This window comes from Miniopterus natalensis, chromosome 16, assembly GCF_054644295.1.
Source record: "Miniopterus natalensis isolate mMinNat1 chromosome 16, mMinNat1.hap1, whole genome shotgun sequence".
Lineage (NCBI taxonomy): Eukaryota > Metazoa > Chordata > Mammalia > Chiroptera > Miniopteridae > Miniopterus > Miniopterus natalensis.
In genome coordinates this window covers 6081639-6364328 of record NC_142096.1, presented here as the reverse complement: position 1 = coordinate 6364328, position 282690 = coordinate 6081639, and the positions used below count along the sequence as shown (strand labels likewise).

At 42.3% G+C, this 282690-nt stretch overlaps 6 protein-coding genes and 1 non-coding gene across 11 annotated transcripts; 4 read left to right on the top strand and 3 right to left on the bottom strand.

Annotated features, from left to right (window-relative positions):
* The first annotated feature begins 1581 nt into the window (after positions 1-1581).
* ANKRD46 (ankyrin repeat domain 46) lies at positions 1582-20291 on the top strand. Of its 2 annotated transcripts, XM_016198496.2 has the most exons (6): positions 3666-3704; positions 4679-4827; positions 12409-12507; positions 14519-14849; positions 15980-16138; positions 18320-20291. In XM_016198496.2, the coding sequence occupies exons 4-6, from the start codon at positions 14539-14541 to the stop codon at positions 18534-18536; spliced, it is 687 nt and encodes a 228-aa protein (XP_016053982.1). In that variant the 5' UTR covers positions 3666-3704; positions 4679-4827; positions 12409-12507; positions 14519-14538; the 3' UTR covers positions 18537-20291. The 2 variants fall into 2 exon arrangements, with proteins under 2 accessions (XP_087681435.1, XP_016053982.1); XM_087825309.1 differs by lacking the exons at positions 3666-3704; positions 4679-4827 and adding an exon at positions 1582-1667.
* Positions 20292-111474: 91183 nt separating this feature from the next.
* On the top strand, positions 111475-140246 carry RNF19A (ring finger protein 19A, RBR E3 ubiquitin protein ligase). Its single transcript, XM_087825308.1, has 10 exons — positions 111475-111629; positions 119433-120200; positions 124002-124210; positions 128589-128733; positions 129412-129574; positions 132782-132896; positions 133387-133548; positions 135915-136128; positions 137418-137561; positions 138093-140246. The coding sequence occupies exons 2-10, from the start codon at positions 119527-119529 to the stop codon at positions 138781-138783; spliced, it is 2517 nt and encodes an 838-aa protein (XP_087681434.1). The 5' UTR covers positions 111475-111629; positions 119433-119526; the 3' UTR covers positions 138784-140246.
* Positions 140247-142921: 2675 nt separating this feature from the next.
* SPAG1 (sperm associated antigen 1) lies at positions 142922-171575 on the bottom strand. Its single transcript, XM_087825155.1, has 20 exons — positions 171542-171575; positions 168387-168528; positions 167246-167405; positions 166807-166932; positions 166243-166307; positions 165190-165299; positions 164482-164587; positions 162139-162269; positions 161128-161234; positions 159620-159776; positions 159050-159081; positions 158044-158407; positions 157696-157795; positions 154036-154188; positions 149821-149987; positions 149316-149448; positions 147671-147797; positions 145508-145672; positions 144056-144424; positions 142922-143953 (listed from the first exon to the last, which is right to left on the bottom strand). Exons 2-20 carry the CDS (start codon positions 168524-168526, stop codon positions 143822-143824), a joined length of 2844 nt encoding a protein of 947 aa, XP_087681281.1. The 5' UTR covers positions 168527-168528; positions 171542-171575; the 3' UTR covers positions 142922-143821.
* A 1170-nt stretch (positions 171576-172745) lies between these two features.
* POLR2K (RNA polymerase II, I and III subunit K) lies at positions 172746-176007 on the bottom strand. Of its 2 annotated transcripts, XM_016198492.2 has the most exons (4): positions 175904-176007; positions 175221-175290; positions 174624-174716; positions 172746-173969 (listed from the first exon to the last, which is right to left on the bottom strand). In XM_016198492.2, exons 2-4 carry the CDS (start codon positions 175279-175281, stop codon positions 173947-173949), a joined length of 177 nt encoding a protein of 58 aa, XP_016053978.1. In that variant the 5' UTR covers positions 175282-175290; positions 175904-176007; the 3' UTR covers positions 172746-173946. The 2 variants fall into 2 exon arrangements, with proteins under 2 accessions (XP_016053978.1, XP_016053977.1); XM_016198491.2 differs by lacking the exon at positions 175904-176007 and having other exon boundaries at positions 175221-175884.
* Positions 176008-178453: 2446 nt separating this feature from the next.
* Positions 178454-190715, top strand: FBXO43 (F-box protein 43). 3 transcript variants are annotated; one of them, XM_016198489.2, is made up of 7 exons: positions 178891-179058; positions 179144-179242; positions 179404-179474; positions 181009-182495; positions 185393-185495; positions 189740-189943; positions 190041-190715. In XM_016198489.2, the coding sequence occupies exons 4-7, from the start codon at positions 181024-181026 to the stop codon at positions 190287-190289; spliced, it is 2028 nt and encodes a 675-aa protein (XP_016053975.2). In that variant the 5' UTR covers positions 178891-179058; positions 179144-179242; positions 179404-179474; positions 181009-181023; the 3' UTR covers positions 190290-190715. The 3 variants fall into 3 exon arrangements, with proteins under 3 accessions (XP_087681433.1, XP_016053975.2, XP_016053974.2); XM_087825307.1 differs by lacking the exons at positions 178891-179058; positions 179404-179474 and adding an exon at positions 178454-178564; XM_016198488.2 differs by lacking the exon at positions 179404-179474.
* Positions 179940-180045, bottom strand: LOC148091331 (U6 spliceosomal RNA). The gene has a single exon (XR_015715812.1). It is a non-coding gene; the product is annotated as a U6 spliceosomal RNA (small nuclear RNA).
* An 11023-nt stretch (positions 190716-201738) lies between the features above and the next one.
* On the top strand, positions 201739-282480 carry RGS22 (regulator of G protein signaling 22). Its single transcript, XM_087825306.1, has 28 exons — positions 201739-201784; positions 202238-202266; positions 212422-212484; positions 220393-220614; positions 224752-224837; positions 225479-225647; positions 229147-229264; positions 231763-232369; positions 233925-234086; positions 235603-235777; positions 236692-236816; positions 237956-238070; positions 239512-239634; positions 240431-240532; positions 256551-256745; positions 259288-259380; positions 261175-261347; positions 262401-262563; positions 265627-265785; positions 266469-266537; positions 269090-269251; positions 272644-272823; positions 276306-276464; positions 278399-278488; positions 280115-280208; positions 280318-280398; positions 280654-280698; positions 281349-282480. The coding sequence occupies exons 1-27, from the start codon at positions 201760-201762 to the stop codon at positions 280656-280658; spliced, it is 3744 nt and encodes a 1247-aa protein (XP_087681432.1). The 5' UTR covers positions 201739-201759; the 3' UTR covers positions 280659-280698; positions 281349-282480.
* The last annotated feature ends 210 nt before the right edge of the window (positions 282481-282690 follow it).

The window sequence follows — 282690 nt, the reverse complement described above, 5'->3', positions numbered from 1 at the left end:
GCACTTGCTGTTATGTAGGTCAAAAATAGTTGAATGTGGTCCCATGCAGTGCTAAGTTATTGCTGGAGTGTAGGAGTGGCTTCCATGAATGCTCCTGACACCCACTGTGCTAAAGTCCCCAGGTGTGGTGACATGAAGGAGTCACAGAATATGTATGTGTAGCATACAGTTCACTCCCTTAATGTCATCAGAAAAAAAAGCTGTCTGCCTAGTCCCCACATTTTTCAGGTCAAACAAAAGCAGTAAGCCCTAGGTGGTTTTGCTCAGTGGTTAGAGTGCTGGCCGGTGGACTGAAGGGTGTAGGGTTCGATTCCGGCCAAGGGCACATACCTCAGTTGCAGGCTTGATCCCCCGCCCCAGGAGGGGCACATGCTGGAGGCAACCAATTGATGTGTCTCTCACATCCATGTGTGCGTCTCTCTCAAAAAAAGCAGTAATTCATGAAGAAAGAGAGGAGAGATACATTTAAATAGACGTAATGAATAGGCTCTCAGGTTGTTTGATACACCAATGGATGAAGAACAGTAAATTGTTTGAACACCTTGGGAAAAGGTTGAATTTCTTGGCTGTTTTGACATAATTAACCAGCATCAATGAAAATATTATAAACTTAACACACAACCACAAGGAGGACATCCATGACAAATTGGTTAGTAAATGTCATCAATTTGAAGAGTATTTAATATATGCGATTAGTCACTGCACAGGAAAATTGTGAAATGCCCTGAAATCTTATAATTCTTACCTGAAAGAAATTTGATAGAGGTTTCTTAAATTTGACAATAATCCTAAAGAGTTACATGACATTTTCAAGAACAAACTGTTAGGCTGAGTCACAGCCCCTGAATGGGTGGGCAGGAGGGTGGCTTGGTTGGGCAAATGCACAGAATTCAAGGGAGGGGTGGGCACTGTGCGGAGGGAAGTCTTCTCGGCTGTACATTTGCGACATGGATGTTGAATATGCAAACTCTAAAAATCATAATAAGGCTAAGAGATTTGGGACACTGTAATATACAACTGATTTCCACGAAATTGGCATGAAAACAAATGTTTTCGGTAAATGAACTCCCACCGCCCACATTTTTAGTTTTGGTTGGACACATGGATGTTGCATTTCGTCTGGGAATCCTAAAAAGTGGGATGTAACTACTCAAACCGTTTTTGAAAAACTAAAAACTCAGGGTCGTATTTTAGAGCTGGAGCACCCGGCCACTAATGTAGCTAATTACTAATGTATCTATTTGGGTTGTGGAGGAGACCTGCCCAGCGGCCACTGGTGGCTGCCTAGCTCTGCATCAAACGGCCCTCGCGTCCGAAGCCTTCGCTTAGCCGAGGGGTGGGGTGGATATTCAGGAAAGCTCGGGAGAACTGCCAACTACTCCCGGGCTCAGATGGGGCAACGCTCCAGGCCGTCTTCCCCTCCTCCGTGCCCGCAGTTTGGTACTTCGCCGGACTCGGGGAGGCGGACCCTGGGTTTGTGACCCAGGGGGGCCGAGCCGCCGTGCGGGCCTCCCGCCTCCAGGGGTCGCGCGGCCGCCGCAGCGGGAGGCCGCTCTGCCCGGACGGGGCTCCGCTGGTCTCTGTGGCCGCCTCTCCGCTCCGCCCGTCGCCGCCTTCGCCGCCGGGAGGCCTGCGGCAGCTGTCACCTCCGCTCGGCCGATTCGAAGGTACGTGGGAGGGGGCCCCGCGGACAGCCGCAGGGTGGAAACCGCTGCCACCTCCCGCCCCGGCCCCGAAGCCCCGGAGCGACGCGGCCCGGGGCCTGGCCGAGGGGCCCGAGGGGCGAGGCCGCCCGGGCGCCCCGCCCCTGCGCGGCGGCCGAGGGAGCGGGACGCGGCCCCGCGGGCCCCGGGGCGCGGGCGGCCGTGCTGCTCGCTAGGCCCCACGGGCTGCGGGGCCGTGGGGGCTTGTGCGCGTCTGCGGGCGAGGGCCGAGGTTGTCCGCGGCGGGGGCCGGCCTGCGTCTGCCGGCCGGCGGGGCGCGCGCGCGGCACCGGGGGCCCGAGGCCCGAGCCGCAGCCCCGGGCGGCCTCTGGGCGTCAGGCCCGGGCCACACGTGGGCTTCGGCCGCGTTAGGCGGGCGGTGCGTGGTCGGCTCTGAGGAGCCCGCGGCGTCGGCCTGAGCGGGAGCTGCGGAGGTGGAAGGGAATTGCGCAGAACGGCCCCGGCCCGCTTGTCCTTCCGCCGCCCGCAGCGCCGAGAGGCGCGCCGTTCGCTCCCCAGATGGCGCCGCGCAGCGCTCAGCCTCGGGACACGGCGACGTGTGTTCTGTACAGCGGCCCACGTGTTCAGAATGGGAACGGGTCGAGGTAGGAAATAGACCATTGAACGGTAACACTCCTCGTTCCTTAAAAACTGACGGTGGTGCCGAGGAGCTGCCACATCAGCGGGGCAGGAATTGGAGTGCAGGCGCAGCACCCCCCGTGCTTGCTCTGTGCCGGCTCTGTGCCCAGTGCCTTCCAGTACCTGGTAACTTCAGTTCTTGGAGCGATCCTGGGAAGTACCATTTCCATTTTACAGGTAAGGAAACCGAGGCACAGAGAGTCTACATGAATTTGTTCAAGGTTAGGTAGCTAGCAAAGCGGGGGGGGGGGGGGGGGGGGGCTGGACTTCGACCCTCCTCTCCCTCACTCCAGTGCCCCCTGCTTTTGTGACCTATCCAAACATGTTCTATAAGACTTTTGTTGTTAATTTGATTTGTAGCTTGAACTGACTTCTCTCAGGCTTAATTTTCTCGGCCACATGGAAGAGCCCTGTACAAACTCCTTTTTAGTTTAAAAGGAGTGCAATGAGAAAAATGTTTACTCATTAAGGATTAGAGTGACGATGGGTTTAACTTGGGCCGGAGCACTCACCCTCCGATATAAAACACCACTTTTAGTGAGTTCACTTTGCCTTTGCAGTATTTTGACAGTAATGCTGAAATGAGGTTTTTGGGATACCAGTAAGTGAATATTTTAGAGGACGTGGGAAAAGGCATTGGGGAGAGGCTGAGGAAAAGAGGAATGAAGCGATTTTTGGCATGTTATTTGAAGCAAACTGAGGTTGTTACTGTGGAAGATAAAATTTTCAGTTCCTATCAGTGTCAGAGGAGAAGTCCTATTTCCCATTGTGGAAAGAGGTTGTATATTATGGTGTCTCAAATCTCTTAGCCTTATTACGATTTAAGGGTTTGCATATTCAACATCCATATAGCAAATGTCTGTTGAGTGCTTTTCTCTGCCAGGTGTTGTTCTGTGTTCTGGGGGTGCAAAAGTAAACAACACAAAACAAAATCTTGTCCCCGTGCAGCTAACATTCCACTGGAGGGAGGTGGGGGTGAAGACAGAAAACAATTATTTTTATTTATTTATCTATCTATCTATTTATTTATTTATTTATTAAATATATCTTTATTGATTTCAGAGAGAGGAAAGGAGGGGGAGAGAGAGAGATAGAAACATCAGTGATGAGAGAGTCATTGATCTAGCCCGCAACCTGGGCATGTGTCCCAACCAGGAATCGAACCCCAATCGCCTGGATCCTAGGTCGATGCTCAACAGCTGAGCCACACCTGGCCGGGCAACTCCTCACCTGAGGATATGTGTTCATTGATATATATTTTTTTTTTTTAGAGAGCAGGGAGAGAGAGAAACATCCATATGAGAAACATTGATCAGTTGTGTCCCATATGCACCCAGACCTGGGATGGAACCCGAAACCTAGGTATGTGCCCTGACTGGGGACTGAACCCGCAACCTTTTGATTTCCGGACAGTGCTCCAACTAACTGAGCCACCCGGTCAGGTCACAAAAAACAATTTTTAAAAATTAATATATCCAGTCAGATGGTAAGAGTTGCTAAGAAGACAAATAAAGCAGTGAATGGGGTTAGGGAGCACCAGGGAAGGAGCAAATGCAGTTTTGAAATAAGGAACATTGTCATGGAGAAGACTCTTGAGCAAAACCTGGAGTGCAGGACAGCCGTGCAGCTCTCTTGGGGAAGAGCACACTGGGCAAGTGCAAAAGTCCAGAAACCGCTGATCTTAGTGGAGGACGAGCAATGAGGCCAGCGAGTTTGAGCAGAGTAAGGGATGGAGGGTGGCTTCAGAGACCTAACTGGTCCTGGTGAAGACTGTCTTTTTCTCTCACTGGGGAAGAAGGTGGGTGAAAGGTTTTGAGCAGAGGAATTAGGGGATTCGACTTAAAGTTTTTAAATGTTCACTCATGCTTTAGAATCAACTGCAAGGATAGAAGCAGGAAGACCGGTTAGGAGGTTTCAGTAATCCAAGTGGGGGCTTAGACCTGGTGGTAGCAATAGAGTAGGAAGAAGCCGTCATCAGCCTTCAAGATTTGCTGATGGATTGGATGTGGAGTGTGCCAGTAGAGTGAAGCACAGCTCCAAGGCCTTTGGCCTGAGCTGCTGGGAGAATGGAGCTGCTGTTTATTGGGGAAGGCTTGAGGGTGGAGGCAGATGGGGATGTGGGTGGAGCGAGAAATAAGAATTTAGTTTTAGACGTGTCAGGTTTGAGATCCCTGTTCACATGGGGTCATTGTGAGGCTGGTGTTCAAGGGACAGGTCCCAACTCTCAATAGAAATTTGGGATTCATTAGCAAATAGATAGTATTTAAACCATGAGATTGTATGAAATCTTGTCTAAAGAAATGAAGAGTCACCTTTGGTGCTTCCCATTTTTATAGGTTGGAGAGATTAAGAAGCACATAGGAGACGGAGGAGGAGAAGCCTTTAAGGTGGGAGCGTGGAGTGCTGGAATCAAGTGAACAGAGAGCGACAAGTAGAGAAGGAAATCAGTTGTGTCTCCTCCTACTGATCTGACAAATCTAGTAAGGTGCGGACTGAATACAAAATAATCTACAAGGTGTATAGTATATTTACACCATCCTGATTGTGGATACAGACTCTTTTCTTGGTCTTTGTCATATATTTTTTCTATAACAGATACAGCCATTGATTGCATTGTAAGGATTTAAAGTGATTAAATAAAATATTTTGAAGTTTAGGGTTTTATCTATTGATTTTTTAATATCCCTTTTTTATCTGGAAGATGAAAAGTCCTTCAGTCTGTAGATGGAAATCTTTTTATCAGCTGAGGAAATTGTTTAGTTGGTACCTTTTGTTTTCTTCTTTTTTCCCTCTAGGAATTTTTCATGGTTTGTCTCTGCTCTCTGCTTCTCATAATCATCTCCCACATTCTTTTTAACTTGTATCTTTGGATAGCTTCTGAAGTTAGGCCTCTCTATCACCGATCTGATTTTCAGAGATGTTTGTTCTGTTCCTTACTGCTTACAATTTGGATGATTTAAAATTCTTTTTATGTTTTTATTTAACATAGTCTATTTTTAGTAATACGATTTTTCCCCTCAGTCTGAGTTCTTAATTTTTTGTATATTCCCAAGAGTAGTTTTTTTTCTGGATTTAAAACAATTTTTATTGTAAATAATTTTTCATGGTGTGTTTTTTTCTCTGTGTAGAGCTAATGAACCTCTTCTCTTGTCTGGTGCAGAATTTTTTCATTGACTTCATGTTGACTTTCTTTTGTTATTCATCTCTCTTTTTTTTTTACTATATCTTTATTGATGTCAGAGAGAGGAAGGGAGAGAGAGAAAGAAACATCAATGATGAGAGAGTCATTGATCAGCTGCCTCCTGCACGCCCCCTCCTGGGGATCAAGCCCAAAACCCAGGCATGTGCCCAGACTGGGAATCAAACCTCCATCTCCTGGATCATAGGTCAATGCTCAACCGCTGAGCCACGCCGCCTGGGCTGTTATTCATCTTTTAAAAATGAAAGAACTTTTGAGATTGTCACTAAACAATTGACCCTTGAAAAACGGGTTTGAACTGTGTAGGTCTACTTATATGCAGATTTCGCATTTGGAAAACAGTATTTTCATATTCCCAACTAGGGTTTCCCAACAGCAATACTGTTTTCCATCTGTGTTTGGTTGAAACAGCCGATGTGAAAGGCTGACTATAGTTAAGTGTTTGGGGAGTCAAAAGTTATACATGAGTTTTTGACTTCGTGGCACCCCTAACCTGCGTTGTTCAGGGGTCAACTGTATACTATTGAATTTGTTATACTAAATTTGCTCAGTACCTTTCTACTAAAGACTTTTTCTAGATTTCATACAAGGAAAATAATTAAAGAGTTGTATTTTGTGTAGGCATTCAGTAAAGGACTCTGTTGTGGTGGTTTTAAAAGATTTACCTATTTAAAATAATTTTCATTATTAGAACTTAAGTTTTCGGTTATACCTTTGTAATAAAGTTCTTGTTTTCCAAACCAGTAAACAAACATAAGAATGATCAACTTAACTTAAATTTTATATAAAAATAAAGTCAGTGACAAAGGAATAGCTAATTTCCAAATTCAATAGATGCTTGTTCCTTTTTCTTTTTTCCAGCTTTATTGAGGTATTATTAACAGATAAAAATTGTATATATAGGGTGTCCTCAAAAAAATGTATACACACACTTTGAATAATTATAAAGGCAGTGTTTATTAAAATACATTTCATTTTCAAAATTGAGCTATCAGCTGTTAAAGTGTGTATACATTTAGATTCTATAACACGAGTTTTTAAAAACATGTATAACATGATAGATTGTGAAATGATTACCACAATCAAGTTAATTAACACACCTTTTACCTTTGTGTGGGGGTGGGGTGGGTGAGAATCTTTATCTACTCAGAAAATTTTAAATATGCAATAGAGTATTATTAATTACAATATTGTGCTGTACATTAGATCCTCAGAGTTTATTCATTTTATAATTGAAAGTTTATATACTTTGACCAACATCTGCCCATTTCTCTTACCCCTCAGTCCCTGGCAACCACCATTCTACTTTCTGGTTCTGTGAGTTAGGCTTTTTAGACTCCACATATAAGCGGGGTCATGCAGTATTTGCCTTTCTGTGTTTGGCTTATTTCACTTAGCATAATATCCTCCAGGTTCATCCATGTTGCAAATGACAGGATTTTCTTTTTTTTATGGTTGAATATTATTTCATTGTGTGTGTGTGTATATATATTCTTTATTATTTATAATATTATTTATTAAACAACACTTAGGTTGTTTCCATATCTTGACTAGTATTGTGAATAATACTGCAACGAACATGCAGAAATCTCTGAGGAAGTAATATATACTTTAGTTGCACTTGAAGCCCAGGTAGACCACAAGGTGGCACCATTAGGCCATACAAATAAATGTGTTGCTGTATTGAGTAAAAACTTATTTTCTTAAAAAAAAATCAAATAACTTTTTACAAAAGTACTATATGTGCATGAAAGACTTTAGATTGACCTCCCAGTGCTGAATTTAATGTCTTTATTGTATAATTGCAAGTTATAAACTGGAAATTTCCAGTGGGAGGAAGTCCCTTGCTAAGAATTTTAAACATGGTAAAATTACACAGTAAAGATTTTGGAAAATACTGAAAGATATTAGAGTAAAATAAAATATCCAAGATGACCAGTATTCCCTTTGTGAACAATTTTGATTTGTTTTAAGCCAGTGTCTTTCTAAAACTTGAATTGTAACTAAATTTTAATAATGCAAACAAATAATAAAGTAATATAAGTATTGCAGAAAATACATATCAGAAATCCTTTTTTGGTGCTTTCTGATTTCCTGATGGAGAAAGACAATTTTAGGCAAGTGTTTTCTTGCTAATTCAATGAGTAAGAAATACTTGAGAATAATGAGTCCAGGAATTTAGTAACTTCCTGTAAAGTAGAAAACGTTTCCAAATATTTTATTACTGTTTTCTCATACTTTCAAAAATTTACTTCCGCCCGGCCGGGTGTGGCTCAGCGGTTAAGCGTCGACCTAGGATCCAGGCGATCGGGGTTCGATTCCCGGTCAGGGCACATGCCCGGGTTGTTGGCTGCAGCCGATCAATGACTCTCTCATCATTGATGTTTCTCTCTCTCTCTCCCTCTCCTTTCCTCTCTCTGAAATCAATAAAGATATATTTAAAAAAAAAAAAAATTTACTTCCTGTGAGATGATTACAGAGAGTTAATTCAGAATATATGAGCTGAACTGATGTTTTCTGTAAAGTAAGAAACAATTCCAGATATTTATTGTTTTTCCACAATTTAAAAAGAAGTTTATTTTCAATAAAATAATTATAAGGAGTTAATTCAGAGTTTGTGGACCAGAACTAATGTTTCCCTTTATGTAATCTTTGATGGGAAGGTTTGCTAAGCTGATTTATTATATAAAAAAGAATCTTATAAAAACAAACTTAGTGACTTAATTTTTTTACACATAAAATGAGGATAATAATAGTTTTTACCTTACAGAGTTTTTATGAAGATTAAACCAGTGATTACAGGAAAAACACTTAAATAGTGCCTGAAGTATTATAAGAAGACTAAAGAAATACATTATTAATGTTTTCGAAAGGATTAAAATTGTTAAAATTCTTACTTGATCAGAGCTAGATTTCTCATAGATAGGGTTTGTCCTTGCCAGTATCTGTGGATCTGCACAGTGCTCAGGTTTTAAGAGCAGTAATTTTAAAGTGCGAGCAGTTAGGATTTAATGACTTCATTGGAAGTTCTTGTTTTATGGTTCTTTGAGGTTATTTTATATTTTAAAGTAACCGTATCCTTTTAAAAGAATAAGAATTAACCAAGTGAGGTATAGAGAATCCAGATTTTGGGGTACCATTTACTGTAGTATATCATTTTCAGTTTTAGTACTTTTCTTTGACATTAGAAAATGTAGGTAATAGGTGTGATAACGTCTCTCTCCAGATATGCCATATTTCCTTGCCTTTTGCTGAAATGTCTGGTGTTCTGATCTCTGATTAAAGTTGCTATGTTGGCATAACGTAGTCAGTCCATTTGAACCAGGAATGTAGTACTTAGTCTTGCCTTTCCCAGTGACCTTTCAAAATGAAAAATAAATCAATACATTATATATAGTTGGTGATATTGGATATAGAAGACCAATTTAAAGTTATAGTATAATAAATATATGTTAAAATAGAACATGTGTTCTCCATTAGTTCTTAACCATCAAGATTACTATCTTTAAGTTGTGCAGATTGACCTAAGATTAGCATAAAAGAAAAATATAAAGAAAAAGAATATTAACAAGAACTTGCCATTAAATCAGTGACTCACAAGCTTCCACCAAAATCTCCTAATTGTTTTGTTATTTGGATTGAGACAAGCATTATTTAGTGTTAGGAGTTCTTGTAACAGTTCTGGGTGACTGCCTTGTCCCAAAGGATGAGTGACTCCATTCTCATGAAGATTCTTAGGCAGTGCCACAGAGCATGGGGTTAGGAGTTTTAAATGCTGGGCTGAGCCAGCCTCCTAAGACCTGACCACCACAGTGCCTGCTTTTAACAATCCCAGCGAGTCAGCCTTTGAAACAGTCAGTGGAAACTGTCCCTTAGGAACCAGGCCATAGTGAACAAGCAGAAGGCTTTCTGGGGCGTGCTGATTCCTACTATTCCTACTATTGACTGTTCTTGTGGTTTTTCTTCTGCTAGGAACCAGTTTTCTTCCCTGGACATCTTTACTGACCAGTAGAGGTCACCCATTGTTAAAAGCTGCTGTGTTACCAGTGGATCAATGTTCTATGCAAGCTGTGTTCAGTACAGTAGATCACTGGTCTCCATGAGCTGTGTCCAGTCTTGGGAGGGTAGTAATTGTTATTTTGGGGGTGCTTAAATCGTACAATTAGTAAGTAGCTGAAGTGGGTTTCAAACCCAGGTCCTTCAGCTCTAGATACATTCTGAGTGGAGTAGCCATACTCTCTTAACAGTCTCTGACTGTAGAACAACTACCTCTATAGAGTACTGTACACTTAAAAGTAGCCCTTCTCAGAAGAGTCAGACTATCACATCTCTTACCCTTCTGCATTCCCCACCTCTAAAAGCAGCCTTCGGTATACTTAGCTTTCACATCCATTTCCAGGGGAATAGAATCCCCTCTGTGAATCTTCAAAGATACTAGTTCGCTGTTCACACTCTCACATTAGTGACTCTAACTCTACTTGTGGATTGGTTCTTATTACTCACTTCCTTTGGTAAATACCAGGGCATCCACCTGAGCCCTTCCAAATGCTTGGTCCTGTGAGCTCTTCCATAAATAACCTCTCTAACTCCGGGTTCCCCGAGGCATCCAGACAGATAATTTCAAAGAAGACCTTACAATCTTCTTCTTTTTTTTTTTATTGGGGAAGGTGGGCACCTTCATACTCAACAATCTTTGTCAAAATCTTTAGGCCTCTGTAAACCCAGCAATTGCACTTATGGTTATTTGACCCAGAGAAATGGAAGACTTATTTTCACATAAAAATATGTACCTGGATGCTTGAAAGCTTTAGCCTAACAACCAAAAACTGGAGACAACCACCTGCCCTTCAGTAGGTGAACAGTTAAACAAACTGTAGTACATCTTCACTGTGGAATACTACTCAGCAATAAAAAAGAAACAAACTATTGATGCAAACAAACTGCATAAATCTCAAGAGAATTATGTTGAGTGAAAAAATAAAAAGCATCACCCAAAGTTACATACTGAATGGTTCCATTGATGTAATATTTTTGAAATGACAGTATTATAAAAGTGGAACACGGCGTAGTGGTTTCCAGGGGATAAAGTGCGGTGGAGGTAGGAGGGAAATATGAGAGACCTTTGTGGTGATAGAAATGTTCCATATCTTGACTATATCAGTGTGAATAGATCAGTGGTTGTGACATTGTTGTGACATAGTTTTGCAAGATGTCACTGTTGGGGGAAACTGGGTAAAAAGTACACAGGACCTCTATTACAACTGCATGCGAATCTATAATTATCTCAGAATAAAAGGCTTAATTTGAAAAATCTGTAGACCTCTTCATCTCTTAGACAAAAGTTAGTATGTATCCTGATTTTTACTCACTTCCATAACTTCTTGAAGAAGCTATGAATAGATTTCTAGTGATTAAGATCTAATTGGGGTCTTAGACATTTTCTTGGCAGGTGTCTAGGAATTAGATCTAATGCATTTGTATAATATTGTTTGAAATCACATAAATCTGCAATTTGATCAAGTTTATTTTCTTATGGGGCCTTGTATACTAAAAGAAAATGGCAGAAGTAATGTCTTTCTGTGGATTTAAGGCAACATTAAGATTATTGGAGGCGCGGGAAGTAAACTTGATAATCTATAATTCTGTCTCCAAATGAGAAGCAAAACTTGTCCTTTTCATAATGTGAACCCTACTATCTTCAGAGTAACTGCCCTGCACCATTTTAGCATTGAAAATTAAAGCCAGATTATATATTAGAGAGAGGTGTTAGTCATGGAGACTTAGCTCCAGGGGTCAGGACAAGAAAGGAGACTACTTAGGTTTCAGGTGAATCAGAAAATCAATTAAGTGGCTCTGTGATATGAAGCTTGACTAAGTTGGTATTATGCAGTTAACTAGGAAACAGTTGAGGAGGGCAGATGTTTGGTGTGTTTTCAGTCGTCATGTTATTTGCTGACACTATTGTGGGACTTGTCTTCACATACAGTTTGTCAGTCCTAGTCTTCACTTCCAACCCCGCACTGATTGCCCTTATGATACAGCTGACTTACATACTGTAAGTGGAGCTTCATAAAGTACCATTAATTATTTCTCTGCATATGTTTATTTAAAGGGATTTGCTAACAGTGAACATGAATGACCAGTGAAAGGTTGACCTGAATTTCAGCCAGAGCTATAAATTTGGGGTTTAGAGTTTATACCCCACCACTTAGCATGGTACCAGCACTTTTCAGGCACACAGTACATGTTTGTTTAACAAATTAATATTGATTTTTTTATGGTCCATACTGCCTGTCCATGACTCCCTCTGCCACGGTCCGTCAAGAGAAGAATGCGGTGGGACAGGCGGTACTCTGGAAATACCTCTCAGTGCACAGAGGGGGACGCCTCCCTGGGTCCTAGTGAAAGTGTGCAGGTGGATCAGCACCACAGTGCAGGAGGCGCAGGGTCAGCCATGTGGAAAAGACTGCAGATAGATTTGAGCCAGTTTTTCTTTCACACTGAAAAGAAAAGAGGGGGGATAATCTTAGGGGGAGACCTAGCCACCATGCACATGAAAAATACGCATTCTGAATTCCAGTGACTTAAGCGAATTTTCAGAGCCCAGTTTTTTCTCTGCTGCTGACACATAATTTGATTGTTTTTCTATCTTTCTGATTGTTCTTTGTGGGCAACAGAGGCACTCTTTATTATGCCCTTTTTTCTCCCTTTTCAATACTTTATTACTCGTCAGTTACTTTACTAGCCTTACCCATAGATTTTCTGGGGAATATCCACAGGTCGCAGTAGCTTGTCTGTGTTAAATAGAACAGCAAGTCCTTTTTCACACCATACCTTTGTTATAACTGAATTTTCTATTTACTGTAGAACCTTGCCGGTACATTTCTGGATATCCTGTTGAACCATCTTAAGAACTCAGAGAACTGCCAGGTGACCACTGAAAAAAGATCTAATCTTAAGGCTTACGTGAGTATTTTCTATTGTGGCCTGCTTTGAGACAGATTCAGTTCTGTGATCAAAATGAAAAGCTTATCTAACATTGAGCTTGTTAAATTTGGGGGTGAGGTTAGCAGTTTCTCAAAGGCACAAGGGAACTCACAAAATACACCACTCTTACTCTTTCTTAAAAAATAGACAAGAAAGGCTTTTTTTTTTTTTTTTTTTACCTCAGCCAACACTCAAAAGAATCCCAGTCTGTAAACCACAAGAATTCTTACTGTGTTTGAATCAAAAACACCAAGTAAATTGTTTTTCAGAATCTATTCATACACAATTTAACCAAAGCACATTACATCTTGAAAAGCACTTATGTTGTATTTTATTTTTTTTAGAAGTTTGTGATAGCTATGTCTTTTTTAATGATCCAATTCAATGAATGCTGTAGAGGAAAATAAGGAGTTTACCCTCAAAAGAAAATTCTTGACAATTTTACTGAGTAATTTCTTCTCAGTGGGTTAATTTCTTTAAAAAGCATCATATAATGTCATAATCTGAAGTTTATTTTATCTTGATCTCTATAATTCTTAATCATAAGCAGGTTTTCCCTTTATTTAGAATTCTCCTTAACAGCTCCTTCTCACTCTTTATATCTAACAGGTCATTAAGTTGTACTAATTTTATCTTATATATTCCTCTCCAGTATGCCCCCTTCTGTCTGCCACTGCCTTAGACCAAGCTCTCATCATTTGGATTTCTACAATGATTTACTGGGAGAGTGACACAGAGAGATACACATACACACTGTCTCTCCCTCTTCCTCCCTCTTTCTCTCTCTCTCTCTCTCTCTCTCTCACTCACTCACTCACTCACTCACTCACTCACTCTCTCACTGAGAGACCACTGGGGCAGGGAAGTGTCAGTGAAAGATGTGGACAAACTGGCGAAGCTCCCCTACTTGGGTGGATGAAATATTAGCGAGGACACAGTTGGGATTGCTGCCTTTGTCCCACCTCTCTATTCCTGGACAGGCCTGGTTTTCCTCATCTCTCAATCTTCAGATAATGGGAGTTGGGTAAAGTCAGATATTTATTTATTTATTAAAGATTTTTTACTGATTTTAGAGAGGAAGGAGAGAGAGAGAAATATTAATGTGAGAGCATAACATTGATTGGCTGCCTGCTGTATGCCCCCTATGGGGAATCGAGCCCAAAATCTGGGCATGTGCCCTGACCAGGAGTCAAACCAGCAGCCTTTTGGCACACAGGGTAACGCCTAGCCAACTGAGCCCCGGGCCAGGGCTGAAGCCAGATGTTTAGATAACCATAGAACAGAGGAGAAAATGATCAGTACTGGAAAAAAGATGGACAATCTGAATTGATTCGTGATATTTCCAATTTTTAAATTGAGTTTATTGCTTTTCTTAGCTTTTCTCTTTCTATTAAAATTTGAAGTTTGTACTATGAACACAATAGTTAGCAGGACCTTACTGAGTGTTGATTTTGCTGTTTTTTTAATGCTGGTTTAGTTAACTTTTGAGCACGAGTTCTGTTTACCATGTAGAATATCTCAAACACAATGAGAAGCAAGTATGTGAAGGAATTACTTTGCTTTAAGTGAGGGTGTCAGCAGTAGTGTGTGTGTGTGTGTGTGTGTGTGTGTGTGTGTGTGTGTGTAGGTGTGTAGGTAGGTAGTTCTTTGAAGTCTAAGCATCGTGTAGTTACATTTTCTGTCAGTGCAATGAAGTTAAGCAGTTACATCTTGCTTAACTTTAAAAATATCTTACTCTTTTTACATGATGAAAATCAAAATAGAGCAGTATAGTAATTTAATTGCAATTTTGACCCAGCAGATATGAAGGAAATAAGACATTTTAATGGAAAATAAAATATAATTGATAACTTTCTTGCTGTTTCTGCTTGGTGAGGTAATTTCCTAGAGGCAGGAGGCCAAGAAGGGTAACAAAAAGGGCTTTTCTAAATGACTTCCTTGTCTTGATTTAGTTTGGCTTCACCGAGTCTCACCTCATATTTCATTACAGGCACCCACCACATCAGAACAATGTCCTACGTTTTTGTAAATGATTCTTCTCAGACTAATGTGCCCTTGCTGCAAGCCTGTATTGATGGAGACTTTAACTATTCCAAGCGGCTTTTGGAAAGTGGCTTTGACCCAAATATTCGTGACAGCAGGGGCAGAACAGGCCTTCACCTTGCAGCAGCTCGCGGGAATGTAGACATCTGCCAGTTGCTGCACAAATTTGGTGCTGATCTTCTGGCCACAGATTATCAAGGGAACACAGCTCTTCATCTCTGTGGTCATGTGGATACTATTCAATTCTTAGTTTCCAATGGACTCAAAATTGATATTTGGTAAGTTCTCTGTGGTTTTTGAAGTCTGGTCATTTCTTCCCATTAGTCTCCAACCAGAGGGCTAGTCTTGGAGTCTGTTGACTCTGTTTCCTCATTGATCAACTGTAGTGACATGTTCAGAAGGGCATTGAGAACAATGGAACCTTGTTAGGAGAGTGAAGGAACAAGGGGCTGACTTCTGGATTTATGCTGAAGCAGTATAAGTTCTTCTGTGAAAATAGTGGCTGGTTCTGCTATTAATTGTGTGTTGTAATACAAGGGGAAAAGAAGAACTAAAATTTGTTAAATCTGTTACAGGCTGGGCACTGTGTTTACTTACGTTAGCTCAAAATGAATAACTTGCAGTAGGTGTTACCTTCGTTTTACAGATAAAATAGTTGTGACAAGAAAGGTTAAATGACTTAACAAAGGTCACATAGCTAGAATTTGAACCTAGTTCCCCCGGATTCCAAAGCTTGTTTGCTTTCCATCACACAATATTCTATGCTCACTTCATAATCTCTGTGGGGCTCAGGGTCCTTTTTATACTGAACATTTTGAAGAAGTGGTTCCCTTTATTTGTTTTAGAGATACTTGCTCGCTTAAGTGGGAAAGATGTCAGGCCACCTTTAAAGCTGAGCTTGACCTTTAAACTGCAGTTACATGTTGCTCTAATGTATTGGTGCTTTAATGTCCCTAAATCTGAGTAAGACAATAAGTGGTTCTACTATAAAGGTGGCATGTAGTGGGAATTCACTGTAGGATTCAGTGTAAATTGGGCTCTGTCCTGTTTGGTTGCATTTGTGATTTTTTTTAAGTTATTAGACTTCTAAAAATAAACATTCCATAAGATGTAAATGTCAAATGAAAATGAATCCAGAATTAGACTTTGCATTTAAGTTCTGGGAAGATGCCCTCATTTTCTGTTTCATTCTTACTCACTCACTCTTGGGCCTGTACATTCCTTTTCCTTTTTCCCTAGAAGGGAAAGAAGATGGTTAACTCAGAATTCAGGTTTCAGCTTGGCCAGTGGTTCTGCTCTGGGTTTCATTTTGACTGAATTGGGCCTATATGTTCTTCACTGTCTACACAAGTAGGTACTAACAGTGGAGCGCAGCTACTATGATGACCTCTTTATGACCTTTTTTTAGCAATCATCAAGGTGCTACACCCTTAGTTCTGGCAAAGCGCAGGGGAGTGAATAAAGATGTCATCCGATTGCTGGAATCTTTGGAAGAACAGGAGGTGAAAGGATTTAACAGAGGAACCCACTCAAAACTGGAGACCATGCAGACAGCTGAGAGTGAAAGGTACTTAAGATATAATTTTTTAATGGGCAAGTCACTTTAAGTCCTTGGATCTTTTATGAAAACTTTTTGAGTTTTATATTTATTTGCTTTCAAGTGCAGAGCTTGGATACTTTCTTTGAACTTTATATAGGTCCCTATGGCTCCAGATTACAATTGAGAAGCTGTTCACAGAAAGTACTGTGTGCCCACATGCACATAATGTTCTGTGCAAGGAAACCCGTGCATCGGCAGCACAGGGGAGAAGAGGTGCTTGAGAACTGATTATGAGGGAAGGAAGCAGAAGTTTGAGAATTTTATTTTATTTTTATTATTTTTTTAAATATATCTTTATTGAGTTCAGAGAGAGGAAAGGAGAGGGAGAGAGAGGGATAGAAACATCAACAACAAGAGAGTCAGTGATCAGCTGCAGCCCGCAACCCGGGCATATGCCCTGACCGGGAATTAAACCCTGATCACCTGGATCCTAGGCAGACGCTCAACCGCTGAGCCACACTTGGCTGGGCAGGAGTTTGAGAATTTTAGTATAGGTCACAAAAGGAATGGAATGTCAGAAACGCAGAGAGAAAGATAAGTAAGGGTAGGAACTTGGACAGTATTAGAAAACACTAAGAAGGTAGTTTCAAGGATAGGGAAGTGGACTGCTGAGGAAAAATAAAACAGTAGGAGAGAAAGTAAGACAAAACTTAACACGTACACAATTCAGTAATGTGAAAGTGACTTTTACTTGAGTTGGAACAAATGAAATTTGGGCTCCTGTGAATAATTGAAGCTAAGATACAGTGACTGACTGGGTCTTAAATCGCTCATCATTTCTCATCTAGAAGCAGTTCAGAACTCAGTTCAGGGAGCTCTGAAAAGGCAACAAATCATTTTTCTCCTAGTCTTACTGGCTCAGCAGATAAAGTCAGTAGGCCAGACTTGGTTGTGCTAGCATGTAGTTTCATTGACTGCATGGAGTTTAAGCCTTCCAGATTATACTAGGTAAAAGGGACCACGAATTTATAGTCTCCTCCCAAAATTTTCAGTGGAATATATTTCAGGGGCCCTCATCAGCTGTTGACCCAGTAGCTGATTGGTCAGGTTTGGATTTAGGATCATATAGATCACCTAGACCATCAGGCTCATTATTTGAGTCTAAATGAAATCCTCTCTATTTTTCATAGTTCACCCTGCAATTCCTTTGTACCCATGATTGCTTTCCTCCCTCTTCATGTGCTGGCTGGTATATTCATTGGGGACCATTAATTCCAGTCTGAAGCTTAGGACTGTTTTGTTTAGATACTTCAAATATTCATTACTTTCCAAATAAATTAAAGAGTTTTACTTCTAGAACAGGGCATGCTTCTCATGAGTTATCACTGAAAGCTGGTAAGTAGGTAAAATAAGCAGGAAGTCAAGATGCATTTGCAGCCCTTTCCTCTCACCTGTGTACTTTGGATGACTCAGAATGCCATAAGCAATTTAATAACGTTATCTATTATTTGTTACAGACTATGTTCTTCCAAAATAACTTGACATTTATTTTTATCTTTCTAAAAAATAGTAGTAAATTACTTTAAGCTTTTTTACCATGAGAAATTTCTAAGGATATGTTTTTGGTTTTGCTAGGTAAATTTTTGAGGCCTTGCTTGGTATATTTTGTTAATAGCTAGTTTTCTTGGTACCTTTTTATTACAATTGAGAAGCTATTTTTAACTCAGTGTGAAATAGTCCCCTTTTAACTTTAAGGTTCACATACTGGATTAAATGATTTTTTAGATTTGCCCATTTTTGCTTATTTTCATTAGCACAAATTCTCAAATTAAGAATCTTCATTTTAAATTCTTCTAAATTTAAAATTACCAAATGTGTTTTGGTTTAGTATCTGATGGAGACAACTCATTTGACCTACTTTAAGACTGCTGCTTGGGACTTTTTTGTTAGAAAAGGACTTTTAACTTTGACTTTGCTAGATACAAAACCAAGAAGCATAATCATGGTTTAGCAATTTACAGTTTAAGGTAGTTGTCCAGATACATACATCGGTACATAAGTGTGTGAGATATATATGTGCATATATCAGTTTTCTTTCTTTATGTGTTATAAAGTTGCTCTTTTCCAAATAACATAGTTTATGTTGTTTTTGAAATGGGTGAAATGTGTTGTCGCATGCCCATTTATTTTTTTGGGGGTCTTCCACAGCGCCATGGAAAGCCATTCTCTCCTCAATCCCAACCTACAGCAAGGCGAAGGAGTTCTCTCCAGCTTCCGAACCACATGGCAGGAGTTTGTAGAGGATCTGGGCTTCTGGAGAGTTTTGCTCTTAATCTTTGTCATTGCTTTGCTGTCTCTTGGCATTGCCTACTATGTGAGTGGGGTGCTACCCTTTGTGGAAAACCAGCCTGAACTGGTGCATTAAAGGAGCTCATGGAAGATGGGGCACGTGCCCGTTTCCTGGCTTCCAGTGTTTCGCAGTTTCTCAAAATTGTTCTCTTAGTGTAAGGCAGTGAGAGCTGTACATGTTTTTCTTTTTGCATTTTTGCATATTGTAATCCTTTTAGAATGACGTGTTCATTTGAACTAACTACATACTGTAGTCAAGTATACTGCATCCTAAAGCTACCTCTGACTCAACCTGACTTCTTAGGAACGCACAGCCTTGTTTAATAAAATGTGGAAATGACGAAAGAAAGAAAGATAAGGGAAGTTCTTGCCGTAGAAACCTAATCCTAATGCAGGACCATCTGAAGTGAAGTGTTCAGAAAGAAGAGGGTTTCCTTGTATGAGTAGTTTTGGTTGGTGGTTTTTGTTTATTTTTGCAAGAGCCCTTTTTCTCTATTTACAGTCTGGAAACAGAGGAAACAATGAAATATTCAGCTTAAAACTTGAAGGGCTTTTTTCAAACCCTTCCTGGTAAGTCAGTATTATTGGAATCTGATTTTTTTTAATACTTTCAAATCTAGTCCCAAACAAAATAGAACTTTTGAAAGTGAGCTATATTTTCTTCAAAAGTGATTGATTTGATCTTATATTTATTTGTTTTTAGGATAATTTTGTTCTTTTGTAAACTGCTTTGCTTGTTGTTAATAGCTGTGAAATGTGAACTTGAGGAGTTCATTTTGTTCACTTTTCAATTTTCCCTAGTGTTTATTTCAAAGGTGGTCTAGTCATCAGTAATATAGTCAGAAAACTTTTTCTATTCAATAGTTAGGGGAAAATAATGCTGATGTTTAATGGTCACTAATTTTGTAGTGCTATTACTATAGTGAAAATTTCAGTGCTGTAAGCTTGCCATGTTGTTACAGTTGTGTCATAGTGTGTAATTATTTCATTGTATGCACACTCCTGTTTAGAAGCCCTATAGAATTGTCATGACAATTTCATCCATGTCAATAATTCTCTGATGGCAAGAATGGATGAAGTATTTCTGAGTTAACAGCGCTGAACACGATTGTGCTGGGTGTTATAAATGCTTTATGAATTGTAATATTATGTAAATTGGAATCTGGCTCCCAGACTGTATTGCAGCATTCAGCAGTATGTTTGAGGGCCTCTTTTGTTAATGATTCTATTATGTATAAATCACATTCTTGGGTTATTAAAAAAGAATATGAAGACTTGATAATTATTCATTGAGTATAGTCAGAAAACTAATGAAAGAACTAATGGTTTTACTTTTTACAACAAAGACATCTAAGCTACTGCTAATTGAATTGTTGCTAGAATTAGAACTTACCGTTTAGAATAGAAGTGGTATCCCTGTGGTTGTTTGCTGCTGGTTCTCCCTCTCGTATTTGCATGTCCAGGATTGAGGAGGCTTTATCCCCTCTAAAGAGCTGCTTTAAAGTTCCTGGTTCACCTGGCTGCTGCAGTACCGGCTCGAAGTCTTGCTTTTTGATTAGATACAAGCAAAACATCTTACTCAGTGTAAATACCGTAAAAACAGTGTATTTTAGAATGGAGAACACTAGAAGTCAATGTATATTCATAATGAATGCTGTGGAATTAGCTTTACATTTGTATGTAAATCTAAACAGATATGCAGAATTGGTTAAATATATATGTATATATGTTGCCTTTTTTATGTTTCCTTTAAGTTCTGATTTCTTTGTATGCTATTCTCTGCATTCAGAATTCAGTAACACTACCAATAAATGTATTTATAATCTCGTAATCACAGTCCATTTGCGTAGTGTATCATAGTTTTTCTTTTAATTTAAGGTTTTTTCCAAAAAATGGGTTGCAATTGGCTGTTTAAAAAACAAAGAGTTTTTTTTCAAACCTGGTTAAATAGGTATGTCCAGTTTATATAGGTTTGCTTTAGAATTGCTCTGAAACGAATTTGGGTGAATTGCTTGTAGATTTATTTATTTATTTATTTATTTATTTATTTATTTATTTATTAAATATATCTTTATTGATTTCAGAGAGAGGAAAGGAGAGGGGGAGAGAGAAATAGAAACATCAATGATGAGAGAGTCATTGATCGAGCCCGCAACCCGGGCCTGTGCCCTGACCGGGAATCAAACCCTGATCGCCTGGATCCTAGGTCGACGCTCAACCGCTGAGCCACGCCCGGCTGGGCAAATTGCTTGTAGATTTAAAAGTGATAATAACTGCGATGATTAATCACCTCCCAATGATATAAGTCACTTTACATGCCTCATTTTGTTTCATCCTTATGCTCCGCCCTATCCCCACTGTGTTTCCCGTTTTTATAAGATGAGGGAACTGACACAGGAGGGGTAAGTAGCTTGTCCAAGGTCAAAGCTAGGACACATAGTGGAACAGGTTTTCCAGATTTTTTTTTAGTACATTTTACTGATTTCAGAGAGAGGAAGGGAGAGGGAGAGAAACATCAATGTGCAATTGGTTGCCTCCTACACGCCCCCCGACTGGGGCCGGGGACAAGCCTACAACTGAGGTCCATGCCCTTTGGCCGGAATCGAACATGGGACCCTTCAGTCCGAAGGCCGACGCTCTAACCACTGAGCCAAACTGGCTAGGGCTCTGTGTGCTTTAATAGTTAACCAAGGCACTGACCTGTTCCTTAAGCTGACACTGTGGTAAACCCTGATCTCTTCTTGTTGATGACCAGGAGAATCACTACAACCTATCTTCTTCCCTTGATAAGCATTTTAAGTGAGAAATCTTTTCACTCCTCAAGGAAAAGTCTGCATGGAATAACGCACTGTCCCTAGGAAGCACCTTACACCACGGGACGCTGCGAGGGAGCCAAGCAGAAGGTTCCCCGGTCTCCCTAGCAGGCGCTGTGCTACCGCGTTTCCTCTGGCCGGTCGCTACTTTTTCCTATTAGAACAACTATTTCTTCAACCCCAGTGTCTGCTGCGTACTTTCGGTTCAAGTGAGGCGGTTAGTGGCTACAGGATCCTTTGTAAACTGAAGCCCGGGGTTAACAACTGCCCTGCTTGATGGTGTTTACAAGGCCCTTCTCCGCCTGCTGCTCTGGGGTGCCAGAGGCGTCTGCGCTGTCCACTGAGCTCTTCAGTGTTTCCTGCGTGTCCCTTCCCACATCACTGGGAGCATTTCTAGAAAGGAAATGAGAAATGTGTGAAAACAGGATAACCCACAGCCGGGGTGACTACGCTCACTATTTCTGCTCAGGAATCACTCCTTTAGGAGCGTGACGTGGGCTCTCCTCCCCTTTCCCCCCAAAAGTTTTGTTTTCATTTATTATTTTTCCATGTCCAGATGAGTCTAAGGATCAGTTTAAGAATAAACTCTGACCCACAGTGTCCCAGTTTCTCTGGAGACGTAAACGCAGGTGGTCTAACTCCCAATATGTGGCTATACCACCGTGAGGGTCGAGAGACACTTTAATAAGACCGAGCCAATAATTCAAGTTTCAAGAAGGGAGACAGAGACAAACATAAAGCAAATCACACAGGGTTTATATACCAGTTCCCAATGGTTCTTGGCACCAGCAGGCCACCCAGAGGATCCACTGAAAGACACACACGAGGTCTGGGGGTGCGGCCGCGACGGTGTCGGTCACTGCAGCCCCCTGGAAGTTCTCCTAGAGAGGTGCAGGGCAGAGCAAGGCAGGGTCAGCTTTCCCGGAGCTGGGGATGAAGTCTGTGGAGGGCAGACAAGCATCCAAAGATGTGGCCGAAAAGCCCCTGCTTTTAACAGCTGAGTTGAAGGCGTGGTGCATCTTCAGTGTGTCTTATCAGGGTCCTACAGAGCGCGGGCCTGCTTGGAAGCCGGGGCTACAAAGTGTTAATCTTATCGTGGCACGCAGGCCTCACAGTTACACTCGGTCACACAAGATGAAGTTACTTATTTCAAATCTAATACACACATCAAACTTATATTCCTGACTCTAATACACACACAAATCTATTTCTATAACACACAGTAATTCCAACTAGAAATATGCAGTAGTAAATCTACTCCTGAGATTTTTTTTAAGTGGATAAATTTTTTATTTGCTGAAACCATTACAAATAAATGTGTGCACATTTTATTTTATGAGTAAATATATTTCAGCAAATTTAAATAGTTTTGTCTTTTTTTTTTTTTTTTACAGTGCCCATGTATGTGCTTTTAAAATTGTATGGTATGCAATGTTAGCTCTGCAGAATGCTTCTGTGTCTTTGCATGTTGTCCACAAACCAAATTCCTTTTGGAAGTTCAAGAATAATCGCGAACCTAATTCTCTTGAATTTCATGATGTACGTTGCAAGTACTGAGGTGTGGCACTGCAGAGTCAGTTATTTCTTCCTATAATTGGGCTATGAGAAGGTTATTCTCTGTCACAATCAAAATTAATATTCCCTTTCTTTGGGGATTAATTTCTAAATTCGAAGACTCTGGGTCAGAGTTGGCTGGACTGTTTCACTGAAATTTCAGCCCCTAAGAAACAAAAATAGGTTTTGAAATAGTTTCTAGGTCACTGGCACAGAAAGCTGGCAAAAAGCTGTAACTGACTTTGGATAGTTCTAGTTAGGACAGTCCATCAGCACAGGCTGTTCTTTTGGCCTTTGATTCAGGTTTAGGAAAAAATAAAATGTGGGGATCCCCAAATTTACTCTATAGTTTTAGGTTTGGGTGACTCTCCTTTATTTTAGTAGATCGTCTGACCTGGGGGAGGGAAAACACATTGAATCAGATAGAAGTTCTGTATTTCACCTCACTGAGCTGTCCACATTTATTATATTTATTTAAATTCCATTTTTGGATCAGCCAGTTTAGGCTGTGGTTATACTGAAAAACATGCAGACTTGGAGCTCATAGCTTCATGCTCTACTTAATATGGACTGACCGTGGTAAATAATTAAAGCTTTCTGAACCTCTGTCTTTGTCTGTAAAACAGAAATAATACCCACCTCATAGACTTAAGGAATGAAAATTACTATTCTGAGCGCTGTGCGTGTGTGTGTGTGTGTGTGTGTATGCATATGCGTGCCGGGCCCTACAGGGCTTATCCTATTGTTACCCCCATTAAGAAAACAAGGCTTAAAAAGTTCAGTCTGTCTCCTGAGGTCATGGAGTAGACAGAACAAGAGTCTGCCTAACGAGGTGTTGTGGAGAGGTGTTGTGGGGAGCCGTTAGGAGATGGCGCTTTCTCCTGTTGAGTCAGCATATCTGACTGCCTGGCGCTTTTAGGTGCTCAGGATAAGTACTCCCTCCTTTGTCTTGGCAGAGTAAATTGCGTGATTTATTGACTTAAGTCTAGCATTTAATGTGTGAATGATTTACACATCACACAATTTCTGATTTGCTAAGGAAGCTGTAATAACTGCTTTCTTTTTAAAAAATATATTAAAATTTTTTTTTCCAGCACCCCAAGGGAAGCACACAAGCACACAACTTGGTCTTCCTACCTCGCCATTTACCGGGTTCATATGAAAACAAAATAAGCCAGGCAGGCCTTCTCACAGACACCCTCCGTGACTGGGAGGCAGAACGGCCAGGTGGCTAAACACGGGCCTTGGAGGCAGGCAGACCCGGCTTGGATCCGAAGCCTACAGTCATGGTGAGGTGGCCTTGGGAGGCTCCACCACCTCGCCCCTATTCTCAGGTTTCTCGTCTGTTAAATGAGAACAGTAACACTCAGTAGAGGCTCTAATGAAATAATGTGTGTAAAATGCTTAATGCAGGGCCTGGTAACTCTCAGTTACTAGTATAATGGTAGGGTCACTTCCCCTTTAGGCCAACCACTGTCTTGAAGTGTGACAGCCCCCCAAAGACAGGGCAGCTCCCCTTCTCTTGTAATCGGTCAGGCCGCAGGCACTGGCTGGTTGGCTTCCAGCCAGGAAGACTGGATGGCTTCCGCTCTTTGAGTTTTCATTAAGTAACACCTTAATTATTAGCTTAAAGGACATTGACCACAGTCCCTGCCAGTCTCCCGGAAGCCTCCCCGCGGGAGACGGAAATCATTGGAGGGGCTCGCGAACACTGAGGACAGAAGCGGGCCCCGCTGCCTTGGTGCACGCACTCTTACTGGCCCAGTGCATCTCTAGGTAACAGCGGCGTTTCTACCCTCACGTTTGCAGAGGAGGCAGTGAGGCTCGGCAGCCTTGCAGGCCTGGCAGAAGCTGAGTCCATGCCACCTGACCTCCAGTCGGTGCTCTCGGCACTGCTGCCATCTCTCGCCTGAGCATCGGAGGCCAAGAGAGGAGGGACACAGACACCAGTGTCCCTGACAGGTGGGGCTGTCCTGGTCACAACTGTGTCGAGGACCCGCATCTCTGGAGCTCTGAGGGAGAGGAAGCGCAGAGACCTCCCCACCAGCACCCTCGGGTCCAGTCCCGCCCTCAGGCCACCCAGCACGCCTGCGCCCCGCCCCCCCAGCTCCTGCATGGAGCTCAGAGGACCACCCCTCCTCTGCCAGGGCAGGGTGACCTCCACAAGGCAAATCACACCCCTCCGCTCTTGAGCAAAAGGCTGTGAAGGCGTCTGAAATGACAACTCCCTGGCGGTGGCGTCACGCTGCTTTGTCTCCATGGACTGTGGGGATCCAATTTCAGTCGTGAAGAAAATGGGCTGGGGAAAAAGTTACTTCATTCGGAAAATTCCGAGAAGCCATAAACAGCCTGCAGCTGGTGAAGGCAGACAATGGCTTCGGTGGAAGAAGCCCTCCGGGGAGAGGGCAGAGGGGGGAGGGCAGAGGAGAGGCCGGCCCCAGGCCCCTCGGCCCGCCCCTCCGGCGCTGCTCCCGGCCCCCCACAGCCCGTACCCAGTGGCCAGCTGGCTGGGGACCTGTTTTCCCTGGTTTTCATCCTACACGGCCTCCGGCAGCCCATCCCTGGAGCATCCGGCACCTCCCTCTCGTAGATGGTTGGTTGACCTGTGATTCTGAGTTGCTGTTAAAGAAAAAGAGAAATAACATCTTGTTTTTTCATTCCTTTCTCACTTTCTAGCTTGCAATCTCTCCTAAACCCTTTTAGTTTTGTGCTCTTTTCTTTTTTCCCTCCAGTCGGCACAGTGAGAAAGGGAGAAAACAGGATGAAATTCTATTTTATTTTTCATGAGAAACTCGAGTATAATTCCCAGTCCAGATCTTCAGCGAGTCGGGAAGGAGTGACCACTGCCAGGAAAGACCAGGGCACGGAGCAGGTCCGGGGGCAGGTTTCCAGATGTCGCATCCCTCTGCCCGCCTCGCTCTCTCCCTCTCTCTCATAATAAGAAAGCAATATGGCAAGATTACAGACCTTTGGAAGACAGGAGAAAGTCTCCTTACCCCAGCCCCTCCTCCCACCCTGTGTCTTCCTAGCACCAGGTTCCTCGGACACAGCTCCTCACTCTGTCTTCCCTGTCCCCCCAATCTCCAGCTTTGCTGGGGAGCCCCCCCCCCATGTTCCTCTACAAGTCTGGCCTCCACGGAGTCCCAGCTTCATGGTGTTCCCAGGCTCTGGGAGCTGGTCTTTCCTGAAACTCACCCACAGCCTTGTATTTCCATCCCCAATCAGTCCCCAGGCCAGTGGGCCCCTAGGAAGTGAACTGTCTCCCGCTGGCTGCCAACCTGCAGGCCTGAGCTGGACCATCGGTGCGAGGACACTGCCTGCCCCAGTCACAGGGTCAGGGTGTGTGCCCTGGGATGGGGATCAGAGCCGGCCCTCCTTTACCTTCCAAGCTCCCACTCCACCTCTAGATGGTGGGACTTCAATGAATGTCTGAGGAACCTACAGAGGAGACCTTGTGTTCAGATGACAGAAGAACATCAGCTCCTCAGCGCAGAGGAGCCCAGTGCAGGACAGGGAATTCCAGTGCAGGGGAAGAGCTGTGTTTCCCTCGGGTCAGGAAAGAGCAGGACATCGGCCATGGGAAGCGGGGGCAGCTGGGCCTCTAGAGGGGACTGTGGGGGTGGGTTCTGGGGAAGGAAGCAGCAGATGGAGCTCCTTGGCACCAACTCAAAATCCAGAACAGTGGGCTCTGTGTTTTTTGTGCTCCCCCATTGGGAGGATGGGGCTCTGAGGACAGCGGCCGAGAGGCAAGTCTGAGTCCCCAGGCAGGGAGATGAGATGCAAAAGACCTCAGAGGTCCAGGTTAGAAACTCAGTGGTGGGACAGACAGCCCGAGAGAGAGGCCCAGGACAGGCTCTGGGAGGGACTTGGGCCACTGCCAGCCAGTTTACCACCCTTACTCCCACCCCCCTCTGTACCCCAATCCCTACACACAGAAACCTGTCATCTGGCCTCCAGCTGGGGAACTCCAGGCTGGCACTCCTGGGCCCGCAGGGTGTGGGGGTGGTGGAGAGAGTGGATGTGATAAAGGTGACGACATATCCTGGGCGGCAGAAATGATCTCCAGGCAAGTATTTTGCAGAGGCAGGCAGTGTGCCGTCTACAGAGATGTACGTATCTGTAGATGAATCAGTCCACACCCTGCCGTGCCACCAGAAGAGCTGTCACCATTGAAAGGAAAGTGGTAAATTCCCTCTCATTCAGAGAATGCGTCTCTTCTCAACAAGCTGCCCACGGGTTTCTCATCAATGTAGCAATGCATTGTCAGGGAAGGGAACTTACCGTGTGGAAATTCCCACTCCCTCCCGAGAACAGTGCGCGCTGTTACCCTTGGTGGTAAGAATCCCCCTGTTCTCCCCGCCTCCAGCGCCAGCTTTCCTCTTCGGAAGCCTGCTAAGGTCTTATCCAAACTCTCCGGGCCAGCGTGAAAAAGGCCCAGGGCAGACCTAGGGGTGAGTGTCGCAAGCACCAGCGACTTGATTGATTGGAGCAGATGTCCCAGCACTTTCCCAGCCCGGCATCTCCTTCTGATGGCAGCATTTTGGTTTGCCTTTGGGCAGCAGCTCTCCTCCACCCTCTGTTCCTGTGCTTCCACTGGGGCAGGGGCACCTGGCCCAGTCCTGGCCGAGCACAGCACTCCTCTCCGGCTGCAGGGATGGACACACACCCCAAGCTGGGCTAGTTGGAGTCAACTGTGGCGGGCACTGCTGGACTCGAGTCTAGGGCACAGCCTACCTGGGAACGAAGCTCCTGGGAAGAGGGCAGCTAAGAGCTGGGCAGAGTCGGGAAGGCATCCCTGTGGCTTCTGGCTCCAGCTGGTCTTTTCAGTTACAGAACCAAGCAAATTCCCTTCCTGCCTTCTGCCCTTTCTCCCCTCTAGGTGATTTATTTTGCTCTCTATTGGATCATTTCCATTAACATACAAATATGCTACTATTTTCCTGTCTTTCAAAAAGAAAGTTTTCTCTGATAGTAAATGACCCCCCTTCCTCCCTGCCTCCCTCCGACTTCTCCTTCCTTCTCTCATCTTTTCTACTGATTTTGGCTCAGTCCAGTTTGAGTTTGGTTTTTGTCTCTTGGACTAAAATTGTCCCAGCAAATGCCCCAATGATATTGCCCCCTCATATGCCTGCCCAACCCCCTACCCTTCAACGCTGCTTGAGAAAGGCTTAAGCTCTGTTTGGGGTTTATTTTAGGTGTCATGAGGCTACTGAACCATCCAAACCCACACTCCTTTTCCCCTCTACAGTGTAAAATAAAAACATGTTAAAAACTGAATACCTGTATCTTTCTATTATATAATTAATACTAAATTTATATTTTAATTACAGAAGAGGGAAAATTACTCATAATCCAGCTATGAGCATTTTGGCCTATTTCCTTACAGATGTTTCCCCACACACATTTACACGGTGATAGTCCAGTGCACACAAAATGCATGTTGCTACCTACCATCAGCAGCACACAGCTGCTGTTAGCCTTTCTCTCCTTCTGTGGCTTTTCAAAGTCCCTATTTTCAATGGCTCCCCTTCGGTGGCGGCAGAGCTGTAGCTGTTGCTGTAACTAACCATTCTTTTATTGTTTCCAGGAACCTAGCTTTCATCACCTGGAGTTTGATGCTGATGCCCGAGCCCCACCCCTAGAGATTCGGATTTGATAGATCTGGGGCGGGTTCCAAGAATTCCAGTTTCTAAGCAGTGGCCAGGTGATCCCAATGCTGCGGCCTCAGCATGTAGAACTCACCTGGGGGCTAAAACGTGTTTGCTGTTCAGGTGATTCCTAAGCATCTTCAGGCGTGAGAAGCCCAGATATAGATGAGTTGTTTACTTGCCACTTACCAAACACTAATTGGGCACCTGTGGCTTTTTAGAAGCCTGTATTTGTCCTGAGGGCCAAGTTTCCAAGGGTACAGCTTCATGCCTGAAGCCCCCAGGAACCCCCAATTCCACATAATCTAAAAAGGGAAAACATTGCTGGAGGGTTTCTTTCACTATTCTCTTATAACTTCCATTCATTTGGTCAGAGACTAAGGGGCAGATTTCGGGGGGATCTGAGCCCTCAGTGATGCTGATTCACTATGTCGGGACGCTGTGATGAGTAAAACCTGGTCCTCTCCTCTAGAGCTGGCAGCCAATAGAAAGATGAACGCAAGATAAATAAATGAGACACAGCCTGGGGAAGAATGAGGGTAGAGGAAGCATGGGGAAGGGCCGCTTGGCTGGCCTTAGAGATCGGGGAGACGGAGCTGAGTCAGAGCCAGCAGCTGGCTGGGTGCAGGACCGTGGGAAGGGCAGCCGTGGCCCATGGAACAACACGGGCAGAGGCAAGGAGCTGTGAGCTGTCCTGGGCTGCTAGGGGTGGGGTGGTGAGACATGGAGCTGGAGGGCGGGGTGGGCAGGTGCAGGGACAGCTTGGAAATTCTCATCTCTGGTCCCTGAGCCCAACGGGGACCCAGGGTAGGACCGTTTGGGGATTTTCAAGCAGCTCCTAAGTGAACTGACGTGCTTTCTCCAGCTGCTCACGATTTCACCTCCAAGGAACACATTTGGTCAGTCATTCCCTGCTCCTGGCCCAGGCCTGCACATACCTGGCGGCCACACAACCCAGCAATAGTCCTGCAGCTGGAACCACACACCACAGCCGGCCCGAGGCAGACATGCTCAGGGCCAGGTCCCCTGTCCAGGTAACACTATGACTGGATGTCTTAGCAAATGTTACCTGTAAGGGAGGGCAGACCAGATGGAGGCGAACGCCGTCTTTGGTAAAGAAGCAGCTGTCACTCATCCTAGCCAGTAGGGGGCTATGTTTAGTATTTGGGTTGTTTTGTCTTTACTTGGATAACGTCATGAAGTGGTCTGTTCAGACTCACTTCACGTTGCAGAGTGACCTTGTCGGATGTTAGTGTCCTTTGAGATTGTTTATGTTCAACAGGAGACCAGCTAGGCCAGTGTCTAGGAAGACTAAAGCCTCGCTCAGCATAAAGGCAGTTTCCAGAGGTCAGGGCTGCTTTTTCCTTCTTACCATTAAAGATTGAGAATCAGTGTTTTAGTTTGTGGGTCACTTTTTTTTTTTTTTAAATACGTCTTTATTGATTTCAGAGAGAGGAAGAGGGAGAGAGAGATAGAAACATCAGTGATGAGAGTCATTGATCGGCTGCCTCCTACAGACCCCCGACTGGGGATCGAGCCCGCAACACGGGCCTGTGCCCTGACCCGAAATTGAACCCTGACCTCCTGGATCCTAGGTCAGTGCTCAACCGCTGAGCCACACCGGCAGGGCTGAGGGTCACTTTTTAAAGTTGCCTCATAGTCCAATATGTGCTCGAGGGGCAGAACAGGGGAGAGCAGGGCAGAGCTCCCTTTCAAGTTCTTAGGAAACCCCACCTAAGCCAACTCTTCGAATTCATACCTCATTGGCTGTCCCTAGTTTTAAGAGAACTGGGAAATCTTTCTGCTGGGGCATGTCGCTGGGTAAGGCAGAAAGGAACGGTCTCTCTCTGGGGAAGCCTGGGCTCAGGAACCGGGAAATTCTAGGCCCTGAAGGGTGTCAAGATCTTATCTTCTCCTTATCAGTATTGAACATTCCTGCAACCAGAGTTGGCCAGAACCTTTACCGTAAAGAATGAGCCTGTCTCCTGGGTTATTCCTGTAAGGAAGAATTTGCTTCCCCTGTTTTCCTACCACCTGCTCAGAGAGCTGAGTGGCAGGAATACCGTCAGAACTGCCCACGGCCACAGGGAGAGGTGCCGGGACCGGGACCGGGACCGGGCCGGTCTGCGCTGCTAGAAGGTCTGTCCCACCCTTAGGGAAGATAAACAGTGGGAGGACCTCGTGAAACAAGGCATCAGAGCTCATGAGAAGGAAGCCTCCTCGCCTTCCCTTTTATTCTGTAAACCAGCAGCATAGGTGGGAAGCCCAGAGGCCTCCAGCTGGGACAGACAGTAGGTCCCACTAATGCCCAATTGACACTAATGCCCATCCCCACCCCCACCTCACACGTGACTGCCACCTGGAGTAGAACTCCACTCCCTTCAGAGTGCCGCCCAGTCATTTTCCCGAGGCCCCCAAAGGGACCCCTCACAGGTACCCCGTTACAGGATGCCAGTTGCCAGGTTCATTTCCTCATTAACACAAATGTACTGAGCACCTTTGAGACGCCAGGTTTTGTGCTAAATGACAAGTGATTCAGGTGTCAATGAGAAACACATCACTGGATGTATAGAGCAGACAGTTTATTGGGGGAAGGCACACGGTTATTGAATAAATATACATTGCCCGGCAAGGGGTTCTGGGTGGGGACAGGAAGAGACTAAAGAATGAAAAAAAATTTTTTTTAAATTTATAGATAACCAGAATCTCTCTTGCTGTAATTTATATTTCCACTTCCCCTAATTCAGGCAACTCTGAGCATGAGAAAAGCACTTGGTTGTTGGAGTACTATTTAATGTGTTACAGAGAACAAGTTTTTTGAATCTATGAGAATTTTCTGGAAGTCACATGTCATTTTCACTTTCACCTATTAAAATCGAAGCTTACACTCAGCAGTGCGGAGGTGGCAGCCAGCCGTGCACAGGCTGGGTCTCAGGCCTGAGCCGAAGGCCGTCGCTCTCAGGAAGCAGAGACCAGCTCAGCAAGCTGCAGTCCTGGGTTCAAACGAACTGATTTTGAAAGAAAGACTTGTGAAAACTGGTTGCTGTGAACTAACAGAAAATACTCAATGTCTGTCATTAATCTCAACTCACTGTGGTCTTGGGGGTGGGACGCAGCACATTTTGAGAGGCAGTGAGGAGAGAGAGAGCCGGAGGAAATGGGGTTCCTGGGCTGGGGTGGAGCCTGAGGCTGGACGAGACCCCTTCACACATCTGCTTCCTCATAAGGGACCGCTCGCTGCCAGCTCTGCAGGGTGGGAGCTAAACGGGCCCTGGCCAGGAGCCCGAGCCAGGACTCACCTGGGAGGGACATCAGCTAAGCTCTTCCAAGCAAATGCCGAAGCTGCTATTGCAATGATCATAAATTCGTACAGATTCCCCCAGTACCCTGGCCACCGTGTCTGTGGAGTCACTTTTCCGTTTACTGGATGCAGAGGAGACCCAGCGCGCGGGCCAAGCGGACGGGCTGCGGGGGGGGTGTACCTGCGAGTGTGCATGTGTGCGTGTGGGGACGCCTACGTTTTTCAGGAGTCAGGATATTTGCATAACATATCTTTGCAGATACCAGGCAAACAGGAAGTTTCAGAACCTATGCCATTTCCTTTCACTGTGAATCAGCAGCCTCTGTTTCTCACGTAGAAATGATGAAGATCGCATGGTGAGGCGCTGGGAGGCGAAGCACAGCAGGAGCACAAAGGCCCACAGTCACCTTCTCGGTGGGGACTTCCTGGACACCCACCTCCACCTGCACTCCTAGGTCATCTCTCTACCCAGCCGTCCTCCTAGAGCGCTTCAGGAGAAGTTTGGAGGCCAGCCCTAAACGGATTGAAAAACCAGCCTCCAGCCAGTTACACCGAGGCTGAGAATGAGGCCCATCGGGAGGTGGGGGGGGGGAGCCCGCCGCCTAGCTCCCGCCCCAGGGTTGCATCGCAGGGGCACCTCCAACAAACAAGCTCGCCCCGCACTGGGCACCGGGATACCTGGGATCAGACTCCCTGCTCTGCCAGAGAGACCTGGGGAAGCTGCCTTCCCCCTGAGCCTCGGTTTCCCCATCAGCTAATTCGGGCTGATAATGGTTCCCTGAAGGTTTGGGGATAAAAACGCACAGGAAAGGTGAGGCACTGAGGCAGCAAATAAAAAGCACAGGCTTTGGAGTCAAATATCTGAGTTCAAAACCCAGCTCCATTGTATCCTGGCCATGAGACTTTGGGCAATTTACCGGACTTTCCTCAGTCTTAATTTGCCCATCTGTAAAACGGAAATAATAAGAACATCTACCTGCCGGTCTATCTAGAGGGCTAAATAATAGAATCACTTAGCACCAAGCAGTGTCCGGCTCACACAAAGCTCTCAACAAAATGAAGCAGTTTTCCCACTGCCCCCCCCCCCCCCCCAGTACTTCGAGATCTGTGAGGTGGGGACAGATGCTGATCTTCGTCAATGAGTGCCCAGCACCTGGCTTGGCTGTAATAAGACTTAATAAATCTGCTGAACAAATGAATGTATGTTCCTGGTTCATAGCAGGTGCTGAGGAAATGTATCCACATAAAATAAATTTATATAAAAGCCACAGCCCAAATCATGCTTTCTCTGTTTTTGAAATTCCTAAAAGGCGCGCAGTGTAGAATTATGATTACAAACGTCAGATCCATGTGTCCTTTAACTGCTCCCTGCCTCACTGTCCTGATCTATACAATGGGCACAATAGTAGTTGCCCATCCACACTGGGTTAAATGAGATATGCATGCAAAACACTTAACAAAGCACCATGCACATACTAAATATGTGGAGGACCATGTCAGAGAAGTCCCAGCTCCATGCCCCTGGGAGAAGATGGCTTGAAGACAACTTTTTTCTGAGACGACAAGCCTGGGGACTGGCATGCCTCTCGCCTCATTTCTCTTGGTTCCCTCCTTCCCACCAGTATCCTTCTCCCTCGTCAGGCCCAGTGGTCTTTTCTTGTTGAGGAGTTGGTGCTTTGGAAGCGGGGCTCTCCCCACCCCTGTGGGATCCTGCAGAGGACAGTGAGCCACACCCAGTGACGTCAACCATCACCCAGGAGTGTGGGGTACAGGAGGCTCGTCTACAAGGAAGACAGCACAGTCCCCCAGGTATTCACTCTGGGACATGCTGCTTGGCTCTCTCCTCAAGTCATCTGTGCCACAGTTGTGCTCACTGGTCACTCGTCGGAGAGTAAGTCCAGGACCCAGTGGCCACACAGGCTAAGAGCCAAGGTTCATCCAGGCTCTGCACAAGCAGGACGTCTGATCTCAGGCGACTCTGCTCCTGTCTGTTGACCTCAGTTTCCTAACCTGTAAATGAGCACCCAGGAATATATTGAAAACTTTGAACACCCAGCTTTGGCACTAACCTGTGAAACGAAGGCCAGCCAGTACCTGCCACAGGCAAACTTGCTAAATAGTAGTTCTGCTAATTTCTACTACAGAGGTTGTTATGGCTCCCGGCACATTGTAAACACCCCAAGCATTAGCCACCACGGTCACTATGCCTCTGTTTAGCTCATGTCACACAGTTCCTGGCACTGCCTCCAGTGGAGGGACATTCAGAGAAGTGGTGGCTCTGGACAGACCTTGTCTTGGTCTCTCCCAGGTTAACTCGGGCCCTCTTCCCTTTCTGCTCACCAGAAATTCACTGAGGTGCTGGGGATGGGATAGGACCTTTTATCTGCCCAACGTGACTCAGAGTGCCCCCCCCCCCCCTGCTACTCATGGGGTGGGAGCTGCAAACACTCCCTGCAAATCTTTACACAAAAGCCAGATTCCTGGTGGCCTAGTCACTGAGTGTATATTTACAGTACAAGCTGAGCTCGTGTGTGGATATCATGTCACACACTGGGGCCCCTGTGCTGCTGGAAGGAACAACCCAGAGATGTTTATTGGGCACTTACCACTGAACGGGCTCTGTGTCAGGGGCCAGAGGCACTTCCCCTCGTGGTGCTCTTTGGACCAGTTTCTTAAAAGGGTTCCCAGGGTATCTGGAGCAGAGAGGCAGCTGTCCATAGCAGCAGGAGCACCAAGGACACCAGGCCCGGCCGCCCAGAGACCGAGGTCGCCTCTGCCCCAGGGAGGCCTGCTGGAGTCCTCATCTGCTAAGAGCCAGGACAGCCGGTCACCCTGCTGGGCTTGGACTGCCTGCTGGGCCCCCTGTCGTGAGGATTCAACGCAGCCACGTCTCCTGCAGACTGGGCAGCCCATCTGTGTGCTGGCTGCATATTTATGAAGTCCTCTCTGTCACCTCATAAAAGATGCTCCAGTCGGAGCAAGCCTGGAAGTCGTCCAGGGAGGGTGGTGACTGGACCTCGGGGCACTGGCTCTGCGAGTGTAACCTAGGTGACGGCTGCCCACCAAAGCCAGGTGACCAGTGCAAACCCAAATGGGATTTTCTGGGAACTATTTTATCAGAGGACTTTTTTTCAGTACTGCAATCTTCGTGAATGGAACCCAGCAGGAATTCAACCACGGTTTTTCTGAGCATCTGTATCTGTCCCTTTCTATATCGTAACTATTCACAATATAGCACAACATTGTAGCCATAAAGCTACCATTTCTTGTCTGTGAACTATCTCTAGCAGGTATTTATCTATTCTCTCGTTTGATGTATGATTTGTCAAAAACCCCTGAGGAAGGAATTATAATAGCAATAACTTCTATAATAAATATACTTTTAATTATAAATAAAATAAATTTTATTTTAATAAATAAAACATTTATTAAATGTTTTCAACATGCTAGGCATGGTGCTCATTGTCTTATAATTAACATCTCATTTGCTCCCTCCAAGAGTCTTGTAAAATAAGTACTATTATTACCCCATTTTACAGATGAGTAAGGGGAGACCTGAAACTCCAGCCCAGATCTGCTGCTCCAGAGCCTGTGAGCTTCCCCACTGCACCATCCAGCCTCCCTTCTCAGCCCTGTTTCTTTTCACTGGTCTCCTGCCAGGAGAGACAAGGGCTGGAGGGGCTGAGGAACCCATGGTCGGTAGGAGTGTGCGCAGCTGAATGGCCAAGGTCCAGAATGTGACAGCCCCCCTGGCTCGCGCAGCAGGCCCGAATTCTGGGGCTGGCTGGCTTCCCACTGCCTCCCTGCCCGTCAGTGCAGACCCGTGGTAATTCCCTTGTTAGCACATGAAGTCCTCTGGGTGACTTCTGAGGCGGCACCGACACTCAAACAATTAGATTTGTTCTGGGGGCTGATACTAGAGGAAATGGGACCAACGAAGATCAGCAGAAAGTCCTGAGCTCCCAGGTACTTCCTACCGCCCCTCCCCAGTCCCCCTTTCATTAACACCTGAATTTGACGTCAGATGTTTTGTGTTTCAATGTGAGTGCTTAGGTTTTTCTGGGGATTTGCAACCCCCAAGGACCCAGCTCTAGCAGTCCCCCCCTCCCCCTCCCTGACCCCCCACCTTCCCCAGGTGCACCAGCTCAACCCGCAGGGGGCCTGGCTCACACCTCCAGGGAGAAGTAATTCTCTGGCTTTTAGAACCAGTGAAAACACAGGTCCTGCTGTGTGTAAACAAAGGTCTTACTTATGTCAAGTTAGGCAGTTTAGAATGTCAATAAAATTTGGAAGTAAAATTTTGGAATGATTCTGGAATATAATTGAAAGCATTGTCACACATGAGATTCTTGAATTTTAAAATATTTCCCTTCTTTCTCTTCCCAAATGCCGTTTTTCTTATGAAATTGCTCCTCCCTCTTCTTGGCATAGGTACCTCTACTTTGGAAAATCACACTGTTTTATTCACTCAACAGGGCAGGATGCAGCCTTATTTGTCTTTGTAACACCCAAGTAAATATTTATTAAATGAATATTCTGGAGAAAAATGTCTTTTTTTCTTCCAGTTTGAACACGTCTTTCCATTGTGTCAATCTTCACTGATATGCTCCCAGGAGCGTCACTGGAATGTCGTTAGCAAATGATTTAACACATATTTAAATATGCTATTTACTTCTCTGGGTCAGAGTCTTGGAAGAGGTCAAGGGCAGGAGTTCAACCTCAAGGGCATAATCCTGGGATTCCAAGCCCCCGCGCCTCAGGCCTTTCTCATGAAGTCTGCAGCCGGTTGCTGCTGCTGTTAGAGTCCTTGTCACACTGTCCCTTGGGGCCTCACATAGGCCAGCTGCTTCTGAGCTCACTGAAGGGGCTCTGCCTTCACCTGTGGTGCCTTTTGGGAACCAATTTCTAGGGGAGCCCCTGGTGCACTGCACCCCTCTGTAAGCTGACAGTTGCTCCGTGGGTTTTCATTTTTAATTTATTTTTTTATTGAGGCAACATTGGTTAATAATATAAATTTCAGGCGTGCACCCTTATAATTTGGTATCTGTAGACTCTATTGTGTGTTTACCACCAAAGGCCTAGCTTCCACCGTTTACGATATATTTGACCCCTTCGCCGATTTGGGCCTCCCTATACCTCCCTGCTCATCTGTGACCGCCATTCTGTTGTCTGTATCTACAAGTTTGTTTTTATTTTGTTATGTTTGTTCGTTTGTTAGTTTTTCATTTTATATACCACATAGGAGTGAAATCATACCGGTTTCATCTTTTTCTGTGTGACTTATTTCACTTAACATAATAGTCCCAAGATTCATTTATATTCATATTGTCACGAATGGCAGTATTTCATCTTTTTTATGGCTGAGTAGTATTCCATTTCAGGTATGTACCACATCTGGGTTTTCATTCTTACCAAGCTCCTCAAAGGAAGCCTGTTGTGTTTGGTTTGTTTAGCTGGTTGGTTTGATTAACCTCTTGTTCCTTCCACTGAAGAAATAGACCCTAATCTCCAGAGAGCATTTTGAATGACTGTCACACTCCGAGTCTCTCCTTCTACTGTCCCAGGTGCAGCCCAAGAAGAACCTTGCTCACTGAGACCCTCCTCCCACCTCATGAGAGGGACAACTGACCCCTCCCTGATTATTCAGGGGTCCTACTTCTGGTGTCACAGGTCTTAACCATCAGCTCCAGTGCCCTCTTCACCTTTCTCCAGAAGCCCTAGGAGTGAGCTCTCATGAAATAGGCAAAGTTTCTGTGGCCCTCCCTCCCATTCCAGAATTCCTGCGGTGGGCATGCTGAGTCAGTCCTGCTTTATTAGGGTAGGCTGACCACTGTTAACAACTAGACCCCCAAATGCCTTACTCCAGCACAACAGAAGGGTATTTCTAGATTATATAACATTCTAGGGTGGAAGTCCCAGGTCAGCAGGTGTCTCTGTGCTTCATGGCGATCCAGTGACCCAGGCTCCTTCCAGCTTTGGCTCCATCCTCCCCAAGTGCCTTGAGACAGTGAAAGGGGAAGCATGCTGCTATCTCAGAAGCTCCCCACACTCCATTGGCTGGAAGTCAGCCTCAGGGCCCCTCCTGCCTGCAAGAGGGGCTGGGAAAGACTGCCCACCCTCACCCAGCAAGAAGATGGGTTTTGGTGGAAAATCCACAGCCCCTACGACAGACCCAAGTTCACCCTCCCTTACCTTCCTGCTCTCACCCCATTTGTCACCCTTGCAATGTGACATATTGAAAATTTTATAACTCAGGAACTAATACAATCGGGAGACAGCCACCTACTGCTTCCGAGGAGCAGATGATAGAATCAGGCTCAGCAAGACCGATCCTGGCTGTCGTGGTGATACACGCCATGTCTCAGCGCTGGTCTGCATTAGTGTTCTTTGTGTTTTCATTTTGTTTGTTTTAAAATTTATTGCTGTGCCATTATTCATTATCCCCAGGGCTCACTGATGCAGACCAGTTCCAGGGGAAATAAGAACCAAACATTAGCAGACATCTTCCCTGAGACAAGTACATATCAGAGCTTGGGGCTCAGTATCAGTCTTGTGATATTAATCTTTGGATAAGTTCCATTCAGACACATTTGCCTTAATGACATTGCTAATGGAAAACAGGACCAGACTTGGGATCATAGCCCTTGACACCAGGGTCCTGTGTCCCCACCCCAGCTGAGGCTGGCTCAGCCCATCTAGGAAGGAACAGCAGAAGCCAGGTTGATTTAGGAAAGCATTGGACATTTATTGGGTACCTTGTGGAATAATGTGAACTTTGGTCTTGGAGGTGGGGGAGGGGTACACAAGAAGGGGGGATCCAGTGTGGCACCTCCAAAACCTGTGCAGTGGTCCATGGGAAATTGTCCAGCTGAAGGCAGTCTCTGTCTTATGGTGAGAGAGACTCCCCAGTGTTTGGTTACCTCATGGTTCCTTTTTTTCTTCCTAATTGTTCTCACTGAGTGCAACTCGGCCAGGGCCTGCCCTGTGCTGTGTATCCACCAGCTCACCCTAGCCCGTCCTGACACCCTCCCCTCACTGTCTCAGGGCTTATGATCCTGCTGGCACTCTTGGTCTGTGACTTTGGTGAGCCCCCCATTTCCAGGTTCAGCCTTCTCCACCTTGAACGGCCCCTGCCTGTATCTCTGCTTCAAAGCCCCTGTGAGAACCTCCTGCTGTGGGCCCTCCCCTGTGAGAACCTCCTGCTTGCTCAGGCCGAGGGTCTGGGCACCTCTAGGTACTGTCCTCCTCCTTGGCACCTCCCTCCATCTGCAGCCTGCAGTGGGGTTAATTGCTCCATCCCAAGAGCCCATATACTCTCTTCTCCTTGCCCCACAGCTAGGGACCTCCTGTGTGCTACCTGACCATGGAGCCTGCACCAGTCATGAGGGTCAGTCCCACCTCCAAACCTTCCTTCTGCTTTTTCCCATCCAGGAATGCCCCATCTGTCCCTTTCCACCCAGGCATATCTGTCCTTGCTCAAGGCCCAGCTCCTTCATGGAGCCTCCTATGACAAGCCCGCAGCGGCTTTCTTGAGCTCTACCTAGTTCAGGACACTTGGGTTAGAATAACTATTACCACGCCAGGTGAGTGGGCCTTAAGCAGAGTCCTGGACCACACACCCATGTCCTAGCTGCAAGTTACCCTGGAAAATAGTGTTTGGAAGGTTCTGCTTTTTAGCAGGAGGTGGACACTCATTCATGAGGTGGGGAATTCCCCAACAACAGGAAGGAGGTTCAGCTGCAGGGCAACCAAAACAAATGACAAATGTTCACCACTCCTTCTACATCTAGTATGGGAACAGAAAGTATGAATGTGGAAGAATAGTCACTTCTGTTTTTAAAAAGGAACACAGCAGAACGGAAATTGGGGAGGTTATCAATGTAATAAGATTCTGCTCAGTGGGAATTGGGGAAGTTTAGTGGAAAGGCGGACCTCAAAGGGTTTGGACGATTGAGATAGATGGAGAAGAGATAGGGAGGGTCCCCAGGCTGGAAAACCACCCAGAGGTCAAAGTTAGCTTGACATGGATGTGGCATCAGGGAGGAGACAGCCCATCACCTCTACTGAGTCAGCTCTGTCCAGATTTGAGGTCCAACATGGGAAGGCCCATCTCATCCAACATCTGTTTTCCGCCAGCTCACCCTAGCTCGCCCTGACACCCTCCCCTCACTGTCTCAGGGCTTACGGTCCTGCTGGCACTGTTGATCTGTGGCTTTGGTGAGCATTAGTCAGAAGAAGTCCTATTTATCAGGAACTGAGAGAGGCATCACCACTATCCTTTTAAGCAGGTGAATGAGGAGGGCCCACTTTTGACATCCAACTACATGACGCGGCATTATACCTGGAATAACAATGAACTGAAATCAGTTGCTACTAATTGCTCAGTGTAAAGCTGTTTTCAAAGGGCAAGGTAACAGGCAAAGAGAGATTACCAAAAATGAAAATATTGTTTTTTCTTGTCCCTAGTATCTGTCACAGTTTTCGTTATAGATAAAGCAACAATGGCCTCTTAGACCGATGGTTCCTAACATGGATGGTTAGCAGGGATCACCTGGTGAGCTCTTAAAAAGTATTCCCAGGTCCATCCCAGATCAGTCCTAAATCAAGACTTCTAAGAAGGGAGCTGGGATATCCATACTGTCCGACAGGTCTCTGATCACCTGATCATTTTTTTAGCCTCATTTCTCTCTGTTCATCAGATTGGATAATTCTTATTGACATATCATTGTTTTCTATCTTTTCATTCATTGTGAACTTATTTTTCTTTTCACCCTTTAGCATAATTATAACCGATGCTTTCAAGGCCTAGTCTCCTTATTCCAGTATCTGGGTCATCTCCTTGTGTCTCCAGTGATTGCCTTTTCTCTTCAATATGGGTTACATTTTCTGTACTTGAAATGACTTTGAATTTGATCATTGTAAACAATACATTGTACAGACTCTAAGTTCCATTACGTCCTTTGGTAAAGTGTTGGTTTCTATTATCATTGTTGGTTTAGCAGGCAGCCAACTTGGTTGAACTCAAACATCAAACTCTATCTCTGCTCCAGTGGGCAGCAGCTGCATTCGCTGTTTCTTTTGGCCTTAGCTTAAATGCTTGGATTTTGACCCATACCTGTGCAACTCAGAAGTCAGTCAAAGATTTGGGCAGGGTTTACATGCAGAACTTGGGACCCCCTCTTTTTGTCTCTATGCTTTCTAGGGTTTTTCCCTCACTTTATCGCTGCTGTGGCAGCCCCAAATTCAGTTTTCTGATTCTTCAAGCCAGTAGGGTTTTCAGTTTGTTTCCAAATTATAGTTATTCTGCAGACTTGACTGGGGTCTCCCATTAGGTAAAAACCGATAAAAATAAAGATTTTTTTAAAGCGAAGCTTAACCAGGGTCATTTGTGTCAACTCCCCTCGTTCGCGCTTGATTACGCTCATGATCTACTGGCTTCACATGGTGTTTTTTATTCTTTGTCCAGAGTTTATCATTGTTATCTGCATGATATCTGTGCGAGGGTTAGTCCAACATGAACTATTACAACATTTTTGGAAAACAGAACACTATCTCTAATACTTTTACTACTTTTAGACAGTCACTGGGAAATTTGGATTTTTTTCCTAGCAAGGCTGTAAAATGCAGTCATAGTTAAAATCCTGGACTCTGCAGCTAAACTTCTTGGGTTCAAATCCCTTCTCTGACATCGTGTGACTTTGTGCAAAATTCTTGTCTTCACTGTGCCTCATTGCCTTCACCTTTAAAAACGGGGATAAGTCCAAAGTATCTCCTGGATTTGCTGTGCTGTTTAAATAAATTAACATGTAAAGAGTGTGGAGGAGTGCCGGGTTCATGGCAAATAGAGAAGCAGGTTTTGCTGAGGTTTATTGACATTATCTCCCCTCTCATCTCGGTAGATTTTTTTGGTGCCTAGGGTTTGGGGCAAAATTACCACCACCATTCAGATATGCAGACTGAAGATGCCCAACTGTAAACAAAAGTCAAAGATTCTGGCTCCAGGCCTCTTGTTAAATAGGAACATCCTGTTAGGAAGCTGTTCTGTCCTAACAGCTGTTTGAAGGGCTACAGCATTTGCATTGTCTAAAAGAAAAAGCCTGATCTCACAAAAGCTTTCCTCCTGGGTCACATCACCCAGCCCTGAGTACATATTCGGAACCAATGACTTCTTCTACCGGGCTTAGTTTATTATTAACAGTTTCCTTTAAAGTCTAGCTAAACCCGAGCTGGTGCAGCTGGACGTGGTAAGGAGTGAGAGCCGGGCTGTTGATTGCTCAGCCCTGAACACCAGGAAGATTCCGGCACTTGCTCCACTCAGATTTCCTCTCTCCAGCTCCCCCATACCACAAATCAACTTTCCAAAAAGCCAGTGATGGGTTTCCCTTTTAAAAAGACCATCTCCTGATGAAGCTGTGAGAGAAGGCTGGTTTTGAAAAGGGCCTCGTTTCAGCAGGGTTACAAAGATGACCTGAAGGCCTCAGGGGGTATATTTTTTTAAACATTTGAATTCAAATACTTTTAGGCAGGACAGGCACCACCAATCTCTATGATGCATTGACTGGCTCCTGTAGCATTTAAGTTTGTAACCCTTGTAGCAAGTTCTATTCAGGGGCATCTAGGAAAGTACAAGAAGCCCTGGGTTTGGCCTCGGTCATTGGCATCTGAGTAAAGGGACATGCCCTTGGGAACAAGCACTCGGAGTCCAATTTCAGCACACCTCCACAGTGATCTGTGCCTGGCTCGTTTAGACACTGATTAACTTTTCAGAGAAACACAAGCATTAGGCAAATTCCATTCACCTGTCGGGAGATATAAACATAAGCAAACATTAACCTAGGCACACGGTTTTACAACCCACAGCAGCCCTTGGACACAGGCAGTGCCAGCTTGCCCCTGGGTCCAGGTAACTGCTTGGTTGAAGGAGTGAAGCTGTTAGCAACGTGCTTTCAATTTATGCGAACAGATATGGGCACGTGTCCCCTGGAATGTGGATTTGTCCATCCCACAGTTTCTGTATGGGCAAGAAACACAAACACGTACCCTCCGAAGCTATGCTGTATTATGTCACAGTACTGGCTAACCTGGTTTTAAAGATCTATGCCAAAACATATAAGCCGCTGAAAATGTCTTGCAGAATGGGGGTGCAAAGGGACAGAAGCCTTGGTAACCTGAGACCTGGCCCCTGACTCCTGCGCAGCAAGCTGGGGCTGGTCACTGCTGCATTCCTTTGCTGTGTGGTTGAGGTAGAGCCAGTGAGAGAGACTTTTTTTGGATGACTAAGGGTGGAAACAAGGCTGGGGCATCTGGTCAACCCTCAAAAAGCATACACCTCTCTGAGACTGAAAATGCCAGGATAGTGTAGGACTGACCTCCCCCCTCCATGGCATCCACCAGGCCACTTCTGCCATCCCCACCCCCTTAGGTGTCTGGTGCTGGTGGCCGGATGTTCTGGAACCCACAGTCAGAACACTGGTCCTATTGGAAGCATAACATCCCTCAGCTGACGGGCCCTACCTGCAGAGTCCTGGACACTTTGCTGACAGTTCAGAGGACACGCTCTCTCCTTATTTCCCCAAGAAGCAAATCTCCACCCTCAACTCCCCTCCCTCTCTTCCCCTGCTCTGCATCGGTGAACGACTCCTTCACTCTGTTATCCGCTCCATTCGGAGTCCTGGGCTTGCCAGCATCCTGGGCAGGGGAGAAAGGTGACCACAGAGAGGGACCTTGGAATAAATAAGAAATGTGAGTTTGATTCTGACATGTCACACAACTAGTGTTAATTATAAAACTGGGATTTTTTTTCTCTATCATCAACCCTGACTTGACAGGCAGTTTGGGGTCATGGTTCAGAGCATGAATTATGGAGTCAGACAGACCCGGTGTAGTGGTGGTTCTGCCATTCATCAGCTGTAGGCCCTTGAGCAAAGTAGTCCACCTACTACTCCTTAGTTTCCCCATCTGTAAAATACAGTAACAGTGATACGTACCTCACAGGGTTGTTATGAAAACTAAATAAAATTGTGCGTGTAAAAACCTTGACAACTCCTGTATACACAGCAAATGATCAATAAACATTAGCTATTGATGGTGATAGGATTGCAGGTAATATAAGAGCAACGAATAGAAAGTAGTTAGAGAATGTTGGCGAATCAACCCCTATGTCATCTCTGCCTCAGTGTCAGGGTAGATGAAGGGACGTGTGGCAGGTGGAAACCTTTCCAAGAGCACATGGCAGGTGAGGTGGTGTAGGACGGAATTCTGAAAGCCCGCCCCGAATAGCCCCTGGGTTTCTAAGCGATGCAGAGTCCTGTCTTCATTCTGCATTGTTTTGGTTGAGAACTGGCCCAAAGAGAAGTGTTTCAACAGTAACTGTCACAAGTAGGTTAAGTGCCAAGGGAAGAATGCTGAGCCACCGCTCATGACGGCTGGGCCTTCAGCGTCGTGAGGAAATGATTCAGGGCCAGCTGCAGCTCGCTGAGCCCGCAGCCCGCTGGGGTCAAGGCGATTCCCCACAGGTGTCAGGGCAGAACCTTTCCAGAAGGAGCTCCTCGGGGCAGAAGTGACCGCAAACAGATCCAACTGGTTTTTGTGGTGGATAATGTTTTTTTAACATTACATCCAGATCTCTAGATTGTGAGACTCATATGCTGGCATCAGAAAGTGTTTATAAAATTCTTAGTTGAACTCCATACTGGGATAAATCAAACTGAAACTAAATTGTAGGCCCCACCCTTGTAAGGAAGGGCTGAAATTGGTCCCAGGTTTCCCAAAAGTGGACAAAACAACAAAAGAAGGGACTCATATGAGCAGGAAGGCCTTGCCCCACATTCTCAGCTGCTTTCCAATTCCAGGAAAAATGCTGCTGTGGACGCGGCAAAGCGATCAGGGGCTTTGTGAGGATCTGGTTTCCTAGGTGGGCCCAGGCCGGGGCGGGGGGGGGGGGAGCCCCCTCCCACGGGCCACCTGACTCCTCTCCTGTGCTTGTCTGGATGTTTCTTTCCCTCCACCCTCCTCGCTTTCTGCCTCGCAGGAGCTCCTGAGACCCGCTCTGGCAACGCGGAGCCCCGGGGGAGGCGAGGGAGGGCGGCACACGCCCGTGAGGACAGTGGCTGTCGAGCGGGATGAGACGTCTGCCAAAGCAGGTAACCGTTCATGCAGCACACGCCTGAGCTTGTCAGTGTCTAAATTTGTTGCAGCAGCTCAGGTCAAGAATGGAAAGCAGGGTGACATCTGTGGGACAGAGGTAGAAGAAATACAACTAGCTGAGAAAGGGGCTGGAGTTAGCGATGAAGCTCCTGGGGTGAGGAGGAAAGGGGGGGAGGAGTCCCTCGGCGCCGAGGGTTGCAGTCCGCCCGGCCTGTCCCCTGGAGCGGGCTCAGTCAACAGTAATGACAAAGGGCAGTGTGTGTGGAGTTGATTGTGCGCCAGGTACTTTACACAGAACGTTCCATTTATTCCGCGTACTGACTCTGCAAGGTAACATCCCTCTGCTGCCGAGAGGGAATTTAAGACCCAGAAAGGTTAAACCGTTTGCTGAAGGCTTCACCTGTTAGCGAGTGCTGGCGTTGGGATTTGAACCTGAGCAGTCTGACTGGGACCACAGGCCATTCACTTCTACACATGCTTCACTGTTTCCTCACAAGAAGAGGCTCCGTTTGGAGGGTGGAGAGACAGACACACACAGAGACTCGCTTAAGGTCGCAGGCACCTGGGCAGGACAGGTGTTTTCTGCATAGAGATAGATAGGAGCTGGGGGGAAATCCCACTTATCATAAGACAGGCTGCTGCTCGGGCACTGTCTTAGCGTTGGCCAAGATAAACACCCCCGATATGTGAACAGCTGAACACACAAAGTTTATTTCCTGCTCACATAACCTCCCATCAGACAGTCCTAGTCAGGCAGCGCTCCTGGGCTTCTCCTCCACACAGTGACTTGGGGACCCAGGCCCCTGCTCCTTGGTGATACAAGGTGGGAAGGGAATGAGGGAAGGCACGCTGGCTGCTTAGCCCCCTCAGCCAGAAAGTGCCCCATCACTCGGGCTCATATTTCACTGGACAGAATTGCTCACCCAGGGTGGGCTAGGGGCCCAGAAATGTAGTCCCTGGCCGGTCAGCTGCTTCTCAACAGTGACTCTACACTCTGGAGGAAGACCATGACTCTTCAGGGACCCACTAGCTATTTCTATCACAAGCATATTTGAGAGAAAGAGCGGGGAGTGGACCACAGCCTGGCAAAAGCTGGTGAATGGCACCGAAACTTCGGCATTGTGTGGGCTGCGTTGGAAGGGGACGCTCCAGGGACTTAGAAAGCGTGTTTCTCTTAAGGAGAGGATCCAGGCGGTCAAGCCCCTTCCCCAGGCTTCGTGAACCATGTCACCTAGACTGGGGTCTGCCCTAGCCTGTGGTCCAGTGCCACTGCCTCTGACCCCAAAGGTAGCCTTGCCAGAGAACCAGTTTTGAGAGCAAGACGATCCTTCCTTTGGGTTTAGGTCGAATCAGTTACATCTGGTCACATGACTTACTGAGGTTTTTAATAATGTCCTATCGACGGGCCGCTCTGGGAGTCCAGGCAAGACACTGAATCCCAGGATCAAAACCTGTGGGCTAAAGACAGTTACAGAAAGAATTTGAATAAATGCTGCTGTCAGAAAGGAGAGGGGCCAGAAAAAAAGGGCGGGTAGGTTCCTAGCAAAACAAGACAAGACAAAACAAAACCAACAAACGACAAAAACCAAACCACTAAGCTGTTCTCAGAGTCATATTTCAAATTCCAAATTTTATGTCTTTTCTCCCCAAATTTTCATTAATTATGGCCCATGTGTCCCTTGGAAGTTTGCTAATAGTCTTAGTTTTGGAAGGACATTTCTTGTTCCTTTCCATGTGCAACTATTTATTTAGTCAGCTGGTTCTCATTTCTAAGCGTAGGTTCAACAGTCCAGCTAAAAGATAATGGGCCGAAAATCTCCCATAAAACTTAAATAAATAAGTAACTTTGATCTTTGTTTTTCAGCAGTGGATAAATGCAGTCCTGGATCAGTCAGAACTAGCCTGGCCTCTCTTTAGGAAAATGCCCCTAGATGGAAATAATAGTGGGTTTGAAAGCTTTTGAGTGCTGATTTTCTGAAACAGCAGTATTCTCTATGCACATCTGACGCTTTGAACTTGGAAAATGGTCTATGACAGCTCTTCAAGACACGCTTCACAGGAAACCTGCAGAATTTCCCTTAGTTTCCAGATGAGGAAACAGGCTCTGGAAGCGCAGTCATCTCTCCCAAGGTCACAGGCAGAGCAAAGAACTTGGAGATCCCAAGTCCCAATCACTCACCCAGTTGCTCCCTCCTCCAATCAAGTCCACCTTCATGAGGCCGCTTTTCTTACCAAAACGGGGCAGACTCACACACCGACCCAGTGAGTCACTATGAGAACTTACAGAACGACTGTAGAAATTGCCCAGGCAGTCACATGCCCAGGTTTCAGGCTCAATCCCAGTAGGGGTGTGTGCAGGAGGCAGCCGACCAATGATGATGCATCGGTGTTTCTATCTTTCTCTCCCTCTCCCTTCCTCTCTCTCTAAAACATCAATTAAAAAAGTATTAATAAAATAAAATAAAAAAATAAAATAAAATGAAATAAAATAAAATAAAGACCTCCACAAAGCAAAGTTTTCCTTTACTGGAAACCCTTCCTTACCTACCAGCCTCTCTCCTCTGGCTCCATCTCCTCCCTCCACTATGACACCTCCCTCCATCTCTCTCCCTCTCTCATGTCGGCACTTCGGCATCCTCAGTTGTCTTCCTGATGTCTACCTGTGAGCCTCCAGCTCCTGGCATCCAACCCGACACATAGTGGGTCTCAAGAGCTCTACCTGGATAAATGAATGACAAACACATTGGCACCAAGGGTCCCCTGGCAAGCAGACTGCCGACATTCCTGCCTCTCACCTGAGCACTTAGATTCTCACGGAGTGAGCCCCACTTGAGAAGCAGCCCAGCCTTCTTTCCGCTCCAGGGTGGGCGGGTCTGGGTGGTCTGTGGGGTCTGCTGGGTGTGTGGTTGGGTCTAACAGCTAAGCTTCGTCAGGGCCTAAAGGAGGACCTATGAGCACCTCACCTCCACTTTTAGCTTCTCTGCCCCCTCCTGCACAGACCACAGCTGTCCCGGGAGAGTGGCCAGAGCAGCTAGGAAGGACACGCTGGGACTTGACCCTTCTTGAGGAGTACTCTCTCCATTTTTGGGTCCCCCAAGGCCTTCTCAAGGGAGTCCACATAATGTCTGGAGGGAATACTCCTCTTGGCGATTTAAGTAGTAGCTTTTCTTATCAAGGTCCATCCCCAGCAAGACAGGCACTGGGGTCACCATCCCAACTCCAATCAGCCCACCTGGATTCTCTTTCCTCATTGACACAGGCTTGTCCTGCTCCTTCCAAGACTGGGGTGAGGGGAGCAGCTCTCTCAGGTTCCCCATGAGAACCTCTAGGGGAATTCCAAGCCCCACGGATTGCCTGTGTCTGAACTTGGTCTCTCTCACAGTTGCTCAAGAACTGGCACATGGATTGGAAGGTCAGCATAAAACGCCTTGGTTTTCTTTCCCTAGTGCAGCCGCCCCAGCCAAGCCCCAGGACTCAGAAATGCCGTATTGTGTAAGCAGGAAAGAGGCAGCCAAGATTTAATAGGTTTTGGCACAAAGTGTAAAATCAATGTATAATCATCTAACAAGCCCAAGGTCAGTTTTCAAGGTTTTACTTTGCAGTTTCCATCAGGCCAAGCTATTTCTACAAAACAAGGCAGGCAAAGTCAGAGTCACCCAGGGCACCTGGCACAGCTTCCAAACTTGACCCTTCCCAGTTGGGAAAAATCTGGGCTTGAGAATTATACCTCCAGCTTTACTCTCTGCACCTCCTGTTCTGGATGTGAGTTACAGGAGAAAACCCAGGTCAAAGCAGTCATTGTGCTGGAGAGATCCAGGTGACTTGTTGGCAGCGATAAAGGGCTTCCTGATAATCTGTTCTCTGGAAATTGCAGTACAGGGAACATTCTGGGCAGCCCCCAGATATCCCGCAGTAATGAAATTTCTCCATAAATGAAATCGCTGTTGTGACATACAAGCCAGAGGCTGACGAGGCCCATGGCGCAGGCTGGCTCCGTGAAAGTGGGGGGTCTCCATAACTCTCAACCGAGAGTGGATCGTGGATCGGGCCAGGCTGCGGATCAGTGGGGTGGGCAGCTGCCTCCTCGGTGTGATCTGAGTGGAGGTGGAGCATTAGCATCCTGACACTGTGAAGACTTAGGGCCCCTCCAGTTCCACTCCCAAGACCTCTGCAAGTCGCTGACCTTAGTAAAAGGAGATGCTCATATCTACTCTACTGCTCAGGGTTGTCACAAGGTTTAAACCAAGTGAGGAGCGTAGGTGACTGTGCTAAGCTATTGTTTCTCGGCTCTAACCCTGCCTCTGTGCTGTGATGCTGGGGCTGGGACTCCGCAAACCACGATTGTCCTTTGCCAGTGGGGAGGGGTAGTTGCAGGTCTACAACTAGGGTGCAAAATGTAAGGAGGCGCTTGCTCTCAGCTCTGAACCTGCCCCTCACCACCCTTCTGAAAGGTCCGCAGAGAGTCAGACTAAATGCCATTACTTACCACTTGCAACTTACAAACATGTACCTCGGTCTCCCTATGGAGAGCCAACCCCCTGAACATTCTGGGGCAGTTGTTTGAACGATTTAGGATTCTTCTTTTCCCTCCAATGACAACAGACAAGGTGCTTTTAATCAGTGAGGGAGCATTCAGACCCTCAGCATGGCTGCAGAAATTCCCAAGGGTGGTGGGCCTGGGGAAGCCCTTGCCTCCTGTTTCTGGGGAAGGGAGCCTTCGCTTAATGAGATAACTCCAGTGGCCTGGAATTCGTTGCTGTCGGTGCGGCCCACAGCTCACAGCTGGCCTACACTGGCCCTGCCGGGAAAGGAAGTAGAGTGAAGGACAGACAAGCAGTTAACAAGGGTGGGCTTGGAAGAAGGGATAAAAAGAAGTCCAAATTGCTAAGAAAGAAAAGAGGCGCCGGAGTTCAGAGTTGTCTGCCAAGAGCCATCAGCCATTCATGAAGCCATTACTACCCCAGTTCCAGTGAAAGCCTGATTCCATCTGGTTTACAGAAAACAAAATCTATAGTGTTTAATGATTTTGTTCCCATAATAACATTAAATGAACAAACAACATCTTTAGCTCCGCTTGAAGAAGAAACAGGCCATTCCAGTGAGTGTGCTGAAGTACAAAACTCACCCGCGTTCACCTGCGCCTCCCTCCCCGCACCTGCTGCTCTAACCAGTATTGACATTACAGGTGCCAAAGCATAAAGCTGTTGCTATTATGCTCTGGGGCAAATCGGTTGTAACTGCCACATAATCTCTGGGTCTCTATTTCACCTGAGGCCTAACTCAGTTTAGCCAAATCCCACAAAGGGCGGCTGAGGGTCAGAGAACAGAACGTTTTTTTTTCTCCTGCAAGAAAATGATAGAAGCAGACCAAACACGGTAGCTTTCAGAAAGGTTCTTTATCTTACACTGTTTAACATGTAAGTTAGAAATACACTCTGTCAGCAGTACTGTATTAGTTTGCTAGGGCTGCTGTAACAAGGTACCACAGGCTGGGTGGTTTAAACAACAGAAGTTCAATTTTCGCAATTCTGGAGGTTAAAAGTCCAAGGTGTCATCAGGATTGATTTCTTCTGCAGCCTTTCTCCTTGGCTAGCCGATGGCCTTTCCTGTGGGTATCTTTATCCTAATCTCCTCTTCTTGTAAGGACACCAGTGATATCGGACTAAGGTCCATCCACATGACCTCATTTTACCTTAATTACCACTTTTAAACCCTGTGTTCAAATATACTCACATTCTCCGGTATTGGGGGTTAGGACTTCAACACATGAACTTGGTGTGCATTGGTGGGGGGTGGGGGAAACACAATTCAACCCGTAAAATACTAGTGATGGTAATCACAATGCTAGCTAACATTTCCTGAGGGGTCACCAAGGAAGTCTTTGGAATCGTACCAAACACTGAACTTGAATTAATTCTTAAATCAGCTTTATATGGTAGGTACCATCATTCTTCTCGTTTTACTTATTAGTGACGAAGGCTTTGGGAGGTTGAGTGACTTGTCCAAGGTTACATCGCTGAGAAGTACTGAGTCAAACGCACGAGGTATAACATAGTGTGACCCTAGATCTGTCCAGTTTCAAAGACGGACAAGTGTCAGAGGATCCTGCAACAGTGTCCCTTCCCAGCAAATTAATAAAAGCAATTTGCTAACCCTCGGCACGTATGCATGGAAGAGAACAAGGTGGAATATCTTTGGAAGAGAAATGATGCCTTGGCTATTTCACATGCTGAAGGGAAAATGCCTTATACACCACTTCTGGATGAGGACCAGTTTCACCATCGAAGCTAAGCTAAAGAAAAAGAAAAGCAATGAATAATTAAACTTTATTTGTTGATGTCCTTGGCATCGCGTTAGAAAACAAATGACGATTATCCATTTTGGAGGAAACCCCGGATCTCCAGAATACACGCTGTGCTGTGAAATCCGAACCTCACTCAAAGACAAGCAGGAGAGCTAAGCCGAGTCAGTAAGAAACGCTCTGGGTATCGCGCTCTACTTTAAACATAAAATGATGTAACTTTACTGATGGGCTAGACCCACCTCAAGGGTTTCTGGTCTACCTTCTGCATTCTCCTTGCCTGTGCCAAGAGTCCTATTTATTGTAATTTATTCAAAACAGGTTATCAATAATCCAACCATATCATTTTTAACTTAATATCTATTTTATCTATTCCTTCCCCTCCGTCCCTGCTGCCTGATCTAGCCTGGCTAGATATTAGCCAGCTATTCTTACCAGGAACGAAAATGAGTAACTGTGGCCCGAAATGATTCTTGAGCTGAGTATTTCAAACTTTCCAGATGAACCTAAGTTGGGCTTCCTCGAAAATGTTAGAAATACTTAGCAAATGTGGCCAGTATTGGAATTAACTGGTTAATGTTGGCCATAGCTTGGCAATTAGCAGCACTGAATATGCCATTATCGTTACAAAAAATGTACATCTGCCATCTCTTGTACATTGTTTTTGTCTAAGTTACCATACAAAGCAAGATGGAAAGATTTTGTTTATGCTCTTAAAGAGGCAATAGAGGCAATATATTAAGATCAATAACCTACTTTGTATATATTCTGGTTGAAGGCCCAAACAGGCAAAAAATTGACATTAACCTGCTGACCTTGAATTTATCCACAAAGAGAGTCTAAAGACGGAAACAGAGAAAACTGCAACATTCCTAACCCAACCCTTCCATCTGGCCTGAACATAAATCCACTTAACGTTGAGTTCCTGAATACATAATGCACAGTAGCTAATAAAAGCATTTGATAGAAGGAGTAAGTGACCAAAGTCAGTAGTGGCTACAGTGAGACTTTAACTGCAACAAACATTAATCAACAAGCCATCTGAGGAAAAATAGTCCCTTTATAATAAGATCAAGGCTGCTTTTTAAAATCATAAATAATGCAAAACAGGGCCAATGTCAACAACAATATTACCACAAAGATACACAATTTTACTCGACAAAAATACCCAGTTTCTATTGGTGGGGAAGAGGGACAGTTGCACGTGGCTATATTTTTGGGGTACCTATGAGGTGTACTGTGTAGCCCAGATCACCCTCCAGCATGAGAACCCTGCTCCCCAAGCACACTCTAATCTCCAGGCCCTTCCTCCCTCCCTTTAATTTCTCCCTCTACACACTACAATTCCCAAACACTCATTATATATCACTCATTATTTTTCTCTACACACATTTGAAATTACTTTCTTGTCTCCCTTGCTACGCTACGAGCTCTAGGAAGGCAGGTGGCAAATGTTTTGTTAATTTTTCTAGCCACAGTCTAGTATGGTGGTCACTCCATAATGTTTGCTTAATAAATGAATAAATTATAAATTAGCCTTTTTAAAAATCATGCCAATGTCCTCAGATCTGTTGTTGGTAGAATATACCTTTATGCCACTATATGATTTCTTTCCCTGGTAATAACATTTCTAATGACAAAGCATATTTTAAAAATGCATTATTTTTGTTGATAGAATGATCACTGTAGACATTGCTGAGTATTAAACTGGCCTGTCAGAGTAATACTCAAACTAAAGTTAGATAGTTTAATAATCAAATAATCAACTCTCTGTAGTATCCAAAGAAACATACTTAATGAACAAATGTTCTTTCTAACTTTTTCAAGGAGGTAATTTTAGGGGGGCACTGAACAATTACTCTCGCGTCTTGGTATGTGACTCAATTCAGGAGCAAGATGACAGAGTGAGAGCAAGACTGTCATCTGGAAATTCCCCAAAATGAGTACTTACGCTCCAACCCATTTTGAAACTTTGCTGATGGCGTAGACCTGTTGCTAGGCAACGCTGATGGTGGGACCATGCCTCTCTGCCTCAACAAAGCCCAAGTAAACATCTCTGATGCTCTAAGCAGTCAAAGGGCTGTCAACACAGTATTTTCGCTCAGCATTGAAAACCTACCATTTCCAACCTTGGCTGGTACACAGTGCTCTCTTGCTAAGAGGGATCTGCTACTTAAAATAAGAGGAGACACACTTAAAAGCAAGGAGGTCACAGACCATATGAATATCAGGGCCAAATGCTCAGGACACAGAATCACCGTTTTGTGCTTGAGTAGTTGTTTTTCTGTCGAGGCCAAGGGAGGAGTATTGAATGCAGGTGTCCACATTTGCATGTGTACCTCCCACATTGCAATTCTGTTTGTCAGTAGTTTTTGCCTGTCAGCTTGTTTCTCTTAAGCAAGGGAACTGCTTTCATGAACTAGGCCTAACTGGGATGCTTTGCTCAGATTGCCTGCTTTGAACTTAGTCTTCCCCAGCACTTGAAATCCTGACCTTATGGTAGAACCTTCTGAGGGAGAGACAGTGAAGGGGGCAAAACCATATCCCTTTCATGCCGTCTTCTCTCTCTGCCGATATGCTGAGGGAGAGGTTTTAGACGTAGCACTTACTGGGATGTGAGTTGTATTTTGGTGGAGTTCCCTCAAGCTGTTTTTGAGTAATTCTCCAAGAAACTAGGCAGCTCCTATCTCCCTCTCTCCCTGTCTCCCTCTCTCTCTCTCTCCCTCTCTCTCTCAATACATATGTATTCTTTACCATTGATTCTGCATTTTTAATTAATTTTTTTTCCCTTAAAATAAGTAGAAACTTTCTCCCCCTTTTTAGGAACCCTCCGTAGAAATCAACATTGCTCTTTGATGTTTGCAGAATCAGACGTGTGCCGTTTTCGGTGCATTTTTTTTCAATAAGGCAGCTGCTCGCACGGTGGATGTGGGTGAACACAGCCTCCGAGGAAGCCCAGCGTGGGGACAAGTCGGCCATGGGTCATTTATTTATTTATTTATTTTGAAGGGTGTCAGAGTCATTCTTTATTGGTGTAAAGATTAAAGTACAAGTTGGGAAAACGAAAAACAAAAAGTTGCCCTGAGGCCCACTAGGTTAATATTACTTTTCCTTGTTTTTCTCAAATCCTGAATGAACCTCTGAGAAACGTGTTCTGAGCCCAGGACACAGACAGATTTCCGAGACGGAAGATGATCCAGGTCTCTGAAGACCTATGTTGTGCCCATGGACAGCTGATTGCTGCTTACTTGTGGCTCAGGTAACAGGAAAAACAGAAAAACCCACCAATCTTGAAGACCTCCACCCTGCCCCTTCTCGAGGAGGCCCAGGGCAAGCAGGAGCTGCGCTGCGTGGGACAGCCTGGGCCCCGCAGCCGTGCCCTGCGGGCTGCGTGCAGGCTCACGCTGACTTAATTTGAGAAACTGGAGCAAGCCAAGAGCAATAGCTTATGATTTGTGGGTGTCAAACACACCAGAATGCGGTCGACCTGTAGGTGACAGATGGGGGGGGGCGGTATTCCTTAGCTACGGTGGACAGAAAGCCGGGGGCCTCTTCCATTTTACAACCTGTGGCTTTTCTCCGCTGAGGACAGCTGGCCACGTCGGGATGGCCCCAAGGACAGTCTGAGTCTGCAGGCCTCTGAGCCTGAAGGTCAGGTGTGGTTACTTTTAAAATAAACTCTTATGACCAAAGATGCCCACATTCTAATCCCCCGAGCCGACCACACATGTCACACTGCTGCACGGCCAGGACCTGGACCCATGCCTCTGAGCCCAGTTCTAACCTTGTGGCCCCTCGGTACTCCTGTCCTCACCCATGACAGGCTCCCCAGCCACCTGAAAGGGACACCAGGCCCTGAAATAGCAACCACATCCCTCAGTCTGAAAATGCCTTCCTGCCAATTGGATATTCCTGTCACTGCAAATGCCTCATATTCTGCATTTAATATGAAGACACTTATTCAGGCATCATCAATGTGTTGGGTCATGTTCTCAAGGTGGGGTCCTGGCCCAGGAGCATCAGCATCACCTGGAACTTGTTAGAAATGCAAATTCTCCATCCACCCCAGACCCATTGAATCAGAAATTCTGGGGGTGGGGCCCAGCAGTCTGAGTTTTAACAAGGCCTCCAGGTGATCCTGATGTACCGTAAAGTTTATGCCACCGCACTGGACGTTGTACCAGGTGCCAAATGCAGGGCACCACCTTCGAGGTGAATTGCATGTCTCATTGGGGCATAAGTTTAGTATTCTGTCTATTCCTATCACCCTTCGGCGTCAGTCACACAGGATATAAGGCTTATTAATTAATTCAACAAATATTAATTGAGTGCCTACTGTAAGTGAGATACTGAGCCCAAAAGTGGGGTACAGTGTTAGACAGACATGAGCAGAGCAAGGATGATGGGTCAGGTACAGAAACCCACCAGGGCAGAAAGCCCCAGATGCCTACCAAGGGGCGAAACTGGGAAAACAAGAACCTTGTCCCCAGGGTTGTCTGTCCTTCCGCAACATATCACTGGTCATGTGGTCTAGACCCCCTGAGCATTTTCTCCGTAAAGGTAATATCTAGGCCTCAGTCGTATTTCAGCTCCAGGCCCAGAAAAGCAGTGGAACCAGACAAGTGGCACCACGGCTGCCTCAGGACCAGCTGTATTGACTAATGACCGTGCCCTGGCCCTGACCAATCAGTGGAGACCCTGACCCTGGAAAGAGCGCACCTGGAGAGCTGATGGATATTCTATTAGACACTCCCCTGAGCCCTCCCCTAAGAGGGCCGCGTGCAAGAAAGAGATAAATAGGCTCAGGACAAAGGCCCCAGTGTGAGCCCCAACCCAAGGTAGCACTCAGCGTCATCTCCTTCCACTTCTTCCCTCCAAGGGGACCCCAGGAGGCTTGCAACCAGGGGAGCAATGGGCAGCAGCAGCTCGTCCCAGGCTTGCCCCCCGAACCTGTCTCCAAGGTCCCCTTCTCTCTCTGACTTCTCAGTGAGCCGAAAGCAGCCCAGCCTAGGTTTTTCAGCTTTTTCTTCTATGCTCTTCCTTGTTTCACCATCCTAAGTACATTTTTGCTACCATCATGGACCCAATACTCTGACTCAGTGCTGTGTACCCCTTCCCTTTGGATAGCCCCATCCCTCACCCCCTTTAAATGAAATAGATTTAATTTTTCGTTACTCATAGTCTGACATAGCTATTTAACCTGCCCGCACCACCCACTTGAACCTTTCAAGTAGGGTACAACTTAGCCTGGGGCCTGACCTCACAGCTAACGTGAAGACATTCCCACCAAGTAATACCTTACAAGGTATGGTTTGCAGAGTTTTTAAAATCCGTGCTTCTGGAACTTGAATCTGCATCAGAGTCACCTGGGATGTTAATGCAGATTCAGCTTCCCCACGTAGACAAAGGCCCCCTGATTAGCTCCTGCATTGGGTTTTATCACAGGCCACCTTGCTCTCCCTGCACCAGTCCCGGTATGGGGGACACAGTTGCTGCTGGGGTCTCCCTCCTGTCCCGGACTTTGATAAGAAAACATGTGAACTGGCGATGCCTCTGAGGGGAAACGAGCTCTTGGGCCAGCACGGAGTGAGGATGGCGCTCCCTCCCCAGTCACCGAAGGGGAAAGAAGAGCAGGGAGCTTTGCAGCCCCTCTCGCTCCCCTCCCCCCGCTTTTAAAAAGAAAAGTCTCCTGAAGGCCTTCCTACCGGAGGGGAAAACGGGGCGCAGGCTCTCCTTGGCTTGCCTCCAGTGGGGGCAGCTGGGATCTACTTGGCACGTTCACACAGCCACTCTTTCCTGAAGCTGGCTGGCCCGGGAAAGCTGCAGTTGTTCAGGATCGCTCTCCCCTCCTGGGCCCCTCTCTCCCGGGGCCGAGGGGTGCCCCCACCAGGGCCACCCTGTACCTCTTGCAACCCTGCTCTGTTTCTTAGGTATCCCCGAGCTTTCTCAAAGTTTGGGAAGGCCGTATGACTCCAAGGGAGAAGGAATTCTTCCTTGTGGAGGCCCCACCCCGCATCGTATCAAACCTATTAGGAAACACCTGCATGCTCCTAGTCAACATTTGGCCAATTTGAACCAATCCTACTTGTTGTTTGGGATGTAAAATAATGAGTTTTATAATTCAGGTTTTGAAATGATTCACCTACAAGAAATACACCCAATTTATGATTGGCCATGGTTTCGCAACAATCATTATGCCAACTAGAAAATCTTTGCAAAATAAAAACGAGTCTTATTGTTTTTACTCACCCTGGATTCTGTATGAATTCCAAACTTATTCATAAAGTTTAATGTGATATTTTTGTAGGCGTTTAATCAAACCTTCATTCATTTCCACTTATAGTTTTCTCTTCCTACTTTGGAGTTTCCTCTGCTTTTCAATTTTTTGGGAGAAGTTTAAACGTTTATGTAGGCCCTTGAGGGTCCTTAATGGCTAACATGACCCTGAATGAGGGCGGGTAAGGCTGGTGAGAATGGGGGGCTGGTGGATGCCACCTGAGGGCACCCCTTCCCGGCAAGGTGAATCTTCACCGCAGTCCCTTAGTTCCCTCATTTCCTTATCTCTGGGGATCCAGTGTCAGTCCAAAAATTTGGTTGTCATGGTGACGGGGAATCTCAAACTATGTGGAGAAAACCAGGGACCAGGTCCAGGGGCTTTGTTCAAACTGACTAAATTTTAATTATAGAAAGTAGTGAGCAGTGAGCAAGGGCTTGCAGCCCTGTCTGAACTGAAAACCAGCCACTGGGGGCGGGGGCAGAGTGTTAGAGGGTGGCAGTGGGACAGGGGCCTGCAGACCTGGGCAGCTGTGTGTGGGCGCTGAAGGTAGGTTAGTCCTGTGGGCTCGGTGTCAGATGGCCTTTCAATCCTGGCTCATCTCCTTTATCATGTGACCCTGGGCAAAAAAAAAAATCTCACTTTTCTGTGCCTGAGTTTTATCTGTATGATAGGCAATAATGCCTGCCTCCTAGGGTTGTTTTTGGGACTAAATGATATGCTGCATGTAAAGTGCTTGGTATATACTAGATGCTCAAATGGTATTGTATTCACATATGTATATAGTCATTAAATTCGGTCAAAATAATAGCTATTTATCTATTTATATTATATTCATATTCTTTATTTTTATTATTCTGGGTGGGACCATTCCTAGTGTCTCTGTCCTCGGCTAGTACAACATGCCTCCCATCCTAAGAGAAGAAAATGCTTTTTCCTCCCTGGCAGGTGTGGCTCACTTGGTTAATCGTCATCAGATATGGGAGGCAACCCATTGATCGATGTTTCTCTCTCACATCGCTGTTTCTCTCTCTCTCCCCCCCTTTCCTCTCTCTCTAAAATCAATAAAAACATATTTTTAAAAATAGAAAGAAATGCTTTTTTTCCTGATGGCTCCAGTGCATGTTAGGACTCTCAGACACCCACAGCTCTTACCTGCTCAGAGCTAAATCCAGCAGCAAACACTGGCTGAGGGAGTGTTTTCTAAGAGAAAAATTAAAGGGTGAAAACAAAGCCCCCCAAGAAATGTCAAGCCAGGTGACCTTGCTGTAACAAGGGTAATGAGACAGCGATTCAGACACATGTACTGAGTTGGTGACTCTCAAACCCAGGTGCACAGTGAAATAGCCCAGAGTCCTCGGCTGAATCCGGGAGACGGGGAACCCTGCAGAGCCAGGACTTCCAGGGAGGTTCTGCGGGCCAGGCTTGGAGATGGCCGGCCTTGCTCCCACCCCCGCTCTGTCGGCCACAGCTGAGTATCAGGGGGCCCAAGAAACGGGTCAACTACATGGCCAAGACGAAAACCAGCCAGCCACCGGCACTACAGGTGATTTTAATGCACAGCTAAATTCAAAAACTGCTCTCCTGGGGCAAAAGGTAAAGGAAATCGAAGTTTCACAGACTGAGAAAGAGACGGAAGGAAGCAAACCAAACATCCGTCGGTGGAGCAGAGCTGTTTACGGCATTGTCACATACACCCACTCGTGTGCCACCTTCAGAGGCCTCCAGCCCCTGGTCCAGGCCTCCCCTGCCCCATCCAGCATACGAGGTTTTCCTGTGCCCATGTGTCTCCTCACCTATACTGGAGGCACGGGCTTCAAAGTCTCCATCCCTGAACCCCATGGGCCACGGTGCTTGGGCACAGAGTAGTAAGTGTTGGTTAAAGGCAGTTGCAGAGGAGTGGCAAGGAAGAAAATGAGAGGCAGAGGGGTAAAATCCCTGTGGTTAAGATTTTGCCTCTCAGTAGCTGGGTGACCTTGGGCAGGTTCCCTCACCTCTCAGTGCCTTGGTTCCCTTGTTTGTAAAATAGGGTTCATGATTGCAGCCACCTCAAACGCTCGGGTGTGTGGGTTGAGTTAATCTACCCAAATGAGCTTAGGAGAGTGTCTGACTCATAGTAAGTCCCGGGTTAGCGTTGTTGCTATTTTTGTTAGTAAGACAATAAGAAACCCCACAACTGAAAGGGTACAGGGGCAGAAATGCGCAATCACAGCAAGAAGGGCCTGTGCGCACACAGCGCAGGCCGTGAAGAGGAGTCTGATGGAGACAGAAAATTTCCCCATGTACCGCAGCCAGGAAACTTCAAAGCAGGTAAACATCAGAGGGTGACATTTAACTTCTTACAGAGCAGATGGAACATCAGTGTTCTAGCCTCGGCAGGCTGGGGCAGGAAATGGGTCAGCCAGAGCTGAATGGTTGCCTGACACAGGTGACTTAAGGAGTCCCACGGTGCCAAGTCGAGGCTGACGTTTTGAAGGGGAATGTGGGGGGTGTGTGGGAGACAAAGACAGATACACCTGGGCAATCAGATAATGCCTGACTCCTTCTGCAGGCAACAGATGATTGCTTTATTTTGCATTATGGTTTCCATAATTCAAAAGAGATATTGCAGCAGCCACGTGATAAAATTTCAAAGATATGGAGGAAATTTGAAGATATATTGGGAAAAACCCATGATAAGACTAAGAGGGAGATAATGCTGTGAATTTCAGCTCAGCCATTCAAGGTTACTTCCCATGACAATGGAACACAGGCCACTTCTGATGACACCAAAACTAGGTATCTAATTTGTGGATTACCTGGACCCTGCTGGCTCTTTCTCCGTTCATTAGCTCCTCTGAGAAGGTGATCGAGAGATGGAAAACATGATGAGATGCCAATTATTCAAATCTAATAATAATAAAGGAAGCAGTTTGAGCCTGCCCTCCAGAGGAACCTGGGTGATGTGTAGGCCATAGCTTGGGAACTCCAGGATCCCTTCTGTTGCTAAGACTCTAGGATTCAAATCCCGCCTGCGATGTGGGGATGGTGCTGTGGCCCTCCCATCAGGAAAGTGGGCACCAGGTGCTTGCTTGGATTCCTTTGAGACCAGTCTGATCCTTTGTGAGGTGTATGATCAGAGCTGGAAGAACAGACCATGATGAAAGAATGTCACATCCATTCTCTCCTATCCCTGGCCAATGCCTCCAATTCCGTAGTCAGATAATCAGCCCTTGTCTGAAGGCCTTGACTACCATTACAGTCACCCATGACATACATTTACCTCTTATAATTGCAAGTCACCATAGAAATCGAGGGATCTGGGGAGAGGCGCTGAGAATATGGTGGGGTTGAGGCAGGTACAGGAGAGTAGACACTTTGCAGAGAAGTGAAAGGAAAAGCCAGAGTGGCCAGAGTGCAACCTCATCTCTCTCCTGTGTTAAATTCCCTCTAGCTCTCTACTGCCAGAGGATGAAATCCACGTGGCCGTCGATCCTCTGCGAGTTCTCCCTCATCCTTGGCTGCTTCCTGTTCACTGCTCTGAAGCTGCGCTGGTCTTATTTCAAGTCCTTAAACATACCAAGCTCTCCCTACCTTTCCACGTGTCCTTGCCTCTGCCTGGAAAACCCTCCCTTCTGCTCGTAACACAACTGACTCCCTAGAGGTTTACCTTTTTTTTTTTTGAGATGAGGAGGCATTTCCACCACCAGAAGGGATCTATCTTGCTGCCTTGACAACCGTTGTACCCTGGGCATCTATATAGTCATCATTCAAGTGGTTGTTGAATGAATAAACTTGTTTCACAATTTGGTTGGGCAAGTCCCACAGCTGGGTTCCCGGTAGGATCAGGCTTGGTGAGTGGGCTGAGTTTCCATAAAAGTCTTCCAGCCAGGTTCTAATTTTGGTGCAACTGTCTTCGTGGGCACAAGTGAGTGCGTTTGCCACTCGATTCATGTCTCCAGTTACCCATCTGTGGACCATAGAGGCAGGGCCCCAGAACACATTCTACATCTACAGCCTCATCCTACGTTCGCTTTTCATTTCCTTCCAGCATCGGAACAATGGGGCGCCACCTAGTTAGAAACCCTAAGAAATAGGGAGAGAATGTCACTACCCCTCCCTGAAGCAGTTTGCCCACTCCCCTCCCAGCCAGGAGGGCTCTCTGACCAATGCGAGGATGCTCCTGAGCAGCCACCTGCTTGCCTCTGTCCTCTGTGGCGTTAATCACAGAACACAAAGTCCCTCCCGGAGACGAAGCTGACAGCCTTGCCTTGGTCTGACCTGACAGCTTTCATGCCTGTGTCAAGCTGTCTCTCCCTGTTTAGGAATCATCGTGGCTCCAGCCTTCCTCCTAATAACAGTAAACACGCATCCGCGACTCCAGGCAGATACTGGTTGCTCCCCAGACTGCACCTTACGCAGGTTCCCTTGTGATCCCTGAGTCACCACTGGCACCCAGCCGGCCCGCTCCACCAGCGAGGCCTCCCTTCCCCTGGCTTCTTGCCACCGCTGCTCTTGGCCTGCGCTCATCAGCACCCTCTGCCCACCCCATCCTGGGCTCTGGCGCCCACGCAGGGGGAGAGGGGGCCTTCGGGAGCTGTGAAAACTGAGCAAGGCTTGGAAAACGGGAGGACCTGCACCCTGGGAGCTCTGCAGGCCAATTTTAGGGCAGCCCCATGTGATGGGAGCAATAAAGAAACAGCAATTTATGCCATTTCGAAGCAAATGGCCCTTTCATCCGGAGAGGCTGTTTCACAGGAGCGCATCCACCAGGCAGGAGCCGCCTGCCGCTGAGGCGTCCGCCTCCAGGCAGCGAGAAAAGGCTCCTCTGAGCCGCTCCTCCCAAAGCAGCTGCGGGCGGCTGGTGGAGCCCAATAATGTGAGGTTTCTGTTTACACCGCTGTGTCCCCTGAATGTTCTCTTCCAGGGGCCTGCTCTGAACCCACTCACAGGGGGCAGGAAGAACCGGGGGCCAGAGCAGGAGCTAGCACCTGCCTGTGTGACGGATAATGGGGGACAATAAGTGACACTACAGCAGCACTCGATCCCTGGGCTCATTTCCAGGAGTGAGGCTGGAGATTTGCTGTCACCAGAAAAAGAAAAACACCCTTATCAGTATAATGGCCACACAAGGCAGCTTTCCTCCCCTCAGTGTGGCCTGGGTCTGAGCCCGCTAGGTCATTGCTATCCCAGTGGTGTTCAGAGACCATGTTAGCATTAGAAGCACCTGCCAGCTTATCAGAGACGCAGAAGGCTGGGGCCCGCCCAGGGCTACTGAATCAGAATCTGTGTTTTAACCAGACCCCCTGGTGCTTCTCCTGCACACACAGGCGGAGCATCACTGTCCAGGCCCCTCTGTAGTGAAGAGAGGCAGGCAGGAGGTGAAAGAGGGATCTAGCAAGCTAGGAAGGCTTGGGCACTTTCTTTTTTTAAAAAAATCCTCACCCGAGGATATTTTTTCCATTGCCTTTTAAAAGAGAATGGAAGGAAGAGAGAGAGACACACACACACACATCGATGTGAGAGAGACACATCAATTGGTTGCCTCCCGCACTTGCCCTGACAGGGCCGGGGATGGAGCCTGCAACCGAGGTCCATGCCCTTGGTCAAAATCGAACCCAGGACCCTTCAGTCCTCGGGCCGACACTCTCACCACTGAACCAAACCGCCAGGGCAGGCACTTTCTTTTGTGGGTCTGTGAATAGCCGCAGGAGAAAGTGGCTGGTGAGTAACACAGCAGCTCTTCCTGCCGACAGGGAACTTGCTGAAATCCAGACACTTCAGCGGTGAGTCAGCATCACTGGTCAGGCTCTTTCAGGTTCTACCAGTGCCCCTCTGCCTCGAGAGGTAAAATTCCAGAGCGAAGGGCCTGAGCCCTCATGTATGCAGAACCGTTTATTTTCCTTTGCCTGTTGGACACCACGTTCACCAAGCCCCCATGGAACCTCTGGCTGCACCAGAGTGAGGGGCCCAGGCCTCTCTGCGGGGGGGTCTGCCAGTCCAAGACCCTCACCAACACCCTCTTTGTGGGCGCACCCGATCCTGGCCACCTGAGATCAGCAGGCGGGTGACTTGACCACGGAGGCCCCTTGCACGCTTCCACAGATGGGCCCCCTTTCACCTTTCTGATGTTGCCTCACCGCTGCCACCACCACCAACCGCCAGGAGCAAAGAAAAGTTATATTTCAAAATTTATTTTAAAGAAAGACCTCAAAGCATTTTTTAATCTTGCAGCTATTTCAAGAATGTCTGTGCTGTCAAGAATGTCTGCCTCGGCGTCCATCAGCATCATTAAAACTCCGTCTCTGATGTGGTGAAGGAGAAAAGTAGAGTCTCTTAAGGAGAAACGGGCCTTTTCTTTCTGTACCAGAAACCCCTGGCGTGCACATGTGCGTATCTTCTTACATTAGAACATGCTCTGGCTCCGGGCCCGCTGCCCTGCCCTCCTGTCTCTGTTCGCTTCAAAGAGCCAGTCAAGATGGGAAGGTTTGTTTAGTTGAGCAGAGATATGTCAAAGTCAGATGTTTTTAAATACATAACCGATGAGAAAATTATATGAACATTATTTTTAAGCCAGCTGGTTGTACAAAAAGTTTGGTCTTTTTTTTCCCACCACACTGATCACTATCTAACATGCTACATAGTTCACCTGTTTTTACATTTACTAATAGTTTATCTATTGCTTCTGCTCCCCCCCCACTGGAAAGTAGGCTCCATGAGGACAGATATTTTAATCTCTTGACTGATATATCCCCAGAATAGTGTCTGACATGGAGAAATCGCTAAGTAAATATGTGTTCATGAAAAGTATTTCTAGGAACATATCCTCCCTGGTGTCACTCAGGGATTTTTGCAACGATTCTTTGGGTCTGAAGAAATCAACTTCTGACCAGGAACGAGCAGGGACCTACGACATGGTGGAGGGTTTCATAGAGCCCGGAGAGGTTCAGATTTCAGTGTGTACTGCCTGGGGATCTTGCAAACAATGTAGTTCTTGGTTCCCGTACCCAGAGAGTCTGATTCAGTAATCCTGGAAGGGGCCTACTCATTGATTTTGATGTAGGTGACCTGAGGTACACACTTCGAACACTGACGGAATCTGAAACACTGGCTCAGACAGTTATAAATAGCTTCCCAGACCACCCCAACTCAGCCACAGAGTTGGGGTTAGACCTGGCTCTTCTCACTCTCTCTGCAGCATGTTTTCCGCTCATGGTCTCTCTTAATATATGTTTATGAGCTTTGCACATACATTGGTTACCACGGGAGCATAAAAGCCTGATGAAATACTACAACTGTGGCTGGGCTTTGAGGCATAAGTTGATAGTTATCTTTAGAAAAATTTGACTTCACAGCTTACTGCGACTTGTGTTGCCCCATGTTTCTATAGATTCTTTTAAAATTGTAAATGTGCTGTCGAGATACACTGATGCCAGGGAACACAGTGAGAGCCAGGAACCGAGGCCCTTACTGGGACTGATTTGGGGAGTGTACTGAAAAGACATGGGGGGAAGTTGGATGGAAAAATGGAATGAGGCCATATGATTTAATGCATGGTGGAGGGCTTCAGGGCAGCCCGAAAGGAGTACACTAGTTGATCAGTAATTAATGTAAGCTAAAAAAGAAGTTGTTGCAAGGGAAGAACTTCTCCAAGCAGGGAGGGAGGGAGGGAGGGAGGGAGGGAGCTTGGCTTAAAGCTATTTTAATAAAGTTTCATTCACCATGAATCCTCTGGTTGAGAGCATTGACTGTCCTTAGAAGGAATGTGCTTGGCCTGGAGGTTAACAGTGGTTGATAAGCGATAAGCCATCTCCTAAGAGGAAACCCTTAGAGTAAGAACTGTATAACCCTGTATGGCGTTTACAGTGTGCCAGGTTCTGTTTTAAGTTTTATATATTATCTCGTTTGATCTTCATAACAATGCTCTCTGGTAGGTACTGTCACCAGGCTATCATCCAAAAGACCCTGACGTTTCTCAGTGCCTGCACTATGTCACGAGCTAGGCGTGCTCACTGGAACTGAAAAGGATTCCCAACCGCAAAGACCAAGGTGCCGAGGGCATCGTGGGCAAGAAGGGCCCAGTGCAGCAGCAGAGTAACGATGTGCACTTGAAAGAAAGTAATCTCTCCCCCCACAGCCCGGAAGCACAGAGGCTCCTTCCCCGACGGGGAGAAGGCCCGTTAGAGCGAGCTCGCCCTTCTCCAAACCTTGGTGGAAGAATCAAGGTTTCTGCTCCTCTCCGCATGCTCAGTTCTGTTGGCACAAAGGGCAATGGGCAGAAGGACCTTGGTTTGGGTCCCTGGCCCTGAAGGGTCAGTAACAGTAACTATTATCCCCATTTAATAGATGAGGAAAGAGAGGAGTTAAGTCAGTTGCCTAAATTCACACACTTACAAAGTACCGGAGCTGGGACTTGATCCAGGTAATCGGGGTCCAGATCTATGCCTTTAACCAACCACTTCTCCCTGATGTACCTGAACTGGAACAGGCAGGACGCCTTTCTTTCTCGACACTGCCCTGAGGGTCCATGAACCACACAGCAGTAAGACCCGGGAAGGCGGGAACTGCTCGGGTGTTTGTGCGGGGGGTGAGGAGAGGTGGGGGAAGCACTGCAGGGGGACTTGGGGGAGCAGAAACGTCCAGGGTGGACCTCAGATCCTTCGGTCTGGAGTTGCAGAGCTTAAATTCTCTCCCCTCCTCTCTGCCCTAAGCAGGTCTCCCGTACGTACTCGTTGCTGCGTTTGTGACAGTTTCTCCCGGGGAAGGGGCTGGGGGAGTAGAAAGAGGAGCCAGCCCGTCCGGTGTCACAGGGAGAGAGGCACTGGGGTCAAGAGCGCGGGGTTTCTCTTGAGCTGTCTTGTGCTGTGACCCTGACCGGGATTCACCCAGCAAGGGACCCACGCAGAGGAGAGTCTAGATCCCACACCCCCGTGGGCTGTGGCTGGAAGGCTTCGGAAGGAGCCAGGCTGCCTTCGCGATCGGGGCTGTGAACAGAAACATGAGTGGGAGAGACTGGGCTCCGGAGGAGCCCACCGCAGGCCGGAAACTAAAACGAGCGAGTGAAAAAGCTTGGGCCAAGCACAGAGAGCATTATTTTTATGTGCTTGGCTAACATGTAGAGGCTCTATGGGCAGGGCTTTTCCCAGAATTCAATTGATATTTTTCTTTCTTTCTCCCTCTTTCCCCCCTTCCTTGCCTGTAGTGTTGAATGTATTGTTGATGTGTCTCAACTGCATTTCTACCCTGATCTTTACTCCTGTGCATATAGAGGTCTGGGCTTCCCCAGTGGTTGCTAATCTTTGGTTTAGCTCAGACCCTTGTACTCTTGCCACTCACCCACCCACATCAGCACTGTTAACACCAACGTGCGATGCCCTGTTTTTGAAAACAATGCTGGTAACAACATCCTCAGGCTTTGTAACATCTAGGCCCAGCCAGGGACTCCTAGCCCCCATTCACCAAACAAGAGACGTTTCAGACCCTCTCATGAGCACTGTGTTTTGCTGTCCATCACTAATACATTTTGGTTACAAGTAGAGTTGGCATATTTAGCAAATAAAAATGCAGGACATGTAGTTAAATGTCAAGTTCAGCTAAACAAAAAATAATTTTTTAGTATAAGTATATCCTATGCAATGCTTGAACATGTCTATAATATAAAATTGCCTTTTGGTTTTTGAATTTCAAGTTTAAGTGGGTATCTATATTTTATCTGGCGGCCCTAGTTCCAGATCGCACTGACTTAGCTAACTGAGAAGCCAGGCTGCACTGGCTTCAGCACAGCCTGACGCCGGGGCCTAAATGATATCGCCAAGAACATGACTTGCTCTCTCTCCCGCTCCCTAAGTTGGCTACATTCTCAGATAAGGGCCTGTCCTTGTGGTGACAAGATAGCTGCCCCCTCCCCGCCTCATCCCCCCCCAATCACACAGCAAAAAGGCAACTGCCTACAAGCTCTGACTGGAAACGAAATTTTCTGCCACCTTGATCATGGACTTCTGGCCTCTGTAACTATGAGGAAATAAATGTCTGCTGCTTCAGCCTTCAGCCTGGGTCCTTTGTTGCGGCAGCCAGTGCAGAACAACACGAAGAACGTTGCTGAATCTCGGATGTGTAGTTCGCTGGCACATAAACTACTGATGGGAAAGGTTTTCCGGATGTCAAATGACCTAGAAAGATGTGATCTATCAGATGACTTTTCTGTGTTCTGTTTGCAAAGGGCAAATGGCTTAGAATGTTGTTAATGCTTAACCCGAGTTTCACATTTTCGTGGATTGCCTCGGATTTGTCAAGTATTTTTAAGTTGTGCAGTTTAAAGGATCGCTTCTTTAAAAAATCAAATGTGGAAGACTAGAAACTGATACAGTATAAATTCTATGTGAACAATAAATGAGGAAATAAACCACCAATAAGTGTCTTAATCGGTGTTTTTATTTAAATTAAAAACAATGTAAAGACTAAAGCCCTAAAAAATAAGATAGAAGTTTATTTCTCTTTCATAAAAGTCTGGAGTGAGGCAGTACAGAGCTAATGAAGCATCTTCACAAAGTCATCAGGGATATTACCTTCTCACCACTCTTCCAATTCTTGGCATATTCTACCTCATGATTCCAAGAGGGCTGCTTGAGCTCCAGCCGTCACATCTGTATTATAGCCAACAGGAAGGGGGAAGGGACAAGAGCATGTTCCTGCCTTTTAAGAATATTTCCTTCAATTTCTACATGACAGCTTCACTTACATCCCAATGGCCAGAACTTAATTACATGCCCACATCTAATAGTGAAGGAGTGGGGAAATTCAGTCTTTATTCCAGGTGGTGTTTTGCCCAGCTGAAAATTGGGGTCAGAAAGGAAAAGAGAAAAGATATTTATTACCAGCTAATAGATATCTTGGAGCCAGAGACCACTGGAAAACTTTTCATATTATAATGAGAGTGAAACAGTGGAATACTTTTTTTCACAAGAAAGATTCAAAAATAGGACTTCTTTGAACAATGAAGCATGAACTAAATAAACACTAAACCCCGAATAATTTAAAAGATTCCAAGTTTTCTTCCTATCTTTGTTAAATATATCATTTTATATAGTTATGATTAATGTATTCTTGTTACTTGAGTGGTTGTAATTAAATGCTGCTTCATGTGAACATTGCCATGTTTGCTCATAATTCACATGCTTGTAGTTTTTAATGGTCATTTAGTGTTCTCTCATGTTAACACAGTTTTAAAACCCAGGTGGGAGAGAGAAAACAAGAATGGTAGAATGTTGATAATTGTTAAATTTGGTTGATAGCTCAGGATGTTCATTATCCCCTTGTCTCAACTTTTATGCATGTTTGAAAATGTCCATCATAAAAAAAAGTATGGATATATCATATTTTCCTTAGAGAAGGTAAGGCTAAGGTAAGAAGAGAAAAGACAAAGTTTTCTTTTGATAGTCAGATACTTAGAGCATAGAGGGAAGCCAGTGGAGAGCCCTCTCCAGACTTCTTCAGTGTCCCCTCTAAGCGTAAGCAGATGTCATTCAGAAGGCTGATCTCAAGCTAAAAAACCAATTACAAGAGTCCTCTGTTCGGGGACAATGATGCTGTATTGTAGTTTAAGAAGACTGGTTTCAACACAGGATCACAACCTTTCATAAAGTTTTCCTTGTCAGACAAATTGTCTGTGGAGAGGCATTGCGCCTGATCCCCCCCCCCCCCCCAGCATCCTGGAGAACCTGGTCCAGGCCCTTCTGAGGGTTACGAGCCCAGGGAAACACTGTCGCTGCCCCAGGCAGCTCACATCCTGCTGGGAGAAAGACACATCAATAACAGCTATGAAATGACGTGCTTCGTGTACTGACCCAGCATGTCACGGTTATCCAGGCCGCATTCGTGAAAGTGGTTCATTTGGAAATGTCTTCAGTGACAGAAACTTAATAAGAGGGGTATTATATAGCTGAGTGTATGCCAACTATGACCCCACTAGCATAAACTACAAAGATGCTTCTAAAATGAACAGAATTTGCAAATGTTAATATATTCCACATATTTTAAATGGTAATAAGGCTTTACCACAAATCCCTCAGGGCAAAAAAAAAAGTTATATTTAATGAGGAAAGGCCTTTCATTAAGTCACTGAAAGATAAGCCCTTACGTAAGCTGATGCTCACATTTACAGAAAATAATTTTTTCAAATAGATGTGACATTTAAATTGTTAAATAAGTCTTTTGGGATATAACAATTAGCACGATGACTGGGACAGGAAACATTTATGTACAAAAAAAAGAAAGGGAGGGAAGGAAGGAAGGAAGGAAGGAAGGAAGGAAGGAAGGAAGGAAGGAAGGAAGGAAGGAAGGAAGGAAGGAAGATGGCCAGTAAGAACACTTAGGTTCTATCTAGTCTTGGCTTTGTGCCTTAGGTAAGTCAGTTAACCTTCCTGGGAATTTATTTCCTAACTGGTAAAATTAAGGGGTAGAATTGATGGGTTTCAAATTTATTTAGCTACATCACCCTTTGTTCCAATGAAGTATTACTTGGAATACGCCAAGTGGAAGTATGTGAGAGTGGTGTGTGTGGGGGGGTGTTGTGTGTATTATATGGTGGGTGTATGTGGTGGGTGTGTGGTGGGAATATGTATGGTGTATGGTGGGTGTGTTGTATGTATGTGTGGTCTGTGTGTTCTGGGCATGGTGTGGTGTGTATGGGGGGGCATGTTGTGTGTTGTGTATTAGGGGTACAATCTTGGCTCCTTCTTACGTTCCCTGCCACCGGTGATCCCAGAGTCACCTCCAAAGACTGAAGTCTGAGAGCTGCTGGTCTGGAGGATGCCTGAGGTCACTTCCAGCTCTGACACTGGATGCTCCTATCACTGCCAACCACGTGGCCACAGAGTGCTAGCTGAGGAAATGTCAAGGAAAACTTACACCCGCCTGTGGAGGCAGAAGGTAGAAAAGTGGACATTTTGAGCTGATGGAACACAGTAGCGTGTCTGAGAAGCTAGGAACAAGAGACAGAGCTGCTCTTTATTCTGATTCGCTTTTAGATTAGGTTCTTAAATGAAGACAACATAAATTATCTCAGGCCGGGCCGCAGGCCTTCCAGAAGGACCCGAGGGGCAACATTACCAGCAAGAGAGTTGGCTCTTCTCAGCCAGAACATCAGGGAGGAGAAATGCAGGCTTGGGAAAGTCATGCGGTGAATACTAACCCCCCCGCCCCGCTGATAGCAGATGTGGTTTAATGGAAGCCAAGGGAACAAAAACACATTTCCCCAACTCCAAACCTCAAGCACATTTTCCATCATCTGTAACAGACTGAAACGCTGCTCAGAGCAGATGCTTTCCTTTGCTCATTTGTGGACACTGCTTCGAGCCTCTGCTGGGAAAAGAGAGTCTGAGGTCTCCACTGGCAAGTGTCGGCGGGAGACGGCAGGACTGCAGAGAATCCTCCCCTTGCTTATAGGAGCTGCGCTGGGGCTGGTGCTACAAAGGCCTGTGTGTTTATACAAAGTGTCCCCCAGTTAACACTGAGTACACATTTCTCAGATTTCTAAGGCTGAGCTGAGCCTTAACAGTCTTATGACTTGTGCCCTGGCCAAAACCACCTCCATACGCTCAGCCGTGAACTTCATCTTGCGTTGGTATAAAACCACATGCTTTCTGGAAATAGCCTCGAGGAGCTCATGCAGTAAGCGAGTGAACTCTAAAACTTGACCCTCCCAAAGCCAAGCCACCACAAGTGATCACTTTGTCCACCCTGAAAGTTTTTCTAGAGAAGAGATTGAAAAATGACTGCATGAGGACTGCCTACTAAGTCAGCAGAAGGGGCCTGATTTGAGCTTCTGGCTTTTAATCTCGCACTTAATAAACTATTCCAGCCACTTCTTTGTACAAATTACTTCCATAGACTGTGGGGAGAAAACATTGTCAACAGCATGCATTTATAAACAAGTCCAAACCACATAGCATTTCATTTTTCTCAACAAGGCCTCTGTGCCGAAAGACTAACTGCGGCTCTCTGAAGGGTATCTATAGCCTTCCCTCAAGCATCTGGCAGGAAGGAATCTGATTTTCCGATGGATCAGTATTAGCTAAAATGTTTGTCATTATATATTCCCTGGAGTTCTCTCTGCTTTGTTGGGTCAGCTCTCATCCTTTCTGGCAGTAGCCTGAAATCATTGATAGGGAGCTTGAGTTACACCCAGGAAAGCTCTTGTTTAGACTGGAATTAAAGACCTTGACTGGATACTTAAACTGTCCCTTCTCTTTGTCTAAACTCCTACGGATGGAGCTCCCCAGCTAGTCCATACCACATCTGTAGTATGTCTACTAAAGAGCAGCACCCTTTAAATATTGTGTAGTCTGGGTACAAAGCAATGTCTACAGTGTGATCCACATGTGGTTGTAAGATATAGGCTAAGATAGGAAGGCAATTCCCAGATCGATAACAGTGTCTTTCCTTCATCTTCTGTATTTTTCAAAACTTCTGCAATGAACAGATATTACTCTTATGGTAGGAAAAAAAGAGAGAGTGTATGTGTGTGTTGAATGTGATGTGGCTGTTATGTCCTAACCAGCCCAGTACCGAGTTTGGAGTTTGCTCTCTATAGAGAGCTCAGGCTCCCAAACCTACTGTTCATTGAATTTCCTAGAAAATGTTCCTAGCCTCTATCTTCCATTTTCTCAAAACCTTGACCAACCTCTGCTTTCCCTCAGCTATGGAGATAACTTAGGAAACGTTGGCAAATGCTCCTAATCGGGATGGGACCCGCAGGAAATGATGGGAGCCTGAACAATAAACTTAGTCTCTATCAATTTTATTTTTACAGATGCTTATGCTTTGATTATAAAACATGCTTATTATCAAAGGGTTGACCATTGCTGACGCTGATCTATTTCTCTTCTTCCTCTGAGCTGATGCTGAACGTTGCCCAGGACTCTGACCGCAATGCAGGGCCTGGGAGGCGTCTTTTCCGGTTGTCCAGACAGCACCTTGAATGTCATTTTTTCTCAGTGCATCAGGGAGACGGGAATGGGCTGCATGATTTTGTCTTGCTGCCTGACTCTCTTTAACTGAAAGGAAAAACATTATTTGTATAAGGCTGTCCAGATAAATCAGACGTTGTGCCCAGATTCTGATGTACAAAGATCAGTGAGATGGGTTTGAAAGGAAAAATGAATAAGAAAAACACCACATGCCGAGCACTTGGGTAGACAGGAGCCGAGACTGCAGCCGAGAGTCCAGCAGAGGGAGAACCCGGGGACGCCGCTCAGGGGCACTCGGACCCCTGCGGTTGTTGAGTTCTTGGGCGTGCTGACTCCCGGAATTGGCCAGTGCGGATTCAAGCCCAGTTCTGCCATTTACTTGCTATGTGGCAGGAAAAACATTGCTAAAGTTTTCTGAGTCACAGGGGCCTGACCCCGCCTTCTCGTAGGGTTGTGAGAGAGTAAGTGACTGGAGATAAGGCCCCCGGAGCCCTCTTGTTCACCCGCATCACGGCGCCTGGGCTCCACACACCGGCGCCTCGTTTGCTTAGATGGAGCAGTGTGGGGAGGAGACCGATATTTTCTTGTGATTCTTCTACCCATCGGACACTGTGTGAGACACCGTCACCCAGCGTCTCATGAGCTCGACACAACCATCCCGTGAGGTTTGCAGGTACAATGCGCTCACCCCGCCCCTGCAGAGGAGGGACCCTGAGGCTGCTGACAGGATGGCACTGGCCTGGCCCACAGCGAGTGGTGTCTGAAATGGTGGTGAGCCCCTATGCAACCAGCACCAGGACTAGTTTCCCAGCACTTCCAGGGCAGCTGGAAGCAGGGTGGTGCCAAGGACCAGGAGGTCCTCTAAGCAGCAGCTCAGATGCACGGCATCGACTTTGTGTGCTGAAAAGGGGCGCTCTCGCAGGGTTTTGCTCAGGGGATTTTTCTCCCTGCATGAAGCAGGAAAGAGATCAGGTTTCCTCCAAGATGTAAGAAAATCTCATTGCCTCCCAGTGAGGCTTTCCAGTAAGAACAATTCTGTTCAGACAGGCCTGTTCACCATTTAGAGCTGATTTTGTCTTGGTCTCTCCCAAACCGCTCCCCACCATGTCATCAAGGGTTGGCGTCTCGCACAGAGAGAAGGTAGTTTTTCAGTTCTGCTCTAAGGATACAAGAGAAAAGCTTTATCTTGATCCCTAACTCTAAAAATGAAGAAATAGTTTCGGGAACTCAAGTGTTGGGATGAGCAGGCCTGGCTCGAATTTACATCTGAATGCAGGTTGCCTTTAAGTGACGTCTACTTGATAATCTACTGGGAAGAAATTCATTGAAAAATCGCAAACATAATTTAAAAGTAAAAATGTAGTCTTTTATTTTTCATGCCTAAAAGAATGTATGGCAATTCATTTGAGCTTGAGATCAGTGGCACAAGAAGGATGTTTGAAATTAAAACCTGATTTACTTTCGCAGAGCTCTGTGTTGTTGTTTACCTCTTACTGGCCGACAATGAGACGTGATGGTTAAGAGTTCTTCTGGATCCTGTTTGGGAAATACTTTTTAAGTTGTTCTAAAGCAATGCAGTCATTCCCAATATCATCCATTAGGGCATTTCCAAGAAGACAGGTTTTGGTACTTAGAAAATCCAGTCCCATCATGATGGTGGAGAGTGAAGCATCCACACAGCACAGCTTAAGGAGCCACCGGGAGCTAGGCCACGGTCCCGGCAGCCCAGCCCAGAGTACCACGGCTTGGAGAGCTAAAAAGACCTCCAAAGTCAACGCTTAAGAGTCCACATTTAAAAAATGCCCTCATATGAGTGTAAATAGGAAAAATTGTTTTCAAAGCCAAGGGCATTCATGAGTTAAGTTTTAATAATTTAGGCAGCTAGCAAATGAACTTTATTAAACTCAAAATTGGCATTAATCGAAATTTTCCATTAAAGTCACTTTTTTTTCTACGCAACACTCAAAATGCTTAAACTTTAACCAGTTGTTATGAGGATTGTGTGTTTGTTATTATTTCACATCATGAAATTTCAGGCTGTGGGGTTATTTTCACGATTAAATTTTACAATTTTATAGTTGGCTAATAAAGATTCAGCTTTGCCAATTTTTGGTATGCCTTGTTTCAGCCCCTCCCCAGCATGGCTTTTTATTAGGATAAATTGCTATAATGACATTTTATGAGAGAGAAGTTTTCACAAGATGTACTTTGGAAACAGGCAGGGTTACCCAGCTGCTGTGCTCTCTTTTGAGTTCCCAAGTCCTTTTCTGTTTTCATTCGAATAGTGATTAAGTGCACCTGGAATAAGTGCCCGAGTTTTCTCCGGCATTTTATAAACCATACACACAAATGCCAGTCCCCTAGACAAAGACGAAAAGGCAGGCACAGAAAGAACCAAGCAAACCCAGGGAGCCAGGAGACGGTGCGGGTGCCGGAGGTTTTCCCGAAACCCTTCTTCAGAGGCAGAGCTGTGGCTCAGGGGAGGGTCGCCCACTTTGTTCTGTTTTGTTTTTCTGTAATAAGGTATCATTTATCCATAAAGGTGTCTCCAGCAGTGATGAATCAGAATGCATCCATCCACACACTCCAATCCAATATCTTTTGTGACTAAAAGATAATTTTTGCCACATGGCTGCCTGAAAGATGGGTGAAGGGGGTGGGTAATGAGCAGCCCGAAGCTTCAGAATAGGAAAACAAGAGGCACACATCTTCTTGACCTTGGCCATTGGACATAACAATACACAATGGTCAGGATAATTACTAGTCCTTGGTGTCCCCACACTGGCCAAGAGACTCTGTGACATATTGTTGGGTTTATCGATAATGTGAGAGAAAGGCCATGCTTCCTGAGCAAACATCTGCTTTTTGTGTCCTGAAAAGGCCTGAAAATTTACATTTTGTAGTCATGTGGGCAGGGGTGAAGGGTCAAAAGAAGACACATATTAGAAGAATGCTAGTGTAAATGGTTAAGAGCACAAAGTTTTGTGACAAATGGCATGGGTTCAAGTTCTGACTACCACTTAGGGCTGTCTAGCCTTGGGCAATCTTCTTTAACTTCTTTGTGCCTTAGTTTTCTCATCTGTAAAATGGGGATCATAACACTACCTGCCTTACAGAGGTCTTGAAAAGATTAAATAAAGTGAAACGGGTCAAGTGCCAAGTCTGCAGGTAGCATTATGTGTGAGTTATTATTTGTTGAATACCCAATAGGTGCGAGACGCCATGTTAAGTGCTTCATATAATGTTTTATTTGACCTTTATGACAAACTTAAAAGGTAGGTAATATTATTTCCATTTTAAAGATAAAGACAGTGAGGCTCAGAAAGGTTAAGCAAATTGCTCAGGTGTACACAGGTAAGTGGTCTGACTGGAAAGCATCTCATCCAGGTGTGTCTGTCCCAGCATTATATCAAACACAGTTGGTGTCCCCAGCTAACTTCAGCTGCTATTTGATAAACACTTACGTTATAGTCTAGAATATTATATTTCTAAGCAATTCTATTGACTAGAAAATTATTCTTCTCTCCATCAGCATTTGTCTAACTCATCAAAATTAATAGCCAGGCCAGGCAGGTGTGGCTCAGCGGTTGAGCATCAACCTATGGTCCAGGAGATGAGGTTCGATTCCTGGTCAGGGCACATGCCTGGGTTTCGGGCTCGGTCCCCAGTCGGGGGGGGGTGGCGTGCAGGAGGCAGCTGATCAATGACCCTCTCATCATTGATGTTTCTGTCTCTCTCCCACGCCCTTCCTCCCTCTGAAATCAATAAAGATATATTTTTTTAAAAGTTAATAGCCAGCATTAGGTAAATATGTTTGACCCCTGAAGTTGAGTCACTGTGGACCTTGAGAGAAAGGCCTGTGTGTCATGAGTTTGGGTGCAGTTGGAAGGAAAGAGAACAGTGCTCCTTCCTTCCATCTTTCCCTCCGTCACCGGGCAGGAAGGGCCAGCAAATATGCAGCTGCCTCTTAACAAAGCGACAAAACTCAGGGCAGCCTTCTGTCCTGAGTTGGGGAGCATCTGCCAGCTCAATTACCAGGCAGTCGTTTTCAATATGGGCTGTCCTTGAGGGGCCCCACGGCACTCAGGAGTGTGGAAGCGGGGCTCCCCTCGCCGAGAGCACTCGGGCAGGAAGCAAGCCTTCCTGACAGGCTGCCCTGCTCAGCTTCCTGGTTACCGAAGAAAGAGAGGAAGAAAAGGCCACAGAAAAACACGGATTTAAAAAAATAATAGTAAAACAACAATGACAGTGTTAAAATAACACAATGGTCCCAGGTTTGAATTTGTAAGAGAGATTTATCCCTTCCATGTGCCAAACATTGGCAGAGCCCTTTGGAAGCTTCTCTAAGGTCCTTCTGCTTGGATGGGCGTCCTGGGAGGGGGAGAAGAGGGTGGCTATTGCTGGGCACAGAGAGGGAATACCTAGAAGGCCCAGTAGCCAGGTCTCTATGGTACTGCGGTCAGAGAGAAGCTTGCAAAGGCTTGGTCTCCGCAGGGCAGTTGGGCTGGGTATGGCCAGAGAAACAACATAACTCATCCAGAGATGAGCTTGTGGCCTTCACGTCATAGGCCTCCTAACTTGATCAAGGATACTAACTGAAGCAGTATTTTAACACATCCAAACTAGTGTTTAAAATGAAAATAATGGATAGACTAGAAGGGGCCAACTTACTGTATTGGAAAAATGCTCCTGGACAATTTCTTTATACATGGCCCCCTTTGAAAACAACAGTGTGTATCTGCATAGAACTGATTGGCCAATTATACATGTTACAAAGAGTTCTCGTCACAAAAATTATTTTCTTGTCTTCCCTTAAAAAGCAAGTTTTTTTAAAAATGAGCATATGTCTAGCCACACAATTGCCCACACTTCTTGCTTTGCCCCAGTGATTCCCAAATGAGACTCCTCCATGGCAGCATCAGCATCACCTGGGTGTTTATTAAAAAGAATCTGTGAGCCTTTCCCCAACCCGACTGAACCCGAGTCCCCGGAGATGAGAATCAGCTGTATTCTGAACTGCTCCAGGTGATTCCGAGTGCACGTAGAAGTGGAAATCCATCCTCACACAATGTGGATTTCTAAAATGTTGCAGGATCCGATTTAAAAAGGATGAAGAAGAAACCGGCAAATAGATGAAGTTATAAAATACCTCTCCATCAGTTTGCAGCTAGGCTGCAACCACCAAGAGGATGGGTGTCCTTTCTTTTTAAAATTTATTTTTTATTATTTTTACAGAGCATAGACTATTTTATCATGCAAGTTGGTAAAACAAAATGGTGAGTTAGGCATACAAAAATCCTTTGATATCCTCAGTCCTCATTTGTTTTTCAATTATCATCCTCTCATATGTGGGCATTTTTTAGCATTTAAAAAAAAAAAGGAGATATATGCCACAGAACATTCAATTCACTATTTTTAAAATATATGCTTTAGTGGTTTTTAGTATATTCACTTGCTGTGCAGCTACCACCACTGTCTAATTTCAGAACTTTTCTATCACCCCAAAAAGAAACCCTGTACCTTTTAGCAATTACTTCCCATTTTCCCCTCCCCCAAGCCCCTGCAACCACTAATCCACTTTCCGTCTCTGGGTTTTCTCGTGCACACGTCGTATACGTGGAATCGTATGCTACGTGGTCTTTTGTGTTGGCTTCATTTGCTTAGCATCACGTCTTCAAGGCTCGTTCCTGCTGTAGCGTGGTCAGTGCTTCATTCCTTCTTATAGCTACATACATAGGCTTTTTAAGGTGGATTCTGGACTGAGATACGTGAGAGTCTTTCCCTTTGAGGGTTTTTCTTAGAGGCAGAGCTCTTACCCGAGCTGGGGAGCGTGTGGCCCTTTCCTAGAGGCGATTTCATTGCACACAGCTCGCCACGCGGCCTACTTTCTCCCTCTCCTATGCTCTCTCTCGTCTATTCAGCTTGAGGGGCTCCCGTAACGGGGGGCATGCTTTCAGGCTCAGCAGGATATTATAAACATCTTGTCCAGGCTTCAGCAGGAATGCAACTCGGAGGGGCAAGCAGGCAAGTGGCTGTCCTGTAATTAACTCAGTTGCTCTAACATAATAAGATACCGCCGAGGAGTCACTTTGCTGGACTTCTGCTAATTGTAACCGAGCGCAGCCCAGTGTTTCCCAGCCCGCTCTTCTCGAGCACAGTTCGCTCAGCTGCTGCACACGCGGCGTGGAATCGGAGGTAAACCAGAGCCCTGCGAGCTGCAGCTAAATATAATTCACTGCTCTGACGCAGAGCTGGGCCGAGGGGGCGGAGTGAGGTGGAGCATGGGCTGCTCTTGCTCTCTTTCAGCAAGAAGTTGCTGTGTTTTCTCAGATTGTAAATTATCTACCAGTTGTGAGGACGCAATAGCTAGGAAAGCAATGGTCTCCTTGGGTCCACTCTAGGTGCACGTATTACCTATCACAGTACAAAAGGAGAGGACGAGTTTATTTTTTAAGGCTCAATCTCTTTTAACAGGTTATATTGGACATTCAACATTTTTGTAGATTGTGATTTTCTTTTTTATAATTGTTACTGTCTAGAAATCCCTTTGCTAGCTGATTTTCAAAGTGCTTCCTTGGAATAGATGTTCAGGACCCAGGAAGTTTTTTCTCACCCAAGTTCCTGGGTAATTTGGTGTGTTTTCTTAGAGAATTTAGTTAGGATTTAATTGCGTCTGAGGTAGGGACGAAGGTGACGAGCTGACACATAGTCACTACTACTTGATGGCAGGACACAATTAGAAAAGTTCAGCATTATTTTTCTCTAAAGCATGAATTCTGCTCATGGTTTATATGAACATAGACTAAGGAAAGCATGTCATGTAGCATTTATTGGCTTCAAGAATGTGTTGTGAGGAGATCAAGGCATGAGCAGGACGAGCCCTCCAGTCTTACGGCACATGTTTGGCTGACACGCCAGCCATTGCGCTCTTCCCATCCTTTCTGGCCCATCTCCAATAATCACTCACTTTTCCAGCCTCCTTTGCAGCTCGGAAATGCCACATAAGGCAGTTACACACAGAAAGCTTTTGCTTTTCTGACACAAGAGATAATATCGCTATTGTGACCTGTTCCTCTCTTCCTACTTCCCTGAAAGTGGTGTGATGCTTGAAGCTACAGCAGCCTTTGGGACAGTCATCTTGCTAGGATAAGGAAAGGCCAAGAGAACTGCAGAGATGTCAGCCCTGACCTCACACCCCTGAGCCGATAAACAAACACCATTAACTGCTTACTTCCAGCCTTCGTATTGTGCAAGAAATATAAACCCCTATTTGTTCGAGTTATTTTTATAACAGTGGATATATAATGAAGTTCTAGCCAAAAATTGTATTAGTTATCAGTGTATGCTAACTGATAAAATTCTCTAAGCAGTGTATGCTAACTAACACAATTTTTGGCTAGAACTTCATCATATACCCATCCTCTGCTTTATTAATGTTTACTCTAATACGGCTACCCAATACCCACAATTCCCCTCCTTTCTCTCTCCTGCGTATTTCAGTATTAGATAAAGTCTATTTTTATTGCTCCCACAGGTTCTTTTCATGGAAACTCAATAGAAGTTTAAGTTTTAAATTGGGATGGGGGAAGGGAGGAAAGATCTACAAAACCCATTTCGAGAGAAATATATCCATGAGTAGTTTCAATTTCACAATCTAATGTGTGTCACTTCATTTAGATAGACGTGTTTCCTGGGGCAGTCGCAAACTACACACAGCGGAGCTAGTCGGTGTGGGAGGAGAGAGGGCAATTGTGACTGTGTCTGTAAGTGCAAGGCTGATAGTAGCCCATTTGTGCATGAGGACAATACTTTAGAAGCCCACAACCTTTTAGCATCTTCAAATGCCGGATATCCAGAGTAGAGAAAGTGGGGGCCTCGTTGTTGATTTTTGTTACAGTAATACATCTTTAAATTGTAGAGAACTATATATTTTTAGAAAAGTTGGTCTCTACTCTTAATCATTTTCAAATTATTTCCTTGAATATGTGCCTGTGGTCTGTTTAAGAGAGCCTGGGAGCTGGCAGAGCGTGTTGTCTGTTAAGGATATTGTCCATTGTATCAGGTAGTTTCCTGTTTATTTGGATCCTTGGGGAAAATGTTCTGTTGATCATAAACTGAGAATATTTATAGCTGAGCAATAGCTTTATTTTTATCTCACGAATATTATAGCTGATTTAACTGTCAGTGATTTAACTGGTTTTTGTTTTATTGGGTGCTTTTTAAATATATATATATATATATATATATATATATATCTAAAAAGGTACACAAGTCCTACAGCATTAGTTCCTACTGAAAAGAATGAGTTAATGGGGGCAGATTTTCATGTAATTTTTCTAGTTGGCACATTGTTTGGTTTATTTCCACATGTTAATAATAAATATGTTTACCATTATAACAATATTTTGAATACATTTAAACACAAATATGTTACTTCTCTAAAGTTCTCAACATCCCCATTGGAAAACAGCTTCTGTTTGAACCACACAGCCCGTTGTATTACTTAAGTGAGGGAACCACTCATCACCTCAAGATAGCAACAAGAGGCAAAGCGCACAGAATCAAGGAGGAGAGCATAAAACACTTTTAATATTGCCCCCAAATAACCAGGATGCAACAGCAGTGTCTCAGAGGAAAATCTGGTTGAGCTGGCCGGGTGAGTAAGATTTTGACAGATGTGGGGAGCAAGGCCCAGGGGTGGTTTTAAGGCAGTGAGCAGTGGAGAGCCATGAGTTACGTGCTGAGCATGTTTCATGTTGTCAGAAATGCCCTCCAAAGATTCTTCAGGCATCGGAGGGCATGGCGGGCAGTAGAGGGGGGAGAGGCTTCAGATGGGCTGTGGCAAAGTGAGCCAAGGGGGTTGGCCGCTGGAGGTCAGAGCCAGAGGGATGGAGTGTGGAAAGTACTGCACAGCTTTATTTCTGTAGAGTTAGGACAGGGATTTCATAAAGCTCACATTGCTGGGGTACAATTCACTGAATTTAATAATCTAATGATGATAATGGATTTATTTTCCTTTTATGAACAACTCAGAGGGTTACTAAGGCAGGGTCATGAAGACCTGGACAAACCAACACTCAATGCTCGAGATAGCTTGAGTCAAACCCAGCGTTATCTGAGAACGACGGCATTATTGTGTCTCAGCTTTAAGATAAGATTCTAGGATGGAATCTTTATTTTAAAAATTATTTTCATTAAGATCGGGGGAATAATTCTGAGCTATTATGATGTTACAACCTCTTAGCTATAGATCCATGGGGATCTATAAGGCACAGAGATCTCAAGATATAGGGAAACTTAAAGATTATTAAGAATAGCCCTAGCTGGTTTTGCTCAGTGGTTAGAGTGTTGGCCCGGGTTCGATTCCAGCCAAGGGCACATACCTCAATTGCAGGCTCGATCCCTGGCCCTGGCCGAGTGCAGGAGGCAACCAATTGATGTGTCTCTCTCACATCCATGTTCCTCTCTCTCTCCCCCTTCCACTCTCTCTGGAAAGCAATGGAAAAAATATCCTCGGATGAGGACCCTGGGAAGGAGAGGAAGCAAGAGAAATCCTTGGCACTTGTGTTATCAGTAAGAATGGAAGGGCTGAGAAAGAACCTTGGTTGGGACCAAGAGGAGAAGGTTGTCACCTAAAGAAAGGCCCAGCTCCCTAATACTTCTGTGGCATTGTAGCTGGTCTTTAATATTTCTGAACATTTTTAAGTTAAATGAATGAGGGTCCAGGCACAGTCAACTGAGGCTTGGGGGCTTTTTCTTGGAAGCACCGTTTTGTTTCAAGCCAGAGGGCCAAGGTTGAGGTCCTGGCTCCTGAGACTCCTGCCTGTGTGAAAGTGTGAGTCTTGCATTCCAGTTTGAAATCAGATGCAAACAAATAACTACAAATGTGACAATGTGGCAATGAAAAGGAGACTGGACTTAGGGGCACATTCGCCAGAACACCTAACCTAGATAGAAGGTCAGAGGAGGCTCCCTTGAGCAAGCAATTTGAGCTGAGATGCAAAGGAAGAGTCAAGGTCAAGCAAGTGAAGGCGGGAGGGGAGAGCCGGTCATGTAAAGGAACAGCGGTGAAAAGACCGGGGTGGGGAGCATGTGGCATGATGAACCAAGAAAGGGACAGAGTGACCGGCAGTGCAAAACCACGTGGGAGGAGGACCAGGCTGTACTCAGCCTCATAAGCTGTAGTAGATGGATTCTAAGGAGATAAAATGAAAAAGTGTTAACATTTCGTGGGCCAGGTGCCATGGTCGTTACTTTACATGTATCGTTTATCAATCCCAACAGCCACAAGGTCACGTGACTATTAACTGCGCAGCCAGAACTCAAACTCAGCCAGCCTGCCCCAGCCCTTTCATGCTATAATGTGCTTGACATAAAGACTCAGCGCAGACTCGAAGGCGGATGCCCCTGTCGTCTACGGACGGTGTAGACGCAGAAGGAATGGTTTCTCCCCAAATTTCCTTTGAATATTTCTATTTTTGTAGGAGGTGCTTCCCGGAGCCACCAAACTTGTAAAAAAAATGAAATCAGCTTCTTTTTAAAGGGACTTGTGAAGAATAAATGGCTCTTGGTCAGGCTGTTTCTCTCCCTGGTCAACATCCTGGCAGGAAACTTCCAAGCACAAGAGACTTGAGAAGGAAGGAGTTTTCCCTTGCCTATAATTTGGCTTCCTGTTTTGCTTTCCATAACTTGCATAGACATTTTTTAAAACTGCTTTCAGGAAAAATGGATTTTGAACGTCTTTTCTGTGAGACGAAATTTATGTGGGTGAGTGATCGGCCACAGGAATTGCAAGAGTCGGCTTGAGTTCCCGGGATATAAACTCTGCTCCATCTTCTCTGAAGCCGACTCTGAACCCCTTGACCTGCTCACTTGGAAACATCCACTCCTTCCTCTGCGCGCTCGCTCTGGTCCCACACGTTCCTGCGCCACTTTGTCAAGCTCACTTGCATATGTGCCTGTTACTCTCCTAGACTGCTGCTCTTTGGCGATAGGAACTTCGCCTCGTGCGTTTATCGCCGAGTTTACGTGGTGCCCAGCACGTAACAGCCACTTAATAGATGCTTCTAGAATGAATGAGCAAACCAACCCGCGTGGAGGATCTCAGTGTTGACTGAGTACCTGCTTTGTGACAAGCACCGCGTCAGTGGCTTGCATGCATCATTTCCTACATTCCGATAAGCTTTGTAAGCCGTTACATCCTTACCGCTTACAGGCAGTCACTCTGATTCCCTGTTTTCAGGCGAGGAAACAGGGGCTCAGGGAGTTAAGTGAGTCACGCAGGTAGTAAACGACTGAGCCCCGAGTCAAGCTCAGCTGCACCTTCCCATTGTGCCTCCGACGCCTCCCCTAAAGTGGCAGTTGGAGGGAGTCCGCAGCTCAGAGGGTTTGGTCATCCTTACAGGCGCTGGCCAGTTTTTTAACGCTGTCTCCCATTGGTAAGCCTTGCCTTGGGGCAACTCCAGCAGGATGAGGGGGTGGGGGCAATCGTGGGGTGGGGGAAGGAAGGAGCCCGTGGGTCAGGTCAGCCGGGCCAGGGCTGTGTGACTCACCAGCTGTGAGACTCTGGCAAGGTGTTCAACACGCTGCATCTCTTATAGAGGACAATCCACCTGCCGCATAGGAGAGCGAAGCGTCCACCAGACATTTCAAGCAGAGTGGCCAGCACACAGTGAGCGCTTTGTAAAGGGTAGCTGTCTTCAATGCGAAGCTGCCTGGCAGGTGCCGATGTCATGGCATGAGGGGCCCTAGCCGGCCCTGTCCTCTAGCTCTAGCAGGCACAGCTCGGTCCCTCTGCCTGGAGCACCCTTCAGCCCCTTATCTACCTGGACGACATGATCTGCCACCTTCCCCTATCTCCCTAAACCCTGCTGCACAGTTGGTTTGCTGGTTGTTTATTTAGTGTTTGGTTGGTTGGCTGGTGTAAGAGGGATCTGCAGGCCCAATTTATCCCTTCCCCTGTTTTTGTATGGCCCATGGAATAACAATGGTTTTTACATTTTTAAATAGCTGAAATAAAAAAAAACAAACCCTAAACTATTTAATGACAGGTGGAAATCATATAAAATTAAAAACTTCAGTGTCCACAAATAAAGTTTCATTGGAACACAGCCATGCGCATTCATTGACATATTGTCTACGTGTTTTCCTGTTACAACCACAGAGCTGAGTAGTTGCAACCAAGACTGTATTGTCCATGAAACCTATTTCCTATCTGTCCCCTTACACAAAAAGTTTGCCCATCTCTGGTATAAACAAATAACAACAGCAATTTTAGCATTAAAAACTGTAATGTTGAAAGACTATCATAATCAATGAGCCCTCAAGGGGAAAAGACAAGGACATTATTTTAAAAATAAAAAAAAAGTGTACACATTCACTTGGTTAACATAAATTCTTACTTTATTGATACAAAGAGAAGCCCCAGTGATGGCAATACCAGGGGTCTGGGTTCATCTTCCATGCCCAGGGACCTCACAGTGAGATTTCTGGGCACTGGCATAGGGATTATGAAAACACCAGAATCAGCCTAGCAAAGCATGTTTCCATTTTAAGACAAAGACCACAAATGAAGACAAGAGCACACGTGCGTGCCAGAGGCAGGCCCCACTGGGCTTTGCTTTTTCCGAGCGCGTGCGCTGGATACAGAGGCGAGATCTCATCTAAGCAGGATGCACAGAGGGATGTGAAAAGCTGAACAGTCTCATTTCCTCACCTCCCAGGTGCTTGCTAGTAACAAAATAAGGTAACAAAATGAAAGCAGGAAAGCAAAAGGCAAAGGGGCACAAGCAAGAAGAGAGTGAAACGCTGGCAACGCTGCCTGGGCCCTGGTCCACGTAGCAGTCGCTTGTGTTCCTGGCTCTCCCAGCCCAGGGGCCCCACAGTTCCCATTTGGGGGAATTTGTAAACGAGTTTATTCAAAATAGCTCACTGCCACAAACTAGGTAGTAAAGAGGGTGAGGGGGAAATGGAAAGGAATCCTTCTAATCGGTACTCCTCCAAACCGTCAAGGTCGCGAGAAACAGTTGAGACACTGTCACAGCCAAGAGGGGTCTAAGGAGTCACACGACTAATGTACTGTGGTATCTTGGACGACTGGGACATGTAGAGCTCAGGCATGAGAAACTGTGCATTTTATTCCCGTAGACATGCCGCTTTTTCAAGCCTAAACTGCATTTTAATTAATTTGGACAGTTGTATCTCTTCAGCTGAGATTGAAACAATAATAGGCTCAAGCCATGCAGGGTTTTCTTGCAAATTTGTTTCAAAATATAACAGATGATAAAGAATAAAACTTGAATCTTGAAAGCATATCTTTGTCATGAAATCCATTAGTAGCGTTTTCATCAGCCTCTGATTGTTTTAGCACAAACCTCGAGGAACTGGAAAATTTTGGTTTGAGATGCACTTCAAGAAGCAGGAAAATAGTTGTCGTGGGAACAGAAGACCTGACCGGAGCAGCAGAACAGTGCAAGGAATCAGACTGGGGCAGAAAGAGCACAGGTCTTTTGGAGGGTAACAGGCATGGGATTGAGTCCTAGACCCATCCCTTCAAAGCTGAGTAACCTTGGCTACCCTTGGAACCAAGTCACTTTTGGAACCTCAGCTTCCTCTTTAGTAAATGGGAACAGGAATGTCACCCGGCCAGGTGGCTGTAAGAAACAGAGCTCGTGTTTGCAGAGCGCCTTTTACTTGTGCTCTCAGCAAACGCTTGTTCTAACGAGAACATACCATTCCCCGTCTTACAGAGCAGAGTTTAGCGAGGACACAAGGGAATATCAACACAGAACAACTGGAAACCAGGTTTATAGGAAACAGAGGAAGGGGGGAAAAACTGAGGCCAGTTGAAAGCGAATGCTTTGTGGAAAGAACGACTTCATTTGCATCAGCAGAGTTTTTTGAAGGCGGGAAAGACTAATAAACTTTTACCTTCTTGGCAGAGCTGAACTCACCATTACAGTGACTCAGCTTAAGTGGAGTTTGTAAAAACGGGCTTCCCTGCAACCCTCAGCTCAAAGTCTTCTAAAAGGAACACATTCCTAGACTCAAGCAAGAACACTATTGAATCTTCAAAAATGACACAAGGAAAGTGAACCAAGGAGCTATTTCCCAGGACGCGGTCTCACATCACGTCGCCTCACTTCACTTCTGTTTTCACATCTCTCTCTCTCCTCCTCTGCCTCCCTCTTCTGCTTTTCAGGTAGTAAAGGGGGTAAGAAAGGTGACTACATTGGGCTCACATGGGTACTCCAGGATAATTTCTCTGTGCTGAATTTGGGATATTGGCAATCTTAACTCCATGTGTAATTTTAATTCCCCTTTGCCACGTCATGTGCCGTGTTCAGTGGTTCCAGGGATTACGACGTGGATATCTTTGAGGAGGCACTAATTCCGCCTACCACTCAAATTAGGAACTTAAAGACAGCATCCCCACTTCCTCCTGAATCATAAAAAGGACAGCTGGCCTTCGGAATACTGATTGTCAATGACATCAAGCGCCCCAAATGTATAAGGTGAACGTCTAAAGTTTTTCGATGCCTCAAATGCTCAGGGGACAGGTTGCCTGGGCACGGGAAGGTAAGTCTCTCTGTAGGCTAACCTCTGCCTTAGAGGCAAGAAACTTAAGGGGAAAAGCCAGGTTACTTTACAAACTGGCTGTTCATTTTTGAATAATTCAGGAAAATTCTCACATCCTTCAACGTCCGATATATCCTCCCAGCAACAGTATCGATCATGCACAATATAACCACAGCCTCCCGTAAAACCAGTACAGAAGCTTCTGAGATGTGATGACCTGTCGCTGGAGCCGGAGGGCAGGATTCGCACGCAGCACATTAAAACTGGCAGAGCAGCATCCTCTCTCTGCCCACTGCAAGACCCAGCAATAGTGTCGTTTCCTCTCAATCCTCAGGCCGCCTTCTCCACGCTGGTGGTCTCCACCTCATGCTGTGGCGGCCTCCGACCTCTGACCTCCGGAACCCCCACTCTCACTTCGTGGACTCACCCCTCCCTCATGACTTCAGGGACCACTTTCTAAGCAAACGACCCTAATTTACAACTTTAGTCCTGATCTCTCTCAAGGTGTGGCTTACCGTCAGCTCAACCATGTCACGCCTAAAGCAAAACTTGCTGTTTCTCCCTCAAACTGCCTCTTCTTTCTGCTTTCTCTCTTCCTATCTGCCCCCCACCTGAGGTAGTTAACCACCCAATTCTGGCAGTTTTTTCTTTCAAAATACCTTGTGCAAGTCCGAGTTACTTCCTGGAGAGCTATGGGACTAGTTCTGCATCTATCAGGCATCCTACTGGGCTCTCCTTATTGACAACAGGGGGGAGTGTAAGTTTTTATTTGTGGTTTAATTATACTCTAAATTTTTAATTTATGAAAAATTTTTCTAAGTAACAAATTTCTGCTAAGCATTTTTTATACATTGTCTTGGGAAGGTTTATTATCCTCATTTGGAATAAAAAGATATTGTAAAAGATTATATAATAGGTGCTTTTCAGACCAACAGATTGGGGTGTGTGTGTCATATGGTTTCACCCAAAATACTAATGGCACAGGTTTTCCAACTTTGTAAACCACTTCCCAATCCAAACTGATCCCCGCCTCAATATGCTGCAGACATCCCGGTGTTAAAGGTCGGTCTAGTTTCCCCTAGGTGTTTAGGGACCCAGTGCCTCCTCTCTCTGCCCCACCCACCCGATATTCCTGCCTCGTGAACACGCCAACCCCCGGGAAGCTTCCCTCTCTTCTGCGTAGGCGACCTGCTCCTCTTCACTGCGTTGCCAGAACACCTGTCGGGCGTGACCACGGCCGTCAAATCCCGCTTTCTGCCCCAGCGGGCAGGACCACGCCAGTAGTTTCACTCACACTAGAAACGAGGCTGCCCCCAAAGAGTAGCTGAGGTTTCGAGCTGATTGTTTTGAGTCTGCCTTTGGATGCTATCATATTTGAACATGTGTCCCTCTTTTATAGCTCTAAAAAGAAAATCACATGACTCTTGGCCTCTCTTAATTACTAAATAATGTGTGTAATAGGTGATGCAATTTCATCTCTATGTCCCTGGTCCCTGACACCGTCCCCGACACGCCCCTCTGGACGCCATGCCATTCTTCATGGGAAATCCAGCCGCAGTACCACCCTGCCTGAGCTGGGCTGAGGCTCTCATGGCCATGTTATTTGGTCCTGTGCACCCTGCTCAACTTATCTTGAAGGGGTACGTTTGGCCCTCAAATCAACTCCAATACTCTAGCATCTACTGCTCCCTCCCTCTCTCGTTCCAGCTGCTTCCCATTCCCCCAGAGGATCTTTCCAAGCTCAGTGAACAAATTCAGCCCCGTGACATTTACCCCCTCTCTTCTAGAGTCTCTCAGCACAGTTGCACTTTGCCTAACCTTACACAATAAAATCGTGGCCAAAAAAGAAGTCACAATACTCCAATTCATCGGCGTCCAGGAGCTCTCTCCAGCAAGCTGACTGTTGAATTAACTGAAGATGCCTGTCTCTCTGTGATGTGGATTCTTACACTACTGGTCCATCAGTCAACTCCTTTGTGCTGGTTGTTTTTTATTAAAAATTGCAGGCATGGCTGCCAAAAGACCAACAGCAACATTGAGACGTCATTTATCAGCCAGCAACGGAGAGGCTCATAGGAAGAGAAGACAGACAATCTGGGAAAAGAAAGGCCTGTGGACAGGCTTGCCACCACGTCGAGAACAGCCTGAGCCAGAACAATCACAGGAGTGTTAACTGGGGCACTGACAGGACAAATCTCCTCCCATACTAATTCACAGAGATGTTTATGCTCCAGTTGCCATCTGAAACATTTACTTATTTTCTTGGGCTTTCAGATCTGTGACCTAGTTTTCAGTTTACCTTTTTCCACTGTGTGCAGCTGCCACATTCAAAAGCACAGAGCCTGTCGATCCCACTCCAGGCAGGAAGGGCCTTCAGGACCGCTCCTGAGTAGGAGTCAGAAGCAGCAGAAAGATTCCTCTCTTCCTCTCTCATCGCTTCCCCCCATTCCTCCCACACAGCCCCTGGCCCTTCCTGACTGGACTAGAATTCTCCAGCCAGCTCTTCAGCCTTGAACATGATCAAATGGGTTTGCACTGAGTCAAAACTGAAATATCGCAAGAAGAGGTATACACATTAAGTCCCACTGGTCATTTGCTTTTTGATAAAAATTAGTTGATTGAATCTTTTTTCCACTTTCCACAGAGCAAGATTTAAGAAAAGGGAAAAGAGGGAATGGGTCATGGACATTGAGGAGATTTAAAGATCATGGAAGAATCTACAGTCCAGATGCCTACATCACACAATGCCATATACAGATATGTATCTTAGAAATGTTCACTTGAAACCTATATGATCCTATTAACTAATGTCCCCCTGATAAATTTAACAAAAAAGAAACTATTATTTTTAATAATACTTAATATTAAAATAACACTTTATACTTTTTCCTATAGATTATTTCATAAGATTCACACAAGCCTGTGGGATGGGTAGAGCAGATATCATCGGTCCCATTAAAAAGTGATCACTAATCTATTGTATGTTGAGCGTCTAATACATATATTTTTGGCAATTCTTCGGAAACTTACACAGATATTGATAAACCAGTAGTATTCTCTGGGAATTCATCTTTCCTCCATAAATTTCCTGGAATCTTGGATGATTTTAGAGTCTAAGTATAATAACTTATATTAAGTGGATCTGTAGCTTAGAAATTGCTGCTGTCACAAATAATATATTACTTCACTTACTCCAAGTAAGTAAGTTTTATAATCCATAGAGCAAGGTAGAAATCGAGACATACCAAGGACACAGATTAGGTATAAAATAATGTAGCAGCATCCCCCTGAAATACAAAGCTATTATGGGAGCCATAGATTATCTCTTCTACATGGAAGTGAGCATGGTGTTTGGTCATAAATTAGAATTCCACTTGACAGAATACATGGTGCGGAATAAATAATCGTTACTCAGGCAATTCACAATTATACTCCCAATCCTCTCTTACTGTTCATTATACTAGTACAGCCCTGACTTTTAAGGGAATGCTTGACAACAGTTAAAGCTGATGCCTTAAAAATGTGAGTTTGGGTATAGATATTGACCTATGGAATAGATATATAATAGCTGGACCTTCTGTCTTGAATTCTAGAGAAGTATTTGTCCGCTGGTAATCCTATTTGATAAGTCCAGAGGAAAGGACTTCTCTCACCTCATTGCTAAATGCAATTCCCGTGAAGCTTTCTTATTCCTGAGAGGAAGTGAGATAAGCAATCTTTCCTATTGAACAGAATGATGGACCAACATTTTGGAAAAATTATAGAGAGTAAGCAGACAGGAAACAGGAGAAAAGCCACATGGGTAAGGAAAATCATGAGTTTTTCTCACATAACTATAAAATATAAAGGAAAATTCTCTTGGGAACCCCATGGGTCACTTTATTCAACAACAGGGATTTATTTCCATTCAGCAGGGGTTCTAAACTTTGGGAATATGGGGAGTTTTAGAATATATGGCTCTTAGCACCAGCTGTGACAGAGAAAAGGGGCTGTTGACAGAGTAATTCTAAGATAGTGAGATCCTTAGCTGGCGGCATCTGGTAGCCTCACAGGAAATTTTAGGAGGGAAGTCAGCCAACAAGCCCATCTTCATTTGCCCTTTCCTTTGAGTTGGCACAAATGGTAGACGCTTATTCCTCTGAAAAATTAATTTCTTTAAAAAAATTGTAATGGAGTCATTTCATACGATAAAGCCCAGCCTATATTTCAAACTAGCTAAAAGCTTTAAAATAACTGCCTCTCTTACTGGCTTATCCCATCCCACTCTTGTCCTCATTGTGTCATCCTGGGTGCTGTGTCACGACTTCTGAAGGTGGGGGGACCGATCAATAGCTGGAACCATTTGAGACGGGAGTGCCAGAAGGAAATGCCCCACAGGGAGGTCCGGGTCCGCGCAGAGTAGCGTCTCATGTGGCGGATTAGGAACAGGCAACGGAGCCACAGGCGATTTCTAAGTAGGGGTGCTCTAGATCGAATCTTCGTGTCCCCACGAATTCATACGCTGAAATCCTAATCCCCAATGGGATGGTGTTGGAGGTGGCGTCTTCAAGGGGTGATTAGGTCGTATGGTTCAAGTCTTCGTGAACGGGATTAATGCCCTTATGAAGCGGACCAAGAAAGCTCCTGGGCCCCCCCTCCATGTGAGGTTACAGAGAAAAGGCGGCCATCAGAGAGGCAGTGGGTCCCCCTCACCAGACACCAAATCGGCCAGCGCTATGATCTCGGGCCTCCCAGCCTCCAGAACTGTGAGAAATAAACGCCTGTTGTTTACAAGTTACCTAGTTCATCATATTTTTGTTAGAGCACCCCGAATGGACTAAGGCAGGGAATATGGCATAATCAGATCTTGTGCTTCAAAAAAATCACTCTGGTGACATTACGGAGGACAGATTGGAAGGGAGAGGCAATGTGATACCACTTGGAAAGTCCTAGAAATGGGCTGGGGGAGAAATGCTGAGAGCCCGAATCAAGACAGAGAGAAAACAGACTCAGCACTCAGTCACCGGGCCCCAGGCATCCTCTCTCTGAAACATCCCCCCACCTTCGCTGAATGTCCCCTAGAGAATTTCGTTTTTTTCCAGGGCGGGACGCAGTCCAGGATCAAGTACTGAATTTGGTTGTTGTGTCTGCTTAGCCTCCTTTAATCTGGAACAGTTTTTATCAGCTTTTCCTTGTCTTTCATGACGTTGACATTTTTGAAAAGTACAGGCCAGTTCTTTTATACACTGTTCCTTCATTCTGGTTTGCCTGATGTTTCCCCACGATTAGACTCAGGTTATGTATTTCCAGCTGGACTACCACATAAGCAACTTCATGTCCTTCGCAGGGTCACATCTGGAGGCCACATGACGTCTGCTGCTCCTCCTTGGTTATGTTCATCTCAGTCACTGGGTCAGGATGCTGTCTGGTTTCTCCACTGTATACCTATTAATTCCCCCCTTTGTGACCAATACGCAATCTGTGGGGATATACTTTAAGACCATAGAAATGTTCTTCTCTTCAGCAAATTCTCCTCCCCGGATTGAGCATTCTCTGGCAATTCTTATCCAGGTTAATCTTTACCATGATGGCTGCAAAATGGAGATTTTTCCAGAACTCCACTTTTAACTGGACACATTTCTGCCTGAAATAAAGGATATATCCCAGCCCAGTTGTGGGTTTATGACTAAATTCTCATAGAAGTGTTCTGTGGGACCTCCAAGAAGTCTTCTTAAAAGCACAGGAATGAGGAGTGGTACTCATCTCCCTCCCAACTCCTTCCTACGGCCTAACACACAGACATCATAGCTGCAGGTCTGGCAGCCAAATTAGACCACCTTGGACTTTGCAAATGAAACCCTCAAACAGAGGATGGAAGAGCAGAAAGGTAGAAACTTGGGTCTCTGTTGACACCATGAAGCTTCCACACCAGCCCTGGACTGCCTATGACCAGGCTGCAGAAACCTTATTTGGCTACTTTAACAATAATAATACTTTGAGTAGTTAGTAAAATCTATGCACATATAAGTAGCAAATGCACTTATCTCCTTTAAAAACATTTCTTCTTTTACTCACCACAACCAAACAATCACTTTGAGGACTAATCTGGCCTTTTTAGATAGCATTGAGAGTTACTTTCCAAGGCTAGGTTTCATTAGAGGTTTACATTTATTTTAATCTCACTAATTAAGTGTACATCCCTGACAAAATTAAAAAAGAGTTAGAAAGGGATACGCTGACTTAAAATACTGTATGTGATTTCAACTGTGAGGGACAGGTCAAGACTTGTCTTTTGCTGTGGTAACCCTCAATCTATCACTTTTAATTTATCATAAATAATTAGGTGGTAGTTTTGTTATAGTATTATCCAGTATATGGGCCTTGGAGTTAGAAAAACAAGTCAGCATTATACAGGGGACTGTATACTGAGAATTTTCGGGTTTTGAAATACCCAGCACTTAACTAATGCCTCTCCCCCTCACAAAAATCGTAGGGATAAAGTAAAGGAAGAGCAAAGAGCCATGCAAAACCCACAAGATTTAGAGTAAAATGACTTTAGTTATTATCTGGCACACAGAGCACCATGACTTTGGATAAGTCACATTAACTTCTCTGAACTCGTTTTCCAGCTACAAGAAGATACTAGTAACATCAGAACGTGTTTTTTTAAAAATATCTTTATTGATTTCAGAGAGAGGAAAGGAGAGGGAGAGAGAGAGAGAAACATCAATGATGAGAGAGTCATTGATCGAGCCCGCAACCCAGGCATGTGCCAGGACTGGGAATCGAACCCCGATTGCCTGGATCCTAGGTCGATGCTCAACCGCTGAGCCACGCCCGGCTGGGCCAGAACGTTATTTTGAACATTAAGTTCAATCATGCATGAGGACAGGTTTTGAGAACTGTCTAGTTCAAATGCTAGACTAAAAAATGAAGAAACATTTAATTTGCATTTTATTGTTTTTAAAATAGAACTGTTCTTGGCCTAGGAGGAAAATTTCCTCCAACATTTGGCATCTTTTTGAAAAATGAATAATGAATGTTTCCACCCATGGTTGACTCATGATCATTTCATACTTTTGTGAAGAGAACACAATAGAAAGGAGTGGTTTTAGACAACTTGTAAAGTCACCCCGACATTTGTGACAACTTTTTGGTCAGAAAAGCATCCCCGTGTAGATGCGTGGGGACTTTAAAGTGGATTTTCACTGAAACATTAAAAACAACTTTTAGCTCTGTTGTTAAAAGTGAATTTGCATTGTTCGGTTTAACACAAACTTTATCTAGAGTTTTACAAAGATAATTGAGTAACAGGAGCCTGAGAGATGACAGGAAAGGAATGAAGGAAAGGCCTGCCTTTAATATGTTTTTGTATTTGTATATATATGAAAACCAAAATAGTGACTATTTTTTAAGAATTTCTTTGCAGCTTTATTTTTTATTTTTTATTTTTTTTACCTTCTTTTTGTTTGTTTGTTTAAAATATTACAGATGTCCCTTTTTCTCCCCAATGGCCCATTCCACCCCATCCCACCCCCCCTCCCCAGTCCTTCTCCCGACCATTGTCCGTGTCCTTGGCTTGTGCATATATGCGTATAAATTCTTTGGTTACTCTCTCCCTCTCCACCCACCTGCCCTCCTCCCTCCCTCTGACATTCGTCAGTCTGATCCATGCTTCCATGTCATTGAATCTCTTCTGTTCATCAGTTTATTAAGTTCTTTAGATTCCACGTATAAGTGAGATCATGTGATGCTTGTCTTTCTCTGCCTGGCTTATCTCACTCAGCATAATACTCTCCAGGTCCATCCATGCTGTCCCGAAGGGTACGAGATCCTTCTTCTTTACAGCTGTGTAGTATTCCATGGTGTGAATGTCCCACACAAAATACTATTGCTAGACTAGACAGTGATAGGTAATGTCACCAACAAACAACTTGTTTATCGTCGGCGGGACAGTGAGCATGCTGAACGGGAATAACAGGAAAAGTAAACACGTAATAACACGTCACCCGTGAGAGCTCAGAAATTGGGGGGCCCCTCCGGCTGAGCTGCCAGCCACCTCCTCCGGCCGAAACCTCGGAGAGCCTGCTGCCCGCGGGCGGGAAGGGCCTTCCTCAGGAGCAGGGGCCCTGACCGCTGACGGGTCAGGGCCTGACACTTGCCTCCAAACAGGCCCATCACATTCTCAGGCGCACAGGCCGGATCGGAGGGGGTGGCATTAAAGACGCGAGGTCATGAGGAGTTGCCCACATCAGCAACACGGCAGCCCAAAGCCATGTGCAAGCCAGGGTCAGGAGGGAAAGGAAACTAAAAACCTCGCAGCGAGGCAGAAGAATCTGCAGAGAGGAACGTGGAACAGGTGAGAAACCAGGACAAAGTGAGGTGAGGAAACCAAGAGACTCGAGGAGGAGGGAAAGATGGAGGCAGGATGGGGAGAGGCAGGCTCCGGCCATGCATACTTTCTTCAGCTGGGTTCTGCAGAACGTCTTAAAATAAATCTCCTTCCTCTACTCTGCTGGCTCAAGTGTGGTTTGCTTCCTCGGAACCAAGGGATATTTTAGGAAGACATTCACTGATTGGACTAGAACCAAAAGTCAAAAAGAAGACAGACATCTGAACAGTCAAAGTGCGTTTCCAGAAACTACACTCTAAAGCTCATTTAGTGACACATAAAGTCATTGAGTGACACTGAAACTCTTTCATGGCTTATTTGTTTTTTTTATAACAGCTATATTGAGATAGAATTCACATGCTATAAAATTCACTCTTCTTTGATGGCCTGTTTACTTTCAGTTTTTTAATCCCACCAAGCTTCCAGATCTAGTGCCCTAGCCTACACGTAGCCTTAATGACAAAGAGAATGGCCGGGAAAGCAAGCCAACGGCAGCAATAAGCAGGGATGGCTGACAGCCTAGCAGCAAAGGAGGAAACAAAAACCCTAAAAATAGCACAACAATTCCAAAGGGGGGGAGCAATCTGGGGCCATGTAGAGTATTTTTATTAGGCTCTTTTTGTTCCAAGGAACCGCTCAAGTTACATCTAATATTAGGGGAAGGAGTTCTAAGGAATAAAAAACAACAACACACAGACACACACAAAAACAAGGATCCCAGCCCCACAGGGCCGCGTGGGAACCATGAAAGGCCAAATCACCGAGCCTCCCAAAGGACAGGCGCTGCAGTGGAGCCAGGCCCAGGCCCGAGCAAGCCTGGGCCCCGGACACCAGCAAGGGTCCTTTACCCCGACTTCAGCACCAGGAGTTCGCGCTCGCTGGTCACCTGGTGATCAGTTAGTTAGGTGATCCAGCTGTCCCCTGGCTGTGCTGAGCAGGTCGTTGGGCCCTTCTGCCTGCCCCTACCTGGCTTCCTCGGCCTCTCTTTGGAATTTGTAAACTGCCAGCTCTTGACCTGTCTCAGCCTGCAGACTCGCTCGGTTTTGTTGTTTCTGTTTGTTTGCACAGCGCGGTGCCTTCACTTTGTTTAGCATGTGCAAGCTGTTGTTTGGGGCCTGAACTGGCCTTCCTGGAACATTCACCTGCTCCACTGCCTTCCCGCGTCCTCCGCATGCATGTCCGCAGCCCGCCGGGTGCTGACGGTGCTGGGTTCACAGCTTCTACTCACCACCATCATCTGCTTCCTTGCCACTTTTGCTCGGTCTACCTCACGGGCTCACTCTATACACTCTTTTAGCTCCCACCGCTAACCAGTAATTCCCAGTTCAAATCCCCCAAAGGGAGAATCTGGACCATCGCTCCCATTTTTGGCTAAACGTTTCCCACTGGTTCATATAGTAGACTGCTGGCCAGCCCAGAGCCTGGCTGCTGAGGGCAGGGGTCCACTGCTCTCATCAGCTGTGGCTGAGACGCTTCAAGTTTGGCCTAGAGCAGAGCACAGCTGTTGGGCCAAGGCCTCAGCAGGGACTGTTATCAGCACAGTTACCTTTAGAAGGGGCTGGGGGTGGGGGTGGGGGGCACTGCAATTGTTCAGTGTGTGGATTAGAGTGGCCTAACTCTAAGCCCTAAAAAGCCTGAGAGAGTGAGGCTCCATCTAGCCTCCCCCAAATTAATTTCCATTAAAGATTATAAAAGTGAAAATAATGGAAAGTATTTAATGTGTGCTCAGATATTTGAGAAACCTTGACTTTTTAAAAATCTTATTTTCCTTTGAAATAAGAATTAGCCCTAGTAAGTTGTTATGAACAGAAGCCCTGAAAGTCTTCTAATTCTGGCTTTGCCACTCACCAGCCAGCAAATTCTTTAGTCGTTCAGTGCCTCAGTTTCCTCATCTGGAAAATAAAGGTAATGGTAGCAGCTATGTTGTAGGGTTGTCAGATTAAATGAAACAATCCAAATAAAACCTTTAGAACAAATACCTGGTGCGTAGTGTTAATTATTATTATCACTGCTGCTGTTTTGTTATTATATAAAAAGGGATCTATGTACTAATACATTAGTAGAACTTTCATAATGGTTGAGATTTTCTGATTTATACATATTTATTCTCTTTTCTTTGACATTTTGTTCTAGCTTTGCCACGCAAATCATGTATTGCATTTCCATATGAAACAAACTGCTTTAATCAGCTTGCTGCACTGCATAACCAACGGTGTTTTGTTTGGGAGGATCTGAGTTTATTTTAACCCTAGTGCTGGTCTGTCTGCCCATTAGCTTATCTAGTGCCTAGACTGGAAGGCAACACATGCATGACAATCTTCAGAACAAGCTCCAGTGCAGACAGTTGTCAATTTGAAAGTAAACACCTTTGAAAAACAACAAAGGCTAGAGCTGATGCCAAAGGATTTATCTAGAGACAGTCTCTCTTTGGAGTCTCTAGCAGTTCTAGAATGACTTCCTGCCTGGAAAGAAGATAGAAAAGTGACAGAATGGGTGCATGCCAAAAGGGCTGGGGCTTGAAAGGAGTAAGACTTAGTAGTGAAGCCATTAGAATCAGCTAGGGAGCTTAAGAAAACATATCAATGCTGGTCCCACCTTAGGCCAGTTAAATTCTAAACATTGGCCGTGGGGTGGGGGAGGGACAGGGCAAAGAGCCATATTTTTTAAAGCTCCCCCCAAATACTCATAAGGTGCAGCCAGGGTTGAGAAGCCCACTGTTCTAGGGCGTCCTCTAGTTTGCTCCTGTCACTGGGCAGCGGCCGCTTGGAAGACAGGTGTCCCAGCAAGAATAGAAGAAAAGGGAAAAGAAGGTATCGCCCAGGAAGCTGCTCATCATAGCAGCCTCCTCGGAGTGGGCCGGGCCCCACCTTCCACTTGGCAGCCAGCAGAGACGGAGCGGGAAGGGAAAAGAAGGTTGTGGTTCGCGTTGCCTGCCTTCGCACAGCTTTCAAAACAGTTAGGAAGTTGATATTGGCACCCGAGAAAGGAGGGCAGGGCCGTGAAGCATTATGTGGTGGCGGCGATGAAAGGGTGCGCTCTGAGAGGTCAGCCAAGGGTGGAGGTGGAGGTTGCCATGGAGGAGATGGAACCTCCCGAGGATGAGTAAGATTTGGGGATACAGGAAGGTAGTTCTGAGAACAGTAAACAGAATGAGCTGGGTCAAAGGGCGGGCATGGGGTGGGGCGAATGATAACCAGGCCACTCTAGCTTGGGCGCAGAGCATTCCTGGGTCCAGTGGGAAATACGCTTGAATGGTTTAAGTAAAGCGGGGCCAGATTATAAAGGGCTGGTGTGCTCGCCTGAGTAATTTAAACATCACGCGATAGGGAATAGGAAGCTGTGTGGGTCTTGAGTAATGACACACAGTGTTTTCAAGTAATCTAACAGAACACCGGAGGAGACCGGAGGAGGAAAGACTGCTGGGTAATACAGATTGTTACCATAATGCCAATGTGAAGAAAACATATGCAGGCCGCGTGGTCACAGCAGAAAGAGGTAAAGAAAAAGAGTAGCTTCTGGAAATAGGTTTGCATTTTGTGTGTGTGCTTATTTTGGTTTTGATTTTTACCAGGCTCCATAATACATGCACATTATAAAATTTGAGAAATCACAGGGGGGAAGAAAGAAGAAAAATATTATGCACATTCGCTCTAAACTCAAGTAACCACTGCTTTGATATATTTCTTTCTAGTTTTTCATATATTTTTATGTACTTGTGATCTCACTGCTTGAGCAATTTTGTAACAAGTCTTTACTATGATAGTGTGAGAATCTTCCCAGTCATTAATAGCTCTAAGCTTTGCTTTTGTAGTTGAGTGGCCTTAGTTGGTTTGGATGCACTGAGATTTACTTGTAGGATAACAGCTTTCAAATTGCTTTCAATCCATCTCCTATTAAAACAGTGCTGTGTAGAAGTACATCTCTGTGGTTAATCTTTGTCCATCTTGATGGTTTTATCCCTAAGATAAGTTCCTAGACATGCCATTACTGCATAAAGCTTTTTTAAAAAATTTAAAATTCTTGCTAGTGACTGAGAATTTGCTTCCCAAAAGTACTGACTAATTGGCACTCCTGCCAAAAGATTATAGCAGTACTGGTTTCACTCTAATTATCTTTGCTAATTTGCTGGAGTAAAATAAAAATCTAATTTGAACTTTTGTGAGGTTGAGCTTTCATGTGCTTATTAGTCACTTGTATTTCCTCACTATGAATGGTCTGTTCATTCTCCGTTTCCCCCATAGAAATAGTAGGAAGGAACAAATTTTAAGATTTAGTATATTAAGGGCAAAAAAAGAGAAAAGATTCAAAGTTGTCATGTTCTTGGCAAAAATAAACAAGACAAAGGAGAAAAAAAAAGACCCCATAAACAATATGAAAGGTTAAATAGCAAGCTTAAAGAAAAAAAAAGAAAGCAATACAAATGGGGGGAAAGGGCTACTTTCCATAAAATATAACAGGCTTATACCAATCAATAGGTCCATAATCTAACAGAAGAATGGATAACGGACATGAACAAATAGTTCTAGAAAAGGAAAGGAAATACAGGTGGATTTTTAACATAAACAGATACTCAGCCTCACAATTAAATATGCAAGTTAACAAATTTGCAAAAACCCAGATGTTTAATATTAGATTTTGTCAAGAGGATGTTGGGAAACAGGCATTCATCCATTGTTTACAGACTGTTAACTTATATGATCACTTTAGGGAATAAATGGACAATAGATATCAATTTGGAAAGTGGACATATCCTGGCTGGCAATTCCACTTTAAGGAATTTATCCTACAGATAATTCACAACGTGTATGCAATAATATATAACCCAGATAATAATTGCAAATTTGTCGGTAGGAACGTAATACTGGAAACAATGTAAGGTACATCAATAGGAGATTATTTAAATAATATATGGTTCCTCTGTACAGATGAATATTATTCACCCATTAAAAAGAACAGTGTTCCTTTGTAGGTATTGATGTACTATTTCTCTAAGGTATATTGTTGAGTACAAAAGCAAGGTTCAAAGACTACCACTTGTAAAAGGGGTGGGGTGGGAAGGATATATATATGCATTTGCTTATATATGTACAAACTTGTTTTGGATTGATACATTTGACACTGATAATAGTTGCCTGGGGGAAGGGTGCTGGAGGTATGGGAACCAAGTAAGGGAAGTAAAAAGAGAGTTTTCACACTATCCTTTGTTCCTTTTGAATTTCATATCATTCATCTATAATGGGAAAATATGACTGTTGAGAGTAGGATGATGGCTTTTCTACATTGTGTGAAATCAAGGTTCAGGAGGGCAGCTGATTGGATTCTCTCTGAATTACGATTCTGATAAAGCTGCATCGGTTAGCATTCCCCCCTAGGATATAAGAACACGGTAGGGGCTTTGAACGTGGACGTCCCTGTTAAATCACCAGTATCTAGCCCAGATGGGGGGTACTTAGTGAATATGTCTTAGACTGCCAGGATTCTAATCTGAAGAAGAGAAAATGAGGAGCCACAGAGAGAAACGGACAGATCAAGGTGCAAGGCAGACTCAGAGACAAAAGCATTTAGGAGTGAAAAAAAGTTCTTTGCAAAAATGTTGCAAGGGAGTCAGACTCCAGAAGGACAGGCTCCGAGCCAGCCTGCCCCTTCTGTACCATTGGTGTGTGTCTGCAGCAATGAGGAGATGGCTGCGGAGAGATGAGGCTGGGGAGGTGGGCAGGGCCACGTCGCTATGGGCCCTTGGCCATGCAAAGGAGCGAGAAGAGGGAAGTCAGAAAGAAACTGAAAGCACAAGCATATTGTTCAGACTACTTGGGCTTTAAAAGACAGAGATCCAAAGCAAAGAGGGATTGTACTGGGCTTGTGTGCCCGGAAAGTCCAGAGATTCAACAGTCTCATCAGGGTATTCTTTCTCTTTCTCCTTCTCCACCTCTCAACCCCCCCTTTTTTGGGCTGGCTTCCATCTCTTATAGATTCTTTCCGCGTGCTGCCTTCTGGCAACTCCAGCATTATGATTAACAGATAAGTGGCCCTAGCAATTCCTAATAGTTCCGTAAAAATCTTAGAACTGATTCTTATTGGACAACCTGGGTAACATGCCCATTCCTGAAATAATTGCTGTTCGAAATACTAATAGGCCAAGCAAGGGTCATATGATCACCCCTAAAGAGGTGGGAGAGGTAGTATCCCCAAAGAAATTAGAATGCTGTTTCTATACACAAATATGCATATCAGAACGATGCTCTAACCAACTCAGCTACCCAGCCAGGGCCAAGAGACTACTGGTTTCCCTCACTAGACTATCAAATCTGTTAGGGCAGGGACTGGATCTGTTTTGTCCCAGACTGTAATACCCACCACCCAGGACAGTACACATTATTGGTTCTCAATTAGTATATGTTGAATAAAATTAATGAGTGTGGGCACAGGGACTGAGAAGAGTGGAAAGTGCTGGGAATGGCTATGTTAGTAGTAAACAAGAAATGAATAGTGGTGTTACTAATCTGAGGTTAGGTGGTATGCATTTAAAGTGAACTGGCATTTTTCTGAAGTTCGTAAGCAAGAACTTCAGACAGACGGGAATTGACATGACCAAAAGAGTAGAATGGAAAAGGGGTGAGAGGCTCTAGCATGCATGTGAGGGCAGCGGAGGCCAGGCTGGAAATGGGGTCAAGAGTGAAGACAGACTGAAAGCAGCAATAGACTGTCAAGGTCAGTAGATTACAAGTACGTCTGAGGGCTTTAGACAAAGAGCCTCTTTAAAACACTAGTAGAGCATATAGCTTTATGACAGGCTAAGCATCCAACTCAAATTTTTACTCTAAATTTAGTGACTGTTCAGACATGAACTGTGATTTGTTTTCTCTTGTAGCACGATTTGTTAATTTTAAAAAGGAGGGGAGAAGGAAGGAAATTAGTTAAAAACATGATTGACATGTGTTATGGATTTAAATTATGAGCTATTCAGATTTTTATGTGTATATAAATGTGTATAAATATTTGGATATATGTGTAAAATAATACTCGCAAATACACATACACAAATACTCACATAAACATCTACAGATATTTTCTGCAACGATGGGGTTGATAACAATGACTGGAAACTCCGTCAGTTAGTTGAGCTATGTTCTATCTTCTACGAGGTAGGATGGAGCGGAGATCTGGTAAATACTGGGCTTAAGGACCCAGGGAACAAGCTGGAGATTTGGAGCTACCGAGGGCAGAACCAAATTCCTAGAACCAAATTCCTGTGTTTAGACATCTTGTCCAGAGGTCAGTTATTGAATGAAAAGGGCCTACAAGATGACACCGTTTGACTAGGATCAAGAACCAGGGGACTAGCCAGGTCAAAGGGAGGGGCAAATGAGCAGGTACCATATAGGAAGTCAAAATCCAGTATTACTGTGTGTTTGCCTCTTTGGAAGAACCAAAAGTTAAACTCTCTGCTAGGACTCTTCAGCCTTTTAAGTTCTTTGCCTTCAGTTATCAAATGTATTTTCCCTTTTAGGATTTTCTATTTAAAAGATGAATTTTTTTGAAATGAATTCTCTTATCACCTCTTATTGAAATGTGTTACTGTACGGTTCTTTTTATTTTAAATTTTTTCATGCCATTTATTTTTCAAAGACATATATTTAGGTTTCTCAGGTTGGAAAATTTGTGAAAAATAAATGCAAAGGTACATTAGAAGTCTAGTTAAGAGAAAACAGTGACTCATTGTTAGATGGGAGTGAGGAGGGGGTGGGACTGAAGGGAGAAGAGAATGAAAGGAACTTCCACCCTCCTCCAGGTTTCCTGAGTCTTCAAGATGCAATATTTCAAGGGAATCCATTGTTCATTTTAAAGGAAAGCAAAAATTCTACTCATTTTCCTGTTGTTCTTATAAACCAGTAATATTAAGATGGAAACAAAAGAAATACTGCTTGGTGTCTGATCGTCTACTTTAGCCATCCAAGTCCTCGAATCTGATTGTTTTGCAGATTTGTGCTTCTGAAAATAGAACGTCTCAAGTATTGTTTCGAAATCCCAAAATGCTCGCTACTAAATTATTCCTCCTCTGTTTAACACTGAAACACAAAGAAGAGAACATAAAAGAGCTCGATGTATGGAACCAACATGGTACAAATCTGGATTGGGCACCCTCCCTCTCTTGGTAATAAATAAATGATAACACAACTTGAGTGTGTGTGGGTGGGAATTTTTATTTGAACAAAGTCATCTCAAAATCTCAGCCCCATAGTAATTGTTCAGCTGTCCCCTCCTCGCCTTGACACATAGTGTTTAAAAGTTTTGCTTTTATCACAGGATATAGAAGCCCTAAGAAACTATTTGAAATTGAATGCAGATCTCTGGCCCTGAGACTTCAGATCTTTTCCTTCCTTGCTTAGTTACCCAACTGTTTTAAAATCTTATTCTCTCTGATCTTTGGTAGGAATGTGGGCTTGGCATAGACATTTTAGCTCCACACTTTGAAGACTCCCAAGTATGAATTTCAACAAGTTAACCAGGGGCCCTGAATTCTCCCCCCATCCCCAAATATCATTTGGCGCATTCGAGGTACTACACGTCATCTCATGCCCATCTTTTCAGATCACATAGGCTTTCGATTAGCCATCCGGGATTCTGACCACATTTGCTAGAAAATAACTGTTTAAATATGTCCTGTAACACATTTCTGATGGGATTCCCCTGGCAAAAGTAGATGGGATTTTTAAAATCGAAACCTTACTGGAAAGAGGCTTGGTTTTGGTAATTGCTGATGAGTTTCCTAGCTAGCATGCAGGGAGCCGAAGCGGCAATTCCGCTGAGCAGAATCAATGGCAGGAAAGAAGGGTGAAGGCAGCCTCCTACCAACACAGGCTTCCGCTTCAATGCACTTCTCACCAAAGACTCCTGCCCGTGGGTCACTACTATTATCTGGACGGATCATCCCAGGTCAGATTCCCCCATCCCCCTGCCTCCCCCGAAGCCCAGCACTTCACTGTGAAGGTGACTGCCCTAATTAGGCTGCGTGATTCCAATAGCGAGCGTACTTCATTACATTATTTGGTGTAAGGTTCTAGGTCGTATCTAAAAATACTTCAGCTTGAAAATGAACCTAATCGCTTGTTCACTTTTGTTTGGAATCTTTTCACTTTCTAGAAAATAATGTAGAAAGCTAAACCCAGTATTACATAAGTGCTATTTATTTGTTCCAACTATATTTTTGTGAGGAAATTATACTTTGTGTACATTTAAAAATAATCCCTTTCGATTATATAACTAGCAATCGGTACCAGTTTGTTTGTGGGCATGTGTTCATACACACTTTTTTTATACCTGTCTTGTTTCAAAAAGGGTAACAGATGGGTTACAGATACTTATAGTGCCAAAAAAATCAAATCTGAAGTTAGCGAAGGAATGGAAACAGGATTTAAGTCGGGAGTGAGTTAAGTATATAAATTGTAAGATCCTGTTCAATCTTACACACAGGCAGGAAGGTCACATATATGGCTCTGAGTTTTCTCACAGCCAAGGGAAATACTGTTAGTTCCACAGCTGGGTATCCAGAAGACAGAAACAAATGAGATAGTAAACAAGGGAAATAACTCTACCTGTTGCTAAAACCAAGGAAACATATTTTTCAGATCTTGTCAGAGAGAGTATTATAGCCACAAATTTCATGGCACTTTCTTAGAAATCCCTTAATGAAGGCCCAAAGTAATATACCAAAGTTAGTTTACTAAGGAAATCTGATGAGAGGAAAGGGGCATGGCAGGGGATTGGGAAGGGGGTGGCCTAGGCTCCATCCAGGGCTACAGCATTGCAACATTGGCCTTAACATGGGGGTGATTACCAGAATGACCATATAATTTATGGTCTAACCAGGCCCCTTTGAGAGTGAAAGGGGGTACTAATAATAATTAGTCCCCCACAATTAGTCCTGGTATAAGCCAGGACTGACCGGTGCAAATTGGGCCATGTGGTCACTCTTAAGTTCTTGTTCATGACCCACTGACATCCTGTGCCCAATGCAGCCCACCACTGTGGACCCCATCAGCCAAACTGGTCCTTCCAACATGGGGTGAGTCTATTCTGCTCTAGTATAGGGGATTCTGAGGGCTTCTGTCCCACGTCACCAGCATGGGGTAGGCTTGTTCATGAGTAAGCCAAACCGGGAAGGTAATGAAGAAAGGCTGGAGTAATCAATGGGTAATGGTAACCTGAGGATCCAGTCTCTATCAAGAAAAGGTTAAAGGAGATGCCGCTTCTGGATAATCGATGGGAAGGGGAATGAAACAAGTTGTATGTAATTGAATGGATCCTGTGAAGAGGAGACAGGCACCCTCTTTTCTGAAGAGCCTGATGAAAGATCTAGTGAGATAAATCTGCTTGAAGTTGGGATAGTATCATAATGGCTTAAAGCATTTAAGTTATAGTTCTCAAACATGTGATATGAATTACCTAGAGAGCTTGTTAAAAACAAGATTCCAGAATCCCAGCCCCACAAGTAATGATTTTGTTAGTCTGAGATGGAACCCAGAAATCTACTTTAACAAGCACTCCAGGTTGTTCTGGTAACAATGGCTCTAACCCGTACTTTGAGAAATACTACCTGATTAAGTAGCCCTTAAAGGGCATTTAACTTTCCCACAAGAAGGAGTATGTTGGGGCAGGATACAGCGCCGGTTCTCCTGTGGAAAGGGGTGTGAGAGATGAAGTAGTGGGAATAGGTGGGTGATCAGAGCAGCTCAGCTGTCAGCCACCTGAAGGATCTTTCCATTGAGGGGCCTTGGCTCTCAATTTGAAATAGAAAAGGCATCTCCTCTCTAGATTCCTTATATGGTCCTAACAATTAAGAGAACCATCCAAGAAGGGACACAAATGAGCCTATTTAAATAATCTTAGGTGGAATAACTCCTACTGTTACCTAGTAATAGTAGCTAACAATTATTGGTGACTTACTACAGCCAAGCCTAACTGCTATACCCGCACCTACTCATTTGGTCCCGAGAACCACCCAATGTGGTAGGTACTGTTTTTACCCCCATTTCACAGCAGGGCATGGTGAGCAAGGCCACTGTGAGGCACATCCGCAGGGCGCCCTGCATGGTCTGCATCTGTGGCACCTCCTGCGGCAATGCAGAGCACAACATTCAGAGGTGTTTACACTGGGCCCAACATTGTGGGTCATAGGAGTTCTGTAACTTTCCCAAGTCCCCACAGCTAGAACCTAAATGCTGAAACCTTGTAGATAAGAAAAAGGAGAGAACGGTATGAGAAGAAATTTCTATGATCCTGCCAGAAGGGAAATGAACCAACTTGGAACTCGGTAAATTTATTTACATAATGACAGGTGAGGATGAGCAGCCAGGAAGTAACACATTCCAGTGCATCAACTGTGCCAACTGAGAATCTCCAGTCTTCCCGGATGAGGTTCCCAGACTGCCTCCCCAAACCACATAAAATGACGGTGCACATAAAGCCCCCAAACTCCTACTCCTGGTCGCATTTTTTCCCCCAGCAAAACAATCCCCAAGCTAAGCTTCTTGCCTCCAATGTCCTGTCCAGTACTCCTGTAACATGTTGTATCTATCAGACTTTTGGTTCTTGTATTAAGAGTGATTTTCTATGTGTCTGCTCCTCTGCCAAGTTTACAAGGTTCTTGAGGGCAGGGACAACGCTTTACCATATTTGTGTCTCCCAGTGTCCAGGGAAGGCATGCCATGTGGGCATGGCTAGGCTTCTTTGCCTGCTTCCTTGCTCTTTCCTGTTGGCATTAAGTTCCCCACCTTCAAAGCGCAGTGGGAAAGACCTACAAATAACAATGAAGTGCTTTACATAGCAAATTACAGAGGTAAGCCCAGGACTGCTGTGGAGTCAGGAGATGGGCTTGACTTAACCTGTAAGGCCAAGCAAAGATTAACATAACTGAGCCAGGCTGAAGAGGAGGCAGAGGGGAAGAAAGGAAGGACAGGAGAAAGGAGAGGAGATGTATGGCACGCAAATAGCTTAGTGTGGCTGAAGAAATTTCCACTGTGTGACACCGATGGAGGGGTCGTGGAAGGGCTGGGAGAAGAGTATGCATTCTGGAGCCAGGCTGCCTGTATGGCCCACGTCCCAACTCCGCTGCTTACCAGCTACATAACTTGAGCAAATTACTTAACCTCTGGAGCTTCAGATCCTAATTTGTTGAAGGGACAATAATAGCACCTATCTTTTGGGACTCCTATGACAATTAAATGGCTTAATACTTACAACGCACTTAGAACAGCACCTGTCACATAGTCTGTACTCAACGAAGAGTAGCTATTATTGTAACCCTATTGTTCTGTTAGACAGACGTGAGCAGAGCAAGGACAATGGGCCAGGTACAAAAACCCACCAGGGCAGAAAGCCCCAGATGCCTAGCAAGGGGCAACACTGGGAAAACAAGAACCTTGCCCCCAGGGTAACCTATCCTCCGCCAGTGGTTTAGAACCCCCGAGAGTTCCTCCCTAAAGATAACATCTAGCCTGGCTAGTGTGGCTCAGCAGTTGAGCATCAACCTAGGACCCAGGAGACTGTGGTTCGATTCCTGGTTAGGGCATATGCCTGGGTTGTGGGCTCGATCCCCAGTAAGGGGCTTGCGGCCGATCAATGACTCTCTCATCATTGATGTTTCTCTCTCTCTCTCTCTCTCTCTCTCTCTCTCTCTCTCTCTCTCTTTCTCCCGGCCCCCTCTTCCTGAAATCAATAAAGATACATTTAAAAAAAAAATAAAGATAACATCTAGGTCTCAGTTGAATTTTAGCTGCAGGCCCAGAAAAGCAGCAAAACCAGACAAGTGGCGCCAAGGCTGCCCCAGGACCAGCTGCACTGACTAATGATTTCCCCCCTCCCCCCAAAAGAGCACACCTGGAAAGCTGATGAATATTCTATTAGACACTCCCCCCCGAGACCTCCCCTAAGAGGTCCACGTGCAAGAAAGAGATAAATAGGCTCAGGACAAAGGCCCCAGCGCGCACTCTCCTTTAGAGGAGCGAGCCAGCGTCACCTCCGTCTCTCTGAGGGGACCTCACAAGCCTTGCAACCAGGGGAGCAATGGGCAGGGCAGCGGCAGTGAGTCCTGGGCATACCCCCTGAACCTGTCTCCAAGGCCCCCTTCTCGCTCTCGCTCTGACTTAGTGAGCCCAAGCAGCCCAGCCCCCCCCCCCCGTTGCCTCTTCTATGCTCTTCCTTGCTTCACTGTCCCAAGTATACTTTTGCTGCCATCGTGGGCCCACTACCTTTTGGCTCAGTGCTGCGTAGCCCTTCCCTTTGGATAGCCCCCATCCCACGTTCCCTTTCCTTGAATAAATGTTTCCTTATTCGCTGTCTGAGACGGCTATTTAGCCTGCCCTGCACCGCTGACCTTAACCTTTCGTTCTTTCTCTCATTGCCCACTTTCACCCCACCTACGCAGTCTTACAGATTTTGCCTCTGAAACAAATACTGAAACCATCCCCTCTGTCTCCACCTGGGCCAAAGGACTACGATTTCGTCCCTAGATTCTTGCAGTAGCCTCCTAACTGGCCTCCCTGCTTCTGCTCTTGTTGTTCCACAAAGCAGAGTGATCCTTCTCAAAGGTCAAGTGATCATACTTCGTACCAACCGTTTAGAATTCTTTTTATGGCTTTAAAAGGTCTTAATGACTCTACCTCTCTAACCCCATGCCGTTTGTATTCCCTTGACTCCAGCCTCTGCCTGAACTTGGCGTTTGTCTTGCTAGGACCTGTGCACCTGCTGCTCCTTCTGCCTTCCCCACGTCTTGTTTTCCTCCTTGCCTTGGCGAACCCAGCTCAAATGTTAGAGTGGGCTTCAGTATAAGACACCAAACTAATGTAACAGCCTACCTTGTTTCTATACGTTACTCTGGGAATTTATTTTCACTTCTTTGTTTTTCCCGCTTCCTTCAACCTAAACCACCCTCCTCCAGAATGTAAACTCCCTAAGAGCAGAAAAAAGGCTTTTTCATTGCTGTATTCCCAGTGCCTATAACAGCAAATCTGTCTCCAACATACCAGGTACTAAGTATTTATTGAATTAACATTGAATTAATTAGAGTAGGGGAAAAACTGGAGAAGGCTGTGAAAAATTAAGGCAACTGGGGCCAATTACTATGCTTCTGCAGTAATCCGGTGAGGCCCTTAGCAGAGGTTTTCAACGTTGGCTATGCATTGGAATCACCTGGGGAGTGCTTCTTAACAACGTTGATGCCTGAGCACCATCCTCAGAGATTCTAATTTAACTGGTAGATGTACCTTGGGCATCAGGCTTTTTAAAAGCATCACCTGGGATTCTAAAGGGCAGCCAAAGCTGTGAAAACAAGGTTTAAGAGGGATATAGCAGAGTGTGCGCAGGGATGTTCAGGATGTATCTTAAGTAGAACTTAGTGGTTAATTATTAATTGGAAGTGGCCAAAAGGAGGGTTCCTGGGGAAAAATCCTACATTTCTGGCTTGGGCCTGGGTGAGTGAGAGGCAAATTTTGAGAAAGATTAAATTGTCTTGGACAAGCTAAGTTTGAGGTGCCTTTGGGGATTCAAGTGGAGAGATGGTTCAATACGACTTGTTCCCTAATAGATTCATGTTGCCTTAGTGAAGAGTAGGAAATCCCTCTACTTTTCAAGAAGACAGGCAGGAAAAGGCATCCTGGAAAGCGTGACAATAGCAGTGTGCCAGACCACTGCCATCCACCCAGCACAGCCTCTTTACTCCAAGCCCAAGGCCCCATCTGTTCTGAATGTCCACATGTTTCCAAGCAGGGTTATATTATAGATGGGTACTGCTCCACAAACCCATTTAAACTTGACTATTCCTGTACTACCTTTAGGCTTAAACTATCCCTTTGATTAAATTGTTGGCAGCCTTCAAAGAGCATTGAAAGGAATATACGTGTAACAGCTTAAAAACTTCCAGGATATGAAAATAAACCATGCCATCACTACTTCCTTCAAGATGCGTGGATAAAGATGCTTTAAACCTAAACGGCCTGGCTTGTTTAGTTTTCCAAGTGGTAAACATTTACTGGGTTACCAAAGATACCAAGTACCATCTGAAACACCGTGGCTCCGCGGTTCGTTTCTCATTTAAATGAGACACTGAAACAAGGACGGAAAGGGGGATATATTTAGTTAAGTAACAGATGGCCAGCGGACACTGTGTCCCGCATCTAGCACACTCCATCCCTCAGCGTTCCAGCGAAGGGAAGTACGCTCGGAAGGCCCGGGCCGGCTCTGGGCGGAAGGCTTTCGCAGCTCAGAGTTGATACAAAGTCGCGCGCAGAAGGGGCGAGAACGGGCTTAAAGAACAGGAGGGCACGGGGCAGACGGAGCTGGACGAAAGCGACTCCGAATGCATCCGTAAGGGCTGAACTATGCGTCCTCGGTACTTACACCACTCTGTGCAATCAGGAGAATAAACAAAAAAACAAAACAAAAAAATAAGCGGAAACGCCTCCGAGCCCTCACCTAGGGTGTGAAACCGCGGCCGGCGCGGCTCCCAGCAGCCCCCGCGGGGGCCGAGGTCGGTTAAAACGAGATGGGGCGGGAGCGCCGCCGCCGCCCGGGACCGGCTCGCCGCAGCGTCCCGGCCCCGCGCTCCCGGGGCGGCCCGTCTGGCAGGAAACGCAGAACCGAGGCAGGACTACGTCATGGCGCGAGAGACGCCAGGTTCCCCACGTCCGGCACGTCCCTGCACCGCGGGGGCAGCCCCACCGTCCTCGGGGGAGGCGCCTGCCCCGCTGGCGGGCTCGGGGCTGCGAGCCGGAGCAGCCGGAAGGGCCGCCGAGTGCCTCGCGGGGCCGCGCTCCGGGACTCCCGCGTCGCAAGCGGGGCGCTCCCGCGGCGTGAACGGGCGCGAGCCCAGGGCTGCGCGCCACCGCCGCCGCGGGCGAGCCCCGTGGGCGTGACGCCATGACGTAGGACGCGCGGGCGGCGCGCCGGGCGGGGCGGGGGCGGGAGGAAGGAGTGGGCGGGGCGGGGGCGCAGGGCGGGGGAGAATGGCAGTTGCGGGGCTGGTTCCAGGGCGCAGCCGTTCAGACAGAACAGCGGAGGAGGAGCTCGGGGAAGCGGCCGCCGGGACCCCTCCTCTGCGTTCCCCCCGCCCCAGCTGAGAGGCGCCTCGGCGGGTCTGAGGGACCCTCCTCCTCCTCCTCCTCCTCCTTCCTCCGGCTTCTGCCGCCGCGAGATGGGCCTGCTCGCCCGCCGCCCTGCGCCAGCCGCCTCTCGGAGCCGTTGAAGGTACGGGAGGGCGCGCGAGGAGGTTACGCCCGGGAGCGGGAGGGCAGGGGCGGCGCCCGTTTCCGACCCCCGGCGCTCGGGGCCGCGGCTGCCTTCGCGCCCCTCCTGGGGACGGAAATGGAGTCGGAAATCCCACGAGAAAGGCGCCCCCTCTCGAGCTCCGCGCGGGGCCGGGGCCGGCGCTGGCCCCGGGGCTTCAGGCCTCGGTCCAGTTCCGCGCGCCCCGCCCGGGCGGCCTGGCGGGCCGGGGCGGAGCGTGGGAGCCGCCCCGAGCCCGGTCCCGGCCGCCCGGTCCCGGCGGTGTTGTGACGGGCCCGGCGCCGGCGGCGGGGGCGGGGGCGGAGTGCATTCCTGACGGGTGAAATCGGCTCTAACGGGACCGGTTTCCGGGCCTGGCTGCAAATTCGGAGCCGGGGCCTGCGCCCCGCAACCCCTGCTGCCGGGGGCCCTCGAGAAAGGGAGGCACGCACCCGGGAAGGCTCACCCGGGCAGCCTGCCACCCCCCTTGCAAAGCAGAAATTCTCCAAACGAAAAATGGTGTCGTCCTGGGTGAAGTGTGTTAACAGGGGGTCTCCCAGGAGAGTCTCCCTCCTGCCAAACCTGCAGGGAGCGCCCAGCCTTCACCCCGCAAGTAAAGCCACTGTTTTCAGTTTGCATTTCCCCCCTATCACTGAGTTCCCCTCTGCCATTGTTCTTTCCCCGTCCATTAATGGGAAGAAAAGTTTAGGGTTCAGTAACCCCGCGACAGGGGCAGTAAATAAAGGAGGGGAGAGGGTGGTTAAGGCTCTGTATGGGAGAAAGGAAGGTCTTGCCCTGGCCGGTGCGGCTCAGTTGACTGGGCGTCGTCGGGATTCCCGGTCCGCGCACGTACCTGGTGGCGGGTTCGATCCTCTGTCGCGGAGCTTACCGGAGGCCGCTGGTCGATGTTTCTCTCTCTCCCTCTCCCTCTCTTTCCCTTTTAAAAAAAAATCAAGAAGACATTTTTAAAAAGTCTTAATTTTTTCCCCATTGTTCCTTGGAGGGTAGAAATATACGAACGATGCTTTATTCTGGTTATTTACTACTCAGAATATTGCAGAATGCTGTGTTGGTTTGACGTTGTCAAGGACAGCGTTTTAAGTGCCACTGCAATTTTCAAACCCAGGTTGGCTGGAAGTGGTAGTTTTAAATGTTAATAAACAGTGGAGAGACATAAAGCAACCCGTTTCTGTGACCAGTTGCCTTGAAATGTTTGTGATCTTTCCATTCCACTTTTTGCAGCTAAGACCATGGCTCTTTTATTTATTTTTATTATTTTAACCCGATTTCTTGTCCCTTCTGGTTTTATGAAGTCTGATGGTATCCCTACATTTCATTTTCAGTTTTGCCACTAATTATCTTAATGCAAATCTTTCTACTTCTGTTTGTAACTCAGGCTATTACCATATTTGTCTGTTTATGCTTCCTTAATACCCAGCTGTCTGAACTGAATTTAAATACTTCTCTCTATTTAGAAAATAGTGCTGATCTGTTAACTCTTATTTTCAAATATCCTTTCCTTGCTACATGGTAAAGGTTTAGAATTAAGTCTTGGGACTTAAACCAAATTGTGCAACAATAAAAACTTTAGTTTAATATTCTCCTTTTATTAAAATATACAGTATAACTGAAATTCAAATTTAATGAGTCTGTGGACACTATTTTAATGTGACCCCAAGGTGTCCTTTTAAGAGAAAAATTACATTTGCAGCTAACAGTGTATTTTTTCAGTATCTCTTACTTCCTAGAGGATTCCAATAAGATTAACTTTTAAAACTGCATCATTATTTTAGGAGTTGTAATACAACCCAATTCCTAGTCTCCAAATAGTAGCTACTTGAAACACTGTTGTTTCACTTGGGGGATGTCTCACTTGAGAGTTAGAGTATATATGTATAAAGAACAGTGTATTTTACTGTCAGCTAACCAGTGTGTGTTTTTTTTATTTTGGTGGTGATTTGTAGAATTTTGGGTGTCTTTTTACTTGACTAAGTGAAACTATATTTTTTCTACCTAACATGAAAGATAGTAAGGTTAGTATCTGTTTTTAAAGATACCTCAGGCCCGGCTGCCGTGGCTCAGTGGTTAATCATCCACCTATGATCCAGGAGATCTTGATTGGATTCCCAGTCAGGCCACATGCCCAGGTTGTGGGCTCGATCCCCATCAGGGGGTCCATGCAGGAGGCAGCCAATCAATGACTCATCACTGATATTTCTCTTTCTCCCTCTCCCTTCTCTCTCTGAAATCAATAAAAATATTTAAAAATGAATAAATAAAGATATTTAAGCATCTTAGTGGAAAATAAATGCACTTTACAAATTTGAAATAGTCACATAGTAATATTTTTGCAGTTGTGACTATAAGGCACTTGGGGTCACCTCTCTTTTTTTAAATATTTTAAAATATATTTTTTAGGGAGAGAGAGGGAGAGAAACATTGATGTGGAAAGAAACATCAATTAGTTGCCTCCTGCACATGCCCCAACCAGGGATTGAGGATCGAATCCACAGCCTGGGTATGTGCCCTGACTGGGAACCAAACCCACCACCTTTTGTTGTACGGGACAATGCTCCAGCCAGCTGAGCCACACCTGCCAGAGCAACGTTCTTTTATTCATACTGTCCTCAATCCAGTATGTGTTTACACTGGACAGCATAGCTCTATGGGCATTTTGTGTGAAATGTTTTTTCCTTTCTACTGAAATTCTTTTCTTTGTCTTTTGATAGTCTTTTTCTAACTGATTAACATGTCTTTTGAGACCAAATACAGAAGCGCCTATGTTATTTAACTGGAGTTACTTAGTTAAATTGAAAGTCGGGATACCTGACTTCTCTCTGTTTTACAACTTCCCCAAAATGACTGTGCCTCGCTCTCTCCTCACTCTTTCCCCATATAAAATGAGGAAGAATGTTCTATCATCTATTTCACTGCATTAGTATAAATTATATCTTTGAAACACTCCAATACTCAAGACTTACACGGAGATTTTTTTTGTTACTAGTAACTTATCATAACAAGTCTCAATAAAAACAAGGAATAACTCCCCTTGAGACTACTGCATATGGGGGTCCTGTTACCTCTCACATTGGAATCAGTTACAATGCATAATCAATACAAAGTGCTCTTGTAACTTATTAGAATCAGGAGAGGTAAATAGGTGTGTTTGAGGACCTTGTATTTTAATTCCTTCTGATCTTCTGATTTTAAATTTCTGATCTATTTAAATATTGCCCGAACTAATCTGTTCTTCAGTTTTTGTTTGTTTGAATAACCACCACTTCATACATAGGCATCCTTAAGTTCCTTTGGAAAGAGGGTGTAGGGACTGGTAAGTGTACATAAGTGAGCAAAGTAAAACAAGCCTATCATTTAGAAAAGCCTATCATCACAGGATATGTGATGTATATAGCACACTGACTAATTCTGTCCAAACCCCAAACCAAGGTGGCAGTGGTTGCTCAGTAAGCAGTCATATACATAGTCAAATCAAATTGATAGCTCTTTATAGCCATACCGTTTAATTAAAAAAAAACAAAAACACTTTTATTATGGATGAACATCCTTTGGGTTTTTGCATAAATACAATATACTCTAGTGATGTCCTTAGCAAAAATATCTGGAATCAGGCCAGTGTGGCTCAGTTGATTGAGTGCCATCCCAGGCACAAGGTCATCAGTTTGATTCCCAGCCTGGGCACATGCCGGGGTTGCAGGCTCAATCTCCAGTAGGGGGCATGCAGGAGGTAGACGATGTTTCTGTTTCACTCCAATGTTTCTCCCTCCCTTTCTCTCTAAAGTCAAAACATTAAAAAAAAAAACTGGGATCATGTTTTAGGTTGAATGGTGGTCCTCAGAAAGACATTCACATCCTAATCTCTGGAACCTGTGAATGATACCTTATTTGGAAAACAGTCTTTGCAGGTGTAATTAAGTTAAGGATTTGAGATGAAGGGATCATCCTGGATTATCTGAGTGGTTCCAAAATCCAGTGATAAATTTTCCTTATTAGGGAAGAGCAGAGGGAAGTTATATACAGAAGGAGAGAACAAAAAAGAGGAAGAGGCAATGTGACCATGGAAGCAGAGATTGGAGTGATGTGGCCATGAGCCAAGGAATGCTTATAGTCACCAGAAGCTGGAAGAGGCAAAGAACAGATTCTCCCTTTTAGCCCCAAAAGGACTGTGAGAAAATAAATTTATTTTGTCTTAAGCCACCAACTTCGTGGTAATTTGTTAGAGCAGCCACAGGAAACTAACATACACTCAAAAGTATATATTAGTGAATATGAACTCCTGCTGTTAGCTCCTCCCTGAGACTTGCTCTTTTCACAGCTCTCTCCATTTCATTGACTAGCAGTTTCAGCCTTCTCGTTAATCAGGACAAAAATCTTCTTGGAAGTGTTAATCAGGACAAAAATCTTCATGGAAGCAATCAGGAAATTCTTTTAGTCCTACCTTCAAAACATGCAGCACAACATTTTTATCACCTCCACTGATAAAAATAAAAAGTGGAACTACCTTATGGCCCAGTGATTCCACTTCTGGGAGTATATCCTAAGAGTCCTGAAGCAAGGCAAGAATATGAGGTAGGTCAGGATGTAAAGCGGCCAGGTTGTGTGGGGCTTTATAGGCCACTGTAAGAACTTTGACTTTTATTCTAAAAACTTTGGGGGCTCCCAAACAGACAGATTGTTCAGAATCTGAATAAATGGGTAATTCTGGTGTTAAGAACTGAATGGAAAGAAAGGGGCAAGGGGAGTAGCATGGAGAACAGTTTCAAGGCTACTGAAATAATTTAGATGATGGGCTTATCAGAAGTGATAAAAATGTTAAATATTATTAAAACCACAAAGTACCATTTTTTTTTCTTCATTTTTTTTTTTTTTTAATCTCCCAATCAAGAATAGGTAAATGTGGCAGGTTGTTTGTGAAGAACTGTCTCTTTGGGGAGGCCTCGTAGTATGTGGGAATAATTTATTCTGAACTATTAGTTTCTGTTTCTGAGAGATTAGACAGTTTTAAGGGTAGAGCTCAAGGTAGTATATTTGAGTCTTAGTAACCATTCACTTTCCAGAAAACTTGCTGGAAACTGATACTTGCCTATGCTAATAATCTGCTGAATTATTCCCTCTTCCCCCATCTGTAAGTAATCCAGTTGAAGTTATTTATCCCATTTTTCTTATTAGAAAGGCCACTCAAGGTCGTTTTGTAGCTATATAAGCATAAGGCTGAAAACACTAGTTACATTTACTTCAGAGAAATTCATGTGCTCTAATGATGTATTCCAAGCTTCCAAGTGGCTGGCTATTCTGATTACATTAGAAGAGCCATTTCAGAGCAAACTACTTGTTTTATTTCTAACCTTAAGTGTAATAATCCTTTCAACAGTTTTATCCAGTAAATGGTCTACATTTGTGCCATACCTTATGCTGGATTCTTTATGCGTATTATTTTATTTAATCCTAATCTTAATCCTATGGACTGTAGGGATTATCATTATTACTAGTATACAGTTGAAGAAACTGTCTTAGTAACTTTACCCAGTGTCACACAGCTAGCTAATAAGGCTGAACTTGAGCCCAAATTTTGTGATTCCAAAGTCCATGCTTTACTCTCTGTATCATTGTAGGGGGACTGTATCTCAGGGACCTTGTCCGATTATAGATATAGATGTAGATGGTAAAACCCTGGAGTATAGGAAACATTTTGAGATGCAAGAGAAAATAAAAACATATAAAGAAGAAAATCTGTAGAATTTTCCTCACAACTAAGGGAGAATACTGCAAATAATGGGAAAACATAAACTGATGGACATGAATAGTTTGCCTCGGTAAATTTTTTCTAGATTTTGTATTGGGAAATCAGCATGACTTTCTCAAGAATATGTGTGGACACTGAAGCTGCTTTTTTTTTTTTTTTTTTTTTTTTACATTTAACCGTGGTATAATGATCATCCAGAAAAGTGTATTAATCATGTTTGTAGGTCAGTTATTTTTCACAAACTGAACATACCGTTGTAACCACTACACATGTCAGAGTTCCCTTTTTGCCTTCCTGCAAAAGGTAACTACAATCTTGACTTCTAGCATCATAGATTAGTTCTGCTTGTTTCTGAACTTTATTTAAATGGAGTTATATAACATACTTTTGTATGAGATTCGTTCTTGTTTTGTGTGTAGCGGTATTTTGTTCATTTTCATTGCTTCTAGTATACTAGAGTGTGAATGTATTCTCCTGATAGAAATGTGGGTTGTGTTCAACATTTTGGCTTACTATAATAACTAATGCTGCTGTGAATATTGTTATGCATATCTTGGATGCATGTGTGCATTTATTTCTCTTGTGCTCTCATTTCTAGAAGTATACATGGGTAATAGACTATATGTTTGTTCAAATTTGGTAGATACTATTAAGCAGTTTCCAAAGTAGTTGTGCCATTTTATACTCCCACCAACACTTCACATCTTTACTAATACTTGGAAATGTCACTCTGAATTTTAGCCATCCTAGTGGGTGTAGTAGTCTCTCAGTATGGCTTTAGTGTATATTTCCCTGATGACAAATGATGTTGAGCACTTGTGAAGTGTCTGTGAAGTCCCTTGCCCATTTTTCTGTTGGGTTGTCTCCTTTGTCTTATTGATTTGTGTTTCCGCATTCTTGTCCTTATTAGTTGTACGTAGCAAATGAGTTCTCTCACTACTTTAAAACCGTCTCTTGATTTTATTGTAGTCCAACTTAGCAATCTTTTTTTAATGGTAAATACTTCTGTATGTTCTATTCAAGAAATCTTTATATTGGAATATTCTCTTCTATTGACTCCTAGGAGCTTTATGATTTTACTGATCACATTTAGAACTATGAACCATCTGGAATTGAATTTTATGTATGTGTGAGCTATAGGTTAAGTTCCTTTTCTCTTCTCAGATGGTAACCAGGAAAACAGCACTGGGTTTTGTTTTAGAAAAAGCTTTTCTTAGTGCTCGGCATGTTATCTTTTACATAAATCAAGTATCCGTATACATGTGGGATTTTTTTATCAGAACTATGTTCTGTTTCATCGGTCTTTGTATTCATCCTTGTGATGTACCACACTGTCTCCTTAATTACTGTAACTTTATAATTAAAGTCATTATATTTGGCAGTATCAGAGCACTCCTCCACACACAGACTGTTTTTCTTTAAGATTGTGTAAATTGCACTTAGTCCTTTGTATGTATATGTACATTTATTGTCAATTTTTTTTAAAAACTCCTAAATCAGTGGGGAATCATTGAGGTCTAAGTGTTTATGATAAATTTTGTAGATGATTTTAATAAGTTCAGTTTAAATCTAGAGCCTTTTAAGATTAAAGAATGTCCTCGTTATTTTAGCGTTGGTTTTATATTCTCTTGTAGACTACTCAATAAATTGGCCTTACTTAAAAAAAACACCTAATGGTTAAGAACATACTTGTTTGAAATTTTGTAGTGACTTTGTAAGCTTTTTAAAAACATGCAGACTTCCTGGGCTGCATGGCTCAGTGGTTGAGCATGGATCTATGATCCAGGAGATCGCTGTTCAATTCTCGTCAGGGCACATACCTGGGTTGTGGCTTGATCCCCAGCAGGGGACGTGCAGGAGGCAGCTGATCAATGACTCTCTCATCATTCATGTTTCTATCTCTCTCTCCCTCTTCCTTTCTTTCTATGAAATCAATAAAGACATATTTAAAAAAATAAAATAAAAACATGCAGACTAAGAATATACGTTTAAATGATATTGATGTTTTTTGTTTTGTTTTCCAGAACATCTGTGATTAACAGTCTTCTGTAAATCGAACTCTTCAAGAATTCTTTGAAAGAACCAAGTAGGATTTTTTTACATCATGACTTAATCTGAATGCAAGAACAAGAAATAAGTTTTATCTCTAAATATAATGAAGGGCTGTGTGTAAACACAGACCCTGACTCACTTCTAATGAGCATTTTAGACATGAGTTTACATCGGCAAATGGGTTCAGATCGAGATCTTCAGTCTTCTGCCTCATCAGTGAGCTTGCCTTCAGTCAAAAAAGCACCCAAAAAAAGAAGAATTTCAATAGGCTCTTTGTTTCGGAGGAAGAAGGATAACAAACGTAAATCAAGGGAGCTAAATGGCGGGGTGGATGGGATTGCGAGTATTGAAAGTATACATTCTGAAATGTGTACTGATAAGAACTCCATTTTCTCTACAAATACCTCCTCTGACAATGGATTGACTTCCATCAACAAACAAATTGGAGACTTTATAGAGTGTCCTTTGTGCCTTTTGCGGCATTCTAAAGACAGATTTCCTGAGATAATGACTTGTCATCATAGATCTTGTGTGGATTGCTTACGACAATATCTGAGGATAGAAATTTCTGAAAGTAGAGTTAATATCAGTTGCCCAGAATGTACTGAACGGTTTAATCCCCATGATATTCGCTTGATATTAAGTGATGATGTGTTGATGGAAAAATATGAAGAATTTATGCTTAGACGGTGGCTTGTTGCAGATCCTGATTGTAGGTGGTGTCCAGCTCCAGACTGTGGGTAAGAAGATTTTGTTAGATTTTTCTTGAGTTAATTTTCTTCTCTGAATAAAATAAGAATTATGCTGAATTTTACTCAAAAGAAAAATCTTAACAGATTGGGTAATTCATTCAATAGACAAGTGTATTAAGTGCATACCATATGTCAAGCAGTGTTTGGTGTCAAAGCAAGACACTTATCTTACTCATTTTGATATTGTCTCTGCGTCACATATTCACTTAACACATTTTTTTCAGAAGAAAAGGCTAAGGGGGTAAAGTGCAAGATCTAGTTGTGGGCAAAATCAATTTTCCTCATCCATTTGGAGAAGCATGTCAAACCAACTGGGAAAGGATTGATTATTCAACATGTAGAATTGTGAAAATTATCTATTTGAAGGGAAAAAATTAGATTTTCACCACACATAACACATTAAAACAAAATCAAATAGATAACAGAGGTAAGTTACAAATAAAAGGAAAAACACAGAAAATGTAAATGAATATAGCTTATCTACTGCCATATTTATTAAAATCGAACACACATTTACCCTGTAACTTAGATGATCCATTCCCAGTCATATACCTTAGAGAAACTCGTTACTTGTGTGCCAGGAAATATCTAGTTAGGAGACACGTTTAAGAATGTTCATAATAGCAAAAAAGAGAAACATCACTGTGATAGCGAAACATCAGTTGGTTGCCTTCCATATACACCCTGACTAGGGATCAAACCCAAAACCTAGGTTATGTGCCCTGACCAGGAATCGAACCCGTGACCCTTTGGTGCACAACCAGCTGAGCAGCACTGGCCAGGGCTGGTGTAATTCTTAATAGCATTACCTTTCTTTCTCAAGTATTCCAGTTTAGGTTGTGAATTATGATCACCCTATTGATACTGTTCTTAACTTGTGGGGCAGATATAGGGATATTGGTTTTATTATTTATAAATCCTTTTGCAAGTATGATTAAAATTTTAAAAATTTTTATAAACTCCTAGTTTGGGATATTTTTATATTTTACCCCCTTGAGCCACACTGGCCAGGCAATGTTAGGTACATTTAATTCCTTGATATATTATAGAATGTGCCTAACCAGTTATTATTGAGATTGAATGAGATCAACACAGAATACTTACATAGTAAGCACTTAATAATTCTTAGCATAGAAAAACTGTTAGGCAAACTATCCTTTTACAGTCATCAAAATATACATTCACTGAAATATTTGGTTAGTATTATTAAAGATAATCCTAGATTGAATGGAATGGGAATGTGTAGTTCTAGGGTAGAGCATTTTACTTTTCCATTAAAAAAAATACAAGTAGCATAAAACAAGATTGATGTACTTTATCTCTAACACTTGAATATGTATGAAATTCTGTGAACTAATTCTCTCCTCCCTGCTTTCCCTACCTCTCTTCCTACCACTTTGAATAATTAATATCTGAATATAAATTTTAAATCTAAATGGTATACATTATTGGCATATGTACTGATGTAGAAATGATAGTAACTCATATGATCACATTGTCATAAATCAAGCACAAGTTCAGAGGCACTAGAAATGTCCCTGAAGCAGTCATTTGTTTATTTGGCCTTCGCATGGTCAGGGCCGAAGCTGAAGCTGATTTGGGCTGAATAAACTTCAGTGAATCCCTGTTTTATGTTAGGGAAAACTTAGTTGTAGGGAGATTATGTAAGTTTCATAAAACTATACAGGAATAAGTGGTGGAACTTGAATTTGGACCAAGAAGCCTAAACTTTTCTTCCACCTTAATAAACTGTTACTGACTTAAAAAAAATGGTTGGTCTTAGCATTGTCCCCTGCACACACAGAGTTCCCTGTGCTGTCCTTTTGTCTCCTCCCTTCAAGAAAAGGTAGGATAGAGAAGAGGTTTGAAAAGAATGCCCTTTGCTTTTCACTGATACTACTATTTTGAAGGCTGCTTTAGATTATAACTTGATAGAAGAAAAAGTGGAGAGTCTTCGAAATTTTTTTCTTTTTATTAAGAGTGCAATGAATAAGCCTTTGGGGAAATCTTAAAACTCAGGGGAATGAAACATTGCTAAGTTACCCCACATTGATTTAAATTGCCCTTAATTCATTCGTGTTTGAACATATTTATGATAGTGGTAATTATAAAAATGGTCTTTCAGAAGTAAAGTGGAATTTAAGATGTAAAATTTAAGTTTAAAAGGTGAGATAATAAGACAGCAACAGGTCTAAAAATGGAACTTCCTGGCTCTTTACATAATTTTATAGATTATGAAATTTTAATAACTGTAATAAAAATCTCAGTTACAATTATTTAAATGTTATTGCTAATAACAAGAGCAGCCCTGAAAGGTTCCCTGGATTTCCAGGCAAAAGGAAATGGTTGGTATTTATAACTTATGTATAGATACCTGTATGTTTACCTTTAAAACCCTAGATATTTTTTAATTGAAAGTTTTATTAAGATAATTGTCAATTCATGTGTAGTTGTAAGAAATATTACCGAGAAATATTTTTGCCCAGTGGCACCATTTTGCAAAGCTGTAAAACAGTATCACAACCAGGATATTGGCATTGATAAAACCCACCAATCTTACTCAGATTTCCCCAGTTTTACTTATACTTATTTTGTGTGTGTGTATTTAGTTATATACTATTTTATCACCTGTAGGTTCATGTATTCACCACCATAGTCAAGGTACTAAACAGTTCTATGACAACAAAGATCCTTCATGTTGCTCTTTTATAAACATACTTATCTACCTCTCTCCTTTCCCATCTCCCCACTCCATCCCTAACCTCTGGCAGCCATTAATCTGTTTTCCATTTCTAAAATGTCATCACTTCAAAATGCTATATAAATAGAATTATACAGTATGTAACTTCAGATTAATTTTTTCACTCTAATTCCCGAGATTCATCTTGGGTGTTAAGTGTGCAGTAGTTGATTTCCTTTTGCTCTTGAGTAGTATTCCATGGTGTATATGTAGCACAATTTGTTTAACCATTTACTTCTTGAAGAAGGACATCTGGGCTATTTTCAGTTTGGAGCTCTTACAAATAAAGCTGTTGTAAATATTTATGTACAGGTTTTTGTGTGAACATAAGTTTTCATTTCTCTGGGATAAATGCCTAGTAGTGCCCAGAATTTATTTTAACTCAGAAATTTTTAAAGTGCCAAAAATATTAAGTCAGATAGTAGGTATTAGGGCTAGTCACAAATCTACTCTGTCTTTTATCTGACGCAAAAGAAAAAACCCATCAAACTTTCTGATTGAGAAATTCAAGTGTGTGTACTTTCTTGTAGGAGATTGGCACCAAAGACCACTTTTACCATGCATCTTAGAAGCAAAATATGAGAATTTATGCATAGATACAAGATAATTACCAAATGTATGAATTGGCACAGTTTGTCATTAACTCACAGGTGTAGCTAGTCCATAGTTATTATGGAAAAGTAACAAGTAATTGTAAAACTCAGAAATATATAAAGAAGGAAATTAAAACCCTTTTGGTATATTTCCTTCTGGTCTTTTCTATGTGCACACAGTACTAATTTAATAGAATTTTTATAAAATTCGTACTACATATACAGTTTAGGCTGTATATATATTTTGGTATCGTACTTAAAATTGAAAGTTAAAAGTTAAGAATGATTTTTAGCCATTTAAATGCCATTTGTGAACTGTTCCTCCCCCCCCCCCCCCATTTTTATATTGATGAGAAAACTTTTTTAGGAATAGCATTTAAGTTGGATAATATTTTTCCTTAATGAATATCTCTTGTCTTATGTCACATTTTAAATTGTTTTTCTTGTTCTTTCAAGATATGCTGTGATAGCATTTGGATGTGCTAGCTGTCCAAAATTAACTTGTGGGCGAGAAGGCTGTGGAACAGAGTTTTGCTACCACTGTAAACAGATTTGGCACCCCAATCAGACCTGTGATGCTGCTCGACAAGAGAGAGCCCAGAGTTTACGTCTGAGAACCATACGTTCTTCATCCATTAGTTATAGTCAGGAGTCTGGAGCAGCAGGTACTTATGTCTAACTTTTTCGATAAAATAACTGACACGTACAGAACACTAGTTATTTTAAGTAAAATACAATATTTCTGTTATCACCTGTTGTCCTTTTATTTTTCAAAAGTACTTTCATGTGTTAGCATTTCTGTTCCAGAAGCACTCATTCTTTCCTATGGAAGGAGGTGGTATTGAGATTGGGAAGATTTTATAACAAAACAAAAAAGGAAAAAAGGAGGTGTTATGATGATTTATGTTAACTTACAGCTAAAGGTGGCCCAAAACTATTGTTTATAAAGGTGTTTTATGCAAAGCTTAGCAAATATTTTTAATAAAATATTAATTTTGAGTATATTATGTGTAGATTATTTCTAATTATTAACTATCACAAAGTTACAGATTTAAAAACAGTATTATATTTTGTAAAATACATTTTTTATTTACAGATGTCGCATTCAATTCAGGACCAAGGATTCAAAGGCATATCTTAAGTGGGGAGGACACTAGGAACTTTGGGTCTTTGGCCAGCAGTTTAGAAATTATCTGGGGATCTATTTATATATAGTAATGTATGCATCTTATTAATATCAAAAATTAAAAACAATTTTTTGAACATATTAATGTTTTTTTTAAATTCCAAAACATTATTTTACATTCATGGAATTTTCATTGTTTATTGGATTTTCAATCATTTTTAGAGAAATTCTTATTTTTCTTACTGATTATAATAGGAAAAAACTTAGAAAATATAGAAATTTATCAAGAAAATAATTTATATTCCTACCAGCAGTGTAGTGAGATAGTTATATACTTTGTTACTAAAAAAGTCTTATTCAGCATTTAAAGTTGAATTTAAAATTTAACATTTAAAATTAAATAAACTTTAAATTCAACGTAATACTTTATATAACGTACATGGGTTTTCATGCTTGTTTGCAGATTGACTTGTTTCTATTTTTCCTCAAGATTTGGAGTGGAACTCAAACATTATTAGTAATAATTTGTAGGTATGGGTCCAGAAATAATTCAGAGAAGGGCTGAATATACCTAAACTGTCCCCTGTAGAGTCAGCTGTAGCCATTGAGTGGCCCACTTGGAAATGGTACCCCTCTTGTCTAAGTGGGAATGAGTATTTATTAGTTACAGGACACATAGACATACAGAGTAAGAGAATAGACTCTGGAATTGGACTGTCTGGATTGAAATCCCAGCTTCTCCTCAGTCTCTGTGTGGCCCTGAACAAGCTGGCTTGCCTAATCTGTAAAATGAAGATACTAATGATACTTACGTCTGTAAATTTTAAACATTTCCTGGCTATATGAGGTAGGGAAACTTAGGGTTGGGAAACGTAGTCACTTGCTAGAGGTTTACATATGTCTGGATCATCATTAAGGAAAAAAAATGACTTAAGAGATGACTTTTGTTATTAATTTAAAAATAAACTGTGATTCAGTCATCCAGATGAATGTTGGTCTTTCTCACAGTAGTCACCATAAGGGAGTTTATGTTCATTTCAGCAGTGTTATCCTGGAATGCCTTATTGATCATAGCCTATAGGTCCTGATACCTTCACTTAAATTATCTCCTTATTGTCAATTAGACTTCTAAGTATGACCAAAAGTTCCTTTGGAATTAAGTTGAATCACTGGTTTGAGGTGGATTCAAATTCAAAGTAAGATGTAACTATATTTATGATCATGAGACTGATTTTTTTTTTTTCAGTATACATAAAGTAGCTTTGAAAGTAATTATGAAAGAAAAACTTTTCCAAATGATTTGAGCTAAGTAGTGGCATTGTTGGAATAAATATGGCCTCTCAAGGTGATCATTTAAAAAACAAAACTTCTGACCTAGCCGGTATGCTCAGTGGTTAGTGCATTGGCCCTCGCACTGAAGGGTCTCCGGTTCGATTTCTGGTCAAGGGCATGAACCTGGGTTGCAGGTTGGATCCCTGGTCCCAGTCAGGGCATGTAAGGGAGGCAACCAGTTGATGTGTGTCTCCTACATTGAAGTGTCTCTCTCTCCCTTCCTCTTTCCTTCCCTCCCTCCCCCCGCCTCCTTTCTACTCTAAAAACAAAAATCAATGGAAAAAATATCCTTGGGTAAAGATTAAAAAATAATAAGCAACCATCAAACAAAAATTTTTTTTAAAAACTTCATTTGAAATTTTTCCGTTTGTTTAAAAATCTTACCTTGTAGTTCTAAAAATTTAAAGTATGTGTATTTTTACCTATAATGCTCCAAAAATCAAAGCTCTCAGAACAAATGTTTATATGATAGTTTCTTTTGATGTAATCTATAGAAACATTCAAAACTAACTTCTCACTGACTTGTGGAAAGAAAATAATATAGGCATGTACCTCTAAAATGGTTTTATTAATGCCTAATATTCCAGGTATCTTGGTATTTTTTGTCTCCCATTGTCAAGATACACTGAAAAATCTGGCTACACCTTTAATAATAATTGATTGGTATAATAGTAATTAGGTGGCTGTTTCTTTCTAATGGGTCGCCTAGAGATAAATAAGTGTGCTTAATCATAATTTATATTATGATATTTGCGTTTAAACTGTGACAGTATTGCATGTACATGAGACTCTTATAGCTACTAGGGTGTTTATGCACCTTGGAGTTAAAGGAACCACTTTTTTTCTTTTTCCCCTTCATAAAAATATATTTAGTTGTCTCCCTATCCCCACCTCTATCCCCTACTACTACCACCTCAAGAGATAACCACCACTGTTAACATTTTATTGTAAGTTCTTACAGGTAATGTGGTGGGGGCTAGGAGAAGTTTAAAGCTAATTTTGAGAACATAGTGTTTTGTAATCTGTTGGGGTTTTTTCTTACTGTAACAATGGCTCATATTTTAATAGTAAATAGAAATATAGTAATCAAAAAAGACAAAAGCTTTGCCAAACACTTTAAATAGAAATAGGAATAGGAAACCTTTTTAAATGTAAAGAACTTGTGGGTTAATTGATGCTTTGGGAATGGGGCATCGTGATCATCTAATCAGTAAAACTGTTTCATTTAGGATATTTGCATTTTGAGAATATTTTGAGAAATATATATATAATGTGCACAGTGAAAATTTTAATACAGACTATGCTCTTTGGATCATTTAAATCATGACTTTGGATACTTTTAATTTTGGTACTCTATTATCATTTGTCTTGATCTGGCTCCATAGAGTTGTCAGTTTGCTCAAAATTGCTTGAATCATTAAAACACTAATTGTGAGCATTGACCAATTCTTAAGTTAAAAAAAGTTTTGGCCCTAAAAGGAACACTAAGAAAACCTGAATTCACTGATAAAGCACAGAAAATAGAGTCTAGCTTAACGCTTACCTTTAAGAAGTTAGAACAGATACTTGAATTCAGTGGCTAGCACTATACAGATGTTTAACTATGTGTAGTTAGAAAATAGAGCTGGCTACTACTAACAGTGAAATATTACTGGTTGCTATTTAAATAGATGCTAAAGTTTAAAATAGTTGTATAATTCGAGATACTCTTACTGTGTGTCAGTGATTCCTAAAGTTAGGCACCCACTTGATTCTAACCTGGCACCTTGGTGTGTCGTAACCATATTACTACACAAGGAGCATACAGCAGCAGCATTTAAATCAATGAAAAGGGCAAAGATAACAAATGAAAAACAGTCTGAGCGTAACCAACAAATGGTGGCTGTAGTTCTGAAACCTTTTCCATTGTTTAAGTATTTATGTATAACTTTTCCTTAACCTCTTACCTTCTCCCCTTTATTCCGATTTCTGATTCTTTGCAAGGTCCATCTGTGTGAACTAAAATATAAGAAAAAGACTGTTTTTCTAAAGACGTATTATTTTTACAGTGCTTATAGTTGATGTTACTCAGAAAAGTAAACTCTTAGTGCTTTATATATGTAGTACTGCTTCAGATTAATACCAAATGGTCACCTCCTATTAGTGTTCATTCTCTAAAGGAATAGTATCTAGAATATCTAACATTTTAATTAAGTGGATATGGTTGGGAAAGTTGTAGACATAAGTATCACTCAGAGTAGACTACGCTGTGGGGTAGGGGAAAGATAAAATTTATGTAGTTCATAGTTTGCCTAAGACTGTCCTTAGTTTTCCTCTCTTTTTATCATTTTGTTATTCTTTGTTCTTATTGTACTGCTTCTGTGTTTGAAAATGTTTACAGTTTGAAATTTTAATATAAAATATGTTCCTTTTCTCAGAAGGGAAGAAAAAATACTTTACATACTAAAAATAGTGGGCTAAACCATGAGTTAACAAACTATACATAATAAGATATTTTTTGGCAGTGCTACAGTTGATTATTCAATAGAAATTATTTTTTTAGACCAATTTTGTATACTAAGCGCGTCTATTTATTTTCCGAATAGCCGATGATATAAAGCCATGTCCACGATGTGCTGCTTACATAATAAAGATGAATGATGGGAGCTGTAATCACATGACATGTGCTGTCTGTGGTTGTGAGTTTTGTTGGTTGTGTATGAAAGAAATCTCAGATTTACATTATCTAAGGTAAGTATATAGAAGAAGCTATTTCTATCAATATAATTTTACATTATAAGACAGAAGGACTTTTTTTTTAAGTGTTCTAAGCATTTTTAAACTTGGGATTTATGAGATACTTAAAGGGCTCTTTTTTATTCTAGTCACATAAATTTAAAAGAAACCAAACTATTATGTTAGTCATTTGGGATTAATAACTAGTCAAAAACAGGAAACATACTTCTTTCTCTCTTTTTTTTTTTTTGTTAAACTAGAAAGCTAGTATTTAATACCCCATGTAATTATGCTAGGTCATAAATATTTCCATTTAATTTTCATGTATAAATTTCCTCATTTGGGCTGAATATGAGTTTATGATATAATCAGATAACTTTATACCCAAAACAGGGATAAAATAAACATGTTTTGCATTAATAGACTCTTCAGACATTAACCTGAGGTTTTGAGGCTAATGGAGGTCTAGGGATAGATATTTAAACTGAATCCCATTTATTAATATCTTTTTAATATAATTTATGGTGGTTCTTGCCATGATTTTTTGACTTTTAATAAACTCAATTGAAAGAAAGGGAAAATCTCATTTTTAAGTTTGAGAAGTCTTTTATAGTTATTGCATTATTGTGTTCTTGTAATTTGTTGTCGTGATGTTTTGCAGCTGTTACTTAACATTACAGTTTTTTCCATTAGTCCATCAGGGTGTACTTTTTGGGGGAAGAAACCCTGGAGCCGAAAGAAAAAAATATTGTGGCAGCTGGGAACACTCGTTGGTGCTCCTGTAGGAATTGCTTTAATAGCTGGCATTGCCATCCCTGCAATGATTATCGGCATTCCTGTATATGTGGGCCGCAAGGTAAATGCGTAATTCCTTCGTAGTTCATTATCTTATTCTGAATCACTAGGCTTAAGGTTGATGATTTTTGCTTTGTTTTTTATTTTTGTTTTGAATGACTAAGGTTATTTTTAGTATCTTCAGTATAAAACAATTATTTTTCATAAGGTAATAAATTTTTAGTCTTTGACAAGCTCGTTTGGATGCATAAAAAGTAGAATTGCTTTATCATTACCTGAATCTGGAAACTCCAAGTGCATTTGCATTGTAAACCGACTTTTAGTATAAAGTACTAATGAACACACACCTGACATTTTTCTCATGGGTATATCCTTGTGTAGTCAGGTCTATAAAAAGTTAAAATAGCTAAATAACACATGCTCTCCAGCAAAGAATAATAAGCCAGTTTTTTAATTATTTTCAACTTCAGTTCAAGGCTTTTTCTCCCCATTTGCTGCTACTAATAAATACGCTTTTTGTAGAGTGTTAATTTTTCAAAAGTCAAAACACCAATACTTACCACTTGTTATGAGTGATGAATTAAACTTGATTAGCTAAGCAAATAATTCTTTTTTGAAAGCTTAAAGGGGTAATTTATGAAGTGGTGAAGAAGTCTGCAGCTATCTAAATTAATAAAATCTCAGAGTTGAGAAGGAACTTTAGAAATTATCTAATCCTAAACAGAACAAAATATAGGATTTTTAAAAAGGGGCCTGGGAGAGACTAGCATTTGTTGAGTCCTTACTGTGTGATAGGTGTTTTATGTACTTCAACTCATTTTAACCTCACAGCAATTTATGTGTTAGAATATTGAGGTTTAAGAAAGTTTATGTAATTTATCTTGAGTCACACTGAAAGAAGCAGAACTGGGATTTAAACCCAGATGCGTAAATTCTATGTGTAAGGTCCCTGATAAATTTCAGTCTGGCCATTTGGGTGCCTTGGTGATGGGGAAACCACCAGCTCATGAGGCAGCCCATTCTGTTGCCAGGTGGCTATAATTGTTAGAACATTCTTAGGAAACAGGATCTGTTTCTCTTTAAATTGTTTCATTTAATTCTAGTTCTGACTGTTGGGACCAAACTCAAGGCAAGGCTGGGCCTCTTCCATATAACAGCCAATTTTTTTATATTAAACATATATTACTTTAATAACCAGAAAAATAACAATAACAATACATACTATTTTTAATTAGCTTTGGGTCAAAGGGGAAACATATTTATGAGCCAAATGTCTATTTTAGAAGTTTGATTTAACTTAAATTGTCCCATAGTAGCTGATTGTAATAATTTTTTTTTTATGTAGTTACACAAAGCAAGGTTTTGCTGAAAACAAAACTGTTTATTTGATACTTTGAAGCAGAAGGGAAATAGAGACTGTCTTACTGCACACATCTACAAATAATTTATAGAGGAGAGATTATTTACCTCATTGTCCAAGTCTGAGGTGCAGTTACAAGTCCTTTTTTCAAACATGTACTCAAAGGGTTGCAAGGTGATGAATTAGTTTCCCAGTGAAACAATGTTCTCTGGTGTTCAGGGACACAAACCAGCCCAGGAAAACCTATTAAGTTGATAAAGTACCTAAAAGCTGAGCCTTTATAAATGTGGCACAAAATAGTAAAACAAAAAATTAATTTGGACCAGAACTAGCGGGATGGTATGATCACTGTAATTGAACATTGATGCTTGAGGATGCGACATTTTCTGGGAGCCTCCTTTCCCCTGGCAGCCTGCCTTTCCGCGTCTGCTCTGTCAGACCAGTTTTTAGCTTTGGCTTTTCTCTGCCTCAGTCTGAGTTTTGCAGGAATAGGAGTGAGGAGGAGCAGGAGTTAGCTGCAGAACTGAAGGACGCTGAAAGGTACCTGGGAAGGTCTGCAGTCTCTGTGTACAGGGACTGTTCAGGAAAATGTAGAGACCCCTTCCCTGGGAACGTAGTCAGTGCTGGGGAATAGGATTCTGACTAGGAAATGTAAATATTCTTTGTCCTTTGCATGCTTTGCCCACCTCCCCGCCCAGCTTTATCACTGTTTAATATAACTTATGAGACTCATTGTACTTGTAGAGCCTTTAAAATAACCACATAATAGATTTTTTAAAGCTTCATCTGTAACGTTGTTTAGAAGTCAGATTTTATTTTAGAGACTACCTGTACACTTTTGAGGCTGTTTTGAATCTCTTGAAACAAGAGAAAATGTACTTTATTAGCTTTAGCCCTTGCAAACCATGAGAATAAAGATACTGAGCTATTTCCTGAAGTACATATACTATCTCACAAGCCACTTTCATAGTGATATTAAATTCTGTTTATTAATACCTGTACAGTACAAAGATGCTAAGTAGATCCAACACCTGTGTTCTGACAGCATAGTTTAATTGTCTTTTTTTCTCTCTCTACCCCTTACTTTGAGCTATAAATGAAAACCCAGGACCCTGAGTCATTTGGTAATATTTTTCTTCATAAAAAGGGATCTGAGGAAAAATTGATTCTATTTAGTGATGTTTGCTTATTAGTGCTGCTTTTTAAGGTCAATTTTAAAAAAGACTGTTATTATTATTATTATTTTAATAATTTTATTATTTAGAGATGCTTAATTTTTAAATACATCTTTACTGATTTTAGAGAGAGGAAGGGAGAGGGAGAGAGAAATAGAAACATCAATGATGAGTCATTGATCAGCTGCCTCCTGCATGCCACGCACTGGGGCTCAAGCCCAAAACCCGGGCATGTGCCCTGACCAGGAATCAAACCTTGGTCTCCTGGATCATAGTCGATGCTCAACCTCTGAGCCATGCCGGCTGAGCTAGGGATGCTTGTTTAGAAGGAAACCTGTGGAATGCTAAATTTCTTAGAAGTAATCCTGTTAGTCAAACATCCAACTCATAGCTATGTTAGAAATAATACTTTTTAATTTCTTCTTTGCTCAAAACATGGTTGTACTGTTCTTGAATAAAATTGTAAAGACTGCTTTTACTTAAGACTGTTTAAAAGTAAACACAAAGTATAAAATCTATCAAATCACTCTTATGTAAGCAAATTAATAAGGAGCAAGTTATGTGTAAGAATATGGTCTAAGAAAAATAATTTTACCTTGAATTGGGACACTTAACTATGATTGCAAGAGATAGCATTTTAAACTTCTAGCAAATGTAGATCTATTTCATTTAAATACGTATGTAATGTATTTTCTCTTTAATCTCCCACCCCCGTATTTATTTTTAATTCAAGATTCACAATCGATATGAAGGCAAAGACATTTCAAAGCACAAACGGAATTTGGCTATAGCAGGTGGTGTAACATTGTCCGTAATCGTATCTCCAGTTGTAGCTGCAGTAACTGTAGGTAAGAAAATGCTTAAAAATACTAATGACCTCAGATTTTATAAAATTAAAGTTTTGTGGAAGGATGTTAAAAACCAAAACATTATATTGTTGAATTTAAAAGAAGTTAGTTTTTTATTTATTTTAAGACAGTGTAAGCTGAACCTACCGAGAGCCTCTCATTTATTAACTATGTTTGTTGGTTAAGGTATTATAGATACTTGGTAAATTACTAATGGCAGGTACCGCTTCCTCACTCCCTCCAAATACAGTGTAGAACCCTGGCACTTGAAAAGGTGTACATCTCTTTGTTTTTTCCTCATGTGTGTCACCTGAAATGCTAGAACCTTTGAATTTGCTGTGTCCCTCAACAGCTGGGTAAATGCACTTTGGGCAAGGATTGCAGACCCTAGTACTTTCCTCCTGTACACCGTCTCGAAAAGACTTTCTGAAACTCAGCATTTCTGTGATTTAGTTTTTGCTTCATAATAACTAATATAATTCCTCTTTAGGTATTGGTGTTCCCATCATGTTAGCTTATGTCTACGGCGTTGTTCCAATTTCTCTCTGTCGAAGTGGAGGTTGTGGGGTCTCAGCAGGCAATGGAAAAGGAGTCAGAATTGAATTTGATGATGAAAATGATATAAATGTCGGTGGCAATAACACAGCTGTAGGTAAGTCCTTTAAGGAAAGGAAATTAATGTACTTACTAATAATTTAAGTAGGGGGAGACTGTAGACAACATGCAAGTCAGAATTCCCATTACCCTCCCTTCCCTAGGCCTAGTAGTGTCCATCTAGAAGTACATCATGAAATGAACTGCCAGAGAAAGGTGAGTGGATGAAGGAAGGTGGAATAGCTCTGGATACCTAACCTCTAGTGGAAATAAAATGTTGTAGCTATCTTAGAATTTTAATCTTAAATTTTGCCTAAAACATTGCAAATCATTAAGAAGGGTATGAAGAGTGATACAGTTTTCATAAAAGAAGAAATACAGACAGCAGATGAGTATCAACCTATTGTTATTCAACAAACTGTGAATTAGAAGGCCCTTGTGGACTGCCAGTAGGAGCATCAGTTAATGACCCTTAAAGCAGGTGCACATTTTATATTCTAGCAGCTCTCGGTGGAGAAATTTGTTTTAGGGGAATGACCAGACAAACATGCAGAGACAGCGGCCACTTTCTCACCTCCCACTCTCTCGATCTCACTCCGACCAGATTTTAGCCCCTCCCACTCCAGAATTCGATCTCTGCCACTCCACCAAAGCAGAGTCACCACTGGCCTCCATGTGACCAAGGATAGTGGTCAGCTCCTGGTTTTCATCTTGACATAAGATTACACCTCACTTGGGAGACTGTGCCCTCCTTTTCAAAACATTTTTACTTGTCTTCGAAAACCCTTTATCTCATCATATCTTAGCCGCCTTTGCTGGTTCAGTTTTCTCTCCCAACCTCTAAATTTTGGAGTTTCCCAAGACTCGGTTCTCAGACTTCTTTATCCACACTCACTCCCTAGGCATTCTCATCTTTTAAATAATATGTAGACTGACTGCTCTTAAACTTATGTCTAGGCTAGATCTTGTACATCTCACTCTTCTTTAATCTGCATTTGAATGTCTAATGAGAATTTTAAACTTAAATTGTCTATAATGAAACTCTTTCCTTTAAACCTGTTCGTTCCATTGCCCTCACCTCATTAAGTGGCTTCTCCATTCTTGCTGTTGCTTGGGCTGAAAACTTTCACTTAATGATGACTTTTCCCTCCTTACACTGCATCTCATCCGTCAGCAAATTCTGCTACTTCAGTATTGAGCCATAATCCAACCATTCTCACCCTCTCCATTGCTATTCTGTTTGACTAAGCTACTATCCTGTTTCCTGGACTATCGTAATAGCCTCTTAACTGATCCATCAGCTTCTCAGTTTCCACTTAACTATTCCGCAATGCAGTCATAGTGATACTTCTAAAACATAACTCAGATCACGTCTTTCTTACGCTCAGTACGGTTATGCTAACTCCACTGGGAGGAAAAAAATCCCAGGACCTTACTGTCACCCAGAAGACCCCATGTGCTCCGTCCCGGGCTATGGCTCTGAACTCACCTTTCCAGTCTCCTTTTCATACCAGTGCCCTTGATGTTTTCTAGGGCATCCAGCACACTTCCACTTCTAGGCTTTAAAACTTGCAGCTGCCGTTTCCTGGCCTACTTGTCCCAAACACAGTTTTGGGACTCCTTCACCTTCTTTGGGTCTCTCCAAGTGTTACTTGATCAGAGAGGCCTTCTCTGATCACACCATATACAGTAGCACACAGGCATGCACATACACACCTCATCACTCTCGCTGCCTTTTGTTCACTCCCCTTTACTTGGCTTTATTTTTTCTCGTAGCATTTATAATTATATAATTTTATTTATTGCTTTCCCCAGCTACTAGACTATAAAATTCTTGAGGGCAGAATGTTTGTCTCTTTGATATCCACTATGTCCCCAGTGCTTAGAACAGTGCTGGGTATGTGTAATAAGAACCCAGATTGGAGCAAATAAATGAATCCTTCAATACAAAGTATGTGAAAAGTACTTTAAGATTGGAATGTAGTGGTATCCAATCTCGTAATACCTTGTAGACAATTGGAACCATGGACTATATCTAGAAATCAACTTTGGCCCTTCTTACTGATCTAGAGAATAGTAAATTCATTATATGACACCCTTATTGAAAACTGCTACATAATTTTCCTCCAAAGTCAGCTAAATTTTTCAGCAGTCAGGTTTTTTATAGAATTCCTAAATCATCTGGATTTTTTTAAAAAAGTGACCATCTAAAACTGAGGGCCAGTCCTTAATTCAGCTTTACTCTCTGAGATATTTCCCTTTACTCTTACCCATAGTTATGTATCCATACCTCAGACATTTTTTTTCTATTCCTGTGTATGTTTTATAATTTATATGATAAAATGCCCTATCTGAAATCCTGGAAGAATTTAAGAAGAGGGACATTAATAATGATACTTAGTTCTTTGAAATATTTGCATTTAGACACAACTTCAGTAGCAGAAGCAAGACACAACCCCAGTATAGGGGAGGGAAGTGTTGGTGGCCTGACTGGCAGTCTGAGTGCAAGTGGAAGCCACATGGATCGAATAGGAGCCATTCGAGACAACCTGAGCGAAACCGCCAGCACCATGGCACTTGCTGGCGCCAGTATCACAGGGAGCCTGTCGGGAAGTGCCATGGTGAACTGCTTCAACAGGTAAGAAAGGGTCTTTGTTCCGCTGTCTGCTTGCCTTCTGTTAACGACAGATTATTTGTTGAGAAGGTTGAACATGATTACATATTGCTCTACTGTGTCAGGGTTGAAAAAAGTAATGTTAAAACAATGAGATTATTGCCCAGCAGACGTGGCTCGGCGGTTGAGTTGACCCAGGAGCCAGGAGACTGCCTGGGCTGCGGGCTTGATCCCTGGTGCAGGGCATGCAGGAGGCAGCTGATCAATGACTCGTTTTCATCATTGATGTTTCTCTCTCCCTCTCCCTCTCTCTGAAATCAATCAAACTTTTTTTAATGAAATTATTGGTAAACAGTGAATGAGATTTCTACTTGTTTGGATTTTATGTGACAGTATACCTATGATGAGGTAAAAGCCAAGTCTAAGACAAATTTTGACCTTTTTTTTTCACTACATTTGTCAGATTTTACTTTTGAATCAGTGCTTGAGCTTGGGCCTTCCCTCTGGAGGTGGCAGCAGCTGGATGTTAGGAAATGAGACACTGGTTGAGTGCTGGGGAGCGGTAGAGTCAGGGTATCTGGGGATGCTTGAACCGAGGCCAAGGTCATCTCCTTGAGTCCTTTCATTTAATGGTTATTTCATTCTCACCAAGTCTTTTACCAGCAGCCATATAGATAAGTAGGACAGATTAAAGCATTTATATCTTCCCTTGTTTCTTCTTTATTCACTATTCTTTATCTTTGTTTATTAGCTTTTTTTAATATGGGGAGAGTACATGAATTAAAAGATAAATTGGTCATACTTATTTTTAGGTAGTTTGCTTTTAAACACAAACTCAAGTTACAGTGATCTATATTATGTCTTTTTTAAAGACTCGGGTGTTAAATTTATAGAACTATGTTTAATATATAGATGCCCAGGATTTTTTGATTCACTGATCTATTATGAAGAATGGTTTTTAATGTATTTGGATTTTGTGTTTTGCACTGAACATGCCAAGCAAAGTGCCACATCCTGAGTGAAAATAATAGAGCATATTTCAGTTAAACCCCTTACGTCTTTGTATTATCCTGTTGCTGCTTTACTTGACACACAGCTGATTTGCTCATTGCATTGGAATGGCTGGTACTCTTCAGTGCACTGCAGTAGAATCTGAATAATCAAATAAAAAGAAACTTTAAAAATGATGTTTATAGTTGTTTCTAAAATAGCTTATTGTTACAAGGGCTCTTAACTGAATTATTTAAAGATACGTTATAGTAGTGCTGATATTATATGTGTTTTCAGGTTTTATCTGATGTTTCCCTTTTAAGGTTGGAAGTACAAGCAGATGTACAGAAAGAGCGGTACAGTCTAAGTGGAGAATCTGGCACAGTCAGCTTGGGAACAGTTAGTGACAATGCCAGCACCAAAGCAATGGCAGGATCTATTCTGAATTCCTACATCCCATTGGACAAGTAAGGACAAGTTGTTATAAAATCAGAAGTATTTTTAAAATTAATTTTAAAAGAATTATCCCTATCATTAGGCAGAATAATGGTGAATAATGGTTATCAGCTATTAGGTTCTTTGGCAAAAGAAAAGGGTGAGATGTCCAGAGTAGGCTGATCCAGAGAGACAGGAAGCGGGTCCGGGGTCGCGGGCTGGGGCAGTGTGGGAGCTCTGCTCGTGGTTAAGGGTTTCTCTGGGGAGTGATGGCAGCATTTGCAGGCAGGGCAGTGGTGGTGGTTGCACAGACCTGAATGTCCTGAAAATCGCTGCGTTTATGTAACTGCTTCCGTTTTGTTTTTTCTTTTCATTGAAACAGTATTATAGTCCTTTTATTTCAAAGTTTTTTTAGTAGAACGTATCCTGTGTTCATTCGTTCTGACGGCTTTTATGTAGTCTTTGAATTTTTCACACAGAAACCCATCCCCCTTTGATGTTATCTGAGTAAAAATAGAAAGGAAGTTAGAAATTTATTTGTATTTGTTACTCTTATGTTCCAGAGAAGGCAACAGTATGGAGGTGCAAGTAGACATTGAGTCGAAGCCATCCAAATTCAGGCACAACAGTGGAAGCAGTAGTGTGGAGGATGGCAGTGCCCCCCGCAGTCATCCTGGTGGTTCATCCAGTGGCTTGTCTGAGGGTAAATCCAGCGCCACCAAGTGGTCCAAAGAAGCAACAACAGGAAAGAAATCCAAAAGTGGTAAATTGAGGAAAAAGAGTAACATGAAGATAAATGAGACCAGAGAAGACATGGATGCACAGTTGTTGGAACAACAAAGCACGAACTCAAGTGAGTTTGAGGCTCCATCCCTCAGTGACAGTATGCCATCTGTAGCGGATTCCCACTCCAGTCATTTTTCTGAATTTAGTTGTTCTGACCTAGAAAGCATGAAAACTTCTTGTAGTCATGGTTCCAATGAGTATCATGCTCGTTTTGCTACTGTTAACATTCTTCCTGAGGTAGAAAACGACCGTTTGGAAAATTCCCCACATCAGTGTAGTATTTCTGTGCTTACCCAAACTGCTTCATGTTCAGAAGTTCCACAGCTGATTCATATTGCTGAAGAACATAGCAACAGCGGAATAAAGCCCAGTGTTGATTTATATTTTGATGATGCACTAAAAGAAACAAATAACAACCACTCACATCAGACAATGGAATTAAAAGTTGCGATTCAGACTGAAATTTAGGCCTATAAATGCTGCAAAATAATTACCACTGAACAACCTTGTTTGGAGCTGGTTGAACTACACGTGACTACTTTAAGTTTCAGGTTACCAGCAAAAGCCAGGTTACATAATCATAATGCAGATATTTTCTGTGTTCAGCAAAGCATTGTGTTTCATGTGGATCTTAATTACCAAACTATGAAATGAAGGCTTTAAAAGTGCATTATTGTAAGGACAATAATCCTTCAGAGAAGTATGTTTTGTGCATTTGCCACAAAATATTGCTTGAAGCACATACTTGTGTACTTAGAAATTTGGCTTAATTTATAGTCAATATAAAATACTAATGCAGTTCTACAGCATTCTTATGAAGAAAACTTGAGGCTTGGGGTTAAGTGGTTAGTGACATTTTATTGAAACCACTAAGGGATACTGTTTAAAGAACCTTGCAGGTTACTCTCAGTATATGATACTCTTTGTAACATTTCTATTCATAACTGGGCATAAACTTTTTTTCATATGCAATGTGGATATGTAAAGCTTAATGCAGCCCATTTGCTACCATTTGGATACTTAGACACTCTGACCAAGATTGTGGCAGTTTTTTGCACAACTTTGAAATAGAAATACCTGGCACTCTATATATCTTGTATATTGTTGATATGCCATCATAGAAGAAAAGTATAAAGGCAGGTAATTAAGTATACTGACAGCACCAAATAAGATATAAAAAACTGCAAAACAAAATTCCATTAGTTTATAAGTATTACAAAAAAGTCACCTTTCACTGAGTGGGAGTTTATACCCCATTGATTTTTGGTGCCATTGGTATGGACTGGATTTTAAGGGTCTAGTTAGTTGAAGATTTTTCTGTATTTTCCATAATGTCCTCTCTAGCCACCTTGGATTGTGTAGAAAATATTAATAATAACAATGCTGAAAAAGTATTAGCCTACCAAAGACACACTCAGGCTTCACATAACCTCAAGTTTTTAACACGTGCATATCTTTTCCATTCACGAAATCCAGGTACGGTACAGAGTTTGTACCAAGCACTAAGGAGGGACCCACATACGGCTGGCTCTATTTTCCTTTGCTTCTGCTCTTGTTTATGGAAGATGTTCAGCTGACATAAACAGCAGTTGGCCAAAATACTGCCTGTACTGTTAAATTTCTGTTTAATTCACTTAAATAAAACAGGTTAACCTCAACGATAGCAGTTAAAATGTTCCATCTTATGTGTTTCTTTAAAGTATTACCATTATGGTGCTACTGAGCATTTTCTTTTGATAAAAAGAAAAATGCCGTGGGCTGCAGTCTCCTTACATCACTTTTTCTCACAGGTCCATTAATATGCTTATAACACTAGCGCCAGTTATTTTATTTGATGATGCTTATTATGGTATTTGTATATTTGTTTGCATTCCAATTTTGTTCAATAGTGTGTAAACTGCATACATGAAATAAATGTAAATACTGATGTATTGCTGCTGCCTTATGTTTTCTGCATAGGTGTTTTTATAAGAATGGAAATATTGCCCTGGCTGGCTTGGCACAGTGGTCAGAGCGTCAGCCTGCGGACAGATGGGGCCGCAGTCGGGGCCGGTGCGGGAGGCAGTCAGTGTGCTGCTCTCACATCCGTGTCTCTCTCCCTCCCTTCTCCTTTCTGAAAGGGAATGGAGAGAATATTCTCAGATGAGGATTTTAAAAAGAGGAAAATATTTACTTGCGTGTGGCTGTTATTCATAAATACTGCAAACTGTTAATTTAACTGTTCTGGTCTCAGCCCAAAGGGAAGCATTTACTGAACTTCTCAGCAAATGATTGTTAGAAATCTTTCTTCATGTCTAATACCTGCCTTTCTTTCAGAAAGGAGTTGTTTAATTCTTCAAAATAATTTCACTTTTTAAAGTAAACTGGTTGGGCCCGGCTGGTATGGCACAGTGGTTGAGCGTTGACCCATGAACCAAGAGGTCTCGGGTCCATTCCGGGTCAGGGCACAGGCCCGGGTTGTGGGCTCGATCCCCCAGCAGGGGGCACGCAGGAGGCAGCCGGTCAGTGACTCTCTCATCATCGATGTTTCTCTCCCCCTCTCCCTTCCTCTCTCTGAAATCAGTTTTAAAAATTAATTCAGTCACTCTGTCTTCTGGAGAATTAAGTCCATTTACACTTAGAGTAATTACGGCTATGTAAAGACTTCTTTGCCATCTTGATTGCTGCTTGTTTTATTTCCATTGTTTCCTGATTTCTGTTTTTCCCATTCCTTCTTCCTCCTGTTGGTTTCACCTGTGTAAATTGGTGATTTTCCACAGTGGTATGTGCTCTGTCTCCCCTTTAAAAAAAGTGTTTTGTGAATCTGCTCTAGATTTTTGCTTTGTGGTTACCATGAGGCTTACATTAAACATCTCGATAAAAGTCCATTTTATTCTGACACTTCCTCTTCATTTGCCAATAAAGGCTCCATTCACCCTTTTACTCCCATCACAATTTACCTCTTCTATGTTGTGTATTTGTTATCAAATTACAGTAGCTATATACTCTTCATTTAAACTTTATACTGTAGTTCAGTGGCTAAGACACCATCCTATTACAGAATTACTTTTCTAAATTTGAGTAGTTTCTCACCTTTGCCATTGTAAAGGTGTTTTCATGTCACTGATTAGCACCTTTTCATCTTGAAGAACTTTCAGTATTTCTTGCAAGTCAGGTGATAAACTGCCTCAGCTTTTGTCTGGAACAGTCTTTGTCTCCTTCATATATCTGAAGGATAACTGTGCTGGAGAGTATTCTTGGCTGGCAGTTTTTATCTTTTATCACTTTGAATATGTAATTTCACCCTCCTGGCCTGTAGAGTTTTAGCTGAGAAATCTGCTGATGGGCTAATGGGGGTTCCTTTGTATGTTACGCACGCGCGCGCACACTTTTGCTAGTTCCATTATAATGTATCCTGGAAAAGGTGTTTTTGCATTCAGGAAAAAAGGGAAATCTATTAGCTTTGTGAATTTGGATGTCCAGGTCTTTCCCCAGCGCTGAGAAGTTTTCATCTATTGTTTCTTTAAATAAGCTGCCTGCCTTCTCCCTCTTCTCTGGATTCCTAATTATGTGGCTTTGGGCTTGGTTGTTGAGTTACCACCTTTTGGGTGACATTTTCTTGACTCGCCATGCTCCTTGTGTCTTGGTGTTGCTGCTCTCATTTGAGGTGGCAGCGATGGTGCTGCTGCTGTATGAAGGTTCCCTCAGCTGTTGAATGGGAAGACTTGTTGCACTCTGATTGCGCCCTCTTGTGGCAGAATTCCTAATCTTTTATATCTTATAACTCACCATGCTGGCTCCTGGAAACTCGTTTTCCAGAAAGGGGTGCTGTAGCTCCAGTTTGTGGTTTCTCTCTTGCCCACAGACCCTGGTCCCTTTTTCTGAGACCACTCTGATTACTAGACCTGCCTTTGCTACCGCACTCAGGAGCATGCACAGAGATCCTGCCCCAGTGTGGGAGGGGGTGTGGGTGGAGCACTCGGGGCTTTGGGGGTACCCAGGGCCCCAGTGGGGAAATTGAGTGGGATTTCCTGATGAAGTCCTGAAAAGGAACCGTGTTCCTCGAATGCGCTTTGGTACTCCGATCTGCATCCTTCACTCCCTCTTCCCTCCCCTTAGTCACGGAAGTGCCACCTCTGCTCCAGGCGCTGCTGGAGAGAAAAGGGACCCACAGGCGTAGACAGGAGGTGGCTCCCTGTCTTCACCCCTGCAGGAGGGTGCCGGCAGTGAGGTGCTGGGTGCATACAGTCAGTGAGAGGGTGTTTCCTTGCTGCGTCTGCTCTAAAGTTACCAGCACACTCCACCGTTGACTACAAAAATGTAGTGGCATTGAAAAGTAGAACACTATTTGCTCACCTGAAGACTAGAATTAAATAAATACTGTTACAGTAGATTTTCATGTGTGAACAGGGAAACAGTTTAAAAGGAAAAGGGCATGGTTTTAAAGATACCATGTACCCACAGTGGCATTTAAAATACTCTGTAATTATGAAAAATTAGATACAACAAAAGTAACATTCACTTTCATCTTTTCGGGAGCATTTCCCTGTGCGCGTCAGAAGTAAAGAGCGCCGACTACAGACGAGGAGCAGCGGCGGGGCGGCGGGCGGGATACTGGCAGGTGTTCTGTTTCGAGAAACGGCCTTGCTCTGCCTGTCAGCAGAAGAGCCTCCAGGAGAGGAGTTCCTCGCCTTCCCGTTTACTTTAAGGGGGTAAATACGGTCATGCTTAACAGGGATAAAAGGGGGGAAGGCATTTAAAAGCTGGGGAAACATGGGGGTGACAATTCCAACAGAAGTGAAGGCTTAGTTTGCTTCTATATATTTGTTGTTTTGTTACGGCTTATACAAGCAATTTATGAGGGAAAGGAGTTTTAAAGTCTAGTATAAAGTGGTAGAAATTTTTGGCAATTTTCTTAATTATTAGGCAGAGCTTCCATATCAGAAAAAAAAGTTGCTCTTATAGCTCTAAATTGATAATCACAATTTATTTAATAATCATTTCATATTACGGATTTAAGTATTGCATTTATCTTAGCACACTGTAATATGCAAGTAGTATAAAATGGGACCTAAAATATTTACGTGTGTTAGCAGGAAATGAAGGTGATGTACTAATCACTGGTAATGATTTTCACTTTTAAAAATGCATTTTAAAGAAATGCATTTCTGTCAAACTTAAAGGAGTCTGTGGACTCCACAGCCCAAGGAAATATAATTTAACTCAAGTTTTTAACAAGTTATTAAAAGAAAATGTATGATATAAATTAAAATGCATCTGAGTAAGTTCCAAGTATACTTACTATTAAATATAAAGATGTTAGCTCTGGTACATAAGAAAATATTTACAACTAATAAAAAGCAGATTGTAGAATATACATGTTCTACGTATAAAAATAAGTAAAATATTTTATAATCCAGACCCAGGGCGCTCTCGTAAGCAAGGTCTTCTCCATGCAACTGTATGACCCCACCACCTTGGTGCCGGACGCGTGCATGCGTGGGAGGAATCTAACCGTCGTCTTGACCTAAAGCTCATACTGCCTCTTCAGGGCCTGTACGTCTTCTAAAGTAAAATGTTTGTTTGGTGTGTCTGAGAGGTCATCAAAAAGCTGTTCAATTTGCTCCTTTTGGCCCTTGCTAATTAGTGTCAACATCATCTGAAAAAAGGAGAAACGTTTTATTAGCATAAAAAGGTTACCATGTTGAAGCTGCAGAAAGCCTGTGGAAAGTCTCTTCCAGTAAGAGGCTTGGCCGCTCACCTTAAACCGCTCGGCTCTGCTCAGATGTAAGAGATGCTGGTAGACCAGGGAGGGGTCCTGGCGCAGGGGCTCCGTCCCCAGGGCCTGCAGGAGGAGGACGAACAGGTCGCCCTCGAGTTTGTTGCTCAGCAGCGCCGGCAGGGCCCGCGGCTCGGTGCCCGCCAGCAGGCGCGCGCAGGCTGCTGCGTCCTTCCTGGCGCTGATCGCGCTCACCGCCTGCCCGAACTCGTAGGCGTTGCTGGGCTTGGGGGTCGGGAGTTTCTCGGGGTCTTCTGGGGGCCCACGGCGCGTGTCCCCCTGCTCAGAAGCAGGGCCGCCAGTGCAGACGTCCTCGGGGGTCCTGGCGGGCTCTTCGTGGCCGTTGTTCACCTTTGCGAGGAAAAGAAATGACCCGTGACACAGAGCCGCTGCACACGTCCCAAGTTACGGTCATTAGAATGGGAAGGAAGGAGAAACCAGCTGTGCTTTAGTCAGCTTCTCCGTGAAAAATGTGTCATTTGTAATAAATTAGAAAATCTGCTTTTTTAGGAAGACAATTTTTAAAGTATTAGTATTCATAAAAGTATTTTTTGAAGTTTAAAATACTTTTAACATTGAAAATCAAAATTTTTATAATTTTCTTTAAAAAAAAAAAGTTGACTGATTTTTAGAGGGAAGAGGAGAGAGAGAAACATCGATCAGCTGCCTCCTGCTCGCCCCTGACCGGGGATCGAGCCCACAACCCGGCACGTGCCCTGACCGGGGATCGAACCGGTGACCACCTGGTGCACAGGACGACACCCTACTGGGCCACACCAGCCAGGGCTCTTTTCATAATTTTCCATGAAGGACCTATAACAACTTTATCTCTTTTCATAACTTTTACATTTACCTATTTACATTTAACAGAGAAGTAAACTTGTATTTTTCAATTATCTTAAAACCGTATTCTCCCTCCTGGGAGGGAAAACCCCTCTGGGCTCCGCACTCTCCCTGGAAGCGCGCTGTGACCAGCAAGTGCCCAGGATCTCGCATCCACATGATCCACTCCACTGAAGACAGCCGGAGTCTCAGAGGCGGCCAGTCGATTCTGAGAGCTAACAGGGTCCGAGTCAACCCGGGAAATCTCGAGGGTGGCTTGCAGGGCCACTGGAACAAAATCGGTCCCGACAGGACTACCCTGGGGCAAAGCTCAGTGGCCAGAGACCCCAGAGAATCTGGGGAGGAAGCAAAACACGTCACAGGCCGGGGGGGGGGGGGGCAGAGTGGAAGCCCCTAAAGCAGACTCCCAGTGCCATCTGGGCAGTAGGCGGGCTAATTACCACAGCGTGGGAAAAGTCTGTCTACAGCTGGCTAAAATCTCTTCTTCGAGCATCAGAAAAAGTTAAAAACATTTTTTGTAGAACTCATAGGAATATGACCTTAGAATCCGATCCCCAGAAAGTACTTTCAAAGACAGTCAGATACAAATACCTCCTGAATCTCAATTCTCCTCCTCTCCTTTTCTCTGCTGACTGATGCTGCTCCCTCCTTCACGTTAAGGATTCTGGTTACCTCTTCCAGTTCCACCTTTGCCTCAACGATACTTGAGTCTAGTAGGAGAACTTCGTTGAGATCACTTAAACTTTTCTGATAATCCTGAAAGTAGAAAGGCAGAGAAAATAACTGTCATAGGTAACAGGACAAGGTCCCAGGTTGGCCCCGGGGGAGTGACAGCGATGAGCCGAGCAGTGCACAGTGAGCAGTGGGCTCCCGGCAGCACCACGGCTAGAAAGCTGGGCCTTTGGGGGAAAAACCTGGACTAAATTATTATAACCCAGAACACAGCCAGCATCCTCTATAAAAGGCAGGAGTGAGAAGAAGACTCGAGTTAAATTCTGTCCCCATGACCTTCACAGTCCCCAACACATGGTGGGCATTTGTCATCTGCAAAGTAAGTGAAAGAGCGAACATCATCCTATTGGCACCTACTAGCAGAGGAACTTGAACAAGATCCTAAACCTTTCTGAGCTTCAGTCGTAATTATGTTTAAAATAAGAGCAACAGAATGGCATCTGGCAGCAGAGACACACACCACAGTCTGTGTGGCTCTACTGCGATCCGAGTGGATCTCGGGTCTGGAACAGCCCGATGACTCAGTGCTCAAAGACTGTTTGATATTCTCTGCAAAAACATGACCACCCTTTCCCAATAAAACCTAGGTTTTACAGAAAGTACTTTCAGATGTTTCCCTGTCAGTGATGTATACATGAAACTACTATTGTATGTCAATTTAAAAAAACCTTTGCTGAGGGGGAAAAAAAATCCAAGACCTACACACTTACAATGTGTGAATTTCATTGTATTAGACCTTAATCAAATTGACTTTTAAAAAATACCATTTCAGAAAATGTCATTTTGTTCTGTATGTTTTGACTTTCCCTTGTGATGCTATTTCATACAAACGTGAATATTCGTTCACATTTTCCATGCAGAAGAATCAGCATAAACAAAAGCCGTCCTGGCCAGGGAGGTCAGGTGGTTAGAGTGTCATCCCAATACACCAAGACTGCAAGGTCAGTCCCCGATCAGGACATGCAGGAAGCAACCAATGAATGCATAAATGAATGGGAAAAAGTCAGTGTTTTTCTCTCTCTCAACAAATTAAAAAAAATTAGGCCCTGGCTGCTGTGGCTCAGTGGTTGAGCACTGTTCCATGCAGAGAGGTCGCCGGTTCAATTCCCAGTCAGGGCACATGCCAGGGTTGCCGGCTAGATCCCCAGGAGCGGGCCTGTAGGAGGCAGCCGATCAATGTTTCTCTATCGCTGATGTTTCTCTCCCTCTCCCTACCTCTCTCTAAAAAATCAATAAAAACATATGGCTCTGGCTGGTGTGGCTCAGTGGTGAGAGTGTCGGCCCAGGCAGCCACCCGAGGGTCTCAGGTTTGATTCCCGGTCAAGGGCATGTACCTGGGTTGTAGGTTCGCTCCCCACCCCAGTCGGGGCGCATTTGGGGGGCAACCAATCCATGTGTTTCTCTCCCATCAATTTTTCCCTCCCTCCCTCTCACTCTCCAAAAAGCAATGGAAAAAAGGTAGGGATTAACAACAACAAAAAAATTAAAAAACCGCCAAAACCCCAAACACAATTATACAATACTTTCTTTGAAAGTGTGGTTTTTCTTAGAGAAGAATGCCATTCTATAGTCTCATACTGACCACCAGCCAGCTGAAGACCCGAATCACCACGAGCTTCCCAGGTTCTGATGTCTCTACCATCTTCCATTCTGGTACCTTCCACCCCCCACACAACCCCAAACCTCTGCTGGAGAAATCCAATGGCACTGCTGGCGGCCTTGAGTAAGTCAGTAAAAAACATTCCTGTCCCTTAAAGTCGACTTTTTGTAACTAACAACGCTCCTTGGAAAATCAGGAAATAAATCACAGTGTTTGAGCTGGAAGAGCCCGATAAATTATCTAGCTCCACATTATAATTAGGGGAAAGCCGAGGCCTTGTCCGAGGCTTCAGGGCCGGCAAGCCCAGAACTAGGATTAAATCCCAGGATAATCTCGCTCCCGTTCCTGGATCCCGAGGCGATGTTCATGAAGACCGCCCGACCTGCCCATCGCTAACCGCACACGAACGCGCCGCGTCCCACCTGGAGCCCCTTGTGAGCGAGAGCCCGCCTGTAGCGCGCCTTCACGTTCCCGGTGTCCAGCCGCAGCGCCCGGTCACAGTCCTGCTTTGCCTCTTCAAACTGGCACAGCTTCAGGTGACAGAGGGCTCTGGCGGGACAAAACGGAACTCGGTATCATGAAAAGGAAGGACAACATACCGACAAGCAGCTAAGAAAAATCAGAAAATGGCTCATTAAGTAGGTTTCTAACCCACAGCTGTTTCTCAAAGGAGGCCTAACGCTTAAGTCCAGTTATGGCATTTTCTTGCAATACACGTAATTACGGCACTGAGGACACAACTGCAAACAAAATACAGCCCCGGCCCTCGAGGAAATGACAAACAATTGAAACAAGCAAACACAATAAAATCTGTACAGGATGCTCGGGACACACCTGAGAACTTCATCGGATGTGGTGGGGCTGAGAGGAGGGGAAGAGCAGTCAGAAAGGACTTCCTGGAAGAAGTGACACTTCGGTTGCAGCCCAGAGTATGAAGTGAGAATTATCCAAAGCAAAGGCACTGGGGCGAGAGTTAAGAGGTAGGGAGGGGGGAGTGGAGGCGAAGGGCACAGTATCCATCATTTGCCTCCCATACGGAAACCGACCAGGGATGGAACCTGCAATCCGGGCATGTGCCCTGACCAGGACCTGAGCCGCTGAGCCTTCGGTGCGTGGGGCCATGCTCAACCAACGGAGCCACACTGGCCAGGGCAGTGTGTGCACAGTTCTACAGTGACGGAGAACAGGATGTTCCCGACGGTGTAAGAGAAGTGCCACACGGCGCAGGGCAGGGATGAGGCTGGGGGGCGGGCAGATCACCAGGGGCCTTGCCAATCGTGGCAAGGAAGCTGGGCTGTATCCTGAACTTAATGGGTTTCTAAATAGGGGCCCACATGTTCACCACGCTTAGCAATTTCCCTCTAGCTGCAGCCTGGAGAGGGAGGGAGGAGGGAACGAGACCGCAGGCCACCGCCAAGGGTGACACAGACAACAGGAAGGGATGCTGGTCGTCCAGGGCAGGGAGGCATCGGCAGGGTGCAGAGGGAGGGGAGTGCCCAGGGCTGAAACTCGGGTGGCTTTAGAGGCCGTAACTGGGAGGCGGTCAGAGAACCTGCAGAGAGACTGAGACCCTGTTCTTCAGGAACTACACCTTATTGTTTCTTGTCACCCCAGATCTACCTACTCCCTAAAATTCCCCAAATCACTGTATTCCAGGTAACTATCTTTTACCATAATGTGGTGAAGAAGGCCCCTGAGCAGCATTCTAGAACAATCGGCCCACCGGTACTGAGCACGAAAACATGCTGATCCCTTCCCTTAGCGTTTCAAGAGAAAAGGGGCACTTCAGACACGAATTTGAAAGGCAGGTTCCGACGCTTACCACGGAGGACGACACTCAGGCCTCCAGCTGCAGCAGGACCAGAGTAGCACCAGTCAGGGCCCGGAGGACAGCCACGCCAGGCCTCGCGGCCCGTCGCACCCCATGCCTTCAATCTCTCCAGCACTCCTGAGGCCCCCCACCTCTTAGACAACTTTCTATATAAATCATCAGAACCATGGAAAAAACGCTGACAATTAATTTGTCTGTAGTTTTAAATCAGAAACACACAGTCACAAAAAACTTGCCTGTTTGTATAAATGGCACACTCCTTGCTGTTAATCTTCAGGCACTCGCTGTACTTACTAAGAGCACCTCTATAGTTTTTGTCCTTAACACACTGATTTCCTTCTTCCTTAAGGATTGTAAACCTTTTTTCATCTACAGAACCCAAAGAATAAAAAAAAGAGAAAGTTTTTATGTAAGCACCTCTGCAAAGTTCTAAGTACATCTGTAAGTAAATCTAATGCAGATTAACTTGACCCCATACGTGCAGAGCTAGTCGAAAAGGAACAAAACTTTGTATACGAATTAAAAAGATAAATTGGCTATACATAAAAGCGACTATACAATTATGACACTTTTCAAATTAAAAAACACGTAAAATACAAGTAATTCTGTAGTTAGAAAGAGAGCAAACAGGGCCTCAATCCCATGTCGGGCGCCTAAGTTCATGCTCTTATCTACTGCCTTACTGCGAAAATGTACACAGCTCAAAACCACCCCTGGAAGAAGTGAGTCGGGCTGCCCCACCTGCGCTGCCAGGTTGGTGATGGCTGCAGGAATCTCCCACTTGGTCTGAGGGCACCTCTGCTGTAGGCCGCCAAGCTCGCAACTGTGCAGAAGCGGGCACAGTAGGTATGGGTGCCAGCTTCTCCCGCCAGCGTGGTCCATCCAGATCCATTAGAATTCTTGTTATTCTAAAAAGAACACGAGTTTTCTCCGTTGATCATGCAATTCGCATTTTACATTACCAAAGGTCATATCAAGAGTTAAGATTTACAAATGCTATGCATTTGTGTACTTTCCTGTAGAAAACACGTAATCTGGAGATTTTTGCTGCCCACGTAAACTGTTTTCAAAAGGACTTTTAAAAAGTTGCCAAAACTTAAGTAACTTTAGATCTTTTTTATCAAAAGAAAAAAAAAAATTAAGACATTTCTAATAAGTTTAAATTTTTTAAAATGTACATGCAATAAAATTCTAATTTTTGAAAAGGTGAAATATAAAAATAAAATTGAGGCCTAGAAGAAATGTCCCACATAACATTTAATAGAACTACTAAATTGATAATGTATTATTCCTGATAATACTCAAAAGCACTTGGTAGCTCAGTTAGTTAGAGCACCATCCTGATACACCAAGGTTGTGGGTTCGATCCCAGTTAGGGCACATACAAGAACCAACCAGTGACGCATAAATAAGTGGAGCAGCAAACCGATATTTCTCTCTCTCAAATTAATATATAAAAAATTAAGAAGAAAAAAGACTGGCTAAAACTAGCTGTCATGTGAAATACTGCTTTTTCTTAAAATATTTACATGTAGTTAAGATACTCTTACTTTGTATTTTTTTCCCATCTCTAAAATTATCCACTTATTTTGTTTTCATGTGCATAAAGAAAAAAGAATAGGGTACTGGAGTCTACTATAAGGGCCCTTGTAGTAATGACATTTACTAACAGCCATCATAAAATTCAGATTAACTTCCTCAATTATCACTTTCTCATCATTTTAAACATGCAAAGTATTATACTTTTATTTAAAAACAAAGTAGAATTATGTCTTTGGAATAACCAGGTTCTAAAAAGGTGCTCTTCAAGACTGAAGGTTTACTGCTAACTGGTAGAATGTATTCAATAAGTTAACTCAGTAGTACTTTTTGTGTGAAAAATTTTTATATTTATATAGACAAATATAATAAACATAATTTCCCTACAGTTTCTTTAACTGAAGTTTCAATAGTGATCTTTGGTTATGATAACCAAATATCATATATTTTAGTGTAAAAAAATAAATTTGAAAAATAATGTATAACCACCCACAACTGCAAAAGAAAAAGCAGCTTTAGAAAAAAAGAATCTTCAAGCAAAACTTCTATTACCAGCAGGGAGGAAGGAAGAAGCAGCTGAAAAGAGATGATGTGTTGCCAGGGAGTAAATAAGTATATGCAGGGAAATTTAACAACAAGATTCCTGGGGAGGAAGAGAGGGATATGATTAATGGAAGACATAAACAAAATCAGCACAAATGTTTAAATTTAAAAAATTACTGTTGCTTAGATGGAAAAGCAAGCACAAATGTGGGATTCATGAAAAAGAATAATAAAAATTTTAAACTGGATATTTTACAGAAAAATATATGCAATAGCAGACAAAGCCTCCTCATCTTATAGAACGATATACCAGCAGTAACCATTCAATTTAAAAAACAGATGAGTCTTCAAAGTCAACATGTATAAAAGAACCTTCTTGAGCACATATAAAAAGTATAATGCAATCCTCAAAAAATTAAACAGAATTACCATATCACCCAGCAATTCCACTCATAGGTATACATCAACAGGAACTGAAAACAAGTATGCAAACACAAACGTGTACTTGAATGCTCATGCAGCACTATTCACAATAGCCAAAAGGCGGAAACAACCCAAATGTCCACTGATGGATGAACAAAATGTGATAGATCCATAAAATGGAATATTATTCAGCCATAAAGGAAGTACAGATATATGCTACATCATGGATGAACCTTAAAAACATGTACTAAGTGAAAGAAGCCAAACACAAAAGGTTCATATCCTAGATTCCATTTAATTGAACTATCCATAGAGCCAGGAGGCAAATTCGTGGCTCTCAGAGGATGGGGGAAGGGAGAACAAGGAATGACTCCTTAATGGGGAGCTTCCTTTCGGAGTGATGAACTAGGCAGAGACAGCACAGCACTGTGAAGATACTGTAAAGGCCACTAAATTGCATACTTTATAACAGTTAATTTTGTTATGTGAATTATACTTCAATTTTTTAAAGAAGTATAAGTCAACCCTAGCTGGTTTGGCTCAGTGGTTAGACTGTCAGCTGGTGGACTGAAGGGTTCGATTCCGGTCAAGAGCACATACCTCGGTTGCAGGCTCGATCCCTGGCCCAGTCAGGGCATGTGCAGGAGGCAACTAATCGATGTGTCTCTCTCTCCGCCCCCTCCCTTCCACTCTCTCTGAAAAGCAATGGAAAAAATATCCTCGGGTGAGGATTGAAAAAAGGAGAAAAAGAAAAAGAATAGAGGAACATAGGCATAAAGAATAAAAATGGCAATAAATAAGTACCTATGAATAACCTTAAATGTAAGTGGATCAAATGCTCTAATCAAAAAACACAGGGCAGCTGACTGGATAAGAGAGCATGACGTATATATATATATGCTGCCTACAAGAGACCCACAGAGCAAAAGACCCACAGAGGACGAGAGGGAAGGGATGGGAAAGGTTTTCCATGAGCATGGGAACTGAAGAACAGCAGGGTGGCAATACTTACATCTGACAAAACAGACTTCAAAACAAAGGCCATAACAAGAGACAATAAAGGTCATGACGTAATAACAAAGGGATCGATCCAACAAGAGGATATAACCCTGGTAAACATGTGTGCACCCAATATAGGAGCACTAAATGTATAAAAAAACAAAACTCTTGGAGGACTTTAAGGGAGAGATCGCCAGCAATGCAGTCATAGTAGGGGACTTTAACACCCCACTGACATCACTGGATAGATCTTTCAGACAAAAAAAATCAACAAGGAAACGGAGACCTTAAATGACACACTAGATCAGATGGCTTTAACTGACATTTAAATATCATTTCATCCCAAAGTGGTAGGATGCACATTCTTCACAAGTGCACATAGGACTTGAGAAGACAGACCACATGTTAGGACACAAAATAAGTCTACAAGTTCAAGAAGAGTGAAATCATATCAAGCGTCAAGATGGCAAAAAACTAGAAACCAGCTACAACAAAAACACTCAAAACCATTCAAACACATGGAGGTTAAATTGCATGTTATTATATAATGAATGGGTTACCAATGAAGTCAAGGAAGAAATAAAACTTCCTATAAACAAATGAAAATGGACACACAACCACCCAAAATCTATGGGACACAGTGGAAGCAGTCATCAGAGAGAACTTCATAGCATTACAGGCCCACCTCAAGAAACAAGAAAAATTTCAAATAAATGATCTAACCCTACAACTAAAAGAACTAGAAAGAGAACAACAAGAGAAGTTCTCAGATGAGGATTAAAAAAAAAAAAAAAAAAAAAAAAGCTGTGGGACATTTACACCGTGGAATACTACGCAGCTGTAAAGAAGGATCTCTTACCCTTTGCGACAGCATGGAGGGACCTGGAGAATATTAGGCTAATTGAAATAAGCCAGGCAGGGAAAGGCAAATATTACATGATATCACTCAAAATAAACTGACAAACAAAATAGGTCCAGACACACAGAAGCATGGAACAGACTGACAGATCTCAGAGGGGGTGACAGGAAGAGATTGACCAAAGAATTTATACGAATATATGCATAACCCTCAGACACAGATAGCAGTGTGGTGATGGGCCTGGGGTGGGGAAGGGGCTGGGTGGAGGGCGGGAAAGGGGGGGAAATGGGGGACATCCGTAATACAGTACTGTTAACAATTTTTAAAAGAACTTAAAAAAGAGAATAGAATATTCACTGAACAGTAATAAATGGACCAGAAAACAAATGTAAAGGTATTAGAGGACAACTCAGAATGTATTGCGGGATAGTTAGAAATTAAGTTAGAAAGAGAGAATCATTTGGTTTGGATGGAGTGAAAGTAAATGAAAACACATGTACACTTTGACTCCGTTCTCGAAGGAGGGAAAGAAAAAATCTAATTCCAGTATAAAACATCCAGGCCCCAGAGGCGGCTGCCGCAGATCAGGTTACCTGTTAATGCTGTCATTTGCTATCTGGATTCCGCAGTCTATTTGCAACACCGTTTTATAATCCACATAAGCTTTCTGATACTGCTCTAAAGTTTCATAGGCCATAGCTCGTCGAAGAAGGGGTTTCACTGAGAATGGATGCAGTTCCAGAGCCCTAAGGAAGACAAAAGCATTACATGTCATTTGTTTTGAAAATTACTCTTTAACTTATACTAACTGAATGTACACTGTAGTACTGGACTCAAATACATACCTACCTGGTATTTCATCTTGAGGACCTGGCAACATACCAGAAAGGCAAACCCTGAGTAGCAGAGCAATCAAATCTGTGGTTACTTCCTTTCTTTTAAACCAGTACCAAAGCCCTTCAGCATTTATTTATCTTTCCCCCACTGACACTGAGCTCCCCCTGGCAGCAGGCAGTGTGCCTCACCCCACCCCCATGTCCTCTCGCCCCTCACCCCACTATACCCTCACCCCCATCCTCCCACCCTTACCCCAAAAAACCCTCCCCCCACCGCCCTAATAGAGTCCATCATGGCACCAGGCACAGAGTAGGCTTTCAAGAGATTCTTGTTTTTGAGGGATTAAAAGAGAAATTTTTCTTTGCACCTACGTATTTAATAAGGCATCTTAGCACAGAACCACAAAAACATGCATTATTGTTTGAAAATCAGCTCCTTAAAACAGTTCATTATGATTCACCTGCTTCCAAAGGGCTTTAAAAATAGACCAGAGGCAATCAAGGGAGCATGCAATGATTTGAGTCATGAATTTTCATCTTGCACTTGTCTATGAAGTATTTCCAATATCACTAGAGATGTATTTCAAGGTTATGTTCCTTGGTTCAGTTTGAAGTAGCTGTTTAAAGCTACTTCTCTACTTAACGTACTTCATTATGTTCTGAAATAAAGCTACAAGCAAGATTGCATTTATGAACGAAAACTACTGTACTTAGTTTTAATAAAATTAACGGAAACTGAGAAGTACTCCGTGCAGAGATCCTATGAAAAGCCTACTTTCTATACAGTGACTGCATTATTGAGGATGCCCCAGGCTGTCCACACTGGGGATTGCAGACTGCTCTTCTGGTTAACTCTTAGGCTAGGAGCAATTTATATGTCAGATAGTAAGCTTGCTTCGGGGAGGCATGAGCCAGGGCTGCTTTACTTTTTCCCCAGTGGCCTTGGAGATCTGCTGTCTATTCCTGTCTACAGCGAGCTGGCAAGGGGGCAGCTCTGGGCGAACGCCTGCTGCACGCTAATCACTGCGCTTTCTCACCTGCTCTCACAAGGCCGCAAGGCAAACGTTAGTATGTTCACTTTGCAGGTGAGGAAATGAAGAGACACGTGGAGCCATCTGCCCACGCCAGTTCTTTTGAATTTAAGCTTCAGGGAGGCAAGGGCATTCCCAGTCCTAGAGCAACACCAGGGCCACAAGCCGCGCTCTTCAGAGCCTACACTCTTTCTACCACGAGCACATACAAAAACACTACAAATAAAAGAACTCAAAGTCATCTACCACTCGGACTCCTTCACAATCCTCCACAGTGTGGACCCTCGACTGAACGTGTGGGTGTGCTCCTCGACTCTGGACCACAGTTGTTCGAGAACAATAACCAATTTAGCTCTGCTTAGGTGTTAAGATTTGGGGTGGGAGGGGGAATTTTTACGATCCCCTTTGTGTTGTACTGGGTTTTACTTTTTTTTTTTTTTTTTCTGCAATAGGTATGTTACTTTTGTAACCTGTAAAAGTTATTTAGAAGTAAAATTAAAATCAAGTAAAAACACTTAAACACTAGAAAACAGACCTCGGGGCACCAGGATCTAGCACCTGTACCACTGCCTTAAATCTAGCCTAGTCCAATGCTTAGGGGATGTTGGCGACATGAACAGCCACTGACTACCCCCATTTCACTAGACGTCCAAAACCCAAGGCACCATTTATCCACTCACGATAAACCTCAGGCCGGCTTGGAATCTAAAGCTGAGTAAGATGAGGTTACCTTTTAGCACTCCCCAGCCTAGTAAATGCAAAGTTTTTTCTCTTTAACCACAATCCTGAAAATAATTATAAGCTTATAAATGGAAACTCCACAAAGGAGAAAAAAAAAGCATCCATTCATAAAAATAAACACAGAGAACTTTTAAACCAGAGCTTATACAAAAGCTCAACCGTTCAAGTTCATACCGTTAAGACCCTAGAGAGTCATCTAACTTCAAGCCTGTCGGAGATCAGCAAAGATGAACAAAAGCAGAGAATTACTAGACATCGCTCATTTGTACTGAGTCTGTCACAATATCCTCAATGGAAAGCCACTGAAGGATTTTTGGTGTGGTTCAGGTAACCCCAAAGTTTCCCTGGAGGATGGGAAAAGTGAAGGTTTGTTGTTGTTTTTTTAAACTGATAAACAATTATGAGAATAAAAAGTAATTTCTGGAATAAGGGTTTTCAACCCCTGCTTAGGCATCACAATCCTGTTCCGTTTCACCTGGAAGCCTAGACCAGGATCGGGGAGATGCCCAGGAGAGAGGGGCGCGGAGCCCGGAGCTGCTCCGCTCGCGCAGCGATTCCCTCCGACACGCCCCCGGGAGCCGGCTCCCTCCGAGGGCGGGCGCGCGCGTGGGCCCCAGGAGTTCAGACACTTAGAAGCCAATACTTTTCCCCCCAAAATGCATAAAACCGTACTTTTATAAGTAAGTCTATGAAAGTTATTTCACAGATTTCCCCCTGCCCTTTACTTAAATGTTGCCCCCGTGTTTTCATTTTCCCACGTTTGGCTCCTGCTACCGCTGGTCTTGGACTAAGGGCTCACGGGACACAAAACCCTCCAAGGAGCACAGATAATTAACTGGGGGAAAAACAACAACAAACAGGCTTCCTTTAAAATCGATGCATTTCTCGAGTGGAAATAGTCGCCTTCGGGCCCCTGTGACTCCTACATCACACAAATGTAAGCACCTCCGTCTCTCAACGCGTTCGCAGCAGCAGCAAATTACGGGCCCCCCGGCGTCGGAGCGAGTTTGAGAACCGAAGCCCTGGAGGAAACCACCCCGAGCCCCTCGGGCGGGCACCCGCGTGCCAGGCGCCGGAGAGAGCGTCCCAGTCGGGGGTCCTCACGGAGGTCAGTCTGACCAACAGAGCAGGGCTCCCGGGCCGCGGAGACGAGCTCGCCCGAGGGCGCGGGGTGCCGCGGGGCGGGGGCGCGTGCGGGGCGCGCGGGAAGGGGCGCCTGCGGGGGAGCACGGGGGGGGGGGCGCGCGCGGGGCGCGCGGGGGGCGGGGGGGCGCGTGCGGAGCGCACGGGGGGGGGGCGCCTGCGGGGCGCACGCGCGGGGCGCACGGGGGCGGGGGGCGCGTGCGGGGCGCGCGGTGGCTCCGGCGCGTGCGCTCAGGCGCGGCGGGCAAGCGGCCGCTTCAGCAGCGCGCCGGCAGCACAGCTAAGATGGCAGCAGTGAAAAAGGGGAAAAAAATTTATTGCACAACCGTCTATAACTATCTTCCTACGCGCGACGGAGAATGTATGATGTGTGCGCATTAGCCAACTGACATGCCTTAAACCCGAGTCACACGGAAAGCGCGGGCGGCGACGACTGCGCCCGCCGCCCGCCGCCCGCCGCCCGCCAACGACAAGCATCCGGACAAACCGGAGCGCGGATTACCTGTCACAGTCCCGGACGCAGCCGCCGCAGTTTCCTTCCTTCAGGTGACACGCGGCCCTGTTTGAGTACAGGACGCTGAGGTCACCTGCACCTCCGCCTCCTGCAACCAAGGTAGTTGGATACAGTCAAAATCCGGGAGCGAGACCAAGGTCCGCAGAAGGACAAGCCGGCGGGGCGCGGGGCGGGGGCGGGGCGGGGGGCGGGGCGGGGGCCGCGCGGGGCCGGGGGAGCCCCGCCCACCCGCAGCCGAAGCGGCCCCGGCACAGACCGCGCCGGGGGTCGGCCGCGGGGGAGGAACGGCCGGCGCCCGAGGTCCGGGAGGGGCCCTCAGGCCGGGCGCGGCGCTACCTGCCGCCTCCAGCTGCGCGATCGCCGCCGAGTACTTGAGCGCCGCCTCGGCGAACTGCCCGGCGCGGAACAGCTCGTTGCCCTGGCTCTTGAGGCCCGGGGCGCCGGCGGGGGCGGCGGGCGGCGCGCAGGGCCCCGGGGACGCGGCGGCCGCGCCGGGGTCCCGGGCGCCCGTCCCGCCGCGCGGGTGCCCGTTGGCGCGGCCGTCCGGGGCGGGGCCCGGGGCCCGCAGGCGGCCCCGCTTGTCCGCCGCGGCCCCCGGGGTGCGCCCCCGCCGCGGCGCGCCCCTCTCCGGCCGCCCGGCCGCGTCGCCTTTGCCCGCCGTCTTCCTCTGGATGTTGCCCATGGCGCGCGGCTGCGCGGCCTCTGTGGGGAGAGGAGGTGTGAGGCGAGCGTTTGCATCATCGGGAGAAACTACCGCGGGCCGCGGGGGCAGGGGCGGGTCGCGGGGAGCCCGGCGGGCGCCGCCCCGCGGGCGGAGTCGGGCGGCTCGGGCCCCTCCCGGCCGCGCCGCCTGGGGGTTCCCGCGGCCCGGCGCCCGCATCCCCCGCCCCCCGGGCGCGGGGCGGAAGCCAGCCCGCATTTAACTCTTTAGACGCCCGAGGGCTCGCGGCTCGGACACCCGCGTTTCGGAGTCGCCGGGCCCTCGGCCCGCAGGCGGAGGGAGAGGGACTGAGCGCCCCCGACGGACGCGCGCCGCGCGCTCCCCTCGCGTCCCGGGGTGCGGGGAACGCGCGGGGCTGCGGGAGGCTGAGCGCGGGCACCGCAGCCACGCCGGGGCACCTCCCGACCTTAGAGGGCTGGGGCGGGAAGACCCGCGGACGGGAGACGAAGTCCAAGGGGTTTTTCAGTCTCTTGAAAGTGAATTTACACAGAAGTCCCATTGAAAAAGCGCCGAGCTTTTCACGTGAGCCCCCAGGGAACTACGTTTGGGGCCCTGGTCGGCGGCTCAGCTGGTTAGAGCGCCCCCCACAGCCCGCGTGGTGGGTCCCCCCCCCCCGCACACGCGGGACGCGGCCCCGGGCGCCCCGGGGGCTGCTCGGGAGGCGGGGGGAGGGGCGCATCTGGAGGCGCCGGTGTGCGAGCTGCTGGCACCGCAAGAGCCTCTGAAGCGTGGGCGTGGAACAGGTCACGCAGATCGGTTCTCGAAAGACGATCGCGGTAAGGATCGCCAGTGGAGAGGGAGGGGTACCTGCAAGTGGGGGGCACGCAGCCTTGGGGACCACGGAGAAGGCGCATTTCAGGGGGAGAGGGGCCAGCGGGAGCCGGCGTAAAGGAAGCGACGGCCAGCAGGGTCCTGGGCACAAGGACTGGCAAGAGCCCCAGACCTGAGGACGACGGGACGCCGGTGCCCGGAGGGCGGGGCGGGTGGTTGGCGGGCGCAAAACGCCTCCACGAAGCGCGAGCAAACCCACCCCAACCGCGTGTTCCAAAGGAAAACGAGCTAGACTAAGAGAAAGATTAAGGGAAAACGTGCTCGTGGACTCACAAGGTAAAGCTGTGAAACGCTGGCTAGGCTACGTCATCGGATAGGAGGCAGCCCTTTACGGAACCAGAGGAGAAGCGTCTGTCTTACCCTGGCCGCCGCCGCCCTCGCGGGTCCCCCGGCCGTCGGGTGCGCTTCCACCCTCGGCGCTCTCCACCTCCCGAATAGCCATCCTCCTCGCCCCGCTGTGAGCCTTCGGTGCAGGTGCAGACTTTTTCAGGTCTCTTTCAACCTCCGACAGGGTTTTCTGCAATAGAATCGCCATGTGCAATAAGACGTCTTCCTTAAATAAAAAATATAACTATTCCTTCAGCTTAGGAGTAGGAAGCTATTAAAAAGTAAATAACAATAACTAAAACAAGGCGTTTTATGGTGGTCTCTTTGTCTGATTACAGTCATACATGGCTGTTGTAAAAAACAGAGCCATAACATGTATAAAAAAGAGAGAGAAAACTATCTGATAACACTTGATATTCTGATGATCTTCTTCCTAGATAGGTGCCTATGCAGGCATATGTACACACCCCCCCATTATAAAAGGGAAATGCTGGGGGAAAAGATGTGTTCCTAAACTGGGCCTTAAATCCAGCCCACCCACTGAAATGCTGACTGGGGCCTTCAGCTGCTATTCAGAGATAGATAACCCAGCAGGTATTTGCGGAAACACTGGAACTTACTGCAGGAACATAGTTCTCCGTGGGCTTCTCATCTCTCAATATATTGTGAGCAGAGGCACTAAGCAGCCTTTGTTCTAGACTCTCTTTTTAAGGATGTATGTAGTGAGAACAGCCTTGGGAAATCGGATAGTTCTCTTCGGAGGAAAGAGCAGGTTTGCTCTCCAGGAAAATAAAGGTAATGTTTCCCTCTTACATTGGCTGGGCAGGCTTGCTTGTATTCCGCGAGAGGTGGGGGTTCCTCAGCTGTGGCACATCCACTGAGTGTGCGGCATCTATCTGGGCCATTCTGGGCCGCTCCCATGAGACTCAGAAGCCGGGGGAACGGACATGAGCTTGAAGCTCATCAGCTGGCTGTGCTGCCACCAAGTCCTTTGTGTCTCACCCAGGAGTCTTATCTGTTCCTCTTGGCCACCTTGTTAATTTGCAAGTAGGGTGAAATCTCAGACCCTTCACAGTTCTCAACACTTACTCTACTCTCCAGGCCTTAGCACAGACGCCTCCAGTGCTCTCTGAGTCAGCCTGCTATCAGTGATCCACGCTTACCATGCAAGTTACAGAGAGAGAGGCTTTTTTATGGCCACCAAACTCAGGCCTGATCCCACACAGGAAACTTACACACTGCTCTGCACAATAAATTGGAATTAGCTCAAAGAAAATCACTGCCTACAACATTGCAGGAAAGAAAACAATTAAGTATTTGTCCTTCAGAAGTAGATTTACAGTTTTGAACAATTTAAGAGCTTGCTTTCTTCCACTTCAAATCAGTGTTAATACCTTGGGGGGGGGGTCTGGGATATGCCTACTTTTTAAAGCTGTAACCTAATCTTCAACATCACGCGTCCAGCAAGATTGATGTCACTTCACATAAATACAGAAATAGCAAACTATAGAATTCAGTGAGGAATCACTTTCTGTACTTACTTTGGCCATCTCATTATCAGGTTCAATATCCAGGACTTTGCTCAGATCTTCTATCGCTTCCTGGAGCTTGTTTTGATGCTTATATGTAGTGGCACGGCGCAGAAGAGCTAAAAATTTACCGAAGTTAGTTATATATTTTTTAACACATGGCATTATTTTATTATTAAATATCAGAAAATCTATTAAATTATACTTAAATATTTTTGGATAAAAATCTTCAGTTCAATACGCAAGTCATAAAAAGATAAACATTGTATGATTCCACTTACATGAGATACGTAATATAGTGAAATGACAGAGAGAGAAAGTAGAATGGTTGCCAGAGGCTGGGGAGAGGGAAGAATAAAGTTATTGTTTATGAGGTATAAAGTCTCAGTTTTACAAGATGAAAGTGTTCTAGAGATGGATGGTAGTGATTGATGACTGCACAACACCATTGAACTGTACTCATAAAAATGATTAAGATTGTAAATTTTATGTTATGTATTTTACAAAATAAAAAAAATTGAAAGAAAAAACCCCACAGTTAAACGCAAGCTTGAGATGTTTCTTTAAAAACATGTATTTTATTGAATCTTCTGAAATTATTGGCTATTTCAATGCAAATAATCAGGGACTTAAATTCCAAGTTAAGCCTTAGCCAGTTTGGCTCAGTGGTTAGAGCGTCGGCCTGCAGGCTGAAGGGTCCTGGGTTCGATTCCAGCCAAAAGCACGGACTTTGGTTGTAGGCTTGATCCCCGGCCCTGATCAGAGTCCAAGCAGGAGGCTACCAATTGATGTCTCTCTCTCTCTCCCTCTCTTTCTGAAAAGCAATGGAAAAAAATATCTTTGGGTGTGGATTAAAAAAAGAAAATTCCAAGTTAAACTTGAAATTAAAAGTAACTTTATGAAGGTAATGATTCCATTTAGAAATGTGAGTTTATTTGAAATTTTTTAGTATAAATATAATGCATGTGTACAGTCTTTAATGGATCCTGCTGTAAATTTAAAAGTACTATGAATATTTGTTACCCTTTACGTTTCCAGGTTCTAACTCCAAGACCTTTTCACAATCCTGAAAAGCGCTGTTCCAGTTCTGTAGCTTGAGTTCTGCTTGAGCGCGATTGTTATAGGCCACTACGGTGGGAAGCACCGACAGGCTCCTATAAAAGAAACACTCATTGGCAACAAGCACGCCAGTGCTAAATACAAGACAGAGAAACGCAGCTAAAGTTGTAAATAAAACAGTTATAGCCGGTGTTTGGGCAGAAGTGTGGCCCCCCACCCAACCAAACTTACATGTTGAAGTCCTAACCCCAGTACCTCATAATGTAACTTAGAATTGGCGATAGTCTTTAAAGATGTGATTAAGTTAACATGCGGTCATGAAAGTGGACCCTAATTCAATATGACTATTGTCCTTACAAGAGGAGCAGATCAGAATACGGATACACACAGAGGAAAGACCACTTAAAGACACAGAGAAAACAACCAAGAAGAGCGGCCTCAAAAGAAACCAACCCTGCCAACACCTCAATATCAGACTTCTAGCCTCCAGAACTGGAGGAAAATAAAGCTCCGGGTTGTTTAAGCAACCCAGTCTGGTCTTTGTTATGGCAGCCCTAGCAAACTAATATAGCTGCACCATCAAAACGAATAAAATATAATTCTATAAACATACTAAATCAATATTTAGATGCTTAAATATCCAGTTAAGAGGTTTAAAGTTGACTCAAGCTTTAGAGGTGACATGGGAATGTACGTAACCATAGCTCTCCTAAAACAACAATTTAGCCCGCCTGGCGTGGCTCAGTGGTTGAGCATCAACCTATGATCCAGGAGATTGAGGTTTGATTCCCGATCAGGGCACATGCCCAGGTTTCGGGCTCAATTCCCAGTAGGAGGCAGCCGATCAATGAGTCTCTCTCATCACTGATTTTCTCTCTCTCCCTTTCCTTTCCTATCTCTGAAATCAACAAAAATATATTTTTAAGAAAACAAAACAAAACAAAAACCCAATTTAGTTAACATCAAACATTTATTTTTTACTCTTTGGGGACAATTTCCTAGCACAAAAATATGGAGCAACCAACCACAACTAATATCTTTTATTTTTAAGTTGTTATGGTGTTAACTGGCAAAAATTAGTTTGCAATATAAAAGTAGATTTAACTCTAAGAAAATTATTGCAATTTAATCAAATGAATTAAATCGAGGGAAACAGAGGCATCAGTGAAATGAGGGATACAGATTTGAAGAGAGCAAATGCTGCTAGATTAAGGGAATGAGCACAAAATAATAGAATTTAAAACCTACCTGACTTGCTTAAAAAAACTGATTTGGAAAGACTGATTTCCTACTTATAGGAAAGGTAAGGGGATTGGTGCACTGAATTTTTTTAATACAGAGAGGAACAGAAAATGAAAATGAAAAGTCACAAAAGTGTCAGTTCACTAATCAGCTCATCAGAGATGAATATAAAGACAGTTCCACTTTTAATGTTTTGAGACAGTGGCTCCACATCTGGGATTTTATCCCAAGAAACCCAAAACACTAATTGGAAAGAATATATGCGCCCCTATGTTTATTGCAGTGTGATTTACAATACCAAGATATGGTAGCAGCCCAAGTGCCCATCAGTAGACAAGTGGATTAAAAAGCTGTGATAAATGAAATATTGCTCATCCATAAAAAAGAATGACATCTTCCCCTTTTCGACAGCATGGATGGACCTAAAGGGTATTATGCTGAGTAAAATAAGTCAGTCAGAGCTTGCAGTCCAGTTAGTATCAAATCACACAAACTTAAACTGTACTTCTAGCAAGTGCTACAAAGAAGAGATAAGATTGCTATAAAAGACTATAAATTGGGGGAGGGAGGGTGATAGTGGGGGATGGATTAGGGTAAAGATTTAACCTAGTCTGGGAGGTCAGGGAAGATTTCTCCAAAGAAATGAGGCATGAGCTGAAATATGAAGGATAAGTTAGAATTAATTAGATAATGAGAGGAGGGAAGAGTATTTTTAGACAGAGGGCCCAGCATATGTAAAGGCCCTGTGGTGAGAGGCAGTGCCACAAGTACTAGGATCAGGTATATGCTATTTGGACTGTCTGTTGAGTTCCTTTTAGATGGCTTCTATTTTCTCTATAAAATGGGAAAGTTAGGATCTCTGTCAAAAGTAGGGGTGGGTGGGAGCTCTGAGAAAAGTATTGAAAAAAACAAGGCAAACAAGTGAGTTTATGATAAACCACAAATACAGTATCTTGAGTGATACTGACATAGACCATTTAGCTTATTTGTGTCATTTCAACAATTAAATTTAAACACTGTCATTTTCGTCATAGCCAGTTTAAACCACAACAAAAATCTCCTCGCCTTGTGTAATATTTCACAGCCTCTTCATAATCTCCAGAGTTGAAAGCTTCATTTCCTTTTTCTCTTTCACGAGTAGCAAGAAAATCCGTTTCTTTCTTAGTCAGGCCTAAAACAAATGTTAGCTGCTTTAAGTAACAATACAACTTAACAGAATATTTAAAAAATTTTAAATCCAAGGATGCTTATTTTAACAGAAGCAGAAGTTTGTAAAATAGTTAAAAGAAAATAAAAGATTCCCTATGTTTAGTAATGTTTCTTTCCTTTTTAAAAAATCATTCACAATTTTTGAGGTTTTAGATCTTTTATAATTGGTTTTGTTTCTCTTTAAAGCTGCTATAAGCCTATGGACTTCAAATGAAAACAAACTGCTCCATCATTTTGTTTTGAGGCAAAAAGAAAATAAATTTGAGGGATTTGAAGTAAAAAGAGGATTTGAAAAAATAAGTGAAAAACAAATGAATTACAGTAAAAAAAATAGGTTTGTATTTTTAAGTCTTACTAAGTTTAAGAAGTATAACTGTTATTCCTACAAAATTAAGTAAAGGATAGATCTGAACTTGTTAGAAGTGGTCAACTTTAGGAGAAAATGTATAAACTTCTAATGAAAATTTGCAGCACTTAAAGAGAAAGTCTTCTAGTTTGACAGCTTTTATTATGATTTTAAAAACTTAAAAGATTACTAAATTGTTCTTCCATCTCCCCAGTTACCTGCTGTGTCTAATCTTGTCTCAATTTTAGACAAATGGGACTTGTTGTTTATTAGAGTTTTTTCTTTGTAATCTTCATCAATTTTTGAACATTCCTTTTCCACGTCAAACCTTAAAAGAAAGAATAAAAACTGGAAAAAAGTACAATACAATAAAATATATTATTGATATCCTTGTATTTATATCATTGTGCCTTTAAAGGAGGGGTGGGGAATCTTTTTTCTGCCAAGGGCCATTTGGATATTTATAACATCATTGGCAGGCCATGCAAAATCATCAGTTTAAAAATTAGCTTGTTGTATTTGGTCAAACATTTAATTAACTCACTCCTGTGTGATGGCTGGAATGCCTTCTCTTTGGCGAGGCCTCGGCAGGGCCAGACCAGACGATTTTGCAGGCCTTATACAGCCCGCAGGCCAGCCGCTTCCCACCCCTGCCACACAGTCCAAAAATGCATGACAGTTAGTATTACAAGTCTTCTGTATTCTTTCTTAGAAACCATGTAATTTAGTGAGAACTTAAAACTTCAATCAGATCTAAACTGTTCAGAACTTTGTAATTAAAATTGTGACAAATTTCTCTGAATTAAAAATTGTTGTTCTTTTTAAATTTTGGATAGGTATAAGGATTATATTAGTTATTTTCAGTTGCTCTTCTAGACAAAAGGATGCAGAAGATTTTTATTTAGTGAGAAACAAGATCAAGACTGCTTAGACCGCCCTGGCTGGGGTGGCTCAGTGGGTTGGGCATCTTCCCGTGCACCGAAAGGTTGCTCGTTCAATTCCTGGTACACGCCTGGGTTGCGGGCTCCATCCCCCTGGTAGCGGGTGTGCAGGAGGCTGCCAACCGATGTTTCTCTCTCTCCCTCTCTCTTTCTCTAAAAATCAATGAACGATTTTAAAAAAATGCTTAGACCATACATTCTGAGTACTCTACTGAAGTACCTTGCTATTCTTGACATGTTTAGATTTATAATAATTAAGAACTTATTACAGTATTTTGTGATAGAGAATTTTTCAGTGACAAGTTTTACATAAAGAAATAGAAGACATACTTATCCCACTCTGCATAATCCCTTGGAATTTTCTTTTTAGCTGGACTACTTTTAGAATATTTTTCCTAAAAGAATAAAAACATACTGTATGAGATATATTTAATATTAGATTAACAGGTTTTACTATAGATGCAATGTGAAGTATTGGAGTAAGATACACAAATTGAATGAATAAGAAAATAGGTACTTTTGAAGTTATAACAACTCCAGTATTAAAGTGATTAACATAATAATATATAGCAGGCTTAAAAAGGATTTTAAAGTTGTAGTTAATTCTCGGAGAAATCTACGGGACTTTAAGTACGTACATAAAATTTAAAAACTCACCTGTGTGAAAAGTGATTATTAGTGATTTCCCCGTAATAAAAAGATACTAAACTATCACTGATTCTTTTAAAACCTAGGCATTGGGGAATCCTCCTGAAGGTAGTAGCACAGAGCAGCTGAAAAGCACGCCCCGCGGGCCGGGAGGATGTCACTCTCCGGCTACACTGATGAAAGCAGGACAGCTGTCCCACCAAACGCCCTTCGCCCCGCCAGCCGCACCCGCACCCAAAGGCCTACCTTGGCAGCTTGAGGACAACTGTTGGAGCCACGGACTGGAGGCAGATTTTCTTCCTTTGCCACAAATGTTCCAGGTTCATGAAAATGCATTTCATTTTCTTCTTTTTTAATTTCTGATACCCAACTCTGAGAGGAAGCGAGCAAATGAAGGAAAACACACCAACTGGAAGTCAGTAACCGGGCATTAGAGAGACTGCACCTCATCCACGGTCCCTATGGGCCGGGCGCTTTCTTCAGGGGACCATTGATGGGCCGTTCTCTCTGCCTGCACGCACACACACATTCACAATATTCTCCGGGGTGCAGAAGCGACCAGTACTTCCTAAGTAATTACCATTAAAAAGCCCTTCACTGACAAAAGAACCTACGATTTCAGATAAGTGAAGTAGACATACATACAACACGACAGTGTCACAGAAACTGGTGTTACTTTATGTACCTTGATATCGCCATCAATTTTTTCCCACTCTCCTGCTGTGAAACTGGACGGTGTCGCTGCAGGCTTGTCTTTCCTCAAAGCCCTACTTGCAGGAGCCAGTCCTTGAAGGCGCTTTTCACAAAACTCTGTAAGTTCGGGATAGTATCCTTCCTCACCAGACCTTTAAAATATTTCAGAATTTCACAGTTACCACTTTGCTTAGAGATCATACAGACCAGTGGTTTGCAAACTGGGCTCCATGGGGCCCAGGAGTTCTGCGGAGATCTCAGGGTTGCCCCGCAGGAGGTGGCAGGAGGGGCAAGCAGGGAGTTTAGGGAGCACATGACACTAAAGGTAATGAGAGGACAAGCAAAGGCCACAGTGGTAAGATAAGTGGTCAGAGAAGCAAGGAGAGCCACCGCAGAGCAGAAAGGAATAGTACTGATGTGACCCTCCATAAGTGCTTCTGCAACATCGGGCTACTCTCCAAGGGAGAGGCCCTCAAGAAACCCGAAACAGGTGACACAGGACAATGTTTCTTGAAGTGGGTTCCCTTGACCACCTTCATGTCAATCAGCCAGGTGCTTGTTAAAAACACAGATTCCTGGGCTCCACCCCAGATTTCCCAAAGCAGAATTTCTGGGAAAGGGACCCTCAAATTTGAATTTTTAGCAACCAGGTGTATATTCAAGTTTAAGAATCACAACCATGGAGTTCTTAACCAGAGAAGGCCCTGATTCCCTGCTTTCGATTCCTACCTCCTCGCTTCCCCACCGTCCTCCAAAAGACCAGCTCGAAGTGAGCCAGTCACCAAGATGGGATTAACCAAATACCCTTATCAGTGTAGGTTGGTGAGCTAACCTTACCTCCTACTGGCTACTCTCAAAGCTACTTTTTCCTCGACAATGTGGAAGAAGCTAGAAAAATGCCCAGTACTAATTAGCCTAAGTTGCATGCTGGAAGTAGACCCAGCCAGAACGCGCCAAACTAACCACAGGATCAAAACCACTATTTTGGAACCTAATACAGAAAAATACAATAGACAATCTCAATATTTGAAGACTTCCTCCAATGTTTCTAATGCAGCGTCGACTTTTAGAAGGCAAGAACAACAAAATTAAAATTGACAAACTGAAACATGAAATGATTTTTAAATGCTTACCTAAGCACACAAAGAATTTTTTCCAAGTGTTTGACGTCTGAACATTTTTCAATATACTTGAAATCCAAGTGTTCAACGGGAATGTTGAATGTTTTTGTTGTTCCAAAGCCAAACAATGATGGACAACCTTTGGCCGTCATGTCTGAAATATAGTATAGGAAAACAGTTATGAATCCAATGTATATAATACTCAATTTGTGTGTGTTTTGTTTTTTTAAAAAAATATATCTTTATTGATTTCAGAGAGAGGAAGGGAGAAGGGAAGAGAGAGATAGAAACATCAATGATGATAGTCGTCGTTGATCAGCTGCCTCCGACTGGGGATCGAGGCCACAACCCGGGCATGTGCCCTGACCAGGAATTGAACTCGATCTCCTGGATCCTAGGTCGATGCTCAGCTGCTGAGCCATGCCCGGCCGGGCTATAATACTCAATTTGGATAGCAGCAGCCATCTAGGTACTTCTATAATAATTATTTTCCATTTCTAGAGAAAAGGAGATGGAGTGATTTTTCCAAGGAGGAAGGCTACTGATTTTAAACTCTCGCTCCCTCATAACAACAGCTAACATTCACGGAGCTAAATTATTATGTACCATTATGGATTATCTCACTTAGTCTTCACTTAAGCAATGTTGAAATTCAATGACTAAGCACGTTTTGGTGCCATAGAGAAGGTAAAAAACAACACTTTTCTTCTACCTAGTGAAGTTCAGTAACTGAGGCCCTGTGAATTAAACTGACAGAATACACATTAACAGAAAAAAGGTTTATTTTATATGCATGTGGACGAAAGGGGCCACATGCTAACCCGACTAGCTCAGGGAAGGCCTTGCAAACTCAGAGACCTAAAGTAACCACAAAGGATGGTCTGAAATTAAAACATTTTTTAACTAAAAGTTTATGGTAGGTTGTGATGCCCTGGGCCGATATCTCCCCTGACAAAGGTCAATCTTTACCTTAATTAAGCCACCTATTGTCTTTTGCATCTACCGTAACATTCCTTTGGAATGTAAGCGTAAAATCCCCTTTTTCCAGACCTCTCAGGGCCCAACGTTGCACTAGAGAGGGGACCATAAATCTTCTCACTGTTGTGTTAATTGTGACTGTTTACTGTACCCACCTACGTAAAATCTTTCTACTTCTTATTCAATGTCCCTGGTTTCCCTGATTTACCTGGTGCAAAATTGCCATTCTCCGGAGCATTATCTCAATCCCTAGAGAATCTGCTTCCGAGCATTTGTCCACAATTTGGCTCAAGTAAAGTCATAAAAATTCTTCACAGGTCTGAATGTTTCTTATGTTAACATGCACATGGGGGCTTCCCAAAAAAGTGAAAACCCAAAGAAACTATTCTGCGTGAGGGCCTATATACCATTTTAACAAAGGGTGATAAATTGTGGAGGAGTAATTAGACAAAGGAAAAGGGGTTTGGGCTTCTAGAAGAAAGTATATATGAGAGAAACTAATGAAAGTGTTATTTTATTTTTGAATCCTCACCCAAGGATATTTTTTCCATTGCTTTTCAGAGAGAATGGAAGGGAGAGAGAGAGAGAACCACTGATGCAAGAGAGACACATCAGTTGGTTGAGTGTCCTACTGTGCACCAAAAGGTCACCAGTTCAAATCTGAATCAGGGCACATACCCAGGTTGTGGGCCTGATCCCCGGTCAGGGTGCGTGCGTGTGGGAGGCAACCGATGTATGTTTCTCACATCGACTTTTCTTTCTCCCTTTTCCTTTCTCTCTGAGATCAACTAAAAATATATATATATTTTTAACAAGATGTGTACATGTAAGTGCACATGTTGGAAAGAAAAATATATTTCTTATTGTGAGTCATTGTCAGTGTTTGTTTGTTTGTTTGTTTTTAAATCACAGCCCTAAAACATTGGGTGATAAATTTTAAAATAAGTAGCAGCAATGGGTCTAATTCATTTGAAGTATTTCCTTCATGCCTGCCCTCTAGGCATCTGGTCATGTATCGACCTCTGCAGAAAAAGAGGGTGCTCTGTCAGCCTCACCTCCATATCCTGCTGGCTTTAACTTGGGTATAGAATATAGGTAACAGTGTGTCAGCATTTGGATGAGATACAGCCAAGAAGTGAGATTGTGGCTGTCACACTGTACCGGCAGGGTCCAGTGTGATGAATGTCTCCCATCACAAGGATAACTTTAGGGGTGGAAGTTACAGGAAAGCAACATAAAGAATTTTTAAATTATTGATGTTGCCCAGAACAGAATGGGTTGCCTTAGGATAATTTCCCAAAGATCTGGAGGATCTTTGATGGGAGAGATTTAAACATCTAATGAGATTAAAGTAGATTACCTTAAATTGAAGGTATTTGGCAACCCCTGAAATTTTATGATTTGAATAAAATATAGTGGGAAACATTTGAAGTGATAGACATCTCTTACATTCTGAACAGTGTTTTAACATTTCTCTGAGAATTCTTTTTGAAAACTACCATTTTTGGTCGGATACCCTGGTAAGACCACAAAACATTACTCCCCAAGTTCTAAAATACAAGTTATACTTTATTTGCTCTCTTTAGAACGCAAAGATTCATGTTTGAATTTTTGTCTCTGATTAGGAAAACCTCTGGTCGTGGTTGGATTTAACGTCTTCTCCATCATCCTGATCCCCATGCACTTACTGTATTTCCGACTCGGCGTCCTTTACTACCTCCAGGGGGAACTGGGATGAGCAGGAGCGCGGACACCCCGTTTTCTGCCCCCCCACGTCGTCCCCCTGAGCATTCTTTCGCGCATCCTCAGGGCAGAGCGCCCCCTGCAGCCGGAGGCGGGGAGGAAACGGCATCCTCCAGCCCTAGCAACGGTTTCTATGTACAGCGCGGCCCGAGAGGGTGGAGGGACCCGCGGCGATCCGCGAGCTCTCCCGCAACGGTCGGGGGGCCCTTTAGGACTCTATGAGATTGTCCCCCACTCCCTGGCTTTGGTCACCAGGAACCCCCGTGCTGCGACCCCGCCCCGACTTCCTCGGAAACAAAAGGCCCCCCGGGTTTGTTTCCCCCGACCGGGAAGGATGCTCCCCACTCTCGCTCGCCCCTCGAGCCGCACGGGGCTTCGCTCCTCCGCGTCCGCCGTCCACCCGGCGCGGAGGCTGATACCTGACCCCGGGGCAGGCACTGGCTCACCTGCCGCGCAGACCCCGCGCCGAGCGATCGAGACCCGCTGCGCCCGCCGCGGCGCCGAGCCAGGGGCGCGCGCAACGCCCGCGCGAGCGCCGGGGCTGCGGCCGAGCGCCGGGGGCGGGACTAGGGCCCCCGCGGGACGATCGCCCCGCCCCGCCCCGCCCCGCCCCGCCGTCCCGCTGATTGGAAGGCGCCGGCTTCCCGGACCATCCGCGGAGAAAGCGGGCGGGAGCGGTGCGAGCTCCCTCCCTTTCACACGAGGTGAAACGCTGCTCTTTCGGATAGTACGTCGATAGCCGCTCCTACTGAGTCACAGAAACGCGGTGAAACGCCAGGACCCCGCGCTGCAGCCCAGATCCGCTGCCGCCCCCTGCAGAGCGCCCGCAGGCCGGGTCCCCGCTTCCCCGGGGCGTCCGACCCGTCCCGGGCTGGGCGAGTCAGACGCCGGCCTGCGCTGCACGCGAAGGATACACTGCAATTCAGGTAAGACAAAACTGAACGTCGTTGGTGGGGACATTTATTTCCTTTTATAACTTCAGTCTAGTTCAAATAGGTAACATGTGAAACACCTACTACAGTGCGTGGCGCGTAATAGGCGTTCAAGAGATGTATTTCTCTTCCCCCCTCGCACTCAAATTACTGACCTACAGTCTGTGAGCAGGCACTGATGATGGTAAAAATCCTAATGCTCAAAATATGACTATATATACATATATATATACACACACACACACAATTATTTCCATTGCTGGCACTGGAGATGAAATTTGCGTGTAATCCTTAGGAGGTTTACTAAATTCTTGGTTGGAGAACGGGCAACGGAGATCACCTGCCCCGAGGTACCTAAGGCCACTTCACACCTCACTCCAGTCATTCAAAATTGTGTCCTAAGTCTAAGACACTCCGCCTACTATAGCTTCATATTTTACTCCCAGCATAAGAAATCCTTTAAATGTTCAGGGAAAGAGCTGTAATTCCATATGCCCTGTAATTTTCTTTTCACTCTTAATCCTCTGTGGTCTTCATTGAGAGAGGGCATTGTATCCAAGAAACAAGGAGATGTATATGCAAAAAAAAATAAGCTTAGAAATTCAAAATATTATACCAGAAGTGAAAAACCCAATAGATGAATTAGGAAGTAGTGATAAATCTTTACAGAGCAGAGAATAAAACAAACAAACAAAAATAAAACAAAAGATGAGAAAGATTAAGTTCAATGTTAGATTTTTATTTTTTAAATTTATCTTTATTGTTGAAAGTATTACAGATATTTCCCCTTTTTTCCCCCATTGATCCTCTCCATCCTGCATCCACCTCCCTACACCCTCCCCCCCCAGGCCTTCACCACACCATTGTCTGTGTCCAGGGGTTATGCATATATGTACATAAATTCTTTGATTAATCTCTCCCCACCCACTCCCCCACCCCGCCTTCCCACTGAGATTCATCAGTCTGTTCCAGGCTTCTATGTCTCTGGATCTATTTTGTTCCTCAGTCTATTTTGTTTATTAGATTCCACATATGAGCAAAACCATGTAAAACTGAATCAGGAAGAATCAGAAAACCTGAATAGGCGGATTACAACTGATGAAATCGAAGCAGTAATAAAGAAACTCCCAGCGAACAAAAGCCCTGGTCTGGGCAGCTTCACACTGCCAACTAACAAGAGACATTTATTATTCCTTAGGACTGGTCATTTCTGATTTCATATACTATTTTTGAATTTTTCATACCTTAAATCTCTTAAGATAGCTTCAGAGTCTCAAAAGCACTGTAATGACCATCATTTAATTCTTCCACTTTGACAGTGAAGCTGAAGTTAAAAGAAATGTTAGCTCAGCCAGCGTGGCTCAGCAGTTGAGCACTGACCTATGATCCAGAAAATCATGGTTCAATTCTGGTCAGTGGCATTAAAAAAGAAAAGAAAAAAAAATACAGGAAGGCCTACTTCAAGCAACAAATGAAAAACGATGTATGCACACTGACAGTAAGTGCAGTGCTATACTCCATACAAAATGAGGCAGGAGACTTTACAAACAGTTGATAATATAAAACAGTGGTTTCCAAGGAATGGACTTAATCAGACCTATAGAGAGCCCCAGAGAACTTTATTTTTAACAAGGACCCCAATAACTCTAGGTTTTAATTAAAAGTGTGGTTTGGGGAAGCAGTTTTAACCTTCATCATGTCAGATGACGTATACAATAAAATTATATCACATATCATGTAATTGAACAAAAAATAATTTATTTATATAAACTATTAATATATACCTAAATACATTATTGTTTTTAAGCTGAAACTGTGTTTATAGTTGCATTAATAAAGATAAGTACACTAATCAAAAGCTATACAACATTAACAGCAAATCCAAATGCGAACAAAGATATTCTTCTGAATTCCATGTTTCATCGAGCATCAAAAACCACCACTGTATTAAACTGAGTTAAGGACAAAAAGTATTTAAAAGTTATATAAAAGACTTAATACTTCCAAGTCACTTTCTCTTTACAATAAGCTAGCTTGTTATTTAATCTAAAATGAACAAAAGTATGGAATTCATCATTATGACAACTAGAAATAAATTTTTTTTAAAAACCATTTCAGTTTTTATTAGCTGTTTTTCCATGATACAAAAGACTAATGCACCAGAAAACACTTTAGCAATGTTATAGGTGATAACTTACTGATTTTAAAAATATTGTCAGTTATTATACAATTTCTTCAGTCTTTCAACTAATTTGGAAGCCTCACTTTTTCACTTGGTAGCATACATACATAATGCTTGTATTTCTCCTTTTATAATTTAGTTTATCCATAAACTCAGGGTCACGAATGAGTAGTTAAATATAGAATCCCTGAAAATTAGACTTACGAGAACCAAAATCAAGTAGTATTAAGATTATATAGTATACGACTATACAATGGCATACTGGTCCATGAAAATGCTGATCATGTATTTTTTGTTGTAAGTAATCCAAAAGTTACTACCATTTTTACTAGAAATTAGTCTTTGACTATCGACCTAAGCATTATTCTTAACTTCCCCCTCCCTCTTATTAAGAAAGCATAGTTAAAAGGATACATCTTTTGGTCCTTTTCTTGTACATTATTCTGTATCCACATTCTCTGCATCTGATTGGATCCCTGGATTTTATTTCATTTTCTGTGTGACATTCTAGAAAAGAAAATACATTAATTATCTAAAAGGGAAATATTACAGATAAGCGAATTATCTGAACAATACTTTTCATCCAAATCACTAAAATACACTCTACCTCAAGGCTATGTTTTTATTACCAACATGTATTTTTTTGTTAATCCTAACTGGAGGATATTTTTTCCCCATTGATTTTTAGAGGGGAAGGGAGGGGTGAACAGAGAGAGAGGGAGAGAAGAGGGAGAGAAACATGGATGCCCCCGGAATCCAATCTGAGACCCTTTGGCCGCAGGCAACGCTCTAACCGCTGAGCCACACCAGCCAGGGCTTATTACCAATATATTAAGAGGGAAAGAACAGAGTTTGGGCAAGCACTTTTCCTGGAGAGAAAATTAAATCTTGAGAGCATTTTTATGGTTGCTAAAGTGTTCTGCTTTATAACTTTAAAGATGAGTGACTCATTTAAGCCAAATAATTTTAAAAACTTAAAGAAAATAGTCTTTATGTAAGTGCTACTCTTACCTCCACAGATATATATCATCGGCTGCTGCTTTGGGGGCTGGACGTCCTTTTGGGTGTCCATTGTTAGTCCCTGAAACCAGATTGAAATACTGAGTATCACAAATCCAAACACCCTCATTTTTCTCAGGGAAAGCTAAAAGGTTTTCAATTCCTAATCTGTACTTTTTCAAACACTATGCATAGGCCTAAAGGACGAAATAAACAACAAAACCCCCCACAACATATGGCGCACTTACCCCCCAAACTGGACACGATAATAAAAACTTCACGTTACTTCATTTATACCTGTTACTTTATTATAACCTTTGCAACAACCCTAGGAAGTATTACTTACTCTTATTTTACAGATGAAGAAACCCGAGCCGAGAGAAATTAATACGCGCAGGATTATGAGCAGGCAGAGGAATTAAAAACTGACTGCAAAGCTCGCGTTCTCAGCACAAAAGTTCCATTTCTCCAAACTTTAGCAGGAGATAGCCAAAAAAATGATCTCAACAGGGAAACATGCGACCCGAAGATATGGGAAGAATAATGAAATAACTCCCAATAGGTAAACAACTAAGCTGAAAGAAACCAGGCAATGGGCTAACAGCATCGACTCTATTCCCAGCCTCTCCCAACTCAAACCCCACACCGGACCTTTAATCCCCGAGTGTCTTTCCAGTTTCGGCCTAAATACCCACCGCAAAATTGCAACCAGGCAATCTCCGGACTTCCGTAGCACCCACTAACTCCTCAACGCTGAGACTCCAAAAGGCTATGGCGCTTCGAGGTGGCGCAGCCAACTTCCGTCACAGTCAACTTCCGGCGCTAGCCTGTGACGCAAGCGGAGTCTCCGCCCTCCTCCCTTCAGGCCTTGGGCGGGGCCGAGGTACCCGGATGGAGCGGTGGCGGAAAAGCGGGGGTTTTTTGCCTGCTGTGCTGCGGACTGGAATTCCTGTTTCGCCCTCAGCTGTTTCCATTTTTCAGGAACACAAAGCACGTTTACAGTTCCTCGAAGTTTCACGAGGTTTGTCTTTCTGGTTAATGAAGACGGTGGAAAGGAACACGTCTCCCCGGGGGCAGAGGGTTGGAGAGAAACCGAAATGGCAGGTGCCCGCGGGATCCCAGGTGAACCGTTCCTCCGGGAGCGCAGAAGATCGTCTCCATCGCTGGTTTTGACGTAGAAAAGCATTTCTCAGTTGACGTGTTTCAGATCATTTGATGTCTGTGCTGGGGCAGTGCAACAGCCGCCCCCTCTCCGTCACATAATTTTGTTTTCGCCTTTTGGCCCTTTCTCAGACCCCTGCCTTCCCTCCCACCCTTTCCTTTTCTCGTTTTCCCGCAAAGCCTGGCCCGAGGGCAGCGACATCAGTCACTCCCACTTCAGCGAGGGGATGGGGTGGCGGCCGCTGTCCCTCGGGCCCGTGTATTCCTTCCCGGAGCAAAAACCCACCTGCCCGGTACCGGTGTTTTCTCAAAGACTGACATTTCAGTTGGGTTTACAACGTTTACATTTGTTGGATTCTTTCACAGCAGGTATTTTACTTAGGAGAAAATGCAGTTACTAAAATTTATTTCAAAACTTAACCAGTTGTTAGTAACATTTAATTAGCCGGAGAAGCAGGTTTCTTCTTCCCTCCGTTCACCGCGTCTTCCGCGCAGGCCGCCCTGCTTTCCCACCTTCACCCCGCCGCGGGGGCCTTCGGCTGCACCTCTCATTCCCGGCCCCAGCCGCTCGCCTTCCACAGACCAGTTTGAGAGATTTAACTTCATCTTCCCAGTTAATTTTTAATTTTTCCAGGAAAACACAGCGGAGTTTCCTGCTTTTTCCTCCACAGGCAGGCTAAACTAGAGCATAAATATTTTGGCCATCAGCAATGTGCCTTACTCATCTTGGGATTTCCGGTACCCAGACCAGTGACTGGCACATAGTCGGAGCTTAATCATTGTCAGTGAATTTGAGTTTATGTCATATCCTGTGTATATCTGTACTTCTAACCCAAAAGGGGCCATTCTGTTTGTAGCCTGCTTTTTGGACTTATCTCTGGAAACATTTTTAAGTGAATATTCCCCTACATTATTTTTACTTTTTTAACTGCAATATTAAAAAAATATATCTATCTATCTATCTTTATTGATTTCATAGAGAGGAAAGGAGAGGGAGAGAGAAACATCAATGATGAGAGTCATTGATCGGCTGCCTCCTGTCCTGCCCCCCCCCCCCCCCCCCATGGAGCCCACAGCCCGGCATGTGTCCTGACCAGGAATCAGCCGCCATCTCCTGGATCATAGGTCGATGCTCAACCACTGAGCCACGCCCGGCCGGGCTGCAATAGGGTTTTATTTTTGCTTTATATCTATCACAGTATTTGAAACCTAAAGAAATCCATTTTCTCTTCAAATTTGGACCTGTGTATATCGTTTCTCTGGACTCAGCACACTCGGCGCCAAGGTTTCCTAGCCTACGTCTGCTCTGAAATCAAGCTATGTTGTCTACCCGGGGGCCCTGAGAACATAGAAAATAGCCACAGTTTATGGTTCTTGGAAAACTAAAAGCAAATGAATTTGGAAAGAAAAGCCAGTGAGAAAAAAACGGTTCGATTCACCTTTGCAGGGGGTCTGCAGCTGGAAACCCAAGCTGCTTCTGAGGGACATCTGGATTGTCTTGGTTCACTGGGTCCCCTGCTTTATTTTAATCCTTACCTGAGGCTATTTTTTTCCCATTGCTTTTCTGAGAGAGTGCAAGGGAGAGAGAGAGAGAAACATCAATGTGAGAGAGACGCATGGATTGCTCGCCTCCTGCAGGTGCGGCCGGGCGGGGGACTGAGCTTGCAACGAACCCAGACAGCCTGGGCCAGAGTCCAACCCCCGACGCTCAGTCCGCGGGCCCGCGCTCTGGGCGCTGAGCCCAAGCGCTAGGGCCCCTACATGGCTTCCAGGGGCACCCACCGCGGGACCTACGCGCCTTTCTGTAGAATGCTCCCCACAGTGAGAGTGAGGAGGGTAAGAGCCTCTCACGTTGGGAGGCCCTCGCCGTGCTTGGGGGGGGGGGGATGGCAGGGCGGGCGGAGAAGACGAGACCCCTCGGGCGAAGGCTGGGGCGGGGCCTGCGGGGCGCACAGCAGCTGGTGGGGGCGCTTCCGGGCCGGAGGAAGGGGCGGGGCTGGCGGGCGGAAGGGGCGGGGCGGGGCGGTTACTGGGGGCGGGGCGGTTGCTCCCGGCGGGCAGTTCAAACTGCAGGAGGGAAGGGCGGCGGCCCCACGCGAACTTGGCGTGGGGGTTGCCATAGCGGATCTCCCCGGGGGCGAGGCCGTGGCTCCTCCCAGGTGCACTCGGCGGAGCTGCTTCTCTCCCTCCCGCGGGTCGGTCCCGGCGCCCCGCCCAGCCCCGCGGCCCCGTCGGTGCGGGGTCCCTTGGTTCTCCGTGGGTGGCAGCGGGGCCCAGGTGTGGGGGTAGCGGGCCTTTGGGCGGCCCCGGCCCCGCGCCCCACTTTGCTTTCCAGGTGTTGGGACTAGAGAGGCTCCTCGAAGCCGCGCCCTTCACTCGCTCGGCTCCAGGTGACGGCCGCCCACCCTCGGCCCGTCGCGGGCTCTCGGGCGCGGAGCCCTGGCCGCCGCCGAGCCGCCGCTGCGGGCCTGGCCCTGGGAGGGTCGGGGGGACGCGGCGGCGAGACCGTTACCCACCCTCCCCCGCGCGCGGGCGGCTCCGGGGGCGACACTGCGTCTCCAGAAGCCCGAGTTCGGGAGCTTTCCTCAGTCCTGACACTAGCTGTGAAAGTGCCTGTTGTCTGGAAAAGCTGAGGGAAATTCAGCGGGATTTAGGCCTTTTCAAGTGTTAGAAATAATCCCCGCAACGGGTACGTTCCCCTCAAATGTTAGCAGGCTCCGCGCTGCCTACTGCACGTTTCAGTTAACTGTTCGCACTGAACTTTTCTCTTTAAGTGGTATTTCTCTGACATGGATTTTAAAGGCAAAGTGAGAGATTTTCTTGCTTGGAAACCTGCATAACTTTGACATCTGAGAGCTCAAGGTTGACTCATGGTAAGATTTTCCACTTTAACAGATGAAGGGGATTTGGTTTTAATATAGCTAAGTAATAAGTATTTCTTTATCCGATTTGACAAGTGCTTTAAAAATTTATTTGTTTGTCTATTTATTAATTAAGAGTACTGTAGAGATAATTGTTCTCAACCCGTTATCAGGAGCCTGGTGTTAAAAACTGAATATTCGGGAGGCTGGTTTGATTCATCAGAGAACTGCTGAGTCAATAAAAGTAAGTCGGTGGGCATTCCATCCATGGTTTGGCATGAATACCTTTAAATAATTTAAAAATTAGCTTTGAAGAGCCACGTTTTGTTCCAGACCAATGTCTTAGGGTAGTGGAAAGATGAACATGTTGATAACAGAGGCAGCACGTTTGAGGCAACTTCAAACGTGTACGTGGACAGGAGAAAATTAGCAAGTGTTGCTTGTGTGTCTGTAGCAAGCAGCCTGTGGTTTTTAGCGGAGAGGATGATCCCTGCATCCCCACTTCGTTTCTAACAATTTCCCTGTTTCCCAAAGTCTAGCACGGTGAGACACCTAGTGGTGAAGCAGTGGAGCCGTTACATTTGTTTTAACTTTTTTAAAAGGATTCCTTGACCTAATTTTGCCAAATGACATGAGTGAAAACTTACTTAATAGAATGATTCTCAGAGAGGGGGAAACATTCGTGCTTGGAGGTGATTTTTTTTTTTTTTTAAGTATGGAACACTTCACGAATTTGTGTGCCATCCTTGGCGGGGAGCCATGCTAATCTTACCTGTATCCGTCCAATTTTAGTATATGTGCTGCCAAGTGAGCACTGGAGGTGAAAGTTTAAAACACATTCTATCTTCTTAATATATTGAAAACAAAAATTGTTTTAAAATATAGTACAAATTATGGAATGCAAAAGTTGATAGCTGGTAAGCATGTGCAGAAGATAGCAGTGATTCCCAGGATCTAAGGGAATCTAGGTCAGACGGAAGTGTGGGAAATTTACCAGAAAGGAATATAGGTTGAGAAGCACTTAGATACTTTGCCCAGTAATGATGCTCTTCTAATAATCATTATAAAGAAATCATTTCATTTTGTGGTTAGAGTAGCAATTAAAAAACACACACACACAAAACTTCATGCATTCAAATATTTAACTGATATAACTTAGGCATAAATGTCTTTCCCATGATAGCCAAAATATATCTTCCCAAGATCTTTTAATAGAGAAAAATCATATTTGGTCTGGAGAAAACTTTGAAAGATTGACAGTTGTCTCAGTATCCTCTGAATAATCTGGAGAAATATCAGAAACAATGATAACTGTTTTACCTTCCTTTGAGTTAAGATTTACTTTGAGTTTCTAAAAAGAAGGAATGTGATGATGATACTGTTGAAAAAATTAAGGAGTAAAGTATTTGTTAGTGTCATTCCTTACAAATATAATTACTGAGTCACATTTCTTCTTTAAGTAATTTACTTGAATTCTTTATTTGGAATTTCAAAAACATTATAAAGGGTGGGTTTCCCACAAGTAGTTGTATTTTAGTGCTGTCAAAATTATAATAAAATAATGTAAAAATGATGCCGCCAGATTTTTTCTCCTCAAGTATAGTTCAAGAAAACATTTGTGCGTGATGCTTAGACTGTGCTTAGTCAAGCAAAAAAGTAACTTTTTATTGTCATAAAATTTCTGTTATTATCTGTACTCATCACAAGTAGTATATTTTGGTGTAAGCTCTCAGGCTACTCATTTCAAAGGAAGAATAAAATTTGTTTTCACGTTTTAGAAACACATTTTGAAGATGTCAGAAAGGCATTCAGGCCAGGTTGGAACTGGAGCAGGAAATGAGATGGACACTCCTACTGTCAATTTCAAGTACTCCAGCTTCAGAGATTTTTGTTCTACATCTTCATTTCAAGATAGTGGCTACAGTGAGTTGTTAAAATCTTGCAGCTTTGATAATACAGATAAAGACTTTTTTGGAAAGGAGGAAAAAGGCCCAGCATTAAATTATGAACATTCTGAAACTTCAAGTCTGGGCTTAACACATCATTTAGAGACCCCTAAGCAAAAAAAGAGATTTGTCTTCCCTAGGAAAGAAATGAACAAAACCCCAGAACTTTGGGAAACTCCTAAACTCAATGGAAAAAGATGTTTACGGCGCAGAAGGCTGGATATGTCTTTCTCTCCTCTAAAGCGAGGCTTTGAATCACAAAATAGTTCTATAGAAAGTAGTATAAGCCGAGTTCTCAACTTTGAAAAAAATATTCCGAGCAGTGCTTCAGGTTTTCCAAGGCAAAATAATTTTAGTGCTTTAATTAGTAGTACTTTGAAAACAGAAGAGGCAACTTCAAGCAGTCAAAAACTGAGACTTAATTTTTCTCAACAGACGACTTCTACAGTTGATGACTCCAAAGATGACTGTAGCCTGTTTGAAGTTGAATGCATATCTCCAATTCAGGGCAATAATTTTAAAGACTCTCTCACCCATGACTTTAGTGATAGTAGTCTATGTGTTAGTGATGAGAACACATGTCCTGAACTTCTGGGCTCCTCTGGTAGTGGAACAACTTGTGAAACAGATGAGGACATATTTGTGACTCCAGTAAATAACCTTGTTGCACACATTAAATTTAAGGTAAATCAAAGGCTTTTTCCTTCAACTGAAGTGAGAGGCAATATTTCAACACCTGAAGACAGTGGTTTTAACTCACTTTGCCTGGATAGATCAGAAGAGTCCCTCTCTGACCAGGAGAGTTTTTTTCAAGAACTACCTCAGAAACGTAAGGGGACTCTCAAAGCGGGGGCCACCGTAAGAAGGTCAAGGCGTCTTGGAAGGTTGAGAAGACTGTCCACCCTCCGGGAGCAAGGCTCACAGTCTGAGACGGAGGAGGAAAGCCACAGCATCCGCTCTGACTCGGAAACAACCCCAGCAGCTGCTTCAGACTTCTCAGAGAGCCAGCCCGGCAGTGACAGTCAGAGTGGGGACTTGATTTTGGGCTTTACAGATTTATCCAACACCCCAGCCTTGCAATTAGTGCATGAGCTCTTCATGAAAAACAGAAGGAAAAGATTCCAGCAAAAGGGGGCACTCGAATTCTTAGAAGAAAGAGATGAGGGGAAAATAGCTGTGCTGCAGTGTGTGCTTGCAGGACTGATTGGCAAGAAAATGGGCATAGAAAAACTGGACATCTTAACCGAATTGAAATACAGAAATTTAAAGCATATTCTTGCAGTTGTTTTAGATTCCTTGACTGCAGAAAGCCTATGCAGGTAAGAAAAAAAAAAAATTTCTGAAATAAAACAGACTTTTATCAATTTTTAAATTAATTTAATTATTTAAATCTAAAATTAAAAAAAAAATTTTTTTTAAATCCTCACCCAAGGATATTTTTTCCATTGCTTTTCAGAGAGAGTGAGAGAGAAACTTCGATGTCAGACACATTGATTGGTTGCCTCCTGCAGGGGATCGAGCCTGCAACAGAAACATTGGCCCTTGGCCAGAATCAAACCTGGGAACTTTCAGTCCCTGGCCCAATGCTCTAACCACTGAGCTAAACTGGCTAGGGCTTTTACCACTTTTTTTAAAGTTGGAAAGCTTTTCTATGAGTAGTCCTGTTTTTTATTTGTTTTGTCATCTCTATCTGGTTATCTTACACCTTATCAAAGGTGGTTTAGTAAACTTCCTGATAGAGCTCACTAGTACAGTTTCTTCTGTTTAAAAGCCTGCTTTAGAAGTGACAATATAGTCCTCTTTGGAATAAAGTTCATGTCCCTGTCATTTGGAAGGAGAATTTATAAAAGTTGTACTTCAGATTTTCAAAATGATAAGCTTTATTCCACAAAAGTTATTTAACGATTTATTTAATAGTTCACATCCTGTTGTCAAATTGCAAATTGTAGTCAAGTTATGGTACTTGGTCAGAAATAATGTAAAGCATTATGGCAACTGAGAAATGGCAATATACAAAGGATAGCATTTAGTTATTTAAGTTCTAGAATCCAAAAACAATGGTTAGCTTTTATTTTAGGGTTTGGTCTTTCCAGAGACCAAGGGAATATAGATTATTTCATTTTAATTGCTAACACAGCAGTGGAAATTAATGACTTTTGGGAATTTCAAGGAATTAGAAATTGAAGAATTTGTAATCCCAGAGATTTCAGTGTTACAGAACTAAAGAGAAACTAAGACATTTAGGAGTATTAAGGGTGGGAACTAGGGTTACTAAGACTAAAGTGAGACTCTGTTCATACCGGCAATTTTGGGGAGTCACAGAGCTAAAAGAAGACAAAACCCTTAGGAATGCCATAACTAGGAAGGAAGGAAGCCATGTGGAACAGGATTTCTGCAAGGTCATGGTTGGGGGAGGACACGCAGGAGAGTTAAGTGAACCTCTTTTTCCATAGGGATACGCCAAGAATCCTTGCTGTTTTATGGCCACACAACTTCTATTAGAGCCCTTCTCCCCCTTTCTCCCATAAATTACTTGTAGGCAATCATAGAAAATTGTAGAATTTCATAGCTGGAAGTCTGAGATATCTAGTCCAATCCTATATTTTGAAGATGAGAAAACAGCTCTAGAGAAGTTAAGTGACTGGCCAATAGTCATTCAAGGAGATAAGAATAGATGCAGATCTACAACTGAGTCCTCTGATTTCTAATCTAGAATTTTTCCACAAACTTATTAAGGTGTAAAGCCTTTGTGAATAGACTTGATCAGGAATGTACTTGGTTTAACCCAAGCAGGATAGTAAACAGATTACTGCACTTATATGTGTACACCTTGTAAAAATGTTCAAATGAGATAATTTGTTTAAAAAGTAAGAGATGGCTGAGATATAGGAATTTTATTTTTACATGCTGGAGTATTTGGATACCGACCAGTTAAAATAAAAACTTAGGTGATGCTTTAGGGTGCTCATTTGTGAGAGTAGTTGATATTCACTCATATTTCAATAATTACCTCTCCTGCCCAGCCCTCCAAATTTATAGTATTTGCGCTGCAGAATGCATGTATAATGTTTGCAGTGTTCATTCTTGGTAATATGAGATTATAGTTAGTTGAAATATATAGTTCATTTCTTCCCAATTAATGGGTGACTTTCTCCCTGTGCCTTTTCATCAGTCTGCTATAAGATACATGTACCAGTTTGGGGAGGGGCAGTGGCAACTGAAGCAGCCATGGTAGCTGGAAGAATAGTAGTATTCACAACTCCAGTATTAACCTGGGGCCTCTTTAATATGTGACTTTGTTTTTTAATTGTCTTTGAGTGATTAGAGTAATAAAAAGATCAGATTAACAGCTGTAGGATTACCTTTTCTTTAAAAATTAGTATAGTCAAAGTTATTAATAAATAAGCAATCACTGGACATAATTTTTTTCTTTAGGTACTTCATTCTCTTAAACTTTGATTTATAAGATATAAACTTTGTAGTGCTACCCATAATAATATTTATTATTTGATACATAGTACTTCCAATGAAGGATTGATTGTTATGTTTCATTAAAATGACAGATTTGTTAAATACATTTATAGGAGAAATTGATTTTTAAAAATCCCCACAAAACTCTTATACTGTAGATGACCATCATTTGCTGCAAGTCATGTTCCAAATTTTCAATCTTAATATCACATTTGAAGTTAAATCCTCTTAATTAGTCTCTGGTGGACTCATATTAGCTTTTTGTAAAACTATGTTTTTTCTTTAACCATTTATAAGATGATAATCTATCAACATAATGCTGGCATATATTTAATAGGATTTTTTTCATACGGTGAAACAATATGAAACTGATACAGATTGTCATATATATATTTAAATATCTCTTTATTGATTTCAGAGAGAGAGAGGGAGAGAGAGAGAGAGAAACATCATTGATAAGAGAGTCATTGGTCAGCTGCCTCCTGCACGCCCCCCACTGAGGACTGGGCCCGAAACCTGGGCACATGCCCTGACCGGGAATCAGACCTCAGTCTCCTGGATCATAGATCGATGCTCAACCATTGAGCCACGCCAGCCAGGCAGGTTGTCATATTTTTAATGTAAATTTTTAGGTTTAAATTTACTGTCCAAAATCTTTAAAAAGTTTTTCTTATTAATTGCCATGTTCAGAAAATGTTAATCTTGTGGGATATATGCTATATAAGGACTGACTTTTTTGTTACAGTGTTTGGAAAGTGAGCAGAAATTGGCGTCAAATTATTGTTCAAGATAAAAAAGCAAATCAGAGGAGGAAATTTTATATAACACGACTGAAAACAGATGCTGAGGTAATGTATCTACTACTTTTCTAAAACGGATTCTAAAATATAAACATCTGTTAATCCCATATTGGTTTTCCTGTCTTCTACCCTGTTCATTTTAGCAAACATTCGCTCTAAACTCTTGACTTTTCCAAACTCCATTTCCTTCTGGACTGTAAGTAGAGTAGACTACCTGGCATCAAGAACATCTCATTGGGTTTTGTAGTTAAGTGTATGTGCTGTTAGCGGTATTTGAATACCAGTGATATGCTGAAACCTATTCACAATTAGATATTCTTATAGCATTTTTTCAGTCTTTTTATTGGATATTATGTGCCAGTTACTTAGATTACAATGATGAACATTTCTGGCATTGTTGCTGCTCTCTTGGAGCTCATGCCTTGTGGGTGATATAGGTAGGGGAGGCTAGAGTTAGTTCTATTGGAAGATTTAAAGGGAGTGTTCGATACTTGAGGATCAGGAGAAGGCTTTTCAGAAAAAGTGCATCTCAGCTGAGACCTGAATGATCAGTTAGCAGATAGCCAGGTGAAAACAGAATAGTGTTTCAGCAGAGGGAATAACATATGAAGGCCTGGAGGTGAGTGAGCATGGCAGACTACGACTGGTAAAGCATCATAAACTTGTACTCCCTTGAAGATCTGAGTTCCAGCTTTAAAGTTACAAAAAAAGTCCTACTTGCTGTGATAGGCATCTGATGACTCTGGCACCCATATTTCTTTTATGTTCGACTTTTAGATCTTTCTGAGACCTTAATACCAAAAGAAACTGAGAGTTCATCCCTTTATTCTTGTCATAATAGAAAGTACTTAATAACATATTAAAGGAAATTTCCAATTTGATTAAATGTAATAATTGAGATGGCCCATGGCATAAAACAAATAAGAACATCCAGATGCAGATTGGTGGGTTTCTCATTACAATGAAATATTAGGGACTGCTGTTAACTAAAACATTGACTTTTTATTTTACTTTGAAGAAAAGTTTTACTGTCTCGCTTGTAATGAGTTGTCTTACAACTCATTCACAGCTCCTGGCACCTTATGCTATAGCCACTGGCTTTGGGAGCTTATAATAGTGAAGATATTTATTGCTTTCCTAATGTATCTTTTTAGGGTGCTGCCCTACATGCTAACAACAGACTTAAAATACAATTTTTTAAGCCAGCCCCTATTAATATTAAACTTTAAGTCCCAAGTACTCCTTATATCTTATAAGAAAGAAACCTGTGGTTGTGTTTGGCAACCTTTTAGGTAATTCTAAATAAAATATTCTTTCTTCATAGCCTAGCCACCACTTTTTTAAAACTTGATTTCTTAAAGGACTATACTTTTTCCCTTACTTGAACTCTTTTTCCTTATTTTGGTTTGCTTTTAAAAAATTTTATCAAAGTAAAACAAATACATGGTTAAAGTCAAATTGGACAATGAGGCTTATAACAACACATCCTCCTGCCCTATGCCTTCCCACTCTTGGTTCTTGCCATGTCAAGGCAATCACTTTCAACTCTTTAGTTGTTCCTTCTGATATTTACATCCACATTTCTAAGTAGAATGCCTTTACTGCTATTTTTGGGCATTTTTTTTACAGAGATTGTCTGTTCTCTAACCTCTCACCACTACTAGCACTGCCTCTCTACCCACCTCTCTCTGAATGCCTTTCTCCCTTTTTCCTATCTTAATGAATTTAACCACATCATTTGGAAGTGAATCAGAATTAGGTGCTGACATTGTGAAGACTGTTGAGATTACTATGACTTTTTGACAGTTGTAATATGCAGTACACTATGATTAGATTTCTCTCTTATATAACTTTTTTTTTCCAGAGTTAATAATTGCCCAGTTTTTCTTTTTTGCTTAGTGTTTCTCTATACAGGTCCCTGATTCATCTCCTATTATCCACCAGAACTGGAAATCTCCTCTCTGTAAGTCCAAACATATCAGGTATTCTACCTATTCCTTCTCTTCCTCAGACATCCTTTCTGATGTCCTTTGCCCTCTTATTCTAATGTGGACTGGTTGCTTTCTACCCAAACTGCCCTAATGTATCATTAACCAAAGCAAAAATTATGAAACAAAGTTAGATGGTTTTTCTCACACTTGTATAGCGTCACTAAAAGCTCCTTATGTGTGCAAATTATAAAGCACAGACCAGCTACGTGTAATAGGATCTCAATTTTATGTTTGCTTTGCAGCAGTGAGAATGCACATTACAGTTGGAATACTACACCTGTTCCGTTGCATTTCTAAATTTCCTGTATTTTGCACTGTTTTCTTATAATCATGGAAATGAACCATAAGGTGACTTTACTCTCACATTTAAATGTTTTCTGGTAACATGTTGATGACTGTTTCAGAAAATTTTGGTGTTCACAAACATGTGCCTTTCTTATCTGCTTTGCCTTGTATTGTTCAGAGATAGTTGCACACATTTTAAGCTCCAGAACAGGGATTGGACTGTTTAATTCACTTGGCACGTTAGGCATTCCACAAATATTTGTTAAATGAATGAATATTTCTTCTGTGGCTGAAATTTGCTTCAACAACATATCTCTATTCATTCTTTGGTGCATGTAGAATCACTCTGTTTACCAACTTCATAGAAATCCATTGAAATTTTAGTGTGCTGTTGTCATGTACTTGTGGCCTAAGCTGCAAATCATTTATACAATGTAATATAGAGATGTATTGAGTCCTTGAAAAAATTTCAACTGTATTTATTCTAATTTCTGAAAACCAATATTCATCCATTACACTTACGGATATGTTGTTAAACTATTAATCATGTAATCGATTATGACCAACTAACCTCATTTCCTATATTTATCCTACCGTAATTTCTCATGTTTTAGGTCTCCCCACTACTAGGAGTCAATAGTGGCTAAGGGAGACTATCAAAGGAGAGGAAACACAATTATAGTTGGACACATGAGGAAATTTACCTGCAGTTCATTTTATTTTGATAATTGGTTAAGAATGCTAAGTCGTGTTTTAAAAAACTTATTTTTTTTTCCATTACCAACTTCAACAAAATAGAAGGCTGTAAGGATTACTCCTTGAAAATATTTCTTGGCTGAATTATTTTAGTGCTGTGGAAATCCAGTTCAGATAAGAGTGATTTCTTTTTCTCCTTTTAAAATATCGAAGTTGTTTAAAATTAACAGTAAAAATGAATCAGGTATTTACAAGTATTGCAAAAAATAGCCAAACAAATTGAGTCTCATAGTCTAACCAGTCCCATTATTCTTTTGATATGTGACAAAGGTAAGAGACCTTCAAATAATTTCATGATATCCCATAGCAGACTTTTAAAAGGATTCATCCCTTCTTAGACCCTGCCTTAAAACAAGTTGGCAAACTCCAGTCTGTGGGCCAAATCCTGTCTACCACCGTAGAAGGGAGGGAGGGAGAGGGAGGAGGAGAGAGATAGAAACATCAATGTGAGAGAGACACATCATCTGGTTGCCTCCCAACTGGTTGCTCCTACACGCGCCCGACCAGAGGCAGGAAGCGAACCCCAGCCCAGGTACGTGCCCTAGACTGGAAATCAAACCTGCGACCCTTCAGTGATGCTCCAGCCACTGAACCACACTGGCCAGGGCCTGTCACCTGTATTTTTAAATTAAGTTTTATTGGAACTCAGCACTGCTCTTTCATTTACATATCTCTACAGCTGCTTTTGCTAAAAGGGCAGTTGAGTAGCTGCAACTATCTGGCCTGAGAAGTGTAAAATATACACAATCTCGTTCTTTTCAGAAAACTTCTACTAACCCATGCTGTGAACAGAAAAATAGCTAATCATGCAAACTTAAAGCTAACATTTATTTATTAATTTTTAAATATACATTTCAACTTTTAAATGTTAGGTAAGAGATAAAATTATTTATTTTTTTTAATCCTCCCCTGTGGATATTTTTCCATTGCTTTTCAGAGAGTGGAAGGGAGAGAGAGGGAGACATTGACATGAATTGATTGGTTGCCTCCCACAGGGGCTCAACTGGGGCCCGAGATCAAGCCTGCAACTGAGGTACATGCCCTTAGCTGGAATTAAACCTGGGACCTTTTAGTACCAGGGCCGACACTCTAACCACTGAACAAAACCAGTGAGGGCTAAGTTTTTTCTTAAAAGGAATGGGTTAGGGAGAAAATTCTAGTGGTGTGAAACTACATCTGATCATTTAAATACATGTGCATCAGAAAGCAGGCCTGAAACTTTTGATATTACAGTATTGACCCCTCTTGTCTTTGCCACAGCGAGCTATATTAAATGTTCAGGATGCTGCCACTCGGCTTCATCTTTTAAATCGATCAGCCCTAAGATCTGTACAAGCTCAGGCTAGGACACCAAGTTCTCAGAAAGAACAAGTTTCAACATTCTCTCCTTGGGGAGAAGTTCTGACACCTATAGCAAGCTCTTCAATTTTCCACTCACACAGTAAACAGGAAGAGTATGTTAAGGTGAGTATTATGTTATTAGAAATAAATACTTAGAGTTTGAAATAAAGTGATTCTTTATATGAAACTAGAAGATTTAGTGTGTATGCTTTTACTGCAGGTTGCCAAAACACTTTTCATTGATGAAGCATTAAAACCTTGCCCGAGGTGCCAGTCCCCTGCTAAGTACCAGCCATATAAGAAAAGGGGGCTGTGTAGCCGCACAGCCTGTGGTTTTGACTTTTGTGTGTTATGTCTGTGTGCTTATCACGGGTCTGAAGAATGTGGTAGGGGAGCAGCAAATCCAAGAAGCAGAAGAGATGCTCTTCCAGGAAGTGCCGAGAGTAAGAGGAACTTAAAACGCCTCTGAAACACCTCTAAAGAAGCGTTAAGTATAAAAGAAGCATTCCCCCGAGCAATGCTTAGTCTGACCTAAAATTATGGATAATTTGAAAGCATGCAAATTTTCCTATTAATGACAGATGATGATTTATTTCCTATTTTGTGTATATTATAATCCATGTCATTGAATGTTTTCTTTAAGGTGGTAAGTTTTGAAGCAATTTTACTTTACTGTGTCACTTTTATCCATTTTAATAACTTAGTGTTTTTAAATAAAGAATTTTCATTGTTATATATATGTATTTGTGTTTCATGTAATATTTAAAGATTGTGCATTTCATCACTATGTGTTGAAATGATCTTCAATCACTTTTAAAAAATAGTTTTCCAAATAATATTAAAATTTTGAACTTGAGATGGTCTTAAAGATTTGGAAAATGAGTATTTGACTGAAATGAAATATAAATGAAATAAAATGTTTTCAAAAGTTCTATTGAATTTATAATTTCAAGATTTCTCTTAATTTGGTGAGTGTCATATTTGGGCAGACTTCTGGTTAAATAAAATTTATTTAATATTGATAACTGAGAAGACATAAAAAGTAAATTATTAGACATGTATGGTTATTTGCAATGGGAATCTTAGTCAATTAATAAACCCCTATAAGTCACACATTTCATATAAGTACTTTTTAAAATTCCAAAACTGTAGTCACAGATTTCATTTGTTTATTCTAGCCTGGGTATCAATATTGTGGCAAATTTGGGCTGGTTGGCAAAGATAAGATTTTTTTAAATAAGAAAATTTATGAAATTGTTTATAAAGTACTTCTTTTCAAAACTGATTTGAGGTTGTATGCTTATTTATAAAACAACAGCAAGAAAGAGATAAGTTCCTTTTTTAAAACTTAAATTCTCTTTATTATTATTTTTTAAATTAAATTTATTGGGGTGACATTGGTTAATAGGATCGTATAGGTTTGATGTATACATTTCTATGATATATGATCTGTATTTTGCGTTGTGTGCCCACAACCCAAAGACAGATTGATACCGTTGTAATAACCTGATTGTTATATAACAGGAAAGGAGTGAAGGGTGAGACCAAATAGTAGAGACATTGCCATTTGTTCAGCTTTGCCAAAAAGCTGCATTTAACACTCAGTCTGTTCCCTGCTCATTGATGGGGGAAGGGACTAGACAAAGGCAGTTTAGATGCATGCCCAGTGAGGTCTGAGTGAGGTGGGAAAATGCTCGCGCAGCAATCACACCTGGAAACAGATAATTGGCTAGAGTGGGTGTGGCCACTGCAAGCACATGAAAAATCAAAATAGATAAACATCCAAACAAAGGAAGTTCGCTTTCTCTTGGCTCTAGGGGGCTGGTCCGTCTTAGGACTCCTGGAAGGGGCTGCGCTCCACTGTGGCCACATGGTATCTATTGGTGTACCAGGGGAAAAAACCAATTCAGCCTGAAAGGAGTAGTTCCTTAGCTCATGAGTGACTTAAACAACTTCATCATTGAAACACTCAATGAATTGCACGAATATACTGTTATCTAAGAGCTCAGTTCAAGAGAAAGGCCACTGCTCCAGTCCCAAGGTCTTTGTAATCTAAACAAACAAGGCATGAAAACAAGAGTAAATATTACCACATCCCAGTAATTACTACATTCTTACAGGTTTTATTTTATTTTATTTTATTTTTTTCAAGTGATGTTTCTTTTTTTCTAAAAAATTTTTAATATTAATATATTTTTATTCATTTTAGAGAGAGGAAGGGAGAGGAAGAGATAGAAACATCAAGTATGAGAGAGTCATCATTGATCAGCTGCCTCCCATATGCCCCCGACTGGGGATGAAGCCCGCAACCCGGGCCTGTGCCCTGACCGGGGATCGAACCTCGATCTCCTGGATCCTAGGTCAATGCTCAACCGCTGAGCCACGCTGGGCTGGGCCTTACAGGTTTTAATTACTGAGTGAGAAAATAAGTAAAAGTTCACCAAACGTTTATTGATGGTCTATTCTTTGTTCCCAGGAAGATTCCAAAGCAAGAGGAATGACTCAATTTGGCACCTTATTTTGTATTTTGTTTCACTTCTTAATAAGGACATAAGGGAAAGCATGAGTGTTAATTCTGGGGAAGCCAATGCATGCTTCACCTTCTACGGACATAGGATAAGAGCCTCTCTCTCTTCCCCTCTATGGTCTGTCCCTTTGGCACACTTGTTAGCTGATGGGCAGGAATATTCTTTCTATTTGACTTCTACCTGGTTCCAGGAAGGGGAGGTATTTCCTATTTCTGAGCCCATCATTTGGGGAAAATGGGAAGGAACTTGAGATAAGTAATATAAAGAGAAACAACACCTTTAAGAGTTATCATTTTATACTAACATTTCTATGGGTGCAAATAAGGATGTTTAAATTTATCTCAGCTATTTAAATACTTAATAAGCTCTTTACCTGTTATGGATTTCTCAACTGTTGAGAAAACATTTTTGATACTAACTTACCACTATGTAAAGCTAAGTTTTTCCATTACTTTTGCTTAATTTATGACAAAAGGTGAAACTGCCAGAAACTATGGCACAAAAATTTACTGAACATTTTCAACATTTAATTTCTTATGTTCCTTGATTGAATTGTCATTTATATGCTTTATTTAAAATTGTGCCTCTCAAAAAGAGTGTAACATAGAAAATGCTTTAAATGTCTCAAAGACTGGAACACTTGTTATTGCTCCTGTGTGCAGGAGGGGCAATAATTCAAAGGTCACACTAAATATTCCACAAGAGGGCACCAAAGACTTATTCATGGTGATTTTGGCTTTCCTCCAAAAAAGTAAATTTAGCTTTTGTGTATTTGACATTGATGTACTGTGACATTGCCAGATAGGGGAAATGTTCCTTGACTTAATTTTTAAAGTGTATATAGAATAAATTTTGGTAATAGTTATTACTCAGAGTTGCTAATTAAAATATTTTAGCTGGCTTGCAAGAGTGCAGTTTTCTGGGATGACTTTTAACAGAGCACCTTGTTGGCAGCTGGGTCTGTGCCTGAGCCACCTGTGTTTACTTGCCCAGCGGCTCTGCCCTCCTGGCTCCCTTACCAGGGGCCGTGGAGTCAGGGAAGAAGGAGCAGTGGAAATGTTGAGGCACGTGCTGGTTGGGGACGGTGGGGAGGCACCACCAGTTATTTCCCTCCAGCATTCTCATTCCTGCCGAAGGTGGTGCTTGGTTCAGGACCTAATCACTGTACCTGCCTAGTTTCTGGACCTGCTTCCTAACAGTTCTTTTTGCTTCTACTTTCTACCCATATGAATCTGTCCTAAATATCCATTGCCAGGTTATTTGTACTAAAATGTGGCTCCAATTATGCTGCTTCCTATTAAAAAATATAGCAGAATTTAGGATCTCCTAATGGTCCTAACTTTCTAGCAGTTTCTCCCACAGTTCCACTCTGTGCACTTTATTCCAGCCAAACTAGACTCCACTGTTTTCTAAACCTCCCCTGCGCTTCCTCCCACTTCCTCTCGTTCTTGCCATACGAACTCCCATCAGATCCAGCTACTCCTTAGTTGCTTTCCATCTTCTGATCTCCCATCAAGATTAAATTTTGACCTCCTTTGAACCTAGTGCTTATTTAGACCTTCCTGGCATTTTTGGCCTACCTAATTTGTGTTAAGCTCTTTACCTGTTTCCACCATTAGCAAGTTCCTTAAGAGCGGAATTGTCTTACCTGGCACTGCACCTCCATCAGCAGAGTGTCTTGTGCACGGCAGATAATGCAGCAGGTATGAATGGCGTTGCTGAATTCACAGTGACTGTCATGACAGGACAGCAGGTCACGGTCCTGTGGTGAATGTGGTGATGCGATGAATGAGAACTGAGATGTGTGTGTGTGTGTGTGTGTGAAACTCAAACTTGGACCATTTTCTTAACCACTGATACCTGACTGGGGGTTAATTTAACAGAGCTAATGTTTTTTAATAACTTATTAGAAAGTATTTTTTAGAGCAGTTTTAAGCTCACAGCAAAATTAAGAGGAAGGTACAGAGATTTCCCATATGCCCCCTGCCCCCACACATGCACAGCCTCTCCATTACCACCGTCCCCACCAGAGGGGCACATTTGTTTCAATTGATGACTCTACATTGACACATAATCACCCAAAGTCCACAGTTTACCTTAGGGTTCACTCTTGGTGTTGTACAGTTTGGACAAATGTGCAATGATATGTATTTACTATTATGGTATCATACTGAGTAGTGTCACTACCCTAAAAATCTGTGCTCTGCCTGTTCCTTCCCCTGCCCAACCCCTGGCAACAGCTGATCTTTTTCCCATCTCCTTAGTTTTGCCTTTTCTAGGATGCCACATAGTTGGAATCATACAGTATATAACCTTTTCCAGGTTGGCTTTTTACTTAGTAATATGCATTTTAGTTTTCTCCAGTCCTTTCATAGCTGATAGCTCTTATTTTTTTTTAGTGCTGAATGATTTTCCATTGTTTGGATATATCACAGTTTATTCATTTACCTACTGAAGGACATCTTGGTTGCTTCCAAGTTTTGCCAATTATAAATAAAGCTGCTATAAGCATTTATGTGGAGGTTTTTGTGTGGACTTAAGTTTTCAGCTCCTTTAAGTAAGCATCAAGGAGCACGATTGTTGGATTGTGTGGTAAGAGTATGTCTTCCAAAGTGGCTGTACGATCTTTCATTCCTACCAATGAATGAGAGTTCCTGTTGCTCTACATTCTTGTCAGCATTTGGTGTTGTCATTGTTCCAGATTTTGGCCATTTGGAATGTGTGTAGTGGTATCTCTGTTGTTTTATTTTATGATTTTCAATATATTTATTCATAAAATATAGTTCATTTAACACATTTATTGAGTATTTGCTCTATCACATACCAGGCTTTGTTTAGCTGCTGGGGCTACAAGAGAGACTAACACAGGTCAAAAAATCTCTTAAGCCCAGCCAGGCATAGCTCAGTGGTTGAGCATCGACCTAGGATCCAGGAGATTGAGGTTCGATTCCCAGTCAGGGTACATGCCTGGGGTTTTGGGCTCGATCCCCAGCAGGGGGTGTGCAGGAGGCAGGCAATCAATGACTCTCCCATCATTGATGTTTCTCTCTCTCTCTCTCTCTCTCCCCCCCCTTCCTCTCTCTGAAATCAATAAAGATACATTTAAAAAAAAAATCAAAGCTCAAATTCATTAAAAAAAAAAAAGTGGGGCAGGAGAGGAAGAAAAAAGGAGAAAAAGAAAGAAGAATGTTTCCTCCACCTGTAAAAGTTACAATGTCCTAGAGCAATATTAGAGTTTTAAAACTTTAGCTAGGGTAGGGTTAAAAATTGAATTATCTCATTAGTTTGTACAAGAAACAAAGTAATGTAATGGAATATATTGACAATTAGAATAAATCGAAACCAGCAGGTCCAGATGGTAGTTATCTTGGATAAGTTAAGAAATTGCCTAATGAATGTATTAAACTAATTATGTTCCTTCAAAAAATTATGAACTGTTAAGTCAGGAAATAGGAAAAAAACTGCTGTTTTCTAGTTAAATGTGATATGAATATGTGTAGTTGTTATGCAATACAGATATGTAATTTTACAAAAAGGAAATGTGATCAATGGTTATCAAAAAAGAGAATGGAAATAATATATAAATTTTATAACCTGTGTTTCTGATCTTGCTACAACTGCAGTTACTTTTAGGGATTGGAGTGGGGGTAGTATCACACCTTACTGGGTGCTGAGTTACATTCAGCTCCTAGGAAAAACATTCTACTGCTTGTCTTGTCGTTCTGATTCATGTATAAAAATTAAAAATATAACTTAGCTATATGTGGAAATAAATGAAAAGAACCCAAGTAAGAATAAGCAAAGGCTATTCAGAGCTTGTATGTAGCAAGGGAGTCAGCCACCATCACTTGCATTTGGCAGGATCTCAGAGACAGGCAAAGATCCAGAAAGCTGCGTAGCGAGAGAAGAGGGAGACTTCAGGTGCTCTGGTGGGAGGGTGTTGTCCTGGGAAGCTGGGAGCAGGCTAACTGGAATCTAGTGGGCATCCTATGTGATTGGTTTGGAAAGCCTGTAAGACTTTCTGTGGTTGGTCTTGAGCTGGAAGTGGGGACAAAAATAGGTAGTTACTGATCAAGTCCTGACCATTCTGGGCCTATTGCTGCAGAGGCTGTAGTTTGGTTTCCAAGGCTGATTGCTACAGAGGTTATGAGGCAGAGTTCTATTGTCATATGTGGTCTGGCTATTGTCCATTTGTATTCAGACTTTTAGACATATAAAATATCACATTTCCATCAAAAATTAAAATCACAATGAGGAATTTCAACCTTCAGTGCTGCTAGTCCTGTTTACACTCAGAAAGGTTTAGAACTAGGCTTAAGTTGTACTCTGCCACACCAAGCCCAAGGAAGGACTGGTACTTTTAAATGATTAAACAGGCAGGATGCCTGAAATTTTGCACTTGTCAAGGATATACACACACCACACACTAGCCAGTCTCTCCGGCAGTATTTGGGAGAATCATTAAATAAATCCCTCTAGTTTCTTGCCCCAAGCAGGCTATGCAGAGTAACCCTAATGCAAATTAATCCTTGCAATTCAGGCCAGCCTTTGTGACATTTGCTTCTGGGCTCGTATTTGAAATTGATAATTTTCTCTTTGTCCACAGCAGCTTAACATGGTAATATCACTTCTTTCTTGTTCCAGGGTTATGCTGGCTTCTCATATCACAGTTTTAGCTGTTTTGCAGGGAGACTATCTGAGATGCTCTCCAAAGTTCCCCAAATTGAACTGCAGGTGTACTACAAAGTCAATATTTAAGTAAGGCCACCTCAAAAACACCCTTCAAATTTGCTAACAATATGTCCAGCGTCAAAAGAGAATAAAAAGTTAATGCCATTTACGTAGATCTATCTCCCATTATAAACTTGGTTTTGAACTGAGTTGGTTTTCAACAATGATGTAGATTAGTTACAGAAAAAGGCCTTATTGGAAAAACTAGCTAGTTTTGGGGAGAGAGACAGAACAAAATTAGTTTTAAAAGTAAAATCTAGTCCTCGGGGAAATGCAAATCAAAACCACAAAGATAAGCACTTCACGCCCAGTAGGGTGGCTAAAATCAAAAGTCAGATGAGTATTAGGAAGAATGTGGCGAAACCAGAACCCTCACCCCCTGCTGGGAGTAACATAAAATGGTTTGGCCGATTTGGAAAACAGTCTGGAGTTTCCTTAAAAAGTCAAACACAGAGTTGTTATACTATCCAAATTACCTGTTGACCCGGAAATTCCACTCCTAGGGATCTATCCAAGAGAAATGAAAACATAGGCCCACACAAAAACTTGTACGTGAATGTTCATAGCAGTACGATTCATAATAGCCAAAAAGTACAAACAACTCAGATGTTTATCAACTCATGGACAAATTTTGGTATATCCATGCAGTGGAATATTATTCAGCAATAAAAAGGTAAGAAGTACTGACTCATGCCACAACGTGGATAAATCTTAAAACATTATGTTAAGTGAAAGAAACCAGTCATAAAAGAACAACACATGGTATGAGTCCATTTACATGAAATATCCAGAATAGGCAAATGTATAGATACAGAAGGTAGATCAGTGGTTGCTGGGAGGGGAGAATAGGAGATGACAGCTCAATAGGTTTCTTTGAGGTGATAAAAATGGTCTAAAATTGATTCTGGTGATAGCTGTACTTCTCTATACTAAAAACCATTGAATTGTGCACTTTAAATGGGTGAATTATATGGTGTATCAATTAATTACATCATACAATAATCCTAAAGATGTTACAAAAAATAAAATCACCAAACATCAAAATAGCTTATCATGCATTTGGGTTCAAATTACAGTCTTTGTAGCTCTTGTGTGATTTTAAAAATCACATGAGATTATTTTTAGAGAGAAAGGCTGCATAGCATGGTTAAAGGGCAAAGATTTTGGATCCAACAGCTCTGGATCAACTTGTGGCTTCAACACTTTCGAGCTGTTTGATGCTTTGAGCAAAAGTATCTCACCTTTCTAAGTCTCAGTTTCCTAAATTGCTGAGATCATAGCGATCTTTTAGGGATTTTGTTAGAAGCCTATAGTAAGTGTGCAGTAAGTGTTAGCCACACAATATTAAAGCAAACTATTGACTTCTCATTGGTATGGTTATCTAAACTAGGTAACTTGGTGAGCAGGGCACAGTGCAGAATGATTACAATGGAAAGAAGGTATTTCAACAAATACGTACTGAGTGGTAGGCACTCAGCAGTGGGTGCGGGGGCGGAGTGGGGCGTGATGTAAACGTATCTTCTTCAGTCCCCAGGAGTTTACTGTCTGGTGGGTGGTGCTGAGGGTAGAGGGTGCACCTCCCTGTACAGATTAATTTAATAGTAATATGGTTTTAAGAGATGAGTTTGTACAGGGGTAAGGGGAGGAGCCAATGAAAGTGACTCATGGGAAGGTATATCAGAGAAGATGACACCCAAGACGAGTACTGAAGAAAAAATAAGAAAATTGAGCCTGATAAAGGCCAGAAGGGCTTTCCTGGCAGCAGAATCAGCACAAGCAAGCACCTGAAACGCCCATTTATATGCTGACTCCCAAATCCTAGACTGCTCTACCAACTCAGAATCTTCACTCGGATGGCCAATAGACTTATTAAAATCTCCCCCACAAGGCAGTCCACTTAGCTTTTCCCGTCTCCAATGATGGCAACTCCAGCCTTCTGGCTGCTCACGCCCAAATCCTTGGAGTTATCCTCAACAACTTTGTTACATTCCCATATCCAACTTGTCAGGAAATCCTCTTGGCTCTACCCTTAAAATATGTACAGAACCCGAGTCCTCAAACCTGTGACTGCTGCGGGATACTGCCATGGGTCTGAGCCACCATCAGCTCTTGTCTGCTTCTACTTGTGCTCACCCACGTTCTCTATTCAGCACCTAGGCTGATTCTTCTCAAATAAAAGAGGAACCTCAATACTTCTCCATTCAAAATGCCTATGGTTGGCATTTTGCTCGGGGCCCACAAAGCCCTTCGTGACTTACTTCCTCCACCTCCCCTTTCTGTTCTTTTCTTCCCCTCTCCACTTCATTTGCCCTCTGATTTTGTTTGGCCAAGGTAGTGGTTTATTTGTCTTTGCCAATGTAATACTGAAAAGGCAGGTGTTATGGTTCCTTGCAATACAAGCCCCCATTGTGTCACTCCTTGCCTAAGCATTCACATACCTGCAGGCTCCTGGCTGTCATTAGAGAGGCCCCCCATCCCCACTGTAGGAGGCAAATGTGGAGCCACTGAAGGTCTTAAGGAGGTCACATTTGCATTGAGATAATTTTGCTTTCAGTATGGTGGATGAATTTAAGGGGAAGTCTACTGGGAGCAAAGATTGGAAAAGGGACAGTTTTAGGAAGTTTTTACAACACTCCAAATGGGTGCCTGTGCTAAGGCTGTGATTGTTAGTGGGGTTGGAGAGAATATTCCAGATTCCAGAAATACTTTAAGGTATAATTGCTGCCAGACGAGGCCTGGGCCTGAACCAGGGCCTGCTGGCAGTATGTGGGTTCTTAACTTTGTGTAGGAAAGATTTCACAATACGAGTCCAGGTGATTTTGAGAATATGTTTATGAAAGCTGGGGGCAATAAAACAAAGGAAGGACATAGGGTAGAAGAAGCAACAGGAGAAAGTCAGAGAAAAGGGAGCCTTGGAGACAGGTTCAAAGGGGTAGCCCTGGACGAGCTGCCGCTGCCCACTACTCCCCTGGTTGCAAGTCCCATGGGGACCCTTAGAAAAAGAAGAGAGATACAAGGCATGGACATGCTCTACTGAGAGCACCTGTAGATTCTTTGTCTTGAGGCTTTTTATCTCTTTGGTCAATGGGAATCCTAGGGGAGGTCTGAGAGGAGGATCTCAACAGAATATTCGTTAGGTTTTCAGGTGTGTCCTTCAATATACTGATATTCATCAAAACGTGCGTATAGAGGGGCTAGGGTTATTTTCTGGTTGGTTTTATTATTAAAGAACGTTATTGGAGAGAGACCAGGCCAAGGCCGGTCTGTCCCAGCAAGGTCTGTAATGTGTAAACCATTGGCCGCTCCTAAGTGTCCTTGGTTGGGGAAGATAAAACATTGTGATTCATTAGCTGGCTGCAAATTGCTCAAATTGTTTGGCCTTGAGAATTTTGCCTTAATTTCCCTTATTCCACTTGTCAAGGAATTAGCAGGACCTAGTAGTGTTTGACTGAATATGTGGTTTTTGCTTTGAGTCCCTTGGTACCACTTACTGAACATGGGGTTTTTGTAGGAAGATGAAATTTGAAGACAGGGAACAAGAAAACGTAGATTTCCTTTTGGACATTTCGATTTGGAAGCATAAAAGGAAAAGCCAGCCACCACTGTGTACAGCAAGCAGCTGGATTTAGGGTTCTTAGGGTCAGGGGGAGAGGGCTGGGCTGGAAATCTGAGGTGACCATGACTTTTAAAAATGTTCAGTTTTTTTCTTCTCATATCAAGTATTGGTGTGTTTCTTTCAAACTTCACTGTTCACTTAAACTCTTGCATCATAAAATTTTCCAGGACATACACTATAAGCACCCCAAATTTACTGTCCGCTCATCAGTGGCCTCCTCGGGTAGTTTTTAAAGCTTAGAGATCTTGAAAATGCAGTAGTCCTAACCCGTTGGAGCGAAAATATGGGCAAGATCTGGCTTCCCATTTGCCTCCTAGAGCCCAGGAGTGTTTAGCTCTTTCTACAGCATTCACACAGCGGGAAAGGAGCTCAAGAGCCGAGTTGAGTGTTCTCCTTCACTCCCAAGAAGGGTCTTCTTACATATTTGTTTTTTTTAACCCATTTCAGAGAGAGGCAGGGGAGGGAGGGAGAGAGAAACATCAATGATGAGAGCCCCGGATCCGGCCTCCTGCGAGCGCGCCCCCTGCTGGGGATGAGCCGCAACCGGCGGTGCCCTGACCCGGAATCGAACCGTGACCTCCAGGTTCCCGAGGTCGGTGCTCAACCGCTGAGCCCCGCGGCCACCCCCGGGCGATGAGGAAGGAAAGTCTTGAGCGCGGCCGTTCCCGCGACGCCGTCTCCGCGGGCCGGGGGTCGCTCCGCCCGCAGCCCGCCGCCCGCGGGGGTCGCCTCCCCGCGGCCGTGCCACCTCCCGGCGGCGAGCGGGCGTCCTGTCGAGGGGACGGGCCCGAGCGCAGCCGCCGCAGGTACCGCGCGTCCCCAGGGCCCTCGGGGTGGCGCGCGCGCGGTGGGCCCAGGGGGGCCCCGAGGGCCTGGCGACCGCGGGCCCGGGCGCCGCCCGCCGCTGGGCGCCCGCATTGTCTCCGCTCCATGGCAACCGGGGCGCAGCGGGGCCGCCCGCGTCGGCCGCCGCTCGGCTCCCGCGACCGGCGGGCCCTGGGGGCGCGGGGCGCGACGCCGACGGGGCCCTGAGGCCCGCGCGGCCCGGCGAGCGCGGCGGCGGCATGCCCGAGAAGCGGCTCACCGCCGGTAGGTGCGGCGGGCGGGCGGGCGGGGGCCGGGGCCCGTCCCCACCTCGCTCCGCGCCCGCCTGCTGTCCCCGTCCCCGTCCCCGTCCCCGCCCGGGCGGCCCGAAAACGCGGCCCCGCCGCTCCCGCGTAGCGCGTAGTTACCAGCGTCCGCGCCTCCTCCCCTCCCGCCGCCGGGGCCCCGCTGGCACGGCCTCGTGGGCACCGAGTTGCTTGAACTTCGTCAGTTCGGAGGCCTCCGGGTGCTGAGGCGAGCGCCGCGGGCGCAGGGGCCTCGCCTCCCCGCCGCCACCGTGAGTCCCGGCTTGAGGCTCGGCCCCGGGCCGGCGGGACGCGGGGCTCCCGTGGCGCGGAGCCGGCCGCGCGGAGGGCTGGTGCCGCCTCGGACGCCTTCCCCTGCTTGCAAAGGAATCCCGACCTGAGTGAGATAATGTAATGTTTTATCTTGTTTCAGAGCCACCAACTATTACAGAAGCAGAATTTGTAAGTACAACTTCGAGGGCTACTATTTTTTTGCGTCTCCCTCTTTTTTTTTTTTTTTTTAAATAGCAAATCATACGTGTAGAAAAAGCTGTATATTTTCTCTTCTGCTTTCTGCCAAGTGGGTGTGGTGGAAGCCTTGGCTTAGTAGCAGTGGCGCTGAGTCCAAGGCATTTTGAGCCTTACACAGGTACATTTCGAAAAGGTCGATCCTTAGGGCGGGTGCTACTCACTGCTCAAGTTATTTTACCTACATGACCTCGTTTGCTTTCTCTAAACTCCTTAATGAGGCTCTAGGAGAAAGAGCTTTTATCTCCATGGTCTTAATCGTGATGTGGCTGTGCAGTTCTTGGTTGCTGTAAACATTAATTGATGGTGATTGATGATAAGCGGCCAATTTATAGTTATAATTCCTTTCAGAAAGGTACGACATGTTTTCACATCCAACTTCTGGAGAGTTGAGCAGCAATAAGTACTTTGCCAGGTACCTTACCTACATTGTCACTTAGGTGAGTACTGTATTTAGGGTGGGTTTTATTGTAATTTTTTTAAAAAATATATCTTTATTGATTTCAGAGAGAGGAAGGGAGAGGGAGAGATAGAAACATCAATGATGAGAGAGTCATTGATCGGCTGCCTCCTGCACGCCCCCAACTGGGGATCAAGCCTGCAACCGGGGCATGTGCCCTGACCAGGAATCGAACCCTGATCGCCTGGATCCTAGGTCGAAGCTCAACTGCTGAGCCATGCCCGTCTGGGCTTTATTGTAATTCTTACGGTGTATTTAAGGGATGCGTCCAAGGTTAAAGAGCTGGGTTGGAGGCAGCAGAGCCTAACTCCCGCCATCGTCTGAACTGGATTTCTGGAGCTATAGCCACTTGTCTATCTTATTTGCTTATGTCCTCCAGCACTTACTTCTCTTGTTCACCTATTTGCTTTTGGCTTTTTATTCAACAAACATGAGTACTTTCTAAATGCACAGTGTAGTGATCGATGCTGAGGATGCGTCTTGAAAAGTTCACAGTCTAGCAGGGGCTCTGACGGGAGAGGGCCAAGGCTGTGTCTGGAGCACCTCCTTGCACCCTTCCAGGCCTTTGTTCCACCACTGAGAGACTAAGAGGATGCCAGCAACTCCTCCATCTTGTCGTTGCCTTGGTGTAACTGTGCAGTGGCAGATTCCTTTAAGATGGGTCCTGAACTGTTCCTCATTCCAGCAGGAGGTCAGCATTTCTGGGGCCAGCTGATCTTTCCCATGCAGCCGCAGCACTGATGCTCGGAAGAGCCCTCAGGAACATTGCCCTTAACATTTGAGCCGTCTGCCAGTGTCTTCAGGTCTTTGTAACTGTCTGAGAACTTGTGACAGTTTGAAGCCTCTATTAGCCACTGCTCTTTCTCTTGTTTCCTTTGATACCACTGTCTCCCAGTTCTTCCATCTCTCCTTTTGTGCCCCACTTTCTGGCTTCTCTTTTTCTTTGCCAGTGAGTGTTGACCTTCAGGTTTCTGTTCTACAGGCTTTCTCGGGGGGAGTTCCCCTTCTCCTGCTATAGCTTTGCTACCCTTATTTCACATGGCTTCCAAATATACACGTCTCTGGTCCAGACACCTCCTCTGTGTCAGAGCTCTGTATCTGTTGGGTGATTGGGAACCTTCATCATTTGGATGTCCCTGCATCATCACGTCAACGGCCTAAACTGAACTTACCTTCCCCATTCTTCCCCCCCTCTTTTTCTGGTTTTGGTCACTAGTGCCACTGGCCATTTAGTCACCTAAGCCAGACCCTTCCTTCCCTTTCCTTCACCCCCTCCTGCACTTTCCTTTCATAGCCAGATCATTTGCTCCACCCTCACAGCCACTGTCTTATTTCAGGCCCGCATCCCTGGGCCTGGACATTGGCAGTACTACTAGCTGATATCACTTTCTCCCAAATTCCTTCTGCCAGCTCCAGTTTTTCTTTGCCTGAAGCATAAAGTGCAAACCCCTGTGCATCAGCTGTGCCGGATGAGAGTGCTTTGCTCTAACTTTAGATTTTCCTCTCGAATCACTCCTACACTGGCTATCAGATTGCTACTAACTGTAAAAAATTACTGTGTTACTCAATTGCTCACATCCTTTCTTAATCCTTCTGTTTATTGAATGCTGACTAGATGCTAGTATTGAACCTCAAAACAACTCTGTTAGGTGGTGGTGATCACCCACATTTCACAGATGAGGAAGTCAAGTCCCAGGGTTTAGCTTGGCCCAAGGCCACATATCTAGTAACTGGTGGAGCCAGAGTGTCAAAAGCCTCCCTTTAGTAGTCAAGTGTTTCTAGAGCTTTTCAGCCTTCTTTAACCTTACCTCCCAATACTTTGTGTGTGATAAAGACAATGTTCATACTGTTTTTGGTTTATAAAGTACTTCCACATGCTTCTGCTCCAGCCAAACTGCCCTGCTAGCCTCCTTGCCTTTGCTGTCAAGTTTCGTCTTTGTTGCCCTCCCCCATCTATTTCACAACCTCCTGCATTCTTCACTGCCCAGCTCATCTCCTCCATGAAACCTTTCCAACCTAAACTCGTCCAGACTGCCTTCGAGCTCTGTGCAGCTTTCGGTTGAGACCAGTTTGTGACCAGATCCTCAGATTCAAAATGTCACCAAGCATTTTCTGTAGATTAAATAATTCATATGTCTTGCACATATATTTCCCTCTGTTTTTCAGAAGTTTAAGAGTATTTTTTCTCATTAATATTTTTAGAAAAAAGTGTGTGGCAGAGATCTGTTCTTCCCCAAAATCCATTCTATCCTTTTCCATAATATGTACTAGACATAAAGACTACATTTTCTAGCTTCTCTTGCAGCTCAGTGTGGTCATGTAACCAAATTCTGACTAGTGGAATGTAAGCATAAATGTTATATGTCCTACTTTTGGAAAGCTGATGTTTACAGAGACTCAGTAACTGACCCCTAGGTCACACAGCTGGTAACTGGTCAAGCCACAGTTAGAATCTGGGTCATTCTGACTCTAACACTAAAAAGAATGTAAAGGGAGACAGTGGGCCCCTTTTCTTTCCTGTTGATTGGAATAAGGATGTGCTCCTGGAGCTGAAGCAGTCATCTTGGATCATGAGGTAGAAAGAGCATCTTAAGGATGGTGGAGTTACCAGATCAAAGGGCCCTGGGGCCCAGCTGGTATAGCTCAGCGGTTGAACCAGGAGGTCATGGTTCCATTCCTGGTCAGGGCACATGCCAGGTTGCGGGTGTGATCCCCAGTCAGGGGTGTGTGGGAGGCAGCTGTTGGATGATTCTCTCCACTGATGCTTCTCTCTCTCTCTCCCTCTCCCTTCCTCTCTCTGAAATCAATAAAAGCAAAAAAAATGGGGTGCGGGCTGGGCTCCTGATGTTTGGGAAGCCACAGTGCCAGTCCTGAACTGCAGATGGTTTCATGAGAGAAATAAACTTCCATTTTGTTTAAATAGTGTTATTTTCGTTTTCCATCATTGGCAGCAGTCATGTACTAATATAATTTGCTCCTACATTCATAGGAACTTTCATATTGTATTTTCTCAATTAATGGACCTAAAAAGTACTGGCTCTTGTGGACATCTGCAAAATATTTTAACCTCTGCATGAGGTCTTTATCCTCAAAGGAGAAAATAGCTTATTTAGAATAAATCATTTGTTCTCAGGTGTACACTGACTTGTATATATTTTAACTTTTTATGTGTAAATTTTGCAATTTCCTAGCAAAATTGTGAACTCCTATTGGGCTGGTTCTATGTCTCAGTACACCTTAATATTCCACGTAGTGTGTAGCATAGTGCCCATGATGAATGTGCTGTTAGATGACTAATAAATTTTAGCTGATGGATATTTTAATATATAATAATTAATATCATTTTTTTCCCTTATTTTTTGCAAAACTTCATTTTATATGTGTTCGGTGTTTTTTAAGTATCTCTCTCCTGGCATTTTTCTACTGTAGTGTCTTTATTAACTTTGTATTTTATTGGTTTTTGATAATTCTCTTAGGGAAAATATATACAAAAACCCCCAGTATATTCAGTTCTCTTATTAGTTTTTTTGGGGGGAGAGGCAGCGTATTTTTAATTATATAAGCAATATATGAATGCATTCTTATAAATAATTCAAATAATGAAAGCGATAAAATGAATACTTCTCTTTATTACATTACTCAATCCCAGACTTTTTGTCTTCATAGTCCATAAAAACTGAAATATAAGCCTATCACAGCAAGAATCGTAGAGTTCCGACTACTTAGTGATACATTATGTATTTAATATTTTTAGGAACTGCTATGCCAGGCTGCATAGAGGCTGCATCATTTCACATTCCCACCAGCAATGTACAAGGGTTCCAATTTCTCCACATCCTCACCAGCACTTGCTGTTTGCCATCCTAGTAGATGTGAAGTGGTATCTCATTGTGGTTTTGATTCACATTTCTCTTGTTGCTAGTGATGTCCAGCATCTTTTCCAGTGCTTATTGGTCATTTGTATATCTTTGAAGAAATGTCTATATAAGTCCTTTGCCCATTTGAAAAATTTGTGTTGTTTTTGTTTTTCTTGTTGTGTTTTAAGAGTTCTATATATGTTTTGGATATTAACCCTTATCACATATGTGATTTGCAAAAATTTTCTCACATTCTATAGGTTGTCCTTTTACTTTTTTAATAGGGCCATTTGATGTAAAAAAGTTTTTAATTTTCATGAAGTCTAATTTACTTTTTCTTTAGTTACTCATGCTTTTAATGTCATATCTAAGAAACCATTGCCAAATCCAAGATCATGGAGATTTATTATGTTTTCTTCTAAGTATTTTATAGTTTTAGCTCTTACATAGGTCTTTGATCCATTTTGAGTTAATTTTTGTAGATGGTATAAGGTAAGGGTTCAACTTTGTTCTTTTGCATGTGGATACCCAGTTTTTCCTAGCATCATTTGTTGAAAAGAGTGTTCTTTCCCACTGAATTGGCTTGGCACTCATGTTGAAAATCATTTGATTGTATATAAGAAACTTTATATCTGCACTCTATTCTATCTCAATGGTCTATATGTCTATTTTCATGTCAATGCCACACTGTTTTGATTACTGTAGTTTTGTAGTAAGTTTTAAAGTAAGGATATGTGAGTCCTTCAACTTTGATCTTTTTCAAGATTGTTTTGGCTAGTCAAGGTCCCTTGAGATTCCATATGAAATTTAGGGTGTTTTTTTTTTTTTTTTTATTTCTGCAAAAAATAAAATATCACTGGAATTTTGAGGGAGGTTGTAGTATATCTATAGATTGATTGCTTGGGTGGTATTGTCATTTTAACAATATTGCTTCCAATCCATGAACATGGTATATCTTTCTATTTATTTGTCTTCTCTAATTTCTTTCAGGAATGTCATATAGTCTTCAGTATACAAGTTTTTGCCTCCTTGATTAAGTAATTCTTTTTGATTCTATTGCAAATGGAATTATTTTCTTTTATATGTACATAACTTTTTGTAAGTAAGGGATTAAAAGCTGATATTTATTATTTTTGATGTTTTATTATTATTTTTTTATTTCATGAACACAATTCTAAATGAAATGTATATCTCTCCTTGTCTTGTAATTAACTGTGAATGTGGCTCTTTGATCTCTATAGACACTGTAAATTCCCAGACAAAAAAGGCTAGGACTTATTGGATATCCCAGGAAAGGCACTTCTGTTTGCTTTTCTGTGCTGCTGCAGTTGAAGGAAGCTACACCATGCATGAGACAAGGATTTTTATTATTATTGTTAATATTTTAAATCTACACAAGTTTGCTACTGTGACTTCTGCAGTTATCTTCTTACAACTATACATAAATTCATAACTTTTTAATGTCAGATTTTATGCTTGAAGTGACTATGCAATTCCTAATCAAGATTTTTTTTAATGATGATCTTATAAAATCCTTGAATAGTCTCTAGTGGTCAGAAACTGTATCACCCAATAGGAATTAAAATTTTTTGGACTATTTTTTACAATCATTCAAATTTCTAAGAGTTAAAATTTAACAGTGCATCCTTTTCTTTCATGACAAATATGTTAAAATTTCTAAGGATAAACAAATAGGATTAGAAAATCAATAAAATATTTTATATCATATGTTTCAAAATAATGACGAAACTCTTATTGCATTACATACATACACTTTTCAAGCAATGACCTTGTGACTGGCTTGGATACTACTACAAGGATCCATCAGTTGCCAGCAGACAGAAATATGTGATGTATGTGAATGTAGTGATTTGAGGCCATTATCTGTAGCCTTCCAGAATCTCCCCTCCCCCCCCCTTTCCTCCAAGCTTTCAGCACCTTAAGCTGTGTACTGTCTTTTTGGACACCTCAGATGGAAACTCCTCCAGCAGTTTCATGGGGCAGTGGCATGTTCTGCAGCTAGCCAATAAATCCAAATCCAGAGGCTTGAGCAACTCCCTGGCTATGCTCAGTGTCTGACAGAGGAGCAGTGGGTGTGGGATGAGGCTCATAAATCACCATCTCTAGGGGAGGGAATTGGATCTGAGGAGTCCCAAACAAGGTTGCTCATAACCAGAGATCACCATCCTGGTAGCTCCAGCCATCTGTGCTGTGCCTAGTTGCCTTGAGGGCTGAAGAGGTCCACTTTTTCTTGGGCCATTGAATTCCACTGTCTGCATACCACTATGTGTTATTGTCCTCTTGGTGGGAAGCTCTGGTCTAGTGATTGGTTTGTTTAGGAAGGAGAAAAGGAAGAATTGGAAATATATTTAGGAAGAAGTAAAAATAGGTGTAATTTTAGAAATATGATCTATCCCATGCCTTGATTGATGATAGCATTCCCGATCTAAAATGTGACAGTGTAGGATTCTACATTGGAAATTAGATGAATGACTTTGGTTTAGCATGAAAGGAAGTTGGAAGCTTGGATGGTTTTTCTACTTTTGCCATTAGCTAACTGGGACCATCTTTGCTTGTTTTGCTTTCATAGAATTTGAAATTATTTGAAGTGCATTTCCAGTGCCATTTCCCCCACTTGCAGATTCCTCCTACCAGATAATATCTTTCCCTCTTTTGGGAGAAAATGGTTTATATTGTATTTTTCTTATGGCATTCCTTATATTCTTCCTTGGACTATGTTTTTTTGTCTCAATTTATCTTATTTCCTCTTTCCTGTTTATAAGGTCTTTTATGCATATCTTTCTTGTTTTACAGTTGGGAAGTAATCACAGTTTATCTCGTTTGAAGGTGCAGAAAAAGAATTTTTACGGAAAAAAACTTACCTGTCATAATTAACAAACACAGATAAACTATTCTGCTTAATCCTCTTTCAGGAAGAAATTTGAGAAGTTTGCACTAAAAGTGGAAAAGTTGACTTCACTTTCACAGATGGCACACATGTAATACATGAGAACATGGGTTTCCAGAGTGCGTTCCATTCTGAAGAAATGTTTTTGCCCTCCACTGCGCCACTGAGCAGAGAATCTGGATTGCAAGTTGTACAGTCAGGTTCATGGGATGGCGTAATGGAGGAATTGATTGCAACTCAGTTTCTGATTGTATCGTTAACCATCACCAGTTTATTGGTTATTTGAAATATATTAAACCCAAATATGGAGACTTAGTTCATTTTAATACAACCCTGTGACTGGATGGTGGAAACTTACTGAGAGGAACTGAGCTACTGCCCTTTTAAAAAAAATTTTTTTAAAAATTGATTTCAGAGAGGGTAAGAGGGGGAGAGATAGAAACATCAATGATGAGAGAGTCATTGATTGGCTGCCTCCTGCACGCCGCCTGCTGGGGATGGAGCCAGAAACTTGGGCATGTTCCCTGACTGGGAGTCGAACCATGACCTCCTAGATCATAGGTCGATGCTTAACCACTGAGCTACACTGGCTGGGTTGAGCTGCTGCTTTAAAGGCATTAAAATATTTTTTAAAATTGAAAGGTTTGAGAATAAAGGCTTCATTAAATCCTCATGCTTCATAAGACCGTTGGTTACTAATGTACACAATACCCAAACACATTGAACTCGTAGGAACTGCAGTGGGAAAATATGCTCATTTATTTAGCGAAGTGCAGGCCCTCCCGCTAAAGTGCGACAAGAGGATTGAGGGGATGGCACTTGTAGACTATGCTTATCTTCAGTGCGATCTGCCCTGATACCAGCAGAAGCACTGATGTTGAATATTGGTGGGAATTAAGATGCAATTTCAGAAAAGAAATGCAGGTTTTGATGTATTTGAATAACACTTAGAAGATTCTGGGGTTGTGAGTGCAGACCTGAGGATGGGACCTAATGCCAAATAAACGCTCTAGCAGTGTGGTTCCGTTGCAGGGGGACCCCAAGCGACTGGAAGCAAACTGCTCCCCAAGGCGTTAGTTAGGGTGGTGCCAAGTAGCACTTGAGGTTGTGGACTGGTGCCACCTGTCCATCAAATTTAATTTTTTAAATGGGCTTGTATTATGTATATATTTTATTTCATTTTCTAGTAATTCATTTTTAACTATTTTACAAAAGTTATCTGAACTCGATTAAGGACAAAACAAAACAGGTATTTCATCACCGATAGTGTGGAAAGGGTTGAGTTAGAGTCTCTTAGAAGTGTGAGTCATCTGGAAATAAATATATGAATCTGAGGATTACCTAGATATTTTTGGCAATGTGGTTGGCCAAATTCTAGGCAGTAATAAGGCCTACCTGATTTTAAATACACATTCTGTTTTATAGATAAAGAATTTAAATGTCTGTTTTTAAAAAACTACCAAAGGACTGTACCCTGCTATGTTACAAATGAAAATCCTCTTCCCATCTGCAGGTTTGTAATCACAAGCCCAGGAGTGCATACTTGGGCCACCCTTATTGTGGCACAATGCTTTCTACCTAAGAGAGATCCAAAAATATTTATTGAATTCAATTGATTTCTCCTAAGAGTTCACAGAAAGTACGTAGTTCACTAAATAAAGTCCAGAAGATTAAGGTAACTTGGGAAGGTAAAATTGGGAAGGTTATTCACATCATAGCTGCCACCAAATGCTTCCTGCTCTGTCCTGCTTTATCACATCTTTGCCAACCAGAACTTTGAGAATATATTACTACGGTGCCATTACGAAGGTGGTAGATTTATGAGATCCTAAATTTGTTGTTATTTTAATCAGTTCAGATTTCTGGTGAGCTCCTTGGTATAAATCCTGTGATTGTAACTCAGTCTTGATACTACAATTACCTAAAGAAATTACCCTGGAGATCTATTTTTTAAGTAGGTGTTAATATACTGTAGCATCTTTCTTATACTTTTACACTGTACTTCAACACATTTTTAAAAAATTGGCCAGTATAAAAAGGAAATAATCAGCCATATGGAAATAATAGCATTGTGTCATATTGTCAACTTTCATGTTAGATTTGTGAAATTGAAATATAATTATGAATAACAATAAATGCATGTACTATACAACAGAGGATACCATGTTTTGCTCTTGACACAATGGAAACAATTACTAATAAAATAAGGTGTTTTATTTGGAAGAGAGAATTTGCTCTTGGCAGTGGCTTTCCAGTTTTGCCAACTTTAAAAGTGACTACTTTGGGGGATGAAATAGTTATGGAAAAAATGTATACAATCTTTATTCTTTGAACACATACATTGCCAGAGTCTCTTCATGCATAAGTTAAACAGGACCCAGATTACTGAAGCTGCATCTCTTTCTGAGAAGGAGGCAGTAGAATGTTTTCTTCACTGAGCTTTTCACTTTCACTAGGCAATTTCATGTTAACCCAATCACTGGTTCTGTCTTCATTGCTCTGCCTTTATTTTTATTAAATATACATTTTAATAAGTGTGTGGGGAAATGGCCATATGTAGTATTTTGTATATGCTGATGTTTCATTTAAGTGTGCTACATTTGCACATGTTCTGTTTTCCAGCTAAGCACAATGGCAGGTCTTTTAAGGGTATGCCCCACTCTGTTTTCCAGTGTCTTCCTTCAGGGGTTGTAGCATTACGTTCTGCTTATAGTGAGGACTCTGTGTTGACCGACTGAAAAAGATGTGAAGATCTACATAGAATCTGTTGATAGTAATATTAGAGAATAATATTGGCATTTTTAAAAAATCTTAGTATAAGCCTAATGAAAGCGATAATATTGTGCTTTTGTTTTGTTTTGCAGGAAGATTCTTTGGCAACAGATAATTTCCTTGTGGACTACTTTAATGAATTTCTAAGCCTTCCAGTGAGTGTATTATTATGTTCTATTGAATATATTATCAACACAAAATATTGTAATCACTGGGTTATCTTGTAAGACAGATTTATCAGGGGCAATATTTTTTAAAAATATAGCCCTGACTGGAGTGGCTCAGTTGATTGGAGTGTCCTACCGTGCACAGAAAGGTTGTGGGCGAAATTTCTGGTCAGGGCACATATGGAGGTTGTGGGTTCCACCCCCACCCCCACCCCACCCCCATCCTCATCCCCATCATCCCCATCCCATCGTCTCCATCCCCACTCCCACCCCCCAGTCGGGCGTGTTCAGGAGGCAGCTGATGGAGTTTTCTCTCTCTCCCTCCCTCCCTCTCTTTCTCTCTCAAATCAATAAACATATCCTCAGGTGAGGATTTTAAAAAAAATTAAAGCATTTAGGTAACGTTTCTCTCTTTTTATAGAGTTAAAAATTTGGGTTTGAACCATTTAGGAATTATTTTTATTGAAGAAAGCTGGAGTTTTCCTAACCATCAAAGGAGTTCTATACTAAATCTGATGCACTCATATTTGGCACCATTTTAGGTTTTGAACAGCAGTGACAAGGGTAGAATATAAAAAAATTTAAGCAACTGGATTTCTTTCCTCCAGGTAATTCTTGTTATCCTCGGGTCGATACTAAAATGTGATTTGTGTTTAAGGCAACTAGAGTTTTATATCAACAGTAACTACGACACAGGAGGGCGCCGACTCTGGCGTTCAGGCGTAGACAGCAGTAACTGACGGCGAGCGTGGGAGGGTTGGGGAGGCGAAATGGGAGTGGGTGCACACAGACTCGCATGTTGCATGTCAAGTTAATATGAAGTGTCAGATAAAAGAAAGCTACGAAGAAGAGCCTCATTATTGTCTGAAAACAACAACCTTTTTCATTCAAATGTTGACCAGGAAACATTTGGAATAGAAAAAGTCACAATTTTAAAGGTAATGCACCAGAAAATGTGAAATCTCTTGAAGTCTAACCACTGAAAAGATCTTTTGAAAGGAAGAGCTGCATGTACTTCTTACCTACGTTAGTTTTGTGTAGATGTATCTATGCATGTTTGTGTGTTGTGTAAAATTTCCCCCCCAGAAGAATGGGTTCTTTCACCTCCACTGGGTATAGTTAGGTCTCTGGGGCCATTCTAGGGGTTAGGTTGAGATACTGAGCCACCCTCTCCCTTTCTAGCAACGGGCCTGAACGGCATTACCAGACACCTCAGGGGTTCTGGTTTGGTCTCACTCTTCAGCTTCTGTTGTCCAGTTGTGTAATAGGAAAAACCCAGCAGGGTCACAAAATTGTCAGTCAGAATGTTGCTCTTTCCTCCAGGCTCTGCATTCTCTATTTTCCCTCCAAATTTCCAAAAAATCGTTTTATGAAATTTAAAAAAGACAATATAGAGATGATGCATTGCAGAATTGTATGCCTGAAACCTATATAATTTTATTAACCAGTGTCACCCCAATACATTCAATTAAAAAAAAAGAATCACGTGGAAAGAGCAGTGGAATCTGGGCATGAGAGGTGAAGGGCTCCACTGTTTCTCAGATTTTGTGACCTCACCTGCCAAAAAGGGCACAATTTTGAGAATTATTTTTAAGGTAACATTATATCTCAATAAACTGTTTAAAAATTTTTGAAAAATCGTATGTTGGGTCTGATTTCAGTTTCTCAAGACTTCCATTTCATTGTCTCAAGATTTATGATTATCTTGACTTTCACTTGCTTCAGAAAATCAATTCCCCTGCCTAACTTCCTTTTTAAAAAAATCTATTTTAAGTTACAGAAACTATAACAACAGTATAGAAAATTTACCTAAAACGTGAGAAAAAAATCAGCCCTAGTCCTGTCATCCAGTTAGAAGAGATGTCACCATTTTTTGTATGTTTCCTTTTAGGTTTTATGTGAAATGACACTGTGTGATATCTGTTGAACTATGTCTATGCAATCATGGTTTTCATCCCACCCAACAGACACCTGCAGTTTGACCCTTTCATATGTCCCATGCAGCCTACCTGGACTGTTTTTATATCCCCCCCCCCCCCTTTGTATCTATATTTGGTACCACACAGTCTTCCAGGTGTCTGAGCCCAGCTCTTTTACTCATTACCCTTGTGATCTTAGACACATTTCTTAATTATTTTTTTCTCTGTGAAAACAATGTAACTATCTTACAATTTGTTATGAGATGAGGTAATATGTATGAAGTGCCTGGCCCAGAATTGGTACTTTTCTTTCCTTTTCCTTCACTAACGAGACCATCTCAACTTCCACTCCTGGAACACAAGGGACAGTCACTCTCTAATTAGACTGGTGGATACTTACTAATCTAGAGGATAATTGGTGCCATGCAAACCTGTCATTGGCTTTGACTTTTAAAAATCACTTTTATCAGAGAACTGAATGAAACACTGCAAGTGAACCAGTGTTTTTCCAATTGTAGATCACTGTGCTAGGAAATCAGTGTCCACCCAGGTCCACAAGGCTCAAAACCTTGCCTTGCTACACTGTGATGACTATAGACCTGGCAACACAGGAATAAACTGATAGTTTGGGTAACCGAATCTGCTCTCATTTATATCATGGTCATCTGAAATGGGCTAAAACAAACAAAGCTAATGGTTTTTTAGGGTGTGTTAATAAAAGTATAGTTAAGATCAAGAAAAATATTAGCCTGGAGCATAGAATAAATGTTTTTTTTGAATTGGATATAACTGTTAGACCACATTAGGAATATCATGTTCCATTCGTGGTGCCATATATTGAGTTGCTCTGCCAAACCGGACTCGGGCAGACAGCTAATGAATGCTCTGGAAGCCACGGTAGATGAGGAAGGGTTGAAAGAAGTGTGGGTATTGAACCTGGCTGGGGAATGTGTAGAGGGGTTGGAATGAGCAGCTCGTTCCAGATTTGAAGATCTGATTGAGGAAGAGGAGTTCACCTCTTCTCTGAAGCTGGAGGGCAGAACCAGGGCCTGCAGCACTTATGAGGAAAGTGATTTGGACTCACTAGAAGAAAGACGTTTGAAGTTCGTTTTCTAACAATAGAATGGGTTGCCCTGTGAAGGCGTAAACCACCTGTGATTGGAGATAGTTGGGTATAGGTTAGGAAAGTATTTGGGGACTATTTTATAGGACATAGAGGTATCGGGTGGCAGATTAGACTTTTCCAATGAAAGAAAATGTGATTAATTCCTTCTCTTTATTTTATCTCAGGAGCTACATTGTAAATTTCACGAGTCCAAGGATAGGTCCCTTTCTTCTGTATCTCCCAAAGCTGCTTGAGGACGATTATGTTTTTATTTCTACACCTTCCATGTAAGATACTTAAGATAAATAAGCCTTTTTGAAAAATTTATTTTATTTTAGAGGGGAGAAATAAATAAGCCTTCTAATGTTCTGTTCTTCTGCCTCCCTTCCTCTACTACCCTCTCAACCCCCACGCCCCCAGCGATCTGAGAATGCAGATACATACTTTAACATCCTTAATCTACAGGGCCCCTAGGTCACCTAGATTTCTGAGACTTCTCTAGTGACATGCCCAAGGTCCCATAGCTGGATCGTAGCAGAAATGGGCCTAGGAATCAGGCTTGCTGGCTCCTATGCTCTCTCTTTCTATTACACCCCTGGGACACACTGTAAGATCCAGAAATTGATGGCTGGTAGCCTGCCTCCATGTTGTTTTTTTGATGAGGGGAATCCAGGACAGTTGCTGCTATTATAAATAATTATGGCACTTTCCAAACCCCAGCTTTCATAACTCCATCCCGTTTGTTCTGGTGCCAGCTTCACATTCAGATATTGTTTTCATGTGGCGTCTGGGAGGTTTCTTGCTGTCAACTCTTTATGGACAAGTGTTTGCTTATTAAGTTTTCTTCTGTGCTATAGTGTGAAAACATTTTTTTTCCCCTTTTGGTTCTATTTTGTGTGTTTTATGCTCAGTGACTGTTGTGGGATTGAGTAGATGAGCCCACATACAGATTTAGGTTGGTCCTCTGTGGGTGGCTCAGACTGTTTGTGACATTTATGGTTCGCAGAAGCTGGAGGGGTGGCCTGTTCCATACCCTCCCCGCAAGGATAGGTATGTCATGTGTTTGCCAGACCGTGCTTAGCTATGTGCCTTTGGAATTTTACCATAACTTCTTTTTTTGGACTGATTCTCCACACTTTTAAAAAATCTGTAAACGATTATAATTTCTTGCAGCTTTGTGAAGGAGTTACATATGTCAGATGCATTGTTCAGTAAGGGGTGAGAGAGAGAGAAGGTAGGGTTTGGAGGATAAGTGGGATGAAGGGGGACGAGGGGCTTGGGTTGTCCCTGACAAAGTGTAAATACTCAGAGATTGGTTTTTAAAGGTGTTGATGGAACTTGGGGAGCTCAAGCATAGAGCGCTCAAGTTGCCTAATGTAACTCATTTTATTGACTAAGGATATTTTCTGTGCATTTTATGTGGCACAATATTCCTTTCATCCCATTGGCAAATAGTCCAGTAAATAGCTTATGGTTAAACATCTAAAATGACAATAAAATGTAGATTAAAAGAAGCTGTTATTAGTAACTGACTTGTTATAGTCAAGTGTTCAGATGTTTTCCGTTCACTGAGTAGGGTGCATGTTAAAAATACAGATTTGTGGAGCTCAATTAGTAGAGACAGAGTTGGACCAGAGATGAGCGTGTATTAAATTAACCTAGTCATTAGTTTTTAATTTAAATATTGTTCAGCTAAATAGTTCAGCACTCTATAAGTTTCACTGGTGCCGGGCTGGCAGTTAAGCACATCACTAATTATTCCCAGGGGTGTGTTTTTTCCCCCCCTCTTTTCAGAGAAATGTGGAACCAGTAATTGATTGCGGTAAAAAGATTTTCCTGCACTCGCTTTTTTTGTGAAAATTTTTTGCACACGGGTGACTGGTACTACAGAGTGAGCCTGCCTCCAGGTCAGAACATTTCAGAACATTTAGAAAATGATACCCTTGACATAAGTAAGGAAAGGAAAGAGCAGTCTGTCCGTAAGAGCTTGTGGAGAACTGGGTTGGAGGCTCAAACTGAAGATTTTTCCTGTTACATGATTAAAAGTTGAGTGTCTCTAACTCGGCCTACTCATACTTCCTACAGCAGTCACTCTCTGTCTCACCCCTGCTCGCTCTGCAGGGAGCCACCCCCATGCTCTGGGGAGGCTGCTGTTCCGTCCAGCTGCTGCCACCTGTGGTGTGAGCAGTGTCTCCAGCTCCTGAGTTAGCATGCGAGACTCCAGACTGCTACCAGGAGAATCTTCCAGACCGTTACTACTCCTTAAATGACATGAGAGGCCTTCCATAGTCCTGTTTTCCTCATCTAGGCCAAGTCTTGCCTCTCTGTTCCTTAAACCCTGCCACCTACAAACTATTCTAGTTCTGCCAACTGCTCTGAACTGCCTAAAATTACCCACGTGCACCACGCTGCTCAACGCCTCTGTGCCTCTACTGGTAAAACCAGAACACAGACTTTAGGATCAGAAATACCTTGACTTTGAATCCCAGCTGCACTAACTTCATGGGGTTGGTACTTAGCACAGTGCCTGGCTCAGAGGAAGGGTCAGTACATGCGTTTGATCACATGTGAGGCAATATAGTACAGAAGGGGACATGTGCTTTCTTTGGGACCAGATAGACTTGTTTCTGTAGCCTTGATCTAGCACCTTACAGCTCTGAGTCCATGGCCTGTCACATAACCACCCTGAGTATCCATCTTCTGTAAAGAGCTGTGTCAGGGATGTGGAAGGATTCAAGATGGTGCATTGATAGTATCTGTCACATGCCTGGCGCATGGTAGATGTTCAGTAGACAGTAGCACTGATCACTCCTGTTATTTCTACCAACTGCACCTTAACTATTTACTGCTAGGTAAGATTGGCTACTGAGGGTCTCAGAGTGTTACAGTCATATATATATATATATATATATTTTTTTTTTTTTACTTGAGTGTTTTTTTACTTGATTAATAGGAAGTATTTTATTTGCCCATAGAACTACTTGGCCTTCTTGGCTTTGGGTGATCACAGCCTTGTGTTCCTCTGGCCACCAGGTGTGAGGGTAGGAGGCAGAAAAAAGAAAGGAAAACAGTAAATACAGATCAAGCTCGTTCTTTTGTTCCGTGGGTGCCCTGAACTAGAAGAAATCTTTTCCAGATGGTCTTTCACATTATACCGCTCCATTTCCCCCACCCCAGTTACTAGTCGATGTCCAGTCTCTACCAGCTTTAATTCAGTTCCTTCCTCCAACCGGATGAGTCTGGTCTCTGATGCCAATGGATGTATTTATCTGTTTAGTCTAGTGATAGTATATTTCAGAGAGAATATTTGCCTTTTAGATAACTGTTTGAATCCCATGTTTGAAAGACACATGCAGTGGACAACCAATGAAATATATTTATTGAAGAAACTTTATTCACAATATACTGCCAGATATTGTTACTTATCCATTGAGCTACACTTGTCGTTTTGAGGGGGAAATCTTAGCTCTGAGGCCTTTTGAACTGTGGCCTGACATTCATATTGAACTTTATTTGCCCATGCACTTTAAATCCCATAGAAGGGGAGACAATGAGACTTTAGAGATGTAATATCATCTGACATTAAAATGAATGAATAAATAAATAAAATATACACACATATATGGGTATTTATACATATACACACATATTTTTCTAACTCCAATTTTACAGAATCCTGCCAGTTATTAAATTTTAACTGTAGTATATCTAGCAATCTCTTAGTAAAACTTGCAAGAATTGATACTTTCTCTAGGACAGTGATCAATCCAAGGGGAAGGGTTTAAGGTCTTTTACAATCTGGCTAAAACTATATAAATTAATCTACATGAGTAGGCAGTTCACTGAAGTTATCCTAAAATAAATTAATGTTCTGGGAAAGTGACCTAATTCTAGGTTTGGAGGGCAAAGTGGGAAAAGACACAGCCAACCCACCCTTGTTATGGAAATGGAGCCCCCACACATTCAATGATCTGCCCGATCACAGTGCTACTTACTGGCGAGCTGGCAAACTCACGACTCCTGACTGTTGTCTGTTAACTGGACAACTTTAAATAAAAGTTGGCAGCATTTAGTAATTACCGAGAAAAGCTCAGAAATGTTATCTTTCACTCTTTCCTTTTTGGTCACAGTGAGAGGAATGGTGTTGAAATAGTGTTAAATGAAGAACACATTGTACTTAACTTTCTCCTTTTGGACGAGGGAGCCTTCAGCTTTCATGGCTCCTGGGGATGAAAAGGCTAACAGTGTCATTTCTTCTACTCTATCTCTCCTAGCAACACAAGCACTTCTAAGAGAGTAACGTTGCTTCATAGAGACCAGGTGTGTCTTTCTTTCTAGTTCCAAAGAAGCACAGAGGTGAGATGTTTGTGCAAAGGAAGTTTCTGCTGTAATGCACCCTGACACTTAAATCATGGTCTAAGCACATTGGGGAGGAAGGATTCAGTGGGTTTTCTTACCTGTAGTGAGATGTCCATGCTCCTCAAGGGGCGAGGTAACGATTAAAAACACAAAACTGTGTGTGTGTGTATATGTAAGTATCAAGTCTTGGAGACAGTTTCTGGATTTTTTATTTTATTTTTAAATTTTATTTATTATTTATTTTTAAAAAATATGTCCTTATTGATTTCAGAGAGAGGAAGGGAGAGGGAGAGAGAGAGAGAGAGAAACATGAATGATGAGAGAGTCATTGATCAGCTGCCTCCCGCACGCCCCCTACTCCCCAGATTGAGCCCTCAACCCAGGTATATGCCCTGGGAGTTGAACCATGATCTCCAGAATCATAGGTCGATGCTCAACCACTGAGCCATGCCAGCAGGGCGAGTTTCTGGTTTTTGAAAATGTAAAGACATATTTCCACAACTTATTTTGCAGACCTTTTCAGAGGCCATTAGGTTTAATGCGGATTATGGAGTGTTTGAAGTAGTTAACAATGCTCCACAACTTCTGGAAAAGCAGCTGAAAAAAATTCTATACAACCAGCAACCTCGAAATCCCATTTATGATGTTGTAAGGAAGGGAAAGAATGACAATAAACCTGTTCAGATGAACGCCCCCTATGAGGATGAGACCATTAATGTCAACTACAGTATTATGGTAAGAAAGCGCGTTTGAGTTTTATCTTGCTAGATAGATAAAGCATTAGTTGCGATTAACATGAGGTTCCTTGGGCCTCCCTTTCTGAGGTTTACCTATATTAAGTTTTGTTGTCTCTATCCATAGTATACGTTAGCTGCTGTATCGTCTTATGCATATGAAATGGCCAGTTTAGTCCACTAGTTTTGTTGATGTTTGATTATCAATATGAGAAGGTTCACATAATTTTACCTTGAATGTTTGGAATTTCAGGTTAGTGTGTTTCCTTTATTTTGTATTTAGATGCATTCTAGAAAATGTGGGTATACAGGGAATTTATTTCATTTGGGTTTTACCTTATTAAGCAGTTGGAAATTGAGATTTCTGACCTTCAAGTTACATTGTGTGGCTCTGACCTCCCTGGCTTTAAATTCTGCTCTCAGCTCTGGATTTTGTCTTCTTAGCATGAGGTAAAAGCAAAACAAAACAAACAAAAAAAAAACAACAAAAAAACCTGGGTTCTCATATTGACCCTCACCTTACTAGCTCTGTTTTCTTGAACAAGTCATTTCGATGAACCTCATCTTCATCGCCTGTCAAGTGGTGCCTGCACTACCTGCTACGTGGGTTTGTTTTGTGGAGCAAATGAAAATAATAATGAATGTTCAACAGCACTGTTTTTTATTGATTTAAAATGTCTGATAGAACTAGGCTAACATTTGTGTAACACTTAAGACAGCTCTTCTCCAGCCTGAGAGTTCTTCAGTTCTTCCTTTACATATTTCTTTCTTGTTTATTTCCATCAAATTAAATGCAATAATGATAGCACTTCTGTACTTTCTAAATACTAAAAATAAAAGCAATAGTAATAATAACCATGTTAGAGCATTGTTTTGAAGTTAAAACAAGGAAATAGATTCTAAACTGTATAACACTATGCAAGTTGTTAGCTGAGAATTTTATTTACTGGGTGCGAGAACGATGTTTATTGGCTTATTCACTTTCTTCAGTGAGTAGAAATGTTTTCAGTCCATGCAGGCCTTTCTCACCTATTTTTTATTGTTAAAAGCTATTTAGGGGCTTTTTCATTGAGGTATAACTGATAAAACATTGTATTAGTTTCAGGTGTGCAATGGAATGATTAGATATTTGTATGCAAGAAGCTTCTTGAGTTATGTATCTTGATACAAATTTCTCAAGAAAGATCTACTAGGTGATCTTACTTGATGTGTTTGAAGGTATTTTGAAGATATTTACTAAATATATTGTAAACAGTAGGGCAGCAATTTAAACATTGTTTTGAAAGAAGTAGTGGAGATAAAAAACCAAAAACACTCAAACCAAAAACAGAATATGAGGGGGAGGAATGAAGGATACAAACAGAAAATAAGACCGTAGGTTTTAAGTGAACCACATCAAAAAGAGGCTCGACCTGGGCTGATGGGCACACAACACAATACACAGATGATGAGTTGTAGAATCGTACATCTGCAGCCTGTATAATTTTATTAACCAGTGTCACCCCAATAGATTCAGTAAAAATTAAAAATAAAATAAACCACATCCATAATTAGTAACACATTATATATATAATTACATTAAATTTAAATGACCTAAACACCACAATTAAAAGTCAGAATCAGACGGGATAAAAACGAAAAGACCCAACTATTTTCTGTCTATAAGAAACCCACCTTAAATATATTACATAAATATGTTAAAAGTAAAAGAATGAGGAAAATATACCCAACGATTACTAACTTGAAGAAAGCTGGGGTGGCTATATTACTGTCAGGCAAAGTAGACTTCAGAACAGGAAATCTTGTTGTGGATAAAGAGAACAGTTCATAGTGGTAAAGGGATCAATTCACAAGGAAAGCATAACAACTCCTAATAAGCACACACCTAACAGCTCGAGAATGCATGCACGAAGGCTGGTAGAGCCCTGGCCGGGCAGTCAGTTGGAGCGTCCTCCGAACACCAAATAATCTGTTGGCACATAGCTAGCTTTATATGGTTGCCTTGTACATCTAAATATCATCTTTATTAATCTAATCCTGGAGGCATTTTAGAGAGCTTCTGGATGGCTACTTGGAAATAGTTCTGGAATGATTTACCTTCAGCCAGTTTCCCCTAACCTTTGGTTATCTCTTTTTGTTTCTTTTTTTTTTTTTTTTTTTTTTTTAGAGAGAAGAAAGGAGGGGGAGAGAGAGAGATAGAAACATCAATGATGAGAGAGTCATTGATCAGCTGCCTAGCCCGCAACCCGGGCATGTGCCCTGACCGGGAATCGAACCTCTATCGCCTGGATCCAACCGCTGAGCCATGCCCGGCCGGGCTCTTTTTGTTTCTTAACCCTTTTTTTTAACTTTTAAAAATTAAGTAATTTTGCCTTAGGTAAGTTACTTTTGTGTTTCTTGTAAGAATTAAGTTATCATTTTATGTTTGGCAGGATTGTTTTGTATCTTTTTGGTTTTTATACATTTTAGTTACTTGTAAACACCCTAAGGGATTCTTTGGCAGTTTAAAGACTTTTCTTCAATTTTGATTTTATTCTTTTTAAATTTTTTATTTAATTTAATTTTTAGGTCAAATAGATGCAAAAACATTAAAAAAGAGATGAGTTATAGGTGGAGTATTCATTAGGTAGATGTTATGCAAGTAGATTTTGTAGAAACTGACTAGTCCAGCAACCTGTGGAGTCTCTTGGGGGCTTCCTGTCTCTCTGATACACCGAATGCACTGCTAATGAGAATTCTGGAGCCTTCTATGTCTGTAGCGAGTGTAGAGGCCTACGTGTGCAGTCTTTCTAACTACAAGGCCCAAACGTCCCTTATATCTCACTGATAAACAACGAGTCAGTCGACAAGATGCTACCTTTCAGGTGCTGTTTTCAAGGTTTCTTCTATTATTCTTTCATTACTCAGAAGATAGTCTTGGGTGTTTCCTCCTGAATAGGAGGAAAGCATTGTTGGCTCGGTTTTCCAGTCCCGAGAGCCTTCGTGCCACCTGTCAGCAGTGTTGAGCACAGGTGTGCCCTCAAGAGCATCAGCTCGTCAGGTGGCAGCGCTACTCTGCAGCCCTGTTTCCTCAGGAGTCAGCAGAGGTCCGTGTTGACTCTGATGTTAATGTCACAGCACAGCTATTGCTCTTGCAGGCGATCAGTGGGAGCCACACAGATGCGGACACGTTGCTCCTTGAGATGTGTTTTACTTATTAGTAGCCTCTGTGTAGTGCCCAAGGTACTCGCATTCTTTAGAATTCTGGAAAAAGTGAATATAAGTCAAAGTAGAATCAACAGTGAGTAAATGTTTTAGGATGAATAGCAGCCTAGTAACTCTTCCATAATATTGTGTGGACCCCACAACCTCAAGATAAAATCTAAGCTCTTCAGTGTTCTTTAGAGACTACTGGTAACCAGGCCCCTGCCTACTTCCTCAGCCTTCTTTCCGGCTTTCAGACTCAGCCTGTGACCTAGTTATAATAAATTTACCTTTGCTTCCTCTCCACTCTCCTCCTCCTCAACCTTGATAATCTAAGAGTGAGTGGCATGTTCTTTTGGAGATCTTGGCTGTTTTAGTGCCCATGCGACCTCCCACAGCAGCCAGAACTTACGGCCCTTACTGCACTCAACTATTATTACCTATTGAATTATCTATAAGCTCCTTAAGGACAGGGTCTTATCTTTCTTGTTTACCTTATATCTCTGGCATAGTGGCTGGGATGTAAATATTTAAGAAAACTTTCTAAAATTGGAATGACGAGGGGCCCTCAGTGCCCATAGTGGCCTTACCAATTGTTCTGGTTTGCTTTTCCCAATTGTGACTATTTTTAACTCATTTTATGATAAAAAATACTGAGATTGACTTTTATCGCATTCCTCTGCCTTCAGTAGTAGCTTAATTTTGCTGGATTCAGTTTGTTAGTCTGCAAAATGGAGATAATAGTTGGTGCAGGGTAGCTGAGAGAATCAAAGAAGCCCTAGAAGGCAAGGAGTGGCTTCAACTTCGGGACTTTGGGTTCTTGTTCTTATGCAAATAGAAGGTGGAGGCGGGCTCCTAGTAGTAGCTGGAGGTCACTGTTGCTCTAGGGTTTAGGCCTGAATTGTGCTAAATGGCGATTTTCCCTGACACTTTCTTCTCGTTTGCCCTCTAATAGTGCCTCAGTCGTGAACAAGGTATTCGGTGGATCAAAAAAGAAAGACTCCCGGCATTTCTGGAAAGCGATTGCTATTTTGAATACAGGTACTTTAGTCTCATCAGTATACACGTTTTTTTAAATGCCTATTTTTTACCCCCAATTATTTTTCTGTACTTTCTTAATAAAATTCTTTTCAACCCATTGGAGTGTGGATCCCACTTGCTATAGTATAAGAGTGACAGAGCGTTGGTGAAAATCACTTAACTTTCCAAAGAGATTTCACAGAAACAATACCTAACAAATGTATTTCAGTTGTGCTTCTTTAATCATTATATTTCTAAAAGTATCTACTTATCATGCAATAATGGCATTTACGTATAGGGTATTAAAACGTGAAAATAAGTGTGTCATGAAAAAGGCAGAATGTCATAGTGCAGAGCCAAGTCTTTTTCTTACATGCCCTGACCTTTAAAGTTCCAAAACATTCTGAAGTTTTACTAAAATTCACCTTTGCTTACAACAATCACTTCATGAATAAAAATAAAATAAGTTAAAACAGAATAATTAATTCATTAGCAGTTCTATGAATAAGCCATTAGTTTTAGCAGATCCTAAGAGAATCATCCTGCAGAGTTAGGAAAGGAGATTGGCTTGAATACGAAAAATAAAATTTTAGTGTTTCCCCCCCCCCGAATTCCACCATATTTGAAATTTGTTCCAATTTTGTATGCCTTCTAAAATGCAGGCTAGCCAAGTTGATTTCACAGGTGAGATGGAGTGGGTCAGGCATGAACATCACACTAGATACAGACTCTTCTCCCTGGGTCCTGAGAAAACCACCCACCCCACCGCCGCCTCCCACTGAAGACGACAATGTCATCATCATGAAAAAGTTCTACATTTCTCTTGGCGAGGTAAACGTATGACTGTCTCTGTGACTTGGCACTTCAATAAAACTTCTCATTTTAGAAACATGGATTTCATTTGTACCACTTGAATGGGGAAAACTTTTTCCAATACTTCAAAAAGCAGATTTAGCAAAAATTCTTGTGGATTTCTACTGACTCATTTGCTCTGTACTCTTTCTCCTAAAGTGTAAATAGAATTTTCCTCATGTATGTGAAGGAACAAATGCAAGACCAAAGAACATGCTCAGTGTCATCTGGGAAGCATGAGCAACTGAATTATAGCCCTGGTTTATTCCAAATTTTTATTATTTGGATTCTATAACTGTTACTGGGACCCCAATACTTGGGCCTGCTCACACTGGGCCATTTAAGAGGAGTGCCTGGGACTGCAGCAGCCTCCGTCTCACTCAGCCACAATCTCTGCTGGTTTTCACAGCCAGAAGTTATGGGGACATCACTGCCTGGCACTGGAACCCTGGGCTGGGGAGGCTAGGGTGGGGCTGGGACCCCTCCTCAGGGGGACCTCCACAGCCAAGATATCGCTCCCCATTTTTAACCTGCACATGTGGATATGGCCCAGCCCTTTAGGAGTCTCCACCCCACCCCCTGCCACATTTCATAACTTTTGTACAAAAAGACATTAAACCGGGTCTCCTCTCTTTTATCAAGGTGATTTCTAAGTAGTAAAATGCTCAGATGTCCATTACTGCTTACCTGTTACGGGATACGTTTGTTCTCCTTGACCGAGGACGTGTTGGGCTGTGTGAGACCTAACGTAGAATCAAATGTCCTTTTGGAGACTCGTGGTATAGTGGAAATTGTTGTTTGATTTCTCGCCTGTAGTTATCAGATCTTCTCTCTTGGAACACACTTTGAATACACAGCTCTGTACAAAATCAGGAATGTCAAATATGCAGCCCATGTGTTGATACGCTCCTAGTTTCTGTTCATGGCAGACATTGCTAATCAATCATGGCAACTTTCCTACTGAGCCATAGGACTTGGCTCCAAATTCTTTTCAGCACCGCACTTTAGGCAGGCACCTCTAGCTGATCAAAGACGTCACAGAAGAGGAAAATGATTTGCCATCTTCGTTGGAATGGATGGACTCATCCTGTCTTACTTGAACATTGGTTTTCATGTGTAGCTTCTATTTGATTTTATAGTTTGGCATTTCTATAAGTTACATTTGTTAAAAATGTTTGAAACTGCCAGTTCCATTATTTCACTGAGTGATGCCTAGGGATGTACCAAAGGCACATTTTTCTTGTCTTATATTTATTTTGAAGGGTTTATTTTTTTTCTCTTATATATTATAGAAATGTCAGGAATATCATAAAATATGTACTGATGGTAGAGGTCAGTAAACATGTAGAGGGAAGAGTCCATCTAGGGGAAGTAGTTCTCATTCTTTACATGTAAATTTAATCAAATATGAGAGTAAAATCCAAGCTTCTTCTTTTTTTTTTTTTTTGCTATTTTCTGTGATAAAAAAACTCATTTCTGTCCACTTAATACTTAAACTATCTTTTAAATAGCTTTTGAAGTTTAAGGATTCAAAGTTCTTTTGGTCCTTAAACCATTTAAACCTTGACTCTAGATAGGGGTTAATCTTTATGATAATGGGTAACATTTCTGTGAGTCTTAAGTTATTCCATCTAAACATGAACTATTGACCCATCTCTTAAAGTAGAAAGTGAAACAGTTAACTGCTTGTATGTCTGACTATTTCTTTCCCCCCTACCTTCTACTTTCTTCTGTTTTTTTGTGTGCAGGTGACATTACAAGCACTCTTGTATGTTGGTCTCTGTCAATTCCTTGAAAATTCCCTAATTATTTTGCTCTTTTCTCAGTGCTTAGGATACTGCTAGGGATAGAGAAGTCACTCGATAAATATGCATTGAAAGAACATATAATAACATATAATAACAAATGACTTGGTCTTAAAGGAAGGCACAGAGGGAAGAAAAGGAAAGCAGAGTCTTTGAAAGTGTAGGGGTGCAAACAATGAGTATTCTTCCACTTTTCTAAGCTCCCCTGGCCTGGCTAGTAATACAATTAACAGAGACTGAAAACGAGAGAATGTCCATAATTTATTACACTATAGTGTGGGTGCCATAAGAATAGAAACCTGGGAATGTGCAGGGCCAGCTGAGGTTTATTCAAGGAGAAGGGGTCAGTGGCCCAGGATTCCCAAGGGAAAGTAGGCAATTCACAGGTAGAAGGAGCAAACAGGCAACCAACTGGGGCCCTGGAAATGATGGGACACAGAAGGAAGTTCAACAGATGGACTTGGCTGGATTTCTTCCCGTCTGCCACAGTTAGCTCACATCACTATGCTAAGGTCTGGTCCCTTCCATTAAGCAGGTTTTTCTACCCAAATTCTGTTAGGCAGATAAGGGGGTGGGTTAAAGGTTCTTTCCGAGTCTTTCTGCCTCTTAATAACCAGCTTAAAATTAATATCCCAAAAGGCATATTTTAGGGTGGCAAAACAGCCACAGAAAACCTTGCCTCTTAGAGATCAGTGGCCACACAGATGGCACCTCTCATCTCTCGCTCCTGCGTTTGGTCTCATTGCGTGGCCTCTCTTGCACAGAGGATTGTGCATTATGATCAGGGAACAGCACATGTTCCATTTGGGTCCTGCCTCCTCGGCGAGTGTCCTTAGGCTGAGGGCCGACTGGCTGACTCAGGTGGAGCAAGGAGAAATGAGGTAATGCTGGAAACTGCCTTCTCTGCTTATGTGAACAAACTTGGGTTCCCTTAGAAAAACAGGTGAGGACATTACTGAGAAACTCGGGCTGAGGAATTTTGCTCAGAAGGCTGAGATAAGGGGCTTCTTAGGACTGGGATTCTAGAAGCTGAGAGTCATCTTGGGATTTGGGTCAGCTGGCTGAAGGGTACACAGAGCAACAGCAAGACTGAAGGCTACATCCAGGGGCAGGTGGAGTCAGGAATCAGTCTTCAGGAAGCATCCATTCCAAGCAAAGCTGTGAAACGGAATCTAGGGCGAAGTGGCAGTTGACCTTAGAGGTGTTTCCTGTGCCACTGAGAGCAAGTCTTTGTCATGGCGGGAGGAGTGGTTAAAAGCACTGAGCCAGGGCAGACAGAATTAGGGGCATGAAATAATCAGGATGGTTGTGAACAGGAGCTGCTGGCAAAAGATGCAGTGAGGACTGATGAGCCATGGTGACTGCCAAGTGATGGTTGGATGGCATGACTGTGAGGCTGTGTGCCTTTGGTGGAAGAGCAGGAGGATTTGATGGGCATTGGGCTCATTTTTTTCCCCTTTGAGCTTCTAATGTGAAAATTGCCTGAACTGAAACGTCCTTCCCATCATTCTCTTAGCTAATGAATTTTCCTGTGTACAACCGTTTCTTCATGGCATCATTCCCCTTACATACTGTACAGTGCATATTGAAAAATATCATAAGGGCTTGCCGAGGTTTGTGATGGAAGAATAGTGCTAATCTGACGTTCATTGAATGTGCTGCTTTCTTCCCAGGCCTCCTTGTCGCAAACGAAAGACTGGTTTACATTAGCGAAACAGAGCCAGCAAACGGTGGCCACCTTTTCATTACCGTCTCCTGCGCTCCACAGTCAGATCACACCCTCTGGTTCTGGTAAGCAGAGAAGGGCCAGGATGATGCAAAACCCCTTTTTATGTCTTCGGTTCTAATCTTGTAGTACGACACTTAGTGGTTCGGAAGAAAAAATTGTCTCCCCCTCTCCCCCCAACTCCACTTTCTACTGTTTTTCAAGAGGCAACTAGGAACAGTGAATGGAGGCTGAATTTATAACTCAACTCCCATACTTATTGGCTGTGTGACTTTTTAAATCTGTTATTGATTTCAGGGAGAGGGAGAGAGAGAGAGAAACATCTGATGAGAGAGTCATTGATCGACTGCCTCCTGCACACCCCCTGCTGGGGATTGAGCCCACAACCCGGGCACGTGACTGGGAATCAAACCGAGACCTCCTGGTTCATAGATCGATGCTCAACCACTGAGCCACGCTGGCCAGGCTGTGACTTTTATAAGTTATTCCGTTTCTGGGAGCCTTTCTTTTCTCATCTGTAAATTTAGAACAATGATACAAGCTAAATGCCTGGCCTAGTGCTTGGTACCTAATAGGCAAGTCAATAAATGCTTGTCTTTATCTATCACAATTTACAAATTCTCATTATTAAGCCTTTGAAATAAAGTGCGTGCAACCTTTATCTCCTCTTGAAAGTAAATAGTAGTTCATAGAACCTGAGTTTTTCTTCTGTTTTTAAGTTCGACTGTTTTTTTACCTTGAAAAGCAGATAAATTTTTACTCTCAGGAACTCTGTGGATGATAAAAACTTTTTATAGAAATAGAAGGAATCTTCCAGAAATAGGAGTCATTAACATATTATGGTATTGCTGAAGAAAAAAAATCTAGCAATGTGATTCAGGGGAGGAACTCAGCAATTTACTAACAGTCCTTAATTCCTTAAAAAATATAAGCAGCCTCTAGGGACAATAAATCTGGATTCTCTAGACTTGAACCTAAATATAGATGAAGAGGAAGATAACCTCCCTGATAGGAAATAGCTGAATTTATGGGCTTCTTGCAGTGTCCCCAAGATAGTAAAGTAGGAAACTGGAGGGTAGAGCAGTGCGGATGGTGAACGGGGAGGGGTGGCCGCAGGGGTGAGCGGAGTGCCGCCTGCGCTCTGCCCCCGCTGCAGTGGGGCTGAGTTAGTACCCAGTATCTTCATAGTTTCATGGGAGTCTGAGCTCTCAGCATTGAGGAAATTTGCTATATTTATTTTCAAAAAAATCTCCAGTTCAGTGAAACATTTTCAGTTCATTGAGGCCTGAAATCTGTCTCTGAGAAAATGGTTACGGGGGATGGGATATAGATGACAGCAGAACCTCCCTGACTCACGGGGTGCATTAGCCCCGGGGAGGCGCCTAGTCTGCATCTTTCAGGGATTAATGGAAGGAAGGGAAGGGAGGAGCTTAATACTGCATCTTTAGAAAAAGTGTAAAGACAGTCCATTTGTATTTGTTAGCTTTTATGAATACCTCATGTCATTTTGTAGTTTTAATGATAGGTTATAAGTATGATAGTAATGAGAGCTTTCTGATAAAATAGTAAACTTTTAAAAATTGCCACTATGACTCCAGTTCTGATGTGTTCATCTAAGATCCTGTCATCTATGGTAGCTAATTTTACTTTATCATACAACATGAAATAATACAGCACACACAGGCATACCTCAGATATCATAGGTTGGGTTCCAGACAACCTTCAAAACAAGTATCACAATAAAATGAGTCACATGATTTTTTGGGTTTCTCAGTGCCTATAAAAGTTATGCTTACACTATACTGTAGTCTATTAAGTGTGCAAAAGCATTATGTTTAAAAAATGTATATACTGTACCTTAATTTAAAAATGCTTTATTGCTAAAAAAGGCTAACCATCATCAGAGCCTTCAGTGAGTCGTAATCTTTTTGCTGGTGGAGGGTCTTGCCCTAGTAATGCCAAAGATCACTGATCACAGGTCACCATAACAAGTACAATAATAATGGAAAAGTTTGAAACAGTGCAAGAATCCCAAATGTGACACAGAGACACCAAGCGGGCAAAGGCTGCTGGAAAAATGGTGCCAATAGACTTGCTTCACTTAGAGTTGCCACAAACCTTCCATTTGTAAAAAACACAGTATCTGTGAAGTGCAATAAGGCAAAGCACAATAAAACGAGGCATGCCCATAGTTGTCTCATGTGCATATTCAAGTTCTCTAACAGAGTTGGCCTTCATATATTGGCATTCTATATCAGCATAAAATATGACATTTTTAAAGCACATGTCCTTTCGAAGGTCCTCTGTATGATTGCTGTCACATACTTGGTTCATCTGCCCTGTTCCCTTCCATGTTCGAGGAAGACACAGCTAATCCCTGTTGGCAGTTTTTTCTCCACTGGTCTCAATGTGGCTTTAGACTGCTCTTTAAGACACTGGTCTATGCAATCACCACCTGAGATAATCCACTCGTTTGCCATCCTGGCTCTATAACATCTAATTAATAATAAAAATATCTTCTGCATTCATACCCGATCTAATAGCCTTTTATAATTTAATACAGAGAGCTTTATCTTTGATGATGGAGTTCACCCCAGGACGAAAAAGGACCCACCTAAAACCACGGGATTAATTTCTGAATTTGATGAAGAAGAGGAGGAAGGGTCTGTATCTGTCCAAGACACACCTTCTCATGCTCTTCTGAGAATATACCTTGAAAAGCAACCGGATGTTGGTGAAAACCGGATATTGCATTTCTCAACATGTGAAGAATTTTTGAGATCTTATATAACCTTTGTTTTGGCAGTAGTAATTCATCAGATCATTGGAGTGCCATTTAGAGAAGGCCCAGATTATATAAATTTCAACAATGTTGCAGAAGTGGTAGTTGATGAGTCTCCTGAGCCTATTCCTGGCAAGAACGTGGAGTCAAGTGAAACAGTTCAACCCACAAAGGAAATGTTGGAAGAGACAAGTTCAAAGAGTGAGAGCATCCAGTCGGAAAGCAGGGCTGATTGGTGTATTTCTCACAAAGCTTATGACATTGGCAATAGAACGGAGTTCGAAAGATTTAAGAAATTTATAAAAGGAACATTAGGGGAGAGATATTGGTGGCTATGGATGGATATCGAGAGGTTAAAAGTTCTTAAGGATGCTGAAAGACATCAAAGGTATTGCTATTTTTTATTTTGCAGTAGTTTTAAAAACAAATTGTAGAAAATTAATTTGGGTGATTTAAGCACAGGCAGAAAACCAGAAATAAATATTTAAAAAAGTAATTTATACTTTTAGAGGAATTAATAAAATTTATTTTATTATAATAATATTGATTTTACAAAAAAATAAAAAAAAATAAAAATATTGATTTCACTAGCTCCATGATTTCAAAGCTTTAGATACAGCTATTATTTGAGTTTGCATAAGTCTCTTCCCATAGATTCTAAGTCTGCTTTCAAATTAATCATTCTATTTTATCTTATAGCATATCAGCAATATATTTTTATGGAAGAAATTATCAGTCATATACCACACGGGCATAAGATACTTTGCATAAATGATACCTTGTGACAGTGTAAGGGTGTGCTGTTCCTAGCAGTTGGCTTGGTTAACAAATTCTATGATCGTTCATTGGATTCCACTTAGAAATTTATATCTGAATGAGATGTCTGCCAGGTACCATGCTGGATACCCTCTAGCGAGCCCCCCGGAGTTCTGATGGGGAGCAGGTCTTTGCTTGGCTGCTCCGGATGTTTTAGGCTACCCTGAGTCTTAAGAACCCTAAGGGGACCCTGCCTTATGAGAGTCCTTACTCTGCTTGTGTCTTCCTGGTCTGCTCTGAAGGAGATGGACTACAGCAGATTGCAGTTCCCAGTGAGGGTTGGACTGGCAGTGTACTCGTGACGGGTTCATTCCAGTTATCCAGTGGGGACCGCAGAGCTCACTGTTGTACGTAGTTGTAAGAGCAGGAGTTACCAAGTGCTTGCTTGCGGAGCATGCCCTGACGGATGCTGGGTGCAAGGCCACTACCACTTTTCAAGACCTGTTGGGGAAGTTATGTGCAAGCAGCCTACACAGGTTCTTCAGGATCGAGATTGGATTAGCTCCTACTGTTCATGTAACAAATTGCCACGACTGTATTGGCTTGAAGCGACACAAATTTACTCTTACAGTGAGGAGGTTAGCAGTCTGAAATGGACATGCAGGGTCTCCCTTCCGAAGGCGCCAGGGGGGAACTCATTTCCTCGCCTTTCCCAGCTTCTGAAGACCACCTGCTCTCCCGGGTTCTTGGCCCCTTTCCTCTGTCTTCAAAGCCGTCTGCATACAATCTTCTCTCTTCTCTGACCTTGGCTTCTGTCCTCATCTTTTTACTCTATGGCTCTGGCCCTCCTGCCTTCTCTTAGAAGACCTCTCAGTTACATCAGGGCTACCTAGCTAATACAGGATAATCTCAAAATCCTAATCACACCTGCAGAGTCTCTTCTAAGGTGCAGTATTGTCCACAGGTTCTGGGGATTACAATATGGGCATCTTCACAGGGCCAGCTGTTCAACCTATCGAAAATACACTCCCCACTCCCCTAGCTGGGAGAAGTTTTTAGTCTCCACATTGGTAAACTTCTAGCTTAGTGGTGGCTTCAAGATAGTTCATTACTTTTCTGAAACGTTTTAGAAGTGAAAATACTTGGCTGGTTGAATGTTGCATCAGTGTGTATGTGTTTTATTGCAGACACCTTGAGAAGATGAAGAAATGCTACCTAGTGAGCAGTGGAGATTGCTATCTTTCTGCAGAAATCTTAACAAAATTGAAGCTGCTAGACGGGTCTCAGTGGAATAAAGAACACTTAAGAAATATTCAGACTGAGGTTGTAAAACCCTTACTTCTGTATTGGTAAGAAAAATAGTGGGACTCACAGTTACTTGCTTTCACTTTTCTTAGGCTAGTTAACAAGTTATACTTTTAAAAATATATAAATTATGGAAATTTAAAATGATAATAATAAGGCTGGACAGTACTTCAGCTCTGTTTTAACTTTGTGAGCACATCCTTCTACAACTGACATTTTATGGTTGGCCTGTCATCAAATTGGGGGGTGTGCGTGTGTGTGCGTGTGTGTGTACATGTAGCTAGAGTTACAGATTTCTCATTTCAATAAACATTTTTTAAACTTAACGATAAGCCAAGTGTTGTGCCAAGGATACAGGGGTAAAACGTGGTCAAGTCCAGTGGCTGTAGTCTAGTTGGGAGGAACATATGTGTGAAATAAGTATAATAAAAAAAAATGTGGTGAACACACAAGATACAGAGAAGAGGTGGTATTTCAACAGGAACTCGAGGGACTCTAAACAAAGAGAGAGTGGGCCTAGAAAAGGTGTGCCATCTGAGGGTCAACGAGCTTTCCGCTGTGGCTGTGTGGACCTGATTATGTCACTGAGCTTAAATTCTATAGGTTTAACCCCAGAGCTTTCAGTATAAAGTTCAGATGCCTTAAGTTAGCAAGTAAGTTCATTGCAGTTTGCCCCTTGCCCACTTTTCTGTCATCTCCCATCCCGATATTCCATATTACTTATATGCTTTGTATTGCTCCGTAGGTAGAATGTTTTCCTCTTTATTTCTTTAAAAAACATATTTAAGATACAGAAAGGTATAAATTATACTATAGTGCGCATTTGAGTACACACCACCCAACTTAATAAAAATTAATAATTCAGTAGAAACTTTCCTTTTCTTTTTAAAAAAAAAGTGTTTTTATTGATTTTAGAGAGAGAGGAAGGGAGAGGGGTAGAGAGAGAAACATCAATGAGGGGGAAATATCGATCTCCTGCCTCCAGCACGCTCCCTACTGGGCATCAGGCCTGCAACCTGGGCATGTGTCTGACTGGGAATTGAACCAGGGACCTCTTGGTTCATGGGTGAGCGTTCAACCACTGAGCCACACTGGCCTCACTGGGCTGTTTATATATTTTAGAGTGTTAATTTCATCCACCAGTTTTTATTTGGTACTATAAGTAAATACTAAACTGTTTTAAAATGATCACAGGTGCATTTTAGGTTCATTTTATTAGAAACTGTAAGTTCATTTTAAAATTTTCTTCATCAAATAGGTATATAGGTTTTTCTTATCATGTAGATGCTAATTTGAATATAATTTAAAAATTATTTCTCTTCTTTGTATGAGTGTGCATTGCCTCTTTATATGAATGAATGTGATTTCAGGCAGTTGATGTATCATAGAGAAATGTTTTTTTTAAAGCTGGGCAGCAGAAAAAGAAGTAGAAATCATTAGGAAAGGGAACAGCAGGACTGATCATCGTGAGCATAAATATTGTGCACTTTGCAAGCTCTTGGTTTTTGAGACCTATTCCTATTGTGTAGTTTAATCTACATTTCTTTTCCTCTCAACCAGGGCTCCGAGATTCTGCGTCACTCATTCATTCTCAACAAAGCACGCCAGTGCTGAACTGAAATTGTGGCACCTCCGCCAAGAGAAGCCAAGGAAGGATGTTGACCCCTTTCCACAAATGGCCACCCTTTTGCCATTAAGACCTAAATCTTGCATTCCACAGATATCTGATATGCAGGTAGGGTGTGCATGGATGCATTGATCTCTTTATTAAGTTTATAGTAAAATGTCCACACCTGGATTTTATACACTAATACTTAAGTTTCATCATAAGCTTTTCTCTTTCTTTTCTTGGTTGTTGTTAATGTACATGCCGTAACAATTAGGAAATAAGAAAGTCTATAAATTGTTCACCCAGCAGCCAAAGTGGTCCTTTAAAACTACGGGATCATGTCACCTGCGCAAAATTCTTTAGTAGCCTCCTGTCTCACTGAGAATAAAAAGTCAAGGTCCTTACACAGCTGTACATGCCCCTGCTACCTCCTGACCTCATTTCCGACCACACTTCTCTAACTCATTCCACTCCAACCTTAGTGGCCTCTTTGCTTTTCTCTGGACACAACAAGCAAAGACCCAGGGGCACTAAAACATATTCAGTTATAGAATAATGAAATGTTTTTGCAAAGTTCTTCCTCCAGGAAAGAGTCCTTTTTCACAATGATGTAAGGAAATATAAGCCTTTGGCCTTTCCTTTCTCAGAGTCTGAATAGCTATAGGGTGGTGAGGGGTGGAGGGATTGAGCAAAAAAGAGAAAGAACTCATTGAATATGAACAATAGTGTGGTGATTGCAGGGGGGATGGGAATGGGGGGAGGTGGAAGCAGGTTTAGGGGGGATAAATAGTGATGGAAGAAATAAAATAAACTTTGCAAAAAAATAGCTATAGGGGTTTCAGCTTGCTGGTTTCATAAAAGTGGGAGTTTGGAAAGAAGAACATTTTTATTATAAGCATAGTAGGTGGTAGAGTGAGGAAAGAAATCCTCTAGTGATCAGAACACATTCTAAGTATATGTGCAGAGCTATGCTTTATTTATTCCCCCCCCCCCCCAATCTGCTCACTTTTCACCTTGTTCATTATTTTACTACTTTTTAGAAAGAAGAAACCAGTTTAGTTCAACCTCCTAAATCTCCCAGGAAACCACCTCCAGCAACTCAAAAACCCTGGAAGAGCGAGACTTGGTATTCAGTTTCTTCCAAGGACAGCACGACTGAGAAAGGGTAGGTGCAGTTGTCTAGGTGCCTAGTGCTTTTCCTGCAATGGTAGAATTTTTTTTTTAAGAATTGAAAAATTAAATAGAAATTGAAAACCAATACTTTGATTTTTTTACAGAGTTTCTTATATTTCAGTGATAGGTAGTTGAGGGTTACTACTTCCCATGCATACTCTAAATTAGGTGTAGAACTCCTGAGATTAGTAATGTCTTCGAGGTTCATTTATGTTGTGGTCACTTTCATTCTCAAATATCAGTGATTTTCAACCCTTATCATCCCATCGCACACATAATGTCCCAAGTCATTAATCTAACTCCGAAGTCTTCCATTATCTCACCTCAGTCGACCGTATAGAAATCCTTATTGTGAGAATTAAATATGAGAATGTGAATTATATTGTAGAATATAGTGTTCACTTAACTGGTTGTGTCCTCTTGCCCTAAGCAAATTAGTTAACCAGCTGCCTTTTAAACAGGCTTTTCCTGCCTACCTTTATATACTGCTCATTATTTTTCCCATCTGAAGAACCCCTGTAACCCCCCCATTTTTCAGGAAAAGTCTCATTTCTTTACTTACTAATATAGCTCAAAGGGACTTCTCATTCTTATACTGTTATAGCTATATATTATCCACCCCAGTCATTTGACAACTGTAATATATTCTTTTTTAAAAAAATATGTTTTTATTGATTTTAGAGCAAGAGGAAGGGAGAGGTAGAGAGAGATAGAAATGTCGATGAGAGAGATACATTGACATGGATCAGCTGCCTCCTGACGTGCAGCCCCCCCCCCCCCGACACTGGGGATGGAGCCTGCAACCTGGGCATGTGCCCCGATCAGGAATAGAACTGGTACCTCCTGGTGCCTGGGTCAACATTCAACCACTGAGCCACACTGGCCAAGCTCTAATATATTCTAGAATTCGTTCAACTAACAGTTACTTTATTGAGAGTTTTTCTTTGTGCATATGTCAGTCTCTCAACTAATTCTTCAGGACTGGACCTGATGCTTATACGTGTTTTTTGTGTTGTTCTTTTTCTAATTTTCTGATCATGCTAGGAAGCACTCCTGAGATTTGGTGCCGTGTATACCAAAGGTGCTCAAAATATGTTTGCTCATCAGCTTGTTCTCATCCCTGTAATTTAGGTCCAGGTTCGTGTCAGAAAGCACCCAAGTTATTCGTTTAACATCTTATACTGACATTTCTGAGTGTCTGAAGCCCCAGCTGGATAGAAGATTCACTTATACGGAGGAACCGCTGGTGAGTATTTTGAGGACTGATTAATCTGAGTCCTCATTTAGCTGATCAGTGTTCCTTGATTTTAGAGAATTTTTATTGATTTGCCATAACATTTTTTCTTTACTAAATAATACATTTTATTTTTTCCTTGCAAAAGGATTTTTACACAAAAATTTCTTCTGTTTTGCAGTCCCATGTTGCTATATATTCCGTTGGTTACTGTTTTCAGAAACAGCTGTGTTCTGGTTTTGGTATGAGGACACTTCCAACACGAAATAAGACCCTCTGGGATTTTTATTAAGTTTTTAACATTTGATAAAAAAATTTGATGTTATGTTTTGGAAGCTTAGAATTTTTATGAAGCATTTTATGAAGTATTTTTGTAGTGTGGCTTCTTTGAAAATGTGGATTTAGCACACCAATTCTAGATGACAATTTCATGTTCCCTGAGGATTATACTTTAGCTAGTAACCTTGGTAGTCCTGATATAGTCTGAACACTTAGGTATAATTTTGTAGAGCTATTTTATTCTAAGCAAACACTTCTCCTTTTTTTTAATTAGGATATTTCCCTACCAAAATAATGATATTTTAGCTTCGGAATGCCAATGGTTAGACATCATAAAAACATTAAATTCTCACCTCAGAATTTGTTTAGTAGGGTGATAAAGACAGAAGCAGAGAGATACCATAACAAAGAGAGAGCAAGAACTTCACTTACACCCTAAATCGTTTATGCCACAGTTATTTTAAGATTATAAAGAAGTCTTAAGTTCCACACAGCAAAGAGCAAAGAGTTAATATGAACGTAGATGCCCTTTTGCACTCTAGAGTCACGCTTGTGCTTGGAGAAATAGCCAGCTTTCTGTGTTTCCAGAATGGTATGACGGTTGCCAGCATTGTTGGCAGAGAAGTCCATAAATAGCAGTTTTATGAGAACTTACACTGTCATTTATACTCTGACGGCCATGACCTGTATGGGGTGAGACTGTCCAGAGAGGGACCCCCTCCCTCTAAAGACTGTTAATGAGCAGCATTGAGAGGCCTTGAAGATAGTTGTTTTTATAACTCTCTTGTAGCTATTATAGCAGCACCTCAAGGCTAAAATAACAGTAAACATGTAGGAAAGAGGCCACCAACAGTGATTTGGAAGACTTCTAAAATGGTATCACTGTGTCTGAAACAAAAAAATGGTTGAGGGTGGGAAGTCGTTTTAACACTAAGCTTGGGATCAGATTGGTTTAAGGTAGAACAAACTCTGCTGCTATACTTGGCTCCAAAAATGAACCTTGTATGACAGTCAGATGCAAACATACTGCACTGATTACACATATGGTACAAAAAGAAAATAGCCCAGTGGGGAAATGACAGCCTGGCAGAATTTATGAAACCCGTTGTACAATGAATGCCATAAAAAATTACAATGTTTTGGGTGGATAATGTTCTTCTGTTTTGTTATCTAGGTTAAAACCCTGGCAGATGGTGCCTTGGGAGGATTTGACATGGAAAATTTATTGCAATCTTTGTATGTAGAAAATAGAGCTGGATTCTTCTTTACTAAATTCTGTGAGCATTCAGGGAACAAGGTAGAAAATATTTTAAATACAATTTTATATTTTTACTTCATTTTAAAATAAGAAGGGTTGAAATAATTCAATGCTCAAATAATTATATTTGATGTTAAAATTCCGTCTCTGGTAAGAAATTTCATACTAAATATTTAGTAAAAATTTAAATGTTTCAATTATAATTTTCTTTGGTTCACTATCGTACTAAAATTAAAAAGAAAAGTAAAATACAGATAGACAAGAACTCACTTTCACTGCTAATAACAGTTTATTTTCACCTAACTTTGTTTTGATGTAATATATTATATTCAGAGTTTATTTCTATCCTATAATTTTATTTTTGATAACCATAACAATTACAAATTGCAATGGGTAGTGGCAAACTTACTTTTAGTGTTTTGTGGGGTTTTTTAAATTCACAAGGTCTTCACTTTGCTGAAATGAAAGGTATTTCACTGGTTCAAATCAAGAGTAGTGCTTGGTTCTGGGATGATATACATTTGCCCATATACCAAAATACCTTTAGATTTGGGTTCGTGCCAGAAATATGTGATTACCCTTTGTTAACTAGAACACCTACTATTTTAATGACCCATTATATGGGAAGCATACATGTAAAAATATAATGTTCTAGTGACAATACCAACAAATATTTTGTATGTTGCCAGTATGTGATAGAATATAAAACCATCTTAAATTGAGCCTGATTTATGGTAACACCAAGGAGCTAAGCAATTACTTATATTTGAAATTAGAGCTTTGGGGAGCTTTGATAATTGGGTGGTAATAATTTATGTACTTTTTCCATCTGCAGCTGTGGAAGAACTGTGTGTACTTCTGGTTTGACCTACAGGCTTATCATCAGCTTTTCTACCAAGAAACACTTCACCCTTTTAAAGTATGCAAGCAAGCCCAAGTAAGTAGTATTTACTTACATTATTTAATGCTGGCTCACTGTGAAGCTCAAAGTACACAGAGAAACGAAAAGTTGTGTCCAGCCCCAAAGAGAAATCGGAGAGTGCAGGCAAAACGGCAACAATTAGAATGTCGCCGAGGGATTACTTTATTTAGATGCCAGCAGAACATTGTTCTGTAATCTGATTTGTTGGTTCTCAGCTTTATCTGTTTTACTTGGTTTGCTTTATTTTCCCTTTGCTGCCAATACTTGTTCCAATAAAGAACATCCCATCTTTTAAAATTTTTTAAAATTTATGCCTTTTTGGTTTGGTCATGAGTGATTTAAAGAGAGCCCTGAGAGAGGATTCGTAATGAATCACTGAAGTGATTGGGAGCAGAGGCATCGACAGAGCTGTCCTCGGCGCTCCCTGCAGAAATCAGCTGTTGGATACACTTAAGCCGCCGACCTGTGTGAAGGGCGGGAAAGAACGTTGGCTGTGTGTGGTGCGGGCCCTGTGTGTCCCTGGGCTTCTGTGCTACACACGATAGAAGACAGATCCTCAGAGCTGGAGGAAGGACTGTCTCAAGACCTCCCTGAAGCAAAACAGAGGAGGAAGAAAAAAGTGGAGGTGAAACAGAGGATTCTTTGTGGAGGGAGACAGAGAGAGTGGACAGTTATTTTTTTTGGTTTCTTTTGTTTTGTTTTTGTGGAAGAAGGGAAGGGAATAAAATTATGACTTGAGCTGACTTATGTTTTCAGTTTTTTTATTTTTAAACTCTTCTGATCTTTTATGGAGAGAGGTCGTCAAGCCTAGAACACTGCTAATCACTGCTGTATCTGTTAAACACTTAAGTGGTCCTTAAAATCTGAAATGACCCCATTCCCAAGGAGCTCTCCCTGCACGATGCTGAGCACGGTTCTGCCGTGTTATTTATTACCTTGCTGTAATCTTATTTAGGGCGGCCAAGAGTACTGCTGGATGTTTGCTGTTCCCTCCACCACCCTGACTCTGGCCTTAATACCGTGCTTTGTAAATCAGCTGCCAGAACTTTGTACTTTCTACCATGAGACTAAGGCTTCAGCTCTGGCTTCATGAAATCATGAAATTATATCTCTGATTTGCCAGTGCCATTTTCTGAGACCACACAGTTAGCTCTTTCGCTTGTTAATCCTTTACCTGTAATTCTCTATTTACCCTCTCCCCCTAACCTATTGCCCTTGTCTTAAAGTACCATCCATTATTTTTATTATGTTTTCACTACTACAAAGCGTACTCCAGAAACCTTCAGTGGCTCAACTAAGTGGGTGCTTTGTTGTAATCACCATATTTCCATGCACTTGTAACAGAGGAAATTGTATTTGAGCTTAGTAAACTTATTAATTCTTAGTAACGGTATTATTCAACCAGCTGTGAATAATCGTGAAACAGGATACAGTCAAGTTTTAGTCATGCTGAGATGGGTTATTCTGTTTGGGGGTTATCAAGGCCCATAAGCTTTTCGTTCTTTCCTAGGTTTTCTTTTGGCTTCTCAAAGTGGGGTGGGTGGAGGGGAGCAATGGAGCAATTTGCTTTTAGTGAAAGGGAGAAATAAGAGGAGAAAATCATGTGATATTTTCTTACTTGTTTGCTTTCTTACTTGGTTACTTTATGTAATTTTTGGTTAGTTGAACAATGACCTAAATTGGTTTAGTTTTTAATTACTCAAGATTTCTGTGTCTCCAGATACAAGAATCGCCTAATACCATGATTCTATAGATTTATTTCACAGTATAAAATACCATTCGTTTTCTTTTTAAAAAAATATGTTTTTATTGATTTCAGAGAGAGGAAGGGAGAGGGGGAGAGAGAGAGAAACATCAGTGATGAGAGAGAGTCACTGATCGCTGCCTCCTGCACTCTCCCCACTGGGGATTGAGCCCAAAACCAGGGCATGTGCCCAGACCAGGAATCGAACCGTGACCTCCTGGTTCATGGGTTGACTCTCAACCACTGAGCCACGCCTGCCAGGCACCATTCATTTCTTTATAATAGAAACGTTGTATGGCTTTCTTTAACAGTACATTTCACATATAGATCTTTGGGTTGATAATGCCAAAGGCAGAATATAAATCAGCTGTTGCTTTGTTAAAATGGCTATGACCTTGATTTTATAAGGTTTTTATACATTTGACAAGTTGTATGGAAGAGACCCAGAGCTGATTCCAAAGGCTTACATGCTTTTATGTATGTTAGTAGGCAGATTACACCCCTTGAGGCTTTATTACCTCAGAAGTATTGCAGAAATATCTGTAGGCAAACTAGATGGGGTGAGGGGTCAATGACAGTGAGTTAGCATGACTAACTGGTCTAGGAATTTGAACTGGTCTTGGGCACACCCTGAAGACTTTTCTGCATGGTTCAGTAGAATAGTGTAGTTAGAAACTGCCTGAAATGGTTTTGGCGACGAGTAAGGGAATCACCACTATAATGCAGAGATACAGTCTTTGACTCTAGCAACAACTTGCCAGGGGACCATCTCTCACTCCTAAGATTTGGAGCCTGCATTGTTTCCCAGGTAGCCCTGCTGCTTTTTTAACGTTACACACTTGCTTCAGTCATAGAGTAACTACAATAAATTAAGCAGATCTGGGCACCACTGTGTTTTGTAACTTCCATCTTTGTAGAAATCTTTCAAACAAACTGTATTCCCATAAAAGCATGCATTTCAAAGTTACCACTCTCGGCAACATATGTATTGAAATAGTAAACAGGTATGATTCATAAATATTATACATGTTTACACATATGTATACACAGATACAGACATGTACAAAATTAAAAATATTTTTAATGGGAGGGAGGAAGAGAGAAAAAGTAGTATAAATTAGAGCCTAGGGGAAAAGGAACGTGGAGGAGGTAAGACTAATGGGTCAGGGGTGGGCAGGGACGAAACGGAAATGGGAAATAGGAGGTCGCTAGACAGAGCCACAGCGCTTTTACCCCAGAGCCCTATTAACACACAGGTGTTCTTGCAGCAGTGTGAGGTTTTTGCCTTATTGACTCGAACAGTAGAGTAATACAGTGTCAATTCATGTATCCCCTAGATCAGAGGCTATATGACATAGAAGAAGAAAAAATTACAGAACTTGCCATCGAAACACACAAATTTAAGGCACATTAAGCTAGTTATTGGCTGGGACAACTCGGTCAAGTCAGTCACTTTAATAAGCTTCAGTTTCATGTTTTGTAAAATGTGGGTAGTACTGTTTTACATTTTATTTCCTTCTGTTTCTGTTTTCACTCTTACAATTTTAACATGCATCCTGAAATTAACCAAGTACACAATTAATCATTATATTTATTGTCCTCTCAAAAAGCGAAGGATCTGAGAACACTAATTCTACCACACCTCGCACATTTTAGATATCATTTTTTGTAGCATTTTAAATTTTATTTCATACCAGTCATGTAGTCGTCATTATTTTTTAATAATGTGTAGACTTAGTCACACACAGATTTCTCATTTGCCACTGCTTTGTGCACCACATCCCTTTTGGGGATTAATTTATGAAGAACATCTTCTAGTGCTTTTTACGAGGATTCACTAGTGGGAAAAATCTCTCAGGTTCATTTATCTGAAAATACCTATTTTGTGCTCTCATTGATCATTTAGCCGAATGGAGAACTCTAGGTTGACAGTTTCCCTTAGAACTTTGAAAATATTATTCAGCTGGTTTCCACTGCTGTTACTGCTCTATCTAATATTTTGTGGCATTCTGTAGAGGAAGGGTTTCCAGGTGATCTAGCCTGCCCAAGTGCCAGAAAAGGAAGCCTCTGTAAGAAGCAGTCATGTATTTTCTTATTTCATACTCATTGTAAACACAGAAGGTATTTTATCCTATTTTTTAAAAGATTAAAAAAACACCTAGGTCTCTGAAATGTTAACCTTGTCAAGGCTTCATGACCAGGAATGAAATTCAGCTCAAACTTGAGATGACGAACCTACCTCACTGCTGCATTTTACCTTCTCTACTCCAGACTACCGAATAGGCCTTCTGAGAGGCCCGAGTGAGACGTGTAGACAGGAGTTTCTGTAGGGTGGAGTAAGTGGACATTATTATTATTAGAGTTAATACTCAAGGTCCTGCCAGTTACCTGAGTAACAGGGAAGGATGACAGGAGCTTGACAAGATTGAAGAAAGTAGGGTGGGGAGCAGCAGCTCCTAAACCAACAGCTACTCATTCAAACAACAGTATAGCTTAGTTTAAGTTTCAAAATAGAGTTCAAGTCAAAGTGTACTTAACAGAATCACAGCAGTTTGGTTTTTTGTTAATCCTCACGGGAGGATATATTTTCCATTGCTTTTCAGAGAGAGAGAGAGCGTGGAAGGGGGGAGAAACGTCATCGACTGGTTGCCTCCTTCACGTGCCCCGACCAGGGCCAGGGTCGAGCCTGTAACCCAGGTACGTGCCCTCGGCTGGAATCGAATCCGGGACCCTTCAGTGCGAGGGCTGACGCTCTAATCACTGAGCCACACTGGCTAGGGCAAGAATGTGCTCTTCTTTTGCTGGCTTTTCCAGAGAACCCTAGAAAAATTAAGACAGAGGAGGCCATGTAGTTCTTTTCCCATAAAATTTGCATTGTGCTGACAATGTTTCCCAGTGACGTCTGAGCCAATTTTAAGTAACCAAAACCTTGGGTGTTACCACAGATTTCTTTGAAAAAACTTTTGGCATAAGATGGGCAGTGTAGAGGACCTTTCTGATATTCAGCTTGCTTTTTCTTTGCTTGCTGTCATCCATTACCTTAATTGTTTAGCTCCTCTCCTTACTTGGCATTTACAGGACTTAAATACTTCAGGGTGGTCCTGACATTTTCACTAAAGTGCTATGAGCTGGGTAGTGTATTTTCAGGTGCACTAACAGGGTTCATTATTTCTTCATACAACAGTAAGAACCAAGCTGTGTTTTCTAAAAGATGAATGGGCATGGGTGAGGGGTGAGGTTGGGGCGGTGGTTAAATATGGAAAATCAGGTACCTCTTTATAGCTTTATGGTCAAAGTCAGTGTCTTTATAATTAGGTTGTTTCTTGAGTGCAGGGCAATTATTATTCAGGCTTTGTTAAACTATTTGTTTTTGTTACCAGAGAGATGGTCACAAGTAGCAGCCAGGCTTGGAATCCCGAGCTCTATGAATCACTGAGCACAGAATCCGCAGGGTTCTCATCTTGCATCTCATTTCGTGTGCTTGCTAGTGAAGTAGATTCCTGCCTTCCAGTTATTCATTCATTTCCCCTCTTCCCGATGTTTATACCAGCTCTCCACATCCAGTCTTAAGATTCTGAACACTCTAGGATTATGGACCAAAATAGGATCTCCAAAGATCCTCTCTTAATCCTCTTGTTTCCAGAAAAGCCAGCACCAAACTTCTCTAAACCATAATTATTATTATACCTGACATTTATTTAATGTTTACTGTCTGTTAGGTTCTGTGGGAATCACTTTGTATGAATATTTTAAAAAATTCTTAACAATCCTAAGAGATAGATATTGATATTATCCACATGTTATAGTTTAGGAAATTGAGACATAGAGGAATTGAAGAATTTCCTAAGCCATCCACTTAGCAATTAGTGAGCTTGGAATTAGAGCCAAGCACTCTGATTCCAGACTCTATATTCTTAACTTTTAAGTCATTGCTATCTTGTTGTCTCTAGAGAAAGGAGTGTGTTTATCCACCTTGTTTCATCTTTCACTTTAATATCTTAAAATATCTTTATGAACATTAAATATCAGATTTCACCTTTAACATTTCCTCCCACTGGACTATAAGTTCCATGAAGAGAGCCTGCTTGGTTTATGTTGTATGTTTTTATTCTTAGCAACATACTGTAAACCTGATTATAGGTAATAATTGATTATTATATATGATTGCCAGCCAGGTGTTTTTACTTAGGACTTTTTTAAGATAAAATAGTTTAATGAACCCCCATATGCCATCCCCCACCTTCAGCAATGATCAGCATTTGTCTTTCCAGACATACTATGTCTATAGTCCAAGTTTGCTCTTCATAAAGAGCTCTTAACACGTTTCTCCAGAGCAACAGTGAGGTCTCCCGGTCCTCTCCCACTTCACCCACAGAACGTAAACTATGAAATCCGTGTGTAAGAATTCAGAGCAGGTTGAGCAGTTGTCGAGACACAGAATGGCTTCACATGTGGAAGGCTTGCGGTGAAGTAAGCAGCACATCTAAAGAAACAGTGTTGTCGTCAAGAGGGGCCACTGGTCAGCAGAGGCTTTCCAGGAAGGGAAGAGTCTCAGAGGTGGACAGTGGCGATGCCCTGCAGCAGGCCCGGGCCAGCCTGATGGATCCTGATGGAGGGACCGCTCACTGCGATCATAGTTAACCTTCCTTATTCCGACGCCAGGCAACCTGCTCCGCTGGAGCTCGCTTTCCAAGGCGATGTCCTGGTTACCGCAAACACTCAGCTTGTCTGAAAGTTGCTTTTCTCATTGTAAAGCGACGCCCCCCTGCTCTGGTTTTATGTGTCAGTCTCTTGTGCTTTGCTGGCGTGCATTAGCTTCCCTTTTCAGCAGGGTCTTGTTTTTTTTAAGCCAAAAATGTTAATATAGTCATGCTTTTCTCATTGAATTAGCCTTTGTTCACTGAGTTTCAAGAAATTATTTTTATTGGAGGTTAAATAATTCCATCAGCTTAAATATATATTTTGCTTTTGTGAGTTAAAAGTTTGTTTTTTTAAATGAATAAAATTATCAAAATGCATATTTGTTCCTTTGGTTACCCTAAACTGCTTTGTGATAAATCTTTTTGTGTGAAATTGTTTATTTTATACCATCATATATTAATCAATTTTGCTTAAAACATTTCAAGCAATGGCCCAAGTTGGTCTTAAACTCAGTGTGTTTCGTCCTGAGTTTGCGGTTCGTTTTGGCTTTACTCAGCGCGTTCTGTTTTCCCTTCTGGTTTCTCGTTTTGTCCAAAGTGATTCAAGGTTCTTTTATTCTTTTATCCTACTGGCATTTTCTTAGGTCCTTCCTCTCAGTGAGTTCTTCTTAGCAGAGTCTGAGTGACTGCCAGAGGCCCTCAATTTCATTGTCATCACATTATCGTTTTTGTGCAACTCCATCTTGTGTTGATCTCGGTAGTAGTTTGAGTCTCAGTCCCAGGATGTTGCAATGTCTCGATCCCATTTTTAACATTCCTAATTGGAAAACCCCAAGGTCCTTCACATGAAAATCCACTTGTGGAACGCTCCATCTGTAATTTATTCCCTCTCAGCAAAGCTCCTCAGTAATGTTTTGAGCTCCTACTGGGACATGAGAGGTCATTAAAAATCATCAGTTTTTCCTCTTCTTCCAGAAAAAAAAATTTGGATTGCTCAAACTTGCTTGTTATTTTCTTTTTCTGCCTCATATGAACTCAGATAATGATGTTCTCTGCCTGCGAGAGCTGTGAATGGTTATGGAAAGAGACTGCTCTTTTTGCTGAAGAAAATAGTTTATGATTTCTGAAAGTGCTCGGTATCAGGGCACTCGTGTTCCTTTTATAAACTCCTCGAGGGACCCGTTAGTCTTTGGGTGCAATTTCATCTTATTGTTTCATGTCAATTCCAAGAACAGAAGTACTGAGCCCAGTTGGGAAGACCCTATGTTACTTGCTATTTGCCCCCAAGTTCAGCAATGTGTTATTTTATTATTGCTGTCGCAGTGCTGTGGACATTTGTTCTATTCTGTCTGAGACGATTTGTGAAGTGATTTTGGTCTCTGCGGTCCAGACGCTGCATCGAATCCAGTAGCCCTAATTTTATTTCTCATGATGCTTTCGACGTTTCTTCTTTGTAGCTGTTCTCATACTTTCTCATGAGGACGAGTTAACAAGTTCTTCCCCTCTGAACTCTTACCTCTTCTGACTTACTAATCAAACTGAAGTTAAATTTAATATCTGAATCTTAGCTTGTATCTTTTCTAGATAAATTCTGTCCAAAATGAAAACAGTTATAAAGAAAAGCTTGTTTGCCCTCCTCTTGTAGTTCAGCTTTACTCTAATTTAAGTATTAAAAGACCTTTCCTTTATCCATATTTTTAAAAAGTGGATGTCAGTTCAACAGTATATAAGTATGTTGTGTTACAACTTGGCATGTTCTGGTGTGAACTGGTCTGTTCTGTTATGTGGTTTCGCCTCCAGCGACTGTGTGAATCATTTGATGTCATTTGCCTTTTTCCTACTTTATTTCTCTTTCTTTGCCCATCATGATAGGAAAAGAGAAGTACATTTGCCTTATAATTAGAGATGTGCTGATAACCAGCTTTCCAGGGGAGGAATGAAGCAGCCGTGCTTTGTAGCATTTGCTGGTCTCTGCGCGTGAATACTCGCTTTTAGTTGGTGCGGTGACATGTTCTGCTAGATGTCCTGTAAACTAGTCTTAGGATCTCACAGCATATAGGTTTCGACACGTTTTGCCCCTAGTGTACCGAGGGGCTCATTTCAAGTCCTGCAGTTCTGAGGTGAAGTTTTACATTTCTCTTTCTTACTTCCAGTTCTGGCCTGGTGGTGACAGCAGAACATCATGCAATCAGTGTTACAAGGCAGTCATAGAAAGATACATCCACACGATTATTAAAATAACTACATCAAAACGAAGTATGTGAAACTGTTCCATTAGCATAACTAACAGCTGAAATGTAACATAACAAATCAACACATGTGCTACAACATTTGGTATTATTCTTGACTTTGCCTTTTAAGTCTACACAGAAACGATTCTTGTTTTCGTTGGAACACAGATGAGTGTGAAGCTGCAGCTCATCAGATGGCCCCTACTTATGGAAAAGATGCTTCCCCAGACCGTGCTCACCTTTGGCACAGTGGGAATGCTTGCTCAGTGCTTCTGCAGCATGGTAATTGGTCTAACCCCATAGCTGTCCTTATTTAATCTTCAGTACAAAGAGAAATACAAATAGCACTGATGGTTGTGAAAAACATTTTATGGTTTGCTTTTGACATTGTTAAAAACAAGAATACATTCAATAAACCCATAGTTCTCTTTCTCAGGTACGTCTACCTAGGCTTTATGACCAGTGAGAGAACACGAACACACTGCAGGGTCTCAGGATGAGTAAAATGAGGGAACGCTAAGCCTGGAATGCAAATGATACGTTTGAAAGGAGACTGGGATCCACTTCCATCCAAGAACAGGCCCATTAACATACACTTTCAAAACGACTTTGAAAACTATCAAGTGGCAGTGCTGAATCTTGCATGAAAAATATCTTAGAGTTGGAAAACATGTAAATTGCAATGGGAAATGTATTTTAATTCGAACCATCTCCTGTGTAGTGCAGTATAGTGTTGTGTACAGGATATTGGCTCGAATTAGGTAAGTAAAGCATGTGAAGAGCGCCCTTCTGGTTGCTAGAGGGGATGCTGCCCGACTCATGAATTGCTTAAGAAAGCCAATGAGATCTCACATAAATAAGTAAATAAGTAAAGCATCTGACATTTCCTTGAAGAGGCAAATGTAGAAGCATTTTCGTGTTTTTTTCTTTTCATTTGGGGTGGGAGGTGTCTTTATTTTCCACTCTGCTCTCCAATTCAATTCTTCCTCCTGTGTCCAGTTTCCATCCTACATCTTTTTCTCTGATGGTCTTGTTAACCGTTATATGGTCTTGAGAGCTTAGTTAAACAAACAAACAAAATCAACCCCCAGAATTTCAGGACTATAAGAGATTATTATTATTATTTTTTTTAGGGAGAAGCATTGCCTTTTTTCCACCCCTATCTGATACGGTGGCCAAGAAAGTGAGTCACAGGCACAGGTGTAGAGGGGCCGGGCAGGCTGCCCGAGTGCATTTCCTGATTACATAACCTTTGGCGTCTCCCGGAGAGGGGAGAGCCGGGTTGCGGGCCTGCTGCGCGCAGTGCCAGGCAGTGGGATCAGACAGGCATTGCTTGTATCCCTTCTCAGAGGCCTTCCTGCTGCGTTGTTCAAGCATCGGAGGTCAGTGTTTAAATTGGAATCACGTCGGCCACAGCTGTGCGCGAGTGAATCTCTGCTGTAATGTGAATCAGAGCAGCTGACTGGGTATAAAGGGAGCATTTTCCTCTCCCACATTAGCTGCATTGTTATTTGCTCGGTGGCTAGAAAGGAAGAGCTGGGTGGCCAATAAAAAGCAAATGACCCAGGATACTTAATGTCCTAACCCGTAGTTAGACTGTTTTATTTAGTTATCGGATAGCATAATCTTTACATTCCATCTTAAAGTCAGTTTACATCCATTTAAAATAAATTTTATCACGTTTGTAAAAAATGTACAGGTGTTGTTTAGCTTTTTAATTGTTTTATATATAGGGTTACATCCCTTGTGTTTGTTATATGTATAATCAGTCCCAGTTACTCACTTATAGCTTGTCCCTGGATTATTAGAGACACATATTAGAAGACATTTTCAGATTTTAATGGCATAATTCAGTTGAATGTTCTAGAAATTCCCTGTGAGGCCTCATCAAATTCAGTTTTCTTGTCCTTACCCGCTTAGACACCCTGGGGAGGTGAGGAAGAGCGGCAATAAATGTGCATAATGTCGGTGTGGGACGCCGCGGTGGGGAGAGGGTGACCTTTCCAGCCCCTCTAATGTTTCCTGTTCTATGATTTTATCTTAAGGCTGGTAAAGAATCGAGGAGGTGGGAGTCTTGTGGTGGTTATCGTAGTAGGGGTTGATACTTGAACAAAGGAATTACTTGGGTGATAATGAACAACGATGCTCTGATAAACTGGCTATGAGGAAGCCACACGCGCACACACACAGGGCACAGGAATACCTAAATTTAGGTTCAGTCAGAGAGGGGAAATACAGTATTTTAAATACAATATTTTAAAATCTATATTAGGATTTTCACTTAGTGCATTTATTCTTAACAAGGAAATCTGTGAAGCTTCAATCCACATTCTAAATAAATACTTCTGGTTTGGGATTTTGGCCTTTAGCAGCTATTCAGTTCATATGATTGATTGCAAATTAGACAAATGTATGTATGTTAGCAAGGAATGTCCTCTGACTTTCTTTCCTTTATTTTCAGTTTTAAATCTGTGTCCAGCATTTCTGGGAGTCCTGTTTTAGAGAAACTTCATCATTTTATCTAACTGGTAGCAGTTGAATATAGGGAGAGCATATAATTTATAATCTAAACCAGAACTCCTTTGAGAGTGAAAAGGGAACTATTAATAATTATGCCAGAACAGTAGGCTTAAACTGGACTGGGGACATACGGCTCCCCTAACTATAGCTCCTTGAGACTGTGGGATATGCAGTTAAGTAATGCGCATGGACCACAGTGGCTTCCTGAGCAGAGTGTGAGGTCAGGAAGGAAGGGAGTAGACACAGCCTGGAAAGGGTCTGACCCAGCTTGATCAGAAGATGGAGTTTTATGATGTTTCTCGTTGGGATGGAACTTCTGCTGCTTATTTTCTCCCCATGTTTTTATATTTGTTCTTGTTGATCTTTCCTTGTTCTATGGTAGAGATTAAATTAATAGGATTTGCATTTGAGGAAGGAGAAGAAAACAGGGAAGTCAAAGAAAGTGCTGTGACTAGCATGTTATTAATAAAAACTGGAAACGGGAGGAAGGGAAAGGCTTGGAAAACTAGGGAAATGTCATTCATTATATTATTGAGTCATTGAGTTTGAGGGTCCGTGGGCTCTCTTTGTAGATGTAACAAGCAGGCAGCTAGAAACACAGGCTTTGAGTTCAGGAAGGAAATCAGTCTTCCTTGACTCCTGAGATCTGGCTTAGGGATCATGCTCATGTGTGCCCAGGGGACCCTGCACTTATATTTGTACTTGTACATCTCTCCCACTGGACCACAGCTCTATGAAGACAGATTGTATCTACTTTTTAAAAATTATTGTTAATAGTTTATTACTGATCCCCTAGCACCTAGCATAATGCTAAATTTAGAATGAATGGAAGGATGACTAAATGAATGAAAGACTCCATCCATTCTCAGGGACTTAACAGTCAACTATATGTGGAAGAGATCCAAAGAGATATATGTATATCTTTATTTTGCCATTAGAGGAGATTCCTGCCCAAATATAGCTTTACTACTGACTTTTAACCTAAGTGATGTGGGGAGTCAAGTTTACTTACCTTTGAGGTAAATTTGAAATTATTGAAGGGAATTCTAGAGAAATTGATTGATGTTGGTAATTTGATCATTTTAGTCTTTAGTTTCTTAATTTACCTTAGTATGGCATTATTTTAATTAGTTCGTTTTTAAAACTTCAAGCTTAGAAAATATTCAAGAACAGATTTGAATCTGATACAACCCTAGCTTGTTAGACTGGTTAGATTTACAAGTCATTCTTCTAAATAACTCCCAAGGTTAGAAAAATTTTCCGTGTATGTGTGTGTGTAGCAAATTTCATTTTAAATATTATGTAATCATTTGGAAAGAGTATGGTTCACTTTGGACTATTCAGCCCAGCAGAATATGTACCTGTGTTTTAGCGAACTAAGTTTCCAGACTATAGATTGCCTAATTAAATAGAACATCTCGGATGACTCTCAAATATGCCCCTTCTCTCGGCACTCAGGAAGAGAGTTCTCTGCTGCTGCTATTCAGGACTCATCTTTTAATAACGTCAAAAATTTTGCAGTCTGCTATGTTTTGTAATTCTTCCTCTCTTAAACCTCATTAACATTATCTAAAGATCTTTTAGGTTCTATTTTACCTTCCTAGAAATTTTCATTACATGACTCATGAAAGTTCTCCCTACTTTTTCTATTTTATCACCTTGAAGCTTTTTCAGCATCCACTCTGATAGCCCTATAACTGTATGTTTCAGTGTTTCTTAACTTACCCAATTCCAGTGCTTTTAATCTCTATTTTTCCTAATTTAACTATGGGGTGGCCACATTTTAGAATCTACCCCAAACTGAAACTACTTCAGCTTCGAATTTTGAACTCTGCTGACACTCCTCTTTCAGATCATAAATGTCCCGCGTGTCCACTTAGTAAATATTTATTGAGTGCCTATAATACACTGAACTTTGTAGTACTCCCTTTAAGGGGAACTGTATAAAAAAGTGGATTCTACCTTTTTAAACTACTCTAGACGCCCTTGGCCTTTATCTTCACCTCAAGCTCTTTGGTACTCCCCCTTCGTATTACTGTGTTGCTGCCCTGACACCAACCTCATCTGCTTTCTTACCTCTAATGGGCCTCAAGGTAGGTCACTTCAATCACAGTTTAACCTGCACCTTCAATTCTGCCTTCTCTTTCTTAGACTCTTTTACTATTTCCTCTGACTTTCTTCATTATTATATTTTACAATTAATATTTATGCTTTCTCTTGTTCTCTGTTCCATCTTGCTTTTTTTTAGGGCTTCCCTTAAATTAGTTAATTAATTAATTTAGTGCAGGTCTGCTGGTGATGAATTCTGTTTTCATTTCTTGATTTCTGACATCTTTTTTTTTTCCGTTTTGGGAGGGTATTTTAGCTGGGTATATAATTACAGGTTAGCAGTTATTTTCTCTTGGCACTTAAGGTTTAAGGCTAGGGTCCGTACCTGGTGTGCCCCAGCTCTTAGGAGTTTTGAGAGCCTATGGTGCTTATAGGGGCTTCCCCACTGGCAGGTCCTGACCTGTAATAACCCTCATCCCCTTGGCACTGAGAAACTTCTAAAACCTCCATTGACAGGTAATTATAAGACTATGGCTGTTTTTAAGTGTGAGATGGAAAGTTACTGGAAAGTTAGAGAAGAGTGATGTGCATGGTGGTTTCTTGTTTGCTGTGGTAAGACTGTAGGAAAGCCAAGAGGAGCCTGGAAAGACTGTCTAAGAGGCCATTGTGGAAAAGCAGGTAAGAGATGAAGGTGTCATAAAGTTTCGTACTTGACTATTGAAATGACTTCCAAACAGCCTCAAATCTTAATCTACTCAAACTGTTTCTCCCTCCTGATGCCATAGTGATTTATTTCTAAAATTCATATCCAATTATGTCATTCTGTATTTTTAGGTAAAAAATTCCTTAACAAAGAATAAAAGATCATATCCACGATCTGGTACCTGCCTCCCTTTACAACATCCTCTCTTATTCTAACTCTGTCCTCTGGCCAGTGTTACCTACTTGAAGCCTCAAATCTCTTCACGGGTTATAACCCTCATAGGTCCCCATGCCCTGGCCCATGTTTTCTTTCTTCCTGAACCATCTTTCTCATCAACTCTTTTGCCTGATTGACTCCAACTCATCTTTAAAGGTTCAGTTTAAGGATTAAGGATAAGAGAAGCTTATCTTCTCTTGGAAGAGTTTCTGAATATTTTCCTTCCCCATTCCAAGACATGAATGAGTCTGTCTGTGGATTCAGTACAATTCAATAAACATTTATGGCATCTATTCTCTGCCAAGAAAAGTTTTAGGAGTTGGAGAATCATAGATGAGTAAGCTGAAGTAATTGCCCTCAAAGACCTTGTTCCAGAAGAGAAGATGCATAAATGCATCATTGCATTATAGTGTGACTGGCATAGCAGTTGAAAAGTATGATCTTGGGAGGAGGGTGTGAGTGAAGGATTCTTCAAGGAAGAGAAATTCCCATTGATTTTAAAGAACAAATCAGACTTTATCCAGCAGACAAGGTGCATGGGGTAATGTGAATGTCCAAGATTGAAGGAACAATGTGCAGTGGTATGAAATGGCAAAACAGTAAGGTGTAGGGAAATTAAGAAAATTTAATATTTGAGTGTAAAATTTAAAAGGTGTTTAATGGGAGATGAACTTGAAAAGATTGGTCAGACAGTTATTGAAGATCTTATTTGCAATGCATGCCTCCATTGTGGTACTTTTCATACTGTATTGTAGCCACTGGTTTTCATCTCCATGTCACCACCAGTGGGCTCCTGAGGGCAAGCATTAGGCCTCATTCATTAATCTTTGCTTACATAGCACCTATCCAGGGGTCTAAGATGTAGTGGATACTTGTAAGTGCTTATGTTATTAATGTGGACCCTTTAAAACTTTTAAAATATTATTTTACATAAGCATATTATTTGGCATTTGGCACATATTTTTAGATCTACCTATCATCTATCTATCTATCTATCTATCTATCTATCTATCTATCTATCTATCTATCTATCATCTATCATCTATCTATCTATCTATCTATCTATCTATCTATCTATCTATCTATCTATCTATCATCTGTCATCATCTATCATCTATCTATCTGTCAAGTCTGGATAGTATCAACTCCAAAGTCTTAAGTATAAAAATAAAATTGAAACAAAATACAATTAATTAGATACTCTTAGTAAAACTACATTTAAATCTGACATCCAGTTTGTAACATTTAAAAAATAAAATGTTATTAAAGTGCTTCTCAGATTTAAGTAGCTATTATTGAGAGAGGAGACAAATGAGTACAATGAAATAGACACCCACACACCTAGGAGGCTGGATGTTCTTTCTATCTTGCCATTCACTCTTATTTCCTTCTTGTGTCTCTTTCACAGCATTGGACACCAGATGGAGACATTTTTACAGCAGAAAGAAATTTTAAGAACTCGGCAACTCAGTTGGGTAGTGCAGGCAGCCCTGTGGGTCTCTAAACTAGAAGACCTTGAAGCCCTAGTGTCTTCTTGCTTCTTGCTTTCAAAAGGCCATTTCAAACCACCTAGCGAAGTAGCACACACAGAACTGCCACGAACATAAGGGGAGAAAAGGAAACATATAACTTGAAACCAATCATAATAATCCATAGTAGTAACCTGAGAAAAACTGCAGAATCTAAATCACCTACTCTTGGGTAGGCTCCACTGGCTAACTAGTTACATACGAAGAGATCGGAAAAGAGAGCGAAAGCAGTCTTTTGAATAGACACACTGCTTTAGCAGTCTTGAGTTTTACACATCTTTTAAAAAAAATTTCTTGAGTTTGTTTGCCTTTTCTTACCTTTTAAAAACTGCCTTTGCTGAGGAACCTACTAACTATATGGTTTCTCCCAACAACCTCCCCTGTCTTCCCGTCTCCCTTAGTATCTTTTTGCCACGTATGTCGCTCCTTCGGCCACTCTTGACATTGGACTCCAACAGGAAAGGAAAAAAGAAATTTATATGAAAATACAGCCACCATTTGAAGACCTTTTTGACACAGCTGAGGAATATATCCTGCTGCTGCTCCTTGAGCCCTGGACGATGCTGGTGCAGTCAGATCAGGTGTCTTACAGACAGGTACCGGGGCGTGATGAGCTGTGCGAGCCGTTCAGGCTTATAGTAAAACTGATGATAAGGGGCACTGGCAACTCACCAGAAGAAAACTGGAAAAGACCGCAGATGGGGCGGGGATTCAGAGTTTCCCTGTTGTCTCTTAACAAAAGACTTACATCGGTGTCATTTTTAGTTCTCTGTACAAATATGTCAGCAGAGATCAATCTGAATTTTGGTTTCCTGTAAACCAACAAAATATGCCATGAGAATGTACTGGCTTTGTCCCTTCTTGCCATTTTTCAGCAGCGGTCTTAATTTTGATTAATGGACAAAGCTCGTTTAATTTTAAGCTGGATGAGTTACCATAAATATCATCCCCATGGAAAACATAAACGCTTCGTATGTATTGTGGAAAGCGTGTTCTCTGACTTCAGCGCTGCTCTTTTAAAGCTCCCCAGATGTTCAGCAGGTCAGACTGCTTGACAGGATAAAAGTTTCAACACATCTTTTTTCATTCCCGAAGAGGTCATGTTAAGCCTCAGTGCTCGAATATTTTCACTCCTCTTATTGACGGGTGGAGGAAATTTTGTTAAATATTTATTTTGAATCACAAATTAAAACCACTCATGGGTATTTTTTATGTTAAGTTAATGCATGTACCCTGTCCATGAGGTCACTTCAGGTGGGACTCCGGTATTGTGTTACTGTGTTTTGTTCGTATCTCTTCATGCTTTCTACCAGAAAGGATAGGTTAGGTAATTAAGATAAAATTCACACGGAAGCACCTCGGATAGAGTGATCTTATTGGATTGTGACTAAAACAACCCTAGGGTTTACTAAATTCAGAGACCAAAATAATTACATTTTTATTTTTGATTTCTCTTTGTTTTGAAAATTTAACATTGCAACCTTTCTACTACAAAAATACATAGATTACACTTGGAAAATTAGGCTATCCTATGAAATTAAAAAAAATCTCTTTAGTTGTTATTTTAAATATAATATATGGTGTATAGGAAAATGAACCTGAGATATGGTCCTGAAATGATAAAGATTTAGAATTATAACTAGATTCCCTAAACCAAAAGGTTTTGGCATTAGTAATGATTCTCATAAAAATGCATGGGACAAATTATACATTCTTTTTAAAAAAAAATATGTTTTTATTGATTTTAGAGAGAGTAGGGAGAGGGAGAGATAGAAACATCAGTGATGACAGTCATCGATCAGCTGCCTCCTGCATGCCCCCGACTGGGGATCAAGCCCACAACCTGGGAATCAAACTGTGACCTCCTGGTTCACAGGTCAATGCTCAACCACTGAGCCATGCTGGCTGGGCTATACATTCTTTTAACTAAGAAGAAAAATAAATCTCTCTTAATTCTAGAAACATCCTTAAATTCAGCCCAGAGACTTCTCTAAAAGTCCAGCTGACTGGATTTACGCAGATAGACTCTTTCCCAAAGAGGATAACAAAGGAGACCACCCAAACTAGCTATTAAATACACAACGTTCTCAGCCAGCCAAACTGACTTTTTCCTTGCAACAGAGAAATGGAGAATGATCTTGGTTCCCTGACTATATAAAACAGTGCAATATTCATCTGAAGGCTGAGAACTACTATGAAGTTTAAGTTGATGATTAACACTCTCCCCCTCTTGCTACACCAATAAAACCTTTGCTCACAGACTAATGACAATGGAGTCCGGTCATTTCGTGTTCTGTGGATTACGTGGTGCCTAAAGTTAGTAGTGCCTGCCTTCGTGACTGTTATCTTGTTATGATGAATAGAAACTGGACATGTGACCCAACAGGCTTCCATCGTTTGTTAGTTCAAGTGTATCCAGAAAGGAGTAGGCCCCTTGGTGGCACTGTATCAGCAATTTTCAACCTTTTTTATCTCATGGCACATAAACTAGTTACTTAAATTCTGTGGCACACCAACAAATATATTTTTGCTAATCTGACCAAAACTAGGTTTAATTTTGATTGATTTACAAGAAATAATAGTAGTAATTACCTACCCTTTTTGCTCCAAAGTGATTTTTAAAAAAGCAGGTGCCTATATTTGTATATAAGGATTTCTGGTATCAAGGATTAACCAATCAGACATGACCTTATTATGAGATGTGACCAATAAGATGTAACTCTGTTATGTGACCTACATATTTATGGTTGAAAATGGCATTCACACTGAACGTCTATTGTTGTTGGCTGTTGCCATTTTTTTTGACAATCTTAAGGGAAAAGAGGTCAGTGCCCCTGACTAAATAGTCAGGTACTGCATGTTTTAAAAATTCTTGCAGCACACCAGTTGACAATCACGGCATTATATCATTACCTAGAAATGTATGTATTTTTTATTGTATTCATTCAAAGTCTGACTTTGCTGTAACTGATATTTTTTACTGTGTTGGTCTTCCTGCTTTTGCCTCCAAACTAATTTACTTTATTGGCAAGCATACTGGTTTCTTAGCCCAGTGTCACTGGCAGACTGTACATTCGTCCCCACTTTTTCATCATGCATATTCTATTGATGTTGTGAGTTTTATTATTATTTTATTAGGTGGAGCTGGTGGAAGAAACTCGACAGCTAGACTCCATATACTTCAGAAAACTCCAGGCTTTGCATAAAGAGACATTTTCCAAGAAAGTTGAGGTAAGACAACTCTCTACCTAGAAAAACAAATTTGTATCCTGGTGGGTTTACCACCACACATATTGGCAGGGGTGGGTGTGGGAGATCATATATTGATAATGTAGGGGACAAGCAGTTTCATTTTTCTGTTGCTGCTTTGTCTAGGATGCTACATTTGATAGGTGTCACATTGTATTGACACATTTCATGACAAAGCCAGAAAAACAAAGGAGATAAGGTACACAGGCTGCCAAGCTCCTTGTTTGCCTTTGCTGAGAGTTAAGAGCCTTCAGGCCACATTATATTCCCTTGAATGTTATTGGTGATTTTCTGTATGGTGGCATGTCTATTTGTTGTCCAGTCACAAAAGAGTTAAAATGAGTTTTCCAAACAGAAAAAGATCTATTGTATGATATCAATAGGCAGAAGTTATTAAAAATATGGAAAGAATTTGGGGAAGTCAATAAAAAGACTAGGATATGAAAGTATTATTTTGATTTATAAATTCAAAACTTTTGGATTGGCTTAAGCAAACCATGAATGATTCATAAAACAATAATATTAAATGTGTATCTACATAAAAATGACAGTTTGGATTCATATTTATTGACATGAACATATTCTGTAAAATGTAAGGAACAAAAACACTGGTATTGCATGATCTTATTTACATGAAATTGTATATGTATTTCTACATGAATACATATATGCAAAGAGGTATCTGAAAAGATGTTCACCAAAATGTTAAAGATAGTTAGCTCTGAGTGGTAAGGTTTCAGGTGATTTTTACTTTCTTCTTTGTACGTCTCTGAAATTTTTATTCTTTTACAACAAAGTTTTACAAAAACAGTAAAGTTCTTTTTTAAATGTAACCTTCATGATAGTTGCCTCATTAACACAGAAATTCTCTATTGGAGACACTACTGATTAATATCTTGTAAAGCATACATGAAACTCCACAAAGATAGCATATTGTAAAATTGTATTTTAAACTTTATGAACTAAAATTAATATCATTCCCCATAACCCTTCTTCCTATGGAAAACTGACTTTGAAAATATTGGTAGTTTACATCATGGCCTGATGCTTTTCAAAAACATATGGAGATGGGTTAACCATCTAAGGAATTACAGAGGGAAGGGTTTTTCAGAGAGGAAGCCTCTTTCACTCTTTGCTCCAAAGGGCTTATAAACTGCCTGCAAACTTCATAGGTCTTAAAAATACCCCCAAGTTAACTTTTATAGGAAGGAGATCACATTTAAAGAATGTAATCTTTATTAGAAAAGCATCTTACATTATTCTATAATTTTTGAAATTGTTACAGATAAAAGAATGTTTTATGTTAATGATATATTGTTAAGAAAAAGAACCAAGTTATAAAACCATACACAGTTGTATAGCCCTGGTTTAATTTTTAATAAACTACCTGTATGTAGATAAAAAAGATTAGAAGGATATATATAAAAATGTTAATGGTGGTTGTCTCTGAATGGTAGCATTATGTATGCTTTTTGTTTTCTTTTTATTACAAAAGACATTGCTTCTGTATTAATGAAAAGAATAAAATTACTATTTTATAAGCAAGTATATAATAAATGTTTACTGAATGTTCCTGAAAAGAAGGAAATGGAATGTAAAGGAACAGAAGAGAATTTTATGTGAGTTTAGAACCAGATTCTAGATTCTTTACCCAGTTCTACCACTGACCTGTTAAATGGCATTGGCCTAACAGTTAATTTTTATTTCGGTTTATTTAAATTTGAAAAATAATTTGCTGTGTTTAAGAGATTTTTATGAAAAGCATTATTTTACTAGGGCACTACTGGTGGAACTGCAACTGGTATTCTCTCACATCCTGATATCTCTAAACAAACAGAGTACTGGAATAGTGTTCCTGCAGAATATAGGCATTTTAATTTTAATGATCTGCTTAACAACAAGCTGGAGTTTGAACATTTCCGTCAGTTTCTTGAGGCTCATTCTTCAAGGTAAGGAACATAACCATTGTAAAATATATTTCCCTCTTAAAATATTTTTTCTAAGCTACTTATTTTTTTAAGCTGTATGGATAACTTTTTGTTGGGGAGTGCATTTTAAAAATAGCAACCTCCGCCCAGCCAGCGTCGCCCATCGGTTGAGCTTTGACCTAGGATCCAGGAGATCGAGGTTCGATTCCCGGTCAGGGAACATCGGGCTTGATCCCCAGTAGGGGGCGGCCAGGAGGCAGCTGATCCATGACTCATCACTGATGTTTCTGTCTCTCTCTCCCCCTTCCTCCCTCTGAAATTAATGAAGACATATTTAAAAATAAATAAATAACAACCTCCAAAATGTTATTTTAAGTAGTTAAATAATATTTGTTGATACGTTTGCATGGCTAAATGAAAACACCAGTGTGTTTTACCCTTTCCTTCCTGCTGTTCTTTTGCATTTGCCTAGACAGGTGCTTCAATCACTGTTTCTGAGAAGTGTCTCTCTTGTATTTCACTAAGCTATTGAAGTTAATGTAATACTTTATAACTTTTGCTAGGTAATACATAAGTAAAGTGTAGTTTTGCACAGAATCTTGGGACCTTATAACATATTTATCTAATATAATGTGATCATTTTTCCCCAATAATTTTCTCACAATTTAGCAGACATTGGTTAGACTTGGGAGCCACATTTCAGATATATAGTTTCTATTTGTGCTGAGGATTATTCTAAATTTAGCTTGTTGCCAAACAGTGATGCAATAGGTGGGGATGTTTCCATATTTGAAATTGAATGTCCTAGTCCATCATTAATGGAAGAACTTTGAGACCTGAACAACAATGGTGATAGATATTTTTCTGACCCCAGGACCCCCAGTACTCATTCATATATTTAGTCAGGATGAGACACACATTGTACTTGTTAGTTCCATGATCTAACCACTTGTGCTAAGTAGTCAAGACAACCACTTTCTAAGTTCTCTCCGTACAGCAACTTTGTTTTGGTGTTTAATAGAACTGAGAGAAATAAGTAAGAAAGGCTGTACTTTGTTTTTGTTTTCATTTTAGCATGGACCTTATGTGCTGGACAGACATTGAGCAGTTCCGAAGAATAACTTATAAAGATCGAAAGCAAAGGGATGCAAAATCTATATATATTAAAAACAAATACCTTAATAAAAACTATTTCTTTGGACCTAACAGTCCAGCTTCTCGGCGTCAGCAGGATCAGGTATCAACATGAAAAGATATTTTCTGTATTCAAGTATAAAAACCAGTCATTTGTTTCTCTTTGCCAGCAACCTGAAAGTCATCTTTTCCATTTGCTGTTAGGACTTATGTGTTAGACACTTTTGAGACCTCATTTTTTAGGTATTCACAAGTATTTATAAAATAAATGTCTTTAAAACTCACTCAAGTTTTACATATTATAAAAAAGTTATTTTAACAATAATCTATAGAATAAAAAACCCTTTTATTCATTCATTAATTCATCCACTCACTCAGCAAATATGAGTGCCTGTGACACGCTGGACACTCTTCTAGTGCTCAGGATAAGTGGTGAGCAAGATGGACAAGTCCTTTCAGCCAGGAGGAAAACTGCCATTATCAGCCATTAAACTCCATCTTTACCTCTTTTCTTGGCTTCTATTAACTGATATTACTCCAAACATAATTGATTTTGAAAAATCCCATTTGCTATTGAATTGTTCCCAGAAACTGTTTTCATTGACCAGGAACATAGGTTTGGCCATTTTATTGGACCAAAGTCACATGGTCTGTATCACAACTTATTAATAACCATCGCATTATTATTTACAGCAAAAATTTCATATTAGGATTTAGCAGTGGGTCTGATCATATAAAATATGGCTCGGTTTTTATACTTTAAAAAATTGTAATTATTTAGTTCAAAGTTTTCTAGTACTACATTATCACCTAGAGATCAAACGATAGCATTTGATTTCTTTATATTGGCAATTTAGCAGATGCATATTCTGATGGCATACATTTATAAAATACAAATCTCAGATTAATGCTAAATTCAGCAAGTTGAAGAAAAATTCAGAGATGTTCACCAGTAGAGCCTAGCAAATTAAAAAGCTCCATCTTTGCAGGTAGAAATAAACTAGCACTAAGAGGGAGAAGTTGTAGAATTAAGCAACCTTGACAAAAATGCCTTGCCATTAGTTCCCTGAGATACAAATCTGGGATGTGTTAGCTAAAGAGGTTGGGTATCTTAATAAACACAAGCATGTAATAACCACATGGAAAGAATTTGTTTTCTAGTTGGCTTGTGCTGCGTTGCGTGAGGTTCCGTGGTATCTGATGCTACTGTGCGAACCCTCCATAGTATAACATGCTGAGAATTTAAAATTCAGCGGAAAAGGTCACCCACTGCTATCACAGCCAGCGGTTGTGCTTACTACAGAGGAGTTTTCCTGGTGCCCTTCTTCCGCAGCTTTGTCTTTACCTTTATTTTTATTTTCTTATTTCATACTTAAGGGTATTCAGATCGCATTGCGCTTTGTGTAGATCACTCTAGTTCCCATTTCAGTTGTGTGGCCAGTTTGCTCTTTGCTCAGCGAAGTAGTCCTTCCTCTTGTTCTTTCTTCTTTTAATACAGGAAAACAACAGCATTATTGTTAATGTTATTTGATTAACGTTAAAGAATGGCTAAGAGAGTTTCTCTTTTTCTATATATTTTAATTTTTAAAAATTTGTATTGATTTGTTTTAGAGAGAGAGGGGAGGGAGGAGGGAGAGAGGAACAACATGCAAGAGTGACCCACAGGTGGGCTGCCTCCTGCACACCGCCTTCCAGGACGCCAGGCAGCAGCCCCAGCATGTGCCCTGCCCTGGAATCAAAGGGGCAGCCTTTTGGTGCCTGGGATGATGCCCAACCAACTGAGCCACACTGGCCAGGGCTGTTTGTTTTTTTCCAAAGGTTTTATTCATTACAAAAAAATTTGTTTTTAGAGCGAGAGAAAGTGAGAAACATCGATGGGTTGCCTCCCATATGTGCCCCCTGACTAGGCATCCAACCCGCAGCCTAGATATGTGCCCTGATTGTGTACTGAACCCACAACCTTTTGGTGAATGGGACCATGCCCCAACCAACTGAGCCACTCCGGCCAGGGCTCTCTTTCTTTAATCTGGAAAACAATTTATTAGTAAGGTTTAATTAATCTTATTAATCAATGGAAAGCTAAGAAGAAGGTAATTTTTCCAATGAGCAGTCCAAAATTTTTGACTGGTTTATACACAGAACAGGTAGGAAACAGAATAATTTATAGCAGGAAATAGCCATTAGTATAACTTGTTGAAGTCAGTAAATATGCAGAAGGAAGATTTGGGCCACAAAGAAATTGTGTTTTATAAAAGATGCTGCCTGAGCCTTAGCCAGTTTGGCTCAGTGGTTAGAGTGTCGGCCCGCAGAATGCAGGGTCCTGGGTTTGCTTCCTGCCAAGCACATACCTTGGTTGCAGACTCGTCCCTGGCCTGGGTCAGTGTGCGTGTGGGAGGCAGCCAGTCCATGTGTCTCTCTCACATCGATGTTTCTCTCTCTCCCCCTCCCTTCCACTCTCTCTGAAACGCAATGAAAAAAGTGTCCTCTGGTGAGGATTACGGAACAAAAGCAGCGCCCGTGCGAGTTAGAGACTACTGTCTGTGGGGCCTGGCCTCTCTACGCCCGGCTGCCTCTGTGTGCTGCTTGGACGTTGTTGGGACAGCCCTACATTGCTACCACACTAGCATCCCACCATCTCCAACCCAATATTTTTGGTATTATACATATTTATAATATGTGAGTTAAGGCCGTCTCTTTACTAAGCCTCAGTTTCCTCATACACAAAAGAAAACGATTTCTCAAACATGTCCATCTGACGAGAATCACAGATTCATAGAATATTAGACCTAGAAGAGATCTTAGGAAACTGATGCACTAATGCCCTCATTTTACAGCTGAAGAAAGGGGGCCGTGGAGGAAAAAAGTGCCATTGCTTGTGCTCATACAGGATAAAAATCCCATTCCTGTGTTCTTTGAAATATACCATAAGCAAAATCATACTTCTAAAGCAACCATCACATAAACCACAATTCTCTGCTTGATGTTAGCGGAGTTGTCTGTCTTTAATATACACAAAAGAGCCAGGAGATATTTTACAGAAAATTAAAATTGTGGCACCTATCAGGTGCTCAGCAAATGGTTTGGGGTGAATGAATAAATTAACGACTATTAGTGTTTCTTTACCCAAACAGAAGTTTGTAGTTTCTGTTTCATTTTGTTTTCTTAGATAATGGGTTTAAGTGGTGGCTGGGGGAAGATTCTCCATGAGCAACTTGATGCACCTGTTCTCATCGAAATTCAGAAGCATGTCCTAAATAGGCTAGAAAATGTGTGGTTGCCTTTGTTTCTTGCAAGTGAACAGTTTGCAGCACGTCAAAGGATAAAGGTATATAAGTTAGTACTATAATCTTCGGATAGTGATTGGCAGTACCTGTTCACCCAGCCATTGTCCTTCTATGGTATCTTGGTTAAGAGCGTGGAATCAGACTTCCAAGCTTTAATCTCAGCACTGCCATATATTAATTATACAGCTTTAAGTCATATAACCTTAGTTTTCTCATTTAATAAGGTGGGGTTAATAAGAGTAATTGCTTCATAAGATTGTTGTGAAGATGAGATGAACAGTATATGTTTAGTTTCTTAGCATGGTGCCTGGCCCACAGCAAACACCCAAATATTATCTATTAATATAGTTGTTTTTTATATTATTAAGTCCTTTCATAAATGGGCAAGGATATACAAGGGGGAATACTTAAATGGATTATGGTAATTTCATACTATGGAAACTATGCAGACTTCCATATAAAATGAGATTAAAATGTAAGTTGAGATTTCCACAGGTACTGATATGAAAGATTTTGTTGAGTGAAAAAAGTAGGGTGCAGAACAATGTATAGAAGACAACCCCATTCTATATACTTACATCTATATATCTGTCTATTTCTGTTTCTACCTCCGACCGTCCATCCATCCATCCATCTCATTTTTTAAAGCTACTAAAATAGTAAATGATTTCAGAACTTTAGACCCTCTGAATAATTGGCATAAGATGATTGGTTTTGCTTTTAGGTACAGCTGATAGATGTAGCTGAGGAGCTCTTACTGCAGAAACATGAAAGGAAAATTGGGATCTGGAAGGCAAGTAATATTTGTTACATTCCTTCTCCTCTAACGTCTACTCTGCCAAAGTACTTTTCTCCTGTCTCTTGTTCATAAACCCTTATCGCAGACCCTGATTCCTAAGCCACCAGCTGACCAGCAACACTGCTCTTAATTGGCTGATGGAATCCAGTGGAAAGTGTGATTCTATCAGAGGCTTCTTAAAGAGTCCTTCACCTGCTCAACCCCAGCAGTGTCCGATTGGACTTTCAATATGTATTTTTATTTATTTTGCTTGTGATGGGTTTATGGAGACAATGTGTTCATTCCAGCATGTGGTAGTATATTTATTACTGAGAGTGGGTAAAACAAAAGGAATGAGAAGACAGCAGCAGAATCAGCGGGTTAAATTATCCTACATTACCCCCTTTATTTAGAATTACGTTTAGCTTTAAAAGAACTAAGATACCTATCATCTTGGTGATTATTTAAACCACTATAATATGACACCTTTACTAGAAATTGCCTATTTTGCTTCTTAACAAGTGTGATAAACACAGTCTTCTTTTCCAGCCTACAGATTTATGGCCTTCATTCTTCCACAGGTCTTGATAAAATGTTAAACTAGACCCAGGTGACCCACTGCAAACTAACAAAGACAAAATTTTATTCAACTGTTAAAGGAGTGTGTGTATATATGTGTGTGTGTGTATCTGTTAGGGCCCTCTTTTTCTGAATCTTCCTCCTGAAAGGGAAAAAAACCCTATTGTTATGTTTGTCTTTTGCTATATTTTTACTGAAATACTAAATACGATGGGTTTATATTTCATATTATTGTGCGTTATATAGTATGTTATTTTTCGTTTAGTAAAATTACAGGTTTTAGTTAAATTACTAAGGTTTAGTATCTTAAGAAGCAGGTCTTAAAACATTATTTGCTGAGTGGGTTTTAAGCAAACATCCCAGCCTAATACATAGCTGTTCGTATTTATAGGGCCGTAATTTTAATATGGACCATATGGTGAGGGTCTTAACTTCTAGTGCAGAGAATGCGACCAGTGCCTCACTAACACAGCGATAGACATCTAGTTGCTTTATCTGGGTTAAAGGCACCGCCATCTATCTAGACTGCCTGGGGTTGCCTTCAGTCTTCAGTTTCCAACTCAGATGTGTGTCGTCCTGAAGGTTCTTCTATATAAAGCTTTTGTTTCTCCAGGCAGAATTAGTTACCCCTTCCTTTGTGTTCCCTTGGCACTTTTTACATAACCCTCTTAATCTCTCATTTTGATGGTCACATAAGATTTGTTTCAAGAAACTTATTTTATGCATTATCGTAATGAATATTTATCATGTGTTTTGTTTGATTGTTACTATAATTCCTAGGTTCACTTAAAACATTGCCTTTGGAATGATGCATGGTTGTAGGCTAAACTCAGATTTGGGGAACTTCAATAAAGTGTATCCAGTAAAAAACAAATCTGTTCAGTAAATTCAATAAAATCTGTTTTGTCATCTGAGAGGCTAAAGGGGAATGAATATGTGATCTAAATGGTCAAAGTAAAAGAAGTAGACATCTTAAAATTGTAAAGATATAAAATTAGTAATACCTTTAAGTATTACCAAACACCATGGCTCCTTCAGTCTTTTTTGTTGTGTAAAGTGAAACCTCAGTCAAAGGAAGTTTGTTATTAAAAATAATGTATTAATAATTATTTCATATTAATTCTTAATAACAATTTGTTATTAAAATAATATAAAGATAATTCACTAAAAAACATAATCTTTCCAGGATAGAATTATAGTGAAGGCCAATGGTAAATTTCCTATTTATATATTTTTTTTAATTTTTATTTTTTATTATCGATTTTAGAGAGAGGAAGGGAGAGGGAGAGAGAAATAGAAACATCAATAATGAGGGAAAGTCACTGGTCAGCTGCCTCCTGCATGCCCCCCGGCTGGGGATCGAGCCCGAAACCCAGGCATGTGCCTTGACCTGGAATTGAACCATGATCTCCTGGTTCATAGGTCAGTGCTCAACCATTGATCCATGCTGGCTGGGCTAGATTCCTATTTAAATGAATAGAATTAATTGATTTTTTTTCTAAAAATTTGAAAAAAATATTTTAAATGTTCAACTGTTTTTGCTTTTTGAAATGTAAGAGAATTACATATCAATTTATAACAATGTAAGAAACCATAAAGTAAATAATGATATAACAATATATAATCATAACATTATGATTACTTTGTTCTGTTTAAGCACAGAACTCATCCTATGCACTAAAATGTAGTTTTCCACCATAGTCTCAAACTGTAACAATTGTTAACATTCTTAAACAACATAGTCACATGTTCTAAATCATTCAATCATTTCTTTTTCTCTCTACCTCTTAACAAAATGATGCCATAAACATGTAAAGGAGATAAAGGGGAGAGGAACAGGGTGGGAAAGTTCCCGAATTCTGTTGTATCCAGGCCATAAATTTCAACAGCCAAAAGTAAAGGAGATAGAATTTGGTGATTTTTAGTCTACTGAATGACTTTGGTTACTTTGAAAACACAGCTAATCTTCGGGCCTCTGTTTTGGACAGCCGGTGGAGAGTAAATGGATCTCTTCGTCTTGTGAAATCATTGCTTTTCGTAAGGCATTACTGAATCCAGTTACCTCGAGACAATTTCAGCGGTTCGTGGCTCTAAAAGGAGACTTATTGGAAAATGGGGTGCTCTTTTGGCAAGAAGTACAAAAATATAAGGTATTTTATTGGGGATGGGAGAAAACCACCTCTTTTGGGGGAGGAGATGCATTCACATAGCAGATTCTTAACTGTAACTTTATGTAGAAGGTATCCCAGTTTTGCCGCTTTCATACCAACATGAGAATATTGAGGTGTTTACGTCTCTATTTGAGATACGCTATCATCGTGCCATGAAGAGTGAGCGTGAGCCCTAAATGGTTGTGTAGGTTTTTAGGGGTAGTCCCATATTGTAGGATCTAATGAGAAACTTCTTGAAAAGTTTGAACTGCATTTTTGCATATCACCTATTTATAAATGTACTATACACTGTAATTTTCCCCGAGGTATCCATATTTAGTATTTTACCAAGACTTCCTTACCAGAATTCCCAACCATATTTACAGCAACAGTAATACAGGATTGTGAGTTATAGATAAATACACCAGCAGAGACGAGGGAAGCTTTTCTGTTGGAAAGAATGGCCAAATTCTTAACAAAATGAGTAAGTGAAAGAGCAAGTGCTCAGGTTCAAAAAGCAGTTTATTTTCAGGTTTAAGTGTTGAATGAAATCATATAGAATCTTTGCATTGAAAAGGGAGAGAGGACTTTCTAGGTTTTACAATCTAGACTTGAATACAAGAATGTTTTCTAGAAATACCTACAAGTAGGCATGCAGCCTCCACTTAAACACTCCCAGGGTAGCAGGCTCATTTCCCTGCAAGCAGCCTACTTTATCCCACTATAAAAATAGGGGATAAAAATAAAACTGGAGATTAAGAGGATAATGCGGGAGGCAACGGATTGATGTTTCTCTCTCTCTCCCGCCCTCCTTTCCTCCCTCCCTCCCTCTCTCTCTAAAAATCAATAAACATATCCCAGGCCAGGATTTAAAAAAAAATTATATATTGCTAATCTCCATTAAAAAAAAAAGAATGCTATGAGGCCAAAGCTGTTATTCTCACCATTTTACAGATGAAGCTAAGGCGTAGAGAAATTAAGAAACTTGGCATCATACAGCTAATTAGGTGGCAGGGCTGGGCATTCTGTTGCTGACACGCATGCCCTTATCCACCAAATTATGCTCCTTTCAGTAATGACTGTGGTACTGTGCAAAAAGGTGGCTCCAGTGACCTTAATCAGATTGTTCTGAGCTGTGAAAAACTGGAAAGAACCCAGATATTCAACACAGGACACTGGGTACTGAATCATGATGCATCTGTACAGTAGACTGCTCTGCAGCTGTTAACAGTTGTGCTGTGGGGAAATAATCAATGATGAGAAGATACTTACTTTATTGATTTTTTAAAACCTAGCTACTAGGAAACAGTATGATTTAATCTAAAGCAGTGTGTGTGCCGTGGCGGTTTTGCTCAGTGGTTAGAGCATCGGCCCCTGGACTGAAGGGTCTCAGGTTCCATTTGGGTCAAGGGCATGTACCTGGGTAACAGGCTCGATCCCCAACTCTGGTCGGGTGCGTGCGGAAGGCGACCAATCGATGTGTCTCTTTCACGTCCCTGTTTCTCTCTCCCTCCCACTCTGAAAAATCAATGGGAAAATATTCTCGGGTGAGGGTTAACAGTAACAAATAAATAAACAAATAAATAAATAAAAATAAATAAATAAATAATAAATAAAATGGCGTGTGTTTCTCCATAGAGAAAAGACTGGAAGCACATATTCATCCAATAAGTACTTATTGAGCACCTACTAAGGGCTAGGCTAAATCCTGAGGATTCAGCTGTGACCAAAACAGTCTCCCTCTCAGAAAGCTTACAGTGTCATGGGAGGGACAGACCAGGGACAGACAAGGTGATTACAACTGTGTGTTTAGTGCAGTGCCTGCAGAAGCACAGATTGCAACCAGGTACCTAAGGTAGAAACCTCTCCTGGACTGAGGGAGTCACGGAAAGCTTGCTAGGGAAGGCATGCTTACACAGAGACTTAAATGACAGGTAAAAGTTCACGAGGCTAATGTATAATAGGACAGAACAGTTAGGAAAAATGAATTTTCATTGTCTAAAGTCTATCCCTTCACTCTCAAAATTAAACTGTATAACTTTACAAATTTGTTTTTATTTCACAAGCCTTGCATTTCATAGTTATGAACTAGGCTCACTGAATAATTATTATGATAATCTCACTAGTAATGGCAAAAAAAATACATTTTGGTAACATGCCAAACATGTGGTATAAATAGGCACTTTTTGAGGGGATACTAAATTGAGTAAAAAATGCTAACTATTGTCTCCATGTAACATATCAAGCTCTTTTCACATATACCTTATGCCAAACTGTATGTGAAGTTTTATATGGCAAACACTAGAATTCTCTTTGCTTTAATAGTATCCATAAGACGTGTTATTACAATGCCCATCGTGCAGTGAGTAGTTAATAAATGTTGGCTCATTTCTGCCCTAGAACTGCTTCCAAATATGTGTGCTTTCTTGTGATTTCTAGAACAATGTCTGTGACAGACAAATGCTGTAATCCAAGCTAAGCTACCTCTTTATTTAAAAAAAAGAAAAAAAAAAGCCCTACATCTGTGACATAAAACTGGGCCTTTTTAACATGCGATCACTATTTTTAAGTTCTTTACAATAAAGAGAAGGTAATAGATTAATTAAAAAATAGAGATGCATGCGGACACCCCTGTCGCCACCAGCTTGTAGCCTACGTAGCTGGCCCTTGTGAGCCTAAGCCTCCCGGTGTGGAGGCAGTTACGGCAGAGGAAGCTGGTGTAGCCACTTGTAGGTAGAGTTAGGTGCCTGTTCTCGGGGCTCTCCTGGAAGGCTGCGTGCACCTTTATCGTAGCAACATGCTATTGTGCTCCTCATCTGGTGGAAATCGAGCCTTTTAAAGGACAGGCACTGTAAATGGGGCTCGGCTCAGTGTCTGCATATAGCAGGCACTCAACATAAATTTGTTAAATAAATCAAAGTAAACACTAGATCTGTTCCTTTGCATGGGAGAAGCAGCAATCAGGATAAAGTGAAACCTGTATTTACGTAAGGTACATTATATTCATCAAAGACGTAGGTGCCTCAAACCCAAGAGAAATAAAAGGTATGGTTTTTTTAAGATAGCCTTGGCATGTCCCAGTACCCTCTTGACCTGAAGTTAAAATGTATGCCTTAGGCCCTGGCTGGGTAGCTCAGTTGGTTAGAGCGTCGTCCCAATACGCCAAGGTTGCAGGTTTGACCCCAGTCAGGGCGCATGCAACAAGCGACCGATGATGCATCAACAAGTGGAACAGCAAATTGATGCTTCTCTCTCTGTCTCTCCCCTCCCCCACCTCTCCAAAACTCAGTTTTTAAAAAGTATGTATTAGCTGAAAGACATATTGGCAGAATTCTATAAAGTGTTCTGGTAATACATTAGTCATGTATTGTTCTATCTTCCCTCCTCTCCAGGACTTGTGCCATTCTCATTGTGATGAATCCATCATCCACAAGAAGACCATGACTATCATCAACTGCTTTATTAATTCCATCATTCCACCAGCTTTGCAAATTGACATTCCGGTAGAGCAAGCCCAGAAGATTATTGAACACAGGAAGGAGTTAGGACCATATGTATTTAGAGAGGCACAGGTAAGAGATCGGGGCACCTGGCTACGCATATTTTTAAACAGTTTGACAATATAGACATTCTTTCAAAGCTTTTGCATCGTTCATATTTGGCAAGGCTCCAGTCCTCCTAATACTGGGATTTATTCTCTTTAATTAAAAAAACTTTTGCAGATGCCACAGAACATAAGAAACTAGTAGTTCACTATCTTGTTGTTGATAATATACAACAAATACAATTACTAAATACTATCATTTTTTGTTTCTAATTTAGAAAATAAGCTCCTTCCTTTCCCACCATTCATATTTCCTCTTAAAATATCTGCTACCACAAAAATGTGTGGCATATGTGTGTCCCAAGATTTGTGTATTTTTAAAGATTGGAATATTCACATAGCTCATAAAAGAAGTGAGAGGAGATTTAAGTACCCGACCAACATAAAGTGCACAAGCTCATGAAAGGAAAATCATGCCTGTTAACCTGCTCACGTTACTTCTTTTTAAGATAAATAATAGAAAACAGTGATTTGGTGAACATAATTTATTTGCATTTTGAAAAGCCTTTTACTGATGTTGTTCCTGAAAAATGGTTAAGAAAAATAAATTATAATAGAGGTAATAGGGAAGGCCATGTCATGACTTAAGTGATATGAAACAGAGATTTAGGGTATGATTGCCCTTGAGCGTGGAAAAAGGCCATTACTCTGTAACATTCATTTGTGAGCCAGCTGTGTTCTAAGTCCTCTGAGGACCTGAGAGTGGGCTCGCAATCCAAATTATGCATTAAAATAGGCGAAAATATAGAGGAATGATTGAGGATGTGCTAGAGAGAAATAGAGAAAACACGGTGCCAGAGTCGTAGCATCTGTTAATGAAAAGATCTGAGAGATCACTCAGCCTGGTCCAAGCCTGCTGATAACCAGGCCAGGGCTGCCCACCTAGATCAAGGGCCCTGAGTCTGACTGTGAACGTCTGGAGCTGCTCACTCCCGTTGGTTTGCCGCACTGTCCAGGGACTGCGGCGTGAACTTGCTGGGTTCCTCTAGTTTATGCCTTCTACCCAATGTCCTAAAATGGAGCCCCAGGCCCATATCTTAAATATGGATGTTGGAGCGTCAGAAAAGTAAGAGAATATTTATTTAGGGGCCTTACCCCACCAAATCTGTTATTCGTCCTGTGTTTCCTAAGGGAGCTCAGGGAATGACAGGCCAGAGGTCTGGTTGCCATCTTCAGGTCTTCCCTCTCCTGCACTCCCTTACCCTTAGATCTTCAGTCCCTGAAAGGTGTCCCTTTGTCTCCTTGTTATCTGTCATTCTTTCTACTGCTCTCCAGCTTTGTGCCACTACCTCAGTGGTATCTGCAGAGCCTCACAATGATGACCCAGCCTCCCAGCCTCTGGGCACTCTCTAAGCCATTTAACTTTCTGAGACAGAGCAGTCTTTTTCAAAATGCCTATCTGATCATGCCACTTCTCTGCTTTCAGTTACAGTCGCTCCCAGTGTCCTCAGATGGGAGATTGTACTCCTTCCGACACCTCCCTCTAACACGTCTCTCACCATGTACCTCCCAGTCTCACTGGCATATTTATGGTCCCATGAAGTGGCTTCACTCTCTTCCCTCCTGAGCTTTTTGCAGTAACTTCCTCTCTTCCTGTGCTTTTGCAATATCCCAGATTTGTCCCTTTCAGAGACCTATTATACAAGATTGAAAATGACCTTTCCGTGCCTCACTTTCCTGTTAGACTGGAAGGTCTTTGAGGGCAGGGCCTGTTTCTCATTTTCCTTCGCGGCCTGAATTCCTGGCCTGGGAGTGACGTTTTTGAACATGTGAGTGAGTGATGTGAGAGGACATCTGTCACAGCAGGAAGGAGGAAGGTCGAGTTGGAAATGAGAGCCAAGTTGAGCAGGAGGGCTGAGTAGTAAATTTAAAACTGTTGCCTGTTTTAGCCTTGTTATCAGTGTTGCCTCTGCCTGTCACCCACCTGCATCCCTCATTGCTCAGCCGAAGTTCTCATCACTGGACCTTTCACTCATACTAAAGCCATTGTCAATCTGCTGGCAGCGAGCAAAATGGCTCTATATTTATTAAAACATTTTCTTAGCCATAGTTTGGCTATCTTTTAAGGCTCTGGAGGTACCAGGTCATTTTCATGAATAACACATAAGTTACTAACCTAAAATCTTAATTGCATCTTTTAGAAATAGAGCAATTTTATGTCTGCCTTTGAAAAATTCTGTGTTAATTAGCTGACTTTTACTGGAAGGCCTTCTAAATGGAAACAAATATATCTGAGAGTTGGGAATGACTCAGATTTTAGACAACTGAAAAGTGGGGTCAATAGTTGGTAAATAGAGAAGGAGGGGTATTTAAGTTTAAGAAGTTCACATAAAAACTATCAAGATCCCTGAACAGTGGAGCAGGGGCTTACTGAATTAAAGCATGGCAGGTAAATGAAAACAATTTAAAGGCCTGCATTTTATCAAATAAAGTATCTCCCGCTTTTGTGTTCATAATCCCAAGAGGCTACAGAATCCAGTGACAAAGTAGTATTTTAAAAGGAGTAAATAATTTTAGAATTACTAATAATATCCATGTACAGAAAAGAGGAGTCATGAAACGTAACTAATTCAGCACTCTACTGATCACTGCAGCATTTGCTTTTTAAAAACTCCTCTTTCCTTCGGAAGAGTTGGCTTGGAGCCTAATGGGATGGTTCATTTTCCTCCAGGGCATTAGAGAAAGGCCATTCCTAGCAACAAAATGTTGGACTTGATCTGATGTGGCAAGTCCTACCTTCTTGGAAGTAATGTATGCCTCTGGAACTAATGGAAAAACTTGGCATGGGACTTTGAGCAACAATTCTTATCTCCATAAATATCACAATTAATCACTTACTGTACAGTGTCCTCATAGAAAGCATTTGTCCAGGATACCACTCTGCTTTTTAAATGTTACTTTTCTTGCTCTCACATAAAAGAGAGATTGTATCATTTAAAAGTTACTCAAGATTTATTCTTAGATCTGCAGCTTTGTTTAAGAGCTTTTCCAGAGGTAAATGGTATTTCCTTTCTCTGAAAGAAGGAAAGGGGAGGGGGAGAGGAGTTTCCCCTTGATGGACCGAATATTTGGGATACTTGCATAAAGCAGCAGAGTGTGTGGCAGATCCGCTAGTATATGTTTTAAAAGAAAACATAAATTTCTTATTTAAAAAGACCTAATGGATTCTTTATTAATACAATCAATTGGTTAGGGAAACATAAAGAATAAAGTAACTTTTAAGTGTATTTAAGATTTTTTTTTAAAGAAAGGCTTCTCATTGGCAGTAAAAAACATTGATGATAAGCATGTGCTGAGCTAAAACTATACCAAGATGTCTGGAGACAATAAGTTGGAGGAAACGTGCTGTATATTAAAGATACAATAGTTAATCCATTATTGTGAATTAGCATTTAAAATGGTACATTTGTATAAAATTGTAATCTGAGACATACCTTGTTTTTTATACAGATGACAATTTTTGGAGTTCTGTTTAAATTTTGGCCTCAGTTTTGTGAGTTTAGGAAGAACTTAACTGACGAAAATATTATGAGTGCTTTAGAGAGAAGGAGAGAATATATTAAGCAGAAAAAGAAACTGGCAGCCACAGAAGATGAGAAATTTTCAAAGGTGAGACTAGACTCATTTGGGGTTTAATCAGACTTATAAAAGGTACGTGATTTGTGTGAATTTATAGAGAAATTTGAGCCAGAGAAAAATACAGCAAAGTTACAGAATACAAACTTTAGAGGCTTTTAAGCCTTCAGTTGGAGGTTTCAGACTTGGTTTTAATTCCTTAAAATTTATCTCAAATATCATCTCTTCTGTGTGAAGGCTTCCTTGACACTCTCCTAGGCAACTCAAGAACTCACACCCACTGTAGTCACATGTAGGACCCTCTCTTGGAGAACACTTTATATTGTCTTAGGAATATGTGTTTGTGCTTGCTGTCCTCACTGGACCGAGATCCTCCAGGACAGTGTCTGGCTTTTTCCTCTGTGTCTCATAAGCACTTACACCAGTGTCTAGCACATGCTCGATAATTACTAATTGTATACTAAATGAATGAATGAGTGAGTGAGTGAACAAATATTATGTACTGAGGGCAGCACTTTCAGTATTACGATTGCAGACTGATACATCATTGACTGAAATTTGTACACATGAATCATAAATTGTTCAGCCTGCCTGTGTGTCTGCTAGTCTGTCCACTCATTCAACCATTCATCTACCCATCTTTCTTTATAATTCTCTATTTTAATTGAAGAGGGGTAATAGTTCCCAAATAATGCATTTTATCTTATTTATAAGCTTATGCCTATTCTATGCCTATTCTACTTTAAAAAATAAATGTAAAGATGTTGACATAAGGTTGTCCAAACTTATAGAAAAATTTTATAAGAGTTAATTAGAGTTTATTTGAGCCAAATTAAGATACTTCTGGAAGTAAGATCTCAACAGACTGAGAAAAATGCTTCAGAGTATGACAGTTTGCAGTTTCTTTTATGTATTTGGAATTAAGGAAGGAGTGTAAGGAACTAAGAAAGATTACACGAAGGTGGGAGAAAGCAAGGCAGGGATTGGACTACAGGATAGTTAAGATTATTTGCTCTTTTGAGGGTGATTACACTTCTGAGGAGTCTGAGAAAAAGGCTTTTCAAAGGTGTGTTAACCTACGTGCACAAAAACAATGGACAGAGCTTGTTTAAGGCAAAGATAAACCTTTTACTAAAGAAGTTATATGGCTGGGGCCTGACTACCCACCATGACCTGCCCAGTTAGGAATTTATGATGAGATCACCCTGTGAGGCTACTTTTTTCAAGTTAGAATTATTCCAATGCCCCTTTTTCATCCACAAAGACTATGAAAAGATACAAAAGTTATGTATTGAACACTCATATCTACACAGGTCAAAATAAACACTAACATTCTACTTCATTTGCTTTTTCTCTCTTAAGAAATACTATTTTGCAGAAAGAGTAGATTCTCTTATCCCAGCCCTGAGTTCTATGAACCCCCCATCCCCAACAGTAACCATTAATTTTGGAATATATTCTATCTCTTTTTAAAGATAGTGTTTTACACACGTATATGAGTTTATAAACAACACAGAGGACTATTTTGTACATATTTTAACTTACGTAAATGGTACCATACTGTGTTGGTCTGCTAAGACTCCCATAAGAAAATACCACAGACCGGGTGGCTTAAACATCAGAAATTCATTTTCTCATGGTTCTTAGGCTGGAAGTCCCAGATCAAGATGCCAGCTGACTCGATTTTTTGTTAATCCTCCCCCAAGGATATTTTTTCCATTGCTTTTTTTTAGAGAGAGTGAAAGGAAGGGACAGAGGAAGGGAGGAAGGGAGGGAGGAGACAGAAACATCGATGTGAGAGAGATCCATCAAAACAGCAGATTATGTCACATTAGTGATATCAACTTAATGAAACATCAGGTGTGGTGCTCACCACAAAATATTTTTTCATATGCTATTATGACTCCTTTAACTGTAAGTTTATATTAATATAGCCCCCTTTTTAGAATAATTTAATGTAATTACAGGATGGAATCAAATATGGTACAGGTATTTCAGGAACTGCTACCAAATCAGCTGCTTTGACCAGTGACCTGTCTTTAGCATACGGCCGACAGGTAAGCACAGAAGATGATGTCTACAGAGCACTGGATGGGGGAATGCAGTAGCTCAGTCATTTTACAGTAGTAGAGGTGTGTTTTTTTAAAAATGAGGCTAAAATTGTAATACTAGAAGAGATGGGAAGGGATTTCCTTGAGATTCCAGAGAACATTAAAATTTCAGCTGAACCTGTACAATATAATCAAGGAAAATAATTTTTTGGTACATATGAAGATTTAAGAGGCAGAAGTTGAAGTGACTGTTTTATTGGAAAATAGAATAAGAAAGATATAGAACAAAATAGAATCTATATGTATATAGGCTGATATATTCTTGGGTTAAGAGAGGAGAGTGGCAAATGCTTTGTTTCAATTTTTAAATCCTTTGAAGTGGTCATAAAATTGGCCAGTACATGACCATCAACTAATATGTATTTACATTTATAACTTGTACATTAACATCACTTCCGTGAAATTTCATAAGTTTAATTTATGTCCATTTCTAATGACTTCTCTTGAAAGTGGTTGCATCTTAAATAAAAAAAGATTGATATCCTGAATATCAATCTTTTTTATATTCAGGAATGTCAAGGAAGTTCAGCTACCCAGCTAAGACTACTGATAGGCTATGAAGCTTTTATTGAGAGAAGAGAAACGTCCAATTTTTTAGAACCATACATTGAAAAAAGCAGTATCTAAAAGTGCATGATACCTAATAATGACATTTGGAAGTACATTTATTAGCCAATGCCTAGCATTAAATTTCAGAAACAGTGTAAAAGGGAGAAATGTGGAATTAGAAATACTAGGCTTCTAATTTTTACTTTGATACTTGCAAGTCAGTATTACTGGAAGCCTGAGGGAAATGACTTAATTCCTGTGAGGCCTTGTCCCTAGCTGTTAAAAAGAGAAAGGGGTGATGATGATGATGGTATTGTCATATATCTCAAGATTAAGAAACTAAACACTTTTGGAGACCAAAGGCATTTTTATAAATATAAATTATTATTGTTGTTGTTTTCATTATTGCTCTTTAATGTATACTTGTTGAATTACTCCAGGAATTGTCAAAATAATCCACTGCATTTAGTAAGTGTGGAATGCTCTGTACAAGCATTTGTTTCAGATAGATTTTACAAATTGAAGGATTGTAATCAACCCAAAGGCAAAACTAGCCCCCCCGAAAAATGTGGATCTTTCCTAAGCACCTGAATTCATAATCACATCCAGCCTATAACGGTGACTGAGTAGCTGGCAGGAAATTCGGGAAGCTTCTGAGGCACCGCCTCACTGAGAAGCTGCGAACCCTCCTCCTCACTCCCAGCCCCTCCCAGCCTGGGCCAGGGAATTTAAAATTTTAAGTCAAGGCTGTAGAGAAAAGTACCTTTAGTTTATCGCACACATTCTTATTAAATGGTTTAAGGCAGATTGTTAACTTGTGGTGACCAGTTAAAAGGTTAAATGGTTAAGCTCCACTTGGGAAATTTTATATAATTATAAATTTATGATATGCGCATGTTTTATCACATGTTATATGGCAATAAGGTGTTCAAATGAAGGGGCTGATATAAGTTATCATCTTACCTTCAGTTTATTTTCTGGGGCAACTATTTCTAAAATTCACTTTGAAAATCGTTTTTCTAGCCAACCTGGTGCTACTCAAAGTACATAGAAGCCTTAGAACAGGAAAGGATTCTCATTAAGGTTCAAGAAGAACTGGAAAAGAAGTTGTTTTCAGGTACTTTCTGCTTCTGCTGACAGGCTGTTCGTTATCTCCCACCCCGGGTTGGTTTTAGAGGACTTTGCTGACGAGTGTGACTGTCCCCATTTCTCTTATTTCTGCGCAGGGGCACCATCTTTAACAAATGTTAAGCCTACTTCTTCAGGTGGGTCTTTGAAGAAGACCTCATCTTCCCACAACATCCAGAGTGAGTTTCCAGGGTGCTCTGTCAGTCTGTCTTCAGCTCTTCCTTCTCGTTTGTGTCGCCTTGTCCTGGCCGTCGGGAGAACAGGGGGCGGGATGGGTGGGGACTGAGTCCTGCACCCCTGATCTGACCCGAGAGTTCAGAGAATTGCTATGCACGCTCGCGCGCACGCGTGTGTGTGTGTGTGTGCGCGCGCGCGTGCGTTCTCTCTCTGCTGAGGAGAAAAGACATACACCTAACACTCCGTCCCATTTCCAGAGTGACAGCATCACGTGGGTGCAGACCTGATGTGAGAGATGCAAGGTGAGTGGGACTGAAAGCCGGTCAGCCTCACCCAGGCCCCTCTAACACATGCTCGTGCCCTTTCACAGGTACGCACGTACACACAAAAATACATGCACAACCACGCACATCAAACACGCACACACACCAAATAAACTCACACATGCCAAACGCACACACACACCCTGCTAACAAATCTGTGAGTTGGAGCACTTCGCCTCCCTTCTGGAAGGTACAGTCGGAAAAGGACTGTGATCGGAGATTATGCTCGAGTGAGCAATGTCCCTATAAAGTGGTCGCTACAGTGACGTAGCTCACGTGTCACCCATTGACCCAGTACTTGAAGAACCAGTAAAAGTCCCCTTCTGTTTTCTGTCTTGTAGCTTACGTTTTTATATCTCAAAGTCCTTAGTTTCCTGATTCTTGGGAGGGTTTGATGAGCAGATCTTGATGCTCTGAGGCTGCTCATCTTTTTCTCTTCTGGTTTATCGGAGCCACTGCACCATTCGCTCAGTTCCCTACCCCTTAGGCCAACCTCCCGTGTAGAATGTACTGACACATCTGTTAATTTTTTTACCCTTATTACAACGCTATGTTAGGTTTCTTGGTTTGTTTTGGATTTATATTTCTATAGCTACTTATGTTTTCAACCATTTATTTTTCTTTTGCAGGAAATTCTTTAAACCAAATTTAAACTGACATGGAAGCTCAAGTGATTCTTTGATGGTTTTCATTAGAGCAAGCCGTCCACCTAAATAAAGTTTGGCTTGTTTTACTCCCACCATTTAAAAATTATAGCTATTCTGCACACATGACATACAGCCTATAAAAAATTTGAAAACTTATTTAGGATAAAACTACTTCTAGCTAGGTTAGAAAGTTAAAAATGTTTTGTTTATTATGGAGCTTAAGGAAGTATCATGCTCCTCAAGTAATTTTTCAACAAATATTCCATGAGCATTACTATAGTTGGTTAGCAGATATATTTAACAGGTGGTTAGGGAACAGATATTCCTAGCAATAAAATTGGCCCAAAACATAAAGGGAAGAGCCTTCCCCACCCCATCCCTATCTCCAACTCTAAAGGAACCATGTATTAAAACAGTGGTTCTCAAACTTTAGTGTACGTAAGACTCATTTGTGACATTTGCTAGCAATGCACTCTCTGAATGTCTGACTCAGTAGTTTTTTGGCAGGACCCAGGAATTTCCCTCTTTAACAGACATCCTAGGTGATTCTGATTCAGGTGTTCCACAGGCCACTCTTTGTGATAAACTGTAGCGAGAGAAGAGTCTTAAAAGGTAAAAGCCCTTTTTATTAACTGGAGTTCCACCTGTAGCAGAGAGAACCGGTCATACATGCTTATCTTCCCTGGAGGGAAAGGGGAATGTAAGAAATGACCTGGTGGATGAACCCGCTCCGTTCATAGGCTCCAGGACTCGGAAGGCCCAAGGCCTATGGCCTGGGTTACAGGATTGCGATGTACACTTCCACTTGAATACAGTCTCAGAAAGTTTTTTCGAAGTCAGAACTGCCATTTCTAATTCTCTAAAGAGTTAGGCATTTTAAAGAGGGAAAGCATCAGTAGGCACACTTCAGAGATGATCTTTTGTAAAGCAGTGGCTCTAAAAAGCACTGGAACTCTGTAGTTTCCTCTGCCCCCACCCTGCCCCACAACTCGTAGTGGCCGTGAAGTTTCTGTTTTCCATTTGTTGCCCTTGTTTCTTTTTTTTTGTATTCCACTCTTTTTCTGCCTTTTGCTTTGTTTTGTTTAATTGAGTATTTTATGTGATTCCATTTGCTCTCCTCAGCATATCAATTATACTTACTTTTTAAATATTCTTACTGGTTTCCCTAGAGTTTGCAATATACATTTACAGCTAATAAAAGTCTACTTTCAAATAAACTCTACTGCTTCATGGGTCGTGTGAGTACCTTATAGCAGAATATATCTAAGGCCTCCCTCCTGTCCCTTATCACACGCTGCCAATTCATTTTACTTACTAATAAGCT

Bases quoted from the DNA above. Each gene is read 5' to 3' on its own strand.
- ANKRD46 (XM_087825309.1), top strand. From the start codon at position 14,539: ATGTCCTACGTTTTTGTAAATGATTCTTCTCAGACTAATGTGCCCTTG. The intron at 14,850-15,979 runs GTAAGTTCTCTG...ACCTTTTTTTAG, and splicing joins GGACTCAAAATTGATATTTG to CAATCATCAAGGTGCTACAC. The intron at 16,139-18,319 runs GTACTTAAGATA...GGTCTTCCACAG, and splicing joins CAGACAGCTGAGAGTGAAAG to CGCCATGGAAAGCCATTCTC.
- RNF19A (XM_087825308.1), top strand. From the start codon at position 119,527: ATGCAAGAACAAGAAATAAGTTTTATCTCTAAATATAATGAAGGGCTG. The intron at 120,201-124,001 runs GTAAGAAGATTT...TGTTCTTTCAAG, and splicing joins TGTCCAGCTCCAGACTGTGG to ATATGCTGTGATAGCATTTG. The intron at 136,129-137,417 runs GTAAGAAAGGGT...TTCCCTTTTAAG, and splicing joins ATGGTGAACTGCTTCAACAG to GTTGGAAGTACAAGCAGATG.
- SPAG1 (XM_087825155.1), bottom strand. From the start codon at position 168,526: ATGACGGCCAAAGGTTGTCCATCATTGTTTGGCTTTGGAACAACAAAA. The intron at 162,270-164,481 runs GCGAGGAGATTT...TTTCTTTTATAG, and splicing joins GCTGTGAAATATTACACAAG to GAGCCTGTCGGTGCTTCCCA. The intron at 157,796-158,043 runs GTAGCGCCGCGC...CCTTGGTTGCAG, and splicing joins CGCGCAGCTGGAGGCGGCAG to GAGGCGGAGGTGCAGGTGAC.
- POLR2K (XM_016198491.2), bottom strand. From the start codon at position 175,338: ATGAGGGTGTTTGGATTTGTGATACTCAGTATTTCAATCTGGTTTCAG. The intron at 174,717-175,220 runs GTAAGAGTAGCA...TTTCTTTTCTAG, and splicing joins GATGATATATATCTGTGGAG to AATGTCACACAGAAAATGAA. The intron at 173,970-174,623 runs GTATCCTTTTAA...AGTTTAATACAG, and splicing joins CAAGAAAAGGACCAAAAGAT to TGGTGGTTTTTGATGCTCGA.
- FBXO43 (XM_087825307.1), top strand. The intron at 182,496-185,392 runs GTAAGAAAAAAA...TTTTTGTTACAG, and splicing joins ACTGCAGAAAGCCTATGCAG to TGTTTGGAAAGTGAGCAGAA. The intron at 189,944-190,040 runs GTGAGTATTATG...CTTTTACTGCAG, and splicing joins AACAGGAAGAGTATGTTAAG to GTTGCCAAAACACTTTTCAT.
- RGS22 (XM_087825306.1), top strand. From the start codon at position 201,760: ATGCCCGAGAAGCGGCTCACCGCCG. The intron at 234,087-235,602 runs GTAAGAAAAATA...CCTCTCAACCAG, and splicing joins AAACCCTTACTTCTGTATTG to GGCTCCGAGATTCTGCGTCA. The intron at 239,635-240,430 runs GTAGAAAATATT...TTCCATCTGCAG, and splicing joins GTGAGCATTCAGGGAACAAG to CTGTGGAAGAACTGTGTGTA.